This window comes from Neoarius graeffei, chromosome 17, assembly GCF_027579695.1.
Source record: "Neoarius graeffei isolate fNeoGra1 chromosome 17, fNeoGra1.pri, whole genome shotgun sequence".
NCBI lineage: Eukaryota > Metazoa > Chordata > Actinopteri > Siluriformes > Ariidae > Neoarius > Neoarius graeffei.
In genome coordinates, this window is record NC_083585.1 from 675,138 (window position 1) to 882,908 (window position 207,771).

At 45.5% G+C, this 207,771-nt stretch overlaps 224 non-coding genes and 455 pseudogenes across 224 annotated transcripts in view; all 679 read left to right on the forward strand.

Annotated features, from left to right (window-relative positions):
- Window positions 1-37,616: 37,616 nt before the first annotated feature.
- On the forward strand, window positions 37,617-37,735 carry LOC132865235 (5S ribosomal RNA). Its single transcript, XR_009650395.1, has one exon. It is a non-coding gene; the product is annotated as a 5S ribosomal RNA (ribosomal RNA).
- Window positions 37,736-37,871: 136 nt separating this feature from the next.
- On the forward strand, window positions 37,872-37,990 carry LOC132865292 (5S ribosomal RNA). Its single transcript, XR_009650447.1, has one exon. It is a non-coding gene; the product is annotated as a 5S ribosomal RNA (ribosomal RNA).
- Window positions 37,991-38,116: 126 nt separating this feature from the next.
- LOC132865468 (5S ribosomal RNA) lies at window positions 38,117-38,235 on the forward strand. The gene has a single exon (XR_009650502.1). It is a non-coding gene; the product is annotated as a 5S ribosomal RNA (ribosomal RNA).
- A 126-nt stretch (window positions 38,236-38,361) lies between these two features.
- On the forward strand, window positions 38,362-38,480 carry LOC132865591 (5S ribosomal RNA). The gene has a single exon (XR_009650513.1). It is a non-coding gene; the product is annotated as a 5S ribosomal RNA (ribosomal RNA).
- Window positions 38,481-38,611: 131 nt separating this feature from the next.
- On the forward strand, window positions 38,612-38,730 carry LOC132865214 (5S ribosomal RNA). Its single transcript, XR_009650376.1, has one exon. It is a non-coding gene; the product is annotated as a 5S ribosomal RNA (ribosomal RNA).
- A 131-nt stretch (window positions 38,731-38,861) lies between these two features.
- Window positions 38,862-38,980, forward strand: LOC132865236 (5S ribosomal RNA). The gene has a single exon (XR_009650396.1). It is a non-coding gene; the product is annotated as a 5S ribosomal RNA (ribosomal RNA).
- Window positions 38,981-39,106: 126 nt separating this feature from the next.
- LOC132864876 (5S ribosomal RNA) lies at window positions 39,107-39,225 on the forward strand. The gene has a single exon (XR_009650260.1). It is a non-coding gene; the product is annotated as a 5S ribosomal RNA (ribosomal RNA).
- A 131-nt stretch (window positions 39,226-39,356) lies between these two features.
- LOC132864968 (5S ribosomal RNA) lies at window positions 39,357-39,475 on the forward strand (annotated as a pseudogene).
- A 131-nt stretch (window positions 39,476-39,606) lies between these two features.
- On the forward strand, window positions 39,607-39,725 carry LOC132865341 (5S ribosomal RNA; annotated as a pseudogene).
- Window positions 39,726-39,851: 126 nt separating this feature from the next.
- Window positions 39,852-39,970, forward strand: LOC132865036 (5S ribosomal RNA; annotated as a pseudogene).
- A 131-nt stretch (window positions 39,971-40,101) lies between these two features.
- On the forward strand, window positions 40,102-40,220 carry LOC132865342 (5S ribosomal RNA; annotated as a pseudogene).
- A 121-nt stretch (window positions 40,221-40,341) lies between these two features.
- On the forward strand, window positions 40,342-40,460 carry LOC132865293 (5S ribosomal RNA). The gene has a single exon (XR_009650448.1). It is a non-coding gene; the product is annotated as a 5S ribosomal RNA (ribosomal RNA).
- Window positions 40,461-40,591: 131 nt separating this feature from the next.
- On the forward strand, window positions 40,592-40,710 carry LOC132865343 (5S ribosomal RNA; annotated as a pseudogene).
- A 121-nt stretch (window positions 40,711-40,831) lies between these two features.
- On the forward strand, window positions 40,832-40,950 carry LOC132865294 (5S ribosomal RNA). The gene has a single exon (XR_009650449.1). It is a non-coding gene; the product is annotated as a 5S ribosomal RNA (ribosomal RNA).
- Window positions 40,951-41,081: 131 nt separating this feature from the next.
- LOC132865031 (5S ribosomal RNA) lies at window positions 41,082-41,200 on the forward strand (annotated as a pseudogene).
- A 121-nt stretch (window positions 41,201-41,321) lies between these two features.
- On the forward strand, window positions 41,322-41,440 carry LOC132864998 (5S ribosomal RNA). Its single transcript, XR_009650271.1, has one exon. It is a non-coding gene; the product is annotated as a 5S ribosomal RNA (ribosomal RNA).
- Window positions 41,441-41,571: 131 nt separating this feature from the next.
- LOC132864921 (5S ribosomal RNA) lies at window positions 41,572-41,690 on the forward strand (annotated as a pseudogene).
- A 121-nt stretch (window positions 41,691-41,811) lies between these two features.
- Window positions 41,812-41,930, forward strand: LOC132865636 (5S ribosomal RNA; annotated as a pseudogene).
- A 131-nt stretch (window positions 41,931-42,061) lies between these two features.
- Window positions 42,062-42,180, forward strand: LOC132864965 (5S ribosomal RNA; annotated as a pseudogene).
- A 136-nt stretch (window positions 42,181-42,316) lies between these two features.
- Window positions 42,317-42,435, forward strand: LOC132865345 (5S ribosomal RNA; annotated as a pseudogene).
- A 141-nt stretch (window positions 42,436-42,576) lies between these two features.
- LOC132865215 (5S ribosomal RNA) lies at window positions 42,577-42,695 on the forward strand. Its single transcript, XR_009650377.1, has one exon. It is a non-coding gene; the product is annotated as a 5S ribosomal RNA (ribosomal RNA).
- Window positions 42,696-42,826: 131 nt separating this feature from the next.
- Window positions 42,827-42,945, forward strand: LOC132865347 (5S ribosomal RNA; annotated as a pseudogene).
- Window positions 42,946-43,076: 131 nt separating this feature from the next.
- On the forward strand, window positions 43,077-43,195 carry LOC132865295 (5S ribosomal RNA). The gene has a single exon (XR_009650450.1). It is a non-coding gene; the product is annotated as a 5S ribosomal RNA (ribosomal RNA).
- A 131-nt stretch (window positions 43,196-43,326) lies between these two features.
- LOC132865348 (5S ribosomal RNA) lies at window positions 43,327-43,445 on the forward strand (annotated as a pseudogene).
- A 131-nt stretch (window positions 43,446-43,576) lies between these two features.
- LOC132865037 (5S ribosomal RNA) lies at window positions 43,577-43,695 on the forward strand (annotated as a pseudogene).
- Window positions 43,696-43,826: 131 nt separating this feature from the next.
- Window positions 43,827-43,945, forward strand: LOC132865105 (5S ribosomal RNA). Its single transcript, XR_009650282.1, has one exon. It is a non-coding gene; the product is annotated as a 5S ribosomal RNA (ribosomal RNA).
- Window positions 43,946-44,076: 131 nt separating this feature from the next.
- Window positions 44,077-44,195, forward strand: LOC132864922 (5S ribosomal RNA; annotated as a pseudogene).
- Window positions 44,196-44,326: 131 nt separating this feature from the next.
- On the forward strand, window positions 44,327-44,445 carry LOC132865637 (5S ribosomal RNA; annotated as a pseudogene).
- Window positions 44,446-44,576: 131 nt separating this feature from the next.
- On the forward strand, window positions 44,577-44,695 carry LOC132865144 (5S ribosomal RNA). Its single transcript, XR_009650313.1, has one exon. It is a non-coding gene; the product is annotated as a 5S ribosomal RNA (ribosomal RNA).
- Window positions 44,696-44,811: 116 nt separating this feature from the next.
- Window positions 44,812-44,930, forward strand: LOC132865349 (5S ribosomal RNA; annotated as a pseudogene).
- A 136-nt stretch (window positions 44,931-45,066) lies between these two features.
- LOC132865350 (5S ribosomal RNA) lies at window positions 45,067-45,185 on the forward strand (annotated as a pseudogene).
- Window positions 45,186-45,316: 131 nt separating this feature from the next.
- Window positions 45,317-45,435, forward strand: LOC132865638 (5S ribosomal RNA; annotated as a pseudogene).
- A 131-nt stretch (window positions 45,436-45,566) lies between these two features.
- On the forward strand, window positions 45,567-45,685 carry LOC132865351 (5S ribosomal RNA; annotated as a pseudogene).
- Window positions 45,686-45,821: 136 nt separating this feature from the next.
- On the forward strand, window positions 45,822-45,940 carry LOC132865353 (5S ribosomal RNA; annotated as a pseudogene).
- A 146-nt stretch (window positions 45,941-46,086) lies between these two features.
- LOC132865216 (5S ribosomal RNA) lies at window positions 46,087-46,205 on the forward strand. The gene has a single exon (XR_009650378.1). It is a non-coding gene; the product is annotated as a 5S ribosomal RNA (ribosomal RNA).
- Window positions 46,206-46,336: 131 nt separating this feature from the next.
- Window positions 46,337-46,455, forward strand: LOC132865156 (5S ribosomal RNA). The gene has a single exon (XR_009650324.1). It is a non-coding gene; the product is annotated as a 5S ribosomal RNA (ribosomal RNA).
- A 131-nt stretch (window positions 46,456-46,586) lies between these two features.
- Window positions 46,587-46,705, forward strand: LOC132864923 (5S ribosomal RNA; annotated as a pseudogene).
- A 136-nt stretch (window positions 46,706-46,841) lies between these two features.
- On the forward strand, window positions 46,842-46,960 carry LOC132865639 (5S ribosomal RNA; annotated as a pseudogene).
- Window positions 46,961-47,091: 131 nt separating this feature from the next.
- LOC132865169 (5S ribosomal RNA) lies at window positions 47,092-47,210 on the forward strand. Its single transcript, XR_009650335.1, has one exon. It is a non-coding gene; the product is annotated as a 5S ribosomal RNA (ribosomal RNA).
- Window positions 47,211-47,341: 131 nt separating this feature from the next.
- Window positions 47,342-47,460, forward strand: LOC132865354 (5S ribosomal RNA; annotated as a pseudogene).
- Window positions 47,461-47,596: 136 nt separating this feature from the next.
- On the forward strand, window positions 47,597-47,715 carry LOC132865218 (5S ribosomal RNA). Its single transcript, XR_009650380.1, has one exon. It is a non-coding gene; the product is annotated as a 5S ribosomal RNA (ribosomal RNA).
- A 131-nt stretch (window positions 47,716-47,846) lies between these two features.
- LOC132865356 (5S ribosomal RNA) lies at window positions 47,847-47,965 on the forward strand (annotated as a pseudogene).
- Window positions 47,966-48,096: 131 nt separating this feature from the next.
- On the forward strand, window positions 48,097-48,215 carry LOC132865296 (5S ribosomal RNA). Its single transcript, XR_009650451.1, has one exon. It is a non-coding gene; the product is annotated as a 5S ribosomal RNA (ribosomal RNA).
- A 136-nt stretch (window positions 48,216-48,351) lies between these two features.
- On the forward strand, window positions 48,352-48,470 carry LOC132865357 (5S ribosomal RNA; annotated as a pseudogene).
- Window positions 48,471-48,601: 131 nt separating this feature from the next.
- LOC132864976 (5S ribosomal RNA) lies at window positions 48,602-48,720 on the forward strand (annotated as a pseudogene).
- A 131-nt stretch (window positions 48,721-48,851) lies between these two features.
- Window positions 48,852-48,970, forward strand: LOC132865358 (5S ribosomal RNA; annotated as a pseudogene).
- A 136-nt stretch (window positions 48,971-49,106) lies between these two features.
- Window positions 49,107-49,225, forward strand: LOC132865359 (5S ribosomal RNA; annotated as a pseudogene).
- A 131-nt stretch (window positions 49,226-49,356) lies between these two features.
- LOC132865360 (5S ribosomal RNA) lies at window positions 49,357-49,475 on the forward strand (annotated as a pseudogene).
- Window positions 49,476-49,611: 136 nt separating this feature from the next.
- LOC132865625 (5S ribosomal RNA) lies at window positions 49,612-49,730 on the forward strand (annotated as a pseudogene).
- Window positions 49,731-49,861: 131 nt separating this feature from the next.
- LOC132865181 (5S ribosomal RNA) lies at window positions 49,862-49,980 on the forward strand. Its single transcript, XR_009650346.1, has one exon. It is a non-coding gene; the product is annotated as a 5S ribosomal RNA (ribosomal RNA).
- A 131-nt stretch (window positions 49,981-50,111) lies between these two features.
- Window positions 50,112-50,230, forward strand: LOC132865361 (5S ribosomal RNA; annotated as a pseudogene).
- Window positions 50,231-50,361: 131 nt separating this feature from the next.
- On the forward strand, window positions 50,362-50,480 carry LOC132865612 (5S ribosomal RNA; annotated as a pseudogene).
- A 141-nt stretch (window positions 50,481-50,621) lies between these two features.
- LOC132865362 (5S ribosomal RNA) lies at window positions 50,622-50,740 on the forward strand (annotated as a pseudogene).
- Window positions 50,741-50,881: 141 nt separating this feature from the next.
- On the forward strand, window positions 50,882-51,000 carry LOC132865219 (5S ribosomal RNA). The gene has a single exon (XR_009650381.1). It is a non-coding gene; the product is annotated as a 5S ribosomal RNA (ribosomal RNA).
- A 131-nt stretch (window positions 51,001-51,131) lies between these two features.
- Window positions 51,132-51,250, forward strand: LOC132865363 (5S ribosomal RNA; annotated as a pseudogene).
- A 131-nt stretch (window positions 51,251-51,381) lies between these two features.
- On the forward strand, window positions 51,382-51,500 carry LOC132865297 (5S ribosomal RNA). Its single transcript, XR_009650452.1, has one exon. It is a non-coding gene; the product is annotated as a 5S ribosomal RNA (ribosomal RNA).
- Window positions 51,501-51,636: 136 nt separating this feature from the next.
- Window positions 51,637-51,755, forward strand: LOC132865365 (5S ribosomal RNA; annotated as a pseudogene).
- A 131-nt stretch (window positions 51,756-51,886) lies between these two features.
- On the forward strand, window positions 51,887-52,005 carry LOC132865338 (5S ribosomal RNA). Its single transcript, XR_009650489.1, has one exon. It is a non-coding gene; the product is annotated as a 5S ribosomal RNA (ribosomal RNA).
- A 131-nt stretch (window positions 52,006-52,136) lies between these two features.
- Window positions 52,137-52,255, forward strand: LOC132865367 (5S ribosomal RNA; annotated as a pseudogene).
- Window positions 52,256-52,391: 136 nt separating this feature from the next.
- LOC132865298 (5S ribosomal RNA) lies at window positions 52,392-52,510 on the forward strand. Its single transcript, XR_009650453.1, has one exon. It is a non-coding gene; the product is annotated as a 5S ribosomal RNA (ribosomal RNA).
- Window positions 52,511-52,641: 131 nt separating this feature from the next.
- On the forward strand, window positions 52,642-52,760 carry LOC132865038 (5S ribosomal RNA; annotated as a pseudogene).
- Window positions 52,761-52,891: 131 nt separating this feature from the next.
- On the forward strand, window positions 52,892-53,010 carry LOC132865368 (5S ribosomal RNA; annotated as a pseudogene).
- Window positions 53,011-53,141: 131 nt separating this feature from the next.
- On the forward strand, window positions 53,142-53,260 carry LOC132865640 (5S ribosomal RNA; annotated as a pseudogene).
- Window positions 53,261-53,391: 131 nt separating this feature from the next.
- On the forward strand, window positions 53,392-53,510 carry LOC132865193 (5S ribosomal RNA). Its single transcript, XR_009650357.1, has one exon. It is a non-coding gene; the product is annotated as a 5S ribosomal RNA (ribosomal RNA).
- A 136-nt stretch (window positions 53,511-53,646) lies between these two features.
- Window positions 53,647-53,765, forward strand: LOC132865369 (5S ribosomal RNA; annotated as a pseudogene).
- Window positions 53,766-53,901: 136 nt separating this feature from the next.
- LOC132865328 (5S ribosomal RNA) lies at window positions 53,902-54,020 on the forward strand. Its single transcript, XR_009650480.1, has one exon. It is a non-coding gene; the product is annotated as a 5S ribosomal RNA (ribosomal RNA).
- Window positions 54,021-54,151: 131 nt separating this feature from the next.
- On the forward strand, window positions 54,152-54,270 carry LOC132865370 (5S ribosomal RNA; annotated as a pseudogene).
- Window positions 54,271-54,401: 131 nt separating this feature from the next.
- Window positions 54,402-54,520, forward strand: LOC132865299 (5S ribosomal RNA). The gene has a single exon (XR_009650454.1). It is a non-coding gene; the product is annotated as a 5S ribosomal RNA (ribosomal RNA).
- Window positions 54,521-54,656: 136 nt separating this feature from the next.
- On the forward strand, window positions 54,657-54,775 carry LOC132865371 (5S ribosomal RNA; annotated as a pseudogene).
- Window positions 54,776-54,916: 141 nt separating this feature from the next.
- Window positions 54,917-55,035, forward strand: LOC132865057 (5S ribosomal RNA; annotated as a pseudogene).
- Window positions 55,036-55,166: 131 nt separating this feature from the next.
- LOC132865372 (5S ribosomal RNA) lies at window positions 55,167-55,285 on the forward strand (annotated as a pseudogene).
- A 131-nt stretch (window positions 55,286-55,416) lies between these two features.
- LOC132864924 (5S ribosomal RNA) lies at window positions 55,417-55,535 on the forward strand (annotated as a pseudogene).
- Window positions 55,536-55,666: 131 nt separating this feature from the next.
- LOC132865641 (5S ribosomal RNA) lies at window positions 55,667-55,785 on the forward strand (annotated as a pseudogene).
- Window positions 55,786-55,916: 131 nt separating this feature from the next.
- On the forward strand, window positions 55,917-56,035 carry LOC132865205 (5S ribosomal RNA). Its single transcript, XR_009650368.1, has one exon. It is a non-coding gene; the product is annotated as a 5S ribosomal RNA (ribosomal RNA).
- A 136-nt stretch (window positions 56,036-56,171) lies between these two features.
- LOC132865030 (5S ribosomal RNA) lies at window positions 56,172-56,290 on the forward strand (annotated as a pseudogene).
- Window positions 56,291-56,431: 141 nt separating this feature from the next.
- Window positions 56,432-56,550, forward strand: LOC132865220 (5S ribosomal RNA). The gene has a single exon (XR_009650382.1). It is a non-coding gene; the product is annotated as a 5S ribosomal RNA (ribosomal RNA).
- A 131-nt stretch (window positions 56,551-56,681) lies between these two features.
- LOC132865373 (5S ribosomal RNA) lies at window positions 56,682-56,800 on the forward strand (annotated as a pseudogene).
- Window positions 56,801-56,931: 131 nt separating this feature from the next.
- LOC132865301 (5S ribosomal RNA) lies at window positions 56,932-57,050 on the forward strand. The gene has a single exon (XR_009650455.1). It is a non-coding gene; the product is annotated as a 5S ribosomal RNA (ribosomal RNA).
- Window positions 57,051-57,186: 136 nt separating this feature from the next.
- LOC132865374 (5S ribosomal RNA) lies at window positions 57,187-57,305 on the forward strand (annotated as a pseudogene).
- A 131-nt stretch (window positions 57,306-57,436) lies between these two features.
- LOC132865375 (5S ribosomal RNA) lies at window positions 57,437-57,555 on the forward strand (annotated as a pseudogene).
- Window positions 57,556-57,691: 136 nt separating this feature from the next.
- Window positions 57,692-57,810, forward strand: LOC132865302 (5S ribosomal RNA). The gene has a single exon (XR_009650456.1). It is a non-coding gene; the product is annotated as a 5S ribosomal RNA (ribosomal RNA).
- Window positions 57,811-57,946: 136 nt separating this feature from the next.
- Window positions 57,947-58,065, forward strand: LOC132865378 (5S ribosomal RNA; annotated as a pseudogene).
- A 132-nt stretch (window positions 58,066-58,197) lies between these two features.
- Window positions 58,198-58,316, forward strand: LOC132865039 (5S ribosomal RNA; annotated as a pseudogene).
- A 131-nt stretch (window positions 58,317-58,447) lies between these two features.
- On the forward strand, window positions 58,448-58,566 carry LOC132865379 (5S ribosomal RNA; annotated as a pseudogene).
- Window positions 58,567-58,697: 131 nt separating this feature from the next.
- On the forward strand, window positions 58,698-58,816 carry LOC132865626 (5S ribosomal RNA; annotated as a pseudogene).
- A 131-nt stretch (window positions 58,817-58,947) lies between these two features.
- Window positions 58,948-59,066, forward strand: LOC132865217 (5S ribosomal RNA). The gene has a single exon (XR_009650379.1). It is a non-coding gene; the product is annotated as a 5S ribosomal RNA (ribosomal RNA).
- A 136-nt stretch (window positions 59,067-59,202) lies between these two features.
- Window positions 59,203-59,321, forward strand: LOC132865380 (5S ribosomal RNA; annotated as a pseudogene).
- Window positions 59,322-59,472: 151 nt separating this feature from the next.
- On the forward strand, window positions 59,473-59,591 carry LOC132865221 (5S ribosomal RNA). The gene has a single exon (XR_009650383.1). It is a non-coding gene; the product is annotated as a 5S ribosomal RNA (ribosomal RNA).
- Window positions 59,592-59,722: 131 nt separating this feature from the next.
- Window positions 59,723-59,841, forward strand: LOC132865381 (5S ribosomal RNA; annotated as a pseudogene).
- A 131-nt stretch (window positions 59,842-59,972) lies between these two features.
- On the forward strand, window positions 59,973-60,091 carry LOC132865304 (5S ribosomal RNA). The gene has a single exon (XR_009650458.1). It is a non-coding gene; the product is annotated as a 5S ribosomal RNA (ribosomal RNA).
- A 136-nt stretch (window positions 60,092-60,227) lies between these two features.
- On the forward strand, window positions 60,228-60,346 carry LOC132865382 (5S ribosomal RNA; annotated as a pseudogene).
- Window positions 60,347-60,482: 136 nt separating this feature from the next.
- Window positions 60,483-60,601, forward strand: LOC132865059 (5S ribosomal RNA; annotated as a pseudogene).
- A 131-nt stretch (window positions 60,602-60,732) lies between these two features.
- Window positions 60,733-60,851, forward strand: LOC132865383 (5S ribosomal RNA; annotated as a pseudogene).
- Window positions 60,852-60,982: 131 nt separating this feature from the next.
- LOC132864926 (5S ribosomal RNA) lies at window positions 60,983-61,101 on the forward strand (annotated as a pseudogene).
- Window positions 61,102-61,232: 131 nt separating this feature from the next.
- On the forward strand, window positions 61,233-61,351 carry LOC132865643 (5S ribosomal RNA; annotated as a pseudogene).
- Window positions 61,352-61,482: 131 nt separating this feature from the next.
- Window positions 61,483-61,601, forward strand: LOC132865230 (5S ribosomal RNA). The gene has a single exon (XR_009650391.1). It is a non-coding gene; the product is annotated as a 5S ribosomal RNA (ribosomal RNA).
- A 136-nt stretch (window positions 61,602-61,737) lies between these two features.
- On the forward strand, window positions 61,738-61,856 carry LOC132865384 (5S ribosomal RNA; annotated as a pseudogene).
- Window positions 61,857-61,997: 141 nt separating this feature from the next.
- On the forward strand, window positions 61,998-62,116 carry LOC132865242 (5S ribosomal RNA). The gene has a single exon (XR_009650402.1). It is a non-coding gene; the product is annotated as a 5S ribosomal RNA (ribosomal RNA).
- A 131-nt stretch (window positions 62,117-62,247) lies between these two features.
- LOC132865385 (5S ribosomal RNA) lies at window positions 62,248-62,366 on the forward strand (annotated as a pseudogene).
- Window positions 62,367-62,497: 131 nt separating this feature from the next.
- On the forward strand, window positions 62,498-62,616 carry LOC132865386 (5S ribosomal RNA; annotated as a pseudogene).
- A 136-nt stretch (window positions 62,617-62,752) lies between these two features.
- On the forward strand, window positions 62,753-62,871 carry LOC132865063 (5S ribosomal RNA; annotated as a pseudogene).
- A 131-nt stretch (window positions 62,872-63,002) lies between these two features.
- On the forward strand, window positions 63,003-63,121 carry LOC132865254 (5S ribosomal RNA). Its single transcript, XR_009650413.1, has one exon. It is a non-coding gene; the product is annotated as a 5S ribosomal RNA (ribosomal RNA).
- Window positions 63,122-63,257: 136 nt separating this feature from the next.
- LOC132865387 (5S ribosomal RNA) lies at window positions 63,258-63,376 on the forward strand (annotated as a pseudogene).
- Window positions 63,377-63,507: 131 nt separating this feature from the next.
- LOC132865390 (5S ribosomal RNA) lies at window positions 63,508-63,626 on the forward strand (annotated as a pseudogene).
- Window positions 63,627-63,757: 131 nt separating this feature from the next.
- On the forward strand, window positions 63,758-63,876 carry LOC132865644 (5S ribosomal RNA; annotated as a pseudogene).
- Window positions 63,877-64,007: 131 nt separating this feature from the next.
- LOC132865269 (5S ribosomal RNA) lies at window positions 64,008-64,126 on the forward strand. Its single transcript, XR_009650426.1, has one exon. It is a non-coding gene; the product is annotated as a 5S ribosomal RNA (ribosomal RNA).
- Window positions 64,127-64,262: 136 nt separating this feature from the next.
- LOC132865391 (5S ribosomal RNA) lies at window positions 64,263-64,381 on the forward strand (annotated as a pseudogene).
- A 126-nt stretch (window positions 64,382-64,507) lies between these two features.
- LOC132865645 (5S ribosomal RNA) lies at window positions 64,508-64,626 on the forward strand (annotated as a pseudogene).
- A 131-nt stretch (window positions 64,627-64,757) lies between these two features.
- On the forward strand, window positions 64,758-64,876 carry LOC132865266 (5S ribosomal RNA). Its single transcript, XR_009650424.1, has one exon. It is a non-coding gene; the product is annotated as a 5S ribosomal RNA (ribosomal RNA).
- Window positions 64,877-65,007: 131 nt separating this feature from the next.
- LOC132865392 (5S ribosomal RNA) lies at window positions 65,008-65,126 on the forward strand (annotated as a pseudogene).
- Window positions 65,127-65,262: 136 nt separating this feature from the next.
- On the forward strand, window positions 65,263-65,381 carry LOC132865393 (5S ribosomal RNA; annotated as a pseudogene).
- Window positions 65,382-65,522: 141 nt separating this feature from the next.
- Window positions 65,523-65,641, forward strand: LOC132865647 (5S ribosomal RNA; annotated as a pseudogene).
- A 131-nt stretch (window positions 65,642-65,772) lies between these two features.
- LOC132865279 (5S ribosomal RNA) lies at window positions 65,773-65,891 on the forward strand. Its single transcript, XR_009650435.1, has one exon. It is a non-coding gene; the product is annotated as a 5S ribosomal RNA (ribosomal RNA).
- A 126-nt stretch (window positions 65,892-66,017) lies between these two features.
- On the forward strand, window positions 66,018-66,136 carry LOC132864984 (5S ribosomal RNA; annotated as a pseudogene).
- A 131-nt stretch (window positions 66,137-66,267) lies between these two features.
- On the forward strand, window positions 66,268-66,386 carry LOC132864927 (5S ribosomal RNA; annotated as a pseudogene).
- A 131-nt stretch (window positions 66,387-66,517) lies between these two features.
- On the forward strand, window positions 66,518-66,636 carry LOC132865648 (5S ribosomal RNA; annotated as a pseudogene).
- A 131-nt stretch (window positions 66,637-66,767) lies between these two features.
- On the forward strand, window positions 66,768-66,886 carry LOC132865291 (5S ribosomal RNA). Its single transcript, XR_009650446.1, has one exon. It is a non-coding gene; the product is annotated as a 5S ribosomal RNA (ribosomal RNA).
- Window positions 66,887-67,022: 136 nt separating this feature from the next.
- LOC132865394 (5S ribosomal RNA) lies at window positions 67,023-67,141 on the forward strand (annotated as a pseudogene).
- A 121-nt stretch (window positions 67,142-67,262) lies between these two features.
- On the forward strand, window positions 67,263-67,381 carry LOC132865649 (5S ribosomal RNA; annotated as a pseudogene).
- Window positions 67,382-67,512: 131 nt separating this feature from the next.
- Window positions 67,513-67,631, forward strand: LOC132865318 (5S ribosomal RNA). The gene has a single exon (XR_009650471.1). It is a non-coding gene; the product is annotated as a 5S ribosomal RNA (ribosomal RNA).
- Window positions 67,632-67,767: 136 nt separating this feature from the next.
- Window positions 67,768-67,886, forward strand: LOC132865395 (5S ribosomal RNA; annotated as a pseudogene).
- Window positions 67,887-68,017: 131 nt separating this feature from the next.
- LOC132865650 (5S ribosomal RNA) lies at window positions 68,018-68,136 on the forward strand (annotated as a pseudogene).
- A 126-nt stretch (window positions 68,137-68,262) lies between these two features.
- Window positions 68,263-68,381, forward strand: LOC132865303 (5S ribosomal RNA). Its single transcript, XR_009650457.1, has one exon. It is a non-coding gene; the product is annotated as a 5S ribosomal RNA (ribosomal RNA).
- A 131-nt stretch (window positions 68,382-68,512) lies between these two features.
- On the forward strand, window positions 68,513-68,631 carry LOC132865315 (5S ribosomal RNA). The gene has a single exon (XR_009650468.1). It is a non-coding gene; the product is annotated as a 5S ribosomal RNA (ribosomal RNA).
- Window positions 68,632-68,762: 131 nt separating this feature from the next.
- On the forward strand, window positions 68,763-68,881 carry LOC132865237 (5S ribosomal RNA). Its single transcript, XR_009650397.1, has one exon. It is a non-coding gene; the product is annotated as a 5S ribosomal RNA (ribosomal RNA).
- A 131-nt stretch (window positions 68,882-69,012) lies between these two features.
- On the forward strand, window positions 69,013-69,131 carry LOC132865396 (5S ribosomal RNA; annotated as a pseudogene).
- A 126-nt stretch (window positions 69,132-69,257) lies between these two features.
- On the forward strand, window positions 69,258-69,376 carry LOC132865397 (5S ribosomal RNA; annotated as a pseudogene).
- Window positions 69,377-69,512: 136 nt separating this feature from the next.
- LOC132865398 (5S ribosomal RNA) lies at window positions 69,513-69,631 on the forward strand (annotated as a pseudogene).
- A 131-nt stretch (window positions 69,632-69,762) lies between these two features.
- LOC132865049 (5S ribosomal RNA) lies at window positions 69,763-69,881 on the forward strand (annotated as a pseudogene).
- A 126-nt stretch (window positions 69,882-70,007) lies between these two features.
- Window positions 70,008-70,126, forward strand: LOC132865273 (5S ribosomal RNA). Its single transcript, XR_009650430.1, has one exon. It is a non-coding gene; the product is annotated as a 5S ribosomal RNA (ribosomal RNA).
- A 126-nt stretch (window positions 70,127-70,252) lies between these two features.
- On the forward strand, window positions 70,253-70,371 carry LOC132864928 (5S ribosomal RNA; annotated as a pseudogene).
- Window positions 70,372-70,507: 136 nt separating this feature from the next.
- LOC132865651 (5S ribosomal RNA) lies at window positions 70,508-70,626 on the forward strand (annotated as a pseudogene).
- Window positions 70,627-70,757: 131 nt separating this feature from the next.
- On the forward strand, window positions 70,758-70,876 carry LOC132865334 (5S ribosomal RNA). The gene has a single exon (XR_009650485.1). It is a non-coding gene; the product is annotated as a 5S ribosomal RNA (ribosomal RNA).
- Window positions 70,877-71,012: 136 nt separating this feature from the next.
- On the forward strand, window positions 71,013-71,131 carry LOC132865050 (5S ribosomal RNA; annotated as a pseudogene).
- A 126-nt stretch (window positions 71,132-71,257) lies between these two features.
- LOC132865274 (5S ribosomal RNA) lies at window positions 71,258-71,376 on the forward strand. The gene has a single exon (XR_009650431.1). It is a non-coding gene; the product is annotated as a 5S ribosomal RNA (ribosomal RNA).
- A 131-nt stretch (window positions 71,377-71,507) lies between these two features.
- LOC132865400 (5S ribosomal RNA) lies at window positions 71,508-71,626 on the forward strand (annotated as a pseudogene).
- A 131-nt stretch (window positions 71,627-71,757) lies between these two features.
- Window positions 71,758-71,876, forward strand: LOC132865009 (5S ribosomal RNA; annotated as a pseudogene).
- Window positions 71,877-72,007: 131 nt separating this feature from the next.
- Window positions 72,008-72,126, forward strand: LOC132865402 (5S ribosomal RNA; annotated as a pseudogene).
- Window positions 72,127-72,262: 136 nt separating this feature from the next.
- LOC132865403 (5S ribosomal RNA) lies at window positions 72,263-72,381 on the forward strand (annotated as a pseudogene).
- A 131-nt stretch (window positions 72,382-72,512) lies between these two features.
- LOC132864816 (5S ribosomal RNA) lies at window positions 72,513-72,631 on the forward strand (annotated as a pseudogene).
- A 131-nt stretch (window positions 72,632-72,762) lies between these two features.
- On the forward strand, window positions 72,763-72,881 carry LOC132865068 (5S ribosomal RNA; annotated as a pseudogene).
- A 126-nt stretch (window positions 72,882-73,007) lies between these two features.
- Window positions 73,008-73,126, forward strand: LOC132865275 (5S ribosomal RNA). The gene has a single exon (XR_009650432.1). It is a non-coding gene; the product is annotated as a 5S ribosomal RNA (ribosomal RNA).
- Window positions 73,127-73,257: 131 nt separating this feature from the next.
- LOC132864929 (5S ribosomal RNA) lies at window positions 73,258-73,376 on the forward strand (annotated as a pseudogene).
- A 131-nt stretch (window positions 73,377-73,507) lies between these two features.
- Window positions 73,508-73,626, forward strand: LOC132865032 (5S ribosomal RNA; annotated as a pseudogene).
- Window positions 73,627-73,757: 131 nt separating this feature from the next.
- On the forward strand, window positions 73,758-73,876 carry LOC132865327 (5S ribosomal RNA). The gene has a single exon (XR_009650479.1). It is a non-coding gene; the product is annotated as a 5S ribosomal RNA (ribosomal RNA).
- Window positions 73,877-74,007: 131 nt separating this feature from the next.
- LOC132865339 (5S ribosomal RNA) lies at window positions 74,008-74,126 on the forward strand. The gene has a single exon (XR_009650490.1). It is a non-coding gene; the product is annotated as a 5S ribosomal RNA (ribosomal RNA).
- A 131-nt stretch (window positions 74,127-74,257) lies between these two features.
- Window positions 74,258-74,376, forward strand: LOC132865404 (5S ribosomal RNA; annotated as a pseudogene).
- Window positions 74,377-74,512: 136 nt separating this feature from the next.
- On the forward strand, window positions 74,513-74,631 carry LOC132865405 (5S ribosomal RNA; annotated as a pseudogene).
- Window positions 74,632-74,762: 131 nt separating this feature from the next.
- Window positions 74,763-74,881, forward strand: LOC132864817 (5S ribosomal RNA; annotated as a pseudogene).
- Window positions 74,882-75,012: 131 nt separating this feature from the next.
- Window positions 75,013-75,131, forward strand: LOC132865070 (5S ribosomal RNA; annotated as a pseudogene).
- A 126-nt stretch (window positions 75,132-75,257) lies between these two features.
- On the forward strand, window positions 75,258-75,376 carry LOC132865276 (5S ribosomal RNA). Its single transcript, XR_009650433.1, has one exon. It is a non-coding gene; the product is annotated as a 5S ribosomal RNA (ribosomal RNA).
- Window positions 75,377-75,507: 131 nt separating this feature from the next.
- On the forward strand, window positions 75,508-75,626 carry LOC132864930 (5S ribosomal RNA; annotated as a pseudogene).
- A 131-nt stretch (window positions 75,627-75,757) lies between these two features.
- On the forward strand, window positions 75,758-75,876 carry LOC132865022 (5S ribosomal RNA; annotated as a pseudogene).
- Window positions 75,877-76,007: 131 nt separating this feature from the next.
- LOC132865352 (5S ribosomal RNA) lies at window positions 76,008-76,126 on the forward strand. The gene has a single exon (XR_009650492.1). It is a non-coding gene; the product is annotated as a 5S ribosomal RNA (ribosomal RNA).
- A 126-nt stretch (window positions 76,127-76,252) lies between these two features.
- LOC132865364 (5S ribosomal RNA) lies at window positions 76,253-76,371 on the forward strand. Its single transcript, XR_009650493.1, has one exon. It is a non-coding gene; the product is annotated as a 5S ribosomal RNA (ribosomal RNA).
- A 131-nt stretch (window positions 76,372-76,502) lies between these two features.
- LOC132864974 (5S ribosomal RNA) lies at window positions 76,503-76,621 on the forward strand (annotated as a pseudogene).
- A 131-nt stretch (window positions 76,622-76,752) lies between these two features.
- On the forward strand, window positions 76,753-76,871 carry LOC132865270 (5S ribosomal RNA). Its single transcript, XR_009650427.1, has one exon. It is a non-coding gene; the product is annotated as a 5S ribosomal RNA (ribosomal RNA).
- A 131-nt stretch (window positions 76,872-77,002) lies between these two features.
- On the forward strand, window positions 77,003-77,121 carry LOC132865406 (5S ribosomal RNA; annotated as a pseudogene).
- A 136-nt stretch (window positions 77,122-77,257) lies between these two features.
- Window positions 77,258-77,376, forward strand: LOC132865407 (5S ribosomal RNA; annotated as a pseudogene).
- A 131-nt stretch (window positions 77,377-77,507) lies between these two features.
- LOC132864818 (5S ribosomal RNA) lies at window positions 77,508-77,626 on the forward strand (annotated as a pseudogene).
- A 131-nt stretch (window positions 77,627-77,757) lies between these two features.
- Window positions 77,758-77,876, forward strand: LOC132865071 (5S ribosomal RNA; annotated as a pseudogene).
- Window positions 77,877-78,002: 126 nt separating this feature from the next.
- LOC132864985 (5S ribosomal RNA) lies at window positions 78,003-78,121 on the forward strand (annotated as a pseudogene).
- Window positions 78,122-78,252: 131 nt separating this feature from the next.
- LOC132864990 (5S ribosomal RNA) lies at window positions 78,253-78,371 on the forward strand (annotated as a pseudogene).
- Window positions 78,372-78,502: 131 nt separating this feature from the next.
- On the forward strand, window positions 78,503-78,621 carry LOC132865376 (5S ribosomal RNA). The gene has a single exon (XR_009650494.1). It is a non-coding gene; the product is annotated as a 5S ribosomal RNA (ribosomal RNA).
- Window positions 78,622-78,757: 136 nt separating this feature from the next.
- Window positions 78,758-78,876, forward strand: LOC132865408 (5S ribosomal RNA; annotated as a pseudogene).
- Window positions 78,877-79,007: 131 nt separating this feature from the next.
- LOC132864819 (5S ribosomal RNA) lies at window positions 79,008-79,126 on the forward strand (annotated as a pseudogene).
- A 131-nt stretch (window positions 79,127-79,257) lies between these two features.
- LOC132865389 (5S ribosomal RNA) lies at window positions 79,258-79,376 on the forward strand. Its single transcript, XR_009650495.1, has one exon. It is a non-coding gene; the product is annotated as a 5S ribosomal RNA (ribosomal RNA).
- A 131-nt stretch (window positions 79,377-79,507) lies between these two features.
- On the forward strand, window positions 79,508-79,626 carry LOC132864917 (5S ribosomal RNA; annotated as a pseudogene).
- Window positions 79,627-79,757: 131 nt separating this feature from the next.
- LOC132865238 (5S ribosomal RNA) lies at window positions 79,758-79,876 on the forward strand. The gene has a single exon (XR_009650398.1). It is a non-coding gene; the product is annotated as a 5S ribosomal RNA (ribosomal RNA).
- Window positions 79,877-80,012: 136 nt separating this feature from the next.
- LOC132865000 (5S ribosomal RNA) lies at window positions 80,013-80,131 on the forward strand (annotated as a pseudogene).
- A 131-nt stretch (window positions 80,132-80,262) lies between these two features.
- LOC132865010 (5S ribosomal RNA) lies at window positions 80,263-80,381 on the forward strand (annotated as a pseudogene).
- A 136-nt stretch (window positions 80,382-80,517) lies between these two features.
- On the forward strand, window positions 80,518-80,636 carry LOC132865409 (5S ribosomal RNA; annotated as a pseudogene).
- A 131-nt stretch (window positions 80,637-80,767) lies between these two features.
- Window positions 80,768-80,886, forward strand: LOC132864820 (5S ribosomal RNA; annotated as a pseudogene).
- A 131-nt stretch (window positions 80,887-81,017) lies between these two features.
- Window positions 81,018-81,136, forward strand: LOC132865072 (5S ribosomal RNA; annotated as a pseudogene).
- Window positions 81,137-81,262: 126 nt separating this feature from the next.
- LOC132864970 (5S ribosomal RNA) lies at window positions 81,263-81,381 on the forward strand (annotated as a pseudogene).
- A 131-nt stretch (window positions 81,382-81,512) lies between these two features.
- On the forward strand, window positions 81,513-81,631 carry LOC132864932 (5S ribosomal RNA; annotated as a pseudogene).
- A 131-nt stretch (window positions 81,632-81,762) lies between these two features.
- Window positions 81,763-81,881, forward strand: LOC132865239 (5S ribosomal RNA). Its single transcript, XR_009650399.1, has one exon. It is a non-coding gene; the product is annotated as a 5S ribosomal RNA (ribosomal RNA).
- Window positions 81,882-82,012: 131 nt separating this feature from the next.
- LOC132865401 (5S ribosomal RNA) lies at window positions 82,013-82,131 on the forward strand. The gene has a single exon (XR_009650496.1). It is a non-coding gene; the product is annotated as a 5S ribosomal RNA (ribosomal RNA).
- Window positions 82,132-82,262: 131 nt separating this feature from the next.
- Window positions 82,263-82,381, forward strand: LOC132865411 (5S ribosomal RNA; annotated as a pseudogene).
- A 131-nt stretch (window positions 82,382-82,512) lies between these two features.
- On the forward strand, window positions 82,513-82,631 carry LOC132865023 (5S ribosomal RNA; annotated as a pseudogene).
- Window positions 82,632-82,762: 131 nt separating this feature from the next.
- On the forward strand, window positions 82,763-82,881 carry LOC132865073 (5S ribosomal RNA; annotated as a pseudogene).
- A 126-nt stretch (window positions 82,882-83,007) lies between these two features.
- LOC132865277 (5S ribosomal RNA) lies at window positions 83,008-83,126 on the forward strand. The gene has a single exon (XR_009650434.1). It is a non-coding gene; the product is annotated as a 5S ribosomal RNA (ribosomal RNA).
- Window positions 83,127-83,257: 131 nt separating this feature from the next.
- Window positions 83,258-83,376, forward strand: LOC132864933 (5S ribosomal RNA; annotated as a pseudogene).
- Window positions 83,377-83,507: 131 nt separating this feature from the next.
- On the forward strand, window positions 83,508-83,626 carry LOC132864822 (5S ribosomal RNA; annotated as a pseudogene).
- Window positions 83,627-83,762: 136 nt separating this feature from the next.
- LOC132865413 (5S ribosomal RNA) lies at window positions 83,763-83,881 on the forward strand. The gene has a single exon (XR_009650497.1). It is a non-coding gene; the product is annotated as a 5S ribosomal RNA (ribosomal RNA).
- A 136-nt stretch (window positions 83,882-84,017) lies between these two features.
- LOC132865412 (5S ribosomal RNA) lies at window positions 84,018-84,136 on the forward strand (annotated as a pseudogene).
- Window positions 84,137-84,267: 131 nt separating this feature from the next.
- LOC132864823 (5S ribosomal RNA) lies at window positions 84,268-84,386 on the forward strand (annotated as a pseudogene).
- Window positions 84,387-84,517: 131 nt separating this feature from the next.
- LOC132865425 (5S ribosomal RNA) lies at window positions 84,518-84,636 on the forward strand. The gene has a single exon (XR_009650498.1). It is a non-coding gene; the product is annotated as a 5S ribosomal RNA (ribosomal RNA).
- A 131-nt stretch (window positions 84,637-84,767) lies between these two features.
- LOC132865437 (5S ribosomal RNA) lies at window positions 84,768-84,886 on the forward strand. The gene has a single exon (XR_009650499.1). It is a non-coding gene; the product is annotated as a 5S ribosomal RNA (ribosomal RNA).
- A 131-nt stretch (window positions 84,887-85,017) lies between these two features.
- LOC132865240 (5S ribosomal RNA) lies at window positions 85,018-85,136 on the forward strand. Its single transcript, XR_009650400.1, has one exon. It is a non-coding gene; the product is annotated as a 5S ribosomal RNA (ribosomal RNA).
- Window positions 85,137-85,267: 131 nt separating this feature from the next.
- Window positions 85,268-85,386, forward strand: LOC132865449 (5S ribosomal RNA). The gene has a single exon (XR_009650500.1). It is a non-coding gene; the product is annotated as a 5S ribosomal RNA (ribosomal RNA).
- Window positions 85,387-85,517: 131 nt separating this feature from the next.
- Window positions 85,518-85,636, forward strand: LOC132865414 (5S ribosomal RNA; annotated as a pseudogene).
- Window positions 85,637-85,767: 131 nt separating this feature from the next.
- LOC132865415 (5S ribosomal RNA) lies at window positions 85,768-85,886 on the forward strand (annotated as a pseudogene).
- Window positions 85,887-86,017: 131 nt separating this feature from the next.
- On the forward strand, window positions 86,018-86,136 carry LOC132865627 (5S ribosomal RNA; annotated as a pseudogene).
- Window positions 86,137-86,267: 131 nt separating this feature from the next.
- Window positions 86,268-86,386, forward strand: LOC132865074 (5S ribosomal RNA; annotated as a pseudogene).
- Window positions 86,387-86,512: 126 nt separating this feature from the next.
- Window positions 86,513-86,631, forward strand: LOC132864971 (5S ribosomal RNA; annotated as a pseudogene).
- Window positions 86,632-86,762: 131 nt separating this feature from the next.
- LOC132864934 (5S ribosomal RNA) lies at window positions 86,763-86,881 on the forward strand (annotated as a pseudogene).
- A 141-nt stretch (window positions 86,882-87,022) lies between these two features.
- Window positions 87,023-87,141, forward strand: LOC132865241 (5S ribosomal RNA). Its single transcript, XR_009650401.1, has one exon. It is a non-coding gene; the product is annotated as a 5S ribosomal RNA (ribosomal RNA).
- Window positions 87,142-87,272: 131 nt separating this feature from the next.
- Window positions 87,273-87,391, forward strand: LOC132864916 (5S ribosomal RNA; annotated as a pseudogene).
- A 136-nt stretch (window positions 87,392-87,527) lies between these two features.
- Window positions 87,528-87,646, forward strand: LOC132865416 (5S ribosomal RNA; annotated as a pseudogene).
- Window positions 87,647-87,787: 141 nt separating this feature from the next.
- Window positions 87,788-87,906, forward strand: LOC132865628 (5S ribosomal RNA; annotated as a pseudogene).
- Window positions 87,907-88,037: 131 nt separating this feature from the next.
- LOC132865461 (5S ribosomal RNA) lies at window positions 88,038-88,156 on the forward strand. The gene has a single exon (XR_009650501.1). It is a non-coding gene; the product is annotated as a 5S ribosomal RNA (ribosomal RNA).
- Window positions 88,157-88,287: 131 nt separating this feature from the next.
- On the forward strand, window positions 88,288-88,406 carry LOC132865243 (5S ribosomal RNA). The gene has a single exon (XR_009650403.1). It is a non-coding gene; the product is annotated as a 5S ribosomal RNA (ribosomal RNA).
- Window positions 88,407-88,537: 131 nt separating this feature from the next.
- LOC132865474 (5S ribosomal RNA) lies at window positions 88,538-88,656 on the forward strand. Its single transcript, XR_009650503.1, has one exon. It is a non-coding gene; the product is annotated as a 5S ribosomal RNA (ribosomal RNA).
- A 131-nt stretch (window positions 88,657-88,787) lies between these two features.
- On the forward strand, window positions 88,788-88,906 carry LOC132865486 (5S ribosomal RNA). Its single transcript, XR_009650504.1, has one exon. It is a non-coding gene; the product is annotated as a 5S ribosomal RNA (ribosomal RNA).
- A 141-nt stretch (window positions 88,907-89,047) lies between these two features.
- On the forward strand, window positions 89,048-89,166 carry LOC132865417 (5S ribosomal RNA; annotated as a pseudogene).
- Window positions 89,167-89,297: 131 nt separating this feature from the next.
- On the forward strand, window positions 89,298-89,416 carry LOC132865629 (5S ribosomal RNA; annotated as a pseudogene).
- A 131-nt stretch (window positions 89,417-89,547) lies between these two features.
- Window positions 89,548-89,666, forward strand: LOC132865075 (5S ribosomal RNA; annotated as a pseudogene).
- A 126-nt stretch (window positions 89,667-89,792) lies between these two features.
- Window positions 89,793-89,911, forward strand: LOC132864972 (5S ribosomal RNA; annotated as a pseudogene).
- Window positions 89,912-90,042: 131 nt separating this feature from the next.
- LOC132865499 (5S ribosomal RNA) lies at window positions 90,043-90,161 on the forward strand. Its single transcript, XR_009650505.1, has one exon. It is a non-coding gene; the product is annotated as a 5S ribosomal RNA (ribosomal RNA).
- Window positions 90,162-90,292: 131 nt separating this feature from the next.
- LOC132865418 (5S ribosomal RNA) lies at window positions 90,293-90,411 on the forward strand (annotated as a pseudogene).
- A 131-nt stretch (window positions 90,412-90,542) lies between these two features.
- On the forward strand, window positions 90,543-90,661 carry LOC132864987 (5S ribosomal RNA; annotated as a pseudogene).
- Window positions 90,662-90,792: 131 nt separating this feature from the next.
- Window positions 90,793-90,911, forward strand: LOC132865511 (5S ribosomal RNA). Its single transcript, XR_009650506.1, has one exon. It is a non-coding gene; the product is annotated as a 5S ribosomal RNA (ribosomal RNA).
- Window positions 90,912-91,042: 131 nt separating this feature from the next.
- Window positions 91,043-91,161, forward strand: LOC132865419 (5S ribosomal RNA; annotated as a pseudogene).
- A 136-nt stretch (window positions 91,162-91,297) lies between these two features.
- On the forward strand, window positions 91,298-91,416 carry LOC132865331 (5S ribosomal RNA). Its single transcript, XR_009650483.1, has one exon. It is a non-coding gene; the product is annotated as a 5S ribosomal RNA (ribosomal RNA).
- A 126-nt stretch (window positions 91,417-91,542) lies between these two features.
- LOC132864824 (5S ribosomal RNA) lies at window positions 91,543-91,661 on the forward strand (annotated as a pseudogene).
- Window positions 91,662-91,792: 131 nt separating this feature from the next.
- Window positions 91,793-91,911, forward strand: LOC132865523 (5S ribosomal RNA). Its single transcript, XR_009650507.1, has one exon. It is a non-coding gene; the product is annotated as a 5S ribosomal RNA (ribosomal RNA).
- A 131-nt stretch (window positions 91,912-92,042) lies between these two features.
- Window positions 92,043-92,161, forward strand: LOC132865420 (5S ribosomal RNA; annotated as a pseudogene).
- Window positions 92,162-92,297: 136 nt separating this feature from the next.
- LOC132865422 (5S ribosomal RNA) lies at window positions 92,298-92,416 on the forward strand (annotated as a pseudogene).
- A 131-nt stretch (window positions 92,417-92,547) lies between these two features.
- LOC132865423 (5S ribosomal RNA) lies at window positions 92,548-92,666 on the forward strand (annotated as a pseudogene).
- A 131-nt stretch (window positions 92,667-92,797) lies between these two features.
- Window positions 92,798-92,916, forward strand: LOC132865535 (5S ribosomal RNA). Its single transcript, XR_009650508.1, has one exon. It is a non-coding gene; the product is annotated as a 5S ribosomal RNA (ribosomal RNA).
- Window positions 92,917-93,047: 131 nt separating this feature from the next.
- On the forward strand, window positions 93,048-93,166 carry LOC132865424 (5S ribosomal RNA; annotated as a pseudogene).
- Window positions 93,167-93,317: 151 nt separating this feature from the next.
- Window positions 93,318-93,436, forward strand: LOC132865426 (5S ribosomal RNA; annotated as a pseudogene).
- Window positions 93,437-93,567: 131 nt separating this feature from the next.
- LOC132865548 (5S ribosomal RNA) lies at window positions 93,568-93,686 on the forward strand. Its single transcript, XR_009650509.1, has one exon. It is a non-coding gene; the product is annotated as a 5S ribosomal RNA (ribosomal RNA).
- Window positions 93,687-93,812: 126 nt separating this feature from the next.
- On the forward strand, window positions 93,813-93,931 carry LOC132865427 (5S ribosomal RNA; annotated as a pseudogene).
- A 136-nt stretch (window positions 93,932-94,067) lies between these two features.
- LOC132864977 (5S ribosomal RNA) lies at window positions 94,068-94,186 on the forward strand (annotated as a pseudogene).
- A 136-nt stretch (window positions 94,187-94,322) lies between these two features.
- LOC132865428 (5S ribosomal RNA) lies at window positions 94,323-94,441 on the forward strand (annotated as a pseudogene).
- A 131-nt stretch (window positions 94,442-94,572) lies between these two features.
- LOC132864825 (5S ribosomal RNA) lies at window positions 94,573-94,691 on the forward strand (annotated as a pseudogene).
- Window positions 94,692-94,822: 131 nt separating this feature from the next.
- On the forward strand, window positions 94,823-94,941 carry LOC132865560 (5S ribosomal RNA). The gene has a single exon (XR_009650510.1). It is a non-coding gene; the product is annotated as a 5S ribosomal RNA (ribosomal RNA).
- Window positions 94,942-95,072: 131 nt separating this feature from the next.
- On the forward strand, window positions 95,073-95,191 carry LOC132865429 (5S ribosomal RNA; annotated as a pseudogene).
- Window positions 95,192-95,322: 131 nt separating this feature from the next.
- LOC132865618 (5S ribosomal RNA) lies at window positions 95,323-95,441 on the forward strand (annotated as a pseudogene).
- A 131-nt stretch (window positions 95,442-95,572) lies between these two features.
- LOC132865572 (5S ribosomal RNA) lies at window positions 95,573-95,691 on the forward strand. Its single transcript, XR_009650511.1, has one exon. It is a non-coding gene; the product is annotated as a 5S ribosomal RNA (ribosomal RNA).
- A 131-nt stretch (window positions 95,692-95,822) lies between these two features.
- LOC132864827 (5S ribosomal RNA) lies at window positions 95,823-95,941 on the forward strand (annotated as a pseudogene).
- Window positions 95,942-96,082: 141 nt separating this feature from the next.
- LOC132865346 (5S ribosomal RNA) lies at window positions 96,083-96,201 on the forward strand. Its single transcript, XR_009650491.1, has one exon. It is a non-coding gene; the product is annotated as a 5S ribosomal RNA (ribosomal RNA).
- A 136-nt stretch (window positions 96,202-96,337) lies between these two features.
- Window positions 96,338-96,456, forward strand: LOC132865011 (5S ribosomal RNA; annotated as a pseudogene).
- Window positions 96,457-96,592: 136 nt separating this feature from the next.
- LOC132865430 (5S ribosomal RNA) lies at window positions 96,593-96,711 on the forward strand (annotated as a pseudogene).
- A 131-nt stretch (window positions 96,712-96,842) lies between these two features.
- LOC132864828 (5S ribosomal RNA) lies at window positions 96,843-96,961 on the forward strand (annotated as a pseudogene).
- A 131-nt stretch (window positions 96,962-97,092) lies between these two features.
- LOC132865312 (5S ribosomal RNA) lies at window positions 97,093-97,211 on the forward strand. Its single transcript, XR_009650465.1, has one exon. It is a non-coding gene; the product is annotated as a 5S ribosomal RNA (ribosomal RNA).
- Window positions 97,212-97,342: 131 nt separating this feature from the next.
- Window positions 97,343-97,461, forward strand: LOC132865431 (5S ribosomal RNA; annotated as a pseudogene).
- Window positions 97,462-97,597: 136 nt separating this feature from the next.
- On the forward strand, window positions 97,598-97,716 carry LOC132865001 (5S ribosomal RNA; annotated as a pseudogene).
- A 131-nt stretch (window positions 97,717-97,847) lies between these two features.
- On the forward strand, window positions 97,848-97,966 carry LOC132865313 (5S ribosomal RNA). Its single transcript, XR_009650466.1, has one exon. It is a non-coding gene; the product is annotated as a 5S ribosomal RNA (ribosomal RNA).
- Window positions 97,967-98,097: 131 nt separating this feature from the next.
- LOC132865433 (5S ribosomal RNA) lies at window positions 98,098-98,216 on the forward strand (annotated as a pseudogene).
- Window positions 98,217-98,352: 136 nt separating this feature from the next.
- On the forward strand, window positions 98,353-98,471 carry LOC132864920 (5S ribosomal RNA; annotated as a pseudogene).
- A 136-nt stretch (window positions 98,472-98,607) lies between these two features.
- LOC132865434 (5S ribosomal RNA) lies at window positions 98,608-98,726 on the forward strand (annotated as a pseudogene).
- Window positions 98,727-98,857: 131 nt separating this feature from the next.
- LOC132865613 (5S ribosomal RNA) lies at window positions 98,858-98,976 on the forward strand (annotated as a pseudogene).
- Window positions 98,977-99,107: 131 nt separating this feature from the next.
- LOC132865584 (5S ribosomal RNA) lies at window positions 99,108-99,226 on the forward strand. The gene has a single exon (XR_009650512.1). It is a non-coding gene; the product is annotated as a 5S ribosomal RNA (ribosomal RNA).
- Window positions 99,227-99,362: 136 nt separating this feature from the next.
- On the forward strand, window positions 99,363-99,481 carry LOC132865435 (5S ribosomal RNA; annotated as a pseudogene).
- Window positions 99,482-99,612: 131 nt separating this feature from the next.
- On the forward strand, window positions 99,613-99,731 carry LOC132864829 (5S ribosomal RNA; annotated as a pseudogene).
- Window positions 99,732-99,862: 131 nt separating this feature from the next.
- LOC132865288 (5S ribosomal RNA) lies at window positions 99,863-99,981 on the forward strand. The gene has a single exon (XR_009650444.1). It is a non-coding gene; the product is annotated as a 5S ribosomal RNA (ribosomal RNA).
- A 131-nt stretch (window positions 99,982-100,112) lies between these two features.
- On the forward strand, window positions 100,113-100,231 carry LOC132865436 (5S ribosomal RNA; annotated as a pseudogene).
- Window positions 100,232-100,367: 136 nt separating this feature from the next.
- On the forward strand, window positions 100,368-100,486 carry LOC132865438 (5S ribosomal RNA; annotated as a pseudogene).
- A 141-nt stretch (window positions 100,487-100,627) lies between these two features.
- On the forward strand, window positions 100,628-100,746 carry LOC132864830 (5S ribosomal RNA; annotated as a pseudogene).
- A 131-nt stretch (window positions 100,747-100,877) lies between these two features.
- On the forward strand, window positions 100,878-100,996 carry LOC132865597 (5S ribosomal RNA). The gene has a single exon (XR_009650514.1). It is a non-coding gene; the product is annotated as a 5S ribosomal RNA (ribosomal RNA).
- Window positions 100,997-101,127: 131 nt separating this feature from the next.
- On the forward strand, window positions 101,128-101,246 carry LOC132865439 (5S ribosomal RNA; annotated as a pseudogene).
- Window positions 101,247-101,387: 141 nt separating this feature from the next.
- LOC132865610 (5S ribosomal RNA) lies at window positions 101,388-101,506 on the forward strand. Its single transcript, XR_009650515.1, has one exon. It is a non-coding gene; the product is annotated as a 5S ribosomal RNA (ribosomal RNA).
- Window positions 101,507-101,632: 126 nt separating this feature from the next.
- Window positions 101,633-101,751, forward strand: LOC132865244 (5S ribosomal RNA). The gene has a single exon (XR_009650404.1). It is a non-coding gene; the product is annotated as a 5S ribosomal RNA (ribosomal RNA).
- Window positions 101,752-101,882: 131 nt separating this feature from the next.
- Window positions 101,883-102,001, forward strand: LOC132865622 (5S ribosomal RNA). Its single transcript, XR_009650516.1, has one exon. It is a non-coding gene; the product is annotated as a 5S ribosomal RNA (ribosomal RNA).
- A 131-nt stretch (window positions 102,002-102,132) lies between these two features.
- On the forward strand, window positions 102,133-102,251 carry LOC132865440 (5S ribosomal RNA; annotated as a pseudogene).
- A 136-nt stretch (window positions 102,252-102,387) lies between these two features.
- Window positions 102,388-102,506, forward strand: LOC132865441 (5S ribosomal RNA; annotated as a pseudogene).
- Window positions 102,507-102,637: 131 nt separating this feature from the next.
- On the forward strand, window positions 102,638-102,756 carry LOC132864831 (5S ribosomal RNA; annotated as a pseudogene).
- Window positions 102,757-102,887: 131 nt separating this feature from the next.
- LOC132865076 (5S ribosomal RNA) lies at window positions 102,888-103,006 on the forward strand (annotated as a pseudogene).
- A 131-nt stretch (window positions 103,007-103,137) lies between these two features.
- On the forward strand, window positions 103,138-103,246 carry LOC132865098 (5S ribosomal RNA; annotated as a pseudogene).
- Window positions 103,247-103,382: 136 nt separating this feature from the next.
- LOC132865006 (5S ribosomal RNA) lies at window positions 103,383-103,501 on the forward strand (annotated as a pseudogene).
- Window positions 103,502-103,632: 131 nt separating this feature from the next.
- On the forward strand, window positions 103,633-103,751 carry LOC132865442 (5S ribosomal RNA; annotated as a pseudogene).
- A 141-nt stretch (window positions 103,752-103,892) lies between these two features.
- LOC132865634 (5S ribosomal RNA) lies at window positions 103,893-104,011 on the forward strand. The gene has a single exon (XR_009650517.1). It is a non-coding gene; the product is annotated as a 5S ribosomal RNA (ribosomal RNA).
- Window positions 104,012-104,137: 126 nt separating this feature from the next.
- On the forward strand, window positions 104,138-104,256 carry LOC132865246 (5S ribosomal RNA). Its single transcript, XR_009650405.1, has one exon. It is a non-coding gene; the product is annotated as a 5S ribosomal RNA (ribosomal RNA).
- A 131-nt stretch (window positions 104,257-104,387) lies between these two features.
- LOC132865646 (5S ribosomal RNA) lies at window positions 104,388-104,506 on the forward strand. Its single transcript, XR_009650518.1, has one exon. It is a non-coding gene; the product is annotated as a 5S ribosomal RNA (ribosomal RNA).
- Window positions 104,507-104,637: 131 nt separating this feature from the next.
- LOC132865444 (5S ribosomal RNA) lies at window positions 104,638-104,756 on the forward strand (annotated as a pseudogene).
- Window positions 104,757-104,892: 136 nt separating this feature from the next.
- On the forward strand, window positions 104,893-105,011 carry LOC132865445 (5S ribosomal RNA; annotated as a pseudogene).
- A 131-nt stretch (window positions 105,012-105,142) lies between these two features.
- Window positions 105,143-105,261, forward strand: LOC132864832 (5S ribosomal RNA; annotated as a pseudogene).
- Window positions 105,262-105,392: 131 nt separating this feature from the next.
- On the forward strand, window positions 105,393-105,511 carry LOC132865077 (5S ribosomal RNA; annotated as a pseudogene).
- Window positions 105,512-105,642: 131 nt separating this feature from the next.
- Window positions 105,643-105,761, forward strand: LOC132865614 (5S ribosomal RNA; annotated as a pseudogene).
- Window positions 105,762-105,897: 136 nt separating this feature from the next.
- On the forward strand, window positions 105,898-106,016 carry LOC132865061 (5S ribosomal RNA; annotated as a pseudogene).
- A 136-nt stretch (window positions 106,017-106,152) lies between these two features.
- Window positions 106,153-106,271, forward strand: LOC132865222 (5S ribosomal RNA). The gene has a single exon (XR_009650384.1). It is a non-coding gene; the product is annotated as a 5S ribosomal RNA (ribosomal RNA).
- A 131-nt stretch (window positions 106,272-106,402) lies between these two features.
- LOC132865008 (5S ribosomal RNA) lies at window positions 106,403-106,521 on the forward strand (annotated as a pseudogene).
- Window positions 106,522-106,657: 136 nt separating this feature from the next.
- LOC132864995 (5S ribosomal RNA) lies at window positions 106,658-106,776 on the forward strand (annotated as a pseudogene).
- A 136-nt stretch (window positions 106,777-106,912) lies between these two features.
- Window positions 106,913-107,031, forward strand: LOC132864834 (5S ribosomal RNA; annotated as a pseudogene).
- Window positions 107,032-107,162: 131 nt separating this feature from the next.
- On the forward strand, window positions 107,163-107,281 carry LOC132864821 (5S ribosomal RNA). The gene has a single exon (XR_009650255.1). It is a non-coding gene; the product is annotated as a 5S ribosomal RNA (ribosomal RNA).
- A 131-nt stretch (window positions 107,282-107,412) lies between these two features.
- Window positions 107,413-107,531, forward strand: LOC132865446 (5S ribosomal RNA; annotated as a pseudogene).
- A 131-nt stretch (window positions 107,532-107,662) lies between these two features.
- LOC132864833 (5S ribosomal RNA) lies at window positions 107,663-107,781 on the forward strand. Its single transcript, XR_009650256.1, has one exon. It is a non-coding gene; the product is annotated as a 5S ribosomal RNA (ribosomal RNA).
- Window positions 107,782-107,912: 131 nt separating this feature from the next.
- LOC132864845 (5S ribosomal RNA) lies at window positions 107,913-108,031 on the forward strand. The gene has a single exon (XR_009650257.1). It is a non-coding gene; the product is annotated as a 5S ribosomal RNA (ribosomal RNA).
- A 131-nt stretch (window positions 108,032-108,162) lies between these two features.
- On the forward strand, window positions 108,163-108,281 carry LOC132864857 (5S ribosomal RNA). Its single transcript, XR_009650258.1, has one exon. It is a non-coding gene; the product is annotated as a 5S ribosomal RNA (ribosomal RNA).
- A 131-nt stretch (window positions 108,282-108,412) lies between these two features.
- LOC132864869 (5S ribosomal RNA) lies at window positions 108,413-108,531 on the forward strand. The gene has a single exon (XR_009650259.1). It is a non-coding gene; the product is annotated as a 5S ribosomal RNA (ribosomal RNA).
- Window positions 108,532-108,672: 141 nt separating this feature from the next.
- Window positions 108,673-108,791, forward strand: LOC132865447 (5S ribosomal RNA; annotated as a pseudogene).
- A 131-nt stretch (window positions 108,792-108,922) lies between these two features.
- On the forward strand, window positions 108,923-109,041 carry LOC132864835 (5S ribosomal RNA; annotated as a pseudogene).
- Window positions 109,042-109,172: 131 nt separating this feature from the next.
- LOC132865079 (5S ribosomal RNA) lies at window positions 109,173-109,291 on the forward strand (annotated as a pseudogene).
- Window positions 109,292-109,417: 126 nt separating this feature from the next.
- LOC132865280 (5S ribosomal RNA) lies at window positions 109,418-109,536 on the forward strand. The gene has a single exon (XR_009650436.1). It is a non-coding gene; the product is annotated as a 5S ribosomal RNA (ribosomal RNA).
- A 126-nt stretch (window positions 109,537-109,662) lies between these two features.
- Window positions 109,663-109,781, forward strand: LOC132864935 (5S ribosomal RNA; annotated as a pseudogene).
- Window positions 109,782-109,912: 131 nt separating this feature from the next.
- On the forward strand, window positions 109,913-110,031 carry LOC132864836 (5S ribosomal RNA; annotated as a pseudogene).
- A 131-nt stretch (window positions 110,032-110,162) lies between these two features.
- Window positions 110,163-110,281, forward strand: LOC132864883 (5S ribosomal RNA). Its single transcript, XR_009650261.1, has one exon. It is a non-coding gene; the product is annotated as a 5S ribosomal RNA (ribosomal RNA).
- A 131-nt stretch (window positions 110,282-110,412) lies between these two features.
- On the forward strand, window positions 110,413-110,531 carry LOC132865448 (5S ribosomal RNA; annotated as a pseudogene).
- A 131-nt stretch (window positions 110,532-110,662) lies between these two features.
- Window positions 110,663-110,781, forward strand: LOC132864895 (5S ribosomal RNA). Its single transcript, XR_009650262.1, has one exon. It is a non-coding gene; the product is annotated as a 5S ribosomal RNA (ribosomal RNA).
- Window positions 110,782-110,912: 131 nt separating this feature from the next.
- LOC132865247 (5S ribosomal RNA) lies at window positions 110,913-111,031 on the forward strand. The gene has a single exon (XR_009650406.1). It is a non-coding gene; the product is annotated as a 5S ribosomal RNA (ribosomal RNA).
- Window positions 111,032-111,162: 131 nt separating this feature from the next.
- Window positions 111,163-111,281, forward strand: LOC132864907 (5S ribosomal RNA). The gene has a single exon (XR_009650263.1). It is a non-coding gene; the product is annotated as a 5S ribosomal RNA (ribosomal RNA).
- Window positions 111,282-111,412: 131 nt separating this feature from the next.
- On the forward strand, window positions 111,413-111,531 carry LOC132864919 (5S ribosomal RNA). The gene has a single exon (XR_009650264.1). It is a non-coding gene; the product is annotated as a 5S ribosomal RNA (ribosomal RNA).
- Window positions 111,532-111,677: 146 nt separating this feature from the next.
- On the forward strand, window positions 111,678-111,796 carry LOC132865450 (5S ribosomal RNA; annotated as a pseudogene).
- Window positions 111,797-111,927: 131 nt separating this feature from the next.
- Window positions 111,928-112,046, forward strand: LOC132864838 (5S ribosomal RNA; annotated as a pseudogene).
- Window positions 112,047-112,177: 131 nt separating this feature from the next.
- Window positions 112,178-112,296, forward strand: LOC132865081 (5S ribosomal RNA; annotated as a pseudogene).
- A 126-nt stretch (window positions 112,297-112,422) lies between these two features.
- LOC132865281 (5S ribosomal RNA) lies at window positions 112,423-112,541 on the forward strand. The gene has a single exon (XR_009650437.1). It is a non-coding gene; the product is annotated as a 5S ribosomal RNA (ribosomal RNA).
- A 126-nt stretch (window positions 112,542-112,667) lies between these two features.
- Window positions 112,668-112,786, forward strand: LOC132864937 (5S ribosomal RNA; annotated as a pseudogene).
- Window positions 112,787-112,917: 131 nt separating this feature from the next.
- Window positions 112,918-113,036, forward strand: LOC132864839 (5S ribosomal RNA; annotated as a pseudogene).
- Window positions 113,037-113,167: 131 nt separating this feature from the next.
- On the forward strand, window positions 113,168-113,286 carry LOC132864931 (5S ribosomal RNA). Its single transcript, XR_009650265.1, has one exon. It is a non-coding gene; the product is annotated as a 5S ribosomal RNA (ribosomal RNA).
- Window positions 113,287-113,417: 131 nt separating this feature from the next.
- On the forward strand, window positions 113,418-113,536 carry LOC132864997 (5S ribosomal RNA; annotated as a pseudogene).
- Window positions 113,537-113,667: 131 nt separating this feature from the next.
- LOC132864983 (5S ribosomal RNA) lies at window positions 113,668-113,786 on the forward strand (annotated as a pseudogene).
- A 131-nt stretch (window positions 113,787-113,917) lies between these two features.
- Window positions 113,918-114,036, forward strand: LOC132864943 (5S ribosomal RNA). The gene has a single exon (XR_009650266.1). It is a non-coding gene; the product is annotated as a 5S ribosomal RNA (ribosomal RNA).
- A 131-nt stretch (window positions 114,037-114,167) lies between these two features.
- On the forward strand, window positions 114,168-114,286 carry LOC132865451 (5S ribosomal RNA; annotated as a pseudogene).
- Window positions 114,287-114,422: 136 nt separating this feature from the next.
- On the forward strand, window positions 114,423-114,541 carry LOC132865332 (5S ribosomal RNA). The gene has a single exon (XR_009650484.1). It is a non-coding gene; the product is annotated as a 5S ribosomal RNA (ribosomal RNA).
- Window positions 114,542-114,672: 131 nt separating this feature from the next.
- Window positions 114,673-114,791, forward strand: LOC132864840 (5S ribosomal RNA; annotated as a pseudogene).
- Window positions 114,792-114,922: 131 nt separating this feature from the next.
- On the forward strand, window positions 114,923-115,041 carry LOC132864955 (5S ribosomal RNA). Its single transcript, XR_009650267.1, has one exon. It is a non-coding gene; the product is annotated as a 5S ribosomal RNA (ribosomal RNA).
- A 131-nt stretch (window positions 115,042-115,172) lies between these two features.
- On the forward strand, window positions 115,173-115,291 carry LOC132865452 (5S ribosomal RNA; annotated as a pseudogene).
- Window positions 115,292-115,427: 136 nt separating this feature from the next.
- Window positions 115,428-115,546, forward strand: LOC132865012 (5S ribosomal RNA; annotated as a pseudogene).
- Window positions 115,547-115,677: 131 nt separating this feature from the next.
- Window positions 115,678-115,796, forward strand: LOC132865453 (5S ribosomal RNA; annotated as a pseudogene).
- Window positions 115,797-115,932: 136 nt separating this feature from the next.
- Window positions 115,933-116,051, forward strand: LOC132864967 (5S ribosomal RNA). Its single transcript, XR_009650268.1, has one exon. It is a non-coding gene; the product is annotated as a 5S ribosomal RNA (ribosomal RNA).
- A 131-nt stretch (window positions 116,052-116,182) lies between these two features.
- On the forward strand, window positions 116,183-116,301 carry LOC132865455 (5S ribosomal RNA; annotated as a pseudogene).
- A 136-nt stretch (window positions 116,302-116,437) lies between these two features.
- Window positions 116,438-116,556, forward strand: LOC132865456 (5S ribosomal RNA; annotated as a pseudogene).
- Window positions 116,557-116,687: 131 nt separating this feature from the next.
- On the forward strand, window positions 116,688-116,806 carry LOC132864979 (5S ribosomal RNA). Its single transcript, XR_009650269.1, has one exon. It is a non-coding gene; the product is annotated as a 5S ribosomal RNA (ribosomal RNA).
- A 131-nt stretch (window positions 116,807-116,937) lies between these two features.
- LOC132865457 (5S ribosomal RNA) lies at window positions 116,938-117,056 on the forward strand (annotated as a pseudogene).
- Window positions 117,057-117,192: 136 nt separating this feature from the next.
- Window positions 117,193-117,311, forward strand: LOC132864978 (5S ribosomal RNA; annotated as a pseudogene).
- A 131-nt stretch (window positions 117,312-117,442) lies between these two features.
- LOC132865458 (5S ribosomal RNA) lies at window positions 117,443-117,561 on the forward strand (annotated as a pseudogene).
- A 131-nt stretch (window positions 117,562-117,692) lies between these two features.
- On the forward strand, window positions 117,693-117,811 carry LOC132864841 (5S ribosomal RNA; annotated as a pseudogene).
- Window positions 117,812-117,942: 131 nt separating this feature from the next.
- Window positions 117,943-118,061, forward strand: LOC132864992 (5S ribosomal RNA). The gene has a single exon (XR_009650270.1). It is a non-coding gene; the product is annotated as a 5S ribosomal RNA (ribosomal RNA).
- Window positions 118,062-118,197: 136 nt separating this feature from the next.
- LOC132865459 (5S ribosomal RNA) lies at window positions 118,198-118,316 on the forward strand (annotated as a pseudogene).
- Window positions 118,317-118,447: 131 nt separating this feature from the next.
- On the forward strand, window positions 118,448-118,566 carry LOC132865619 (5S ribosomal RNA; annotated as a pseudogene).
- Window positions 118,567-118,697: 131 nt separating this feature from the next.
- On the forward strand, window positions 118,698-118,816 carry LOC132865005 (5S ribosomal RNA). The gene has a single exon (XR_009650272.1). It is a non-coding gene; the product is annotated as a 5S ribosomal RNA (ribosomal RNA).
- Window positions 118,817-118,947: 131 nt separating this feature from the next.
- On the forward strand, window positions 118,948-119,066 carry LOC132864842 (5S ribosomal RNA; annotated as a pseudogene).
- A 136-nt stretch (window positions 119,067-119,202) lies between these two features.
- On the forward strand, window positions 119,203-119,321 carry LOC132865017 (5S ribosomal RNA). The gene has a single exon (XR_009650273.1). It is a non-coding gene; the product is annotated as a 5S ribosomal RNA (ribosomal RNA).
- Window positions 119,322-119,457: 136 nt separating this feature from the next.
- On the forward strand, window positions 119,458-119,576 carry LOC132865014 (5S ribosomal RNA; annotated as a pseudogene).
- Window positions 119,577-119,712: 136 nt separating this feature from the next.
- LOC132865460 (5S ribosomal RNA) lies at window positions 119,713-119,831 on the forward strand (annotated as a pseudogene).
- A 131-nt stretch (window positions 119,832-119,962) lies between these two features.
- Window positions 119,963-120,081, forward strand: LOC132864843 (5S ribosomal RNA; annotated as a pseudogene).
- A 131-nt stretch (window positions 120,082-120,212) lies between these two features.
- Window positions 120,213-120,331, forward strand: LOC132865314 (5S ribosomal RNA). Its single transcript, XR_009650467.1, has one exon. It is a non-coding gene; the product is annotated as a 5S ribosomal RNA (ribosomal RNA).
- A 131-nt stretch (window positions 120,332-120,462) lies between these two features.
- On the forward strand, window positions 120,463-120,581 carry LOC132865462 (5S ribosomal RNA; annotated as a pseudogene).
- Window positions 120,582-120,717: 136 nt separating this feature from the next.
- Window positions 120,718-120,836, forward strand: LOC132865463 (5S ribosomal RNA; annotated as a pseudogene).
- Window positions 120,837-120,962: 126 nt separating this feature from the next.
- Window positions 120,963-121,081, forward strand: LOC132864938 (5S ribosomal RNA; annotated as a pseudogene).
- A 121-nt stretch (window positions 121,082-121,202) lies between these two features.
- Window positions 121,203-121,321, forward strand: LOC132864844 (5S ribosomal RNA; annotated as a pseudogene).
- A 131-nt stretch (window positions 121,322-121,452) lies between these two features.
- LOC132865029 (5S ribosomal RNA) lies at window positions 121,453-121,571 on the forward strand. Its single transcript, XR_009650274.1, has one exon. It is a non-coding gene; the product is annotated as a 5S ribosomal RNA (ribosomal RNA).
- A 136-nt stretch (window positions 121,572-121,707) lies between these two features.
- LOC132865225 (5S ribosomal RNA) lies at window positions 121,708-121,826 on the forward strand. Its single transcript, XR_009650386.1, has one exon. It is a non-coding gene; the product is annotated as a 5S ribosomal RNA (ribosomal RNA).
- Window positions 121,827-121,957: 131 nt separating this feature from the next.
- On the forward strand, window positions 121,958-122,076 carry LOC132865004 (5S ribosomal RNA; annotated as a pseudogene).
- A 131-nt stretch (window positions 122,077-122,207) lies between these two features.
- LOC132865095 (5S ribosomal RNA) lies at window positions 122,208-122,326 on the forward strand (annotated as a pseudogene).
- Window positions 122,327-122,457: 131 nt separating this feature from the next.
- On the forward strand, window positions 122,458-122,576 carry LOC132865042 (5S ribosomal RNA). Its single transcript, XR_009650275.1, has one exon. It is a non-coding gene; the product is annotated as a 5S ribosomal RNA (ribosomal RNA).
- Window positions 122,577-122,707: 131 nt separating this feature from the next.
- LOC132864939 (5S ribosomal RNA) lies at window positions 122,708-122,826 on the forward strand (annotated as a pseudogene).
- Window positions 122,827-122,957: 131 nt separating this feature from the next.
- Window positions 122,958-123,076, forward strand: LOC132865027 (5S ribosomal RNA; annotated as a pseudogene).
- A 131-nt stretch (window positions 123,077-123,207) lies between these two features.
- Window positions 123,208-123,326, forward strand: LOC132865054 (5S ribosomal RNA). The gene has a single exon (XR_009650276.1). It is a non-coding gene; the product is annotated as a 5S ribosomal RNA (ribosomal RNA).
- A 131-nt stretch (window positions 123,327-123,457) lies between these two features.
- Window positions 123,458-123,576, forward strand: LOC132865464 (5S ribosomal RNA; annotated as a pseudogene).
- Window positions 123,577-123,717: 141 nt separating this feature from the next.
- Window positions 123,718-123,836, forward strand: LOC132865226 (5S ribosomal RNA). The gene has a single exon (XR_009650387.1). It is a non-coding gene; the product is annotated as a 5S ribosomal RNA (ribosomal RNA).
- Window positions 123,837-123,967: 131 nt separating this feature from the next.
- On the forward strand, window positions 123,968-124,086 carry LOC132865466 (5S ribosomal RNA; annotated as a pseudogene).
- Window positions 124,087-124,217: 131 nt separating this feature from the next.
- LOC132865305 (5S ribosomal RNA) lies at window positions 124,218-124,336 on the forward strand. The gene has a single exon (XR_009650459.1). It is a non-coding gene; the product is annotated as a 5S ribosomal RNA (ribosomal RNA).
- Window positions 124,337-124,467: 131 nt separating this feature from the next.
- Window positions 124,468-124,586, forward strand: LOC132865467 (5S ribosomal RNA; annotated as a pseudogene).
- A 126-nt stretch (window positions 124,587-124,712) lies between these two features.
- On the forward strand, window positions 124,713-124,831 carry LOC132865040 (5S ribosomal RNA; annotated as a pseudogene).
- Window positions 124,832-124,962: 131 nt separating this feature from the next.
- LOC132865066 (5S ribosomal RNA) lies at window positions 124,963-125,081 on the forward strand. Its single transcript, XR_009650277.1, has one exon. It is a non-coding gene; the product is annotated as a 5S ribosomal RNA (ribosomal RNA).
- A 131-nt stretch (window positions 125,082-125,212) lies between these two features.
- LOC132864940 (5S ribosomal RNA) lies at window positions 125,213-125,331 on the forward strand (annotated as a pseudogene).
- Window positions 125,332-125,462: 131 nt separating this feature from the next.
- LOC132864846 (5S ribosomal RNA) lies at window positions 125,463-125,581 on the forward strand (annotated as a pseudogene).
- A 131-nt stretch (window positions 125,582-125,712) lies between these two features.
- LOC132865078 (5S ribosomal RNA) lies at window positions 125,713-125,831 on the forward strand. The gene has a single exon (XR_009650278.1). It is a non-coding gene; the product is annotated as a 5S ribosomal RNA (ribosomal RNA).
- A 141-nt stretch (window positions 125,832-125,972) lies between these two features.
- LOC132865469 (5S ribosomal RNA) lies at window positions 125,973-126,091 on the forward strand (annotated as a pseudogene).
- Window positions 126,092-126,222: 131 nt separating this feature from the next.
- LOC132864847 (5S ribosomal RNA) lies at window positions 126,223-126,341 on the forward strand (annotated as a pseudogene).
- Window positions 126,342-126,472: 131 nt separating this feature from the next.
- Window positions 126,473-126,591, forward strand: LOC132865090 (5S ribosomal RNA). The gene has a single exon (XR_009650279.1). It is a non-coding gene; the product is annotated as a 5S ribosomal RNA (ribosomal RNA).
- Window positions 126,592-126,717: 126 nt separating this feature from the next.
- On the forward strand, window positions 126,718-126,836 carry LOC132865306 (5S ribosomal RNA). The gene has a single exon (XR_009650460.1). It is a non-coding gene; the product is annotated as a 5S ribosomal RNA (ribosomal RNA).
- A 141-nt stretch (window positions 126,837-126,977) lies between these two features.
- LOC132865015 (5S ribosomal RNA) lies at window positions 126,978-127,096 on the forward strand (annotated as a pseudogene).
- A 136-nt stretch (window positions 127,097-127,232) lies between these two features.
- LOC132865043 (5S ribosomal RNA) lies at window positions 127,233-127,351 on the forward strand (annotated as a pseudogene).
- A 136-nt stretch (window positions 127,352-127,487) lies between these two features.
- Window positions 127,488-127,606, forward strand: LOC132865470 (5S ribosomal RNA; annotated as a pseudogene).
- A 136-nt stretch (window positions 127,607-127,742) lies between these two features.
- On the forward strand, window positions 127,743-127,861 carry LOC132865044 (5S ribosomal RNA; annotated as a pseudogene).
- A 131-nt stretch (window positions 127,862-127,992) lies between these two features.
- LOC132864814 (5S ribosomal RNA) lies at window positions 127,993-128,111 on the forward strand. Its single transcript, XR_009650254.1, has one exon. It is a non-coding gene; the product is annotated as a 5S ribosomal RNA (ribosomal RNA).
- A 126-nt stretch (window positions 128,112-128,237) lies between these two features.
- On the forward strand, window positions 128,238-128,356 carry LOC132864941 (5S ribosomal RNA; annotated as a pseudogene).
- A 131-nt stretch (window positions 128,357-128,487) lies between these two features.
- Window positions 128,488-128,606, forward strand: LOC132864849 (5S ribosomal RNA; annotated as a pseudogene).
- Window positions 128,607-128,737: 131 nt separating this feature from the next.
- LOC132865103 (5S ribosomal RNA) lies at window positions 128,738-128,856 on the forward strand. The gene has a single exon (XR_009650280.1). It is a non-coding gene; the product is annotated as a 5S ribosomal RNA (ribosomal RNA).
- A 131-nt stretch (window positions 128,857-128,987) lies between these two features.
- Window positions 128,988-129,106, forward strand: LOC132865471 (5S ribosomal RNA; annotated as a pseudogene).
- Window positions 129,107-129,237: 131 nt separating this feature from the next.
- On the forward strand, window positions 129,238-129,356 carry LOC132864850 (5S ribosomal RNA; annotated as a pseudogene).
- A 116-nt stretch (window positions 129,357-129,472) lies between these two features.
- LOC132865104 (5S ribosomal RNA) lies at window positions 129,473-129,591 on the forward strand. Its single transcript, XR_009650281.1, has one exon. It is a non-coding gene; the product is annotated as a 5S ribosomal RNA (ribosomal RNA).
- A 136-nt stretch (window positions 129,592-129,727) lies between these two features.
- On the forward strand, window positions 129,728-129,846 carry LOC132865472 (5S ribosomal RNA; annotated as a pseudogene).
- Window positions 129,847-129,987: 141 nt separating this feature from the next.
- On the forward strand, window positions 129,988-130,106 carry LOC132864962 (5S ribosomal RNA; annotated as a pseudogene).
- A 131-nt stretch (window positions 130,107-130,237) lies between these two features.
- LOC132865473 (5S ribosomal RNA) lies at window positions 130,238-130,356 on the forward strand (annotated as a pseudogene).
- Window positions 130,357-130,487: 131 nt separating this feature from the next.
- Window positions 130,488-130,606, forward strand: LOC132865248 (5S ribosomal RNA). Its single transcript, XR_009650407.1, has one exon. It is a non-coding gene; the product is annotated as a 5S ribosomal RNA (ribosomal RNA).
- A 131-nt stretch (window positions 130,607-130,737) lies between these two features.
- Window positions 130,738-130,856, forward strand: LOC132865106 (5S ribosomal RNA). Its single transcript, XR_009650283.1, has one exon. It is a non-coding gene; the product is annotated as a 5S ribosomal RNA (ribosomal RNA).
- A 136-nt stretch (window positions 130,857-130,992) lies between these two features.
- On the forward strand, window positions 130,993-131,111 carry LOC132865475 (5S ribosomal RNA; annotated as a pseudogene).
- A 141-nt stretch (window positions 131,112-131,252) lies between these two features.
- LOC132865227 (5S ribosomal RNA) lies at window positions 131,253-131,371 on the forward strand. The gene has a single exon (XR_009650388.1). It is a non-coding gene; the product is annotated as a 5S ribosomal RNA (ribosomal RNA).
- A 131-nt stretch (window positions 131,372-131,502) lies between these two features.
- On the forward strand, window positions 131,503-131,621 carry LOC132865107 (5S ribosomal RNA). The gene has a single exon (XR_009650284.1). It is a non-coding gene; the product is annotated as a 5S ribosomal RNA (ribosomal RNA).
- A 131-nt stretch (window positions 131,622-131,752) lies between these two features.
- Window positions 131,753-131,871, forward strand: LOC132864942 (5S ribosomal RNA; annotated as a pseudogene).
- A 136-nt stretch (window positions 131,872-132,007) lies between these two features.
- LOC132865249 (5S ribosomal RNA) lies at window positions 132,008-132,126 on the forward strand. The gene has a single exon (XR_009650408.1). It is a non-coding gene; the product is annotated as a 5S ribosomal RNA (ribosomal RNA).
- A 131-nt stretch (window positions 132,127-132,257) lies between these two features.
- Window positions 132,258-132,376, forward strand: LOC132865108 (5S ribosomal RNA). The gene has a single exon (XR_009650285.1). It is a non-coding gene; the product is annotated as a 5S ribosomal RNA (ribosomal RNA).
- Window positions 132,377-132,507: 131 nt separating this feature from the next.
- LOC132865477 (5S ribosomal RNA) lies at window positions 132,508-132,626 on the forward strand (annotated as a pseudogene).
- A 141-nt stretch (window positions 132,627-132,767) lies between these two features.
- LOC132865228 (5S ribosomal RNA) lies at window positions 132,768-132,886 on the forward strand. The gene has a single exon (XR_009650389.1). It is a non-coding gene; the product is annotated as a 5S ribosomal RNA (ribosomal RNA).
- A 131-nt stretch (window positions 132,887-133,017) lies between these two features.
- On the forward strand, window positions 133,018-133,136 carry LOC132865478 (5S ribosomal RNA; annotated as a pseudogene).
- A 131-nt stretch (window positions 133,137-133,267) lies between these two features.
- Window positions 133,268-133,386, forward strand: LOC132865307 (5S ribosomal RNA). The gene has a single exon (XR_009650461.1). It is a non-coding gene; the product is annotated as a 5S ribosomal RNA (ribosomal RNA).
- A 136-nt stretch (window positions 133,387-133,522) lies between these two features.
- Window positions 133,523-133,641, forward strand: LOC132865479 (5S ribosomal RNA; annotated as a pseudogene).
- A 131-nt stretch (window positions 133,642-133,772) lies between these two features.
- Window positions 133,773-133,891, forward strand: LOC132865046 (5S ribosomal RNA; annotated as a pseudogene).
- Window positions 133,892-134,022: 131 nt separating this feature from the next.
- Window positions 134,023-134,141, forward strand: LOC132865120 (5S ribosomal RNA). The gene has a single exon (XR_009650293.1). It is a non-coding gene; the product is annotated as a 5S ribosomal RNA (ribosomal RNA).
- Window positions 134,142-134,272: 131 nt separating this feature from the next.
- LOC132864944 (5S ribosomal RNA) lies at window positions 134,273-134,391 on the forward strand (annotated as a pseudogene).
- Window positions 134,392-134,517: 126 nt separating this feature from the next.
- Window positions 134,518-134,636, forward strand: LOC132864851 (5S ribosomal RNA; annotated as a pseudogene).
- Window positions 134,637-134,767: 131 nt separating this feature from the next.
- Window positions 134,768-134,886, forward strand: LOC132865132 (5S ribosomal RNA). The gene has a single exon (XR_009650302.1). It is a non-coding gene; the product is annotated as a 5S ribosomal RNA (ribosomal RNA).
- A 116-nt stretch (window positions 134,887-135,002) lies between these two features.
- LOC132865480 (5S ribosomal RNA) lies at window positions 135,003-135,121 on the forward strand (annotated as a pseudogene).
- Window positions 135,122-135,257: 136 nt separating this feature from the next.
- Window positions 135,258-135,376, forward strand: LOC132865481 (5S ribosomal RNA; annotated as a pseudogene).
- A 131-nt stretch (window positions 135,377-135,507) lies between these two features.
- Window positions 135,508-135,626, forward strand: LOC132865482 (5S ribosomal RNA; annotated as a pseudogene).
- Window positions 135,627-135,757: 131 nt separating this feature from the next.
- LOC132865483 (5S ribosomal RNA) lies at window positions 135,758-135,876 on the forward strand (annotated as a pseudogene).
- A 136-nt stretch (window positions 135,877-136,012) lies between these two features.
- LOC132865308 (5S ribosomal RNA) lies at window positions 136,013-136,131 on the forward strand. The gene has a single exon (XR_009650462.1). It is a non-coding gene; the product is annotated as a 5S ribosomal RNA (ribosomal RNA).
- Window positions 136,132-136,267: 136 nt separating this feature from the next.
- On the forward strand, window positions 136,268-136,386 carry LOC132864981 (5S ribosomal RNA; annotated as a pseudogene).
- A 136-nt stretch (window positions 136,387-136,522) lies between these two features.
- On the forward strand, window positions 136,523-136,641 carry LOC132865484 (5S ribosomal RNA; annotated as a pseudogene).
- A 132-nt stretch (window positions 136,642-136,773) lies between these two features.
- Window positions 136,774-136,892, forward strand: LOC132865067 (5S ribosomal RNA; annotated as a pseudogene).
- Window positions 136,893-137,023: 131 nt separating this feature from the next.
- LOC132864994 (5S ribosomal RNA) lies at window positions 137,024-137,142 on the forward strand (annotated as a pseudogene).
- A 131-nt stretch (window positions 137,143-137,273) lies between these two features.
- LOC132864852 (5S ribosomal RNA) lies at window positions 137,274-137,392 on the forward strand (annotated as a pseudogene).
- A 131-nt stretch (window positions 137,393-137,523) lies between these two features.
- LOC132865139 (5S ribosomal RNA) lies at window positions 137,524-137,642 on the forward strand. The gene has a single exon (XR_009650308.1). It is a non-coding gene; the product is annotated as a 5S ribosomal RNA (ribosomal RNA).
- A 136-nt stretch (window positions 137,643-137,778) lies between these two features.
- On the forward strand, window positions 137,779-137,897 carry LOC132865485 (5S ribosomal RNA; annotated as a pseudogene).
- A 141-nt stretch (window positions 137,898-138,038) lies between these two features.
- Window positions 138,039-138,157, forward strand: LOC132865229 (5S ribosomal RNA). Its single transcript, XR_009650390.1, has one exon. It is a non-coding gene; the product is annotated as a 5S ribosomal RNA (ribosomal RNA).
- Window positions 138,158-138,288: 131 nt separating this feature from the next.
- Window positions 138,289-138,407, forward strand: LOC132865488 (5S ribosomal RNA; annotated as a pseudogene).
- Window positions 138,408-138,538: 131 nt separating this feature from the next.
- LOC132864966 (5S ribosomal RNA) lies at window positions 138,539-138,657 on the forward strand (annotated as a pseudogene).
- A 136-nt stretch (window positions 138,658-138,793) lies between these two features.
- Window positions 138,794-138,912, forward strand: LOC132865489 (5S ribosomal RNA; annotated as a pseudogene).
- Window positions 138,913-139,048: 136 nt separating this feature from the next.
- Window positions 139,049-139,167, forward strand: LOC132865060 (5S ribosomal RNA; annotated as a pseudogene).
- Window positions 139,168-139,298: 131 nt separating this feature from the next.
- LOC132865490 (5S ribosomal RNA) lies at window positions 139,299-139,417 on the forward strand (annotated as a pseudogene).
- A 131-nt stretch (window positions 139,418-139,548) lies between these two features.
- LOC132864945 (5S ribosomal RNA) lies at window positions 139,549-139,667 on the forward strand (annotated as a pseudogene).
- A 131-nt stretch (window positions 139,668-139,798) lies between these two features.
- On the forward strand, window positions 139,799-139,917 carry LOC132864853 (5S ribosomal RNA; annotated as a pseudogene).
- A 131-nt stretch (window positions 139,918-140,048) lies between these two features.
- LOC132865140 (5S ribosomal RNA) lies at window positions 140,049-140,167 on the forward strand. The gene has a single exon (XR_009650309.1). It is a non-coding gene; the product is annotated as a 5S ribosomal RNA (ribosomal RNA).
- A 136-nt stretch (window positions 140,168-140,303) lies between these two features.
- Window positions 140,304-140,422, forward strand: LOC132865491 (5S ribosomal RNA; annotated as a pseudogene).
- A 151-nt stretch (window positions 140,423-140,573) lies between these two features.
- On the forward strand, window positions 140,574-140,692 carry LOC132865231 (5S ribosomal RNA). Its single transcript, XR_009650392.1, has one exon. It is a non-coding gene; the product is annotated as a 5S ribosomal RNA (ribosomal RNA).
- A 131-nt stretch (window positions 140,693-140,823) lies between these two features.
- Window positions 140,824-140,942, forward strand: LOC132865492 (5S ribosomal RNA; annotated as a pseudogene).
- A 131-nt stretch (window positions 140,943-141,073) lies between these two features.
- Window positions 141,074-141,192, forward strand: LOC132865309 (5S ribosomal RNA). The gene has a single exon (XR_009650463.1). It is a non-coding gene; the product is annotated as a 5S ribosomal RNA (ribosomal RNA).
- A 136-nt stretch (window positions 141,193-141,328) lies between these two features.
- LOC132865493 (5S ribosomal RNA) lies at window positions 141,329-141,447 on the forward strand (annotated as a pseudogene).
- A 131-nt stretch (window positions 141,448-141,578) lies between these two features.
- On the forward strand, window positions 141,579-141,697 carry LOC132865494 (5S ribosomal RNA; annotated as a pseudogene).
- A 136-nt stretch (window positions 141,698-141,833) lies between these two features.
- Window positions 141,834-141,952, forward strand: LOC132865310 (5S ribosomal RNA). Its single transcript, XR_009650464.1, has one exon. It is a non-coding gene; the product is annotated as a 5S ribosomal RNA (ribosomal RNA).
- Window positions 141,953-142,083: 131 nt separating this feature from the next.
- Window positions 142,084-142,202, forward strand: LOC132865340 (5S ribosomal RNA; annotated as a pseudogene).
- A 131-nt stretch (window positions 142,203-142,333) lies between these two features.
- Window positions 142,334-142,452, forward strand: LOC132865141 (5S ribosomal RNA). Its single transcript, XR_009650310.1, has one exon. It is a non-coding gene; the product is annotated as a 5S ribosomal RNA (ribosomal RNA).
- Window positions 142,453-142,578: 126 nt separating this feature from the next.
- LOC132865250 (5S ribosomal RNA) lies at window positions 142,579-142,697 on the forward strand. The gene has a single exon (XR_009650409.1). It is a non-coding gene; the product is annotated as a 5S ribosomal RNA (ribosomal RNA).
- A 131-nt stretch (window positions 142,698-142,828) lies between these two features.
- LOC132865495 (5S ribosomal RNA) lies at window positions 142,829-142,947 on the forward strand (annotated as a pseudogene).
- A 131-nt stretch (window positions 142,948-143,078) lies between these two features.
- LOC132865496 (5S ribosomal RNA) lies at window positions 143,079-143,197 on the forward strand (annotated as a pseudogene).
- A 131-nt stretch (window positions 143,198-143,328) lies between these two features.
- Window positions 143,329-143,447, forward strand: LOC132865497 (5S ribosomal RNA; annotated as a pseudogene).
- A 131-nt stretch (window positions 143,448-143,578) lies between these two features.
- Window positions 143,579-143,697, forward strand: LOC132864854 (5S ribosomal RNA; annotated as a pseudogene).
- Window positions 143,698-143,828: 131 nt separating this feature from the next.
- Window positions 143,829-143,947, forward strand: LOC132865082 (5S ribosomal RNA; annotated as a pseudogene).
- Window positions 143,948-144,073: 126 nt separating this feature from the next.
- LOC132865500 (5S ribosomal RNA) lies at window positions 144,074-144,192 on the forward strand (annotated as a pseudogene).
- Window positions 144,193-144,323: 131 nt separating this feature from the next.
- On the forward strand, window positions 144,324-144,442 carry LOC132864946 (5S ribosomal RNA; annotated as a pseudogene).
- A 131-nt stretch (window positions 144,443-144,573) lies between these two features.
- LOC132864963 (5S ribosomal RNA) lies at window positions 144,574-144,692 on the forward strand (annotated as a pseudogene).
- A 126-nt stretch (window positions 144,693-144,818) lies between these two features.
- On the forward strand, window positions 144,819-144,937 carry LOC132865142 (5S ribosomal RNA). Its single transcript, XR_009650311.1, has one exon. It is a non-coding gene; the product is annotated as a 5S ribosomal RNA (ribosomal RNA).
- A 136-nt stretch (window positions 144,938-145,073) lies between these two features.
- On the forward strand, window positions 145,074-145,192 carry LOC132865501 (5S ribosomal RNA; annotated as a pseudogene).
- Window positions 145,193-145,323: 131 nt separating this feature from the next.
- LOC132864855 (5S ribosomal RNA) lies at window positions 145,324-145,442 on the forward strand (annotated as a pseudogene).
- Window positions 145,443-145,573: 131 nt separating this feature from the next.
- On the forward strand, window positions 145,574-145,692 carry LOC132865083 (5S ribosomal RNA; annotated as a pseudogene).
- Window positions 145,693-145,818: 126 nt separating this feature from the next.
- Window positions 145,819-145,937, forward strand: LOC132865282 (5S ribosomal RNA). Its single transcript, XR_009650438.1, has one exon. It is a non-coding gene; the product is annotated as a 5S ribosomal RNA (ribosomal RNA).
- Window positions 145,938-146,068: 131 nt separating this feature from the next.
- On the forward strand, window positions 146,069-146,187 carry LOC132864948 (5S ribosomal RNA; annotated as a pseudogene).
- A 131-nt stretch (window positions 146,188-146,318) lies between these two features.
- On the forward strand, window positions 146,319-146,437 carry LOC132864964 (5S ribosomal RNA; annotated as a pseudogene).
- A 131-nt stretch (window positions 146,438-146,568) lies between these two features.
- LOC132865251 (5S ribosomal RNA) lies at window positions 146,569-146,687 on the forward strand. The gene has a single exon (XR_009650410.1). It is a non-coding gene; the product is annotated as a 5S ribosomal RNA (ribosomal RNA).
- Window positions 146,688-146,818: 131 nt separating this feature from the next.
- On the forward strand, window positions 146,819-146,937 carry LOC132865143 (5S ribosomal RNA). Its single transcript, XR_009650312.1, has one exon. It is a non-coding gene; the product is annotated as a 5S ribosomal RNA (ribosomal RNA).
- A 131-nt stretch (window positions 146,938-147,068) lies between these two features.
- Window positions 147,069-147,187, forward strand: LOC132865145 (5S ribosomal RNA). The gene has a single exon (XR_009650314.1). It is a non-coding gene; the product is annotated as a 5S ribosomal RNA (ribosomal RNA).
- Window positions 147,188-147,318: 131 nt separating this feature from the next.
- On the forward strand, window positions 147,319-147,437 carry LOC132865502 (5S ribosomal RNA; annotated as a pseudogene).
- Window positions 147,438-147,568: 131 nt separating this feature from the next.
- LOC132865503 (5S ribosomal RNA) lies at window positions 147,569-147,687 on the forward strand (annotated as a pseudogene).
- A 136-nt stretch (window positions 147,688-147,823) lies between these two features.
- On the forward strand, window positions 147,824-147,942 carry LOC132865504 (5S ribosomal RNA; annotated as a pseudogene).
- Window positions 147,943-148,073: 131 nt separating this feature from the next.
- On the forward strand, window positions 148,074-148,192 carry LOC132864856 (5S ribosomal RNA; annotated as a pseudogene).
- A 131-nt stretch (window positions 148,193-148,323) lies between these two features.
- Window positions 148,324-148,442, forward strand: LOC132865505 (5S ribosomal RNA; annotated as a pseudogene).
- A 131-nt stretch (window positions 148,443-148,573) lies between these two features.
- LOC132865506 (5S ribosomal RNA) lies at window positions 148,574-148,692 on the forward strand (annotated as a pseudogene).
- Window positions 148,693-148,828: 136 nt separating this feature from the next.
- On the forward strand, window positions 148,829-148,947 carry LOC132865507 (5S ribosomal RNA; annotated as a pseudogene).
- Window positions 148,948-149,078: 131 nt separating this feature from the next.
- Window positions 149,079-149,197, forward strand: LOC132864858 (5S ribosomal RNA; annotated as a pseudogene).
- A 131-nt stretch (window positions 149,198-149,328) lies between these two features.
- Window positions 149,329-149,447, forward strand: LOC132865084 (5S ribosomal RNA; annotated as a pseudogene).
- A 126-nt stretch (window positions 149,448-149,573) lies between these two features.
- Window positions 149,574-149,692, forward strand: LOC132864989 (5S ribosomal RNA; annotated as a pseudogene).
- Window positions 149,693-149,823: 131 nt separating this feature from the next.
- On the forward strand, window positions 149,824-149,942 carry LOC132864949 (5S ribosomal RNA; annotated as a pseudogene).
- A 131-nt stretch (window positions 149,943-150,073) lies between these two features.
- On the forward strand, window positions 150,074-150,192 carry LOC132864860 (5S ribosomal RNA; annotated as a pseudogene).
- A 131-nt stretch (window positions 150,193-150,323) lies between these two features.
- On the forward strand, window positions 150,324-150,442 carry LOC132865147 (5S ribosomal RNA). The gene has a single exon (XR_009650315.1). It is a non-coding gene; the product is annotated as a 5S ribosomal RNA (ribosomal RNA).
- A 136-nt stretch (window positions 150,443-150,578) lies between these two features.
- On the forward strand, window positions 150,579-150,697 carry LOC132865508 (5S ribosomal RNA; annotated as a pseudogene).
- Window positions 150,698-150,838: 141 nt separating this feature from the next.
- LOC132864861 (5S ribosomal RNA) lies at window positions 150,839-150,957 on the forward strand (annotated as a pseudogene).
- Window positions 150,958-151,088: 131 nt separating this feature from the next.
- On the forward strand, window positions 151,089-151,207 carry LOC132865148 (5S ribosomal RNA). Its single transcript, XR_009650316.1, has one exon. It is a non-coding gene; the product is annotated as a 5S ribosomal RNA (ribosomal RNA).
- A 136-nt stretch (window positions 151,208-151,343) lies between these two features.
- LOC132865510 (5S ribosomal RNA) lies at window positions 151,344-151,462 on the forward strand (annotated as a pseudogene).
- A 136-nt stretch (window positions 151,463-151,598) lies between these two features.
- Window positions 151,599-151,717, forward strand: LOC132864862 (5S ribosomal RNA; annotated as a pseudogene).
- A 116-nt stretch (window positions 151,718-151,833) lies between these two features.
- On the forward strand, window positions 151,834-151,952 carry LOC132865149 (5S ribosomal RNA). Its single transcript, XR_009650317.1, has one exon. It is a non-coding gene; the product is annotated as a 5S ribosomal RNA (ribosomal RNA).
- Window positions 151,953-152,083: 131 nt separating this feature from the next.
- On the forward strand, window positions 152,084-152,202 carry LOC132865150 (5S ribosomal RNA). The gene has a single exon (XR_009650318.1). It is a non-coding gene; the product is annotated as a 5S ribosomal RNA (ribosomal RNA).
- Window positions 152,203-152,333: 131 nt separating this feature from the next.
- LOC132865252 (5S ribosomal RNA) lies at window positions 152,334-152,452 on the forward strand. The gene has a single exon (XR_009650411.1). It is a non-coding gene; the product is annotated as a 5S ribosomal RNA (ribosomal RNA).
- Window positions 152,453-152,583: 131 nt separating this feature from the next.
- LOC132864999 (5S ribosomal RNA) lies at window positions 152,584-152,702 on the forward strand (annotated as a pseudogene).
- A 131-nt stretch (window positions 152,703-152,833) lies between these two features.
- Window positions 152,834-152,952, forward strand: LOC132865512 (5S ribosomal RNA; annotated as a pseudogene).
- Window positions 152,953-153,088: 136 nt separating this feature from the next.
- Window positions 153,089-153,207, forward strand: LOC132865513 (5S ribosomal RNA; annotated as a pseudogene).
- Window positions 153,208-153,338: 131 nt separating this feature from the next.
- LOC132864863 (5S ribosomal RNA) lies at window positions 153,339-153,457 on the forward strand (annotated as a pseudogene).
- Window positions 153,458-153,588: 131 nt separating this feature from the next.
- LOC132865514 (5S ribosomal RNA) lies at window positions 153,589-153,707 on the forward strand (annotated as a pseudogene).
- Window positions 153,708-153,843: 136 nt separating this feature from the next.
- LOC132865515 (5S ribosomal RNA) lies at window positions 153,844-153,962 on the forward strand (annotated as a pseudogene).
- Window positions 153,963-154,098: 136 nt separating this feature from the next.
- On the forward strand, window positions 154,099-154,217 carry LOC132864864 (5S ribosomal RNA; annotated as a pseudogene).
- Window positions 154,218-154,348: 131 nt separating this feature from the next.
- On the forward strand, window positions 154,349-154,467 carry LOC132865051 (5S ribosomal RNA; annotated as a pseudogene).
- Window positions 154,468-154,593: 126 nt separating this feature from the next.
- On the forward strand, window positions 154,594-154,712 carry LOC132865283 (5S ribosomal RNA). The gene has a single exon (XR_009650439.1). It is a non-coding gene; the product is annotated as a 5S ribosomal RNA (ribosomal RNA).
- A 131-nt stretch (window positions 154,713-154,843) lies between these two features.
- Window positions 154,844-154,962, forward strand: LOC132864950 (5S ribosomal RNA; annotated as a pseudogene).
- Window positions 154,963-155,093: 131 nt separating this feature from the next.
- Window positions 155,094-155,212, forward strand: LOC132865253 (5S ribosomal RNA). The gene has a single exon (XR_009650412.1). It is a non-coding gene; the product is annotated as a 5S ribosomal RNA (ribosomal RNA).
- A 131-nt stretch (window positions 155,213-155,343) lies between these two features.
- Window positions 155,344-155,462, forward strand: LOC132865335 (5S ribosomal RNA). Its single transcript, XR_009650486.1, has one exon. It is a non-coding gene; the product is annotated as a 5S ribosomal RNA (ribosomal RNA).
- Window positions 155,463-155,598: 136 nt separating this feature from the next.
- On the forward strand, window positions 155,599-155,717 carry LOC132865516 (5S ribosomal RNA; annotated as a pseudogene).
- A 131-nt stretch (window positions 155,718-155,848) lies between these two features.
- On the forward strand, window positions 155,849-155,967 carry LOC132864865 (5S ribosomal RNA; annotated as a pseudogene).
- A 131-nt stretch (window positions 155,968-156,098) lies between these two features.
- LOC132865255 (5S ribosomal RNA) lies at window positions 156,099-156,217 on the forward strand. Its single transcript, XR_009650414.1, has one exon. It is a non-coding gene; the product is annotated as a 5S ribosomal RNA (ribosomal RNA).
- Window positions 156,218-156,348: 131 nt separating this feature from the next.
- LOC132865151 (5S ribosomal RNA) lies at window positions 156,349-156,467 on the forward strand. Its single transcript, XR_009650319.1, has one exon. It is a non-coding gene; the product is annotated as a 5S ribosomal RNA (ribosomal RNA).
- Window positions 156,468-156,598: 131 nt separating this feature from the next.
- Window positions 156,599-156,717, forward strand: LOC132865257 (5S ribosomal RNA). The gene has a single exon (XR_009650415.1). It is a non-coding gene; the product is annotated as a 5S ribosomal RNA (ribosomal RNA).
- Window positions 156,718-156,848: 131 nt separating this feature from the next.
- LOC132865517 (5S ribosomal RNA) lies at window positions 156,849-156,967 on the forward strand (annotated as a pseudogene).
- Window positions 156,968-157,093: 126 nt separating this feature from the next.
- On the forward strand, window positions 157,094-157,212 carry LOC132865518 (5S ribosomal RNA; annotated as a pseudogene).
- Window positions 157,213-157,348: 136 nt separating this feature from the next.
- On the forward strand, window positions 157,349-157,467 carry LOC132865519 (5S ribosomal RNA; annotated as a pseudogene).
- Window positions 157,468-157,593: 126 nt separating this feature from the next.
- LOC132864866 (5S ribosomal RNA) lies at window positions 157,594-157,712 on the forward strand (annotated as a pseudogene).
- Window positions 157,713-157,843: 131 nt separating this feature from the next.
- On the forward strand, window positions 157,844-157,962 carry LOC132865152 (5S ribosomal RNA). Its single transcript, XR_009650320.1, has one exon. It is a non-coding gene; the product is annotated as a 5S ribosomal RNA (ribosomal RNA).
- A 131-nt stretch (window positions 157,963-158,093) lies between these two features.
- On the forward strand, window positions 158,094-158,212 carry LOC132865521 (5S ribosomal RNA; annotated as a pseudogene).
- Window positions 158,213-158,348: 136 nt separating this feature from the next.
- Window positions 158,349-158,467, forward strand: LOC132865522 (5S ribosomal RNA; annotated as a pseudogene).
- A 136-nt stretch (window positions 158,468-158,603) lies between these two features.
- LOC132865524 (5S ribosomal RNA) lies at window positions 158,604-158,722 on the forward strand (annotated as a pseudogene).
- A 131-nt stretch (window positions 158,723-158,853) lies between these two features.
- LOC132864867 (5S ribosomal RNA) lies at window positions 158,854-158,972 on the forward strand (annotated as a pseudogene).
- A 131-nt stretch (window positions 158,973-159,103) lies between these two features.
- On the forward strand, window positions 159,104-159,222 carry LOC132865153 (5S ribosomal RNA). Its single transcript, XR_009650321.1, has one exon. It is a non-coding gene; the product is annotated as a 5S ribosomal RNA (ribosomal RNA).
- A 136-nt stretch (window positions 159,223-159,358) lies between these two features.
- LOC132865525 (5S ribosomal RNA) lies at window positions 159,359-159,477 on the forward strand (annotated as a pseudogene).
- Window positions 159,478-159,608: 131 nt separating this feature from the next.
- LOC132865064 (5S ribosomal RNA) lies at window positions 159,609-159,727 on the forward strand (annotated as a pseudogene).
- Window positions 159,728-159,858: 131 nt separating this feature from the next.
- LOC132865007 (5S ribosomal RNA) lies at window positions 159,859-159,977 on the forward strand (annotated as a pseudogene).
- Window positions 159,978-160,108: 131 nt separating this feature from the next.
- On the forward strand, window positions 160,109-160,227 carry LOC132865258 (5S ribosomal RNA). Its single transcript, XR_009650416.1, has one exon. It is a non-coding gene; the product is annotated as a 5S ribosomal RNA (ribosomal RNA).
- A 131-nt stretch (window positions 160,228-160,358) lies between these two features.
- On the forward strand, window positions 160,359-160,477 carry LOC132865154 (5S ribosomal RNA). The gene has a single exon (XR_009650322.1). It is a non-coding gene; the product is annotated as a 5S ribosomal RNA (ribosomal RNA).
- A 131-nt stretch (window positions 160,478-160,608) lies between these two features.
- On the forward strand, window positions 160,609-160,727 carry LOC132865259 (5S ribosomal RNA). The gene has a single exon (XR_009650417.1). It is a non-coding gene; the product is annotated as a 5S ribosomal RNA (ribosomal RNA).
- Window positions 160,728-160,858: 131 nt separating this feature from the next.
- On the forward strand, window positions 160,859-160,977 carry LOC132865526 (5S ribosomal RNA; annotated as a pseudogene).
- Window positions 160,978-161,103: 126 nt separating this feature from the next.
- On the forward strand, window positions 161,104-161,222 carry LOC132865527 (5S ribosomal RNA; annotated as a pseudogene).
- Window positions 161,223-161,358: 136 nt separating this feature from the next.
- On the forward strand, window positions 161,359-161,477 carry LOC132865528 (5S ribosomal RNA; annotated as a pseudogene).
- Window positions 161,478-161,603: 126 nt separating this feature from the next.
- LOC132864868 (5S ribosomal RNA) lies at window positions 161,604-161,722 on the forward strand (annotated as a pseudogene).
- Window positions 161,723-161,853: 131 nt separating this feature from the next.
- On the forward strand, window positions 161,854-161,972 carry LOC132865155 (5S ribosomal RNA). Its single transcript, XR_009650323.1, has one exon. It is a non-coding gene; the product is annotated as a 5S ribosomal RNA (ribosomal RNA).
- A 131-nt stretch (window positions 161,973-162,103) lies between these two features.
- LOC132865529 (5S ribosomal RNA) lies at window positions 162,104-162,222 on the forward strand (annotated as a pseudogene).
- A 136-nt stretch (window positions 162,223-162,358) lies between these two features.
- On the forward strand, window positions 162,359-162,477 carry LOC132865530 (5S ribosomal RNA; annotated as a pseudogene).
- Window positions 162,478-162,613: 136 nt separating this feature from the next.
- Window positions 162,614-162,732, forward strand: LOC132865532 (5S ribosomal RNA; annotated as a pseudogene).
- A 131-nt stretch (window positions 162,733-162,863) lies between these two features.
- On the forward strand, window positions 162,864-162,982 carry LOC132864871 (5S ribosomal RNA; annotated as a pseudogene).
- Window positions 162,983-163,113: 131 nt separating this feature from the next.
- On the forward strand, window positions 163,114-163,232 carry LOC132865158 (5S ribosomal RNA). Its single transcript, XR_009650325.1, has one exon. It is a non-coding gene; the product is annotated as a 5S ribosomal RNA (ribosomal RNA).
- Window positions 163,233-163,368: 136 nt separating this feature from the next.
- On the forward strand, window positions 163,369-163,487 carry LOC132865533 (5S ribosomal RNA; annotated as a pseudogene).
- A 131-nt stretch (window positions 163,488-163,618) lies between these two features.
- Window positions 163,619-163,737, forward strand: LOC132865065 (5S ribosomal RNA; annotated as a pseudogene).
- Window positions 163,738-163,868: 131 nt separating this feature from the next.
- On the forward strand, window positions 163,869-163,987 carry LOC132865085 (5S ribosomal RNA; annotated as a pseudogene).
- A 126-nt stretch (window positions 163,988-164,113) lies between these two features.
- Window positions 164,114-164,232, forward strand: LOC132865284 (5S ribosomal RNA). Its single transcript, XR_009650440.1, has one exon. It is a non-coding gene; the product is annotated as a 5S ribosomal RNA (ribosomal RNA).
- A 131-nt stretch (window positions 164,233-164,363) lies between these two features.
- On the forward strand, window positions 164,364-164,482 carry LOC132864951 (5S ribosomal RNA; annotated as a pseudogene).
- A 131-nt stretch (window positions 164,483-164,613) lies between these two features.
- On the forward strand, window positions 164,614-164,732 carry LOC132864872 (5S ribosomal RNA; annotated as a pseudogene).
- A 131-nt stretch (window positions 164,733-164,863) lies between these two features.
- LOC132865159 (5S ribosomal RNA) lies at window positions 164,864-164,982 on the forward strand. Its single transcript, XR_009650326.1, has one exon. It is a non-coding gene; the product is annotated as a 5S ribosomal RNA (ribosomal RNA).
- A 131-nt stretch (window positions 164,983-165,113) lies between these two features.
- On the forward strand, window positions 165,114-165,232 carry LOC132865534 (5S ribosomal RNA; annotated as a pseudogene).
- A 136-nt stretch (window positions 165,233-165,368) lies between these two features.
- Window positions 165,369-165,487, forward strand: LOC132864873 (5S ribosomal RNA; annotated as a pseudogene).
- Window positions 165,488-165,618: 131 nt separating this feature from the next.
- LOC132865160 (5S ribosomal RNA) lies at window positions 165,619-165,737 on the forward strand. The gene has a single exon (XR_009650327.1). It is a non-coding gene; the product is annotated as a 5S ribosomal RNA (ribosomal RNA).
- Window positions 165,738-165,868: 131 nt separating this feature from the next.
- On the forward strand, window positions 165,869-165,987 carry LOC132865033 (5S ribosomal RNA; annotated as a pseudogene).
- A 141-nt stretch (window positions 165,988-166,128) lies between these two features.
- On the forward strand, window positions 166,129-166,247 carry LOC132865536 (5S ribosomal RNA; annotated as a pseudogene).
- Window positions 166,248-166,378: 131 nt separating this feature from the next.
- Window positions 166,379-166,497, forward strand: LOC132864874 (5S ribosomal RNA; annotated as a pseudogene).
- Window positions 166,498-166,628: 131 nt separating this feature from the next.
- On the forward strand, window positions 166,629-166,747 carry LOC132865161 (5S ribosomal RNA). The gene has a single exon (XR_009650328.1). It is a non-coding gene; the product is annotated as a 5S ribosomal RNA (ribosomal RNA).
- A 131-nt stretch (window positions 166,748-166,878) lies between these two features.
- Window positions 166,879-166,997, forward strand: LOC132865538 (5S ribosomal RNA; annotated as a pseudogene).
- Window positions 166,998-167,123: 126 nt separating this feature from the next.
- Window positions 167,124-167,242, forward strand: LOC132865539 (5S ribosomal RNA; annotated as a pseudogene).
- Window positions 167,243-167,373: 131 nt separating this feature from the next.
- Window positions 167,374-167,492, forward strand: LOC132865020 (5S ribosomal RNA; annotated as a pseudogene).
- A 131-nt stretch (window positions 167,493-167,623) lies between these two features.
- On the forward strand, window positions 167,624-167,742 carry LOC132865635 (5S ribosomal RNA; annotated as a pseudogene).
- A 136-nt stretch (window positions 167,743-167,878) lies between these two features.
- LOC132865540 (5S ribosomal RNA) lies at window positions 167,879-167,997 on the forward strand (annotated as a pseudogene).
- Window positions 167,998-168,128: 131 nt separating this feature from the next.
- Window positions 168,129-168,247, forward strand: LOC132865621 (5S ribosomal RNA; annotated as a pseudogene).
- Window positions 168,248-168,378: 131 nt separating this feature from the next.
- On the forward strand, window positions 168,379-168,497 carry LOC132865624 (5S ribosomal RNA; annotated as a pseudogene).
- A 131-nt stretch (window positions 168,498-168,628) lies between these two features.
- Window positions 168,629-168,747, forward strand: LOC132864875 (5S ribosomal RNA; annotated as a pseudogene).
- Window positions 168,748-168,883: 136 nt separating this feature from the next.
- On the forward strand, window positions 168,884-169,002 carry LOC132865162 (5S ribosomal RNA). Its single transcript, XR_009650329.1, has one exon. It is a non-coding gene; the product is annotated as a 5S ribosomal RNA (ribosomal RNA).
- A 136-nt stretch (window positions 169,003-169,138) lies between these two features.
- LOC132865055 (5S ribosomal RNA) lies at window positions 169,139-169,257 on the forward strand (annotated as a pseudogene).
- Window positions 169,258-169,393: 136 nt separating this feature from the next.
- On the forward strand, window positions 169,394-169,512 carry LOC132865541 (5S ribosomal RNA; annotated as a pseudogene).
- Window positions 169,513-169,643: 131 nt separating this feature from the next.
- Window positions 169,644-169,762, forward strand: LOC132865630 (5S ribosomal RNA; annotated as a pseudogene).
- A 131-nt stretch (window positions 169,763-169,893) lies between these two features.
- On the forward strand, window positions 169,894-170,012 carry LOC132865224 (5S ribosomal RNA). The gene has a single exon (XR_009650385.1). It is a non-coding gene; the product is annotated as a 5S ribosomal RNA (ribosomal RNA).
- Window positions 170,013-170,143: 131 nt separating this feature from the next.
- Window positions 170,144-170,262, forward strand: LOC132865542 (5S ribosomal RNA; annotated as a pseudogene).
- Window positions 170,263-170,398: 136 nt separating this feature from the next.
- Window positions 170,399-170,517, forward strand: LOC132865544 (5S ribosomal RNA; annotated as a pseudogene).
- A 146-nt stretch (window positions 170,518-170,663) lies between these two features.
- LOC132864877 (5S ribosomal RNA) lies at window positions 170,664-170,782 on the forward strand (annotated as a pseudogene).
- Window positions 170,783-170,913: 131 nt separating this feature from the next.
- LOC132865163 (5S ribosomal RNA) lies at window positions 170,914-171,032 on the forward strand. Its single transcript, XR_009650330.1, has one exon. It is a non-coding gene; the product is annotated as a 5S ribosomal RNA (ribosomal RNA).
- A 131-nt stretch (window positions 171,033-171,163) lies between these two features.
- On the forward strand, window positions 171,164-171,282 carry LOC132865545 (5S ribosomal RNA; annotated as a pseudogene).
- Window positions 171,283-171,413: 131 nt separating this feature from the next.
- Window positions 171,414-171,532, forward strand: LOC132865164 (5S ribosomal RNA). The gene has a single exon (XR_009650331.1). It is a non-coding gene; the product is annotated as a 5S ribosomal RNA (ribosomal RNA).
- Window positions 171,533-171,663: 131 nt separating this feature from the next.
- On the forward strand, window positions 171,664-171,782 carry LOC132865260 (5S ribosomal RNA). Its single transcript, XR_009650418.1, has one exon. It is a non-coding gene; the product is annotated as a 5S ribosomal RNA (ribosomal RNA).
- A 131-nt stretch (window positions 171,783-171,913) lies between these two features.
- LOC132865324 (5S ribosomal RNA) lies at window positions 171,914-172,032 on the forward strand. Its single transcript, XR_009650476.1, has one exon. It is a non-coding gene; the product is annotated as a 5S ribosomal RNA (ribosomal RNA).
- A 126-nt stretch (window positions 172,033-172,158) lies between these two features.
- On the forward strand, window positions 172,159-172,277 carry LOC132865321 (5S ribosomal RNA). Its single transcript, XR_009650474.1, has one exon. It is a non-coding gene; the product is annotated as a 5S ribosomal RNA (ribosomal RNA).
- A 136-nt stretch (window positions 172,278-172,413) lies between these two features.
- Window positions 172,414-172,532, forward strand: LOC132864952 (5S ribosomal RNA; annotated as a pseudogene).
- Window positions 172,533-172,663: 131 nt separating this feature from the next.
- On the forward strand, window positions 172,664-172,782 carry LOC132864878 (5S ribosomal RNA; annotated as a pseudogene).
- A 131-nt stretch (window positions 172,783-172,913) lies between these two features.
- LOC132865165 (5S ribosomal RNA) lies at window positions 172,914-173,032 on the forward strand. Its single transcript, XR_009650332.1, has one exon. It is a non-coding gene; the product is annotated as a 5S ribosomal RNA (ribosomal RNA).
- A 136-nt stretch (window positions 173,033-173,168) lies between these two features.
- Window positions 173,169-173,287, forward strand: LOC132865546 (5S ribosomal RNA; annotated as a pseudogene).
- A 121-nt stretch (window positions 173,288-173,408) lies between these two features.
- LOC132864879 (5S ribosomal RNA) lies at window positions 173,409-173,527 on the forward strand (annotated as a pseudogene).
- Window positions 173,528-173,658: 131 nt separating this feature from the next.
- LOC132865166 (5S ribosomal RNA) lies at window positions 173,659-173,777 on the forward strand. Its single transcript, XR_009650333.1, has one exon. It is a non-coding gene; the product is annotated as a 5S ribosomal RNA (ribosomal RNA).
- Window positions 173,778-173,913: 136 nt separating this feature from the next.
- Window positions 173,914-174,032, forward strand: LOC132865547 (5S ribosomal RNA; annotated as a pseudogene).
- A 131-nt stretch (window positions 174,033-174,163) lies between these two features.
- On the forward strand, window positions 174,164-174,282 carry LOC132864880 (5S ribosomal RNA; annotated as a pseudogene).
- A 126-nt stretch (window positions 174,283-174,408) lies between these two features.
- LOC132865167 (5S ribosomal RNA) lies at window positions 174,409-174,527 on the forward strand. The gene has a single exon (XR_009650334.1). It is a non-coding gene; the product is annotated as a 5S ribosomal RNA (ribosomal RNA).
- A 131-nt stretch (window positions 174,528-174,658) lies between these two features.
- On the forward strand, window positions 174,659-174,777 carry LOC132865272 (5S ribosomal RNA). Its single transcript, XR_009650429.1, has one exon. It is a non-coding gene; the product is annotated as a 5S ribosomal RNA (ribosomal RNA).
- Window positions 174,778-174,908: 131 nt separating this feature from the next.
- On the forward strand, window positions 174,909-175,027 carry LOC132865261 (5S ribosomal RNA). The gene has a single exon (XR_009650419.1). It is a non-coding gene; the product is annotated as a 5S ribosomal RNA (ribosomal RNA).
- Window positions 175,028-175,158: 131 nt separating this feature from the next.
- Window positions 175,159-175,277, forward strand: LOC132865549 (5S ribosomal RNA; annotated as a pseudogene).
- A 131-nt stretch (window positions 175,278-175,408) lies between these two features.
- LOC132865550 (5S ribosomal RNA) lies at window positions 175,409-175,527 on the forward strand (annotated as a pseudogene).
- A 136-nt stretch (window positions 175,528-175,663) lies between these two features.
- LOC132865551 (5S ribosomal RNA) lies at window positions 175,664-175,782 on the forward strand (annotated as a pseudogene).
- A 131-nt stretch (window positions 175,783-175,913) lies between these two features.
- Window positions 175,914-176,032, forward strand: LOC132865021 (5S ribosomal RNA; annotated as a pseudogene).
- Window positions 176,033-176,163: 131 nt separating this feature from the next.
- Window positions 176,164-176,282, forward strand: LOC132864953 (5S ribosomal RNA; annotated as a pseudogene).
- A 131-nt stretch (window positions 176,283-176,413) lies between these two features.
- On the forward strand, window positions 176,414-176,532 carry LOC132865552 (5S ribosomal RNA; annotated as a pseudogene).
- Window positions 176,533-176,663: 131 nt separating this feature from the next.
- LOC132864882 (5S ribosomal RNA) lies at window positions 176,664-176,782 on the forward strand (annotated as a pseudogene).
- Window positions 176,783-176,913: 131 nt separating this feature from the next.
- On the forward strand, window positions 176,914-177,032 carry LOC132865016 (5S ribosomal RNA; annotated as a pseudogene).
- A 136-nt stretch (window positions 177,033-177,168) lies between these two features.
- LOC132865553 (5S ribosomal RNA) lies at window positions 177,169-177,287 on the forward strand (annotated as a pseudogene).
- Window positions 177,288-177,418: 131 nt separating this feature from the next.
- LOC132864884 (5S ribosomal RNA) lies at window positions 177,419-177,537 on the forward strand (annotated as a pseudogene).
- Window positions 177,538-177,668: 131 nt separating this feature from the next.
- On the forward strand, window positions 177,669-177,787 carry LOC132865170 (5S ribosomal RNA). The gene has a single exon (XR_009650336.1). It is a non-coding gene; the product is annotated as a 5S ribosomal RNA (ribosomal RNA).
- Window positions 177,788-177,918: 131 nt separating this feature from the next.
- LOC132865555 (5S ribosomal RNA) lies at window positions 177,919-178,037 on the forward strand (annotated as a pseudogene).
- Window positions 178,038-178,173: 136 nt separating this feature from the next.
- Window positions 178,174-178,292, forward strand: LOC132865556 (5S ribosomal RNA; annotated as a pseudogene).
- A 126-nt stretch (window positions 178,293-178,418) lies between these two features.
- On the forward strand, window positions 178,419-178,537 carry LOC132865557 (5S ribosomal RNA; annotated as a pseudogene).
- Window positions 178,538-178,668: 131 nt separating this feature from the next.
- Window positions 178,669-178,787, forward strand: LOC132864885 (5S ribosomal RNA; annotated as a pseudogene).
- Window positions 178,788-178,918: 131 nt separating this feature from the next.
- Window positions 178,919-179,037, forward strand: LOC132865171 (5S ribosomal RNA). Its single transcript, XR_009650337.1, has one exon. It is a non-coding gene; the product is annotated as a 5S ribosomal RNA (ribosomal RNA).
- Window positions 179,038-179,173: 136 nt separating this feature from the next.
- On the forward strand, window positions 179,174-179,292 carry LOC132865558 (5S ribosomal RNA; annotated as a pseudogene).
- A 131-nt stretch (window positions 179,293-179,423) lies between these two features.
- Window positions 179,424-179,542, forward strand: LOC132865623 (5S ribosomal RNA; annotated as a pseudogene).
- Window positions 179,543-179,678: 136 nt separating this feature from the next.
- LOC132865172 (5S ribosomal RNA) lies at window positions 179,679-179,797 on the forward strand. The gene has a single exon (XR_009650338.1). It is a non-coding gene; the product is annotated as a 5S ribosomal RNA (ribosomal RNA).
- A 131-nt stretch (window positions 179,798-179,928) lies between these two features.
- LOC132864886 (5S ribosomal RNA) lies at window positions 179,929-180,047 on the forward strand (annotated as a pseudogene).
- Window positions 180,048-180,183: 136 nt separating this feature from the next.
- On the forward strand, window positions 180,184-180,302 carry LOC132865173 (5S ribosomal RNA). Its single transcript, XR_009650339.1, has one exon. It is a non-coding gene; the product is annotated as a 5S ribosomal RNA (ribosomal RNA).
- Window positions 180,303-180,433: 131 nt separating this feature from the next.
- LOC132865056 (5S ribosomal RNA) lies at window positions 180,434-180,552 on the forward strand (annotated as a pseudogene).
- Window positions 180,553-180,688: 136 nt separating this feature from the next.
- On the forward strand, window positions 180,689-180,807 carry LOC132865559 (5S ribosomal RNA; annotated as a pseudogene).
- Window positions 180,808-180,938: 131 nt separating this feature from the next.
- Window positions 180,939-181,057, forward strand: LOC132864988 (5S ribosomal RNA; annotated as a pseudogene).
- Window positions 181,058-181,188: 131 nt separating this feature from the next.
- Window positions 181,189-181,307, forward strand: LOC132865316 (5S ribosomal RNA). The gene has a single exon (XR_009650469.1). It is a non-coding gene; the product is annotated as a 5S ribosomal RNA (ribosomal RNA).
- Window positions 181,308-181,438: 131 nt separating this feature from the next.
- LOC132865561 (5S ribosomal RNA) lies at window positions 181,439-181,557 on the forward strand (annotated as a pseudogene).
- A 136-nt stretch (window positions 181,558-181,693) lies between these two features.
- LOC132865562 (5S ribosomal RNA) lies at window positions 181,694-181,812 on the forward strand (annotated as a pseudogene).
- A 131-nt stretch (window positions 181,813-181,943) lies between these two features.
- Window positions 181,944-182,062, forward strand: LOC132865563 (5S ribosomal RNA; annotated as a pseudogene).
- A 141-nt stretch (window positions 182,063-182,203) lies between these two features.
- Window positions 182,204-182,322, forward strand: LOC132864887 (5S ribosomal RNA; annotated as a pseudogene).
- Window positions 182,323-182,453: 131 nt separating this feature from the next.
- On the forward strand, window positions 182,454-182,572 carry LOC132865174 (5S ribosomal RNA). The gene has a single exon (XR_009650340.1). It is a non-coding gene; the product is annotated as a 5S ribosomal RNA (ribosomal RNA).
- A 136-nt stretch (window positions 182,573-182,708) lies between these two features.
- Window positions 182,709-182,827, forward strand: LOC132865564 (5S ribosomal RNA; annotated as a pseudogene).
- A 126-nt stretch (window positions 182,828-182,953) lies between these two features.
- Window positions 182,954-183,072, forward strand: LOC132864888 (5S ribosomal RNA; annotated as a pseudogene).
- Window positions 183,073-183,203: 131 nt separating this feature from the next.
- On the forward strand, window positions 183,204-183,322 carry LOC132865175 (5S ribosomal RNA). The gene has a single exon (XR_009650341.1). It is a non-coding gene; the product is annotated as a 5S ribosomal RNA (ribosomal RNA).
- Window positions 183,323-183,453: 131 nt separating this feature from the next.
- On the forward strand, window positions 183,454-183,572 carry LOC132865566 (5S ribosomal RNA; annotated as a pseudogene).
- Window positions 183,573-183,708: 136 nt separating this feature from the next.
- LOC132865567 (5S ribosomal RNA) lies at window positions 183,709-183,827 on the forward strand (annotated as a pseudogene).
- A 136-nt stretch (window positions 183,828-183,963) lies between these two features.
- On the forward strand, window positions 183,964-184,082 carry LOC132864889 (5S ribosomal RNA; annotated as a pseudogene).
- Window positions 184,083-184,213: 131 nt separating this feature from the next.
- LOC132865176 (5S ribosomal RNA) lies at window positions 184,214-184,332 on the forward strand. Its single transcript, XR_009650342.1, has one exon. It is a non-coding gene; the product is annotated as a 5S ribosomal RNA (ribosomal RNA).
- A 131-nt stretch (window positions 184,333-184,463) lies between these two features.
- LOC132865568 (5S ribosomal RNA) lies at window positions 184,464-184,582 on the forward strand (annotated as a pseudogene).
- Window positions 184,583-184,713: 131 nt separating this feature from the next.
- LOC132865177 (5S ribosomal RNA) lies at window positions 184,714-184,832 on the forward strand. Its single transcript, XR_009650343.1, has one exon. It is a non-coding gene; the product is annotated as a 5S ribosomal RNA (ribosomal RNA).
- A 131-nt stretch (window positions 184,833-184,963) lies between these two features.
- LOC132865213 (5S ribosomal RNA) lies at window positions 184,964-185,082 on the forward strand. The gene has a single exon (XR_009650375.1). It is a non-coding gene; the product is annotated as a 5S ribosomal RNA (ribosomal RNA).
- Window positions 185,083-185,213: 131 nt separating this feature from the next.
- On the forward strand, window positions 185,214-185,332 carry LOC132865325 (5S ribosomal RNA). The gene has a single exon (XR_009650477.1). It is a non-coding gene; the product is annotated as a 5S ribosomal RNA (ribosomal RNA).
- Window positions 185,333-185,458: 126 nt separating this feature from the next.
- LOC132865323 (5S ribosomal RNA) lies at window positions 185,459-185,577 on the forward strand. Its single transcript, XR_009650475.1, has one exon. It is a non-coding gene; the product is annotated as a 5S ribosomal RNA (ribosomal RNA).
- A 131-nt stretch (window positions 185,578-185,708) lies between these two features.
- LOC132864954 (5S ribosomal RNA) lies at window positions 185,709-185,827 on the forward strand (annotated as a pseudogene).
- A 131-nt stretch (window positions 185,828-185,958) lies between these two features.
- Window positions 185,959-186,077, forward strand: LOC132864890 (5S ribosomal RNA; annotated as a pseudogene).
- Window positions 186,078-186,208: 131 nt separating this feature from the next.
- Window positions 186,209-186,327, forward strand: LOC132865178 (5S ribosomal RNA). Its single transcript, XR_009650344.1, has one exon. It is a non-coding gene; the product is annotated as a 5S ribosomal RNA (ribosomal RNA).
- A 141-nt stretch (window positions 186,328-186,468) lies between these two features.
- Window positions 186,469-186,587, forward strand: LOC132865569 (5S ribosomal RNA; annotated as a pseudogene).
- A 121-nt stretch (window positions 186,588-186,708) lies between these two features.
- On the forward strand, window positions 186,709-186,827 carry LOC132864891 (5S ribosomal RNA; annotated as a pseudogene).
- Window positions 186,828-186,958: 131 nt separating this feature from the next.
- Window positions 186,959-187,077, forward strand: LOC132865319 (5S ribosomal RNA). The gene has a single exon (XR_009650472.1). It is a non-coding gene; the product is annotated as a 5S ribosomal RNA (ribosomal RNA).
- A 136-nt stretch (window positions 187,078-187,213) lies between these two features.
- LOC132865570 (5S ribosomal RNA) lies at window positions 187,214-187,332 on the forward strand (annotated as a pseudogene).
- Window positions 187,333-187,463: 131 nt separating this feature from the next.
- On the forward strand, window positions 187,464-187,582 carry LOC132864893 (5S ribosomal RNA; annotated as a pseudogene).
- A 126-nt stretch (window positions 187,583-187,708) lies between these two features.
- Window positions 187,709-187,827, forward strand: LOC132865180 (5S ribosomal RNA). Its single transcript, XR_009650345.1, has one exon. It is a non-coding gene; the product is annotated as a 5S ribosomal RNA (ribosomal RNA).
- Window positions 187,828-187,958: 131 nt separating this feature from the next.
- Window positions 187,959-188,077, forward strand: LOC132865182 (5S ribosomal RNA). Its single transcript, XR_009650347.1, has one exon. It is a non-coding gene; the product is annotated as a 5S ribosomal RNA (ribosomal RNA).
- A 136-nt stretch (window positions 188,078-188,213) lies between these two features.
- On the forward strand, window positions 188,214-188,332 carry LOC132865571 (5S ribosomal RNA; annotated as a pseudogene).
- Window positions 188,333-188,463: 131 nt separating this feature from the next.
- Window positions 188,464-188,582, forward strand: LOC132865052 (5S ribosomal RNA; annotated as a pseudogene).
- A 126-nt stretch (window positions 188,583-188,708) lies between these two features.
- Window positions 188,709-188,827, forward strand: LOC132865285 (5S ribosomal RNA). The gene has a single exon (XR_009650441.1). It is a non-coding gene; the product is annotated as a 5S ribosomal RNA (ribosomal RNA).
- A 126-nt stretch (window positions 188,828-188,953) lies between these two features.
- LOC132864956 (5S ribosomal RNA) lies at window positions 188,954-189,072 on the forward strand (annotated as a pseudogene).
- A 136-nt stretch (window positions 189,073-189,208) lies between these two features.
- Window positions 189,209-189,327, forward strand: LOC132864894 (5S ribosomal RNA; annotated as a pseudogene).
- Window positions 189,328-189,458: 131 nt separating this feature from the next.
- LOC132865183 (5S ribosomal RNA) lies at window positions 189,459-189,577 on the forward strand. The gene has a single exon (XR_009650348.1). It is a non-coding gene; the product is annotated as a 5S ribosomal RNA (ribosomal RNA).
- Window positions 189,578-189,713: 136 nt separating this feature from the next.
- LOC132865053 (5S ribosomal RNA) lies at window positions 189,714-189,832 on the forward strand (annotated as a pseudogene).
- Window positions 189,833-189,958: 126 nt separating this feature from the next.
- On the forward strand, window positions 189,959-190,077 carry LOC132865633 (5S ribosomal RNA; annotated as a pseudogene).
- A 131-nt stretch (window positions 190,078-190,208) lies between these two features.
- Window positions 190,209-190,327, forward strand: LOC132865573 (5S ribosomal RNA; annotated as a pseudogene).
- Window positions 190,328-190,458: 131 nt separating this feature from the next.
- LOC132865018 (5S ribosomal RNA) lies at window positions 190,459-190,577 on the forward strand (annotated as a pseudogene).
- A 131-nt stretch (window positions 190,578-190,708) lies between these two features.
- On the forward strand, window positions 190,709-190,827 carry LOC132865574 (5S ribosomal RNA; annotated as a pseudogene).
- Window positions 190,828-190,963: 136 nt separating this feature from the next.
- LOC132865575 (5S ribosomal RNA) lies at window positions 190,964-191,082 on the forward strand (annotated as a pseudogene).
- A 131-nt stretch (window positions 191,083-191,213) lies between these two features.
- LOC132864896 (5S ribosomal RNA) lies at window positions 191,214-191,332 on the forward strand (annotated as a pseudogene).
- Window positions 191,333-191,463: 131 nt separating this feature from the next.
- On the forward strand, window positions 191,464-191,582 carry LOC132865086 (5S ribosomal RNA; annotated as a pseudogene).
- Window positions 191,583-191,708: 126 nt separating this feature from the next.
- Window positions 191,709-191,827, forward strand: LOC132864973 (5S ribosomal RNA; annotated as a pseudogene).
- Window positions 191,828-191,958: 131 nt separating this feature from the next.
- Window positions 191,959-192,077, forward strand: LOC132864957 (5S ribosomal RNA; annotated as a pseudogene).
- Window positions 192,078-192,208: 131 nt separating this feature from the next.
- Window positions 192,209-192,327, forward strand: LOC132865034 (5S ribosomal RNA; annotated as a pseudogene).
- A 131-nt stretch (window positions 192,328-192,458) lies between these two features.
- LOC132865184 (5S ribosomal RNA) lies at window positions 192,459-192,577 on the forward strand. The gene has a single exon (XR_009650349.1). It is a non-coding gene; the product is annotated as a 5S ribosomal RNA (ribosomal RNA).
- A 131-nt stretch (window positions 192,578-192,708) lies between these two features.
- LOC132865185 (5S ribosomal RNA) lies at window positions 192,709-192,827 on the forward strand. Its single transcript, XR_009650350.1, has one exon. It is a non-coding gene; the product is annotated as a 5S ribosomal RNA (ribosomal RNA).
- Window positions 192,828-192,958: 131 nt separating this feature from the next.
- Window positions 192,959-193,077, forward strand: LOC132865577 (5S ribosomal RNA; annotated as a pseudogene).
- Window positions 193,078-193,213: 136 nt separating this feature from the next.
- Window positions 193,214-193,332, forward strand: LOC132865578 (5S ribosomal RNA; annotated as a pseudogene).
- A 131-nt stretch (window positions 193,333-193,463) lies between these two features.
- On the forward strand, window positions 193,464-193,582 carry LOC132864897 (5S ribosomal RNA; annotated as a pseudogene).
- Window positions 193,583-193,713: 131 nt separating this feature from the next.
- On the forward strand, window positions 193,714-193,832 carry LOC132865087 (5S ribosomal RNA; annotated as a pseudogene).
- A 126-nt stretch (window positions 193,833-193,958) lies between these two features.
- On the forward strand, window positions 193,959-194,077 carry LOC132865286 (5S ribosomal RNA). The gene has a single exon (XR_009650442.1). It is a non-coding gene; the product is annotated as a 5S ribosomal RNA (ribosomal RNA).
- A 131-nt stretch (window positions 194,078-194,208) lies between these two features.
- LOC132864959 (5S ribosomal RNA) lies at window positions 194,209-194,327 on the forward strand (annotated as a pseudogene).
- A 131-nt stretch (window positions 194,328-194,458) lies between these two features.
- LOC132864898 (5S ribosomal RNA) lies at window positions 194,459-194,577 on the forward strand (annotated as a pseudogene).
- Window positions 194,578-194,708: 131 nt separating this feature from the next.
- On the forward strand, window positions 194,709-194,827 carry LOC132865186 (5S ribosomal RNA). Its single transcript, XR_009650351.1, has one exon. It is a non-coding gene; the product is annotated as a 5S ribosomal RNA (ribosomal RNA).
- A 146-nt stretch (window positions 194,828-194,973) lies between these two features.
- Window positions 194,974-195,092, forward strand: LOC132865579 (5S ribosomal RNA; annotated as a pseudogene).
- A 131-nt stretch (window positions 195,093-195,223) lies between these two features.
- LOC132864899 (5S ribosomal RNA) lies at window positions 195,224-195,342 on the forward strand (annotated as a pseudogene).
- Window positions 195,343-195,473: 131 nt separating this feature from the next.
- Window positions 195,474-195,592, forward strand: LOC132865187 (5S ribosomal RNA). Its single transcript, XR_009650352.1, has one exon. It is a non-coding gene; the product is annotated as a 5S ribosomal RNA (ribosomal RNA).
- A 126-nt stretch (window positions 195,593-195,718) lies between these two features.
- Window positions 195,719-195,837, forward strand: LOC132865188 (5S ribosomal RNA). The gene has a single exon (XR_009650353.1). It is a non-coding gene; the product is annotated as a 5S ribosomal RNA (ribosomal RNA).
- Window positions 195,838-195,968: 131 nt separating this feature from the next.
- Window positions 195,969-196,087, forward strand: LOC132864975 (5S ribosomal RNA; annotated as a pseudogene).
- Window positions 196,088-196,218: 131 nt separating this feature from the next.
- On the forward strand, window positions 196,219-196,337 carry LOC132865271 (5S ribosomal RNA). Its single transcript, XR_009650428.1, has one exon. It is a non-coding gene; the product is annotated as a 5S ribosomal RNA (ribosomal RNA).
- A 131-nt stretch (window positions 196,338-196,468) lies between these two features.
- Window positions 196,469-196,587, forward strand: LOC132865580 (5S ribosomal RNA; annotated as a pseudogene).
- Window positions 196,588-196,723: 136 nt separating this feature from the next.
- On the forward strand, window positions 196,724-196,842 carry LOC132865581 (5S ribosomal RNA; annotated as a pseudogene).
- Window positions 196,843-196,973: 131 nt separating this feature from the next.
- LOC132864900 (5S ribosomal RNA) lies at window positions 196,974-197,092 on the forward strand (annotated as a pseudogene).
- A 131-nt stretch (window positions 197,093-197,223) lies between these two features.
- On the forward strand, window positions 197,224-197,342 carry LOC132865088 (5S ribosomal RNA; annotated as a pseudogene).
- Window positions 197,343-197,468: 126 nt separating this feature from the next.
- On the forward strand, window positions 197,469-197,587 carry LOC132864986 (5S ribosomal RNA; annotated as a pseudogene).
- A 131-nt stretch (window positions 197,588-197,718) lies between these two features.
- Window positions 197,719-197,837, forward strand: LOC132864993 (5S ribosomal RNA; annotated as a pseudogene).
- A 131-nt stretch (window positions 197,838-197,968) lies between these two features.
- Window positions 197,969-198,087, forward strand: LOC132865189 (5S ribosomal RNA). Its single transcript, XR_009650354.1, has one exon. It is a non-coding gene; the product is annotated as a 5S ribosomal RNA (ribosomal RNA).
- A 136-nt stretch (window positions 198,088-198,223) lies between these two features.
- Window positions 198,224-198,342, forward strand: LOC132865582 (5S ribosomal RNA; annotated as a pseudogene).
- Window positions 198,343-198,473: 131 nt separating this feature from the next.
- LOC132864901 (5S ribosomal RNA) lies at window positions 198,474-198,592 on the forward strand (annotated as a pseudogene).
- Window positions 198,593-198,723: 131 nt separating this feature from the next.
- Window positions 198,724-198,842, forward strand: LOC132865191 (5S ribosomal RNA). Its single transcript, XR_009650355.1, has one exon. It is a non-coding gene; the product is annotated as a 5S ribosomal RNA (ribosomal RNA).
- Window positions 198,843-198,973: 131 nt separating this feature from the next.
- On the forward strand, window positions 198,974-199,092 carry LOC132864918 (5S ribosomal RNA; annotated as a pseudogene).
- A 131-nt stretch (window positions 199,093-199,223) lies between these two features.
- On the forward strand, window positions 199,224-199,342 carry LOC132865262 (5S ribosomal RNA). Its single transcript, XR_009650420.1, has one exon. It is a non-coding gene; the product is annotated as a 5S ribosomal RNA (ribosomal RNA).
- Window positions 199,343-199,478: 136 nt separating this feature from the next.
- LOC132865615 (5S ribosomal RNA) lies at window positions 199,479-199,597 on the forward strand (annotated as a pseudogene).
- A 131-nt stretch (window positions 199,598-199,728) lies between these two features.
- Window positions 199,729-199,847, forward strand: LOC132865583 (5S ribosomal RNA; annotated as a pseudogene).
- Window positions 199,848-199,983: 136 nt separating this feature from the next.
- Window positions 199,984-200,102, forward strand: LOC132865585 (5S ribosomal RNA; annotated as a pseudogene).
- Window positions 200,103-200,233: 131 nt separating this feature from the next.
- On the forward strand, window positions 200,234-200,352 carry LOC132864902 (5S ribosomal RNA; annotated as a pseudogene).
- Window positions 200,353-200,483: 131 nt separating this feature from the next.
- Window positions 200,484-200,602, forward strand: LOC132865097 (5S ribosomal RNA; annotated as a pseudogene).
- Window positions 200,603-200,728: 126 nt separating this feature from the next.
- Window positions 200,729-200,847, forward strand: LOC132865026 (5S ribosomal RNA; annotated as a pseudogene).
- Window positions 200,848-200,978: 131 nt separating this feature from the next.
- On the forward strand, window positions 200,979-201,097 carry LOC132864960 (5S ribosomal RNA; annotated as a pseudogene).
- Window positions 201,098-201,228: 131 nt separating this feature from the next.
- On the forward strand, window positions 201,229-201,347 carry LOC132865329 (5S ribosomal RNA). The gene has a single exon (XR_009650481.1). It is a non-coding gene; the product is annotated as a 5S ribosomal RNA (ribosomal RNA).
- Window positions 201,348-201,478: 131 nt separating this feature from the next.
- Window positions 201,479-201,597, forward strand: LOC132865192 (5S ribosomal RNA). The gene has a single exon (XR_009650356.1). It is a non-coding gene; the product is annotated as a 5S ribosomal RNA (ribosomal RNA).
- Window positions 201,598-201,728: 131 nt separating this feature from the next.
- LOC132865586 (5S ribosomal RNA) lies at window positions 201,729-201,847 on the forward strand (annotated as a pseudogene).
- A 131-nt stretch (window positions 201,848-201,978) lies between these two features.
- On the forward strand, window positions 201,979-202,097 carry LOC132865025 (5S ribosomal RNA; annotated as a pseudogene).
- Window positions 202,098-202,228: 131 nt separating this feature from the next.
- On the forward strand, window positions 202,229-202,347 carry LOC132865089 (5S ribosomal RNA; annotated as a pseudogene).
- A 126-nt stretch (window positions 202,348-202,473) lies between these two features.
- LOC132865287 (5S ribosomal RNA) lies at window positions 202,474-202,592 on the forward strand. Its single transcript, XR_009650443.1, has one exon. It is a non-coding gene; the product is annotated as a 5S ribosomal RNA (ribosomal RNA).
- Window positions 202,593-202,723: 131 nt separating this feature from the next.
- On the forward strand, window positions 202,724-202,842 carry LOC132864961 (5S ribosomal RNA; annotated as a pseudogene).
- Window positions 202,843-202,973: 131 nt separating this feature from the next.
- LOC132864904 (5S ribosomal RNA) lies at window positions 202,974-203,092 on the forward strand (annotated as a pseudogene).
- A 136-nt stretch (window positions 203,093-203,228) lies between these two features.
- On the forward strand, window positions 203,229-203,347 carry LOC132865194 (5S ribosomal RNA). Its single transcript, XR_009650358.1, has one exon. It is a non-coding gene; the product is annotated as a 5S ribosomal RNA (ribosomal RNA).
- Window positions 203,348-203,483: 136 nt separating this feature from the next.
- LOC132865588 (5S ribosomal RNA) lies at window positions 203,484-203,602 on the forward strand (annotated as a pseudogene).
- A 131-nt stretch (window positions 203,603-203,733) lies between these two features.
- Window positions 203,734-203,852, forward strand: LOC132864905 (5S ribosomal RNA; annotated as a pseudogene).
- Window positions 203,853-203,983: 131 nt separating this feature from the next.
- Window positions 203,984-204,102, forward strand: LOC132865195 (5S ribosomal RNA). The gene has a single exon (XR_009650359.1). It is a non-coding gene; the product is annotated as a 5S ribosomal RNA (ribosomal RNA).
- A 131-nt stretch (window positions 204,103-204,233) lies between these two features.
- Window positions 204,234-204,352, forward strand: LOC132865320 (5S ribosomal RNA). The gene has a single exon (XR_009650473.1). It is a non-coding gene; the product is annotated as a 5S ribosomal RNA (ribosomal RNA).
- Window positions 204,353-204,483: 131 nt separating this feature from the next.
- Window positions 204,484-204,602, forward strand: LOC132865263 (5S ribosomal RNA). Its single transcript, XR_009650421.1, has one exon. It is a non-coding gene; the product is annotated as a 5S ribosomal RNA (ribosomal RNA).
- Window positions 204,603-204,733: 131 nt separating this feature from the next.
- LOC132865196 (5S ribosomal RNA) lies at window positions 204,734-204,852 on the forward strand. The gene has a single exon (XR_009650360.1). It is a non-coding gene; the product is annotated as a 5S ribosomal RNA (ribosomal RNA).
- A 131-nt stretch (window positions 204,853-204,983) lies between these two features.
- Window positions 204,984-205,102, forward strand: LOC132865589 (5S ribosomal RNA; annotated as a pseudogene).
- A 136-nt stretch (window positions 205,103-205,238) lies between these two features.
- LOC132865590 (5S ribosomal RNA) lies at window positions 205,239-205,357 on the forward strand (annotated as a pseudogene).
- A 131-nt stretch (window positions 205,358-205,488) lies between these two features.
- Window positions 205,489-205,607, forward strand: LOC132865632 (5S ribosomal RNA; annotated as a pseudogene).
- A 131-nt stretch (window positions 205,608-205,738) lies between these two features.
- LOC132865092 (5S ribosomal RNA) lies at window positions 205,739-205,857 on the forward strand (annotated as a pseudogene).
- Window positions 205,858-205,983: 126 nt separating this feature from the next.
- LOC132865048 (5S ribosomal RNA) lies at window positions 205,984-206,102 on the forward strand (annotated as a pseudogene).
- Window positions 206,103-206,233: 131 nt separating this feature from the next.
- Window positions 206,234-206,352, forward strand: LOC132865003 (5S ribosomal RNA; annotated as a pseudogene).
- Window positions 206,353-206,488: 136 nt separating this feature from the next.
- On the forward strand, window positions 206,489-206,607 carry LOC132865592 (5S ribosomal RNA; annotated as a pseudogene).
- A 146-nt stretch (window positions 206,608-206,753) lies between these two features.
- On the forward strand, window positions 206,754-206,872 carry LOC132864906 (5S ribosomal RNA; annotated as a pseudogene).
- A 131-nt stretch (window positions 206,873-207,003) lies between these two features.
- On the forward strand, window positions 207,004-207,122 carry LOC132865197 (5S ribosomal RNA). Its single transcript, XR_009650361.1, has one exon. It is a non-coding gene; the product is annotated as a 5S ribosomal RNA (ribosomal RNA).
- A 136-nt stretch (window positions 207,123-207,258) lies between these two features.
- Window positions 207,259-207,377, forward strand: LOC132865593 (5S ribosomal RNA; annotated as a pseudogene).
- A 131-nt stretch (window positions 207,378-207,508) lies between these two features.
- Window positions 207,509-207,627, forward strand: LOC132865336 (5S ribosomal RNA). The gene has a single exon (XR_009650487.1). It is a non-coding gene; the product is annotated as a 5S ribosomal RNA (ribosomal RNA).
- Window positions 207,628-207,758: 131 nt separating this feature from the next.
- The window catches only part of LOC132865198 (5S ribosomal RNA), a 119-nt gene continuing 106 nt past the window's right edge, over window positions 207,759-207,771 (forward strand). Inside the window, exon 1 of the ribosomal RNA XR_009650362.1 lies at window positions 207,759-207,771. This exon is cut by the window's right edge and continues 106 nt beyond it. This is a non-coding gene — a ribosomal RNA (5S ribosomal RNA).

Below are 207,771 nucleotides of genomic sequence, written 5' to 3' on the forward strand. Positions count from 1 at the left end.
ATGTGGCAAGATATTAAAATCATAAGGCCATTTCAACCTATTACAAGATATCAAAAATCCCTTCGCAACTTAATATCAGTGACATCTTGGCAGCACGTATAACAAATTTCACATGAATTTCATGAACCGTCTAGGAGGAGCATGTTAAAATTCATCATGTGTCAAAACACACATATTCAAAACCCTATTCTTTCCTTGGCCAGTTGGTGGTGCTATACCAGACAGGCCCATAACGGCTAAAGAGTATCAGAATCATATTACAAGATATCAAGTTCAACATTCAGCAATATCTTGGCATATTATATGTTATAATATTTCAACATATTACAACATGAGGGCGGCACGGTGGTGTAGTGGTTAGCGCTGTCGCCTCACAGCAAGAAGGTCCTGGGTTCGAGCCCCGGGGCTGGCAAGGGCCTTTCTGTGCGGAGTTTGCATGTTCTCCCCGTGTCCGTGTGGGTTTCCTCCGGGTGTTCCGGTTTCCCCCACAGTCCAAAGACATGCAGGTTAGGTTAACTGGTGACTCTAAATTGACCGTAGGTGTGAATGGTTGTCTGTGTCTATGTGTCAGCCCTGTGATGACCTGGCGACTTGTCCAGGGTGTACCCCGCCTTTCGCCCGTAGTCAGCTGGGATAGGCTCCAGCTTGCCTGCGACCCTGTAGAAGGATAAAGCGGCTAGAGATAATGAGATGAAATGAGATATTACAACATATCAAAAATCCCTTAGCAATTCAACTTCAGCAATATCTTGGCATCATGTTTGCCAAGTTTGACATGAATTTGATGAACCGTCTAGGAGGAGTACATTAAAAATGACCACTGCAAATGGCCTTATGACATCATCATTCCAAAGTTCTACCCATTCATTTCAATGGGAAATGGAAAAAGGGGCGCTATGAAGTCCCTGGGCCATGCCCGGGGCCAAAAGTCTGTGGCTGAGTAGCAATGACAATGACTGATGTGTGTATCAAATTTCATGAGTTTTCATGCATGGGAAATGCCTCAATTAAGGCCAAATGCGGCAGAATAATAATAATAATAATCCTTCGGAAAACAATAGGGTCTTCGCACCAAACAGTGCTCGGGCCCTAATAAATCAAAATAAGAGCACATGCACACGTTCATTCATATGTACATACAGTATCAAACTAACTCAAGCAGCACACCCAATACCAGACAAACCATTTGATCATCTCCAAATGGACTTCAGGTGGCACGGTGGTGTAGTGGTTAGCGCTGTTGCCTCACAGCAAGAAGGTCCAGGTTCAAGCCCCGTGGCTGGCGAGGGCCTTCCTGTGAGGAGTTTGCATGTTCTCCCCGTGTCTGCGTGGGTTTCCTTTGGGTGCTCCGGTTTCCCCCACAGTCCAAAGACATGCAGGTTAGGTTAACTGGTGACTCTAAATTGACCATAGGTGTGAATGGTTGTCTGTGTCTATGTGTCAGCCCTGTGATGACCTGGCGACTTGTTCAGGGTATACCCTGCCTTTCGCCCCTAGTCAGCTGGGATAGGCTCCGGTAATATTTGACATGTTTTCAAAATGGGTTGAGGTATTCCCCACAGCTAAGCAATACTCAGAGGCAGTAGTCAAAGCACTCCTGAGAGATATAATTCCTAGGTGGGGTATACCTAGCAAAATCTCAAGTGACAATGGAACACCCTTTGTTAATGCAGCCCTCAAGAAAATAGGAGCATTCCTAGGGATAGACCTGAAGCAACATTGTGCCTACCATCCTGCCAGTGCGGGAGCAGTAGAGAGGGAAAATGGGTCCCTTAAAAATAAACTAAGCAAAGCTTGTGCAGAAACAGGGCTAGGATGGACAAAGGTCCTCCCTGTAGTACTCACACAAATGAGGATGCAAACTAGGCCTAAACATGGGTTAAGCCCATTTGAAATTCTGTTTGGACGAATACCCAACACGGGGATAGGGCCAGCGCAAGGAACACTGCCGAACACCAGACTGTGTGATGATGCAATGTTGAATTACTGTGCTGTCCTCTGCTTTGAAATCTATCCACAAACAGGTAAAAGAAGCACTTCCCAAGCCCGCTGAGGGACCTCTGCACAATCTTCAACCAGGGGATTGGATAGTAGTGAAGGACTTCCGACGAACCAAGTGGAACAAGCCACGGTGGAATAGCCCATTCCAGGTCCTGCTCATGACCCCAATGGCAGTGAAGGTCACAGGCAGAGTGACGTGGATCCACACTAGCCACTGCAGGAGGGTTCCTGAACCGGCTGAGCAGGAGGAAAAGGAAGGCCTAAGTGACCCGGACGCTGGTAAAGCTCGTGAGGAAGAAAGGCATTACTGGATGGAACAGTGCGAGTATCACATCAATCACGCACACACCCTCAATAGGGAAGAGTATTTCAGTGTCTAGCCGATAGATAAGTCTTAGGTTTTCAAGTTTCCTCCAAGTCCCGGTGAGGTGGGACGAGGGCTGATAGGGCGTGCCCGCCCTCTGAGCACCAATACATGTCAAGCAGGGCAAGGGTTAACTCAGAGACATAGTTAACATAAAATGAAGGGGGTAAATCATTATAAGCTAGGTCCAGTCGTGGGCTTGAGCATCCTGATCCTGCTGGGGCTCACAGGAGGATTCGTGTGGTGGTCGATACAGGGAACCCAGGCTGACACAGAGTTGAAGACAGTTGGTTTAGTGGATGGAAGACTCTGATTCTATCCACTATACCGGTCCTAAGTGTAGTGATTGTGATGCTATGTTTGCTCCCTGTTTTCTGTCAATGTTGTATGTCTGTGTTTCAGAGGCAGCTGACAAATATTGGTTACCAGATGGGAAAATAGACCCAGACGACTTACCTGACTGGCCTCCAAACCCACACGAAGACTACAACCCACTGTTTGACATCAGCACAGCTGATATGAAATTAGCCCTAACTTAAAACACTCTCATTTGTGGTTGCTTTTCTGTTCCATTGTTTCCTGATCTATGTATATAGCTTGCTAGCATTAACTTAAGACGTCTATGTCTCACAAAACAGCCTTAGCGTTATCCCTGTACACTCAATGACGTGTTAAGTCGAATCTCTCTGGGAACTCACCCCTGAAATTGTGTACATTTCTTTCTTTTAGCAATTATTATCCTGTAGGATAAAAAGGGGGGAAATGTGAGGGAAATTTAGTGGATGAACATTCCTATTCTCTGCGTTTGTGTGTTGAGCTCAAGTGGCCTAGTGTACTGAGAAAGATGTTTTTCCCATGTTGTAATCACCTTTCTGTGGCCTTGGTGGTGATAAGCAGGGTGCCTGAGTTCTCCCTAACTACGCATCCGCCTGCACATACCAGCATGCCAGGTGCACGCTTTAACAAAGTTTCATAGAAAATCTTGAGCCAATCATGTGAAGATGCGAGCAGTAAGCGAATGCCTTTAGAGTATAATAGATAACAGCCACTAAAACACAACTCAGAGTGCGCGTACTCTCGGCATCATCAGAAGTGGTGTCTTCTCTTCTTCTCGTCTTCCTCTTTCCTTTCCTATTTTATATATCTTTTATATGATCTACTGTAATAAATTACTGAAAAGAAAACTGCTAAGCATTCTGAAGTGTTTATTAGAAGTTTCCATTACATCTCTGTGTTGCTTTAAGGTGGCAGAGTAAAACATGTTCTCTTCTCCATTAAATTGATTCCTCTGAGCTCCTCCATGTTCTACCTGCAGCATGCTGCATCTCTGGCCAAGGCAAGTCTGACATGAGAAAGCCTTCAGGACCAAGAACTTTACATGTTTTTGATCTCTTGGTAACATAAAAAAGAGGCGAGTGAGGGAAAAAGTGTGTTCATATCTGCTTTGTAACGTAAATAACAGGAACTTGCTTGTTTCATGGATGTCCCAGACCATTAAATGTAGCTATAAATGGATAAAACTTGAGACATTTCAATTTTTAATAAATATAGCCTTTTCAAAATCTTTACTCAATTACATTTTTTAAGGTTGCCAAGACAAAATAACAACCATATCCCATTAGGGGGAAAATGTTTTCATCTAGCAACGTTAAGGGTTCTTTATTTTGTTCCTCTAAGGGGATGCCTAAATCAGAGATTTTCAGATGTGAGCTTTTGTTTAAAAAAAAATAAAATAAAATCTTGACTCACATTTAGAAATGTGATCATTCAGAGAACCTTGTTGAAGGATTGTTTGAATTTGATCTCTGTCTCTCTTAAATGCTTAGTGATTTTTAGGAGCCCAAAGACCAGGGGGCTCATTTATCAACCGTTCTTACGCATAGTTCTGTGCGTAAAAGGTTCGTACGAACATTTTTGCGCAAAGTGTGGAATTCATGAATGTGTACTTGAACGTAGAATTGTGCCTAAATATACGCATACCTCGGACCATGCTTACGTACAATACCTAGTGGTAGAATAACGAAACAACAAGTAGTGTTGATTCTAGAGTCGAACTGTGCCCGATGCGCAGGTACAACTATTTTTGTGTTTGAGTGTATTCGAGGTATTTTGGTTTCGAACGTGCTGAATCAAATTCAAACACACCAACAACGTGATCTTGTGGGCCGATTTCAGATTACTCACGGTGTAACTAATAATTGACTATTGACTAATTTACTCATGTGTAAATAATTATTTGAATTGTATAAAAAGCACACACATGCCTATCAGAACGCAACATGGCCCATCTTGCATTGCTAGAAGAGTTGGCAAACCGTGCGTTCCGCAGGGAGCACGTATTCAGAGAGAGAGCCGATTTATTTGCGGAAAGTTCAGAGTGGCTTTTGAGCAGGTATCGTTTTCCAAAGCATATATTACTTGATTTATGTCATGAATTGGGTCCTATGCTAGAGCGCGAAACAAAGCGCACGAAAGCCATACCTGTCCATATCCAAGTTCTGTCTACCCTAGGATTTTTGGCTACAGGCACGTTTCAACGTGAACTTGGGGATAGAGTGGGTATTTCTCAGCCGTCACTGAGCAGAATTTTGCCAACAGTTTTGGATGCAATAGTTTCTTTGGTGCCAAATTATATTCGGTTCCCTTATTTACTTCCGCATAAAGCTGAAGTTAAGCGAGGATTTCATGCAATCGCGGGGTTCCCCAATGTTATTGGGGCAATAGATTGCGCACACACACAGCGCTAAAAGCACCATCACAGCACGAATAAAATTTCATGAATAGGAAGGGGTTTTACTCCATCAATGTGCAGCTCATGTGTGATGCCGATTTGATGCTTTTAAACGTTGTTGCTCGATGGCCTGGGGGAACGCACGACTCGTTTATTGTGCAGAACAGCTCAGTGGGCATTCATTTACAAGAAAGAGCTGTTGAAGACGGATGGCTTATTGGTGAGTGTCGCGCAACTTGTCATAGTATAATACGGGTATGTCCATTGAGCAGTGTTCCGCAATGGTAAACCGCAATATGGCAATGTCATGTATGCAACTTGTTCGCGTAGGTGATCAAGGATATCCACTCAAACCATGGCTCATGACCCCACTAACCAACCCCCAGACACAGCAGGAACAAGCCTACAACCGGGCCCACGCACGCACCAGTTACAATAGAGCGCGCAATTGGTTTGCTGAAGGGCCGATGGCTGTGTTTGTCAAGGGCGGGGGGAACGCTGCAGTACCGACCTGAAAAGGTGTGCAGCTTGGTTATGGCTTGCTGTGTGCTCCACAATTTGGCCATCAGAAGAGGAGTCCCCCTGCAGGATCCCCCTAGACCTGATGACCCCATGCATGACGAAGAGCATTGCGAAGAGGGCCTTGCACCTGCTAATGCTTTTGAGATGCGGATCAGAGCGGGGATCATAGAGATTTTAGGCAAGTTTACCCATATTATTTACTCACTCTGTGTGTGTGTGTGTGTTGCATAATGACAGAACGCAGACTTTTCACGATTCAGTAGCTTTTATTTGCGATTTGAGTTGCACAAGCAGCAAGTGTTTTCAGTGACTCACTGATTTCAGTGAGCACATTAGTGAGGTTGCTTAGCTGCCCCTTGATGTCACTAACTGCCTGGGCAATGTGCTCTTGGTTCTGCAGGACCTCATCAGTTAATACCCTTGGTGCCCGAGCCTCACGCACAGAGGACGACCTTGCCTCCTCCTGCACCATCGCGGCAGGAGCGGACGTGTCTGTATAATTGAAAGAGCAGATGCATTAATAAGCTACTTCTGTTTAAACCAAAAATTTCTGTTTGAAACAGTTTTTTATCGATTCAGTAAAAAAATGTTTAGATTTAAATTCTGCATTAAATGTGTGACCACTTACCTTCATCTTGGACGTTTGGTTCTGTTTCTGGGGGTTCCACCACGAGGTCACTGTCAGTCACACCACTCCGGAACACGCAGCGTCCCCAATAATGCCAGCAACCCGTTCATCTAAGGCAGACAGTTTTTCAAGGTTTTGCCCTCCCCCTGTCACCATTGTAGCGCGCCTGAGAGCGGCCACGCGCTTTTTTGCATTTAATATCAAACCACTTTTTTTAATTTCTGCCACAGTCCGTGGCTCAGATCCGACGGCATTTACAGAGTGTGCCACCTTCTCCCACACAGTATTCTTTTTTAACTAGTAACGCCGGCTTCTAAACCACAAAACAATATCTTCTGATTGGCCTCAACCTCCGCGACTAAAACGTCGATCTCCGTCTCAGAGAAATTCCTCTTTTTTGCGCGCTTCTCCATTATTCCACCAAGGACTCACTGTAAAAAAAATATTTGCTCAGTTTACTTGAAAAAGCAAGGCAACCCATATCAAGGGTTTTTTGGAGTAAACTCAACTAAGAAATCAAGAAATGTATTTAAGGGTTTTTCCAAGTATGCCCAACAAGACGACAGAACTTGTTCAATCAATTAAATTAAAATATCTTTTTACTTGTTTTTCCAAGTATGCCCAACAAGAGGACAAAACTTGTTTAATCAATTAAATCAAATTATCTTCTTACTTGAAAAATCATTTTTACTAGCTATTTTTGTGACTTAAAAACTAAAGTTATGTTAAATGATTGTCACAACTTAGATTAAAAAGTAGGGGGAAAAAGTCAAATAGACAATTCATGTGCACAACCATTTCCTTTATTTTAAACACATACTAACAGTATGCAAAAAACATGCACTGGGGGTTTCAAACCAGGTAAAGTGGAAAGGCAACTGGGACATTCTTCCAAATTACTCTTCTTACTAAATTTGATCAAAACAGTTCCAACACATTTCACTGAATACGCTTTAAAAAATACGCTTAAAAACACCCATCACAGAGAGAGAGAGAGAGAGAGAGAGACTTTCTATAGAACCTCAGAAGTGTATCTCAGGTTTTTGATTTGATCAAAATAGTCTCAAAACACACATTTTAGCACATACAGGACTTGTAAACATAAGCAGTTACTGCATACACAGTGGTGTGACCTGCAGTATTTAGTAAATAAACCTTAAGCCCTTAAACAATTAACAAGTAAAAATCTGTGTAAAACAATCAATTAACTATTCAACAAACTTTTCCGCCTCTTGCCCTCACCTGACTTGCAGCTCCGAGAGAGAGAAATGGACTTGCCACATTAGCGCAGACATTTCTGCATTTTACCTCGGCGTGATTGAGCTCGTGCAGAGCAGCAGTGTGCTCCCATGTCAAAGAAAACTTTCTGTAAAACCTCAAAAGTGTATCTCAGGTTTTTGGGGTATTCCATGTTGATGCAATACAGCAGGCCAAACAAGTATGCGACTGCTGAAGGAAGGTCCTTTATGCCCTGAACGATGACACTCTCTTCCAAAATCATGCCAATGTTGATTACCGTAGGTAGGGAGGTAACGGATGCTACATCATCCTCGAAGACTGTCAGTATGGCAATTTACATAAATTTACATTTACCTTTGGTGTAATCCTCCTCTTCATCTGTGTCCTGAGAGTGTGCAAAGACAGAAGACATTACGAATGTGTGACTGAAATTCACTGCTCCAATAAATAAAGGGAACACCAAAACCATGCAATGCAACTCCAAGTCAATCATACTTCTGTGATACCAGCCAGTCCAGTTAGTAATGAAGCAACGCTCATTATGAATCCATTTTGTGCAAATTTAACAAGCAATGGGTAGAAAGTAGAGGTAATAACCAAAAAACACCCCACACAGACCATTTCTCTTTTTTCATCCTTTCTGGCTGATTTTTTTTGGTCACATGTGCATTTTGACAGTTTCACACCCTTGTAGGTACCACGTGACAATCTCCTTCACCCACTGAATTTGCTTAGGTAGTGCTCCTCATCCAAGATGACACAATGTGTGCTGTGGCAAGAAGGTTTGCTGTGTCCTCCAGCACAGTGTCCAGAGTGTGGAGGAGATGCCAGGAGACATGCCAGTACATCAGGGGACGTGGAGGAGGCCATAGGACGGTTTACAACCCAGCAGCGGAATTGCTTTCTCCTTCCTTGTACCAGGTGGCATGGAAAGAGCACTGCCAGAGCCCTGCAAAATGAGCTTTGCAGGCTACTAATGTGCATGTTGATGCTCAAACGGTCAGAACCAGACTTCATGAGGAGGGTATGAGGGCCTGGTATCTACACGTGAGGCCTATGCTCACAGAGCGGCACCGTATGGAGCGATTTGCATAAACGAGAGAACATCAAAATCTACATTGCATTGGCGCCCTGTGCTCGTCACAAATGATGTTGCAGGCAGCATACCATTCTCCATGGCATCTCCTGACATTGTCATGTCTGTCACATGTGTTCAGTGTGAACTGCTCTCATCTGTGAAGAGCACAGGGCACCAATGGTGAATGTGCCAATCTTGATGTTCTATGGTATACGCAAATCAATCCCTACGGTGCCACTCTGTAAGCATAGGAACCACGTGTGGACACCAGACCCTCAAACCCTCCTCATGAAGTCTGTTTCTGACCATTTGAGCATCAACATGCACATCAGTGGCCTGCAAAGCTCTTTTTTCAGGGCTCTGGCAGTGGTTTTTCTGTGCCACCTTGCACAAAGAAGGCGATAGCGATCCTGCTGCTGGGTTGTAAACCGTCCTATGGCCTCCTCCACGTCCCCTGATGCATGTCTCCTGGCATCTCCTCCAAGCTCTGGACACTGTGCTGGGGGACAAAGCAAACCTTCTTGCCACAGTGCACATTGCCCAACATTATCACATGTTGAGAGTATCAGAGAATAAATTGATTCTTACCAGACATGTCTTGAAAAGATTTGATGCATCCTCCTTGAGGTAAATGGGCAATCCTTCCAAGGCCACTCTCCTCCTATGTTCTGCTATCGCCGTCACCTGGGCACACAGAGATACAGAATTTATTTAGTGGCATGTCAGTGAATATTGTTATTCATTTAGGCCATGTCAGTAAACTGTGTTTAGTAGTAAGCAACTGGACTTCTGTTTGGAGCTTTAAAGTTGTTTCATTCATCCGAAAGGGTTCTTCAGTACTGGCTAGAAGTGAAGATACCATTCGGATGTGAAGTGAAGCATCTTCCAGACCCAAAATGAAGTCCAGTTGTTTACAACTATGCTCTTTTGAAAACTTAGTGACATTAGCTGGTACTCCCCACTGAAGACCACCTGGCAGGGTATTAAAGCCAACTACATGAAGTATCCACTATCAAATTGGATGTTTTAAGAAATCCAGCATCAAAATATGATGGCTGTATTGGGTGTGAGGCAGCAATTCTAATTCTGTACACAACATAAATCTGTGGAATGCATTTAGTCTTACATTCAAAGCTTCTATATGAAATTCCAGAAAATGTAACTGGATGAACGTTACAGCAAACAGTCAAAAGAGAGCCACTGTGATTGGTCCTCTCGACAACAACGAACTACTTCCTTGTTCTAAACCATCACCCCTCACATTTCTGCAGATTTGTAAAGTATATCTTTTCATGGGACAACATTAAAGAAATTTCACTTTGACACAATGAAAAGTAGTTACTGTACAGCTTATATTCCAATATATTCTTCACTCAAAATAATTAAAAATACAGCCATTAATGTCTCATCCTCTGGCAAAATCCTATGTAAAATGCATAGAGAGGGTCATGATCTGCTTCAGTAGTCACAATACATTTTGACATGCATGTTTCTTTTGGTGAACTTCAGCTTTCCAATGTTGACGGCTTTCATGCAGCCCCAAACCATGTCAGTTCCACTACCATGCGCGCGCGCCTGTAAAAAGCCCTAAAGAGTCGATGGCCGATATTCCCATCCACAACTCTTGGCTTTTGGAATAGCGTTTCTCTTCAGCCATTGACTCTTTAGGGCTTTTCACAGGCACGCGCATACCAACAAGAGGTAAGTGAAAGGCTGCATATTAAGTTGTTTTGTAACGTCCCCACACCAATAATGTATGAACCAGGCATATAGTTTTGATTGTAAGGCTCGTGGCTTTGTTGTCGGATGGTTTAGAAAGCGGTGTCACATTTCTGCAGTGTGCAAGTTGTTGTTTTACGTGGAGGTTTAAAATCTGCCCCCATCACCACGCTATTTGGCTAGCATGACAGGCAACGCAAACAGCGCAATCTTCGCACAGGGAGCGCCAATTTGCACCGTCCTTTGGCTACTGTCATTACTCGACCACCTCTAGCAATGGGATTTAGCTTCAAAATTGCCGGAGGTACCCTTTAAGTACACATATGAGACATCCCATGTGAAATCAGACACTTTGGGGACAGACCGGCACAGATTCTAATGAAACTTGGTATGTTTTTTTTTTTTTTAGTGACGAGATAGAACCACAGAACTGCATTTGCACAACTATTAAGGGAGAAACAGACTAAAAAGTCTGAATTAGGTGGGCAGTATACCATGAATTCAGTCTCAATTATCACAGTCAATGTAGGTGACATAGAAATGTTGTTTGAAAGCTGACTATAAAATACACATACAAAAAACATGAAAAATGTATCTTTGCTTCTTGGGTCACTGCAGATATAATGTGACTTACAAGGTGAAATGAGTTATAGTGAAGTAGTAATAGAGTAATGTTAGAGGAGAGTATTCCACTTGGCATGAGCACCCCACCTGACATTCTGAATGTCAGGTGGGGTGCTCATGTCAAGTGGAATACTCTCCTCTAACATTACTCTATTACTACTTCACTACAACTAATTTCACCCAATCAGTCACATTATCTCTGCAATGACCCAAGAACCAGAGGCCAAATTTTCTGGGGATGTTAATGATATAATAGACTGACTTTTTTAGAGAGAGGCTCATTTCAAAATATAGCTTTTTTCTGTTATTCATTTTTTTATATTTGAATATATCATAACTTGTACTGTTCTCCCTGCTGTGTGTAATTTGTGGAGTCAGAAATGATTGGCGCAAAAGCACTTTTGGTGCTTTACAGTCACTAAAAAGGCATACCAAGTTTGATTAAAATCTGTGACGGTCCGGCCCCAAAGTTTCTGATTTCACATGGAATGATCCATTTTGGACAAAGAAAACAGGTGGTTTGAGGGGGGAAGTGAAGGAAGAGGACAAATTAAAAATAATCACTGACATGAATTGATTTTCTTACCTGTTCATCCAGAGGCGCGAGGAGTGCTCTGAACTCTGACTCCTTCTTACTTCTGTAAAGCTTCAGCAATGCTGGGGCGAACTTCTCCAATGCTGACTGGAATGTGGCCATAAGATGAACTTTTGTAATGCGATGAAACTCCCTGCAGATCTGCACAAACAGGACAAACACTTTGATTAAAGATCTGAAATACACAGCCAGCACACTAGTATCCACATCTAACTCTAATATAGGTCATACAATACTCACCTCATCAGTCAGAAACATTGCTGGCCATCGTTCTTTAATTTCCTGGACAAGCGGCTGGACCTCAACTACTTCTCTACGGTGCAGAGAGAATGTAGAGTGCATTTTCTGCTGGATAAGAGAAGTGTCCATGTTTTTCTTCTTCATTTCCTCAATCATTTCCAACCTTTCTTCTTCCAGTGTTTCATTCGTTTGGCCCTCTGGATGGTCAGGGAGAAAGTTGATCTCTGCTCTTCTAGATTTCTTCAAGCTGAATTTTGCCACACCGTCTTCACCAGACCTTTTTCGATTGATAGCCACCTCAGACATCCCAGCTTGACGTAATTTGAAGCGGTAGTTGCCCACTTTAAACCAAAGACTTGTGAGCCAAGCATCCCAGCCTGAACTAGGTTGCTCTTCGGTGAGGCATGGGTGCTTCCGGACAAGGGCAATTACTACAGACTCGACCTCATTTCTTGTGGGATACGGCTTGACTTCAAATATCGCCTGCACAAGTTTGCTTAAGATTTCTGATTTCACATCTCTCGGCACATCCAGGGGGACTTTAGTTTGGTGGTAGCTGTCATTAGCTTTTTGAAGACGCAGTTCAACATCTATGGAGAACTTAGGCACTTCAAATGGAGAGGGCCAGTGGGTTGCATCTCTTAAATGCTTGCTGGTAGTCGGCGAGGTCATGGTGGAACTGGCAGCACTGCTATGACTTGCTGTGTCAAAAGATGACAGAGAGCCAGCATCAGAAGGATCAGTAGCAGTTATGATTTCCAAGGTGAACTCATCATCCCAAATTACTTTTAGCACTGCTTTTCCGTCTGGCAACTCGTTTATGTCATGCAAATTACAAAGTGCATTCCCAAAATCAGGATCTTCATATTGTATATCAAAACCATCTCTCAGTTCCAACTGGCTCTGGAGTATAGTCTTAAGATGGTCGACAGACTCAGGGAGACTGGGAAGGTTGATCCGCCTTGCCTTGTTGGGAGAGAGCAGCACACGCAACTGTATCATCTATGAGAAAGCAGAAAAAACAGAGGTATTAGTATCTCATCGTTTCATGTGTTATTGACTTACATCTTACAGACTTCTTAAGTGACATTGACATGTGTTTTTGTTAGTATCAGGGCATATTTAACTGCATAGTACTATGGACCAAAAATATATCTCCAGGTTTCAATTTCTGTAAGCAATATCAATGCTTGAACAATGAAACTAGAAAGTTCCTCCAAATAAAATGTGCACATTACATTACAATGTAGGACCCTTACACATTGAATAACAAAATCAAAACATCAACTATGTGCAGGCTTTCAATAGTTTAAAAAAAAAAACTGTTAAAACTATTAAAATCATGAAACTTAACTTCAGTAATCTGAAGTGAGTCAATTTTCTGACATTTCATTCTAATTACACAAATATAACACTGAGGAAAAGTGAAGGTGGTTTCATATAGCACATCTTTTCTGCCTGTGCTTACTGTAAAAAGACAAATGATTACATATAAAAATGTCTGTTCACACTGTGCACAACGCTCACTACTGTACAATATTAAATGCATCCTTACATGACTTCACAAAGAGTTAATTTACCAAAGGTGCTTAATGTAAAAGAAATACTTTTGGAGTAACAACAACACGACCCCCAACTTTGTAAGCAACCAATGGATGGAAATCATTCAACACCTCAAGGCCAATGACACAAACATCATCATAGTTGCTCTCTTCAATTATGTATGACCGCAAATGGTCTGTGTACCAGGATGTGACTTTCTTGCAAAAGTAAGAGACCTCTTTGTCAATTACAACACATTTCAAAATCTTGTAGAATTCAGGTAAGCCATCACAATGCCCTGCAGAAATAATCATACCTGATGAGTAGCGAATTCCATGCAGGCAAACATCATTACAGAGGGACACGGAATCTGTGTTTGTGTATTTTTGCTCAACTGCAGTCCTAAGGGATGCTTCCAAAGGACACGTTAAGAAAGGTTCAGCACTCTGTATGTACACAGACTGTTTAAAAAGTGCACCACAGTCAAGATAAAAAGCCATCATTTCCTGATGCTTCACTGCAAGCGTAAGAAGCACATTTTTGAAATTATGGGTGTCATGCACCACACTTTTGAAGTAACTGTGCTTCGCTTCAAAGCGCATTGTCCACAAAGACACCAGCGGCCCAAAGCAGCGAATCAAATGGGGATAATGATCCACAAAGTGATGCTTAGGTCGAAAGGAAAAGTCAGGGAATGTGCCTGCAAGCAACGTCTTGTGGTCATTAATCAGACTCTCCATGTAACACAACGTTTCCTCTGAAAACGAGGCACAGACAGCCAACTCAACAATGACCTTCAAATCCATAAGAATTTCCCAAGCAGGGTCATGTTCTGGAATTCTGTGGCCAATCATCAGTGGGAGCAAACGTAGCAGAGCCCAATTTTCATGGCCGTTCCCACCTGTTGAACCCTTCGCAAAGCATGACTTTGCTATGACCTTTGGTTTGTTACTTTTGTCAGAGTCTTTGTATGGAAAAGTCTTGATGTATCTGTTAAGCTCGTCATGTGAAAGAAAACCTTTGGCAATTAAAGACTGCAAACAAACAGCCAATTCTGCTGGTACGATCCCTTCGAAAAGGTCATGCAAGACATCGGGGGGAAATCCAGTGACTGGGTGAAAGTAGGACAACCGCTTGCTCAGAGGACATTCCATCTTCACACCCCAGACATTTTGCCTGCTACTACAACTCTGTAATTCCTTGACAAATGAGTTGTGTCCTTCAATTGTTCGTAACATGAAATCCCTGCTCTTTGTGTTCTTGATTTCAGTCTTGCTAATCAAACAGAATCTGCAAAATTTCTCTGCATTGAAACTTTCCTGAAATCCTGCCAGACTATTTGCACCTAGATTATCTGCGCAAACACAAAAAACTGTCCCTTTCAAGTACTGTGCAAGGGCAGGGACAAAAACCCCTGTCTGCTCCAAATTGTGTAAGTCCTTTGTTAAAGGACTGAGAAATTTGTCATAGCCAAATGTTGCTACATCAACACTTTTTCCCAGTGCAGCAAGCTGAATTGAATGAAGGTTCAACACCAACATGTCCAAAAAGTTAGCATTACTTAAAAGACCGGCAAGGGTATCCAACACAGACACATAAACGAAAGAATTGTTTTGTGTCCTGTCGTAAAGATACTCTGTTGGCATCAGAACTGAAAAGTGTTCTTTAAAGTACAAATTTCGCCTGTATGCTGTGGACAGACTACCTCGGTCTGATGTGGTGTAACTGAGAGGATTTGACTTGAATAGAACATCGGAAACTTCCTGTAGGATAGCTGCATCATTGTATATATTGTGCCTGATCAGTATTTCCTTAATTTCCTTCACACTATTGGCATTAGATAACTGCTGAATATCGCACAGCTCTTTTATGATGATCTGAGTGGCATCTTTGGAGACATGCAGAACTGTTTGCATCGACAGAAATAAAGCTGCCAGTTTGTGCTCAAGAGTGTCACTTTCAAAATTCTCAACCTCACAATTCGACACCTCTATCTCTGGATTGTGAACAACAAAAGAGGAGGGGCCTTCATCCCCACAGTCACTGTAACAACTGGATCCTAATTCTGTATCAACATCACCTGTTTTACCTATGGTAGAAACGGCTGACTTTAGGTCTCTGGCTGTATGATTTTTGTGCTTCCTGCTTTTGTGATTGGCAAAGTTGGTGAACTTATTTGTTTTATAGGCACAGCCAACAAATGGACATGTTACAAGTTCACCACTCTTCAAATGTCTTCCGAGATGGCTAAAAAATGCACTTAAACTGCAGACATCTTTGAAAGCACAATGCTCACAACTGAAATTTGATGTGGTGTGAATTGTATGGGTTTTTTTATGGTAGCGTGAAAGATGAGATTTTAGAGTACTTGATGAGCGGAAGGTGCATACACAGTCAGGATAGAGGCAAGGCCAATTCTTACCTTGATGACCCCCTCCGTGTCTCAGGCGATAATGTTTCAGCAGGGTCTGGACATCCGGGTGGATGAATTTACACTCTCTGCACTGCATCACGAAAAAACATGGGGAAACTAGTTAGTTTAATTAAGGCGGTTAAAACCCAACAATGAAGAATAAAAACAGATCTGACTATCAACAGAATCTGGAGCAAAACCATTCAAACAATTCAAATATAATACTTTTATAATTTACAGTACAGTTTTGGCGTTTTAAGTGTTTGGCGGTCGGAAAGCATTAGCAGGAAACACTGCCATCTTAAACATCACACATTGCACCTAGCCTCATTTCATGAATGTTAAAATAGCCTGCTGTTTGTTGATGAGGCTTATGTGAAGTAGGAAATGGATCGTAAGCTTGTTATACTTCTGTTATATTGGTGACCGAACCGAAATTGTTGTAATTATTATAATTAAAGTAACACTATTATTGTGCAAGCACACTCACTAAACTGCGAACCACGGGACGCACAAGCTTTCAATGGCACCACATTTGCCTAAAATGCCCAGACACTGAGGTCCTGACTAACGTCGGTGAAATAAACAAGTAGTCGGTCTCCATTGTGATAGTACAAGCATTTATGTGCCACCTTTTCCTGCTCTAACAGTAGAACCTAGACATAATACGAGTCCCGTTCGTTTATTCTTTTCTAATTTAGACTGAGGCCAACGTTAATCAAGCTAACGTCGAGGGAGGGGGAGGGGGGGGGAGACCTTCCACGCTAACGACAAGTGCAACCCACGTTTTCAATTAGCCACCTAGAGCCTTCAACAGACCCTTTTGCAGCAGGCAATATAACAGTTGTTTGAATCAACATGAATAAAGTGTAATTACAACTGAACATAGATGCCCTCCTACACATCAATAGTCAATATATCAATAAGCCTCATCAACAAAAAGTAGGCTTTTAACATTCATAAACTGAGGTAAAACTAGCCAGTCATTTCAAAACAGACTGTACAAGGATATAGGCTAGATAAGTTTTGTACTTCACATAAAACAGGTGCAATGTGCAATGTTGATTAGTTTATCGATTATTTTTGAGTGGTAAAAGATTAACCGTCGTTCCTGATGATGACGCGAGGGATGAGCTTCTGAATTTGATCCACTTCCAAAAGCGTGCGTGGAGTTGTGTGTCTAGTGCCCCTCGAGCCGCTTCGGACGTTATCAGCCCCTGTGGCTCGGGGAAACCCCGTTGCGTGCCCCGTTTTTTCCAGACAAGTTGAGCTCACTTAGTTATAGTCTCCAGATGAATACATTCAGAACTTGATATGACAACTTCTTATTGCGAGTTAATAGTGTTTTCTTGTCATCTTAGTTCTGTTTACTCATATCAACGTGTGGGCAGAAAAAAAATGAAGTTCTATTTTTTACAGTGCACTCATTTGCATGGCTTTTAAAGGGGATGTTAATGCCATATATGGTTAATTGGGGGCGTTTCACAATGCAAATTAGAGTCATCGTGCCCGCGCAAGGTGATTTGGCAGCAGGCGCGCAGATAGGATTTTTGAACTGGGGGGGACTGAGCTGTCAGCAAATGATTCCATTATATATATATATATATATATATATATATATATATATATATATATATATATATATATATATATATAAAATGTGTGTGTGTGTGTGTGTGTGTGTATATATATATATATATATATATATATATATATATATATATATATATATATATATACACACAAAACCGTTCAAAAGTTTGGGGTCACTTTGAAATGTCCTTATTTTTGAAAGAAAAGCACTATTCTTTTAAATGAAGATCACTTTAAACTAATCAGAAATCCACTCTATACATTGCTAATGTGCTAAATGACTATTCTAGCTGCAAATGTCTGGTTTTTGGTGCAATATCTCCATAGGTGTATAGAGGCCCATTTCCAGCAACTCTCACTCCAGTGTTCTAATGGTACAATGTGTTTGCTCATTGCCTCAGAAGGCTAATGGATGATTAGAAAACCCTTGTACAATCATGTTAGCACAGCTGAAAACAGTTGAGCTCTTTAGAGAAGCTATAAAACTGACCTTCCTTTGAGCGGATTGAGTTTCTGGAGCATCACATTTGTGGGGTCGATTAAATGCTCAAAATGGCCAGAAAAATGTCTTGACTATATTTTCTATTCATTTTTCAACTTATGGTGGTAAATAAAAGTTGTGTGTTTTCCATGAAAAGTCACATTGTCTGGGTGACCCCAAACTTTTGAAGGGTAGTGTGTATACATGTTATTTCACCTCCCTCACTGCCATCACCAGGAACTACCTGCAGGCCAGGACAATGATAACATTGTAGCAGATTTAATATGAGCTTTAAAATGCATGTTATCCCCTCGGGGACTTTCCATAGGACTGCCAATGTATTAATGCTCTCGCGAGATCTGTGTGTGTGAGTTGGAATGGTGGGAAAAGTGTTCTAATAAACGGATGTAGATCTGTGTCTCCCTCCGAACGTGTGTCTCCTCAGTTATTACAAAACTCTGTTTATAAGATAAGTACCAACGCTCGGTTACATTGGTGGCAGCGGTGTAGGTTGAATTTGTTTTACGAACGGTTATTTTGTAATAGTCGTTTCTTTTACCAGTTTTTGTATACCGCTGTTAACTATCCGTGCCTAGCTTTGCATGTACGGCTTCCTCTGCTAATTCAGACCTAAGCGTGGAGTAGTTAGTGGACAATTCGAAATGTATTTCAAAGAGGAAGAGAATTTGGATGCATTTCCCTTTCGTCAGGGGAAGGATTATCACGTTGCTCGAGTGAAGATTGACCTCCCGCCTCCGTTTTGTGGTGAAGACGACAAACAAAGTTTTCTCTGCTGGGCACGTCAATTTGAGGTAGCAGTGCGCGCTCTCACCGAGCGGGGCAATGAAAGAGACTATCAATACGAACTTGTAAGGATTCTGCCAACCCGTTTGAGCAAAGCTGCATTCCTGTTGTGGGATAATCTGCCCGCGACAGTGCAGAGCGATTACAGTGCAGTGAAAGAGAGACTCAAAGAAGCCTTTGGTCGTAAGCAGTTTTTGAACCGTTTCAGGACCGACCTGTCGGCTCGCCCACGCGCTCCTCACGAGAGCCTCGTTGTTTATGCTGCTGAGATCAGCCGTCTCGTTTCGGAGGCTTTCCCAGACTATGGCGAGAATGCGACTAGAGAGGAGAAATTCCGCCGTTTCCTTGGCGGTCTCGATTCTGAACTTAAACTCAAGTGTCATGAACAAGGTGCCACAGACATGGAGGAGGCGTTGGTGATTGCTGAGCGTTGTGAGAACGCCAGAGAGGCAGTCAAGCAAGACTTTGCCTCCAAAGTCGCAGCAGCTGGCAGCGCAGTAGGGCATATCGCCTCTGTTCATTCTGTGACTGATTATGGAGGGCTTCACAGGGCGGTACACAGCCTGACGGAGGAGCTTAGGGAGATGAGAGTCGACATGAAAAGGATGGCAGAGGAGAACCAACGGCTGCGGACGAGGACGAGTCCAGGGGGGTGGCGTGGCTCTTCTTCACCAGGGAGGATGTCATGCCGTTGCACCTGTGGAGGCTATGGATGCCAGTCGCAGGTGTCACATGAGCCTCAATATAGCCGTTCGCCTGACAGAAGATTCCCGTCACCTGGCAGAGACCGGGGCCAGTTCACACCATCCCGCAGTCGGAGCCCTGGTGCTACCTGGTCACCAAGAGGACGCAGCCCCAGCCCGGGTCGACGCATGCAATATGAGGACGACGCTCACAGGAGACGGGGTGTGCGCTTCATCTCCCCACACAGCGACCACCAGTCCAGCCATCAGGGAAACGGGGTGTAGCTGATGTTGCGGGCCGAACGCCAGCTGCCCTTTCCTTGGGCCCTTCAACCACTACCTGTGGCAGCACCCCTGTAATGTATGACTCTGTGAACAGCACTGAAGGTGAGATCCCTGTATCCTATGTTAATGGTGTGATTGAAGGCACAGTAGTCCCTGTGTTGTTAGACTCTGGGTCTAGTGTGTCTCTTATTAGTGCTGACTTCCGCACGTCTGTACCTGCACTTCGTAACCGTCCCCTGAAGAAAGACTATGTCAGTGCCCGTGCAGTGAATGGACAAATGTTGGACACTTTGGGTACTATATCTGTTGTTTTGTGGTTGGGGACAGCATCATGGCAGCACACTTTTCATGTAATTAGGGGAACTACACAAGCTGTGCTTTTAGGTTGGGATTTCATGCTGAAAACCAATGCTCTTTTGGACCTCCCGTACGGCAGGGTTCAACTGCAGGGCTCTACCATCCCCTTACTTACGAGAAACGACCTAACCCCTGTATGCTGTAATGTCACCATAGCCAACACTATGACTTTCCCCCCACTTAGTGAAATTATTGTGCCTGTTAATGTCCTTCCACCTACATCATCCGAGGCCTATTCGTGTAATTTTGTCGGCTATTTAGAGCCCAATATCCCTGATAGCTCTAGCCTAGTGGTAGCACACACAGTTACATCAGTGAAAAATGGGATGACTTGTGCTCGGGTCTTGAACCCCACTAAAGGTGATGTTGTTTTACAACAAGGCACTCATCTAGGGGAGATCTACTCTGTCGACGAGGCAGACATATATGCACTACCACACGTTGTGGCCACGGTGGCTGCTAATGACCCCTCTTTTTCTGATTTGACCCCCCCTGTGTCGCTAGCCGATTCGCCTGTCTCACCATCACAGAAAGCGGCTCTGTCTGCATTGCTCCTACGGTATAGGGATGTTTTTTCTTCCAATGATAGGAACGTCGGCAAGTGTACGCTTGTGCAACACCGTATCCATACAGGGAATCACCCACCAATTAAACAACGGGCCTACCGCACCACTCCTGAAAAAAGGGCCGAGATTGAGAAACAAGTGGCTGACCTGCTAGCTGATGGTGTAATTGAGGAGAGCTGCAGCCCCTGGGCCTCTCCGGTCGTTTTAGTCAAAAAGAAAAATGGTCAGTGGAGATTCTGTGTTGATTACAGGCGTCTTAACAGTGTGACTGTGAAAGATTGCCACCCTCTGCCGCGGGTGGACGACACACTGGATGCACTAGCTGGCGCCGTGTGGTTCAGCACGTTGGACTTTTCAAACGGGTTCTGGCAGGTCGAGGTCGCTGAGCAGGACCGTGAAAAAACGGCATTCACTACAGGTAGGGGTCTTTACCAATGGCGTTCTATGCCAATGGGTTTATCTAACTCACCTGCCACGTACCAAAGGATGATGGAGTTAGTTCTGAGGGGTTTGCCTTGGAATATTTGCATGGTTTACCTAGATGATGTCCTTCTGTATAGTAACACATTCGAACAGCACCTCTCCAGCTTAAGGGAAGTACTTGCTAGGATTGAGGCCGCTGGTCTTAAGTTAAATCCGTCCAAGTGTCACCTTGCCAGAAATCATGTAATTTTCCTAGGCCATGTAATTTCCCAGCAGGGTCTCCAGCCCGATCCAAAAAACACAGATAAGGTCAAGAATTGGCCTGCCCCTCAGTCCACGTCAGAAGTCCGGGCATTTGTGGGTTTATGCTCATACTATAGGCGCTTTGTACGCAATTTTGCCAAACACGCTGCTCCCCTGAATCACTTAATGGGTAAAAACGTGCCTTTTCAATGGACTGTGGACTGTGAAGCGTCGTTTCGTTACCTTAAAGACGTGCTATCCTCTGCTCCCATCGTGACCCTCCCAGACTTCAGTATGCCCTTCAGGGTGTTCACTGACGCCTCTAGGGAGGCTGTAGGTGCTGTTCTGGCTCAGATAAAGGAAGGGGTGGAGCATGTGGTGGCTTACGCCAGCCAGACTCTGAGCCAAACACAGCGGAGATGGTCAACATTTGACCGCGAGCTGTGGGCAGTTGTATGGGCTGTTCGCGAATTCCGGCATTACATTGGGCTTAGGCCTTTTACCATTGTCACTGACCATCGTCCTCTGTTGGGCCTGCGACGCATGGCGCTTGGTGATGACCCAACTGGCCGACGGGGTAGATGGATTTTGGAGCTAGACCCCCTTAACTGGGACATAGTGTATAAGGATGGTCAACGTCACATGAATGCTGACGCTCTCTCCCGACGCCCGGAGAGAGAAAGCCGAGCTGATTGTGAAATACACCCACCTGACACCACAGGAGGGGTTAATGCCGTTCACCAGCTAATAGACAGTACCACACCCTCCCCTGAGCAGCCTCAGACAGTAGCCTGCGGGTCATTAGGAGCATCTACTGGTGACCCAAGGCCTATTCAGCCACTGTTTTTCGCCTTGGACCATGACCTGGCGGATGTTAAAGCTCATCAGGAGGCAGATGCGGATATTCAGATTGTTTGCAGCTGGCTAAAATCATCACGAAAGCCATCTAGGGCGCAGTTGAGGGGGGCCTCTATTAATGTGAGGAAACTGTGGGCAGAGTTTGATCGCCTGCTCATGCGAGATGGACTGTTGTGTCGGTCTGTTGTCTCCCCCTGCAGTGGTGAGAGGCTCCATCAGATTGTGGTCCCCTCTTCACTGGTACCTGACCTCCTGAAGCAGCTGCATGGAAGCCCCGCGTCAGCCCACTTTGCGGTGGAGCGTGTGTGGGAACGAGCACGTCAGACTTGCTATTGGCCATCCATGTTCAGAGACATAAAGAAATGGTGTGAGCAGTGCAAGGCATGCCAGACGCGTCGGTCCCCAGTGCCATCTCATTGTGCTCCACTGGGAGGCTCTGGTGCGACTCGTCCTTTTGAGAGAGTGGCGGCCGACATTGTTGAGTTGCCAGTGACTAGCAGAGGAAATAGGTATGTACTGGTAGTCGAGGACTATTTTACGAAGTTTGTTAATCTCTATCCCCTACCTAATCAGACAGCACAAACAGTGGCACGGTGCCTCTTTGAAGATTATGTACTGGTACACGGTGTACCTGAGCGCTTGCACAGCGATCAGGGACGGCAGTTTGAGGCGGACGTTGTGCAGGGTCTTTGTCGTCTGTTAAAGATAACAAAAACGCGCACTACTCCCTACCATCCGCAATCGGATGGGATGGTTGAGCGCTTTAACAGAACTTTGATTGATCAACTGGCTAAAACATTACTGGACTGTGGGGGTGACTGGGACGATTATGTGAAACAGGTGGCCTTTGCGTACAATACCTCAGTTCATGCTAGTACACATTACACTCCTTACTTTCTTACCCATGGGCGCGAAGCCAGAGTCCCAGTAGACGTACTGATACCTACCCATGTTATTGAGTCGCAGAGTCCTGAGTCTCACACAGAGTTTGCCTCCTCTTTACAAACAAAACTGGACGTTGCTTTCAGTAGAGCCAGAATGCGTAGTGCTGAAGCTCATGAGCGCCAGAAGCTTTACCATGATGAGAGGGCAAGGCACAAACCCTATGGAGTAGGTGCTATGGTGTGGCTTGACAACCCGGTTGAAAGTCGCATGAAACTAGCCCCTCACTGGAAAGGGCCTTATCAGGTCTTGCAGGTGATGGACTCAGGTGAGGTTCCCGGCCTCACTTACCGCATCTCCAACCCCTTCAATAGTGATGAGCGGCAACAGGTCGTGCATTATAACAGACTGAGACCTTATACATTACCAGTTCAATTGCCCCCTCAGCCATTGACATTAGACTCTTCCTTGTCCCCCATCCCTGGTTCTCCTGTGTTACCAGATGCTGGCCTGGATGACCTGCCGACTTCTGCTGAGTTGCCTTGTTCTGCAGAGGCCACTGTGTCGCCTGGACCGGTCAGTAGCAGGGCAGGTAGGGTGCTTAGAGCGCCTGGTCATTTGAGTGATTTTGTTGTTTACTGATTGTGCATTTGTGACAAGTTGTTCCGTGATCTTGTCGGGAAAAAAAATGTTGACACAAAAACAAACAAAAAAAACAGGATGTGCAATGTTGCTATATTGTATTCCCTATGCAGTGGGTCTAGGCTGGTGTTTAGCCGGCATTGTCCCTGTTTAGTGTGGTTTTTTTTCATATCTCATGCTGTGTTTTTTTCATTTCATGCATTCCCTCCTTGTTTTGTGTCTTGTTTTGTTATAAACGGGACGTTTATTCTCGTTGGGGGGGACGTATGTAGCAGATTTAATATGAGCTTTAAAATGCATGTTATCCCCTCGGGGACTTTCCATAGGACTGCCAATGTATTAATGCTCTCGCGAGATCTGTGTGTGTGAGTTGGAATGGTGGGAAAAGTGTTCTAATAAACGGATGTAGATCTGTGTCTCCCTCCGAACGTGTGTCTCCTCAGTTATTACAAAACTCTGTTTATAAGATAAGTACCAACGCTCGGTTACAACATTTTAACATAGCCCATGGAAATCCAAAGTTTACACATTATCATCACGCACAGAAATTGCAAAACTAGTTTTAAAACCGCTAAGTTCCAACTGTTAAACATAGCGAGAGGCTGGGCTACGTGTGTGTGTGTGTAAAGTGTAAACCAGTGCATCCTGACTTTCTAACTATGCCTGTGTGTTGCGTGAGCGGCAGTCAGTCAACAACTCTTCGCAAAGTTTCCTTATGAAACAATATGCTCGCTGAAATTATGGCAGGGAACGCTAGATTAAACATTAAAACTGCCTTCTGAGCACTGTATCTACAGGCTGCCACCGAAAGGAGGCTACCAGAAAGGCATCACTCCGTAGGTACGATTTTACTTTCACTACGACATTACTTTGAACAGACTATCAAAAAATTGCAAGGTGATATGATAAAGTAAGGCACAGTTTACTTACAGTCGTTTTTTTTTTTTTAAAACGATGCAATCACTGCTGTGCACCTCAATAAACCGAATGGTAATTAGTCTTTTGATTTTTCCGTGAGGTTTGCCTTATGCAAAGAAAGACAGCATAGACGTTTTTTCCTCCCTATAAGTGGGGGGGACCGAATGAGGTGAATTTAAATCTGGGTGGGACGAATCCCCCCCGTCCCCCCCTCTATCTGCGCCCGTGTTTGGCAGGTGTGGGATTTATCATTGCAGATTACTTACAGGTGTGCGTAAAACCAGCCTAGGAACGTTTGATAAATGCCGATATTTTTGTACTTACGAACATTCTAAATTCCACTCGTACGACAGAATTTAGGATGTTTTCTACGCACTGTTGATAAATGAGCCCCCAGGTATCCAGTCTGGGTTCACAGACTCATGTGGAAGAGAAAATCACCTGGGAAGGAGGTGAGCACAGAGAACATGAAGTTCTGCAATGTTTCCATCAGAGTCTCAGACTAACCCCCATCCATCATCATTATTATGATGTAATTGTTCTGTATGCTAGGTTTGTATAATCTCTTTTCCTCTTTCTCTATCCAGAAATGAAGAGTCATAGGTCAAAGACAGGTGAAGGATTAAGAAAGGGAAAGTTCCTCTCCAGCTGAAAGAGACTTCACTCTGCTTAGCTCATTCCTATCAGTTTTATTCTGGTGTGTGGATCTGGAACAGTGCATATTTGATCTATGAATCAGTACAAAAGTTCTCTTCTCGTGTTTAAACACTACTATGGTCTGTCTGTATTATGCCTCAACATTAAATAATTATTTGTCTGATGTAGCGAAGCAGTTTAAGGACAGTTCCCCCATTTCCCCTTGATGAAGCAATCAGTACAGAATGTTTTTCTTTCTGACGCTGAAAGAAATTGATATGAATTAAAATGTCCAAAAGGGAATAAATCTTAATTAAGTACAGATCTTTGGACCGATAATGAGAAAATGTCTCATGAATTCAATTCCATTACAAGTGTTTACATTTTTGCTAAGCCTTTGTGTGTGAAAATTTAATTTTGTTTACACCATGTTTATATATGCATTTATTTATTTAGTATGATGCATTGATCTTTGGTGTGTTAGTAACTCTGTCAAAGTCAAAAATCAGACTCATTAAACATCTGTTTTAACAGTATATTTATGAAATATTATGAAAGTGTGAAAGGGACATATTAAAAAAAAAATCAGCATGAAGCCTGAGTGAAAATGAAATTATAAGCATTTGAAATAAAATTCTGTGCTCCTTTTCCTGATCATGGGATTGGATCAAAAACAGTAAATGAATTATTACCTCATGTTGCATTGTGCTATAAACCTGTGTTTTGTACATGTATTTTATTTTACTCCTTAAAAAAAAAAAGTCCACCTTTCACGGAGTCACGGATAATAATCTATGGATCACAATAAAATTCATTTGAAACCAATCACAGTAAATTCTGTGCTCCTTTTCCTGATCACTGGATAATGATAGAACTCGGACTGATGGAGTTGATGCCAAAAAAAAAAAATAATAATAATAATTATCTCTCGTGACGCAACGCGGTGAAACAAAGTGCCTTTACCAGCCAATCAGGTTCCACTTTCCTCTCATCCCTCATATAAATATTCATTACTTCCACGCCCACTCTCATGCCAAAAAAGGAAAGAGGCAGCCGCGCTTTGGGATGTTTGTGTTTGAATCTTTGGGATGTTTAATTATAAAACCGCTCATTTGTGAAACTGACAAGCTCCGGATCACACGTCAAACTTTTACTCCGCTATTATTTCTACAAAACCACTGGATACACCTCTGGATTTATTCTCTCACATTCTCTGGGTTGATTCCTGCGTTTTAACGGTGAGGTTGAGGAGAGAAGACCTGCTGAAGATCCAGGAGGAAGAGCCTCAGACCGGATGGAGCGGACTGACCGAGCCCCAGAAAGGTGACTTACTGAGTTTCCTCGTTTTAAACACCGCGTTATTGCAATAAATAAAAAGGTCCAAACAGGCGGAACGGCTGTGGGGAATATAGTGAACAGCGTTCAGGGGGTTTTGGCTAATCGGTTTACATCCACGATAATAATGAGCCTAAAGTTAGTCAGAAAAGTTGAATAAAGTTGCTAAGCTAACTAGCTGTTAGCACATTACTGTTTGAGTATTAATAACGGATACAAACACTGCAGATAATTTTATGATTGTTAAAAACAGACGCGCTGAAAAATGTCATTAAATGTGTTAAAGTACAAACAGGAAACGAACAGGAAAGAAAAACAGTTAATGTCTTCAGAAATGTTAATGTGGGCAGAAATGACCCATTCGGCTACAGGTTTAAGATGATGATGATGATGATGATGATTATGATTTCTCTAACCGAATGTTAGTTTGTGTTCTCTAGTTTATTATAAAAGTCCGATAGTTTACTTAAAGTTGGTTAAAAATTAATGGTTACTCTAAGAAGGAATTTTAGCGAAGCTAATATTAGCTAGCTGGCTAGTTAGCAGAGTTGATGTCAGTAAATTATTGCTTTTCCGGGTTTTATTTTATTTTTATTGAGCTGCAAAACGGTGAATAGACTCTCCGGAAAATAATAAGAGTTAAAACAGATAAAATGCTTTCAGTAAGACGAAATATGTCCGAGTGTATTATTGAGTTGTTGACTGGGGTGGTTCAGCAAACTGCTAATAGGAAAGAAAGCTGTGTGTCAGTGAGCAGAAATGAGATGGTAAACCGTGTTGGAGCAGGTGAAGGAGTTAAAACATTTAGTAAAGGCTCAATGCACACTAACTATCCCAGTGTTGTCACAGTCTGGCAAAAAATGAAAACCATTTTGCCTTTAGAGTTCCTTTTGTATTTTGTAGCTCTGGCATCAAAGGTTCTGGAGCGCATACTTTCAGAGCTTAGGACAGCCTGCGTTTTTGGTGGCATCCATATCCTTTTAGTCAGGCCCTGCCATGCTTAAAAAGCCACAAATTCAATTTCTGCTGCCCTCAGGCCAATAAAACAAACCATATTGTGCTCAAATGAATCAATCAGAGACATGTGAATTTGTAATCAGAGATTGGCAAAGAAGTGATTGATTTTCAAATTGCAAGATTAATAGTTGAGGAAATGTCAAAAGACAAAGAAAATCATCATATTTCTGGTATTTTTGAGTTTTTAGATCAGAAACATTGACAGTTCTGTATTGTTTGTATTAATCTAAGTACATTTAACACTTTTTGAGCCTGCAGAATGAGCTTAAACTTATTAAGAATACACAAACGTCATTTACAGCTACGGTAAAGTGATACCCTGCCTGTACGTAACGTTTCTTGAAATGAATTGAAATCAGGTTTCCTCTTCATATAAAACCCGAACGTGTACTAAGTCAGTCACACTGTATATATTAATAAATGCTGGGTTACAATAGATGCTTAGCTGGGGCTGAGAGCATAGCAGTCCATTATTTATACTGCACATCACAAAACTAATCCCCCAGATGGCATGCAAGTAAACTAGGTCCGTGTGTTTCCATCGAGATGCTTGTATGAAAACTGTGCCAATCCGACATAATAAATGTTGTAGCTTGAATGGTATGGCCATGAAATAAATGCCATTAAAAATATAAAAAGAATCAACCTTTATTTGTCACACAAATAAAGCACACTTTATTTGTGCACACTTGAGCACACTTCGTCCTCTGCATTTAACCCATCTGAATGCATGCACACATGAGCAATGAGCGCACACACGCGCACATACCCAGGGCAGTGGGCAGCTATGCTATAGCATCCAGGGAGCAATTGGAGGTGAGGTGCCTTGCTCAAGGCCACCCCATGTTAACCTAACTGCATGTCTTTGAACTGTGGGGGAAACCCATGCAGACACAGGGAGAACATGCAAACTTCACACAGAAAGGTCCCCATCAGCCACTGGGCTCAAACCCAGAACCTGTGTTGAGGTGAGAGTGCTAACCATTACACCACCATGCCACCCATTGAGATTCAATATAGCAGTCCTTAAAATGAGGAAATTCCCCAAAGATATGCCCATACAGTGTGGGAAATAAGGAATTTTAAACAGACTGTCACCAGACAGACAAATCTGAAATGTTGTCTGTTCAAGTTTCAGCCTGTCCAAATGATGGGCCAAAGGTCTGGAACAATGCGGCCCCTAAGATAGGCTTCGGAAGCTGAAGGACTTTAGGTGCCTGGAGATGGCTTCTCAGCTATTTCCAGGCACATTTTTGTGATCTTCAAAGGCCAAATTACACATTGTAATTACAATTAGTTGCTAATTACACTGCAAATTGAATATAGTTTACAAGAAAATGTCAGAAGATTAAAAAAAAACTTTTTAAAGTTCTACCCAAGAAAACAGTAGCACACGCCAGTCAGTTCCATGTCTAGAAAAAAGTATGGGGGGGCATGGATGTTCCAGTTCATTGCAACTTGCTGGTCCTCGTACATGGGTACTTTAACACTCATGAAACATTGTCAACAATGACAATTTCTATACTATGTTTATAATAAGTCCATAAGAAATTTAGTAATTAACAATACAACTTCTTTTGTCTGCTCCCAATTAGGGGTCGCCACAGCAGCTCTTTCATCTCCATCGCTCCCTGTCTTCCGCATCCTTCTCTACCACACCTGCCACTTACATGTCCTTTCTCACCACATCCATGTATCTCCTCTTTGGCCTTCCTCGTTTTTGTTTGCCTGGCAGCTCCATCTTCAACATTCTCCTTCCAACATGCTCCGCATCTCTTCTCAGGATGTGCCCATACCATCTCATTCTCATCTCTCTTAGCTTAATTCCCAAGCTCTCCACATGTGCTGTCCCTCTGATATGCTCATTCCTTATCCTGTCCAACCTTGTCACTCCCATCGCAAACCTTAACATACTCAACTCCACCACCTCCAACTTTGCCTCCTGCCTCTTCGTTAAGGGTACGGTCTCCAATCCATACATCACAGCTGGTCTCACGACTGTCTTATACATCTTACCTTTCACTTTTGCTGGGACTTTCCTATCACAAGTGACTCCCGAAATCCTTCTCCAACTGCTCCACCCTGCCTGCACTCTCTCTTTCTCGTCTCACGATCGCAGCCTCCATTTTCCTGCACAGCTGACCCCAAGTACTTGAATTCACCAACTTTCTTTACGTCTACTCCTTGCATCTTCACTACACTCTCATCCCCATTCTCATTGATGCACATATATTCTGTTTTGCTCCTCCTCACCTTCATTCCAATGCATACCTCCATCTTTCCAAACCCAACTCAACTTCCTTTCTACTTTCACCACATCACAATATCATCCGCAAACATCATGTTCCATGGTGACTCTTGCCTCTCTTCGTCAGTCAAGCTATCCATCACTATGGCAAACAAGAAAGGACTCAAAGCGGATCCTTGATGGAGTCCCACCTTCACCTTGAACCATTCAGTTGTTCCAACTGCACACCTCACTGCTGTTTCACTGTTCTCATACATGTTTCGCACGACTGTAATATACTTCTCATTCACTCCACTCTTTCTCATACAAGACCATAACTCATCTCTTGGCACTCTATCGTATGCCTTCTCCAGGTCTACAAACACACAATGTAGCTTTCTCTGGCCTTCTCTGTACTTCTCCATTAATATTCTTAAAGCAAAAATTACATTTGACGTGCTCTTCCTTGGCATAAACCCGTACTGCTGTTCACAGATTGCTACCTCTCTTCTCAATCTCTCCTCCAATACCCTTTCCCATAGCTTCATGGTGTGGCTCATCAATTTTATTCCTCTGTAATTACTGCAGCTCTGTACATCTCCCTTATTCTTGCATATTGAGACTAGCACACTCTCCATTCATTTGGCATTTCCTCATTCTCTAGGATCTTATTAAACAATCTCGTTAGAAACTCCACAGCCGTCTCACCCAAACATCTCCAAGCCTCAATTGGGATACCATCTGGTCCGACTGCTTTCCCAGTCTTCATTCTTTTCATGGCTGCCCTCGCCTCATGCTTACTAACCGACTCTGCTTCCTGATTTGCTGTCTCCAACGAATCTGACCTTTCCTCTCTTGGATTCTCCTCATTTAATAAATCCTCAAAGTACTCTTTCCACCTTCTTAATACACTCTCTTTGTTTGTCCTCACATTTCCATCTTTCTTCACTCTTACCTGCTGTACATCCCTCGCTTCCCTGTTTCTCTGCCTAGCTAGTCTGTACAGGTCTTTCTCTCCTTCTTTGGTCTCCAGTCTTTCGTACAACTCCTGGTATGCATCTGCTTTCACCTTTGCTACCGCTCCTTTTGCCTTCTGTCTCGTCTCTCTGTATAACCACCTGCTTTCCTCGTCTCTCTGATCACCCCAGTTCTTCTTTGCTAGCCTCTTCTCTTTTATAATTTCCTGCACTTCTTTGTTCCACCACATGTCTCCTTGTCTTCCTTCCCGATGACCACCCTAGCACCTTCCTTGCTGCCTCTCTTACTAGTACAGCAGCAGTATTCCAGTCTTCTGTCAGACTTCCATGACCACTCAATGCTCGTCTCATTTCTTTCCTAAATTCCTTCTGATGTTCAACCTCTTTTAGTTTCCACCACTTAATCTTCGGCTCCACTATTTCACGCTTCCTCTTTTTCACTTTCAAGCTCATCCTGCACACGACCACTTGATGTTGTCTAGCTGCACTCTCCCCTGCCATCACTTTACAGTCTCCAGTCTCCTTCAGGTTACCCCTTCTGCAGAGTATGTAGTCCACCTGTGTAGATCTTCCTCCGCTCTTAAACGTCACCCTGTGCTGCTCTTTCTTCTTGAAGTATGTATTGACTATTGCCAAATTCATCCTCTTTGAAAAGTCAACCACCATTTGCCCTTCCACATTTCTCTCTCTTACAGTACCTGCCCATCACGTCCTCATCTCCTCTGTTTCCCTCGCCAACATCTCATCTCATTATCTCTAGCCGCTTTATCCTGTTCTACAGGGTCGCAGGCAAGCTGGAGCCTATCCCAGCTGACTACGGGCGAAAGCTCGCCAACATGTCCGTTGAAATCTGATTCTATCAGTACACACTCCTCCCTCGGTATACTTTCTACCACTTCATCCATCTTTTCCCAGAAAGACTCTTTCTCTTCATTCTCACATCCAACCTGTGGGGCATACGCACACAACATTGATTACCACTCCTTGAATCTCCAACTTCATGCCTATCACTCTATTTGACACCCTCTTCACATCAATCATGCTGTTGACCAACTTTATCCTCAAAACAATACCAACACCATTTCTCTTTCCATTGACTGCATAATAAAACAACTTGCATCCACCTCCCATGTTCTTGGCCTTGCTTCCTTTCCACTTCATCTCCTGCACACACATGTCCAACTTCCTTCTTTCCATCATACCTGCTAACTCTCTCGCTCTGCCAGTCAGTGTTCCCACATTCAGTGTTCCTACCCTCAATTCTAAGCTCCTTCCCTTCCATCTTTCACACTCTCTCCTAACATGCCTGCCCCCCCCTTCTCCTTCTCGGTGCAGCAGTAGCACACTTTCCACCGGCACCCTGTTGACCAACAGTATCGGAGGCGATCGTTATTAACCCGGGCCCTAACCGATCCGGTATGGTATTTCTCTTTTCATTCCGCATGTTAGATTTGGCACAGTTTTACAGATGCCCTTCCTGACGCAACCCTCTCCAATTTATCCGGGCTTGGGACCGGCACCAAGAGTACACTTTTGCACCCCCAGTGGCTGGATTTAATTAACGATGCAACTATTCTTGTGTAACAGTTAAAATTTTGAGTATGAGATTTAAAGTAACCTTGTAACAAAATGACTTTTAAAATGACTTTAAACTAGACATAGTCTGCATTCAGGCTAAAATCTGCTGGACTAGAACTTAGAAAATAGAAGGAAATAAAAACTCTATTAAAATATAAATCTAAATCCATCAAAGCATAGGACTGTCATTCTTATTATGAATGAAAAAATGCATATAACCAGTGATTAGCAGTTTGGCACTTAATATTGGACTGCAGAGTTTCATGTAAACTGGACTCTTGAGCTGATTGGATCAGATACTGTCAACCCTAAAACACTAGTTCAACTGCATCATGCAGTAAAAACAGTGAGTACTGAGTGTATTATCATTGTCTTATTTAGTATGCCACTTGGAGAGGGAGGTGCCTGTACATTTTGGCAGGGCAAGGACTTTCAATGGCTGAATTATGAATTTTTAAAGGCTGACTTTTTTTTTTTAAATTAATTGATTAGCTTTTTGCCATAGCAAAATCTATATATGTACGTACATTATGGCTTGGAAACCATTACAGCTTGCACCAATTACAGTGGTCCCACTGTACAATCTGCATGTCTTTGAACTGTGGGGGAAACTGGAGTACCCGGAGGAAACCCACGCAGACACTGGGAGAACATGCAAACTCCACACAGAAAGGCCCCTGTCGGCCGTGGAGTTCGAACCTGGAACCTTCTTGCTGTGAGGCGACAGTGATGACCACTACACAACCATGCCGCCCATTACTCGATTCTGGGCTCATATTAAAAATTTCAGCGAGCAGCGCTCGTGCAGGGGTTTTTGGGGTGAATAACGGGCCGAGGCAGGGTTGTAGTGGGCCATGCCTGGGCTGGATCCAAAGGGCTCGGGGAGAGGGAGGTGCCTGTAAATTTTGACGGGATTAGGACCGTCGGTGGCTGACTTATGAATTTTTAAATCCCTGCGCATGCCCAAGAGTGGCTGGAGCCAGGGCTCATGCTACAGTGTTCTGCGAGCTGTGTTCGCTCCTGATGTCAGATCAGGCCGTGCGTGAGCTTCTTGGAAAGGTCTCGGGGAGAGGGATGTGCCTGTAAAGTTTGGCAGGGCTAGGACTTTGGGTGGCAGACTTATGAATTTTTAAAGACTTGCTCGAGTTAAAGTTTTTTGGGGCCTCCAGGGAGAAAAGCGGGCCGAGCCACAGTCCTAGAGGGCTGTGCCTTGGCTGGTTCGAAAGGGCTCAGGGAGAGAGATGTGCCTCTAACTTTTGGTGGGGCGAGAACAAATCGGTGGCAGAGTTATGAATTTTTAAAATCGGGTCCTTGGGTGCCCCGTGTCACAGGCTGTGTTACGACATAATGTATTCGCCCAGTGTAACATTCGGAAGAAAATTTAAAAGGAGATTAGACTCTCATCTCATTATCTCTAGCTGCTTTATCCTGTTCTACAGGGTCGCAGGCAAGCTGGAGCCTATCCCAGCTGACTACGGGCAAAAGGCAGGGTACACCCTGGACAAGTCGCCAGGTCATCACAAGGCTGACACATAGACAACCATTCATACCTACGGTCAATTTTTAGAGCCACCAGTTAATCTAACCTGCATGTCTTTGGACCGTGGGGGAAACCCACGTGGACAACATGCAAACTCCGCATAGAAAGGCCCTCGCCGGCCACGGGGCTCGAACCCAGACCTTCTTGCTGTAAGGCGACAGCGCTAACCACTACATCACCATGCCATCCTGGATTAGACTCTTTGCAATTTTTCATGGGCCATCTACTTTAATACTTTTGAAATGCAGACAGGCAAGTTTGAAAATTACCAATAAATGCCTGTTGGCCTGGCCTTATTTCCCACACATTTGGTTATGTGTCCCTGTCATTTCACTGTAGATTAATTATGGACTATAACTATAGTGTACGTTTTTACATCAGTTAGGTTGCTGATATTAGTAATTATGTTGTGTGCTTAACCCACGAGTGGCCACTGTCCAGAGTCACATAGAACTCATTCCAGAATAATATTTTGGCCCCAGGAGACACAACATCACCAAAATTACTCAGCCACGCAGGACAAGCTCGACTCAAAAAAAAAAAAAAATCACTGACTAGCCTCCACGGTCCCATCTAACATGGTGATAGTAACTTTCTTTTGCCATTGTTTCCTTGATCTGCATGACCCATCACTCAGAATTTAATCTTGACAGCATTAAGTTATTCTGTTATAGAAATAGGGCTTTCCTGAAAATCTAAGTAGAGCGTACGTTATGTTCACGTAACGGATGCTCTACTTATGAGCATGATTTACATGAGCATGATTAATATCTGTGTAAACTGTTGCGTCTCTGTACATTAGAGATGTTTGGCATAAAGTTAGTTATGAAAATACTATTTCTCTTAAATGTAAGTCTTCATCCAGATTCCCCTTTGCCTCCGCTTCTGCAAAGATTCATGAAAAATGGAAATAATTCTTAACTACAGTGCCAACTTTTTTTTTTTTTTTTAAACCATGCCGGCCTGGGACACATTTGCTTCTCTTAACTAAAATGCTGGTAAAATAATAAATTGCTGCAACAGAACTTGCTGTTTACACCATTATTTTAAGCATGTGTATGTAGTTTATGAAAAGCGTTTATCAAGTGAAATTTTGAAATGAAACTACAACATTAGCTCTTGACAAGATTCGCAGGCCTCCCGAGAAATAACCAATGGTAGTGGAGGCAAAGTGAAGGTGTCGTAAGCTCTGTCAAAGACTGTACCTAAAAAGTGTCTTGGATACGTTTTTTTTTTTTTTTGGAAGTTAGTGTTTTAAAGCAGATTGGTAAGTATTTGTGAGGACCGCGACTCCCTTATGGACCCCTTCCCCTTTGAGGACCCCGATGCACTTTAGTGAACCCATCCCCCTGAGGGACCCTGTCCCTTTTAGGGAACCTGTCCCCTCTGAGGATCCTGTCCCCCTCAGGGAGCTTGTCCCCTTTACAGAATCAATCCCCCTTTGGGAACCTGTCCCTTCTGAGACTCCCGTCCCCCTTAGAGACCCTGTCTCTTTCAGAAAATGTCCCCTTAGGGAACCCCTCCTCTCTGAGGACCCTGTCCACCTTGGGAAACTTGTCCCCTTTAAGAACCCCATTCCCCATATGTATCTCGTCCCCTTTAAGAACCCCATTCCCCATATGTATCTCACCCCCTTTAAGTGTCCCATTGCCTTCATTGGGCCTGTTCCCCTATCTGCTGGTTCCGATCGGCAGTATGATGAATCCTGTCCAATGCCACAGGATAAGGAGGAGGAGGGATGAAGACAATGATGATGAAGCCCCTCCTCGTAGAAGGCAGCACTTGACTCCTGATGAATAGCTTGAGGAGGTTTCATCAAGAGGCCCATCCCAATCGTAGACTCGAACTAGAATTATCTTACTATTTTTGAGGAAGCTATAACCCTCACACCTCACATTCATCACCACATATTCATCACATTTAAATGTGAAGTAAGTATCTGTGGTATTTTACCCTGAGAGTCATATGTAATCATTAATTTATTATGAGTAAGAATAATAATTATAATAATTTTAGAATAAAGCAGTTATAGCAGTGTTTTTTTTTTTTTTTTTAATCAGTGTTTATATGTCTGGTTTTTGGTAAAAGCATCAGTGTTTAACAGTAGGATGTGTATTTGTGACATGTTTTAGGATAATGAATATTGTAAATTAATAGGAATCAAACTGATACATGGTAATGGTAGCATATAATGTATTTATGTAAATGTGTATATATTACATTTTTTTAATATTAAGGTTAAGTAAGTTTTTTTAAAATATGCTTGATTAAGGAATAACACAAATTGCCTGTCTGTTTTCTTTAAAATTGGCACACGCCCCCACTGCCCTCCACGGTCTCGTGTGTGTGTGTGTGTTATTCCACTTGTACCAGAGTGATTTGCCAGCGGTAAGTTTTTAATTTACTCATGACACATAGTACGTTTTAGTGATTTATCATTGCATTTCTGACAGTGTAACAAATTGGGATTGTAACTGAAACTCCTTCCCAAAATGTTAAATTATTGTCTGCTAACAAAAAAACACCACATTAACAGTTATTAGAATTACTTGTTGAACAAACATCCGTTGATTATTTATCTCAGATTATATCCACTGTACAAGTTCCTGTGTATGACCTGATACTATAGAAACAATAACGATATCTTGGAGTGAGTGCGTTAATATTAACCATCGTTAGAGCCAGAACGACCCGTGCTGTGAGACTAAAATACTAAAAAAAATTATCAAATCAGATTCAAGCAGGGTGGCATGGTAGTGTAGTGGTTAGCGCTGTCGCCTCACAGCAAGAAGGTCCGGGTTCGAGCCCCATGGCCGACGAGGGCCTTTCTGTGCGGAGTTTGCATGTTCTCCCCGTGTCTGCGTGGGTTTCCTCTGGGTGCTGTGGTTTCCCCCACAGTCCAAAGACATGCAGGTTAGGTTAACTGGTGACTCTAAATTGAGTGTGAATGGTTGTCTGTGTCAGCCCTGTGATGACCTGGCGACTTGTCCAGGGTGTACCCCGCCTTTCGCCCGTAGTCAGCTGGGATAGGCTCCAGCTTGCTGGCAACCCTGTAGAAGGATAAAGTGGCAAGAGATAAGGAGATGAGATTCAAGCACTCACTGTAGTATAAAATGCATATTATCATAAATATGTAGGTTATGATTAGATTTTTTTTTTTTTGGCTTGTAAATGATAAAAATAGCTTTTTGTTCAACACTCAAGCATGTCAATTTGAAATTCCCTGAGCTCTTGAGTTCCAATTATTACAAATTTTGTCTTGCCATAATTCAGTTTCAAATGACAAAGTCCGACTGCTCTGGATTACCATGGGCATTAGGTGGAAAAATGACAGTCCCAACTTTTGGTTTTGCCAGGGGCCAGTGCAACTTGATAGAAGGTTTTAATCCGATCCTGGGTTGACTGGGCTTAAGAGTGAGTGCCCCCACCTGGCTGGTGAGCAAGGTTTCTTATTTAAAAGTCCGGTTGGAGGTGAGGAGCGGAGTTGACGGCGAATAACATCCTGAGGCACGGTCCAAGTGGGCCTTGGCCATGTTGGTTTATAGGGGTCGGTGTAGAGGGAGATGCAGGCGAACTTTGGCTTGGCTGGGATGTCCCTTGGGGGAGGTTTTTTTTTTTTTTAAATCCTCCCAGAGCCAAGGGTCTGATTAAAGTGCATGGTGAGGAGTACAGCTCGCTCTGGGGGCAAATAGCATCCCAAGGTGTGGTGATAGTGAAGTGGGAGACTGTCTAGGAATACCAAGTACTGTAAGCATTTTATTTTGTCTTCTTGCAGAAATGTGTTTGAATTTTCCTTCTGTGAATTTTCCTTCTGGTCGCAAGGCAAGGCAAACATTTCGCAAGGTAAGAAAACCGCACATTTCCAACTAACTGTCGCTTACGGCCAAACCACTCTGACAACGCCTGATCCCGTCTGATCTCAGAAGCTAAACAGGGTTGGGCCTGGTTAGTACTTGAGTGGGAGACTGCCTCGGAATACCAGGTACTGTAAGCATTCTATTTTGTCTTCTTGCAGAAATGCGTTTGAGTTTTCCTTCTGTGAATTTTCCTTCTGGTCGCAAGGCAAGGCAAGGCAAGGCAAGGTACACATTTCGCAAGGTAAGAAAACCGCACATTTCCAACTAACTGTCGCTTACGGCCAAACCACTCTGACAACGCCTGATCCCGTCTGATCTCAGAAGCTAAACAGGGTTGGGCCTGGTTAGTACTTGAGTGGGAGACTGCCTAGGAATACCAGGTACTGTAGGCATTTTATTTTGTCTTCTTGCAGAAATGTGTTTGAATTTTCCTTCTGTGAATTTTCCTTCTGGTCACAAGGCAAGGCAAGGCACACATTTCGCAAGGTAAGAAAACCGCACATTTCCAACTAACTGTCGCTTACGGCCAAACCACTCTGACAACGCCTGATCCCGTCTGATCTCAGAAGCTAAACAGGGTTGGGCCTGGTTAGTACTTGAGTGGGAGACTGCCTAGGAATACCAGGTACTGTAAGCATTTTATTTTGTCTTCTTGCAGAAATGTGTTTGAATTTTCCTTCTGTGAATTTTCCTTCTGGTCGCAAGGCAAGGCAAGGCACACATTTCGCAAGGTAAGAAAACCGCACATTTCCAACTAACTGTCGCTTACGGCCAAACCACTCTGACAACGCCTGATCCCGTCTGATCTCAGAAGCTAAACAGGGTTGGGCCTGGTTAGTACTTGAGTGGGAGACTGCCTAGGAATACCAGGTACTGTAAGCATTTTATTTTGTCTTCTTGCAGAAATGTGTTTGAATTTTCCTTCTGTGAATTTTCCTTCTGGTTGCAAGGCAAGGCAAGGCAAGGCGCACATTTCGCAAGGTAAGAAAACCGCACATTTCCAACTAACTGTCGCTTACAGCCAAACCACTCTGACAACGCCTGATCCCGTCTGATCTCAGAAGCTAAACAGGGTTGGGCCTGGTTAGTACTTGAGTGGGAGACTGCCTAGGAATACCAGGTACTGTAAGCATTTTATTTTGTCTTCTTGCAGAAATGTGTTTGAATTTTCCTTCTGTGAATTTTCCTTCTGGTCGCAAGGCAAGGCAAGGCAAGGCACACATTTCGCAAGGTAAGAAAACCGCACATTTCCAACTAACTGTCGCTTACGGCCAAACCACTCTGACAACGCCTGATCCCGTCTGATCTCAGAAGCTAAACAGGGTTGGGCCTGGTTAGTACTTGAGTGGGAGACTGCCTCGGAATACCAGGTACTGTAAGCATTTTATTTTGTCTTCTTGCAGAAATGTGTTTGAGTTTTCCTTCTGTGAATTTTCCTTCTGGTCGCAAGGCAAGGCAAGGCACACATTTCGCAAGGTAAGAAAACCGCACATTTCCAACTAACTGTCGCTTACGGCCAAACCACTCTGACAACGCCTGATCCCGTCTGATCTCAGAAGCTAAACAGGGTTGGGCCTGGTTAGTACTTGAGTGGGAGACTGCCTAGGAATACCAGGTACTGTAAGCATTTTATTTTGTCTTCTTGCAGAAATGTGTTTGAATTTTCCTTCTGTGAATTTTCCTTCTGGTCGCAAGGCAAGGCAAGGCAAGGCACACATTTCGCAAGGTAAGAAAACCGCACATTTCCAACTAACTGTCGCTTACGGCCAAACCACTCTGACAACGCCTGATCCCGTCTGATCTCAGAAGCTAAACCGGGTTGGGCCTGGTTAGTACTTGAGTGGGAGACTGCCTAGGAATACCAGGTACTGTAGGCATTTTATTTTGTCTTCTTGCAGAAATGTGTTTGAATTTTCCTTCTGTGAATTTTCCTTCTGGTCGCAAGGCAAGGCAAGGCAAGGCAAACATTTCGCAAGGTAAGAAAACCGCACATTTCCAGCTAACTGTCGCTTACGGCCAAACCACTCTGACAACGCCTGATCCCGTCTGATCTCAGAAGCTAAACCGGGTTGGGCCTGGTTAGTACTTGAGTGGGAGACTGCCTAGGAATACCAGGTACTGTAAGCATTTTATTTTGTCTTCTTGCAGAAATGTGTTTGAATTTTCCTTCTGTGAATTTTCCTTCTGGTCGCAAGGCAAGGCAAGGCAAACATTTCGCAAGGTAAGAAAACCGCACATTTCCAGCTAACTGTCGCTTACGGCCAAACCACTCTGACAACGCCTGATCCTGTCTGATCTCAGAAGCTAAACAGGGTTGTGCCTGGTTAGTACTTGAGTGGGAGACTGCCTTGGAATACCAGGTACTGTAAGCATTTTATTTTGTCTTCTTGCAGAAATGTGTTTGAGTTTTCCTTCTGTGAATTTTCCTTCTGGTCGCAAGGCAAGGCAAGGCAAGGCACACATTTCGCAAGGTAAGAAAACCGCACATTTCCAACTAACTGTCGCTTACGGCCAAACCACTCTGACAACGCCTGATCCCGTCTGATCTCAGAAGCTAAACCGGGTTGGGCCTGGTTAGTACTTGAGTGGGAGACTGCCTAGGAATACCAGGTACTGTAAGCATTTTATTTTGTCTTCTTGCAGAAATGTGTTTGAGTTTTCCTTCTGTGAATTTTCCTTCTGGTCGCAAGGCAAGGCACACATTTCGCAAGGTAAGAAAACCGCACATTTCCAACTAACTGTCGCTTACGGCCAAACCACTCTGACAACGCCTGATCCCGTCTGATCTCAGAAGCTAAACAGGGTTGGGCCTGGTTAGTACTTGAGTGGGAGACTGCCTAGGAATACCAGGTACTGTAGGCATTTTATTTTGTCTTCTTGCAGAAATGTGTTTGAATTTTCCTTCTGTGAATTTTCCTTCTGGTCGCAAGGCAAGGCAAGGCAAGGCACACATTTCGCAAGGTAAGAAAACCGCACATTTCCAACTAACTGTCGCTTACGGCCAAACCACTCTGACAACGCCTGATCCCGTCTGATCTCAGAAGCTAAACCGGGTTGGGCCTGGTTAGTACTTGAGTGGGAGACTGCCTAGGAATACCAGGTACTGTAAGCATTTTATTTTGTCTTCTTGCAGAAATGTGTTTGAGTTTTCCTTCTGTGAATTTTCCTTCTGGTCGCAAGGCAAGGCACACATTTCGCAAGGTAAGAAAACCGCACATTTCCAACTAACTGTCGCTTACGGCCAAACCACTCTGACAACGCCTGATCCCGTCTGATCTCAGAAGCTAAACAGGGTTGGGCCTGGTTAGTACTTGAGTGGGAGACTGCCTAGGAATACCAGGTACTGTAGGCATTTTATTTTGTCTTCTTGCAGAAATGTGTTTGAATTTTCCTTCTGTGAATTTTCCTTCTGGTCGCAAGGCAAGGCAAGGCAAGGCAAACATTTCGCAAGGTAAGAAAACCGCACATTTCCAGCTAACTGTTGCTTACGGCCAAACCACTCTGACAACGCCTGATCCTGTCTGATCTCAGAAGCTAAACAGGGTTGTGCCTGGTTAGTACTTGAGTGGGAGACTTCCTTGGAATACCAGGTACTGTAAGCATTTTATTTTGTCTTCTTGCAGAAATGTGTTTGAGTTTTCCTTCTGTGAATTTTCCTTCTGGTCGCAAGGCAAGGTACACATTTCGCAAGGTAAGAAAACCGCACATTTCCAACTAACTGTCGCTTACGGCCAAACCACTCTGACAACGCCTGATCCCGTCTGATCTCAGAAGCTAAACAGGGTTGGGCCTGGTTAGTACTTGAGTGGGAGACTGCCTAGGAATACCAGGTACTGTAAGCATTTTATTTTGTCTTCTTGCAGAAATGTGTTTGAATTTTCCTTCTGTGAATTTTCCTTCTGGTCGCAAGGCAAGGCAAGGCAAGGCACACATTTCGCAAGGTAAGAAAACCGCACATTTCCAACTAACTGTCGCTTACGGCCAAACCACTCTGACAACGCCTGATCCCGTCTGATCTCAGAAGCTAAACCGGGTTGGGCCTGGTTAGTACTTGATTGGGAGACTGCCTAGGAATACCAGGTACTGTAAGCATTTTATTTTGTCTTCTTGCAGAAATGTGTTTGAATTTTCCTTCTGTGAATTTTCCTTCTGGTCGCAAGGCAAGGCAAACATTTCGCAAGGTAAGAAAACCGCACATTTCCAACTAACTGTCGCTTACGGCCAAACCACTCTGACAACGCCTGATCCTGTCTGATCTCAGAAGCTAAACAGGGTTGGGCCTGGTTAGTACTTGAGTGGGAGACTGCCTCGGAATACCAGGTACTGTAAGCATTTTATTTTGTCTTCTTGCAGAAATGTGTTTGAGTTTTCCTTCTGTGAATTTTCCTTCTGGTCGCAAGGCAAGGCAAGGCAAGGTACACATTTCGCAAGGTAAGAAAACCGCACATTTCCAACTAACTGTCGCTTCCGGCCAAACCACTCTGACAACGCCTGATCCCGTCTGATCTCAGAAGCTAAACAGGGTTGGGCCTGGTTAGTACTTGAGTGGGAGACTGCCTAGGAATACCAGGTACTGTAAGCATTTTATTTTGTCTTCTTGCAGAAATGTGTTTGAATTTTCCTTCTGTGAATTTTCCTTCTGGTCGCAAGGCAAGGCAAGGCAAGGCAAGGCACACATTTCGCAAGGTAAGAAAACCGCACATTTCCAGCTAATTGTCGCTTACGGCCAAACCACTCTGACAACGCCTGATCCCGTCTGATCTCAGAAGCTAAACCGGGTTGGGCCTGGTTAGTACTTGAGTGGGAGACTGCCTAGGAATACCAGGTACTGTAAGCATTTTATTTTGTCTTCTTGCAGAAATGTGTTTGAATTTTCCTTCTGTGAATTTTCCTTCTGGTCGCAAGGCAAGGCAAGGCAAGGCAAGGCAAGGCGCACATTTCGCAAGGTAAGAAAACCGCACATTTCCAACTAACTGTCGCTTACAGCCAAACCACTCTGACAACGCCTGATCCCGTCTGATCTCAGAAGCTAAACAGGGTTGGGCCTGGTTAGTACTTGAGTGGGAGACTGCCTAGGAATACCAGGTACTGTAAGCATTTTATTTTGTCTTCTTGCAGAAATGTGTTTGAATTTTCCTTCTGTGAATTTTCCTTCTGGTCGCAAGGCAAGGCAAGGCAAGGCACACATTTCGCAAGGTAAGAAAACCGCACATTTCCAACTAACTGTCGCTTACGGCCAAACCACTCTGACAACGCCTGATCCCGTCTGATCTCAGAAGCTAAACCGGGTTGGGCCTGGTTAGTACTTGAGTGGGAGACTGCCTAGGAATACCAGGTACTGTAAGCATTTTATTTTGTCTTCTTGCAGAAATGTGTTTGAGTTTTCCTTCTGTGAATTTTCCTTCTGGTCGCAAGGCAAGGCAAGGCAAGGCACACATTTCGCAAGGTAAGAAAACCGCACATTTCCAACTAACTGTCGCTTACGGCCAAACCACTCTGACAACGCCTGATCCCGTCTGATCTCAGAAGCTAAACAGGGTTGGGCCTGGTTAGTACTTGAGTGGGAGACTGCCTAGGAATACCAGGTACTGTAGGCATTTTATTTTGTCTTCTTGCAGAAATGTGTTTGAATTTTCCTTCTGTGAATTTTCCTTCTGGTCGCAAGGCAAGGCAAGGCAAGGCAAACATTTCGCAAGGTAAGAAAACCGCACATTTCCAGCTAACTGTCGCTTACGGCCAAACCACTCTGACAACGCCTGATCCCGTCTGATCTCAGAAGCTAAACCGGGTTGGGCCTGGTTAGTACTTGAGTGGGAGACTGCCTAGGAATACCAGGTACTGTAAGCATTTTATTTTGTCTTCTTGCAGAAATGTGTTTGAATTTTCCTTCTGTGAATTTTCCTTCTGGTCGCAAGGCAAGGCAAGGCAAGGCAAACATTTCGCAAGGTAAGAAAACCGCACATTTCCAGCTAACTGTCGCTTACGGCCAAACCACTCTGACAACGCCTGATCCTGTCTGATCTCAGAAGCTAAACAGGGTTGTGCCTGGTTAGTACTTGAGTGGGAGACTGCCTTGGAATACCAGGTACTGTAAGCATTTTATTTTGTCTTCTTGCAGAAATGTGTTTGAGTTTTCCTTCTGTGAATTTTCCTTCTGGTCGCAAGGCAAGGCAAGGCAAGGTACACATTTCGCAAGGTAAGAAAACCGCACATTTCCAACTAACTGTCGCTTACGGCCAAACCACTCTGACAACGCCTGATCCCGTCTGATCTCAGAAGCTAAACAGGGTTGGGCCTGGTTAGTACTTGAGTGGGAGACTGCCTAGGAATACCAGGTACTGTAAGCATTTTATTTTGTCTTCTTGCAGAAATGTGTTTGAATTTTCCTTCTGTGAATTTTCCTTCTGGTCGCAAGGCAAGGCAAGGCAAGGCACACATTTCGCAAGGTAAGAAAACCGCACATTTCCAACTAACTGTCGCTTACGGCCAAACCACTCTGACAACGCCTGATCCCGTCTGATCTCAGAAGCTAAACCGGGTTGGGCCTGGTTAGTACTTGATTGGGAGACTGCCTAGGAATACCAGGTACTGTAAGCATTTTATTTTGTCTTCTTGCAGAAATGTGTTTGAATTTTCCTTCTGTGAATTTTCCTTCTGGTCGCAAGGCAAGGCAAGGCAAGGCAAACATTTCGCAAGGTAAGAAAACCGCACATTTCCAACTAACTGTCGCTTACGGCCAAACCACTCTGACAACGCCTGATCCTGTCTGATCTCAGAAGCTAAACAGGGTTGGGCCTGGTTAGTACTTGAGTGGGAGACTGCCTCGGAATACCAGGTACTGTAAGCATTTTATTTTGTCTTCTTGCAGAAATGTGTTTGAGTTTTCCTTCTGTGAATTTTCCTTCTGGTCGCAAGGCAAGGCAAGGCAAGGTACACATTTCGCAAGGTAAGAAAACCGCACATTTCCAACTAACTGTCGCTTACGGCCAAACCACTCTGACAACGCCTGATCCCGTCTGATCTCAGAAGCTAAACAGGGTTGGGCCTGGTTAGTACTTGAGTGGGAGACTGCCTAGGAATACCAGGTACTGTAAGCATTTTATTTTGTCTTCTTGCAGAAATGTGTTTGAATTTTCCTTCTGGTCGCAAGGCAAGGCAAGGCAAGGCACACATTTCGCAAGGTAAGAAAACCGCACATTTCCAGCTAATTGTCGCTTACGGCCAAACCACTCTGACAACGCCTGATCCCGTCTGATCTCAGAAGCTAAACCGGGTTGGGCCTGGTTAGTACTTGAGTGGGAGACTGCCTAGGAATACCAGGTACTGTAAGCATTTTATTTTGTCTTCTTGCAGAAATGTGTTTGAATTTTCCTTCTGTGAATTTTCCTTCTGGTCGCAAGGCAAGGCAAGGCAAGGCAAGGCACACATTTCGCAAGGTAAGAAAACCGCACATTTCCAGCTAATTGTCGCTTACGGCCAAACCACTCTGACAACGCCTGATCCCGTCTGATCTCAGAAGCTAAACCGGGTTGGGCCTGGTTAGTACTTGAGTGGGAGACTGCCTAGGAATACCAGGTACTGTAAGCATTTTATTTTGTATTCTTGCAGAAATGTGTTTGAATTTTCCTTCTGTGAATTTTCCTTCTGGTCGCAAGGCAAGGCAAGGCAAGGCAAACATTTCGCAAGGTAAGAAAACCGCACATTTCCAACTAACTGTCGCTTACGGCCAAACCACTCTGACAACGCCTGATCCTGTCTGATCTCAGAAGCTAAACAGGGTTGGGCCTGGTTAGTACTTGAGTGGGAGACTGCCTCGGAATACCAGGTACTGTAAGCATTTTATTTTGTCTTCTTGCAGAAATGTGTTTGAATTTTCCTTCTGTGAATTTTCCTTCTGGTCGCAAGGCAAGGCAAGGCAAGGCACACATTTCGCAAGGTAAGAAAACCGCACATTTCCAGCTAATTGTCGCTTACGGCCAAACCACTCTGACAACGCCTGATCCCGTCTGATCTCAGAAGCTAAACCGGGTTGGGCCTGGTTAGTACTTGAGTGGGAGACTGCCTAGGAATACCAGGTACTGTAAGCATTTTATTTTGTCTTCTTGCAGAAACGTGTTTGAATTTTCCTTCTGTGAATTTTCCTTCTGGTCGCAAGGCAAGGCAAGGCAAGGCAAGGCACACATTTCGCAAGGTAAGAAAACCGCACATTTCCAGCTAATTGTCGCTTACGGCCAAACCACTCTGACAACGCCTGATCCCGTCTGATCTCAGAAGCTAAACCGGGTTGGGCCTGGTTAGTACTTGAGTGGGAGACTGCCTAGGAATACCAGGTACTGTAAGCATTTTATTTTGTCTTCTTGCAGAAATGTGTTTGAATTTTCCTTCTGTGAATTTTCCTTCTGGTCGCAAGGCAAGGCAAGGCAAGGCAAGGCAAGGCAAGGCGCACATTTCGCAAGGTAAGAAAACCGCACATTTCCAACTAACTGTCGCTTACAGCCAAACCACTCTGACAACGCCTGATCCCGTCTGATCTCAGAAGCTAAACAGGGTTGGGCCTGGTTAGTACTTGAGTGGGAGACTGCCTAGGAATACCAGGTACTGTAAGCATTTTATTTTGTCTTCTTGCAGAAATGTGTTTGAATTTTCCTTCTGTGAATTTTCCTTCTGGTCGCAAGGCAAGGCAAGGCAAGGCACACATTTCGCAAGGTAAGAAAACCGCACATTTCCAACTAACTGTCGCTTACGGCCAAACCACTCTGACAACGCCTGATCCCGTCTGATCTCAGAAGCTAAACAGGGTTGGGCCTGGTTAGTACTTGAGTGGGAGACTGCCTAGGAATACCAGGTACTGTAAGCATTTTATTTTGTCTTCTTGCAGAAATGTGTTTGAATTTTCCTTCTGTGAATTTTCCTTCTGGTCGCAAGGCAAGGCAAGGCAAGGCACACATTTCGCAAGGTAAGAAAACCGCACATTTCCAACTAACTGTCGCTTACGGCCAAACCACTCTGACAACGCCTGATCCCGTCTGATCTCAGAAGCTAAACCGGGTTGGGCCTGGTTAGTACTTGATTGGGAGACTGCCTAGGAATACCAGGTACTGTAAGCATTTTATTTTGTCTTCTTGCAGAAATGTGTTTGAATTTTCCTTCTGTGAATTTTCCTTCTGGTCGCAAGGCAAGGCAAGGCAAGGCAAGGCAAACATTTCGCAAGGTAAGAAAACCGCACATTTCCAACTAACTGTCGCTTACGGCCAAACCACTCTGACAACGCCTGATCCTGTCTGATCTCAGAAGCTAAACAGGGTTGGGCCTGGTTAGTACTTGAGTGGGAGACTGCCTCGGAATACCAGGTACTGTAAGCATTTTATTTTGTCTTCTTGCAGAAATGTGTTTGAGTTTTCCTTCTGTGAATTTTCCTTCTGGTCGCAAGGCAAGGCAAGGCAAGGTACACATTTCGCAAGGTAAGAAAACCGCACATTTCCAACTAACTGTCGCTTACGGCCAAACCACTCTGACAACGCCTGATCCCGTCTGATCTCAGAAGCTAAACAGGGTTGGGCCTGGTTAGTACTTGAGTGGGAGACTGCCTAGGAATACCAGGTACTGTAAGCATTTTATTTTGTCTTCTTGCAGAAATGTGTTTGAATTTTCCTTCTGTGAATTTTCCTTCTGGTCGCAAGGCAAGGCAAGGCAAGGCACACATTTCGCAAGGTAAGAAAACCGCACATTTCCAGCTAATTGTCGCTTACGGCCAAACCACTCTGACAACGCCTGATCCCGTCTGATCTCAGAAGCTAAACCGGGTTGGGCCTGGTTAGTACTTGAGTGGGAGACTGCCTAGGAATACCAGGTACTGTAAGCATTTTATTTTGTCTTCTTGCAGAAATGTGTTTGAATTTTCCTTCTGTGAATTTTCCTTCTGGTCGCAAGGCAAGGCAAGGCAAGGCAAGGCGCACATTTCGCAAGGTAAGAAAACCGCACATTTCCAACTAACTGTCGCTTACAGCCAAACCACTCTGACAACGCCTGATCCCGTCTGATCTCAGAAGCTAAACAGGGTTGGGCCTGGTTAGTACTTGAGTGGGAGACTGCCTAGGAATACCAGGTACTGTAAGCATTTTATTTTGTCTTCTTGCAGAAATGTGTTTGAATTTTCCTTCTGTGAATTTTCCTTCTGGTCGCAAGGCAAGGCAAGGCAAGGCACACATTTCGCAAGGTAAGAAAACCGCACATTTCCAACTAACTGTCGCTTACGGCCAAACCACTCTGACAACGCCTGATCCCGTCTGATCTCAGAAGCTAAACCGGGTTGGGCCTGGTTAGTACTTGAGTGGGAGACTGCCTAGGAATACCAGGTACTGTAAGCATTTTATTTTGTCTTCTTGCAGAAATGTGTTTGAGTTTTCCTTCTGTGAATTTTCCTTCTGGTCGCAAGGCAAGGCAAGGCAAGGCACACATTTCGCAAGGTAAGAAAACCGCACATTTCCAACTAACTGTCGCTTACGGCCAAACCACTCTGACAACGCCTGATCCCGTCTGATCTCAGAAGCTAAACAGGGTTGGGCCTGGTTAGTACTTGAGTGGGAGACTGCCTAGGAATACCAGGTACTGTAGGCATTTTATTTTGTCTTCTTGCAGAAATGTGTTTGAATTTTCCTTCTGTGAATTTTCCTTCTGGTCGCAAGGCAAGGCAAGGCAAGGCAAGGCAAACATTTCGCAAGGTAAGAAAACCGCACATTTCCAGCTAACTGTCGCTTACGGCCAAACCACTCTGACAACGCCTGATCCCGTCTGATCTCAGAAGCTAAACCGGGTTGGGCCTGGTTAGTACTTGAGTGGGAGACTGCCTAGGAATACCAGGTACTGTAAGCATTTTATTTTGTCTTCTTGCAGAAATGTGTTTGAATTTTCCTTCTGTGAATTTTCCTTCTGGTCGCAAGGCAAGGCAAGGCAAGGCACACATTTCGCAAGGTAAGAAAACCGCACATTTCCAACTAACTGTCGCTTACGGCCAAACCACTCTGACAATGCCTGATCCCGTCTGATCTCAGAAGCTAAACCGGGTTGGGCCTGGTTAGTACTTGAGTGGGAGACTGCCTAGGAATACCAGGTACTGTAAGCATTTTATTTTGTATTCTTGCAGAAATGTGTTTGAATTTTCCTTCTGTGAATTTTCCTTCTGGTCGCAAGGCAAGGCAAGGCAAGGCAAACATTTCGCAAGGTAAGAAAACCGCACATTTCCAACTAACTGTCGCTTACGGCCAAACCACTCTGACAACGCCTGATCCCGTCTGATCTCAGAAGCTAAACCGGGTTGGGCCTGGTTAGTACTTGAGTGGGAGACTGCCTAGGAATACCAGGTACTGTAAGCATTTTATTTTGTCTTCTTGCAGAAATGTGTTTGAGTTTTCCTTCTGTGAATTTTCCTTCTGGTCGCAAGGCAAGGCAAGGCAAGGCAAGGCACACATTTCGCAAGGTAAGAAAACCGCACATTTCCAACTAACTGTCGCTTACGGCCAAACCACTCTGACAACGCCTGATCCCGTCTGATCTCAGAAGCTAAACCGGGTTGGGCCTGGTTAGTACTTGAGTGGGAGACTGCCTAGGAATACCAGGTACTGTAAGCATTTTATTTTGTATTCTTGCAGAAATGTGTTTGAATTTTCCTTCTGTGAATTTTCCTTCTGGTCGCAAGGCAAGGCAAGGCAAGGCAAACATTTCGCAAGGTAAGAAAACCGCACATTTCCAACTAACTGTCGCTTACGGCCAAACCACTCTGACAACGCCTGATCCCGTCTGATCTCAGAAGCTAAACCGGGTTGGGCCTGGTTAGTACTTGAGTGGGAGACTGCCTAGGAATACCAGGTACTGTAAGCATTTTATTTTGTCTTCTTGCAGAAATGTGTTTGAGTTTTCCTTCTGTGAATTTTCCTTCTGGTCGCAAGGCAAGGCAAGGCAAGGCAAGGCACACATTTCGCAAGGTAAGAAAACCGCACATTTCCAACTAACTGTCGCTTACGGCCAAACCACTCTGACAACGCCTGATCCTGTCTGATCTCAGAAGCTAAACAGGGTTGGGCCTGGTTAGTACTTGAGTGGGAGACTGCCTTGGAATACCAGGTACTGTAAGCATTTTATTTTGTCTTCTTGCAGAAATGTGTTTGAGTTTTCCTTCTGTGAATTTTCCTTCTGGTCGCAAGGCAAGGCAAGGCAAGGTACACATTTCGCAAGGTAAGAAAACCGCACATTTCCAACTAACTGTCGCTTACGGCCAAACCACTCTGACAACGCCTGATCCCGTCTGATCTCAGAAGCTAAACAGGGTTGGGCCTGGTTAGTACTTGAGTGGGAGACTGCCTAGGAATACCAGGTACTGTAAGCATTTTATTTTGTCTTCTTGCAGAAATGTGTTTGAATTTTCCTTCTGTGAATTTTCCTTCTGGTCGCAAGGCAAGGCAAGGCAAGGCACACATTTCGCAAGGTAAGAAAACCGCACATTTCCAGCTAATTGTCGCTTACGGCCAAACCACTCTGACAACGCCTGATCCCGTCTGATCTCAGAAGCTAAACCGGGTTGGGCCTGGTTAGTACTTGAGTGGGAGACTGCCTAGGAATACCAGGTACTGTAAGCATTTTATTTTGTATTCTTGCAGAAATGTGTTTGAATTTTCCTTCTGTGAATTTTCCTTCTGGTCGCAAGGCAAGGCAAGGCAAGGCAAACATTTCGCAAGGTAAGAAAACCGCACATTTCCAACTAACTGTCGCTTACGGCCAAACCACTCTGACAACGCCTGATCCTGTCTGATCTCAGAAGCTAAACAGGGTTGGGCCTGGTTAGTACTTGAGTGGGAGACTGCCTAGGAATACCAGGTACTGTAAGCATTTTATTTTGTCTTCTTGCAGAAATGTGTTTGAATTTTCCTTCTGTGAATTTTCCTTCTGGTCGCAAGGCAAGGCAAGGCAAGGCAAGGCAAGGCACACATTTCGCAAGGTAAGAAAACCGCACATTTCCAGCTAATTGTCGCTTACGGCCAAACCACTCTGACAACGCCTGATCCCGTCTGATCTCAGAAGCTAAACCGGGTTGGGCCTGGTTAGTACTTGAGTGGGAGACTGCCTAGGAATACCAGGTACTGTAAGCATTTTATTTTGTCTTCTTGCAGAAATGTGTTTGAATTTTCCTTCTGTGAATTTTCCTTCTGGTCGCAAGGCAAGGCAAGGCAAGGCAAGGCAAGGCGCACATTTCGCAAGGTAAGAAAACCGCACATTTCCAACTAACTGTCGCTTACAGCCAAACCACTCTGACAACGCCTGATCCCGTCTGATCTCAGAAGCTAAACAGGGTTGGGCCTGGTTAGTACTTGAGTGGGAGACTGCCTAGGAATACCAGGTACTGTAAGCATTTTATTTTGTCTTCTTGCAGAAATGTGTTTGAATTTTCCTTCTGTGAATTTTCCTTCTGGTCGCAAGGCAAGGCAAGGCAAGGCACACATTTCGCAAGGTAAGAAAACCGCACATTTCCAACTAACTGTCGCTTACGGCCAAACCACTCTGACAACGCCTGATCCCGTCTGATCTCAGAAGCTAAACCGGGTTGGGCCTGGTTAGTACTTGAGTGGGAGACTGCCTAGGAATACCAGGTACTGTAAGCATTTTATTTTGTCTTCTTGCAGAAATGTGTTTGAGTTTTCCTTCTGTGAATTTTCCTTCTGGTCGCAAGGCAAGGCAAGGCAAGGCACACATTTCGCAAGGTAAGAAAACCGCACATTTCCAACTAACTGTCGCTTACGGCCAAACCACTCTGACAACGCCTGATCCCGTCTGATCTCAGAAGCTAAACAGGGTTGGGCCTGGTTAGTACTTGAGTGGGAGACTGCCTAGGAATACCAGGTACTGTAGGCATTTTATTTTGTCTTCTTGCAGAAATGTGTTTGAATTTTCCTTCTGTGAATTTTCCTTCTGGTCGCAAGGCAAGGCAAGGCAAGGCAAGGCAAACATTTCGCAAGGTAAGAAAACCGCACATTTCCAGCTAACTGTCGCTTACGGCCAAACCACTCTGACAACGCCTGATCCCGTCTGATCTCAGAAGCTAAACCGGGTTGGGCCTGGTTAGTACTTGAGTGGGAGACTGCCTAGGAATACCAGGTACTGTAAGCATTTTATTTTGTCTTCTTGCAGAAATGTGTTTGAATTTTCCTTCTGTGAATTTTCCTTCTGGTCGCAAGGCAAGGCAAGGCAAGGCACACATTTCGCAAGGTAAGAAAACCGCACATTTCCAACTAACTGTCGCTTACGGCCAAACCACTCTGACAACGCCTGATCCCGTCTGATCTCAGAAGCTAAACCGGGTTGGGCCTGGTTAGTACTGGAGTGGGAGACTGCCTAGGAATACCAGGTACTGTAAGCATTTTATTTTGTATTCTTGCAGAAATGTGTTTGAATTTTCCTTCTGTGAATTTTCCTTCTGGTCGCAAGGCAAGGCAAGGCAAGGCAAACATTTCGCAAGGTAAGAAAACCGCACATTTCCAACTAACTGTCGCTTACGGCCAAACCACTCTGACAACGCCTGATCCCGTCTGATCTCAGAAGCTAAACCGGGTTGGGCCTGGTTAGTACTTGAGTGGGAGACTGCCTAGGAATACCAGGTACTGTAAGCATTTTATTTTGTCTTCTTGCAGAAATGTGTTTGAGTTTTCCTTCTGTGAATTTTCCTTCTGGTCGCAAGGCAAGGCAAGGCAAGGCAAGGCACACATTTCGCAAGGTAAGAAAACCGCACATTTCCAACTAACTGTCGCTTACGGCCAAACCACTCTGACAACGCCTGATCCCGTCTGATCTCAGAAGCTAAACAGGGTTGGGCCTGGTTAGTACTTGAGTGGGAGACTGCCTAGGAATACCAGGTACTGTAGGCATTTTATTTTGTCTTCTTGCAGAAATGTGTTTGAATTTTCCTTCTGTGAATTTTCCTTCTGGTCGCAAGGCAAGGCAAGGCAAGGCAAACATTTCGCAAGGTAAGAAAACCGCACATTTCCAGCTAACTGTCGCTTACGGCCAAACCACTCTGACAACGCCTGATCCTGTCTGATCTCAGAAGCTAAACAGGGTTGTGCCTGGTTAGTACTTGAGTGGGAGACTGCCTTGGAATACCAGGTACTGTAAGCATTTTATTTTGTCTTCTTGCAGAAATGTGTTTGAGTTTTCCTTCTGTGAATTTTCCTTCTGGTCGCAAGGCAAGGCAAGGCAAGGCACACATTTCGCAAGGTAAGAAAACCGCACATTTCCAGCTAATTGTCGCTTACGGCCAAACCACTCTGACAACGCCTGATCCCGTCTGATCTCAGAAGCTAAACCGGGTTGGGCCTGGTTAGTACTTGAGTGGGAGACTGCCTAGGAATACCAGGTACTGTAAGCATTTTATTTTGTATTCTTGCAGAAATGTGTTTGAATTTTCCTTCTGTGAATTTTCCTTCTGGTCGCAAGGCAAGGCAAGGCAAGGCACACATTTCGCAAGGTAAGAAAACCGCACATTTCCAACTAACTGTCGCTTACGGCCAAACCACTCTGACAACGCCTGATCCTGTCTGATCTCAGAAGCTAAACAGGGTTGGGCCTGGTTAGTACTTGAGTGGGAGACTGCCTCGGAATACCAGGTACTGTAAGCATTTTATTTTGTCTTCTTGCAGAAATGTGTTTGAGTTTTCCTTCTGTGAATTTTCCTTCTGGTCGCAAGGCAAGGCAAGGCAAGGTACACATTTCGCAAGGTAAGAAAACCGCACATTTCCAACTAACTGTCGCTTACGGCCAAACCACTCTGACAACGCCTGATCCCGTCTGATCTCAGAAGCTAAACAGGGTTGGGCCTGGTTAGTACTTGAGTGGGAGACTGCCTAGGAATACCAGGTACTGTAAGCATTTTATTTTGTCTTCTTGCAGAAATGTGTTTGAATTTTCCTTCTGTGAATTTTCCTTCTGGTCGCAAGGCAAGGCAAGGCAAGGCAAGGCACACATTTCGCAAGGTAAGAAAACCGCACATTTCCAGCTAATTGTCGCTTACGGCCAAACCACTCTGACAACGCCTGATCCCGTCTGATCTCAGAAGCTAAACCGGGTTGGGCCTGGTTAGTACTTGAGTGGGAGACTGCCTAGGAATACCAGGTACTGTAAGCATTTTATTTTGTCTTCTTGCAGAAATGTGTTTGAATTTTCCTTCTGTGAATTTTCCTTCTGGTCGCAAGGCAAGGCAAGGCAAGGCAAGGCGCACATTTCGCAAGGTAAGAAAACCGCACATTTCCAACTAACTGTCGCTTACAGCCAAGCCACTCTGACAACGCCTGATCCCGTCTGATCTCAGAAGCTAAACAGGGTTGGGCCTGGTTAGTACTTGAGTGGGAGACTGCCTAGGAATACCAGGTACTGTAAGCATTTTATTTTGTCTTCTTGCAGAAATGTGTTTGAATTTTCCTTCTGTGAATTTTCCTTCTGGTCGCAAGGCAAGGCAAGGCAAGGCACACATTTCGCAAGGTAAGAAAACCGCACATTTCCAACTAACTGTCGCTTACGGCCAAACCACTCTGACAACGCCTGATCCCGTCTGATCTCAGAAGCTAAACCGGGTTGGGCCTGGTTAGTACTTGAGTGGGAGACTGCCTAGGAATACCAGGTACTGTAAGCATTTTATTTTGTCTTCTTGCAGAAATGTGTTTGAGTTTTCCTTCTGTGAATTTTCCTTCTGGTCGCAAGGCAAGGCAAGGCAAGGCACACATTTCGCAAGGTAAGAAAACCGCACATTTCCAACTAACTGTCGCTTACGGCCAAACCACTCTGACAACGCCTGATCCCGTCTGATCTCAGAAGCTAAACAGGGTTGGGCCTGGTTAGTACTTGAGTGGGAGACTGCCTAGGAATACCAGGTACTGTAGGCATTTTATTTTGTCTTCTTGCAGAAATGTGTTTGAATTTTCCTTCTGTGAATTTTCCTTCTGGTCGCAAGGCAAGGCAAGGCAAGGCAAGGCAAACATTTCGCAAGGTAAGAAAACCGCACATTTCCAGCTAACTGTCGCTTACGGCCAAACCACTCTGACAACGCCTGATCCCGTCTGATCTCAGAAGCTAAACCGGGTTGGGCCTGGTTAGTACTTGAGTGGGAGACTGCCTAGGAATACCAGGTACTGTAAGCATTTTATTTTGTCTTCTTGCAGAAATGTGTTTGAATTTTCCTTCTGTGAATTTTCCTTCTGGTCGCAAGGCAAGGCAAGGCAAGGCAAGGCAAGGCAAACATTTCGCAAGGTAAGAAAACCGCACATTTCCAGCTAACTGTCGCTTATGGCCAAACCACTCTGACAACGCCTGATCCTGTCTGATCTCAGAAGCTAAACAGGGTTGTGCCTGGTTAGTACTTGAGTGGGAGACTGCCTTGGAATACCAGGTACTGTAAGCATTTTATTTTGTCTTCTTGCAGAAATGTGTTTGAGTTTTCCTTCTGTGAATTTTCCTTCTGGTCGCAAGGCAAGGCAAGGCAAGGTACACATTTCGCAAGGTAAGAAAACCGCACATTTCCAGCTAATTGTCGCTTACGGCCAAACCACTCTGACAACGCCTGATCCCGTCTGATCTCAGAAGCTAAACCGGGTTGGGCCTGGTTAGTACTTGAGTGGGAGACTGCCTAGGAATACCAGGTACTGTAAGCATTTTATTTTGTCTTCTTGCAGAAATGTGTTTGAATTTTCCTTCTGTGAATTTTCCTTCTGGTCGCAAGGCAAGGCAAGGCAAGGCACACATTTCGCAAGGTAAGAAAACCGCACATTTCCAACTAACTGTCGCTTACGGCCAAACCACTCTGACAACGCCTGATCCCGTCTGATCTCAGAAGCTAAACCGGGTTGGGCCTGGTTAGTACTTGATTGGGAGACTGCCTAGGAATACCAGGTACTGTAAGCATTTTATTTTGTCTTCTTGCAGAAATGTGTTTGAATTTTCCTTCTGTGAATTTTCCTTCTGGTCGCAAGGCAAGGCAAGGCAAGGCAAACATTTCGCAAGGTAAGAAAACCGCACATTTCCAACTAACTGTCGCTTACGGCCAAACCACTCTGACAACGCCTGATCCTGTCTGATCTCAGAAGCTAAACAGGGTTGGGCCTGGTTAGTACTTGAGTGGGAGACTGCCTCGGAATACCAGGTACTGTAAGCATTTTATTTTGTCTTCTTGCAGAAATGTGTTTGAGTTTTCCTTCTGTGAATTTTCCTTCTGGTCGCAAGGCAAGGCAAGGCAAGGTACACATTTCGCAAGGTAAGAAAACCGCACATTTCCAACTAACTGTCGCTTACGGCCAAACCACTCTGACAACGCCTGATCCCGTCTGATCTCAGAAGCTAAACAGGGTTGGGCCTGGTTAGTACTTGAGTGGGAGACTGCCTAGGAATACCAGGTACTGTAAGCATTTTATTTTGTCTTCTTGCAGAAATGTGTTTGAATTTTCCTTCTGTGAATTTTCCTTCTGGTCGCAAGGCAAGGCAAGGCAAGGCAAGGCACACATTTCGCAAGGTAAGAAAACCGCACATTTCCAGCTAATTGTCGCTTACGGCCAAACCACTCTGACAACGCCTGATCCCGTCTGATGTCAGAAGCTAAACCGGGTTGGGCCTGGTTAGTACTTGAGTGGGAGACTGCCTAGGAATACCAGGTACTGTAAGCATTTTATTTTGTCTTCTTGCAGAAATGTGTTTGAATTTTCCTTCTGTGAATTTTCCTTCTGGTCGCAAGGCAAGGCAAGGCAAGGCAAGGCAAGGCGCACATTTCGCAAGGTAAGAAAACCGCACATTTCCAACTAACTGTCGCTTACAGCCAAACCACTCTGACAACGCCTGATCCCGTCTGATCTCAGAAGCTAAACAGGGTTGGGCCTGGTTAGTACTTGAGTGGGAGACTGCCTAGGAATACCAGGTACTGTAAGCATTTTATTTTGTCTTCTTGCAGAAATGTGTTTGAATTTTCCTTCTGTGAATTTTCCTTCTGGTCGCAAGGCAAGGCAAGGCAAGGCACACATTTCGCAAGGTAAGAAAACCGCACATTTCCAACTAACTGTCGCTTACGGCCAAACCACTCTGACAACGCCTGATCCCGTCTGATCTCAGAAGCTAAACCGGGTTGGGCCTGGTTAGTACTTGAGTGGGAGACTGCCTAGGAATACCAGGTACTGTAAGCATTTTATTTTGTCTTCTTGCAGAAATGTGTTTGAGTTTTCCTTCTGTGAATTTTCCTTCTGGTCGCAAGGCAAGGCAAGGCAAGGCACACATTTCGCAAGGTAAGAAAACCGCACATTTCCAACTAACTGTCGCTTACGGCCAAACCACTCTGACAACGCCTGATCCCGTCTGATCTCAGAAGCTAAACAGGGTTGGGCCTGGTTAGTACTTGAGTGGGAGACTGCCTAGGAATACCAGGTACTGTAGGCATTTTATTTTGTCTTCTTGCAGAAATGTGTTTGAATTTTCCTTCTGTGAATTTTCCTTCTGGTCGCAAGGCAAGGCAAGGCAAGGCAAGGCAAACATTTCGCAAGGTAAGAAAACCGCACATTTCCAGCTAACTGTCGCTTACGGCCAAACCACTCTGACAACGCCTGATCCCGTCTGATCTCAGAAGCTAAACCGGGTTGGGCCTGGTTAGTACTTGAGTGGGAGACTGCCTAGGAATACCAGGTACTGTAAGCATTTTATTTTGTATTCTTGCAGAAATGTGTTTGAATTTTCCTTCTGTGAATTTTCCTTCTGGTCGCAAGGCAAGGCAAGGCAAGGCAAACATTTCGCAAGGTAAGAAAACCGCACATTTCCAACTAACTGTCGCTTACGGCCAAACCACTCTGACAACGCCTGATCCCGTCTGATCTCAGAAGCTAAACCGGGTTGGGCCTGGTTAGTACTTGAGTGGGAGACTGCCTAGGAATACCAGGTACTGTAAGCATTTTATTTTGTCTTCTTGCAGAAATGTGTTTGAGTTTTCCTTCTGTGAATTTTCCTTCTGGTCGCAAGGCAAGGCAAGGCAAGGCAAGGCACACATTTCGCAAGGTAAGAAAACCGCACATTTCCAACTAACTGTCGCTTACGGCCAAACCACTCTGACAACGCCTGATCCCGTCTGATCTCAGAAGCTAAACAGGGTTGGGCCTGGTTAGTACTTGAGTGGGAGACTGCCTAGGAATACCAGGTACTGTAGGCATTTTATTTTGCCTTCTTGCAGAAATGTGTTTGAATTTTCCTTCTGTGAATTTTCCTTCTGGTCGCAAGGCAAGGCAAGGCAAGGCAAGGCAAACATTTCGCAAGGTAAGAAAACCGCACATTTCCAGCTAACTGTCGCTTACGGCCAAACCACTCTGACAACGCCTGATCCCGTCTGATCTCAGAAGCTAAACCGGGTTGGGCCTGGTTAGTACTTGAGTGGGAGACTGCCTAGGAATACCAGGTACTGTAAGCATTTTATTTTGTCTTCTTGCAGAAATGTGTTTGAATTTTCCTTCTGTGAATTTTCCTTCTGGTCGCAAGGCAAGGCAAGGCAAGGCAAGGCAAACATTTCGCAAGGTAAGAAAACCGCACATTTCCAGCTGTCGCTTACGGCCAAACCACTCTGACAACGCCTGATCCTGTCTGATCTCAGAAGCTAAACAGGGTTGTGCCTGGTTAGTACTTGAGTGGGAGACTGCCTTGGAATACCAGGTACTGTAAGCATTTTATTTTGTCTTCTTGCAGAAATGTGTTTGAGTTTTCCTTCTGTGAATTTTCCTTCTGGTCGCAAGGCAAGGCAAGGCAAGGCACACATTTCGCAAGGTAAGAAAACCGCACATTTCCAGCTAATTGTCGCTTACGGCCAAACCACTCTGACAACGCCTGATCCCGTCTGATCTCAGAAGCTAAACCGGGTTGGGCCTGGTTAGTACTTGAGTGGGAGACTGCCTAGGAATACCAGGTACTGTAAGCATTTTATTTTGTATTCTTGCAGAAATGTGTTTGAATTTTCCTTCTGTGAATTTTCCTTCTGGTCGCAAGGCAAGGCAAGGCAAGGCACACATTTCGCAAGGTAAGAAAACCGCACATTTCCAACTAACTGTCGCTTACGGCCAAACCACTCTGACAACGCCTGATCCTGTCTGATCTCAGAAGCTAAACAGGGTTGGGCCTGGTTAGTACTTGAGTGGGAGACTGCCTTGGAATACCAGGTACTGTAAGCATTTTATTTTGTCTTCTTGCAGAAATGTGTTTGAGTTTTCCTTCTGTGAATTTTCCTTCTGGTCGCAAGGCAAGGCAAGGCAAGGTACACATTTCGCAAGGTAAGAAAACCGCACATTTCCAACTAACTGTCGCTTACGGCCAAACCACTCTGACAACGCCTGATCCCGTCTGATCTCAGAAGCTAAACAGGGTTGGGCCTGGTTAGTACTTGAGTGGGAGACTGCCTAGGAATACCAGGTACTGTAAGCATTTTATTTTGTCTTCTTGCAGAAATGTGTTTGAATTTTCCTTCTGTGAATTTTCCTTCTGGTCGCAAGGCAAGGCAAGGCAAGGCAAGGCACACATTTCGCAAGGTAAGAAAACCGCACATTTCCAGCTAATTGTCGCTTACGGCCAAACCACTCTGACAACGCCTGATCCCGTCTGATCTCAGAAGCTAAACCGGGTTGGGCCTGGTTAGTACTTGAGTGGGAGACTGCCTAGGAATACCAGGTACTGTAAGCATTTTATTTTGTCTTCTTGCAGAAATGTGTTTGAATTTTCCTTCTGTGAATTTTCCTTCTGGTCGCAAGGCAAGGCAAGGCAAGGCAAGGCAAGGCAAGGCAAGGCGCACATTTCGCAAGGTAAGAAAACCGCACATTTCCAACTAACTGTCGCTTACAGCCAAACCACTCTGACAACGCCTGATCCCGTCTGATCTCAGAAGCTAAACAGGGTTGGGCCTGGTTAGTACTTGAGTGGGAGACTGCCTAGGAATACCAGGTACTGTAAGCATTTTATTTTGTCTTCTTGCAGAAATGTGTTTGAATTTTCCTTCTGTGAATTTTCCTTCTGGTCGCAAGGCAAGGCAAGGCAAGGCACACATTTCGCAAGGTAAGAAAACCGCACATTTCCAACTAACTGTCGCTTACGGCCAAACCACTCTGACAACGCCTGATCCCGTCTGATCTCAGAAGCTAAACCGGGTTGGGCCTGGTTAGTACTTGAGTGGGAGACTGCCTAGGAATACCAGGTACTGTAAGCATTTTATTTTGTCTTCTTGCAGAAATGTGTTTGAGTTTTCCTTCTGTGAATTTTCCTTCTGGTCGCAAGGCAAGGCAAGGCAAGGCACACATTTCGCAAGGTAAGAAAACCGCACATTTCCAACTAACTGTCGCTTACGGCCAAACCACTCTGACAACGCCTGATCCCGTCTGATCTCAGAAGCTAAACAGGGTTGGGCCTGGTTAGTACTTGAGTGGGAGACTGCCTAGGAATACCAGGTACTGTAGGCATTTTATTTTGTCTTCTTGCAGAAATGTGTTTGAATTTTCCTTCTGTGAATTTTCCTTCTGGTCGCAAGGCAAGGCAAGGCAAGGCAAGGCAAACATTTCGCAAGGTAAGAAAACCGCACATTTCCAGCTAACTGTCGCTTACGGCCAAACCACTCTGACAACGCCTGATCCCGTCTGATCTCAGAAGCTAAACCGGGTTGGGCCTGGTTAGTACTTGAGTGGGAGACTGCCTAGGAATACCAGGTACTGTAAGCATTTTATTTTGTCTTCTTGCAGAAATGTGTTTGAATTTTCCTTCTGTGAATTTTCCTTCTGGTCGCAAGGCAAGGCAAGGCAAGGCAAGGCAAACATTTCGCAAGGTAAGAAAACCGCACATTTCCAGCTAACTGTCGCTTATGGCCAAACCACTCTGACAACGCCTGATCCTGTCTGATCTCAGAAGCTAAACAGGGTTGTGCCTGGTTAGTACTTGAGTGGGAGACTGCCTTGGAATACCAGGTACTGTAAGCATTTTATTTTGTCTTCTTGCAGAAATGTGTTTGAGTTTTCCTTCTGTGAATTTTCCTTCTGGTCGCAAGGCAAGGCAAGGCAAGGTACACATTTCGCAAGGTAAGAAAACCGCACATTTCCAGCTAATTGTCGCTTACGGCCAAACCACTCTGACAACGCCTGATCCCGTCTGATCTCAGAAGCTAAACCGGGTTGGGCCTGGTTAGTACTTGAGTGGGAGACTGCCTAGGAATACCAGGTACTGTAAGCATTTTATTTTGTCTTCTTGCAGAAATGTGTTTGAATTTTCCTTCTGTGAATTTTCCTTCTGGTCGCAAGGCAAGGCAAGGCAAGGCACACATTTCGCAAGGTAAGAAAACCGCACATTTCCAACTAACTGTCGCTTACGGCCAAACCACTCTGACAACGCCTGATCCCGTCTGATCTCAGAAGCTAAACCGGGTTGGGCCTGGTTAGTACTTGATTGGGAGACTGCCTAGGAATACCAGGTACTGTAAGCATTTTATTTTGTCTTCTTGCAGAAATGTGTTTGAATTTTCCTTCTGTGAATTTTCCTTCTGGTCGCAAGGCAAGGCAAGGCAAGGCAAACATTTCGCAAGGTAAGAAAACCGCACATTTCCAACTAACTGTCGCTTACGGCCAAACCACTCTGACAACGCCTGATCCTGTCTGATCTCAGAAGCTAAACAGGGTTGGGCCTGGTTAGTACTTGAGTGGGAGACTGCCTCGGAATACCAGGTACTGTAAGCATTTTATTTTGTCTTCTTGCAGAAATGTGTTTGAGTTTTCCTTCTGTGAATTTTCCTTCTGGTCGCAAGGCAAGGCAAGGCAAGGTACACATTTCGCAAGGTAAGAAAACCGCACATTTCCAACTAACTGTCGCTTACGGCCAAACCACTCTGACAACGCCTGATCCCGTCTGATCTCAGAAGCTAAACAGGGTTGGGCCTGGTTAGTACTTGAGTGGGAGACTGCCTAGGAATACCAGGTACTGTAAGCATTTTATTTTGTCTTCTTGCAGAAATGTGTTTGAATTTTCCTTCTGTGAATTTTCCTTCTGGTCGCAAGGCAAGGCAAGGCAAGGCAAGGCACACATTTCGCAAGGTAAGAAAACCACACATTTCCAGCTAATTGTCGCTTACGGCCAAACCACTCTGACAACGCCTGATCCCGTCTGATCTCAGAAGCTAAACCGGGTTGGGCCTGGTTAGTACTTGAGTGGGAGACTGCCTAGGAATACCAGGTACTGTAAGCATTTTATTTTGTCTTCTTGCAGAAATGTGTTTGAATTTTCCTTCTGTGAATTTTCCTTCTGGTCGCAAGGCAAGGCAAGGCAAGGCAAGGCAAGGCGCACATTTCGCAAGGTAAGAAAACCGCACATTTCCAACTAACTGTCGCTTACGGCCAAACCACTCTGACAACGCCTGATCCCGTCTGATCTCAGAAGCTAAACAGGGTTGGGCCTGGTTAGTACTTGAGTGGGAGACTGCCTAGGAATACCAGGTACTGTAAGCATTTTATTTTGTCTTCTTGCAGAAATGTGTTTGAATTTTCCTTCTGTGAATTTTCCTTCTGGTCGCAAGGCAAGGCAAGGCAAGGCACACATTTCGCAAGGTAAGAAAACCGCACATTTCCAACTAACTGTCGCTTACGGCCAAACCACTCTGACAACGCCTGATCCCGTCTGATCTCAGAAGCTAAACCGGGTTGGGCCTGGTTAGTACTTGAGTGGGAGACTGCCTAGGAATACCAGGTACTGTAAGCATTTTATTTTGTCTTCTTGCAGAAATGTGTTTGAGTTTTCCTTCTGTGAATTTTCCTTCTGGTCGCAAGGCAAGGCAAGGCAAGGCACACATTTCGCAAGGTAAGAAAACCGCACATTTCCAACTAACTGTCGCTTACGGCCAAACCACTCTGACAACGCCTGATCCCGTCTGATCTCAGAAGCTAAACCGGGTTGGGCCTGGTTAGTACTTGAGTGGGAGACTGCCTAGGAATACCAGGTACTGTAAGCATTTTATTTTGTCTTCTTGCAGAAATGTGTTTGAATTTTCCTTCTGTGAATTTTCCTTCTGGTCGCAAGGCAAGGCAAGGCAAGGCAAGGCAAACATTTCGCAAGGTAAGAAAACCGCACATTTCCAGCTAACTGTCGCTTACGGCCAAACCACTCTGACAACGCCTGATCCTGTCTGATCTCAGAAGCTAAACAGGGTTGTGCCTGGTTAGTACTTGAGTGGGAGACTGCCTTGGAATGCCAGGTACTGTAAGCATTTTATTTTGTCTTCTTGCAGAAATGTGTTTGAGTTTTCCTTCTGTGAATTTTCCTTCTGGTCGCAAGGCAAGGCAAGGCAAGGTACACATTTCGCAAGGTAAGAAAACCGCACATTTCCAGCTAACTGTCGCTTACGGCCAAACCACTCTGACAACGCCTGATCCCGTCTGATCTCAGAAGCTAAACAGGGTTGGGCCTGGTTAGTACTTGAGTGGGAGACTGCCTAGGAATACCAGGTACTGTAAGCATTTTATTTTGTCTTCTTGCAGAAATGTGTTTGAATTTTCCTTCTGTGAATTTTCCTTCTGGTCGCAAGGCAAGGCAAGGCAAGGCAAGGCACACATTTCGCAAGGTAAGAAAACCGCACATTTCCAGCTAATTGTCGCTTACGGCCAAACCACTCTGACAACGCCTGATCCCGTCTGATCTCAGAAGCTAAACCGGGTTGGGCCTGGTTAGTACTTGAGTGGGAGACTGCCTAGGAATACCAGGTACTGTAAGCATTTTATTTTGTCTTCTTGCAGAAATGTGTTTGAATTTTCCTTCTGTGAATTTTCCTTCTGGTCGCAAGGCAAGGCAAGGCAAGGCACACATTTCGCAAGGTAAGAAAACCGCACATTTCCAGCTAATTGTCGCTTACGGCCAAACCACTCTGACAACGCCTGATCCCGTCTGATCTCAGAAGCTAAACCGGGTTGGGCCTGGTTAGTACTTGAGTGGGAGACTGCCTAGGAATACCAGGTACTGTAAGCATTTTATTTTGTATTCTTGCAGAAATGTGTTTGAATTTTCCTTCTGTGAATTTTCCTTCTGGTCGCAAGGCAAGGCAAGGCAAGGCAAACATTTCGCAAGGTAAGAAAACCGCACATTTCCAACTAACTGTCGCTTACGGCCAAACCACTCTGACAACGCCTGATCCTGTCTGATCTCAGAAGCTAAACAGGGTTGGGCCTGGTTAGTACTTGAGTGGGAGACTGCCTCGGAATACCAGGTACTGTAAGCATTTTATTTTGTCTTCTTGCAGAAATGTGTTTGAGTTTTCCTTCTGTGAATTTTCCTTCTGGTCGCAAGGCAAGGCAAGGCAAGGTACACATTTCGCAAGGTAAGAAAACCGCACATTTCCAACTAACTGTCGCTTACGGCCAAACCACTCTGACAACGCCTGATCCCGTCTGATCTCAGAAGCTAAACAGGGTTGGGCCTGGTTAGTACTTGAGTGGGAGACTGCCTAAGAATACCAGGTACTGTAAGCATTTTATTTTGTCTTCTTGCAGAAATGTGTTTGAATTTTCCTTCTGTGAATTTTCCTTCTGGTCGCAAGGCAAGGCAAGGCAAGGCAAGGCACACATTTCGCAAGGTAAGAAAACCGCACATTTCCAGCTAATTGTCGCTTACGGCCAAACCACTCTGACAACGCCTGATCCCGTCTGATCTCAGAAGCTAAACCGGGTTGGGCCTGGTTAGTACTTGAGTGGGAGACTGCCTAGGAATACCAGGTACTGTAAGCATTTTATTTTGTCTTCTTGCAGAAATGTGTTTGAATTTTCCTTCTGTGAATTTTCCTTCTGGTCGCAAGGCAAGGCAAGGCAAACATTTCGCAAGGTAAGAAAACCGCACATTTCCAACTAACTGTCGCTTACGGCCAAACCACTCTGACAACGCCTGATCCTGTCTGATCTCAGAAGCTAAACAGGGTTGGGCCTGGTTAGTACTTGAGTGGGAGACTGCCTCGGAATACCAGGTACTGTAAGCATTTTATTTTGTCTTCTTGCAGAAATGTGTTTGAGTTTTCCTTCTGTGAATTTTCCTTCTGGTCGCAAGGCAAGGCAAGGCAAGGTACACATTTCGCAAGGTAAGAAAACCGCACATTTCCAACTAACTGTCGCTTACGGCCAAACCACTCTGACAACGCCTGATCCCGTCTGATCTCAGAAGCTAAACAGGGTTGGGCCTGGTTAGTACTTGAGTGGGAGACTGCCTAGGAATACCAGGTACTGTAAGCATTTTATTTTGTCTTCTTGCAGAAATGTGTTTGAATTTTCCTTCTGTGAATTTTCCTTCTGGTCGCAAGGCAAGGCAAGGCAAGGCACACATTTCGCAAGGTAAGAAAACCGCACATTTCCAGCTAATTGTCGCTTACGGCCAAACCACTCTGACAACGCCTGATCCCGTCTGATCTCAGAAGCTAAACCGGGTTGGGCCTGGTTAGTACTTGAGTGGGAGACTGCCTAGGAATACCAGGTACTGTAAGCATTTTATTTTGTCTTCTTGCAGAAATGTGTTTGAATTTTCCTTCTGTGAATTTTCCTTCTGGTCGCAAGGCAAGGCAAGGCAAGGCAAGGCACACATTTCGCAAGGTAAGAAAACCGCACATTTCCAGCTAATTGTCGCTTACGGCCAAACCACTCTGACAACGCCTGATCCCGTCTGATCTCAGAAGCTAAACCGGGTTGGGCCTGGTTAGTACTTGAGTGGGAGACTGCCTAGGAATACCAGGTACTGTAAGCATTTTATTTTGTATTCTTGCAGAAATGTGTTTGAATTTTCCTTCTGTGAATTTTCCTTCTGGTCGCAAGGCAAGGCAAGGCAAGGCAAGGCAAGGCAAACATTTCGCAAGGTAAGAAAACCGCACATTTCCAACTAACTGTCGCTTACGGCCAAACCACTCTGACAACGCCTGATCCTGTCTGATCTCAGAAGCTAAACAGGGTTGGGCCTGGTTAGTACTTGAGTGGGAGACTGCCTCGGAATACCAGGTACTGTAAGCATTTTATTTTGTCTTCTTGCAGAAATGTGTTTGAGTTTTCCTTCTGTGAATTTTCCTTCTGGTCGCAAGGCAAGGCAAGGCAAGGTACACATTTCGCAAGGTAAGAAAACCGCACATTTCCAACTAACTGTCGCTTACGGCCAAACCACTCTGACAACGCCTGATCCCGTCTGATCTCAGAAGCTAAACAGGGTTGGGCCTGGTTAGTACTTGAGTGGGAGACTGCCTAGGAATACCAGGTACTGTAAGCATTTTATTTTGTCTTCTTGCAGAAATGTGTTTGAATTTTCCTTCTGTGAATTTTCCTTCTGGTCGCAAGGCAAGGCAAGGCACACATTTCGCAAGGTAAGAAAACCGCACATTTCCTACTAACTGTTGCTTATGGCCAAACCACTCTGACAACGCCTGATCCTGTCTGATCTCAGAAGCTAAACAGGGTTGGGCCTGGTTAGTACTTGAGTGGGAGACTGCCTAGGAATACCAGGTACTGTAAGCGTTTTATTTTGTCTTCTTGCAGAAATGTGTTTGAATTTTCCTTCTGTGAATTTTCCTTCTGGTCGCAAGGCAAGGCAAGGCAAGGCACACATTTCGCAAGGTAAGAAAACCGCACATTTCCAACTAACTGTCGCTTACGGCCAAACCACTCTGACAACGCCTGATCCCGTCTGATCTCAGAAGCTAAACCGGGTTGGGCCTGGTTAGTACTTGATTGGGAGACTGCCTAGGAATACCAGGTACTGTAAGCATTTTATTTTGTCTTCTTGCAGAAATGTGTTTGAATTTTCCTTCTGTGAATTTTCCTTCTGGTCGCAAGGCAAGGCAAGGCAAGGCAAACATTTCGCAAGGTAAGAAAACCGCACATTTCCAACTAACTGTCGCTTACGGCCAAACCACTCTGACAACGCCTGATCCTGTCTGATCTCAGAAGCTAAACAGGGTTGGGCCTGGTTAGTACTTGAGTGGGAGACTGCCTCGGAATACCAGGTACTGTAAGCATTTTGTTTTGTCTTCTTGCAGAAATGTGTTTGAGTTTTCCTTCTGTGAATTTTCCTTCTGGTCGCAAGGCAAGGCAAGGCAAGGTACACATTTCGCAAGGTAAGAAAACCGCACATTTCCAACTAACTGTCGCTTACGGCCAAACCACTCTGACAACGCCTGATCCCGTCTGATCTCAGAAGCTAAACAGGGTTGGGCCTGGTTAGTACTTGAGTGGGAGACTGCCTAGGAATACCAGGTACTGTAAGCATTTTATTTTGTCTTCTTGCAGAAATGTGTTTGAATTTTCCTTCTGTGAATTTTCCTTCTGGTCGCAAGGCAAGGCAAGGCAAGGCAAGGCACACATTTCGCAAGGTAAGAAAACCGCACATTTCCAGCTAATTGTCGCTTACGGCCAAACCACTCTGACAACGCCTGATCCCGTCTGATCTCAGAAGCTAAACCGGGTTGGGCCTGGTTAGTACTTGAGTGGGAGACTGCCTAGGAATACCAGGTACTGTAAGCATTTTATTTTGTATTCTTGCAGAAATGTGTTTGAATTTTCCTTCTGTGAATTTTCCTTCTGGTCGCAAGGCAAGGCAAACATTTCGCAAGGTAAGAAAACCGCACATTTCCAACTAACTGTCGCTTACGGCCAAACCACTCTGACAACGCCTGATCCTGTCTGATCTCAGAAGCTAAACAGGGTTGGGCCTGGTTAGTACTTGAGTGGGAGACTGCCTCGGAATACCAGGTACTGTAAGCATTTTATTTTGTCTTCTTGCAGAAATGTGTTTGAGTTTTCCTTCTGTGAATTTTCCTTCTGGTCGCAAGGCAAGGCAAGGCAAGGTACACATTTCGCAAGGTAAGAAAACCGCACATTTCCAACTAACTGTCGCTTACGGCCAAACCACTCTGACAATGCCTGATCCCGTCTGATCTCAGAAGCTAAACAGGGTTGGGCCTGGTTAGTACTTGAGTGGGAGACTGCCTAGGAATACCAGGTACTGTAAGCATTTTATTTTGTCTTCTTGCAGAAATGTGTTTGAATTTTCCTTCTGTGAATTTTCCTTCTGGTCGCAAGGCAAGGCAAGGCAAGGCAAGGCACACATTTCGCAAGGTAAGAAAACCGCACATTTCCAGCTAATTGTCGCTTACGGCCAAACCACTCTGACAACGCCTGATCCCGTCTGATCTCAGAAGCTAAACCGGGTTGGGCCTGGTTAGTACTTGAGTGGGAGACTGCCTAGGAATACCAGGTACTGTAAGCATTTTATTTTGTATTCTTGCAGAAATGTGTTTGAATTTTCCTTCTGTGAATTTTCCTTCTGGTCGCAAGGCAAGGCAAGGCAAGGCAAACATTTCGCAAGGTAAGAAAACCGCACATTTCCAACTAACTGTCGCTTACGGCCAAACCACTCTGACAACGCCTGATCCTGTCTGATCTCAGAAGCTAAACAGGGTTGGGCCTGGTTAGTACTTGAGTGGGAGACTGCCTCGGAATACCAGGTACTGTAAGCATTTTATTTTGTCTTCTTGCAGAAATGTGTTTGAGTTTTCCTTCTGTGAATTTTCCTTCTGGTCGCAAGGCAAGGCAAGGTACACATTTCGCAAGGTAAGAAAACCGCACATTTCCAACTAACTGTCGCTTACGGCCAAACCACTCTGACAACGCCTGATCCCGTCTGATCTCAGAAGCTAAACAGGGTTGGGCCTGGTTAGTACTTGAGTGGGAGACTGCCTAGGAATACCAGGTACTGTAAGCATTTTATTTTGTCTTCTTGCAGAAATGTGTTTGAGTTTTCCTTCTGTGAATTTTCCTTCTGGTCGCAAGGCAAGGCAAGGCAAGGTACACATTTCGCAAGGTAAGAAAACCGCACATTTCCAACTAACTGTCGCTTACGGCCAAACCACTCTGACAACGCCTGATCCCGTCTGATCTCAGAAGCTAAACAGGGTTGGGCCTGGTTAGTACTTGAGTGGGAGACTGCCTAGGAATACCAGGTACTGTAAGCATTTTATTTTGTCTTCTTGCAGAAATGTGTTTGAATTTTCCTTCTGTGAATTTTCCTTCTGGTCGCAAGGCAAGGCAAGGCAAGGCAAACATTTCGCAAGGTAAGAAAACCGCACATTTCCAACTAACTGTCGCTTACGGCCAAACCACTCTGACAACGCCTGATCCCGTCTGATCTCAGAAGCTAAACAGGGTTGGGCCTGGTTAGTACTTGAGTGGGAGACTGCCTCGGAATACCAGGTACTGTAAGCATTTTATTTTGTCTTCTTGCAGAAATGTGTTTGAGTTTTCCTTCTGTGAATTTTCCTTCTGGTCGCAAGGCAAGGCAAGGCAAGGTACACATTTCGCAAGGTAAGAAAACCGCACATTTCCAACTAACTGTCGCTTACGGCCAAACCACTCTGACAACGCCTGATCCCGTCTGATCTCAGAAGCTAAACCGGGTTGGGCCTGGTTAGTACTTGAGTGGGAGACTGCCTAGGAATACCAGGTACTGTAAGCATTTTAATTTGTCTTCTTGCAGAAATGTGTTTGAATTTTCCTTCTGTGAATTTTCCTTCTGGTCGCAAGGCAAGGCAAGGCACACATTTCGCAAGGTAAGAAAACCGCACATTTCCAGCTAATTGTCGCTTACGGCCAAACCACTCTGACAACGCCTGATCCCGTCTGATCTCAGAAGCTAAACCGGGTTGGGCCTGGTTAGTACTTGAGTGGGAGACTGCCTAGGAATACCAGGTACTGTAAGCATTTTATTTTGTCTTCTTGCAGAAATGTGTTTGAATTTTCCTTCTGTGAATTTTCCTTCTGGTCGCAAGGCAAGGCAAGGCAAGGCAAGGCACACATTTCGCAAGGTAAGAAAACCGCACATTTCCAGCTAATTGTCGCTTACGGCCAAACCACTCTGACAACGCCTGATCCCGTCTGATCTCAGAAGCTAAACCGGGTTGGGCCTGGTTAGTACTTGAGTGGGAGACTGCCTAGGAATACCAGGTACTGTAAGCATTTTATTTTGTATTCTTGCAGAAATGTGTTTGAATTTTCCTTCTGTGAATTTTCCTTCTGGTCGCAAGGCAAGGCAAGGCAAGGCAAACATTTCGCAAGGTAAGAAAACCGCACATTTCCAACTAACTGTCGCTTACGGCCAAACCACTCTGACAACGCCTGATCCCGTCTGATCTCAGAAGCTAAACAGGGTTGTGCCTGGTTAGTACTTGAGTGGAAGACTGCCTCGGAATACCAGGTACTGTAGGCATTTTATTTTGTCTTCTTGCAGAAATGTGTTTGAGTTTTCCTTCTGTGAATTTTCCTTCTGGTCACAAGGCAAGGCAAGGCACACATTTCGCAAGGTAAGAAAACCGCACATTTCCTACTAACTGTTGCTTATGGCCAAACCACTCTGACAACGCCTGATCCCGTCTGATCTCAGAAGCTAAACAGGGTTGGGCCTGGTTAGTACTTGAGTGGGAGACTGCCTAGGAATACCAGGTACTGTAAGCATTTTATTTTGTCTTCTTGCAGAAATGTGTTTGAATTTTCCTTCTGTGAATTTTCCTTCTGGTCGCAAGGCAAGGCAAGGCACACATTTCGCAAGGTAAGAAAACCGCACATTTCCAACTAACTGTCGCTTACGGCCAAACCACTCTGACAACGCCTGATCCCGTCTGATCTCAGAAGCTAAACCGGGTTGGGCCTGGTTAGTACTTGATTGGGAGACTGCCTAGGAATACCAGGTACTGTAAGCATTTTATTTTGTCTTCTTGCAGAAATGTGTTTGAATTTTCCTTCTGTGAATTTTCCTTCTGGTCGCAAGGCAAGGCAAGGCAAGGCAAGGCAAACATTTCGCAAGGTAAGAAAACCGCACATTTCCAACTAACTGTCGCTTACGGCCAAACCACTCTGACAACGCCTGATCCTGTCTGATCTCAGAAGCTAAACAGGGTTGGGCCTGGTTAGTACTTGAGTGGGAGACTGCCTCGGAATACCAGGTACTGTAAGCATTTTATTTTGTCTTCTTGCAGAAATGTGTTTGAGTTTTCCTTCTGTGAATTTTCCTTCTGGTCGCAAGGCAAGGCAAGGCAAGGTACACATTTCGCAAGGTAAGAAAACCGCACATTTCCAACTAACTGTCGCTTTCGGCCAAACCACTCTGACAACGCCTGATCCCGTCTGATCTCAGAAGCTAAACAGGGTTGGGCCTGGTTAGTACTTGAGTGGGAGACTGCCTAGGAATACCAGGTACTGTAAGCATTTTATTTTGTCTTCTTGCAGAAATGTGTTTGAATTTTCCTTCTGTGAATTTTCCTTCTGGTCGCAAGGCAAGGCAAGGCAAGGCAAGGCACACATTTCGCAAGGTAAGAAAACCGCACATTTCCAGCTAATTGTCGCTTACGGCCAAACCACTCTGACAACGCCTGATCCCGTCTGATCTCAGAAGCTAAACAGGGTTGTGCCTGGTTAGTACTTGAGTGGAAGACTGCCTCGGAATACCAGGTACTGTAGGCATTTTATTTTGTCTTCTTGCAGAAATGTGTTTGAGTTTTCCTTCTGTGAATTTTCCTTCTGGTCACAAGGCAAGGCAAGGCACACATTTCGCAAGGTAAGAAAACCGCACATTTCCTACTAACTGTTGCTTATGGCCAAACCACTCTGACAACGCCTGATCCCGTCTGATCTCAGAAGCTAAACAGGGTTGGGCCTGGTTAGTACTTGAGTGGGAGACTGCCTAGGAATACCAGGTACTGTAAGCATTTTATTTTGTCTTCTTGCAGAAATGTGTTTGAATTTTCCTTCTGTGAATTTTCCTTCTGGTCGCAAGGCAAGGCAAGGCAAGGCACACATTTCGCAAGGTAAGAAAACCGCACATTTCCAGCTAATTGTCGCTTACGGCCAAACCACTCTGACAACGCCTGATCCCGTCTGATCTCAGAAGCTAAACCGGGTTGGGCCTGGTTAGTACTTGAGTGGGAGACTGCCTAGGAATACCAGGTACTGTAAGCATTTTATTTTGTATTCTTGCAGAAATGTGTTTGAATTTTCCTTCTGTGAATTTTCCTTCTGGTCGCAAGGCAAGGCAAGGCAAGGCAAACATTTCGCAAGGTAAGAAAACCGCACATTTCCAGCTAACTGTCGCTTACGGCCAAACCACTCTGACAACGCCTGATCCTGTCTGATCTCAGAAGCTAAACCGGGTTGGGCCTGGTTAGTACTTGAGTGGGAGACTGCCTAGGAATACCAGGTACTGTAAGCATTTTATTTTGTCTTCTTGCAGAAATGTGTTTGAATTTTCCTTCTGTGAATTTTCCTTCTGGTCGCAAGGCAAGGCAAGGCAAGGCACACATTTCGCAAGGTAAGAAAACCGCACATTTCCAGCTAATTGTCGCTTACGGCCAAACCACTCTGACAACGCCTGATCCCGTCTGATCTCAGAAGCTAAACCGGGTTGGGCCTGGTTAGTACTTGAGTGGGAGACTGCCTAGGAATACCAGGTACTGTAAGCATTTTATTTTGTCTTCTTGCAGAAATGTGTTTGAATTTTCCTTCTGTGAATTTTCCTTCTGGTCGCAAGGCAAGGCAAGGCAAGGCAAGGCACACATTTCGCAAGGTAAGAAAACCGCACATTTCCAGCTAATTGTTGCTTACGGCCAAACCACTCTGACAACGCCTGATCCCGTCTGATCTCAGAAGCTAAACCGGGTTGGGCCTGGTTAGTACTTGAGTGGGAGACTGCCTAGGAATACCAGGTACTGTAAGCATTTTATTTTGTATTCTTGCAGAAATGTGTTTGAATTTTCCTTCTGTGAATTTTCCTTCTGGTCGCAAGGCAAGGCAAGGCAAGGCAAACATTTCGCAAGGTAAGAAAACCGCACATTTCCAACTAACTGTCGCTTACGGCCAAACCACTCTGACAACGCCTGATCCTGTCTGATCTCAGAAGCTAAACAGGGTTGGGCCTGGTTAGTACTTGAGTGGGAGACTGCCTCGGAATACCAGGTACTGTAAGCATTTTATTTTGTCTTCTTGCAGAAATGTGTTTGAGTTTTCCTTCTGTGAATTTTCCTTCTGGTCGCAAGGCAAGGCAAGGCAAGGTACACATTTCGCAAGGTAAGAAAACCGCACATTTCCAACTAACTGTCACTTACGGCCAAACCACTCTGACAACGCCTGATCCCGTCTGATCTCAGAAGCTAAACAGGGTTGTGCCTGGTTAGTACTTGAGTGGAAGACTGCCTCGGAATACCAGGTACTGTAGGCATTTTATTTTGTCTTCTTGCAGAAATGTGTTTGAGTTTTCCTTCTGTGAATTTTCCTTCTGGTCACAAGGCAAGGCAAGGCACACATTTCGCAAGGTAAGAAAACCGCACATTTCCTACTAACTGTTGCTTATGGCCAAACCACTCTGACAACGCCTGATCCCGTCTGATCTCAGAAGCTAAACAGGGTTGGGCCTGGTTAGTACTTGAGTGGGAGACTGCCTAGGAATACCAGGTACTGTAAGCATTTTATTTTGTCTTCTTGCAGAAATGTGTTTGAATTTTCCTTCTGTGAATTTTCCTTCTGGTCGCAAGGCAAGGCAAGGCAAGGCACACATTTCGCAAGGTAAGAAAACCGCACATTTCCAACTAACTGTCGCTTACGGCCAAACCACTCTGACAACGCCTGATCCCGTCTGATCTCAGAAGCTAAACCGGGTTGGGCCTGGTTAGTACTTGATTGGGAGACTGCCTAGGAATACCAGGTACTGTAAGCATTTTATTTTGTCTTCTTGCAGAAATGTGTTTGAATTTTCCTTCTGTGAATTTTCCTTCTGGTCGCAAGGCAAGGCAAGGCAAGGCAAACATTTCGCAAGGTAAGAAAACCGCACATTTCCAACTAACTGTCGCTTACGGCCAAACCACTCTGACAACGCCTGATCCTGTCTGATCTCAGAAGCTGAACAGGGTTGGGCCTGGTTAGTACTTGAGTGGGAGACTGCCTTGGAATACCAGGTACTGTAAGCATTTTATTTTGTCTTCTTGCAGAAATGTGTTTGAGTTTTCCTTCTGTGAATTTTCCTTCTGGTCGCAAGGCAAGGCAAGGCAAGGTACACATTTCGCAAGGTAAGAAAACCGCACATTTCCAACTAACTGTCGCTTACGGCCAAACCACTCTGACAACGCCTGATCCCGTCTGATCTCAGAAGCTAAACAGGGTTGGGCCTGGTTAGTACTTGAGTGGGAGACTGCCTAGGAATACCAGGTACTGTAAGCATTTTATTTTGTCTTCTTGCAGAAATGTGTTTGAATTTTCCTTCTGTGAATTTTCCTTCTGGTCGCAAGGCAAGGCAAGGCAAGGCAAACATTTCGCAAGGTAAGAAAACCGCACATTTCCAACTAACTGTCGCTTACGGCCAAACCACTCTGACAACGCCTGATCCCGTCTGATCTCAGAAGCTAAACAGGGTTGGGCCTGGTTAGTACTTGAGTGGGAGACTGCCTAGGAATACCAGGTACTGTAAGCATTTTATTTTGTCTTCTTGCAGAAATGTGTTTGAATTTTCCTTCTGTGAATTTTCCTTCTGGTCGCAAGGCAAGGCAAGGCAAGGCACACATTTCGCAAGGTAAGAAAACCGCACATTTCCAGCTAATTGTCGCTTACGGCCAAACCACTCTGACAACGCCTGATCCCGTCTGATCTCAGAAGCTAAACCGGGTTGGGCCTGGTTAGTACTTGAGTGGGAGACTGCCTAGGAATACCAGGTACTGTAAGCATTTTATTTTGTCTTCTTGCAGAAATGTGTTTGAATTTTCCTTCTGTGAATTTTCCTTCTGGTCGCAAGGCAAGGCAAGGCAAGGCAAGGCACACATTTCGCAAGGTAAGAAAACCGCACATTTCCAGCTAATTGTCGCTTACGGCCAAACCACTCTGACAACGCCTGATCCCGTCTGATCTCAGAAGCTAAACCGGGTTGGGCCTGGTTAGTACTTGAGTGGGAGACTGCCTAGGAATACCAGGTACTGTAAGCATTTTATTTTGTATTCTTGCAGAAATGTGTTTGAATTTTCCTTCTGTGAATTTTCCTTCTGGTCGCAAGGCAAGGCAAGGCAAGGCAAACATTTCGCAAGGTAAGAAAACCGCACATTTCCAACTAACTGTCGCTTACGGCCAAACCACTCTGACAACGCCTGATCCTGTCTGATCTCAGAAGCTAAACAGGGTTGGGCCTGGTTAGTACTTGAGTGGGAGACTGCCTCGGAATACCAGGTACTGTAAGCATTTTATTTTGTCTTCTTGCAGAAATGTGTTTGAGTTTTCCTTCTGTGAATTTTCCTTCTGGTCGCAAGGCAAGGCAAGGCAAGGTACACATTTCGCAAGGTAAGAAAACCGCACATTTCCAACTAACTGTCACTTACGGCCAAACCACTCTGACAACGCCTGATCCCGTCTGATCTCAGAAGCTAAACAGGGTTGTGCCTGGTTAGTACTTGAGTGGAAGACTGCCTCGGAATACCAGGTACTGTAGGCATTTTATTTTGTCTTCTTGCAGAAATGTGTTTGAGTTTTCCTTCTGTGAATTTTCCTTCTGGTCACAAGGCAAGGCAAGGCACACATTTCGCAAGGTAAGAAAACCGCACATTTCCTACTGACTGTTGCTTATGGCCAAACCACTCTGACAACGCCTGATCCCGTCTGATCTCAGAAGCTAAACAGGGTTGGGCCTGGTTAGTACTTGAGTGGGAGACTGCCTAGGAATACCAGGTACTGTAAGCATTTTATTTTGTCTTCTTGCAGAAATGTGTTTGAATTTTCCTTCTGTGAATTTTCCTTCTGGTCGCAAGGCAAGGCAAGGCAAGGCACACATTTCGCAAGGTAAGAAAACCGCACATTTCCAACTAACTGTCGCTTACGGCCAAACCACTCTGACAACGCCTGATCCCGTCTGATCTCAGAAGCTAAACCGGGTTGGGCCTGGTTAGTACTTGATTGGGAGACTGCCTAGGAATACCAGGTACTGTAAGCATTTTATTTTGTCTTCTTGCAGAAATGTGTTTGAATTTTCCTTCTGTGAATTTTCCTTCTGGTCGCAAGGCAAGGCAAGGCAAGGCAAACATTTCGCAAGGTAAGAAAACCGCACATTTCCAACTAACTGTCGCTTACGGCCAAACCACTCTGACAACGCCTGATCCTGTCTGATCTCAGAAGCTAAACCGGGTTGGGCCTGGTTAGTACTTGAGTGGGAGACTGCCTCGGAATACCAGGTACTGTAAGCATTTTATTTTGTCTTCTTGCAGAAATGTGTTTGAGTTTTCCTTCTGTGAATTTTCCTTCTGGTCGCAAGGCAAGGCAAGGCAAGGTACACATTTCGCAAGGTAAGAAAACCGCACATTTCCAACTAACTGTCGCTTACGGCCAAACCACTCTGACAACGCCTGATCCCGTCTGATCTCAGAAGCTAAACAGGGTTGGGCCTGGTTAGTACTTGAGTGGGAGACTGCCTAGGAATACCAGGTACTGTAAGCATTTTATTTTGTGTTCTTGCAGAAATGTGTTTGAGTTTTCCTTCTGTGAATTTTCCTTCTGGTCGCAAGGCAAGGCAAGGTACACATTTCGCAAGGTAAGAAAACCGCACATTTCCAACTAACTGTCGCTTACGGCCAAACCACTCTGACAACGCCTGATCCCGTCTGATCTCAGAAGCTAAACAGGGTTGGGCCTGGTTAGTACTTGAGTGGGAGACTGCCTAGGAATACCAGGTACTGTAAGCATTTTATTTTGTCTTCTTGCAGAAATGTGTTTGAATTTTCCTTCTGTGAATTTTCCTTCTGGTCGCAAGGCAAGGCAAGGCAAGGCAAACATTTCGCAAGGTAAGAAAACCGCACATTTCCAACTAACTGTCGCTTACGGCCAAACCACTCTGACAACGCCTGATCCCGTCTGATCTCAGAAGCTCAACAGGGTTGGGCCTGGTTAGTACTTGAGTGGGAGACTGCCTCGGAATACCAGGTACTGTAAGCATTTTATTTTGTCTTCTTGCAGAAATGTGTTTGAGTTTTCCTTCTGTGAATTTTCCTTCTGGTCGCAAGGCAAGGCAAGGCAAGGTACACATTTCGCAAGGTAAGAAAACCGCACATTTCCAACTAACTGTCGCTTACGGCCAAACCACTCTGACAACGCCTGATCCCGTCTGATCTCAGAAGCTAAACAGGGTCGGGCCTGGTTAGTACTTGAGTGGGAGACTGCCTAGGAATACCAGGTACTGTAAGCATTTTATTTTGTCTTCTTGCAGAAATGTGTTTGAATTTTCCTTCTGTGAATTTTCCTTCTGGTCGCAAGGCAAGGCAAGGCAAGGCACACATTTCGCAAGGTAAGAAAACCGCACATTTCCAGCTAATTGTCGCTTACGGCCAAACCACTCTGACAACGCCTGATCCCGTCTGATCTCAGAAGCTAAACCGGGTTGGGCCTGGTTAGTACTTGAGTGGGAGACTGCCTAGGAATACCAGGTACTGTAAGCATTTTATTTTGTCTTCTTGCAGAAATGTGTTTGAATTTTCCTTCTGTGAATTTTCCTTCTGGTCGCAAGGCAAGGCAAGGCAAGGCAAGGCACACATTTCGCAAGGTAAGAAAACCGCACATTTCCAGCTAATTGTCGCTTACGGCCAAACCACTCTGACAACGCCTGATCCCGTCTGATCTCAGAAGCTAAACCGGGTTGGGCCTGGTTAGTACTTGAGTGGGAGACTGCCTAGGAATACCAGGTACTGTAAGCATTTTATTTTGTATTCTTGCAGAAATGTGTTTGAATTTTCCTTCTGTGAATTTTCCTTCTGGTCGCAAGGCAAGGCAAGGCAAGGCAAACATTTCGCAAGGTAAGAAAACCGCACATTTCCAACTAACTGTCGCTTACGGCCAAACCACTCTGACAACGCCTGATCCTGTCTGATCTCAGAAGCTAAACAGGGTTGGGCCTGGTTAGTACTTGAGTGGGAGACTGCCTCGGAATACCAGGTACTGTAAGCATTTTATTTTGTCTTCTTGCAGAAATGTGTTTGAGTTTTCCTTCTGTGAATTTTCCTTCTGGTCGCAAGGCAAGGCAAGGCAAGGTACACATTTCGCAAGGTAAGAAAACCGCACATTTCCAACTAACTGTCACTTACGGCCAAACCACTCTGACAACGCCTGATCCCGTCTGATCTCAGAAGCTAAACAGGGTTGTGCCTGGTTAGTACTTGAGTGGAAGACTGCCTCGGAATACCAGGTACTGTAGGCATTTTATTTTGTCTTCTTGCAGAAATGTGTTTGAGTTTTCCTTCTGTGAATTTTCCTTCTGGTCACAAGGCAAGGCAAGGCACACATTTCGCAAGGTAAGAAAACCGCACATTTCCTACTAACTGTTGCTTATGGCCAAACCACTCTGACAACGCCTGATCCCGTCTGATCTCAGAAGCTAAACCGGGTTGGGCCTGGTTAGTACTTGATTGGGAGACTGCCTAGGAATACCAGGTACTGTAAGCATTTTATTTTGTCTTCTTGCAGAAATGTGTTTGAATTTTCCTTCTGTGAATTTTCCTTCTGGTCGCAAGGCAAGGCAAGGCAAGGCAAACATTTCGCAAGGTAAGAAAACCGCACATTTCCAACTAACTGTCGCTTACGGCCAAACCACTCTGACAACGCCTGATCCTGTCTGATCTCAGAAGCTAAACAGGGTTGGGCCTGGTTAGTACTTGAGTGGGAAACTGCCTCGGAATACCAGGTACTGTAAGCATTTTATTTTGTCTTCTTGCAGAAATGTGTTTGAGTTTTCCTTCTGTGAATTTTCCTTCTGGTCGCAAGGCAAGGCAAGGCAAGGTACACATTTCGCAAGGTAAGAAAACCGCACATTTCCAACTAACTGTCGCTTACGGCCAAACCACTCTGACAACGCCTGATCCCGTCTGATCTCAGAAGCTAAACAGGGTTGGGCCTGGTTAGTACTTGAGTGGGAGACTGCCTAGGAATACCAGGTACTGTAAGCATTTTATTTTGTCTTCTTGCAGAAATGTGTTTGAATTTTCCTTCTGTGAATTTTCCTTCTGGTCGCAAGGCAAGGCAAGGCAAGGCAAGGCACACATTTCGCAAGGTAAGAAAACCGCACATTTCCAGCTAATTGTCGCTTACGGCCAAACCACTCTGACAACGCCTGATCCCGTCTGATCTCAGAAGCTAAACCGGGTTGGGCCTGGTTAGTACTTGAGTGGGAGACTGCCTAGGAATACCAGGTACTGTAAGCATTTTATTTTGTATTCTTGCAGAAATGTGTTTGAATTTTCCTTCTGTGAATTTTCCTTCTGGTCGCAAGGCAAGGCAAGGCAAGGCAAACATTTCGCAAGGTAAGAAAACCGCACATTTCCAACTAACTGTCGCTTACGGCCAAACCACTCTGACAACGCCTGATCCTGTCTGATCTCAGAAGCTAAACAGGGTTGGGCCTGGTTAGTACTTGAGTGGGAGACTGCCTCGGAATACCAGGTACTGTAAGCATTTTATTTTGTCTTCTTGCAGAAATGTGTTTGAGTTTTCCTTCTGTGAATTTTCCTTCTGGTCGCAAGGCAAGGCAAGGCAAGGTACACATTTCGCAAGGTAAGAAAACCGCACATTTCCAACTAACTGTCGCTTACGGCCAAACCACTCTGACAACGCCTGATCCCGTCTGATCTCAGAAGCTAAACAGGGTTGGGCCTGGTTAGTACTTGAGTGGGAGACTGCCTAGGAATACCAGGTACTGTAAGCATTTTATTTTGTCTTCTTGCAGAAATGTGTTTGAGTTTTCCTTCTGTGAATTTTCCTTCTGGTCGCAAGGCAAGGCAAGGCAAGGTACACATTTCGCAAGGTAAGAAAACCGCACATTTCCAACTAACTGTCGCTTACGGCCAAACCACTCTGACAACGCCTGATCCCGTCTGATCTCATAAGCTAAACAGGGTTGGGCCTGGTTAGTACTTGAGTGGGAGACTGCCTAGGAATACCAGGTACTGTAAGCATTTTATTTTGTCTTCTTGCAGAAATGTGTTTGAATTTTCCTTCTGTGAATTTTCCTTCTGGTCGCAAGGCAAGGCAAGGCAAGGCAAACATTTCGCAAGGTAAGAAAACCGCACATTTCCAACTAACTGTCGCTTACGGCCAAACCACTCTGACAACGCCTGATCCCGTCTGATCTCAGAAGCTAAACAGGGTTGGGCCTGGTTAGTACTTGAGTGGGAGACTGCCTCGGAATACCAGGTACTGTAAGCATTTTATTTTGTCTTCTTGCAGAAATGTGTTTGAGTTTTCCTTCTGTGAATTTTCCTTCTGGTCGCAAGGCAAGGCAAGGCAAGGCAAGGTACACATTTCGCAAGGTAAGAAAACCGCACATTTCCAACTAACTGTCGCTTTCGGCCAAACCACTCTGACAACGCCTGATCCTGTCTGATCTCAGAAGCTAAACAGGGTTGGGCCTGGTTAGTACTTGAGTGGGAGACTGCCTAGGAATACCAGGTACTGTAAGCATTTTATTTTGTCTTCTTGCAGAAATGTGTTTGAATTTTCCTTCTGTGAATTTTCCTTCTGGTCGCAAGGCAAGGCAAGGCAAGGCACACATTTCGCAAGGTAAGAAAACCGCACATTTCCAGCTAATTGTCGCTTACGGCCAAACCACTCTGACAACGCCTGATCCTGTCTGATCTCAGAAGCTAAACCGGGTTGGGCCTGGTTAGTACTTGAGTGGGAGACTGCCTAGGAATACCAGGTACTGTAAGCATTTTATTTTGTCTTCTTGCAGAAATCTGTTTGAATTTTCCTTCTGTGAATTTTCCTTCTGGTCGCAAGGCAAGGCAAGGCAAGGCAAGGCACACATTTCGCAAGGTAAGAAAACCGCACATTTCCAGCTAATTGTCGCTTACGGCCAAACCACTCTGACAACGCCTGATCCCGTCTGATCTCAGAAGCTAAACCGGGTTGGGCCTGGTTAGTACTTGAGTGGGAGACTGCCTAGGAATACCAGGTACTGTAAGCATTTTATTTTGTATTCTTGCAGAAATGTGTTTGAATTTTCCTTCTGTGAATTTTCCTTCTGGTCGCAAGGCAAGGCAAGGCAAGGCAAACATTTCGCAAGGTAAGAAAACCGCACATTTCCAACTAACTGTCGCTTACGGCCAAACCACTCTGACAACGCCTGATCCTGTCTGATCTCAGAAGCTAAACAGGGTTGGGCCTGGTTAGTACTTGAGTGGGAGACTGCCTCGGAATACCAGGTACTGTAAGCATTTTATTTTGTCTTCTTGCAGAAATGTGTTTGAGTTTTCCTTCTGTGAATTTTCCTTCTGGTCGCAAGGCAAGGCAAGGCAAGGTACACATTTCGCAAGGTAAGAAAACCGCACATTTCCAACTAACTGTCACTTACGGCCAAACCACTCTGACAACGCCTGATCCCGTCTGATCTCAGAAGCTAAACAGGGTTGTGCCTGGTTAGTACTTGAGTGGAAGACTGCCTCGGAATACCAGGTACTGTAGGCATTTTATTTTGTCTTCTTGCAGAAATGTGTTTGAGTTTTCCTTCTGTGAATTTTCCTTCTGGTCACAAGGCAAGGCAAGGCACACATTTCGCAAGGTAAGAAAACCGCACATTTCCTACTAACTGTTGCTTATGGCCAAACCACTCTGACAACGCCTGATCCTGTCTGATCTCAGAAGCTAAACAGGGTTGGGCCTGGTTAGTACTTGAGTGGGAGACTGCCTAGGAATACCAGGTACTGTAAGCATTTTATTTTGTCTTCTTGCAGAAATGTGTTTGAATTTTCCTTCTGTGAATTTTCCTTCTGGTCGCAAGGCAAGGCAAGGCAAGGCACACATTTCGCAAGGTAAGAAAACCGCACATTTCCAACTAACTGTCGCTTACGGCCAAACCACTCTGACAACGCCTGATCCCGTCTGATCTCAGAAGCTAAACCGGGTTGGGCCTGGTTAGTACTTGATTGGGAGACTGCCTAGGAATACCAGGTACTGTAAGCATTTTATTTTGTCTTCTTGCAGAAATGTGTTTGAATTTTCCTTCTGTGAATTTTCCTTCTGGTCGCAAGGCAAGGCAAGGCAAGGCAAACATTTCGCAAGGTAAGAAAACCGCACATTTCCAACTAACTGTCGCTTACGGCCAAACCACTCTGACAACGCCTGATCCCGTCTGATCTCAGAAGCTAAACAGGGTTGGGCCTGGTTAGTACTTGAGTGGGAGACTGCCTCGGAATACCAGGTACTGTAAGCATTTTATTTTGTCTTCTTGCAGAAATGTGTTTGAGTTTTCCTTCTGTGAATTTTCCTTCTGGTCGCAAGGCAAGGCAAGGCAAGGTACACATTTCGCAAGGTAAGAAAACCGCACATTTCCAACTAACTGTCGCTTACGGCCAAACCACTCTGACAACGCCTGATCCCGTCTGATCTCAGAAGCTAAACAGGGTTGGGCCTGGTTAGTACTTGAGTGGGAGACTGCCTAGGAATACCAGGTACTGTAAGCATTTTATTTTGTCTTCTTGCAGAAATGTGTTTGAATTTTCCTTCTGTGAATTTTCCTTCTGGTCGCAAGGCAAGGCAAGGCAAGGCACACATTTCGCAAGGTAAGAAAACCGCACATTTCCAGCTAATTGTCGCTTACGGCCAAACCACTCTGACAACGCCTGATCCCGTCTGATCTCAGAAGCTAAACCGGGTTGGGCCTGGTTAGTACTTGAGTGGGAGACTGCCTAGGAATACCAGGTACTGTAAGCATTTTATTTTGTATTCTTGCAGAAATGTGTTTGAATTTTCCTTCTGTGAATTTTCCTTCTGGTCGCAAGGCAAGGCAAGGCAAGGCAAACATTTCGCAAGGTAAGAAAACCGCACATTTCCAACTAACTGTCGCTTACGGCCAAACCACTCTGACAACGCCTGATCCTGTCTGATCTCAGAAGCTAAACCGGGTTGGGCCTGGTTAGTACTTGAGTGGGAGACTGCCTCGGAATACCAGGTACTGTAAGCATTTTATTTTGTCTTCTTGCAGAAATGTGTTTGAGTTTTCCTTCTGTGAATTTTCCTTCTGGTCGCAAGGCAAGGCAAGGCAAGGTACACATTTCGCAAGGTAAGAAAACCGCACATTTCCAACTCACTGTCACTTACGGCCAAACCACTCTGACAACGCCTGATCCCGTCTGATCTCAGAAGCTAAACAGGGTTGTGCCTGGTTAGTACTTGAGTGGAAGACTGCCTCGGAATACCAGGTACTGTAGGCATTTTATTTTGTCTTCTTGCAGAAACGTGTTTGAGTTTTCCTTCTGTGAATTTTCCTTCTGGTCACAAGGCAAGGCAAGGCACACATTTCGCAAGGTAAGAAAACCGCACATTTCCTACTAACTGTTGCTTATGGCCAAACCACTCTGACAACGCCTGATCCCGTCTGATCTCAGAAGCTAAACAGGGTTGGGCCTGGTTAGTACTTGAGTGGGAGACTGCCTAGGAATACCAGGTACTGTAAGCATTTTATTTTGTCTTCTTGCAGAAATGTGTTTGAATTTTCCTTCTGTGAATTTTCCTTCTGGTCGCAAGGCAAGGCAAGGCAAGGCACACATTTCGCAAGGTAAGAAAACCGCACATTTCCAACTAACTGTCGCTTACGGCCAAACCACTCTGACAACGCCTGATCCCGTCTGATCTCAGAAGCTAAACCGGGTTGGGCCTGGTTAGTACTTGATTGGGAGACTGCCTAGGAATACCAGGTACTGTAAGCATTTTATTTTGTCTTCTTGCAGAAATGTGTTTGAATTTTCCTTCTGTGAATTTTCCTTCTGGTCGCAAGGCAAGGCAAGGCAAGGCAAACATTTCGCAAGGTAAGAAAACCGCACATTTCCAACTAACTGTCGCTTACGGCCAAACCACTCTGACAACGCCTGATCCTGTCTGATCTCAGAAGCTAAACAGGGTTGGGCCTGGTTAGTACTTGAGTGGGAGACTGCCTCGGAATACCAGGTACTGTAAGCATTTTATTTTGTCTTCTTGCAGAAATGTGTTTGAGTTTTCCTTCTGTGAATTTTCCTTCTGGTCGCAAGGCAAGGCAAGGCAAGGCAAGGTACACATTTCGCAAGGTAAGAAAACCGCACATTTCCAACTAACTGTCGCTTACGGCCAAACCACTCTGACAACGCCTGATCCCGTCTGATCTCAGAAGCTAAACAGGGTTGGGCCTGGTTAGTACTTGAGTGGGAGACTGCCTAGGAATACCAGGTACTGTAAGCATTTTATTTTGTCTTCTTGCAGAAATGTGTTTGAATTTTCCTTCTGTGAATTTTCCTTCTGGTCGCAAGGCAAGGCAAGGCAAGGCAAGGCACACATTTCGCAAGGTAAGAAAACCGCACATTTCCAGCTAATTGTCGCTTACGGCCAAACCACTCTGACAACGCCTGATCCCGTCTGATCTCAGAAGCTAAACCGGGTTGGGCCTGGTTAGTACTTGAGTGGGAGACTGCCTAGGAATACCAGGTACTGTAAGCATTTTATTTTGTATTCTTGCAGAAATGTGTTTGAATTTTCCTTCTGTGAATTTTCCTTCTGGTCGCAAGGCAAGGCAAGGCAAGGCAAACATTTCGCAAGGTAAGAAAACCGCACATTTCCAACTAACTGTCGCTTACGGCCAAACCACTCTGACAACGCCTGATCCTGTCTGATCTCAGAAGCTAAACAGGGTTGGGCCTGGTTAGTACTTGAGTGGGAGACTGCCTCGGAATACCAGGTACTGTAAGCATTTTATTTTGTCTTCTTGCAGAAATGTGTTTGAGTTTTCCTTCTGTGAATTTTCCTTCTGGTCGCAAGGCAAGGCAAGGCAAGGTACACATTTCGCAAGGTAAGAAAACCGCACATTTCCAACTAACTGTCGCTTACGGCCAAACCACTCTGACAACGCCTGATCCCGTCTGATCTCAGAAGCTAAACAGGGTTGGGCCTGGTTAGTACTTGAGTGGGAGACTGCCTAGGAATACCAGGTACTGTAAGCATTTTATTTTGTCTTCTTGCAGAAATGTGTTTGAGTTTTCCTTCTGTGAATTTTCCTTCTGGTCGCAAGGCAAGGCAAGGCAAGGTACACATTTCGCAAGGTAAGAAAACCGCACATTTCCAACTAACTGTCGCTTACGGCCAAACCACTCTGACAACGCCTGATCCCGTCTGATCTCAGAAGCTAAACAGGGTTGGGCCTGGTTAGTACTTGAGTGGGAGACTGCCTAGGAATACCAGGTACTGTAAGCATTTTATTTTGTCTTCTTGCAGAAATGTGTTTGAATTTTCCTTCTGTGAATTTTCCTTCTGGTCGCAAGGCAAGGCAAGGCAAGGCAAACATTTCGCAAGGTAAGAAAACCGCACATTTCCAACTAACTGTCGCTTACGGCCAAACCACTCTGACAACGCCTGATCCCGTCTGATCTCAGAAGCTAAACAGGGTTGGGCCTGGTTAGTACTTGAGTGGGAGACTGCCTCGGAATACCAGGTACTGTAAGCATTTTATTTTGTCTTCTTGCAGAAATGTGTTTGAGTTTTCCTTCTGTGAATTTTCCTTCTGGTCGCAAGGCAAGGCAAGGCAAGGTACACATTTCGCAAGGTAAGAAAACCGCACATTTCCAACTAACTGTCGCTTACGGCCAAACCACTCTGACAACGCCTGATCCCGTCTGATCTCAGAAGCTAAACAGGGTTGGGCCTGGTTAGTACTTGAGTGGGAGACTGCCTAGGAATACCAGGTACTGTAAGCATTTTATTTTGTCTTCTTGCAGAAATGTGTTTGAATTTTCCTTCTGTGAATTTTCCTTCTGGTCGCAAGGCAAGGCAAGGCAAGGCACACATTTCGCAAGGTAAGAAAACCGCACATTTCCAGCTAATTGTCGCTTACGGCCAAACCACTCTGACAACGCCTGATCCCGTCTGATCTCAGAAGCTAAACCGGGTTGGGCCTGGTTAGTACTTGAGTGGGAGACTGCCTAGGAATACCAGGTACTGTAAGCATTTTATTTTGTCTTCTTGCAGAAACGTGTTTGAATTTTCCTTCTGTGAATTTTCCTTCTGGTCGCAAGGCAAGGCAAGGCAAGGCACACATTTCGCAAGGTAAGAAAACCGCACATTTCCAGCTAATTGTCGCTTACGGCCAAACCACTCTGACAACGCCTGATCCCGTCTGATCTCAGAAGCTAAACCGGGTTGGGCCTGGTTAGTACTTGAGTGGGAGACTGCCTAGGAATACCAGGTACTGTAAGCATTTTATTTTGTATTCTTGCAGAAATGTGTTTGAATTTTCCTTCTGTGAATTTTCCTTCTGGTCGCAAGGCAAGGCAAGGCAAGGCAAACATTTCGCAAGGTAAGAAAACCGCACATTTCCAACTAACTGTCGCTTACGGCCAAACCACTCTGACAACGCCTGATCCTGTCTGATCTCAGAAGCTAAACAGGGTTGGGCCTGGTTAGTACTTGAGTGGGAGACTGCCTTGGAATACCAGGTACTGTAAGCATTTTATTTTGTCTTCTTGCAGAAATGTGTTTGAGTTTTCCTTCTGTGAATTTTCCTTCTGGTCGCAAGGCAAGGCAAGGCAAGGTACACATTTCGCAAGGTAAGAAAACCGCACATTTCCAACTAACTGTCACTTACGGCCAAACCACTCTGACAACGCCTGATCCCGTCTGATCTCAGAAGCTAAACAGGGTTGTGCCTGGTTAGTACTTGAGTGGAAGACTGCCTCGGAATACCAGGTACTGTAGGCATTTTATTTTGTCTTCTTGCAGAAATGTGTTTGAGTTTTCCTTCTGTGAATTTTCCTTCTGGTCACAAGGCAAGGCAAGGCACACATTTCGCAAGGTAAGAAAACCGCACATTTCCTACTAACTGTTGCTTATGGCCAAACCACTCTGACAACGCCTGATCCTGTCTGATCTCAGAAGCTAAACAGGGTTGGGCCTGGTTAGTACTTGAGTGGGAGACTGCCTAGGAATACCAGGTACTGTAAGCATTTTATTTTGTCTTCTTGCAGAAATGTGTTTGAATTTTCCTTCTGTGAATTTTCCTTCTGGTCGCAAGGCAAGGCAAGGCAAGGCACACATTTCGCAAGGTAAGAAAACCGCACATTTCCAACTAACTGTCGCTTACGGCCAAACCACTCTGACAACGCCTGATCCCGTCTGATCTCAGAAGCTAAACCGGGTTGGGCCTGGTTAGTACTTGATTGGGAGACTGCCTAGGAATACCAGGTACTGTAAGCATTTTATTTTGTCTTCTTGCAGAAATGTGTTTGAATTTTCCTTCTGTGAATTTTCCTTCTGGTCGCAAGGCAAGGCAAGGCAAGGCAAGGCAAGGCAAACATTTCGCAAGGTAAGAAAACCGCACATTTCCAACTAACTGTCGCTTACGGCCAAACCACTCTGACAACGCCTGATCCCGTCTGATCTCAGAAGCTAAACAGGGTTGGGCCTGGTTAGTACTTGAGTGGGAGACTGCCTCGGAATACCAGGTACTGTAAGCATTTTATTTTGTCTTCTTGCAGAAATGTGTTTGAGTTTTCCTTCTGTGAATTTTCCTTCTGGTCGCAAGGCAAGGCAAGGCAAGGTACACATTTCGCAAGGTAAGAAAACCGCACATTTCCAACTAACTGTCGCTTACGGCCAAACCACTCTGACAACGCCTGATCCCGTCTGATCTCAGAAGCTAAACAGGGTTGGGCCTGGTTAGTACTTGAGCGGGAGACTGCCTAGGAATGCCAGGTACTGTAAGCATTTTATTTTGTCTTCTTGCAGAAATGTGTTTGAATTTTCCTTCTGTGAATTTTCCTTCTGGTCGCAAGGCAAGGCAAGGCAAGGCAAGGCACACATTTCGCAAGGTAAGAAAACCGCACATTTCCAGCTAATTGTCGCTTACGGCCAAACCACTCTGACAACGCCTGATCCCGTCTGATCTCAGAAGCTAAACCGGGTTGGGCCTGGTTAGTACTTGAGTGGGAGACTGCCTAGGAATACCAGGTACTGTAAGCATTTTATTTTGTATTCTTGCAGAAATGTGTTTGAATTTTCCTTCTGTGAATTTTCCTTCTGGTCGCAAGGCAAGGCAAGGCAAGGCAAGGCAAGGCAAACATTTCGCAAGGTAAGAAAACCGCACATTTCCAACTAACTGTCGCTTACGGCCAAACCACTCTGACAACGCCTGATCCTGTCTGATCTCAGAAGCTAAACAGGGTTGGGCCTGGTTAGTACTTGAGTGGGAGACTGCCTTGGAATACCAGGTACTGTAAGCATTTTATTTTGTCTTCTTGCAGAAATGTGTTTGAGTTTTCCTTCTGTGAATTTTCCTTCTGGTCGCAAGGCAAGGCAAGGCAAGGTACACATTTCGCAAGGTAAGAAAACCGCACATTTCCAACTAACTGTCGCTTACGGCCAAACCACTCTGACAACGCCTGATCCCGTCTGATCTCAGAAGCTAAACAGGGTTGGGCCTGGTTAGTACTTGAGTGGGAGACTGCCTAGGAATACCAGGTACTGTAAGCATTTTATTTTGTCTTCTTGCAGAAATGTGTTTGAATTTTCCTTCTGTGAATTTTCCTTCTGGTCGCAAGGCAAGGCAAGGCAAGGCAAACATTTCGCAAGGTAAGAAAACCGCACATTTCCAACTAACTGTCGCTTACGGCCAAACCACTCTGACAACGCCTGATCCCGTCTGATCTCAGAAGCTAAACAGGGTTGGGCCTGGTTAGTACTTGAGTGGGAGACTGCCTCGGAATACCAGGTACTGTAAGCATTTTATTTTGTCTTCTTGCAGAAATGTGTTTGAGTTTTCCTTCTGTGAATTTTCCTTCTGGTCGCAAGGCAAGGCAAGGCAAGGTACACATTTCGCAAGGTAAGAAAACCGCACATTTCCAACTAACTGTCGCTTACGGCCAAACCACTCTGACAACGCCTGATCCCGTCTGATCTCAGAAGCTAAACAGGGTTGGGCCTGGTTAGTACTTGAGTGGGAGACTGCCTAGGAATACCAGGTACTGTAAGCATTTTATTTTGTCTTCTTGCAGAAATGTGTTTGAATTTTCCTTCTGTGAATTTTCCTTCTGGTCGCAAGGCAAGGCAAGGCAAGGCACACATTTCGCAAGGTAAGAAAACCGCACATTTCCAGCTAATTGTCGCTTACGGCCAAACCACTCTGACAACGCCTGATCCCGTCTGATCTCAGAAGCTAAACAGGGTTGGGCCTGGTTAGTACTTGAGTGGGAGACTGCCTAGGAATACCAGGTACTGTAAGCATTTTATTTTTTCTTCTTGCAGAAATGTGTTTGAATTTTCCTTCTGTGAATTTTCCTTCTGGTCGCAAGGCAAGGCAAGGCAAGGCAAGGCAAGGCACACATTTCGCAAGGTAAGAAAACCGCACATTTCCAGCTAATTGTCGCTTACGGCCAAACCACTCTGACAACGCCTGATCCCGTCTGATCTCAGAAGCTAAACCGGGTTGGGCCTGGTTAGTACTTGAGTGGGAGACTGCCTAGGAATACCAGGTACTGTAAGCATTTTATTTTGTATTCTTGCAGAAATGTGTTTGAATTTTCCTTCTGTGAATTTTCCTTCTGGTCGCAAGGCAAGGCAAGGCAAGGCAAACATTTCGCAAGGTAAGAAAACCGCACATTTCCAACTAACTGTCGCTTACGGCCAAACCACTCTGACAACGCCTGATCCTGTCTGATCTCAGAAGCTAAACAGGGTTGGGCCTGGTTAGTACTTGAGTGGGAGACTGCCTTGGAATACCAGGTACTGTAAGCATTTTATTTTGTCTTCTTGCAGAAATGTGTTTGAGTTTTCCTTCTGTGAATTTTCCTTCTGGTCGCAAGGCAAGGCAAGGCAAGGTACACATTTCGCAAGGTAAGAAAACCGCACATTTCCAACTAACTGTCACTTACGGCCAAACCACTCTGACAACGCCTGATCCCGTCTGATCTCAGAAGCTAAACAGGGTTGTGCCTGGTTAGTACTTGAGTGGAAGACTGCCTCGGAATACCAGGTACTGTAGGCATTTTATTTTGTCTTCTTGCAGAAATGTGTTTGAGTTTTCCTTCTGTGAATTTTCCTTCTGGTCACAAGGCAAGGCAAGGCACACATTTCGCAAGGTAAGAAAACCGCACATTTCCTACTAACTGTTGCTTATGGCCAAACCACTCTGACAACGCCTGATCCTGTCTGATCTCAGAAGCTAAACAGGGTTGGGCCTGGTTAGTACTTGAGTGGGAGACTGCCTAGGAATACCAGGTACTGTAAGCATTTTATTTTGTCTTCTTGCAGAAATGTGTTTGAGTTTTCCTTCTGTGAATTTTCCTTCTGGTCGCAAGGCAAGGCAAGGCAAGGTACACATTTCGCAAGGTAAGAAAACCGCACATTTCCAACTAACTGTCGCTTACGGCCAAACCACTCTGACAACGCCTGATCCCGTCTGATCTCAGAAGCTAAACAGGGTTGGGCCTGGTTAGTACTTGAGTGGGAGACTGCCTAGGAATACCAGGTACTGTAAGCATTTTATTTTGTCTTCTTGCAGAAATGTGTTTGAATTTTCCTTCTGTGAATTTTCCTTCTGGTCGCAAGGCAAGGCAAGGCAAGGCACACATTTCGCAAGGTAAGAAAACCGCACATTTCCAGCTAATTGTCGCTTACGGCCAAACCACTCTGACAACGCCTGATCCCGTCTGATCTCAGAAGCTAAACCGGGTTGGGCCTGGTTAGTACTTGAGTGGGAGACTGCCTAGGAATACCAGGTACTGTAAGCATTTTATTTTGTATTCTTGCAGAAATGTGTTTGAATTTTCCTTCTGTGAATTTTCCTTCTGGTCGCAAGGCAAGGCAAGGCAAGGCAAACATTTCGCAAGGTAAGAAAACCGCACATTTCCAACTAACTGTCGCTTACGGCCAAACCACTCTGACAACGCCTGATCCTGTCTGATCTCAGAAGCTAAACAGGGTTGGGCCTGGTTAGTACTTGAGTGGGAGACTGCCTCGGAATGCCAGGTACTGTAAGCATTTTATTTTGTCTTCTTGCAGAAATGTGTTTGAGTTTTCCTTCTGTGAATTTTCCTTCTGGTCGCAAGGCAAGGCAAGGCAAGGTACACATTTCGCAAGGTAAGAAAACCGCACATTTCCAACTAACTGTCGCTTACGGCCAAACCACTCTGACAACGCCTGATCCCGTCTGATCTCAGAAGCTAAACAGGGTTGGGCCTGGTTAGTACTTGAGTGGGAGACTGCCTAGGAATACCAGGTACTGTAAGCATTTTATTTTGTCTTCTTGCAGAAATGTGTTTGAATTTTCCTTCTGTGAATTTTCCTTCTGGTCGCAAGGCAAGGCAAGGCAAGGCACACATTTCGCAAGGTAAGAAAACCGCACATTTCCAGCTAATTGTCGCTTACGGCCAAACCACTCTGACAACGCCTGATCCCGTCTGATCTCAGAAGCTAAACCGGGTTGGGCCTGGTTAGTACTTGAGTGGGAGACTGCCTAGGAATACCAGGTACTGTAAGCATTTTATTTTGTCTTCTTGCAGAAATGTGTTTGAATTTTCCTTCTGTGAATTTTCCTTCTGGTCGCAAGGCAAGGCAAGGCAAGGCAAGGCACACATTTCGCAAGGTAAGAAAACCGCACATTTCCAGCTAATTGTCGCTTACGGCCAAACCACTCTGACAACGCCTGATCCCGTCTGATCTCAGAAGCTAAACTGGGTTGGGCCTGGTTAGTACTTGAGTGGGAGACTGCCTAGGAATACCAGGTACTGTAAGCATTTTATTTTGTATTCTTGCAGAAATGTGTTTGAATTTTCCTTCTGTGAATTTTCCTTCTGGTCGCAAGGCAAGGCAAGGCAAACATTTCGCAAGGTAAGAAAACCGCACATTTCCAACTAACTGTCGCTTACGGCCAAACCACTCTGACAACGCCTGATCCTGTCTGATCTCAGAAGCTAAACAGGGTTGGGCCTGGTTAGTACTTGAGTGGGAGACTGCCTCGGAATACCAGGTACTGTAAGCATTTTATTTTGTCTTCTTGCAGAAATGTGTTTGAGTTTTCCTTCTGTGAATTTTCCTTCTGGTCGCAAGGCAAGGCAAGGCAAGGTACACATTTCGCAAGGTAAGAAAACCGCACATTTCCAACTAACTGTCGCTTACGGCCAAACCACTCTGACAACGCCTGATCCCGTCTGATCTCAGAAGCTAAACAGGGTTGGGCCTGGTTAGTACTTGAGTGGGAGACTGCCTAGGAATACCAGGTACTGTAAGCATTTTATTTTGTCTTCTTGCAGAAATGTGTTTGAATTTTCCTTCTGTGAATTTTCCTTCTGGTCGCAAGGCAAGGCAAGGCAAGGCACACATTTCGCAAGGTAAGAAAACCGCACATTTCCAGCTAATTGTCGCTTACGGCCAAACCACTCTGACAACGCCTGATCCCGTCTGATCTCAGAAGCTAAACCGGGTTGGGCCTGGTTAGTACTTGAGTGGGAGACTGCCTAGGAATACCAGGTACTGTAAGCATTTTATTTTGTCTTCTTGCAGAAATGTGTTTGAATTTTCCTTCTGTGAATTTTCCTTCTGGTCGCAAGGCAAGGCAAGGCAAGGCAAGGCACACATTTCGCAAGGTAAGAAAACCGCACATTTCCAGCTAATTGTCGCTTACGGCCAAACCACTCTGACAACGCCTGATCCCGTCTGATCTCAGAAGCTAAACCGGGTTGGGCCTGGTTAGTACTTGAGTGGGAGACTGCCTAGGAATACCAGGTACTGTAAGCATTTTATTTTGTCTTCTTGCAGAAATGTGTTTGAATTTTCCTTCTGTGAATTTTCCTTCTGGTCGCAAGGCAAGGCAAGGCAAGGCACACATTTCGCAAGGTAAGAAAACCGCACATTTCCAGCTAATTGTCGCTTACGGCCAAACCACTCTGACAACGCCTGATCCCGTCTGATCTCAGAAGCTAAACCGGGTTGGGCCTGGTTAGTACTTGAGTGGGAGACTGCCTAGGAATACCAGGTACTGTAAGCATTTTATTTTGTATTCTTGCAGAAATGTGTTTGAATTTTCCTTCTGTGAATTTTCCTTCTGGTCGCAAGGCAAGGCAAGGCAAGGCAAACATTTCGCAAGGTAAGAAAACCGCACATTTCCAACTAACTGTCGCTTACGGCCAAACCACTCTGACAACGCCTGATCCCGTCTGATCTCAGAAGCTAAACAGGGTTGGGCCTGGTTAGTACTTGAGTGGGAGACTGCCTAGGAATACCAGGTACTGTAAGCATTTTATTTTGTCTTCTTGCAGAAATGTGTTTGAATTTTCCTTCTGTGAATTTTCCTTCTGGTCGCAAGGCAAGGCAAGGCAAGGCACACATTTCGCAAGGTAAGAAAACCGCACATTTCCAGCTAATTGTCGCTTACGGCCAAACCACTCTGACAACGCCTGATCCCGTCTGATCTCAGAAGCTAAACCGGGTTGGGCCTGGTTAGTACTTGAGTGGGAGACTGCCTAGGAATACCAGGTACTGTAAGCATTTTATTTTGTCTTCTTGCAGAAATGTGTTTGAATTTTCCTTCTGTGAATTTTCCTTCTGGTCGCAAGGCAAGGCAAGGCAAGGCAAGGCAAGGCAAGGCAAGGCACACATTTCGCAAGGTAAGAAAACCGCACATTTCCAGCTAATTGTCGCTTACGGCCAAACCACTCTGACAACGCCTGATCCCGTCTGATCTCAGAAGCTAAACCGGGTTGGGCCTGGTTAGTACTTGAGTGGGAGACTGCCTAGGAATACCAGGTACTGTAAGCATTTTATTTTGTCTTCTTGCAGAAATGTGTTTGAGTTTTCCTTCTGTGAATTTTCCTTCTGGTCGCAAGGCAAGGCAAGGCAAGGTACACATTTCGCAAGGTAAGAAAACCGCACATTTCCAACTAACTGTCGCTTACGGCCAAACCACTCTGACAACGCCTGATCCCGTCTGATCTCAGAAGCTAAACAGGGTTGGGCCTGGTTAGTACTTGAGTGGGAGACTGCCTAGGAATACCAGGTACTGTAAGCATTTTATTTTGTCTTCTTGCAGAAATGTGTTTGAATTTTCCTTCTGTGAATTTTCCTTCTGGTCGCAAGGCAAGGCAAGGCACACATTTCGCAAGGTAAGAAAACCGCACATTTCCAGCTAATTGTCGCTTACGGCCAAACCACTCTGACAACGCCTGATCCCGTCTGATCTCAGAAGCTAAACCGGGTTGGGCCTGGTTAGTACTTGAGTGGGAGACTGCCTAGGAATACCAGGTACTGTAAGCATTTTATTTTGTCTTCTTGCAGAAATGTGTTTGAATTTTCCTTCTGTGAATTTTCCTTCTGGTCGCAAGGCAAGGCAAGGCAAGGCAAGGCACACATTTCGCAAGGTAATAAAACCGCACATTTCCAGCTAATTGTCGCTTACGGCCAAACCACTCTGACAACGCCTGATCCCGTCTGATCTCAGAAGCTAAACCGGGTTGGGCCTGGTTAGTACTTGAGTGGGAGACTGCCTAGGAATACCAGGTATTGTAAGCATTTTATTTTGTCTTCTTGCAGAAATGTGTTTGAATTTTCCTTCTGTGAATTTTCCTTCTGGTCGCAAGGCAAGGCAAGGCAAGGCAAGGCACACATTTCGCAAGGTAAGAAAACCGCACATTTCCAGCTAATTGTCGCTTACGGCCAAACCACTCTGACAACGCCTGATCCCGTCTGATCTCAGAAGCTAAACCGGGTTGGGCCTGGTTAGTACTTGAGTGGGAGACTGCCTAGGAATACCAGGTACTGTAAGCATTTTATTTTGTATTCTTGCAGAAATGTGTTTGAATTTTCCTTCTGTGAATTTTCCTTCTGGTCGCAAGGCAAGGCAAGGCAAGGCAAACATTTCGCAAGGTAAGAAAACCGCACATTTCCAACTAACTGTCGCTTACGGCCAAACCACTCTGACAACGCCTGATCCTGTCTGATCTCAGAAGCTAAACAGGGTTGGGCCTGGTTAGTACTTGAGTGGGAGACTGCCTCGGAATACCAGGTACTGTAAGCATTTTATTTTGTCTTCTTGCAGAAATGTGTTTGAGTTTTCCTTCTGTGAATTTTCCTTCTGGTCGCAAGGCAAGGCAAGGCAAGGTACACATTTCGCAAGGTAAGAAAACCGCACATTTCCAACTAACTGTCGCTTACGGCCAAACCACTCTGACAACGCCTGATCCCGTCTGATCTCAGAAGCTAAACAGGGTTGGGCCTGGTTAGTACTTGAGTGGGAGACTGCCTAGGAATACCAGGTACTGTAAGCATTTTATTTTGTCTTCTTGCAGAAATGTGTTTGAATTTTCCTTCTGTGAATTTTCCTTCTGGTCGCAAGGCAAGGCAAGGCAAGGCACACATTTCGCAAGGTAAGAAAACCGCACATTTCCAGCTAATTGTCGCTTACGGCCAAACCACTCTGACAACGCCTGATCCCGTCTGATCTCAGAAGCTAAACCGGGTTGGGCCTGGTTAGTACTTGAGTGGGAGACTGCCTAGGAATACCAGGTACTGTAAGCATTTTATTTTGTATTCTTGCAGAAATGTGTTTGAATTTTCCTTCTGTGAATTTTCCTTCTGGTCGCAAGGCAAGGCAAGGCAAGGCAAACATTTCGCAAGGTAAGAAAACCGCACATTTCCAACTAACTGTTGCTTACGGCCAAACCACTCTGACAACGCCTGATCCTGTCTGATCTCAGAAGCTAAACAGGGTTGGGCCTGGTTAGTACTTGAGTGGGAGACTGCCTCGGAATACCAGGTACTGTAAGCTTTTTATTTTGTCTTCTTGCAGAAATGTGTTTGAGTTTTCCTTCTGTGAATTTTCCTTCTGGTCGCAAGGCAAGGCAAGGCAAGGTACACATTTCGCAAGGTAAGAAAACCGCACATTTCCAACTAACTGTCGCTTACGGCCAAACCACTCTGACAACGCCTGATCCCGTCTGATCTCAGAAGCTAAACAGGGTTGGGCCTGGTTAGTACTTGAGTGGGAGACTGCCTAGGAATACCAGGTACTGTAAGCATTTTATTTTGTCTTCTTGCAGAAATGTGTTTGAATTTTCCTTCTGTGAATTTTCCTTCTGGTCGCAAGGCAAGGCAAGGCAAGGCAAACATTTCGCAAGGTAAGAAAACCGCACATTTCCAACTAACTGTCGCTTACGGCCAAACCACTCTGACAACGCCTGATCCTGTCTGATCTCAGAAGCTAAACAGGGTTGGGCCTGGTTAGTACTTGAGTGGGAGACTGCCTCGGAATACCAGGTACTGTAAGCATTTTATTTTGTCTTCTTGCAGAAATGTGTTTGAGTTTTCCTTCTGTGAATTTTCCTTCTGGTCGCAAGGCAAGGCAAGGCAAGGCAAGGCAAGGTACACATTTCGCAAGGTAAGAAAACCGCACATTTCCAACTAACTGTCGCTTACGGCCAAACCACTCTGACAACGCCTGATCCCGTCTGATCTCAGAAGCTAAACAGGGTTGGGCCTGGTTAGTACTTGAGTGGGTGACTGCCTAGGAATACCAGGTACTGTAAGCATTTTATTTTGTCTTCTTGCAGAAATGTGTTTGAATTTTCCTTCTGTGAATTTTCCTTCTGGTCGCAAGGCAAGGCAAGGCAAGGCAAGGCACACATTTCGCAAGGTAAGAAAACCGCACATTTCCAGCTAATTGTCGCTTACGGCCAAACCACTCTGACAACGCCTGATCCTGTCTGATCTCAGAAGCTAAACCGGGTTGGGCCTGGTTAGTACTTGAGTGGGAGACTGCCTAGGAATACCAGGTACTGTAAGCATTTTATTTTGTCTTCTTGCAGAAATGTGTTTGAATTTTCCTTCTGTGAATTTTCCTTCTGGTCGCAAGGCAAGGCAAGGCAAGGCAAGGCACACATTTCGCAAGGTAAGAAAACCGCACATTTCCAGCTAATTGTCGCTTACGGCCAAACCACTCTGACAACGCCTGATCCCGTCTGATCTCAGAAGCTAAACCGGGTTGGGCCTGGTTAGTACTTGAGTGGGAGACTGCCTAGGAATACCAGGTACTGTAAGCATTTTATTTTGTATTCTTGCAGAAATGTGTTTGAATTTTCCTTCTGTGAATTTTCCTTCTGGTCGCAAGGCAAGGCAAGGCAAGGCAAACATTTCGCAAGGTAAGAAAACCGCACATTTCCAACTAACTGTCGCTTACGGCCAAACCACTCTGACAACGCCTGATCCTGTCTGATCTCAGAAGCTAAACAGGGTTGGGCCTGGTTAGTACTTGAGTGGGAGACTGCCTCGGAATACCAGGTACTGTAAGCATTTTATTTTGTCTTCTTGCAGAAATGTGTTTGAGTTTTCCTTCTGTGAATTTTCCTTCTGGTTGCAAGGCAAGGCAAGGCAAGGTACACATTTCGCAAGGTAAGAAAACCGCACATTTCCAACTAACTGTCGCTTACGGCCAAACCACTCTGACAACGCCTGATCCCGTCTGATCTCAGAAGCTAAACAGGGTGGGGCCTGGTTAGTACTTGAGTGGGAGACTGCCTAGGAATACCAGGTACTGTAAGCATTTTATTTTGTCTTCTTGCAGAAATGTGTTTGAATTTTCCTTCTGTGAATTTTCCTTCTGGTCGCAAGGCAAGGCAAGGCAAGGCACACATTTCGCAAGGTAAGAAAACCGCACATTTCCAGCTAATTGTCGCTTACGGCCAAACCACTCTGACAACGCCTGATCCCGTCTGATCTCAGAAGCTAAACCGGGTTGGGCCTGGTTAGTACTTGAGTGGGAGACTGCCTAGGAATACCAGGTACTGTAAGCATTTTATTTTGTCTTCTTGCAGAAATGTGTTTGAATTTTCCTTCTGTGAATTTTCCTTCTGGTCGCAAGGCAAGGCAAGGCAAGGCAAGGCACACATTTCGCAAGGTAAGAAAACCGCACATTTCCAGCTAATTGTCGCTTACGGCCAAACCACTCTGACAACGCCTGATCCTGTCTGATCTCAGAAGCTAAACAGGGGTGGGCCTGGTTAGTACTTGAGTGGGAGACTGCCTCGGAATACCAGGTACTGTAAGCATTTTATTTTGTCTTCTTGCAGAAATGTGTTTGAGTTTTCCTTCTGTGAATTTTCCTTCTGGTCGCAAGGCAAGGCAAGGCAAGGTACACATTTCGCAAGGTAAGAAAACCGCACATTTCCAACTAACTGTCGCTTACGGCCAAACCACTCTGACAACGCCTGATCCCGTCTGATCTCAGAAGCTAAACAGGGTGGGGCCTGGTTAGTACTTGAGTGGGAGACTGCCTAGGAATACCAGGTACTGTAAGCATTTTATTTTGTCTTCTTGCAGAAATGTGTTTGAATTTTCCTTCTGTGAATTTTCCTTCTGGTCGCAAGGCAAGGCAAGGCAAGGCACACATTTCGCAAGGTAAGAAAACCGCACATTTCCAGCTAATTGTCGCTTACGGCCAAACCACTCTGACAACGCCTGATCCCGTCTGATCTCAGAAGCTAAACCGGGTTGGGCCTGGTTAGTACTTGAGTGGGAGACTGCCTAGGAATACCAGGTACTGTAAGCATTTTATTTTGTCTTCTTGCAGAAATGTGTTTGAATTTTCCTTCTGTGAATTTTCCTTCTGGTCGCAAGGCAAGGCAAGGCAAGGCAAGGCACACATTTCGCAAGGTAAGAAAACCGCACATTTCCAGCTAATTGTCGCTTACGGCCAAACCACTCTGACAACGCCTGATCCCGTCTGATCTCAGAAGCTAAACCGTGTTGGGCCTGGTTAGTACTTGAGTGGGAGACTGCCTAGGAATACCAGGTACTGTAAGCATTTTATTTTGTCTTCTTGCAGAAATGTGTTTGAATTTTCCTTCTGTGAATTTTCCTTCTGGTCGCAAGGCAAGGCAAGGCAAGGCAAGGCACACATTTCGCAAGGTAAGAAAACCGCACATTTCCAGCTAATTGTCGCTTACGGCCAAACCACTCTGACAACGCCTGATCCCGTCTGATCTCAGAAGCTAAACCGGGTTGGGCCTGGTTAGTACTTGAGTGGGAGACTGCCTAGGAATACCAGGTACTGTAAGCATTTTATTTTGTATTCTTGCAGAAATGTGTTTGAATTTTCCTTCTGTGAATTTTCCTTCTGGTCGCAAGGCAAGGCAAGGCAAGGCAAACATTTCGCAAGGTAAGAAAACCGCACATTTCCAACTAACTGTCGCTTACGGCCAAACCACTCTGACAACGCCTGATCCTGTCTGATCTCAGAAGCTAAACAGGGTTGGGCCTGGTTAGTACTTGAGTGGGAGACTGCCTAGGAATACCAGGTACTGTAAGCATTTTATTTTGTCTTCTTGCAGAAATGTGTTTGAGTTTTCCTTCTGTGAATTTTCCTTCTGGTCGCAAGGCAAGGCAAGGCAAGGTACACATTTCGCAAGGTAAGAAAACCGCACATTTCCAACTAACTGTCGCTTACGGCCAAACCACTCTGACAACGCCTGATCCCGTCTGATCTCAGAAGCTAAACAGGGTTGGGCCTGGTTAGTACTTGAGTGGGAGACTGCCTAGGAATACCAGGTACTGTAAGCATTTTATTTTGTCTTCTTGCAGAAATGTGTTTGAATTTTCCTTCTGTGAATTTTCCTTCTGGTCGCAAGGCAAGGCAAGGCAAGGCAAGGCACACATTTCGCAAGGTAAGAAAACCGCACATTTCCAGCTAATTGTCGCTTACGGCCAAACCACTCTGACAACGCCTGATCCCGTCTGATCTCAGAAGCTAAACCGGGTTGGGCCTGGTTAGTACTTGAGTGGGAGACTGCCTAGGAATACCAGGTACTGTAAGCATTTTATTTTGTATTCTTGCAGAAATGTGTTTGAATTTTCCTTCTGTGAATTTTCCTTCTGGTCGCAAGGCAAGGCAAGGCAAGGCAAACATTTCGCAAGGTAAGAAAACCGCACATTTCCAACTAACTGTCGCTTACGGCCAAACCACTCTGACAACGCCTGATCCTGTCTGATCTCAGAAGCTAAACAGGGTTGGGCCTGGTTAGTACTTGAGTGGGAGACTGCCTCGGAATACCAGGTACTGTAAGCATTTTATTTTGTCTTCTTGCAGAAATGTGTTTGAGTTTTCCTTCTGTGAATTTTCCTTCTGGTCGCAAGGCAAGGCAAGGCAAGGTACACATTTCGCAAGGTAAGAAAACCGCACATTTCCAACTAACTGTCGCTTACGGCCAAACCACTCTGACAACGCCTGATCCCGTCTGATCTCAGAAGCTAAACAGGGTTGGGCCTGGTTAGTACTTGAGTGGGAGACTGCCTAGGAATGCCAGGTACTGTAAGCATTTTATTTTGTCTTCTTGCAGAAATGTGTTTGAATTTTCCTTCTGTGAATTTTCCTTCTGGTCGCAAGGCAAGGCAAGGCAAGGCACACATTTCGCAAGGTAAGAAAACCGCACATTTCCAGCTAATTGTCGCTTACGGCCAAACCACTCTGACAACGCCTGATCCCGTCTGATCTCAGAAGCTAAACCGGGTTGGGCCTGGTTAGTACTTGAGTGGGAGACTGCCTAGGAATACCAGGTACTGTAAGCATTTTATTTTGTCTTCTTGCAGAAATGTGTTTGAATTTTCCTTCTGTGAATTTTCCTTCTGGTCGCAAGGCAAGGCAAGGCAAGGCAAGGCACACATTTCGCAAGGTAAGAAAACCGCACATTTCCAGCTAATTGTCGCTTACGGCCAAACCACTCTGACAACGCCTGATCCCGTCTGATCTCAGAAGCTAAACCGGGTTGGGCCTGGTTAGTACTTGAGTGGGAGACTGCCTAGGAATACCAGGTACTGTAAGCATTTTATTTTGTATTCTTGCAGAAATGTGTTTGAATTTTCCTTCTGTGAATTTTCCTTCTGGTCGCAAGGCAAGGCAAGGCAAGGCAAGGCAAGGCAAACATTTCGCAAGGTAAGAAAACCGCACATTTCCAACTAACTGTCGCTTACGGCCAAACCACTCTGACAACGCCTGATCCTGTCTGATCTCAGAAGCTAAACAGGGTTGGGCCTGGTTAGTACTTGAGTGGGAGACTGCCTCGGAATACCAGGTACTGTAAGCATTTTATTTTGTCTTCTTGCAGAAATGTGTTTGAGTTTTCCTTCTGTGAATTTTCCTTCTGGTCGCAAGGCAAGGCAAGGCAAGGTACACATTTCGCAAGGTAAGAAAACCGCACATTTCCAACTAACTGTCGCTTACGGCCAAACCACTCTGACAACGCCTGATCCCGTCTGATCTCAGAAGCTAAACAGGGTTGGGCCTGGTTAGTACTTGAGTGGGAGACTGCCTAGGAATACCAGGTACTGTAAGCATTTTATTTTGTCTTCTTGCAGAAATGTGTTTGAATTTTCCTTCTGTGAATTTTCCTTCTGGTCGCAAGGCAAGGCAAGGCAAGGCACACATTTCGCAAGGTAAGAAAACCGCACATTTCCAGCTAATTGTCGCTTACGGCCAAACCACTCTGACAACGCCTGATCCCGTCTGATCTCAGAAGCTAAACCGGGTTGGGCCTGGTTAGTACTTGAGTGGGAGACTGCCTAGGAATACCAGGTACTGTAAGCATTTTATTTTGTCTTCTTGCAGAAATGTGTTTGAATTTTCCTTCTGTGAATTTTCCTTCTGGTCGCAAGGCAAGGCAAGGCAAGGCAAGGCAAGGTACACATTTCGCAAGGTAAGAAAACCGCACATTTCCAACTAACTGTCGCTTACGGCCAAACCACTCTGACAACGCCTGATCCCGTCTGATCTCAGAAGCTAAACAGGGTTGGGCCTGGTTAGTACTTGAGTGGGAGACTGCCTAGGAATACCAGGTACTGTAAGCATTTTATTTTGTCTTCTTGCAGAAATGTGTTTGAATTTTCCTTCTGTGAATTTTCCTTCTGGTCGCAAGGCAAGGCAAGGCAAACATTTCGCAAGGTAAGAAAACCGCACATTTCCAACTAACTGTCGCTTACGGCCAAACCACTCTGACAACGCCTGATCCCGTCTGATCTCAGAAGCTAAACAGGGTTGGGCCTGGTTAGTACTTGAGTGGGAGACTGCCTCGGAATACCAGGTACTGTAAGCATTTTATTTTGTCTTCTTGCAGAAATGTGTTTGAGTTTTCCTTCTGTGAATTTTCCTTCTGGTCGCAAGGCAAGGCAAGGCAAGGTACACATTTCGCAAGGTAAGAAAACCGCACATTTCCAACTAACTGTCGCTTACGGCCAAACCACTCTGACAACGCCTGATCCCGTCTGATCTCAGAAGCTAAACAGGGTTGGGCCTGGTTAGTACTTGAGTGGGAGACTGCCTAGGAATACCAGGTACTGTAAGCATTTTATTTTGTCTTCTTGCAGAAATGTGTTTGAATTTTCCTTCTGTGAATTTTCCTTCTGGTCGCAAGGCAAGGCAAGGCAAGGCACACATTTCGCAAGGTAAGAAAACCGCACATTTCCAGCTAATTGTCGCTTACGGCCAAACCACTCTGACAACGCCTGATCCCGTCTGATCTCAGAAGCTAAACCGGGTTGGGCCTGGTTAGTACTTGAGTGGGAGACTGCCTAGGAATACCAGGTACTGTAAGCATTTTATTTTGTCTTCTTGCAGAAATGTGTTTGAATTTTCCTTCTGTGAATTTTCCTTCTGGTCGCAAGGCAAGGCAAGGCAAGGCAAGGCACACATTTCGCAAGGTAAGAAAACCGCACATTTCCAGCTAATTGTCGCTTACGGCCAAACCACTCTGACAACGCCTGATCCCGTCTGATCTCAGAAGCTAAACCGGGTTGGGCCTGGTTAGTACTTGAGTGGGAGACTGCCTAGGAATACCAGGTACTGTAAGCATTTTATTTTGTATTCTTGCAGAAATGTGTTTGAATTTTCCTTCTGTGAATTTTCCTTCTGGTCGCAAGGCAAGGCAAGGCAAGGCAAACATTTCGCAAGGTAAGAAAACCGCACATTTCCAACTAACTGTCGCTTACGGCCAAACCACTCTGACAACGCCTGATCCTGTCTGATCTCAGAAGCTAAACAGGGTTGGGCCTGGTTAGTACTTGAGTGGGAGACTGCCTCGGAATACCAGGTACTGTAAGCATTTTATTTTGTCTTCTTGCAGAAATGTGTTTGAGTTTTCCTTCTGTGAATTTTCCTTCTGGTCGCAAGGCAAGGCAAGGCAAGGTACACATTTCGCAAGGTAAGAAAACCGCACATTTCCAACTAACTGTCACTTACGGCCAAACCACTCTGACAACGCCTGATCCCGTCTGATCTCAGAAGCTAAACAGGGTTGTGCCTGGTTAGTACTTGAGTGGAAGACTGCCTCGGAATACCAGGTACTGTAGGCATTTTATTTTGTCTTCTTGCAGAAATGTGTTTGAATTTTCTTTCTGTGAATTTTCCTTCTGGTCGCAAGGCAAGGCAAGGCAAGGCACACATTTCGCAAGGTAAGAAAACCGCACATTTCCAACTAACTGTCGCTTACGGCCAAACCACTCTGACAACGTCTGATCTCAGAAGCTAAACAGGGTTGGGCCTGGTTAGTACTTGAGTGGGAGACTGCCTAGGAATACCAGGTACTGTAAGCATTTTATTTTGTCTTCTTGCAGAAATGTGTTTGAATTTTCCTTCTGTGAATTTTCCTTCTGGTCGCAAGGCAAGGCAAGGCAAGGCAAGGCACACATTTCGCAAGGTAAGAAAACCGCACATTTCCAACTAACTGTCGCGTACGGCCAAACCACTCTGACAACGCCTGATCCTGTCTGATCTCAGAAGCTAAACAGGGTTGGGCCTGGTTAGTACTTGAGTGGGAGACTGCCTAGGAATACCAGGTACTGTAAGCATTTTATTTTGTCTTCTTGCAGAAATGTGTTTGAATTTTCCTTCTGTGAATTTTCCTTCTGGTCGCAAGGCAAGGCAAGGCAAGGCACACATTTCGCAAGGTAAGAAAACCGCACATTTCCAGCTAATTGTCGCTTACGGCCAAACCACTCTGACAACGCCTGATCCCGTCTGATCTCAGAAGCTAAACCGGGTTGGGCCTGGTTAGTACTTGAGTGGGAGACTGCCTAGGAATACCAGGTACTGTAAGCATTTTATTTTGTCTTCTTGCAGAAATGTGTTTGAATTTTCCTTCTGTGAATTTTCCTTCTGGTCGCAAGGCAAGGCAAGGCAAGGCAAGGCAAGGTACACATTTCGCAAGGTAAGAAAACCGCACATTTCCAACTAACTGTCGCTTACGGCCAAACCACTCTGACAACGCCTGATCCCGTCTGATCTCAGAAGCTAAACAGGGTTGGGCCTGGTTAGTACTTGAGTGGGAGACTGCCTAGGAATACCAGGTACTGTAAGCATTTTATTTTGTCTTCTTGCAGAAATGTGTTTGAATTTTCCTTCTGTGAATTTTCCTTCTGGTCGCAAGGCAAGGCAAGGCAAACATTTCGCAAGGTAAGAAAACCGCACATTTCCAACTAACTGTCGCTTACGGCCAAACCACTCTGACAACGCCTGATCCCGTCTGATCTCAGAAGCTAAACAGGGTTGGGCCTGGTTAGTACTTGAGTGGGAGACTGCCTCGGAATACCAGGTACTGTAAGCATTTTATTTTGTCTTCTTGCAGAAATGTGTTTGAGTTTTCCTTCTGTGAATTTTCCTTCTGGTCGCAAGGCAAGGCAAGGCAAGGTACACATTTCGCAAGGTAAGAAAACCGCACATTTCCAACTAACTGTCGCTTACGGCCAAACCACTCTGACAACGCCTGATCCCGTCTGATCTCAGAAGCTAAACAGGGTTGGGCCTGGTTAGTACTTGAGTGGGAGACTGCCTAGGAATACCAGGTACTGTAAGCATTTTATTTTGTCTTCTTGCAGAAATGTGTTTGAATTTTCCTTCTGTGAATTTTCCTTCTGGTCGCAAGGCAAGGCAAGGCAAGGCACACATTTCGCAAGGTAAGAAAACCGCACATTTCCAGCTAATTGTCGCTTACGGCCAAACCACTCTGACAACGCCTGATCCCGTCTGATCTCAGAAGCTAAACCGGGTTGGGCCTGGTTAGTACTTGAGTGGGAGACTGCCTAGGAATACCAGGTACTGTAAGCATTTTATTTTGTCTTCTTGCAGAAATGTGTTTGAATTTTCCTTCTGTGAATTTTCCTTCTGGTCGCAAGGCAAGGCAAGGCAAGGCAAGGCACACATTTCGCAAGGTAAGAAAACCGCACATTTCCAGCTAATTGTCGCTTACGGCCAAACCACTCTGACAACGCCTGATCCCGTCTGATCTCAGAAGCTAAACCGGGTTGGGCCTGGTTAGTACTTGAGTGGGAGACTGCCTAGGAATACCAGGTACTGTAAGCATTTTATTTTGTATTCTTGCAGAAATGTGTTTGAATTTTCCTTCTGTGAATTTTCCTTCTGGTCGCAAGGCAAGGCAAGGCAAGGCAAACATTTCGCAAGGTAAGAAAACCGCACATTTCCAACTAACTGTCGCTTACGGCCAAACCACTCTGACAACGCCTGATCCTGTCTGATCTCAGAAGCTAAACAGGGTTGGGCCTGGTTAGTACTTGAGTGGGAGACTGCCTCGGAATACCAGGTACTGTAAGCATTTTATTTTGTCTTCTTGCAGAAATGTGTTTGAGTTTTCCTTCTGTGAATTTTCCTTCTGGTCGCAAGGCAAGGCAAGGCAAGGTACACATTTCGCAAGGTAAGAAAACCGCACATTTCCAACTAACTGTCACTTACGGCCAAACCACTCTGACAACGCCTGATCCCGTCTGATCTCAGAAGCTAAACAGGGTTGTGCCTGGTTAGTACTTGAGTGGAAGACTGCCTCGGAATACCAGGTACTGTAGGCATTTTATTTTGTCTTCTTGCAGAAATGTGTTTGAATTTTCTTTCTGTGAATTTTCCTTCTGGTCGCAAGGCAAGGCAAGGCAAGGCACACATTTCGCAAGGTAAGAAAACCGCACATTTCCAACTAACTGTCGCTTACGGCCAAACCACTCTGACAACGCCTGATCCTGTCTGATCTCAGAAGCTAAACAGGGTTGGGCCTGGTTAGTACTTGAGTGGGAGACTGCCTAGGAATACCAGGTACTGTAAGCATTTTATTTTGTCTTCTTGCAGAAATGTGTTTGAATTTTCCTTCTGTGAATTTTCCTTCTGGTCGCAAGGCAAGGCAAGGCAAGGCAAGGCACACATTTCGCAAGGTAAGAAAACCGCACATTTCCAACTAACTGTCGCGTACGGCCAAACCACTCTGACAACGCCTGATCCTGTCTGATCTCCGAAGCTAAACAGGGTTGGGCCTGGTTAGTACTTGAGTGGGAGACTGCCTAGGAATACCAGGTACTGTAAGCATTTTATTTTGTCTTCTTGCAGAAATGTGTTTGAATTTTCTTTCTGTGAATTTTCCTTCTGGTCGCAAGGCAAGGCAAGGCAAGGCAAGGCACACATTTCGCAAGGTAAGAAAACCGCACATTTCCAACTAACTGTCGCTTACAGCCAAACCACTCTGACAACGCCTGATCCCGTCTGATCTCAGAAGCTAAACAGGGTTGGGCCTGGTTAGTACTTGAGTGGGAGACTGCCTAGGAATACCAGGTACTGTAAGCATTTTATTTTGTCTTCTTGCAGAAATGTGTTTGAATTTTCCTTCTGTGAATTTTCCTTCTGGTCGCAAGGCAAGGCAAGGCAAGGCACACATTTCGCAAGGTAAGAAAACCGCACATTTCCAGCTAATTGTCGCTTACGGACAAACCACTCTGACAACGCCTGATCCCGTCTGATCTCAGAAGCTAAACCGGGTTGGGCTTGGTTAGTACTTGAGTGGGAGACTGCCTAGGAATACCAGGTACTGTAAGCATTTTATTTTGTCTTCTTGCAGAAATGTGTTTGAATTTTCCTTCTGTGAATTTTCCTTCTGGTCGCAAGGCAAGGCAAGGCAAGGCAAGGCACACATTTCGCAAGGTAAGAAAACCGCACATTTCCAGCTTATTGTCGCTTACGGCCAAACCACTCTGACAACGCCTGATCCCGTCTGATCTCAGAAGCTAAACCGGGTTGGGCCTGGTTAGTACTTGAGTGGGAGACTGCCTAGGAATACCAGGTACTGTTAGCATTTTATTTTGTCTTCTTGCAGAAATGTGTTTGAATTTTCCTTCTGTGAATTTTCCTTCTGGTCGCAAGGCAAGGCAAGGCAAGGCAAGGCAAACATTTCGCAAGGTAAGAAAACCGCACATTTCCAACTAACTGTCGCTTACGGCCAAACCACTCTGACAACGCCTGATCCTGTCTGATCTCAGAAGCTAAACAGGGTTGGGCCTGGTTAGTACTTGAGTGGGAGACTGCCTCGGAATACCAGGTACTGTAAGCATTTTATTTTGTCTTCTTGCAGAAATGTGTTTGAGTTTTCCTTCTGTGAATTTTCCTTCTGGTCGCAAGGCAAGGCAAGGCAAGGTACACATTTCGCAAGGTAAGAAAACCGCACATTTCCAACTAACTGTCGCTTACGGCCAAACCACTCTGACAACGCCTGATCCCGTCTGATCTCAGAAGCTAAACAGGGTTGGGCCTGGTTAGTACTTGAGTGGGAGACTGCCTAGGAATACCAGGTACTGTAAGCATTTTATTTTGTCTTCTTGCAGAAATGTGTTTGAATTTTCCTTCTGTGAATTTTCCTTCTGGTCGCAAGGCAAGGCAAGGCAAGGCACACATTTCGCAAGGTAAGAAAACCGCACATTTCCAGCTAATTGTCGCTTACGGCCAAACCACTCTGACAACGCCTGATCCCGTCTGATCTCAGAAGCTAAACCGGGTTGGGCCTGGTTAGTACTTGAGTGGGAGACTGCCTAGGAATACCAGGTACTGTAAGCATTTTATTTTGTCTTCTTGCAGAAATGTGTTTGAATTTTCCTTCTGTGAATTTTCCTTCTGGTCGCAAGGCAAGGCAAGGCAAGGTACACATTTCGCAAGGTAAGAAAACCGCACATTTCCAACTAACTGTCGCTTACGGCCAAACCACTCTGACAACGCCTGATCCCGTCTGATCTCAGAAGCTAAACAGGGTTGGGCCTGGTTAGTACTTGAGTGGGAGACTGCCTAGGAATACCAGGTACTGTAAGCATTTTATTTTGTCTTCTTGCAGAAATGTGTTTGAATTTTCCTTCTGTGAATTTTCCTTCTGGTCGCAAGGCAAGGCAAGGCAAGGCAAACATTTCGCAAGGTAAGAAAACCGCACATTTCCAACTAACTGTCGCTTACGGCCAAACCACTCTGACAACGCCTGATCCCGTCTGATCTCAGAAGCTAAACAGGGTTGGGCCTGGTTAGTACTTGAGTGGGAGACTGCCTAGGAATACCAGGTACTGTAAGCATTTTATTTTGTCTTCTTGCAGAAATGTGTTTGAGTTTTCCTTCTGTGAATTTTCCTTCTGGTCGCAAGGCAAGGCAAGGCAAGGTACACATTTCGCAAGGTAAGAAAACCGCACATTTCCAACTAACTGTCGCTTACGGCCAAACCACTCTGACAACGCCTGATCCCGTCTGATCTCAGAAGCTAAACAGGGTTGGGCCTGGTTAGTACTTGAGTGGGAGACTGCCTAGGAATACCAGGTACTGTAAGCATTTTATTTTGTCTTCTTGCAGAAATGTGTTTGAATTTTCCTTCTGTGAATTTTCCTTCTGGTCGCAAGGCAAGGCAAGGCAAGGCACACATTTCGCAAGGTAAGAAAACCGCACATTTCCAGCTAATTGTCGCTTACGGCCAAACCACTCTGACAACGCCTGATCCCGTCTGATCTCAGAAGCTAAACAGGGTTGGGCCTGGTTAGTACTTGAGTGGGAGACTGCCTAGGAATACCAGGTACTGTAAGCATTTTATTTTGTATTCTTGCAGAAATGTGTTTGAATTTTCCTTCTGTGAATTTTCCTTCTGGTCGCAAGGCAAGGCAAGGCAAGGCAAGGCAAGGCACACATTTCGCAAGGTAAGAAAACCGCACATTTCCAGCTAATTGTCGCTTACGGCCAAACCACTCTGACAACGCCTGATCCCGTCTGATCTCAGAAGCTAAACCGGGTTGGGCCTGGTTAGTACTTGAGTGGGAGACTGCCTAGGAATACCAGGTACTGTAAGCATTTTATTTTGTATTCTTGCAGAAATGTGTTTGAATTTTCCTTCTGTGAATTTTCCTTCTGGTCGCAAGGCAAGGCAAGGCAAGGCAAACATTTCGCAAGGTAAGAAAACCGCACATTTCCAACTAACTGTCGCTTACGGCCAAACCACTCTGACAACGCCTGATCCTGTCTGATCTCAGAAGCTAAACAGGGTTGGGCCTGGTTAGTACTTGAGTGGGAGACTGCCTCGGAATACCAGGTACTGTAAGCATTTTATTTTGTCTTCTTGCAGAAATGTGTTTGAGTTTTCCTTCTGTGAATTTTCCTTCTGGTCGCAAGGCAAGGCAAGGCAAGGTACACATTTCGCAAGGTAAGAAAACCGCACATTTCCAACTAACTGTCACTTACGGCCAAACCACTCTGACAACGCCTGATCCCGTCTGATCTCAGAAGCTAAACAGGGTTGTGCCTGGTTAGTACTTGAGTGGAAGACTGCCTCGGAATACCAGGTACTGTAGGCATTTTATTTTGTCTTCTTGCAGAAATGTGTTTGAGTTTTCCTTCTGTGAATTTTCCTTCTGGTCACAAGGCAAGGCAAGGCACACATTTCGCAAGGTAAGAAAACCGCACATTTCCTACTAACTGTTGCTTATGGCCAAACCACTCTGACAACGCCTGATCCCGTCTGATCTCAGAAGCTAAACAGGGTTGGGCCTGGTTAGTACTTGAGTGGGAGACTGCCTAGGAATACCAGGTACTGTAAGCATTTTATTTTGTCTTCTTGCAGAAATGTGTTTGAATTTTCCTTCTGTGAATTTTCCTTCTGGTCGCAAGGCAAGGCAAGGCACACATTTCGCAAGGTAAGAAAACCGCACATTTCCAACTAACTGTCGCTTACGGCCAAACCACTCTGACAACGCCTGATCCCGTCTGATCTCAGAAGCTAAACCGGGTTGGGCCTGGTTAGTACTTGATTGGGAGACTGCCTAGGAATACCAGGTACTGTAAGCATTTTATTTTGTCTTCTTGCAGAAATGTGTTTGAATTTTCCTTCTGTGAATTTTCCTTCTGGTCGCAAGGCAAGGCAAGGCAAGGCAAACATTTCGCAAGGTAAGAAAACCGCACATTTCCAACTAACTGTCGCTTACGGCCAAACCACTCTGACAACGCCTGATCCTGTCTGATCTCAGAAGCTAAACAGGGTTGGGCCTGGTTAGTACTTGAGTGGGAGACTGCCTCGGAATACCAGGTACTGTAAGCATTTTATTTTGTCTTCTTGCAGAAATGTGTTTGAGTTTTCCTTCTGTGAATTTTCCTTCTGGTCGCAAGGCAAGGCAAGGCAAGGTACACATTTCGCAAGGTAAGAAAACCGCACATTTCCAACTAACTGTCGCTTACGGCCAAACCACTCTGACAACGCCTGATCCCGTCTGATCTCAGAAGCTAAACAGGGTTGGGCCTGGTTAGTACTTGAGTGGGAGACTGCCTAGGAATACCAGGTACTGTAAGCATTTTATTTTGTCTTCTTGCAGAAATGTGTTTGAATTTTCCTTCTGTGAATTTTCCTTCTGGTCGCAAGGCAAGGCAAGGCAAGGCACACATTTCGCAAGGTAAGAAAACCGCACATTTCCAGCTAATTGTCGCTTACGGCCAAACCACTCTGACAACGCCTGATCCCGTCTGATCTCAGAAGCTAAACCGGGTTGGGCCTGGTTAGTACTTGAGTGGGAGACTGCCTAGGAATACCAGGTACTGTAAGCATTTTATTTTGTCTTCTTGCAGAAATGTGTTTGAATTTTCCTTCTGTGAATTTTCCTTCTGGTCGCAAGGCAAGGCAAGGCAAGGTACACATTTCGCAAGGTAAGAAAACCGCACATTTCCAACTAACTGTCGCTTACGGCCAAACCACTCTGACAACGCCTGATCCCGTCTGATCTCAGAAGCTAAACAGGGTTGGGCCTGGTTAGTACTTGAGTGGGAGACTGCCTAGGAATACCAGGTACTGTAAGCATTTTATTTTGTCTTCTTGCAGAAATGTGTTTGAATTTTCCTTCTGTGAATTTTCCTTCTGGTCGCAAGGCAAGGCAAGGCAAGGCAAACATTTCGCAAGGTAAGAAAACCGCACATTTCCAACTAACTGTCGCTTACGGCCAAACCACTCTGACAACGCCTGATCCCGTCTGATCTCAGAAGCTAAACAGGGTTGGGCCTGGTTAGTACTTGAGTGGGAGACTGCCTCGGAATACCAGGTACTGTAAGCATTTTATTTTGTCTTCTTGCAGAAATGTGTTTGAGTTTTCCTTCTGTGAATTTTCCTTCTGGTCGCAAGGCAAGGCAAGGCAAGGTACACATTTCGCAAGGTAAGAAAACCGCACATTTCCAACTAACTGTCGCTTACGGCCAAACCACTCTGACAACGCCTGATCCCGTCTGATCTCAGAAGCTAAACAGGGTTGGGCCTGGTTAGTACTTGAGTGGGAGACTGCCTAGGAATACCAGGTACTGTAAGCATTTTATTTTGTCTTCTTGCAGAAATGTGTTTGAATTTTCCTTCTGTGAATTTTCCTTCTGGTCGCAAGGCAAGGCAAGGCAAGGCACACATTTCGCAAGGTAAGAAAACCGCACATTTCCAGCTAATTGTCGCTTACGGCCAAACCACTCTGACAACGCCTGATCCCGTCTGATCTCAGAAGCTAAACAGGGTTGGGCCTGGTTAGTACTTGAGTGGGAGACTGCCTAGGAATACCAGGTACTGTAAGCATTTTATTTTGTATTCTTGCAGAAATGTGTTTGAATTTTCCTTCTGTGAATTTTCCTTCTGGTCGCAAGGCAAGGCAAGGCAAGGCAAGGCAAGGCAAGGCACACATTTCGCAAGGTAAGAAAACCGCACATTTCCAGCTAATTGTCGCTTACGGCCAAACCACTCTGACAACGCCTGATCCCGTCTGATCTCAGAAGCTAAACCGGGTTGGGCCTGGTTAGTACTTGAGTGGGAGACTGCCTAGGAATACCAGGTACTGTAAGCATTTTATTTTGTATTCTTGCAGAAATGTGTTTGAATTTTCCTTCTGTGAATTTTCCTTCTGGTCGCAAGGCAAGGCAAGGCAAGGCAAACATTTCGCAAGGTAAGAAAACCGCACATTTCCAACTAACTGTCGCTTACGGCCAAACCACTCTGACAACGCCTGATCCTGTCTGATCTCAGAAGCTAAACAGGGTTGGGCCTGGTTAGTACTTGAGTGGGAGACTGCCTCGGAATACCAGGTACTGTAAGCATTTTATTTTGTCTTCTTGCAGAAATGTGTTTGAGTTTTCCTTCTGTGAATTTTCCTTCTGGTCGCAAGGCAAGGCAAGGCAAGGTACACATTTCGCAAGGTAAGAAAACCGCACATTTCCAACTAACTGTCACTTACGGCCAAACCACTCTGACAACGCCTGATCCCGTCTGATCTCAGAAGCTAAACAGGGTTGTGCCTGGTTAGTACTTGAGTGGAAGACTGCCTCGGAATACCAGGTACTGTAGGCATTTTATTTTGTCTTCTTGCAGAAATGTGTTTGAGTTTTCCTTCTGTGAATTTTCCTTCTGGTCACAAGGCAAGGCAAGGCACACATTTCGCAAGGTAAGAAAACCGCACATTTCCTACTAACTGTTGCTTATGGCCAAACCACTCTGACAACGCCTGATCCCGTCTGATCTCAGAAGCTAAACAGGGTTGGGCCTGGTTAGTACTTGAGTGGGAGACTGCCTAGGAATACCAGGTACTGTAAGCATTTTATTTTGTCTTCTTGCAGAAATGTGTTTGAATTTTCCTTCTGTGAATTTTCCTTCTGGTCGCAAGGCAAGGCAAGGCACACATTTCGCAAGGTAAGAAAACCGCACATTTCCAACTAACTGTCGCTTACGGCCAAACCACTCTGACAACGCCTGATCCCGTCTGATCTCAGAAGCTAAACCGGGTTGGGCCTGGTTAGTACTTGATTGGGAGACTGCCTAGGAATACCAGGTACTGTAAGCATTTTATTTTGTCTTCTTGCAGAAATGTGTTTGAATTTTCCTTCTGTGAATTTTCCTTCTGGTCGCAAGGCAAGGCAAGGCAAGGCAAACATTTCGCAAGGTAAGAAAACCGCACATTTCCAACTAACTGTCGCTTACGGCCAAACCACTCTGACAACGCCTGATCCTGTCTGATCTCAGAAGCTAAACAGGGTTGGGCCTGGTTAGTACTTGAGTGGGAGACTGCCTCGGAATACCAGGTACTGTAAGCATTTTATTTTGTCTTCTTGCAGAAATGTGTTTGAGTTTTCCTTCTGTGAATTTTCCTTCTGGTCGCAAGGCAAGGCAAGGCAAGGTACACATTTCGCAAGGTAAGAAAACCGCACATTTCCAACTAACTGTCGCTTACGGCCAAACCACTCTGACAACGCCTGATCCCGTCTGATCTCAGAAGCTAAACAGGGTTGGGCCTGGTTAGTACTTGAGTGGGAGACTGCCTAGGAATACCAGGTACTGTAAGCATTTTATTTTGTCTTCTTGCAGAAATGTGTTTGAATTTTCCTTCTGTGAATTTTCCTTCTGGTCGCAAGGCAAGGCAAGGCAAGGCACACATTTCGCAAGGTAAGAAAACCGCACATTTCCAGCTAATTGTCGCTTACGGCCAAACCACTCTGACAACGCCTGATCCCGTCTGATCTCAGAAGCTAAACCGGGTTGGGCCTGGTTAGTACTTGAGTGGGAGACTGCCTAGGAATACCAGGAACTGTAAGCATTTTATTTTGTATTCTTGCAGAAATGTGTTTGAATTTTCCTTCTGTGAATTTTCCTTCTGGTCGCAAGGCAAGGCAAGGCAAGGCAAACATTTCGCAAGGTAAGAAAACCGCACATTTCCAACTAACTGTCGCTTACGGCCAAACCACTCTGACAACGCCTGATCCTGTCTGATCTCAGAAGCTAAACAGGGTTGGGCCTGGTTAGTACTTGAGTGGGAGACTGCCTTGGAATGCCAGGTACTGTAAGCATTTTATTTTGTCTTCTTGCAGAAATGTGTTTGAGTTTTCCTTCTGTGAATTTTCCTTCTGGTCGCAAGGCAAGGCAAGGCAAGGTACACATTTCGCAAGGTAAGAAAACCGCACATTTCCAACTAACTGTCGCTTACGGCCAAACCACTCTGACAACGCCTGATCCCGTCTGATCTCAGAAGCTAAACAGGGTTGGGCCTGGTTAGTACTTGAGTGGGAGACTGCCTAGGAATACCAGGTACTGTAAGCATTTTATTTTGTCTTCTTGCAGAAATGTGTTTGAATTTTCCTTCTGTGAATTTTCCTTCTGGTCGCAAGGCAAGGCAAGGCAAGGCACACATTTCGCAAGGTAAGAAAACCGCACATTTCCAGCTAATTGTCGCTTACGGCCAAACCACTCTGACAACGCCTGATCCCGTCTGATCTCAGAAGCTAAACCGGGTTGGGCCTGGTTAGTACTTGAGTGGGAGACTGCCTAGGAATACCAGGTACTGTAAGCATTTTATTTTGTCTTCTTGCAGAAATGTGTTTGAATTTTCCTTCTGTGAATTTTCCTTCTGGTCGCAAGGCAAGGCAAGGCAAGGCAAGGCACACATTTCGCAAGGTAAGAAAACCGCACATTTCCAGCTAATTGTCGCTTACGGCCAAACCACTCTGACAACGCCTGATCCCGTCTGATCTCAGAAGCTAAACTGGGTTGGGCCTGGTTAGTACTTGAGTGGGAGACTGCCTAGGAATACCAGGTACTGTAAGCATTTTATTTTGTATTCTTGCAGAAATGTGTTTGAATTTTCCTTCTGTGAATTTTCCTTCTGGTCGCAAGGCAAGGCAAGGCAAGGCAAACATTTCGCAAGGTAAGAAAACCGCACATTTCCAACTAACTGTCGCTTACGGCCAAACCACTCTGACAACGCCTGATCCTGTCTGATCTCAGAAGCTAAACAGGGTTGGGCCTGGTTAGTACTTGAGTGGGAGACTGCCTCGGAATACCAGGTACTGTAAGCATTTTATTTTGTCTTCTTGCAGAAATGTGTTTGAGTTTTCCTTCTGTGAATTTTCCTTCTGGTCGCAAGGCAAGGCAAGGCAAGGTACACATTTCGCAAGGTAAGAAAACCGCACATTTCCAACTAACTGTCGCTTACGGCCAAACCACTCTGACAACGCCTGATCCCGTCTGATCTCAGAAGCTAAACAGGGTTGGGCCTGGTTAGTACTTGAGTGGGAGACTGCCTAGGAATACCAGGTACTGTAAGCATTTTATTTTGTCTTCTTGCAGAAATGTGTTTGAATTTTCCTTCTGTGAATTTTCCTTCTGGTCGCAAGGCAAGGCAAGGCAAGGCACACATTTCGCAAGGTAAGAAAACCGCACATTTCCAGCTAATTGTCGCTTACGGCCAAACCACTCTGACAACGCCTGATCCCGTCTGATCTCAGAAGCTAAACCGGGTTGGGCCTGGTTAGTACTTGAGTGGGAGACTGCCTAGGAATACCAGGTACTGTAAGCATTTTATTTTGTCTTCTTGCAGAAATGTGTTTGAATTTTCCTTCTGTGAATTTTCCTTCTGGTCGCAAGGCAAGGCAAGGCAAGGCAAGGCACACATTTCGCAAGGTAAGAAAACCGCACATTTCCAGCTAATTGTCGCTTACGGCCAAACCACTCTGACAACGCCTGATCCTGTCTGATCTCAGAAGCTAAACCGGGTTGGGCCTGGTTAGTACTTGAGTGGGAGACTGCCTAGGAATACCAGGTACTGTAAGCATTTTATTTTGTCTTCTTGCAGAAATGTGTTTGAATTTTCCTTCTGTGAATTTTCCTTCTGGTCGCAAGGCAAGGCAAGGCAAGGCACACATTTCGCAAGGTAAGAAAACCGCACATTTCCAGCTAATTGTCGCTTACGGCCAAACCACTCTGACAACGCCTGATCCCGTCTGATCTCAGAAGCTAAACCGGGTTGGGCCTGGTTAGTACTTGAGTGGGAGACTGCCTAGGAATACCAGGTACTGTAAGCATTTTATTTTGTATTCTTGCAGAAATGTGTTTGAATTTTCCTTCTGTGAATTTTCCTTCTGGTCGCAAGGCAAGGCAAGGCAAGGCAAGGCAAACATTTCGCAAGGTAAGAAAACCGCACATTTCCAACTAACTGTCGCTTACGGCCAAACCACTCTGACAACGCCTGATCCCGTCTGATCTCAGAAGCTAAACAGGGTTGGGCCTGGTTAGTACTTGAGTGGGAGACTGCCTAGGAATACCAGGTACTGTAAGCATTTTATTTTGTCTTCTTGCAGAAATGTGTTTGAATTTTCCTTCTGTGAATTTTCCTTCTGGTCGCAAGGCAAGGCAAGGCAAGGCACACATTTCGCAAGGTAAGAAAACCGCACATTTCCAGCTAATTGTCGCTTACGGCCAAACCACTCTGACAACGCCTGATCCCGTCTGATCTCAGAAGCTAAACCGGGTTGGGCCTGGTTAGTACTTGAGTGGGAGACTGCCTAGGAATACCAGGTACTGTAAGCATTTTATTTTGTCTTCTTGCAGAAATGTGTTTGAATTTTCCTTCTGTGAATTTTCCTTCTGGTCGCAAGGCAAGGCAAGGCAAGGCAAGGCACACATTTCGCAAGGTAAGAAAACCGCACATTTCCAGCTAATTGTCGCTTACGGCCAAACCACTCTGACAACGCCTGATCCCGTCTGATCTCAGAAGCTAAACCGGGTTGGGCCTGGTTAGTACTTGAGTGGGAGACTGCCTAGGAATACCAGGTACTGTAAGCATTTTATTTTGTCTTCTTGCAGAAATGTGTTTGAGTTTTCCTTCTGTGAATTTTCCTTCTGGTCGCAAGGCAAGGCAAGGCAAGGTACACATTTCGCAAGGTAAGAAAACCGCACATTTCCAACTAACTGTCGCTTACGGCCAAACCACTCTGACAACGCCTGATCCCGTCTGATCTCAGAAGCTAAACAGGGTTGGGCCTGGTTAGTACTTGAGTGGGAGACTGCCTAGGAATACCAGGTACTGTAAGCATTTTATTTTGTCTTCTTGCAGAAATGTGTTTGAATTTTCCTTCTGTGAATTTTCCTTCTGGTCGCAAGGCAAGGCAAGGCAAGGCACACATTTCGCAAGGTAAGAAAACCGCACATTTCCAGCTAATTGTCGCTTACGGCCAAACCACTCTGACAACGCCTGATCCCGTCTGATCTCAGAAGCTAAACCGGGTTGGGCCTGGTTAGTACTTGAGTGGGAGACTGCCTAGGAATACCAGGTACTGTAAGCATTTTATTTTGTCTTCTTGCAGAAATGTGTTTGAATTTTCCTTCTGTGAATTTTCCTTCTGGTCGCAAGGCAAGGCAAGGCAAGGCAAGGCACACATTTCGCAAGGTAAGAAAACCGCACATTTCCAGCTAATTGTCGCTTACGGCCAAACCACTCTGACAACGCCTGATCCCGTCTGATCTCAGAAGCTAAACCGGGTTGGGCCTGGTTAGTACTTGAGTGGGAGACTGCCTAGGAATACCAGGTATTGTAAGCATTTTATTTTGTCTTCTTGCAGAAATGTGTTTGAATTTTCCTTCTGTGAATTTTCCTTCTGGTCGCAAGGCAAGGCAAGGCAAGGCACACATTTCGCAAGGTAAGAAAACCGCACATTTCCAGCTAATTGTCGCTTACGGCCAAACCACTCTGACAACGCCTGATCCCGTCTGATCTCAGAAGCTAAACCGGGTTGGGCCTGGTTAGTACTTGAGTGGGAGACTGCCTAGGAATACCAGGTACTGTAAGCATTTTATTTTGTATTCTTGCAGAAATGTGTTTGAATTTTCCTTCTGTGAATTTTCCTTCTGGTCGCAAGGCAAGGCAAGGCAAGGCAAACATTTCGCAAGGTAAGAAAACCGCACATTTCCAACTAACTGTCGCTTACGGCCAAACCACTCTGACAACGCCTGATCCTGTCTGATCTCAGAAGCTAAACAGGGTTGGGCCTGGTTAGTACTTGAGTGGGAGACTGCCTCGGAATACCAGGTACTGTAAGCATTTTATTTTGTCTTCTTGCAGAAATGTGTTTGAGTTTTCCTTCTGTGAATTTTCCTTCTGGTCGCAAGGCAAGGCAAGGCAAGGTACACATTTCGCAAGGTAAGAAAACCGCACATTTCCAACTAACTGTCGCTTACGGCCAAACCACTCTGACAACGCCTGATCCCGTCTGATCTCAGAAGCTAAACAGGGTTGGGCCTGGTTAGTACTTGAGTGGGAGACTGCCTAGGAATACCAGGTACTGTAAGCATTTTATTTTGTCTTCTTGCAGAAATGTGTTTGAATTTTCCTTCTGTGAATTTTCCTTCTGGTCGCAAGGCAAGGCAAGGCAAGGCAAGGCACACATTTCGCAAGGTAAGAAAACCGCACATTTCCAGCTAATTGTCGCTTACGGCCAAACCACTCTGACAACGCCTGATCCCGTCTGATCTCAGAAGCTAAACCGGGTTGGGCCTGGTTAGTACTTGAGTGGGAGACTGCCTAGGAATACCAGGTACTGTAAGCATTTTATTTTGTATTCTTGCAGAAATGTGTTTGAATTTTCCTTCTGTGAATTTTCCTTCTGGTCGCAAGGCAAGGCAAGGCAAGGCAAACATTTCGCAAGGTAAGAAAACCGCACATTTCCAACTAACTGTTGCTTACGGCCAAACCACTCTGACAACGCCTGATCCTGTCTGATCTCAGAAGCTAAACAGGGTTGGGCCTGGTTAGTACTTGAGTGGGAGACTGCCTCGGAATACCAGGTACTGTAAGCTTTTTATTTTGTCTTCTTGCAGAAATGTGTTTGAGTTTTCCTTCTGTGAATTTTCCTTCTGGTCGCAAGGCAAGGCAAGGCAAGGTACACATTTCGCAAGGTAAGAAAACCGCACATTTCCAACTAACTGTCGCTTACGGCCAAACCACTCTGACAACGCCTGATCCCGTCTGATCTCAGAAGCTAAACAGGGTTGGGCCTGGTTAGTACTTGAGTGGGAGACTGCCTAGGAATACCAGGTACTGTAAGCATTTTATTTTGTCTTCTTGCAGAAATGTGTTTGAATTTTCCTTCTGTGAATTTTCCTTCTGGTCGCAAGGCAAGGCAAGGCAAGGCAAACATTTCGCAAGGTAAGAAAACCGCACATTTCCAACTAACTGTCGCTTACGGCCAAACCACTCTGACAACGCCTGATCCTGTCTGATCTCAGAAGCTAAACAGGGTTGGGCCTGGTTAGTACTTGAGTGGGAGACTGCCTCGGAATACCAGGTACTGTAAGCATTTTATTTTGTCTTCTTGCAGAAATGTGTTTGAGTTTTCCTTCTGTGAATTTTCCTTCTGGTCGCAAGGCAAGGCAAGGCAAGGCAAGGTACACATTTCGCAAGGTAAGAAAACCGCACATTTCCAACTAACTGTCGCTTACGGCCAAACCACTCTGACAACGCCTGATCCCGTCTGATCTCAGAAGCTAAACAGGGTTGGGCCTGGTTAGTACTTGAGTGGGAGACTGCCTAGGAATACCAGGTACTGTAAGCATTTTATTTTGTCTTCTTGCAGAAATGTGTTTGAATTTTCCTTCTGTGAATTTTCCTTCTGGTCGCAAGGCAAGGCAAGGCAAGGCAAGGCACACATTTCGCAAGGTAAGAAAACCGCACATTTCCAGCTAATTGTCGCTTACGGCCAAACCACTCTGACAACGCCTGATCCTGTCTGATCTCAGAAGCTAAACCGGGTTGGGCCTGGTTAGTACTTGAGTGGGAGACTGCCTAGGAATACCAGGTACTGTAAGCATTTTATTTTGTCTTCTTGCAGAAATGTGTTTGAATTTTCCTTCTGTGAATTTTCCTTCTGGTCGCAAGGCAAGGCAAGGCAAGGCAAGGCACACATTTCGCAAGGTAAGAAAACCGCACATTTCCAGCTAATTGTCGCTTACGGCCAAACCACTCTGACAACGCCTGATCCCGTCTGATCTCAGAAGCTAAACCGGGTTGGGCCTGGTTAGTACTTGAGTGGGAGACTGCCTAGGAATACCAGGTACTGTAAGCATTTTATTTTGTATTCTTGCAGAAATGTGTTTGAATTTTCCTTCTGTGAATTTTCCTTCTGGTCGCAAGGCAAGGCAAGGCAAGGCAAACATTTCGCAAGGTAAGAAAACCGCACATTTCCAACTAACTGTCGCTTACGGCCAAACCACTCTGACAACGCCTGATCCTGTCTGATCTCAGAAGCTAAACAGGGTTGGGCCTGGTTAGTACTTGAGTGGGAGACTGCCTCGGAATACCAGGTACTGTAAGCATTTTATTTTGTCTTCTTGCAGAAATGTGTTTGAGTTTTCCTTCTGTGAATTTTCCTTCTGGTCGCAAGGCAAGGCAAGGCAAGGTACACATTTCGCAAGGTAAGAAAACCGCACATTTCCAACTAACTGTCGCTTACGGCCAAACCACTCTGACAACGCCTGATCCCGTCTGATCTCAGAAGCTAAACAGGGTGGGGCCTGGTTAGTACTTGAGTGGGAGACTGCCTAGGAATACCAGGTACTGTAAGCATTTTATTTTGTCTTCTTGCAGAAATGTGTTTGAATTTTCCTTCTGTGAATTTTCCTTCTGGTCGCAAGGCAAGGCAAGGCAAGGCACACATTTCGCAAGGTAAGAAAACCGCACATTTCCAGCTAATTGTCGCTTACGGCCAAACCACTCTGACAACGCCTGATCCCGTCTGATCTCAGAAGCTAAACCGGGTTGGGCCTGGTTAGTACTTGAGTGGGAGACTGCCTAGGAATACCAGGTACTGTAAGCATTTTATTTTGTCTTCTTGCAGAAATGTGTTTGAATTTTCCTTCTGTGAATTTTCCTTCTGGTCGCAAGGCAAGGCAAGGCAAGGCAAGGCACACATTTCGCAAGGTAAGAAAACCGCACATTTCCAGCTAATTGTCGCTTACGGCCAAACCACTCTGACAACGCCTGATCCCGTCTGATCTCAGAAGCTAAACCGGGTTGGGCCTGGTTAGTACTTGAGTGGGAGACTGCCTAGGAATACCAGGTACTGTAAGCATTTTATTTTGTCTTCTTGCAGAAATGTGTTTGAATTTTCCTTCTGTGAATTTTCCTTCTGGTCGCAAGGCAAGGCAAGGCACACATTTCGCAAGGTAAGAAAACCGCACATTTCCAACTAACTGTCGCTTACGGCCAAACCACTCTGACAACGCCTGATCCCGTCTGATCTCAGAAGCTAAACCGGGTTGGGCCTGGTTAGTACTTGATTGGGAGACTGCCTAGGAATACCAGGTACTGTAAGCATTTTATTTTGTCTTCTTGCAGAAATGTGTTTGAATTTTCCTTCTGTGAATTTTCCTTCTGGTCGCAAGGCAAGGCAAACATTTCGCAAGGTAAGAAAACCGCACATTTCCAACTAACTGTCGCTTACGGCCAAACCACTCTGACAACGCCTGATCCTGTCTGATCTCAGAAGCTAAACAGGGTTGGGCCTGGTTAGTACTTGAGTGGGAGACTGCCTCGGAATACCAGGTACTGTAAGCATTTTATTTTGTCTTCTTGCAGAAATGTGTTTGAGTTTTCCTTCTGTGAATTTTCCTTCTGGTCGCAAGGCAAGGCAAGGCAAGGTACACATTTCGCAAGGTAAGAAAACCGCACATTTCCAACTAACTGTCGCTTACGGCCAAACCACTCTGACAACGCCTGATCCCGTCTGATCTCAGAAGCTAAACAGGGTTGGGCCTGGTTAGTACTTGAGTGGGAGACTGCCTAGGAATACCAGGTACTGTAAGCATTTTATTTTGTCTTCTTGCAGAAATGTGTTTGAATTTTCCTTCTGTGAATTTTCCTTCTGGTCGCAAGGCAAGGCAAGGCAAGGCAAGGCACACATTTCGCAAGGTAAGAAAACCGCACATTTCCAACTAACTGTCGCTTACAGCCAAACCACTCTGACAACGCCTGATCCCGTCTGATCTCAGAAGCTAAACAGGGTTGGGCCTGGTTAGTACTTGAGTGGGAGACTGCCTAGGAATACCAGGTACTGTAAGCATTTTATTTTGTCTTCTTGCAGAAATGTGTTTGAATTTTCCTTCTGTGAATTTTCCTTCTGGTCGCAAGGCAAGGCAAGGCAAGGCACACATTTCGCAAGGTAAGAAAACCGCACATTTCCAACTAACTGTCGCTTACGGCCAAACCACTCTGACAACGCCTGATCCCGTCTGATCTCAGAAGCTAAACCGGGTTGGGCCTGGTTAGTACTTGAGTCGGAGACTGCCTAGGAATACCAGGTACTGTAAGCATTTTATTTTGTCTTCTTGCAGAAATGTGTTTGAGTTTTCCTTCTGTGAATTTTCCTTCTGGTCGCAAGGCAAGGCAAGGCAAGGCACACATTTCGCAAGGTAAGAAAACCGCACATTTCCAGCTAACTGTCGCTTACGGCCAAACCACTCTGACAACGCCTGATCCTGTCTGATCTCAGAAACTAAACAGGGTTGTGCCTGGTTAGTACTTGAGTGGGAGACTGCCTTGGAATACCAGGTACTGTAAGCATTTTATTTTGTCTTCTTGCAGAAATGTGTTTGAGTTTTCCTTCTGTGAATTTTCCTTCTGGTCGCAAGGCAAGGCAAGGCAAGGTACACATTTCGCAAGGTAAGAAAACCGCACATTTCCAACTAACTGTCGCTTACGGCCAAACCACTCTGACAACGCCTGATCCCGTCTGATCTCAGAAGCTAAACAGGGTTGGGCCTGGTTAGTACTTGAGTGGGAGACTGCCTAGGAATACCAGGTACTGTAAGCATTTTATTTTGTCTTCTTGCAGAAATGTGTTTGAATTTTCCTTCTGTGAATTTTCCTTCTGGTCGCAAGGCAAGGCAAGGCAAGGCACACATTTCGCAAGGTAAGAAAACCGCACATTTCCAACTAACTGTCGCTTACGGCCAAACCACTCTGACAACGCCTGATCCCGTCTGATCTCAGAAGCTAAACCGGGTTGGGCCTGGTTAGTACTTGATTGGGAGACTGCCTAGGAATACCAGGTACTGTAAGCATTTTATTTTGTCTTCTTGCAGAAATGTGTTTGAATTTTCCTTCTGTGAATTTTCCTTCTGGTCGCAAGGCAAGGCAAGGCAAGGCAAACATTTCGCAAGGTAAGAAAACCGCACATTTCCAACTAACTGTTGCTTACGGCCAAACCACTCTGACAACGCCTGATCCTGTCTGATCTCAGAAGCTAAACAGGGTTAGGCCTGGTTAGTACTTGAGTGGGAGACTGCCTCGGAATACCAGGTACTGTAAGCATTTTATTTTGTCTTCTTGCAGAAATGTGTTTGAGTTTTCCTTCTGTGAATTTTCCTTCTGGTCGCAAGGCAAGGCAAGGCAAGGTACACATTTCGCAAGGTAAGAAAACCGCACATTTCCAACTAACTGTCGCTTACGGCCAAACCACTCTGACAACGCCTGATCCCGTCTGATCTCAGAAGCTAAACAGGGTTGGGCCTGGTTAGTACTTGAGTGGGAGACTGCCTAGGAATACCAGGTACTGTAAGCATTTTATTTTGTCTTCTTGCAGAAATGTGTTTGAATTTTCCTTCTGTGAATTTTCCTTCTGGTCGCAAGGCAAGGCAAGGCAAGGCACACATTTCGCAAGGTAAGAAAACCGCACATTTCCAGCTAATTGTCGCTTACGGCCAAACCACTCTGACAACGCCTGATCCCGTCTGATCTCAGAAGCTAAACCGGGTTGGGCCTGGTTAGTACTTGAGTGGGAGACTGCCTAGGAATACCAGGTACTGTAAGCATTTTATTTTGTCTTCTTGCAGAAATGTGTTTGAATTTTCCTTCTGTGAATTTTCCTTCTGGTCGCAAGGCAAGGCAAGGCAAGGCAAGGCAAGGCGCACATTTCGCAAGGTAAGAAAACCGCACATTTCCAACTAACTGTCGCTTACAGCCAAACCACTCTGACAACGCCTGATCCCGTCTGATCTCAGAAGCTAAACAGGGTTGGGCCTGGTTAGTACTTGAGTGGGAGACTGCCTAGGAATACCAGGTACTGTAAGCATTTTATTTTGTCTTCTTGCAGAAATGTGTTTGAATTTTCCTTCTGTGAATTTTCCTTCTGGTCGCAAGGCAAGGCAAGGCAAGGCACACATTTCGCAAGGTAAGAAAACCGCACATTTCCAACTAACTGTCGCTTACGGCCAAACCACTCTGACAACGCCTGATCCCGTCTGATCTCAGAAGCTAAACCGGGTTGGGCCTGGTTAGTACTTGAGTGGGAGACTGCCTAGGAATACCAGGTACTGTAAGCATTTTATTTTGTCTTCTTGCAGAAATGTGTTTGAGTTTTCCTTCTGTGAATTTTCCTTCTGGTCGCAAGGCAAGGCAAGGCAAGGCACACATTTCGCAAGGTAAGAAAACCGCACATTTCCAACTAACTGTCGCTTACGGCCAAACCACTCTGACAACGCCTGATCCCGTCTGATCTCAGAAGCTAAACAGGGTTGGGCCTGGTTAGTACTTGAGTGGGAGACTGCCTAGGAATACCAGGTACTGTAGGCATTTTATTTTGTCTTCTTGCAGAAATGTGTTTGAATTTTCCTTCTGTGAATTTTCTTTCTGGTCGCAAGGCAAGGCAAGGCAAGGCAAACATTTCGCAAGGTAAGAAAACCGCACATTTCCAGCTAACTGTCGCTTACGGCCAAACCACTCTGACAACGCCTGATCCCGTCTGATCTCAGAAGCTAAACCGGGTTGGGCCTGGTTAGTACTTGAGTGGGAGACTGCCTAGGAATACCAGGTACTGTAAGCATTTTATTTTGTCTTCTTGCAGAAATGTGTTTGAATTTTCCTTCTGTGAATTTTCCTTCTGGTCGCAAGGCAAGGCAAGGCAAACATTTCGCAAGGTAAGAAAACCGCACATTTCCAGCTAACTGTCGCTTACGGCCAAACCACTCTGACAACGCCTGATCCTGTCTGATCTCAGAAGCTAAACAGGGTTGTGCCTGGTTAGTACTTGAGTGGGAGACTGCCTTGGAATACCAGGTACTGTAAGCATTTTATTTTGTCTTCTTGCAGAAATGTGTTTGAGTTTTCCTTCTGTGAATTTTCCTTCTGGTCGCAAGGCAAGGCAAGGCAAGGTACACATTTCGCAAGGTAAGAAAACCGCACATTTCCAACTCACTGTCGCTTACGGCCAAACCACTCTGACAACGCCTGATCCCGTCTGATCTCAGAAGCTAAACAGGGTTGGGCCTGGTTAGTACTTGAGTGGGAGACTGCCTAGGAATACCAGGTACTGTAAGCATTTTATTTTGTCTTCTTGCAGAAATGTGTTTGAATTTTCCTTCTGTGAATTTTCCTTCTGGTCGCAAGGCAAGGCAAGGCAAGGCACACATTTCGCAAGGTAAGAAAACCGCACATTTCCAACTAACTGTCGCTTACGGCCAAACCACTCTGACAACGCCTGATCCCGTCTGATCTCAGAAGCTAAACCGGGTTGGGCCTGGTTAGTACTTGATTGGGAGACTGCCTAGGAATACCAGGTACTGTAAGCATTTTATTTTGTCTTCTTGCAGAAATGTGTTTGAATTTTCCTTCTGTGAATTTTCCTTCTGGTCGCAAGGCAAGGCAAGGCAAGGCAAACATTTCGCAAGGTAAGAAAACCGCACATTTCCAACTAACTGTCGCTTACGGCCAAACCACTCTGACAACGCCTGATCCTGTCTGATCTCAGAAGCTAAACAGGGTTGGGCCTGGTTAGTACTTGAGTGGGAGACTGCCTCGGAATACCAGGTACTGTAAGCATTTTATTTTGTCTTCTTGCAGAAATGTGTTTGAGTTTTCCTTCTGTGAATTTTCCTTCTGGTCGCAAGGCAAGGCAAGGCAAGGTACACATTTCGCAAGGTAAGAAAACCGCACATTTCCAACTAACTGTCGCTTACGGCCAAACCACTCTGACAACGCCTGATCCCGTCTGATCTCAGAAGCTAAACAGGGTTGGGCCTGGTTAGTACTTGAGTGGGAGACTGCCTAGGAATACCAGGTACTGTAAGCATTTTATTTTGTCTTCTTGCAGAAATGTGTTTGAATTTTCCTTCTGTGAATTTTCCTTCTGGTCGCAAGGCAAGGCAAGGCAAGGCAAGGCAAGGCACACATTTCGCAAGGTAAGAAAACCGCACATTTCCAGCTAATTGTCGCTTACGGCCAAACCACTCTGACAACGCCTGATCCCGTCTGATCTCAGAAGCTAAACCGGGTTGGGCCTGGTTAGTACTTGAGTGGGAGACTGCCTAGGAATACCAGGTACTGTAAGCATTTTATTTTGTATTCTTGCAGAAATGTGTTTGAATTTTCCTTCTGTGAATTTTCCTTCTGGTCGCAAGGCAAGGCAAGGCAAGGCAAACATTTCGCAAGGTAAGAAAACCGCACATTTCCAACTAACTGTCGCTTACGGCCAAACCACTCTGACAACGCCTGATCCTGTCTGATCTCAGAAGCTAAACAGGGTTGGGCCTGGTTAGTACTTGAGTGGGAGACTGCCTCGGAATACCAGGTACTGTAAGCATTTTATTTTGTCTTCTTGCAGAAATGTGTTTGAGTTTTCCTTCTGTGAATTTTCCTTCTGGTCGCAAGGCAAGGCAAGGCAAGGTACACATTTCGCAAGGTAAGAAAACCGCACATTTCCAACTAACTGTCGCTTACGGCCAAACCACTCTGACAACGCCTGATCCCGTCTGATCTCAGAAGCTAAACAGGGTTGGGCCTGGTTAGTACTTGAGTGGGAGACTGCCTAGGAATACCAGGTACTGTAAGCATTTTATTTTGTCTTCTTGCAGAAATGTGTTTGAATTTTCCTTCTGTGAATTTTCCTTCTGGTCGCAAGGCAAGGCAAGGCACACATTTCGCAAGGTAAGAAAACCGCACATTTCCAACTAACTGTCGCTTACGGCCAAACCACTCTGACAACGCCTGATCCCGTCTGATCTCAGAAGCTAAACAGGGTTGGGCCTGGTTAGTACTTGAGTGGGAGACTGCCTAGGAATACCAGGTACTGTAGGCATTTTATTTTGTCTTCTTGCAGAAATGTGTTTGAATTTTCCTTCTGTGAATTTTCCTTCTGGTCGCAAGGCAAGGCAAGGCAAGGCAAGGCAAGGCAAACATTTCGCAAGGTAAGAAAACCGCACATTTCCAGCTAACTGTCGCTTACGGCCAAACCACTCTGACAACGCCTGATCCTGTCTGATCTCAGAAGCTAAACCGGGTTGGGCCTGGTTAGTACTTGAGTGGGAGACTGCCTAGGAATACCAGGTACTGTAAGCATTTTATTTTGTCTTCTTGCAGAAATGTGTTTGAATTTTCCTTCTGTGAATTTTCCTTCTGGTCGCAAGGCAAGGCAAGGCAAGGCAAGGCAAACATTTCGCAAGGTAAGAAAACCGCACATTTCCAGCTAACTGTCGCTTACGGCCAAACCACTCTGACAACGCCTGATCCTGTCTGATCTCAGAAGCTAAACAGGGTTGTGCCTGGTTAGTACTTGAGTGGGAGACTGCCTTGGAATACCAGGTACTGTAAGCATTTTATTTTGTCTTCTTGCAGAAATGTGTTTGAATTTTCCTTCTGTGAATTTTCCTTCTGGTCGCAAGGCAAGGCAAGGCAAGGCAAGGCAAACATTTCGCAAGGTAAGAAAACCGCACATTTCCAGCTAACTGTCGCTTACGGCCAAACCACTCTGACAACGCCTGATCCCGTCTGATCTCAGAAGCTAAACCGGGTTGGGCCTGGTTAGTACTTGAGTGGGAGACTGCCTAGGAATACCAGGTACTGTAAGCATTTTATTTTGTCTTCTTGCAGAAATGTGTTTGAATTTTCCTTCTGTGAATTTTCCTTCTGGTCGCAAGGCAAGGCAAGGCAAGGCAAGGCAAACATTTCGCAAGGTAAGAAAACCGCACATTTCCAGCTAACTGTCGCTTACGGCCAAACCACTCTGACAACGCCTGATCCTGTCTGATCTCAGAAGCTAAACAGGGTTGTGCCTGGTTAGTACTTGAGTGGGAGACTGCCTTGGAATACCAGGTACTGTAAGCATTTTATTTTGTCTTCTTGCAGAAATGTGTTTGAGTTTTCCTTCTGTGAATTTTCCTTCTGGTCGCAAGGCAAGGCAAGGCAAGGTACACATTTCGCAAGGTAAGAAAACCGCACATTTCCAACTAACTGTCGCTTACGGCCAAACCACTCTGACAACACCTGATCCCGTCTGATCTCAGAAGCTAAACAGGGTTGGGCCTGGTTAGTACTTGAGTGGGAGACTGCCTAGGAATACCAGGTACTGTAAGCATTTTATTTTGTCTTCTTGCAGAAATGTGTTTGAATTTTCCTTCTGTGAATTTTCCTTCTGGTCGCAAGGCAAGGCAAGGCACACATTTCGCAAGGTAAGAAAACCGCACATTTACAACTAACTGTCGCTTACGGCCAAACCACTCTGACAACGCCTGATCCCGTCTGATCTCAGAAGCTAAACCGGGTTGGGCCTGGTTAGTACTTGATTGGGAGACTGCCTAGGAATACCAGGTACTGTAAGCATTTTATTTTGTCTTCTTGCAGAAATGTGTTTGAATTTTCCTTCTGTGAATTTTCCTTCTGGTCGCAAGGCAAGGCAAGGCAAGGCAAACATTTCGCAAGGTAAGAAAACCGCACATTTCCAACTAACTGTCGCTTACGGCCAAACCACTCTGACAACGCCTGATCCTGTCTGATCTCAGAAGCTAAACAGGGTTGGGCCTGGTTAGTACTTGAGTGGGAGACTGCCTCGGAATACCAGGTACTGTAAGCATTTTATTTTGTCTTCTTGCAGAAATGTGTTTGAGTTTTCCTTCTGTGAATTTTCCTTCTGGTCGCAAGGCAAGGCAAGGCAAGGTACACATTTCGCAAGGTAAGAAAACCGCACATTTCCAACTAACTGTCGCTTACGGCCAAACCACTCTGACAACGCCTGATCCCGTCTGATCTCAGAAGCTAAACAGGGTTGGGCCTGGTTAGTACTTGAGTGGGAGACTGCCTAGGAATACCAGGTACTGTAAGCATTTTATTTTGTCTTCTTGCAGAAATGTGTTTGAATTTTCCTTCTGTGAATTTTCCTTCTGGTCGCAAGGCAAGGCAAGGCAAGGCACACATTTCGCAAGGTAAGAAAACCGCACATTTCCAGCTAATTGTCGCTTACGGCCAAACCACTCTGACAACGCCTGATCCCGTCTGATCTCAGAAGCTAAACCGGGTTGGGCCTGGTTAGTACTTGAGTGGGAGACTGCCTAGGAATACCAGGTACTGTAAGCATTTTATTTTGTATTCTTGCAGAAATGTGTTTGAATTTTCCTTCTGTGAATTTTCCTTCTGGTCGCAAGGCAAGGCAAGGCAAGGCAAACATTTCGCAAGGTAAGAAAACGGCACATTTCCAACTAACTGTCGCTTACGGCCAAACCACTCTGACAACGCCTGATCCTGTCTGATCTCAGAAGCTAAACAGGGTTGGGCCTGGTTAGTACTTGAGTGGGAGACTGCCTCGGAATACCAGGTACTGTAAGCATTTTATTTTGTCTTCTTGCAGAAATGTGTTTGAGTTTTCCTTCTGGTCGCAAGGCAAGGCAAGGCAAGGTACACATTTCGCAAGGTAAGAAAACCGCACATTTCCAACTAACTGTCGCTTACGGCCAAACCACTCTGACAACGCCTGATCCCGTCTGATCTCAGAAGCTAAACAGGGTTGGGCCTGGTTAGTACTTGAGTGGGAGACTGCCTAGGAATACCAGGTACTGTAAGCATTTTATTTTGTCTTCTTGCAGAAATGTGTTTGAATTTTCCTTCTGTGAATTTTCCTTCTGGTCGCAAGGCAAGGCAAGGCAAGGCAAGGCACACATTTCGCAAGGTAAGAAAACCGCACATTTCCAGCTAATTGTCGCTTACGGCCAAACCACTCTGACAACGCCTGATCCCGTCTGATCTCAGAAGCTAAACCGGGTTGGGCCTGGTTAGTACTTGAGTGGGAGACTGCCTAGGAATACCAGGTACTGTAAGCATTTTATTTTGTCTTCTTGCAGAAATGTGTTTGAATTTTCCTTCTGTGAATTTTCCTTCTGGTCGCAAGGCAAGGCAAGGCAAGGCAAGGCAAGGCGCACATTTCGCAAGGTAAGAAAACCGCACATTTCCAACTAACTGTCGCTTACAGCCAAACCACTCTGACAACGCCTGATCCCGTCTGATCTCAGAAGCTAAACAGGGTTGGGCCTGGTTAGTACTTGAGTGGGAGACTGCCTAGGGATACCAGGTACTGTAAGCATTTTATTTTGTCTTCTTGCAGAAATGTGTTTGAATTTTCCTTCTGTGAATTTTCCTTCTGGTCGCAAGGCAAGGCAAGGCAAGGCACACATTTCGCAAGGTAAGAAAACCGCACATTTCCAACTAACTGTCGCTTACGGCCAAACCACTCTGACAACGCCTGATCCCGTCTGATCTCAGAAGCTAAACCGGGTTGGGCCTGGTTAGTACTTGAGTGGGAGACTGCCTAGGAATACCAGGTACTGTAAGCATTTTATTTTGTCTTCTTGCAGAAATGTGTTTGAGTTTTCCTTCTGTGAATTTTCCTTCTGGTCGCAAGGCAAGGCAAGGCAAGGCACACATTTCGCAAGGTAAGAAAACCGCACATTTCCAACTAACTGTCGCTTACGGCCAAACCACTCTGACAACGCCTGATCCCGTCTGATCTCAGAAGCTAAACAGGGTTGGGCCTGGTTAGTACTTGAGTGGGAGACTGCCTCGGAATACCAGGTACTGTAAGCATTTTATTTTGTCTTCTTGCAGAAATGTGTTTGAGTTTTCCTTCTGTGAATTTTCCTTCTGGTCGCAAGGCAAGGCAAGGCAAGGTACACATTTCGCAAGGTAAGAAAACCGCACATTTCCAACTAACTGTCGCTTACGGCCAAACCACTCTGACAACGCCTGATCCCGTCTGATCTCAGAAGCTAAACAGGGTTGGGCCTGGTTAGTACTTGAGTGGGAGACTGCCTAGGAATACCAGGTACTGTAAGCATTTTATTTTGTCTTCTTGCAGAAATGTGTTTGAATTTTCCTTCTGTGAATTTTCCTTCTGGTTGCAAGGCAAGGCAAGGCAAGGCAAGGCACACATTTCGCAAGGTAAGAAAACCGCACATTTCCAGCTAATTGTCGCTTACGGCCAAACCACTCTGACAACGCCTGATCCCGTCTGATCTCAGAAGCTAAACCGGGTTGGGCCTGGTTAGTACTTGAGTGGGAGACTGCCTAGGAATACCAGGTACTGTAAGCATTTTATTTTGTCTTCTTGCAGAAATGTGTTTGAATTTTCCTTCTGTGAATTTTCCTTCTGGTCGCAAGGCAAGGCAAGGCAAGGCAAGGCAAGGCGCACATTTCGCAAGGTAAGAAAACCGCACATTTCCAACTAACTGTCGCTTACAGCCAAACCACTCTGACAACGCCTGATCCCGTCTGATCTCAGAAGCTAAACAGGGTTGGGCCTGGTTAGTACTTGAGTGGGAGACTGCCTAGGAATACCAGGTACTGTAAGCATTTTATTTTGTCTTCTTGCAGAAATGTGTTTGAATTTTCCTTCTGTGAATTTTCCTTCTGGTCGCAAGGCAAGGCAAGGCAAGGCACACATTTCGCAAGGTAAGAAAACCGCACATTTCCAACTAACTGTCGCTTACGGCCAAACCACTCTGACAACGCCTGATCCCGTCTGATCTCAGAAGCTAAACAGGGTTGGGCCTGGTTAGTACTTGAGTGGGAGACTGCCTAGGAATACCAGGTACTGTAAGCATTTTATTTTGTCTTCTTGCAGAAATGTGTTTGAATTTTCCTTCTGTGAATTTTCCTTCTGGTCGCAAGGCAAGGCAAGGCAAGGCACACATTTCGCAAGGTAAGAAAACCGCACATTTCCAACTAACTGTCGCTTACGGCCAAACCACTCTGACAACGCCTGATCCCGTCTGATCTCAGAAGCTAAACCGGGTTGGGCCTGGTTAGTACTTGATTGGGAGACTGCCTAGGAATACCAGGTACTGTAAGCATTTTATTTTGTCTTCTTGCAGAAATGTGTTTGAATTTTCCTTCTGTGAATTTTCCTTCTGGTCGCAAGGCAAGGCAAGGCAAGGCAAGGCAAACATTTCGCAAGGTAAGAAAACCGCACATTTCCAACTAACTGTCGCTTACGGCCAAACCACTCTGACAACGCCTGATCCCGTCTGATCTCAGAAGCTAAACAGGGTTGGGCCTGGTTAGTACTTGAGTGGGAGACTGCCTCGGAATACCAGGTACTGTAAGCATTTTATTTTGTCTTCTTGCAGAAATGTGTTTGAGTTTTCCTTCTGTGAATTTTCCTTCTGGTCGCAAGGCAAGGCAAGGCAAGGTACACATTTCGCAAGGTAAGAAAACCGCACATTTCCAACTAACTGTCGCTTACGGCCAAACCACTCTGACAACGCCTGATCCCGTCTGATCTCAGAAGCTAAACAGGGTTGGGCCTGGTTAGTACTTGAGTGGGAGACTGCCTAGGAATACCAGGTACTGTAAGCATTTTATTTTGTCTTCTTGCAGAAATGTGTTTGAATTTTCCTTCTGTGAATTTTCCTTCTGGTCGCAAGGCAAGGCAAGGCAAGGCACACATTTCGCAAGGTAAGAAAACCGCACATTTCCAGCTAATTGTCGCTTACGGCCAAACCACTCTGACAACGCCTGATCCCGTCTGATCTCAGAAGCTAAACCGGGTTGGGCCTGGTTAGTACTTGAGTGGGAGACTGCCTAGGAATACCAGGTACTGTAAGCATTTTATTTTGTCTTCTTGCAGAAATGTGTTTGAATTTTCCTTCTGTGAATTTTCCTTCTGGTCGCAAGGCAAGGCAAGGCAAGGCAAGGCAAGGCGCACATTTCGCAAGGTAAGAAAACCGCACATTTCCAACTAACTGTCGCTTACAGCCAAACCACTCTGACAACGCCTGATCCCGTCTGATCTCAGAAGCTAAACAGGGTTGGGCCTGGTTAGTACTTGAGTGGGAGACTGCCTAGGAATACCAGGTACTGTAAGCATTTTATTTTGTCTTCTTGCAGAAATGTGTTTGAATTTTCCTTCTGTGAATTTTCCTTCTGGTCGCAAGGCAAGGCAAGGCAAGGCACACATTTCGCAAGGTAAGAAAACCGCACATTTCCAACTAACTGTCGCTTACGGCCAAACCACTCTGACAACGCCTGATCCCGTCTGATCTCAGAAGCTAAACCGGGTTGGGCCTGGTTAGTACTTGAGTGGGAGACTGCCTAGGAATACCAGGTACTGTAAGCATTTTATTTTGTCTTCTTGCAGAAATGTGTTTGAGTTTTCCTTCTGTGAATTTTCCTTCTGGTCGCAAGGCAAGGCAAGGCAAGGCACACATTTCGCAAGGTAAGAAAACCGCACATTTCCAACTAACTGTCGCTTACGGCCAAACCACTCTGACAACGCCTGATCCCGTCTGATCTCAGAAGCTAAACAGGGTTGGGCCTGGTTAGTACTTGAGTGGGAGACTGCCTAGGAATACCAGGTACTGTAGGCATTTTATTTTGTCTTCTTGCAGAAATGTATTTGAATTTTCCTTCTGTGAATTTTCCTTCTGGTCGCAAGGCAAGGCAAGGCAAGGCAAGGCAAACATTTCGCAAGGTAAGAAAACCGCACATTTCCAGCTAACTGTCGCTTACGGCCAAACCACTCTGACAACGCCTGATCCCGTCTGATCTCAGAAGCTAAACCGGGTTGGGCCTGGTTAGTACTTGAGTGGGAGACTGCCTAGGAATACCAGGTACTGTAAGCATTTTATTTTGTCTTCTTGCAGAAATGTGTTTGAATTTTCCTTCTGTGAATTTTCCTTCTGGTCGCAAGGCAAGGCAAGGCAAGGCAAACATTTCGCAAGGTAAGAAAACCGCACATTTCCAGCTAACTGTCGCTTACGGCCAAACCACTCTGACAACGCCTGATCCTGTCTGATCTCAGAAGCTAAACAGGGTTGTGCCTGGTTAGTACTTGAGTGGGAGACTGCCTCGGAATACCAGGTACTGTAAGCATTTTATTTTGTCTTCTTGCAGAAATGTGTTTGAGTTTTCCTTCTGTGAATTTTCCTTCTGGTCGCAAGGCAAGGCAAGGCAAGGTACACATTTCGCAAGGTAAGAAAACCGCACATTTCCAACTAACTGTCGCTTACGGCCAAACCACTCTGACAACGCCTGATCCCGTCTGATCTCAGAAGCTAAACAGGGTTGGGCCTGGTTAGTACTTGAGTGGGAGACTGCCTAGGAATACCAGGTACTGTAAGCATTTTATTTTGTCTTCTTGCAGAAATGTGTTTGAATTTTCCTTCTGTGAATTTTCCTTCTGGTCGCAAGGCAAGGCAAGGCAAGGCACACATTTCGCAAGGTAAGAAAACCGCACATTTCCAACTAACTGTCGCTTACGGCCAAACCACTCTGACAACGCCTGATCCCGTCTGATCTCAGAAGCTAAACCGGGTTGGGCCTGGTTAGTACTTGATTGGGAGACTGCCTAGGAATACCAGGTACTGTAAGCATTTTATTTTGTCTTCTTGCAGAAATGTGTTTGAATTTTCCTTCTGTGAATTTTCCTTCTGGTCGCAAGGCAAGGCAAGGCAAACATTTCGCAAGGTAAGAAAACCGCACATTTCCAACTAACTGTCGCTTACGGCCAAACCACTCTGACAACGCCTGATCCTGTCTGATCTCAGAAGCTAAACAGGGTTGGGCCTGGTTAGTACTTGAGTGGGAGACTGCCTCGGAATACCAGGTACTGTAAGCATTTTATTTTGTCTTCTTGCAGAAATGTGTTTGAGTTTTCCTTCTGTGAATTTTCCTTCTGGTCGCAAGGCAAGGCAAGGCAAGGTACACATTTCGCAAGGTAAGAAAACCGCACATTTCCAACTAACTGTCGCTTACGGCCAAACCACTCTGACAACGCCTGATCCCGTCTGATCTCAGAAGCTAAACAGGGTTGGGCCTGGTTAGTACTTGAGTGGGAGACTGCCTAGGAATACCAGGTACTGTAAGCATTTTATTTTGTCTTCTTGCAGAAATGTGTTTGAATTTTCCTTCTGGTCGCAAGGCAAGGCAAGGCAAGGCACACATTTCGCAAGGTAAGAAAACCGCACATTTCCAGCTAATTGTCGCTTACGGCCAAACCACTCTGACAACGCCTGATCCCGTCTGATCTCAGAAGCTAAACCGGGTTGGGCCTGGTTAGTACTTGAGTGGGAGACTGCCTAGGAATACCAGGTACTGTAAGCATTTTATTTTGTCTTCTTGCAGAAATGTGTTTGAATTTTCCTTCTGTGAATTTTCCTTCTGGTCGCAAGGCAAGGCAAGGCAAGGCAAGGCACACATTTCGCAAGGTAAGAAAACCGCACATTTCCAGCTAATTGTCGCTTACGGCCAAACCACTCTGACAACGCCTGATCCCGTCTGATCTCAGAAGCTAAACCGGGTTGGGCCTGGTTAGTACTTGAGTGGGAGACTGCCTAGGAATACCAGGTACTGTAAGCATTTTATTTTGTCTTCTTGCAGAAATGTGTTTGAATTTTCCTTCTGTGAATTTTCCTTCTGGTCGCAAGGCAAGGCAAGGCAAGGCACACATTTCGCAAGGTAAGAAAACCGCACATTTCCAACTAACTGTCGCTTACGGCCAAACCACTCTGACAACGCCTGATCCCGTCTGATCTCAGAAGCTAAACCGGGTTGGGCCTGGTTAGTACTTGAGTGGGAGACTGCCTAGGAATACCAGGTACTGTAAGCATTTTATTTTGTATTCTTGCAGAAATGTGTTTGAATTTTCCTTCTGTGAATTTTCCTTCTGGTCGCAAGGCAAGGCAAGGCAAGGCAAACATTTCGCAAGGTAAGAAAACCGCACATTTCCAACTAACTGTCGCTTACGGCCAAACCACTCTGACAACGCCTGATCCCGTCTGATCTCAGAAGCTAAACCGGGTTGGGCCTGGTTAGTACTTGAGTGGGAGACTGCCTAGGAATACCAGGTACTGTAAGCATTTTATTTTGTCTTCTTGCAGAAATGTGTTTGAGTTTTCCTTCTGTGAATTTTCCTTCTGGTCGCAAGGCAAGGCAAGGCAAGGCAAGGCACACATTTCGCAAGGTAAGAAAACCGCACATTTCCAACTAACTGTCGCTTACGGCCAAACCACTCTGACAACGCCTGATCCCGTCTGATCTCAGAAGCTAAACAGGGTTGGGCCTGGTTAGTACTTGAGTGGGAGACTGCCTAGGAATACCAGGTACTGTAGGCATTTTATTTTGTCTTCTTGCAGAAATGTGTTTGAATTTTCCTTCTGTGAATTTTCCTTCTGGTCGCAAGGCAAGGCAAGGCAAGGCAAGGCAAACATTTCGCAAGGTAAGAAAACCGCACATTTCCAGCTAACTGTCGCTTACGGCCAAACCACTCTGACAACGCCTGATCCCGTCTGATCTCAGAAGCTAAACCGGGTTGGGCCTGGTTAGTACTTGAGTGGGAGACTGCCTTGGAATACCAGGTACTGTAGGCATTTTATTTTGTCTTCTTGCAGAAATGTGTTTGAATTTTCCTTCTGTGAATTTTCCTTCTGGTCGCAAGGCAAGGCAAGGCAAGGCAAGGCAAACATTTCGCAAGGTAAGAAAACCGCACATTTCCAGCTAACTGTCGCTTACGGCCAAACCACTCTGACAACGCCTGATCCCGTCTGATCTCAGAAGCTAAACCGGGTTGGGCCTGGTTAGTACTTGAGTGGGAGACTGCCTAGGAATACCAGGTACTGTAAGCATTTTATTTTGTCTTCTTGCAGAAATGTGTTTGAATTTTCCTTCTGTGAATTTTCCTTCTGGTCGCAAGGCAAGGCAAGGCAAGGCAAGGCAAACATTTCGCAAGGTAAGAAAACCGCACATTTCCAGCTGTCGGTTACGGCCAAACCACTCTGACAACGCCTGATCCTGTCTGATCTCAGAAGCTAAACAGGGTTGTGCCTGGTTAGTACTTGAGTGGGAGACTGCCTTGGAATACCAGGTACTGTAAGCATTTTATTTTGTCTTCTTGCAGAAATGTGTTTGAGTTTTCCTTCTGTGAATTTTCCTTCTGGTCGCAAGGCAAGGCAAGGCAAGGCACACATTTCGCAAGGTAAGAAAACCGCACATTTCCAGCTAATTGTCGCTTACGGCCAAACCACTCTGACAACGCCTGATCCCGTCTGATCTCAGAAGCTAAACCGGGTTGGGCCTGGTTAGTACTTGAGTGGGAGACTGCCGAGGAATACCAGGTACTGTAAGCATTTTATTTTGTATTCTTGCAGAAATGTGTTTGAATTTTCCTTCTGTGAATTTTCCTTCTGGTCGCAAGGCAAGGCAAGGCAAGGCACACATTTCGCAAGGTAAGAAAACCGCACATTTCCAACTAACTGTCGCTTACGGCCAAACCACTCTGACAACGCCTGATCCTGTCTGATCTCAGAAGCTAAACAGGGTTGGGCCTGGTTAGTACTTGAGTGGGAGACTGCCTCGGAATACCAGGTACTGTAAGCATTTTATTTTGTCTTCTTGCAGAAATGTGTTTGAGTTTTCCTTCTGTGAATTTTCCTTCTGGTCGCAAGGCAAGGCAAGGCAAGGTACACATTTCGCAAGGTAAGAAAACCGCACATTTCCAACTAACTGTCGCTTACGGCCAAACCACTCTGACAACGCCTGATCCCGTCTGATCTCAGAAGCTAAACAGGGTTGGGCCTGGTTAGTACTTGAGTGGGAGACTGCCTAGGAATACCAGGTACTGTAAGCATTTTATTTTGTCTTCTTGCAGAAATGTGTTTGAATTTTCCTTCTGTGAATTTTCCTTCTGGTCGCAAGGCAAGGCAAGGCAAGGCAAGGCACACATTTCGCAAGGTAAGAAAACCGCACATTTCCAGCTAATTGTCGCTTACGGCCAAACCACTCTGACAACGCCTGATCCCGTCTGATCTCAGAAGCTAAACCGGGTTGGGCCTGGTTAGTACTTGAGTGGGAGACTGCCTAGGAATACCAGGTACTGTAAGCATTTTATTTTGTCTTCTTGCAGAAATGTGTTTGAATTTTCCTTCTGTGAATTTTCCTTCTGGTCGCAAGGCAAGGCAAGGCAAGTCAAGGCAAGGCGCACATTTCGCAAGGTAAGAAAACCGCACATTTCCAACTAACTGTCGCTTACAGCCAAACCACTCTGACAACGCCTGATCCCGTCTGATCTCAGAAGCTAAACAGGGTTGGGCCTGGTTAGTACTTGAGTGGGAGACTGCCTAGGAATACCAGGTACTGTAAGCATTTTATTTTGTCTTCTTGCAGAAATGTGTTTGAATTTTCCTTCTGTGAATTTTCCTTCTGGTCGCAAGGCAAGGCAAGGCAAGGCACACATTTCGCAAGGTAAGAAAACCGCACATTTCCAACTAACTGTCGCTTACGGCCAAACCACTCTGACAACGCCTGATCCCGTCTGATCTCAGAAGCTAAACCGGGTTGGGCCTGGTTAGTACTTGAGTGGGAGACTGCCTAGGAATACCAGGTACTGTAAGCATTTTATTTTGTCTTCTTGCAGAAATGTGTTTGAGTTTTCCTTCTGTGAATTTTCCTTCTGGTCGCAAGGCAAGGCAAGGCAAGGCACACATTTCGCAAGGTAAGAAAACCGCACATTTCCAACTAACTGTCGCTTACGGCCAAACCACTCTAACAACGCCTGATCCCGTCTGATCTCAGAAGCTAAACAGGGTTGGGCCTGGTTAGTACTTGAGTGGGAGACTGCCTAGGAATACCAGGTACTGTAGGCATTTTATTTTGTCTTCTTGCAGAAATGTGTTTGAATTTTCCTTCTGTGAATTTTCCTTCTGGTCGCAAGGCAAGGCAAGGCAAGGCAAGGCAAACATTTCGCAAGGTAAGAAAACCGCACATTTCCAGCTAACTGTCGCTTACGGCCAAACCACTCTGACAACGCCTGATCCCGTCTGATCTCAGAAGCTAAACCGGGTTGGGCCTGGTTAGTACTTGAGTGGGAGACTGCCTAGGAATACCAGGTACTGTAAGCATTTTATTTTGTCTTCTTGCAGAAATGTGTTTGAATTTTCCTTCTGTGAATTTTCCTTCTGGTCGCAAGGCAAGGCAAGGCAAGGCAAGGCAAACATTTCGCAAGGTAAGAAAACCGCACATTTCCAGCTAACTGTCGCTTATGGCCAAACCACTCTGACAACGCCTGATCCTGTCTGATCTCAGAAGCTAAACAGGGTTGTGCCTGGTTAGTACTTGAGTGGGAGACTGCCTTGGAATACCAGGTACTGTAAGCATTTTATTTTGTCTTCTTGCAGAAATGTGTTTGAGTTTTCCTTCTGTGAATTTTCCTTCTGGTCGCAAGGCAAGGCAAGGCAAGGTACACATTTCGCAAGGTAAGAAAACCGCACATTTCCAGCTAATTGTCGCTTACGGCCAAACCACTCTGACAACGCCTGATCCCGTCTGATCTCAGAAGCTAAACCGGGTTGGGCCTGGTTAGTACTTGAGTGGGAGACTGCCTAGGAATACCAGGTACTGTAAGCATTTTATTTTGTCTTCTTGCAGAAATGTGTTTGAATTTTCCTTCTGTGAATTTTCCTTCTGGTCGCAAGGCAAGGCAAGGCAAGGCACACATTTCGCAAGGTAAGAAAACCGCACATTTCCAACTAACTGTCGCTTACGGCCAAACCACTCTGACAACGCCTGATCCCGTCTGATCTCAGAAGCTAAACCGGGTTGGGCCTGGTTAGTACTTGATTGGGAGACTGCCTAGGAATACCAGGTACTGTAAGCATTTTATTTTGTCTTCTTGCAGAAATGTGTTTGAATTTTCCTTCTGTGAATTTTCCTTCTGGTCGCAAGGCAAGGCAAGGCAAGGCAAACATTTCGCAAGGTAAGAAAACCGCACATTTCCAACTAACTGTCGCTTACGGCCAAACCACTCTGACAACGCCTGATCCTGTCTGATCTCAGAAGCTAAACAGGGTTGGGCCTGGTTAGTACTTGAGTGGGAGACTGCCTCGGAATACCAGGTACTGTAAGCATTTTATTTTGTCTTCTTGCAGAAATGTGTTTGAGTTTTCCTTCTGTGAATTTTCCTTCTGGTCGCAAGGCAAGGCAAGGCAAGGTACACATTTCGCAAGGTAAGAAAACCGCACATTTCCAACTAACTGTCGCTTACGGCCAAACCACTCTGACAACGCCTGATCCCGTCTGATCTCAGAAGCTAAACAGGGTTGGGCCTGGTTAGTACTTGAGTGGGAGACTGCCTAGGAATACCAGGTACTGTAAGCATTTTATTTTGTCTTCTTGCAGAAATGTGTTTGAATTTTCCTTCTGTGAATTTTCCTTCTGGTCGCAAGGCAAGGCAAGGCAAGGCAAGGCACACATTTCGCAAGGTAAGAAAACCGCACATTTCCAGCTAATTGTCGCTTACGGCCAAACCACTCTGACAACGCCTGATCCCGTCTGATCTCAGAAGCTAAACCGGGTTGGGCCTGGTTAGTACTTGAGTGGGAGACTGCCTAGGAATACCAGGTACTGTAAGCATTTTATTTTGTCTTCTTGCAGAAATGTGTTTGAATTTTCCTTCTGTGAATTTTCCTTCTGGTCGCAAGGCAAGGCAAGGCAAGGCAAGGCAAGGCAAGGCAAGGCGCACATTTCGCAAGGTAAGAAAACCGCACATTTCCAACTAACTGTCGCTTACAGCCAAACCACTCTGACAACGCCTGATCCCGTCTGATCTCAGAAGCTAAACAGGGTTGGGCCTGGTTAGTACTTGAGTGGGAGACTGCCTAGGAATACCAGGTACTGTAAGCATTTTATTTTGTCTTCTTGCAGAAATGTGTTTGAATTTTCCTTCTGTGAATTTTCCTTCTGGTCGCAAGGCAAGGCAAGGCAAGGCACACATTTCGCAAGGTAAGAAAACCGCACATTTCCAACTAACTGTCGCTTACGGCCAAACCACTCTGACAACGCCTGATCCCGTCTGATCTCAGAAGCTAAACCGGGTTGGGCCTGGTTAGTACTTGAGTGGGAGACTGCCTAGGAATACCAGGTACTGTAAGCATTTTATTTTGTCTTCTTCCAGAAATGTGTTTGAGTTTTCCTTCTGTGAATTTTCCTTCTGGTCGCAAGGCAAGGCAAGGCAAGGCACACATTTCGCAAGGTAAGAAAACCGCACATTTCCAACTAACTGTCGCTTACGGCCAAACCACTCTGACAACGCCTGATCCCGTCTGATCTCAGAAGCTAAACAGGGTTGGGCCTGGTTAGTACTTGAGTGGGAGACTGCCTAGGAATACCAGGTACTGTAGGCATTTTATTTTGTCTTCTTGCAGAAATGTGTTTGAATTTTCCTTCTGTGAATTTTCCTTCTGGTCGCAAGGCAAGGCAAGGCAAGGCAAGGCAAACATTTCGCAAGGTAAGAAAACCGCACATTTCCAGCTAACTGTCGCTTACGGCCAAACCACTCTGACAACGCCTGATCCCGTCTGATCTCAGAAGCTAAACCGGGTTGGGCCTGGTTAGTACTTGAGTGGGAGACTGCCTAGGAATACCAGGTACTGTAAGCATTTTATTTTGTCTTCTTGCAGAAATGTGTTTGAATTTTCCTTCTGTGAATTTTCCTTCTGGTCGCAAGGCAAGGCAAGGCAAGGCAAACATTTCGCAAGGTAAGAAAACCGCACATTTCCAACTAACTGTCGCTTACGGCCAAACCACTCTGACAACGCCTGATCCCGTCTGATCTCAGAAGCTAAACCGGGTTGGGCCTGGTTAGTACTTGAGTGGGAGACTGCCTAGGAATACCAGGTACTGTAAGCATTTTATTTTGTCTTCTTGCAGAAATGTGTTTGAGTTTTCCTTCTGTGAATTTTCCTTCTGGTCGCAAGGCAAGGCAAGGCAAGGCAAGGCACACATTTCGCAAGGTAAGAAAACCGCACATTTCCAACTAACTGTCGCTTACGGCCAAACCACTCTGACAACGCCTGATCCCGTCTGATCTCAGAAGCTAAACAGGGTTGGGCCTGGTTAGTACTTGAGTGGGAGACTGCCTAGGAATACCAGGTACTGTAGGCATTTTATTTTGTCTTCTTGCAGAAATGTGTTTGAATTTTCCTTCTGTGAATTTTCCTTCTGGTCGCAAGGCAAGGCAAGGCAAGGTACACATTTCGCAAGGTAAGAAAACCGCACATTTCCAACTAACTGTCGCTTACGGCCAAACCACTCTGACAACGCCTGGTCCCGTCTGATCTCAGAAGCTAAACAGGGTTGGGCCTGGTTAGTACTTGAGTGGGAGACTGCCTCGGAATACCAGGTACTGTAAGCATTTTATTTTGTCTTCTTGCAGAAATGTGTTTGAGTTTTCCTTCTGTGAATTTTCCTTCTGGTCGCAAGGCAAGGCAAGGCAAGGTACACATTTCGCAAGGTAAGAAAACCGCACATTTCCAGCTAACTGTCGCTTACGGCCAAACCACTCTGACAACGCCTGATCCCGTCTGATCTCAGAAGCTAAACAGGGTTGGGCCTGGTTAGTACTTGAGTGGGAGACTGCCTAGGAATACCAGGTACTGTAAGCATTTTATTTTGTCTTCTTGCAGAAATGTGTTTGAATTTTCCTTCTGTGAATTTTCCTTCTGGTCGCAAGGCAAGGCAAGGCAAACATTTCGCAAGGTAAGAAAACCGCACATTTCCAACTAACTGTCGCTTACGGCCAAACCACTCTGACAACGCCTGATCCCGTCTGATCTCAGAAGCTAAACAGGGTTGGGCCTGGTTAGTACTTGAGTGGGAGACTGCCTCGGAATACCAGGTACTGTAAGCATTTTATTTTGTCTTCTTGCAGAAATGTGTTTGAGTTTTCCTTCTGTGAATTTTCCTTCTGGTCGCAAGGCAAGGCAAGGCAAGGTACACATTTCGCAAGGTAAGAAAACCGCACATTTCCAACTAACTGTCGCTTACGGCCAAACCACTCTGACAACGCCTGATCCCGTCTGATCTCAGAAGCTAAACCGGGTTGGGCCTGGTTAGTACTTGAGTGGGAGACTGCCTAGGAATACCAGGTACTGTAAGCATTTTATTTTGTCTTCTTGCAGAAATGTGTTTGAATTTTCCTTCTGTGAATTTTCCTTCTGGTCGCAAGGCAAGGCAAGGCAAGGCACACATTTCGCAAGGTAAGAAAACCGCACATTTCCAGCTAATTGTCGCTTACGGCCAAACCACTCTGACAACGCCTGATCCCGTCTGATCTCAGAAGCTAAACCGGGTTGGGCCTGGTTAGTACTTGAGTGGGAGACTGCCTAGGAATACCAGGTACTGTAAGCATTTTATTTTGTCTTCTTGCAGAAATGTGTTTGAATTTTCCTTCTGTGAATTTTCCTTCTGGTCGCAAGGCAAGGCAAGGCAAGGCACACATTTCGCAAGGTAAGAAAACCGCACATTTCCAGCTAATTGTCGCTTACGGCCAAACCACTCTGACAACGCCTGATCCCGTCTGATCTCAGAAGCTAAACCGGGTTGGGCCTGGTTAGTACTTGAGTGGGAGACTGCCTAGGAATACCAGGTACTGTAAGCATTTTATTTTGTATTCTTGCAGAAATGTGTTTGAATTTTCCTTCTGTGAATTTTCCTTCTGGTCGCAAGGCAAGGCAAGGCAAGGCAAACATTTCGCAAGGTAAGAAAACCGCACATTTCCAACTAACTGTCGCTTACGGCCAAACCACTCTGACAACGCCTGATCCTGTCTGATCTCAGAAGCTAAACAGGGTTGGGCCTGGTTAGTACTTGAGTGGGAGACTGCCTCGGAATACCAGGTACTGTAAGCATTTTATTTTGTCTTCTTGCAGAAATGTGTTTGAGTTTTCCTTCTGTGAATTTTCCTTCTGGTCGCAAGGCAAGGCAAGGCAAGGTACACATTTCGCAAGGTAAGAAAACCGCACATTTCCAACTAACTGTCACTTACGGCCAAACCACTCTGACAACGCCTGATCCCGTCTGATCTCAGAAGCTAAACAGGGTTGTGCCTGGTTAGTACTTGAGTGGAAGACTGCCTCGGAATACCAGGTACTGTAGGCATTTTATTTTGTCTTCTTGCAGAAATGTGTTTGAGTTTTCCTTCTGTGAATTTTCCTTCTGGTCACAAGGCAAGGCAAGGCACACATTTCGCAAGGTAAGAAAACCGCACATTTCCAGCTAATTGTCGCTTACGGCCAAACCACTCTGACAACGCCTGATCCCGTCTGATCTCAGAAGCTAAACCGGGTTGGGCCTGGTTAGTACTTGAGTGGGAGACTGCCTAGGAATACCAGGTACTGTAAGCATTTTATTTTGTCTTCTTGCAGAAATGTGTTTGAATTTTCCTTCTGTGAATTTTCCTTCTGGTCGCAAGGCAAGGCAAGGCAAGGCACACATTTCGCAAGGTAAGAAAACCGCACATTTCCAACTAACTGTCGCTTACGGCCAAACCACTCTGACAACGCCTGATCCCGTCTGATCTCAGAAGCTAAACCGGGTTGGGCCTGGTTAGTACTTGATTGGGAGACTGCCTAGGAATACCAGGTACTGTAAGCATTTTATTTTGTCTTCTTGCAGAAATGTGTTTGAATTTTCCTTCTGTGAATTTTCCTTCTGGTCGCAAGGCAAGGCAAGGCAAGGCAAACATTTCGCAAGGTAAGAAAACCGCACATTTCCAACTAACTGTCGCTTACGGCCAAACCGCTCTGACAACGCCTGATCCTGTCTGATCTCAGAAGCTAAACAGGGTTGGGCCTGGTTAGTACTTGAGTGGGAGACTGCCTCGGAATACCAGGTACTGTAAGCATTTTATTTTGTCTTCTTGCAGAAATGTGTTTGAGTTTTCCTTCTGTGAATTTTCCTTCTGGTCGCAAGGCAAGGCAAGGTACACATTTCGCAAGGTAAGAAAACCGCACATTTCCATCTAACTGTCGCTTACGGCCAAACCACTCTGACAACGCCTGATCCCGTCTGATCTCAGAAGCTAAACAGGGTTGGGCCTGGTTAGTACTTGAGTGGGAGACTGCCTAGGAATACCAGGTACTGTAAGCATTTTATTTTGTCTTCTTGCAGAAATGTGTTTGAATTTTCCTTCTGTGAATTTTCCTTCTGGTCGCAAGGCAAGGCAAGGCAAGGCAAGGCACACATTTCGCAAGGTAAGAAAACCGCACATTTCCAGCTAATTGTCGCTTACGGCCAAACCACTCTGACAACGCCTGATCCCGTCTGATCTCAGAAGCTAAACCGGGTTGGGCCTGGTTAGTACTTGAGTGGGAGACTGCCTAGGAATACCAGGTACTGTAAGCATTTTATTTTGTATTCTTGCAGAAATGTGTTTGAATTTTCCTTCTGTGAATTTTCCTTCTGGTCGCAAGGCAAGGCAAGGCAAGGCAAACATTTCGCAAGGTAAGAAAACCGCACATTTCCAACTAACTGTCGCTTACGGCCAAACCACTCTGACAACGCCTGATCCTGTCTGATCTCAGAAGCTAAACAGGGTTGGGCCTGGTTAGTACTTGAGTGGGAGACTGCCTCGGAATACCAGGTACTGTAAGCATTTTATTTTGTCTTCTTGCAGAAATGTGTTTGAGTTTTCCTTCTGTGAATTTTCCTTCTGGTCGCAAGGCAAGGCAAGGCAAGGTACACATTTCGCAAGGTAAGAAAACCGCACATTTCCAACTAACTGTCACTTACGGCCAAACCACTCTGACAACGCCTGATCCCGTCTGATCTCAGAAGCTAAACAGGGTTGTGCCTGGTTAGTACTTGAGTGGAAGACTGCCTCGGAATACCAGGTACTGTAGGCATTTTATTTTGTCTTCTTGCAGAAATGTGTTTGAGTTTTCCTTCTGTGAATTTTCCTTCTGGTCACAAGGCAAGGCAAGGCACACATTTCGCAAGGTAAGAAAACCGCACATTTCCTACTAACTGTTGCTTATGGCCAAACCACTCTGACAACGCCTGATCCCGTCTGATCTCAGAAGCTAAACAGGGTTGGGCCTGGTTAGTACTTGAGTGGGAGACTGCCTAGGAATACCAGGTACTGTAAGCATTTTATTTTGTCTTCTTGCAGAAATGTGTTTGAATTTTCCTTCTGTGAATTTTCCTTCTGGTCGCAAGGCAAGGCAAGGCAAGGCACACATTTCGCAAGGTAAGAAAACCGCACATTTCCAACTAACTGTCGCTTACGGCCAAACCACTCTGACAACGCCTGATCCCGTCTGATCTCAGAAGCTAAACCGGGTTGGGCCTGGTTAGTACTTGATTGGGAGACTGCCTAGGAATACCAGGTACTGTAAGCATTTTATTTTGTCTTCTTGCAGAAATGTGTTTGAATTTTCCTTCTGTGAATTTTCCTTCTGGTCGCAAGGCAAGGCAAGGCAAGGCAAACATTTCGCAAGGTAAGAAAACCGCACATTTCCAACTAACTGTCGCTTACGGCCAAACCGCTCTGACAACGCCTGATCCTGTCTGATCTCAGAAGCTAAACAGGGTTGGGCCTGGTTAGTACTTGAGTGGGAGACTGCCTCGGAATACCAGGTACTGTAAGCATTTTATTTTGTCTTCTTGCAGAAATGTGTTTGAGTTTTCCTTCTGTGAATTTTCCTTCTGGTCGCAAGGCAAGGCAAGGCAAGGTACACATTTCGCAAGGTAAGAAAACTGCACATTTCCAACTAACTGTCGCTTACGGCCAAACCACTCTGACAACGCCTGATCCCGTCTGATCTCAGAAGCTAAACAGGGTTGGGCCTGGTTAGTACTTGAGTGGGAGACTGCCTCGGAATACCAGGTACTGTAAGCATTTTATTTTGTCTTCTTGCAGAAATGTGTTTGAGTTTTCCTTCTGTGAATTTTCCTTCTGGTCGCAAGGCAAGGCAAGGCAAGGTACACATTTCGCAAGGTAAGAAAACCGCACATTTCCAACTAACTGTCGCTTACGGCCAAACCACTCTGACAACGCCTGATCCCGTCTGATCTCAGAAGCTAAACAGGGTTGGGCCTGGTTAGTACTTGAGTGGGAGACTGCCTAGGAATACCAGGTACTGTAAGCATTTTATTTTGTCTTCTTGCAGAAATGTGTTTGAGTTTTCCTTCTGTGAATTTTCCTTCTGGTCGCAAGGCAAGGCAAGGCAAGGTACACATTTCGCAAGGTAAGAAAACCGCACATTTCCAACTAACTGTCGCTTACGGCCAAACCACTCTGACAACGCCTGATCCCGTCTGATCTCAGAAGCTAAACAGGGTTGGGCCTGGTTAGTACTTGAGTGGGAGACTGCCTAGGAATACCAGGTACTGTAAGCATTTTATTTTGTCTTCTTGCAGAAATGTGTTTGAGTTTTCCTTCTGTGAATTTTCCTTCTGGTCGCAAGGCAAGGCAAGGCAAGGTACACATTTCGCAAGGTAAGAAAACCGCACATTTCCAACTAACTGTCGCTTACGGCCAAACCACTCTGACAACGCCTGATCCCGTCTGATCTCAGAAGCTAAACCGGGTTGGGCCTGGTTAGTACTTGAGTGGGAGACTGCCTAGGAATACCAGGTACTGTAAGCATTTTATTTTGTCTTCTTGCAGAAATGTGTTTGAATTTTCCTTCTGTGAATTTTCCTTCTGGTCGCAAGGCAAGGCAAGGCAAGGCACACATTTCGCAAGGTAAGAAAACCGCACATTTCCAGCTAATTGTCGCTTACGGCCAAACCACTCTGACAACGCCTGATCCCGTCTGATCTCAGAAGCTAAACCGGGTTGGGCCTGGTTAGTACTTGAGTGGGAGACTGCCTAGGAATACCAGGTACTGTAAGCATTTTATTTTGTCTTCTTGCAGAAATGTGTTTGAATTTTCCTTCTGTGAATTTTCCTTCTGGTCGCAAGGCAAGGCAAGGCAAGGCAAGGCACACATTTCGCAAGGTAAGAAAACCGCACATTTCCAGCTAATTGTCGCTTACGGCCAAACCACTCTGACAACGCCTGATCCCGTCTGATCTCAGAAGCTAAACCGGGTTGGGCCTGGTTAGTACTTGAGTGGGAGACTGCCTAGGAATACCAGGTACTGTAAGCATTTTATTTTGTATTCTTGCAGAAATGTGTTTGAATTTTCCTTCTGTGAATTTTCCTTCTGGTCGCAAGGCAAGGCAAGGCAAGGCAAACATTTCGCAAGGTAAGAAAACCGCACATTTCCAACTAACTGTCGCTTACGGCCAAACCACTCTGACAACGCCTGATCCTGTCTGATCTCAGAAGCTAAACAGGGTTGGGCCTGGTTAGTACTTGAGTGGGAGACTGCCTCGGAATACCAGGTACTGTAAGCATTTTATTTTGTCTTCTTGCAGAAATGTGTTTGAGTTTTCCTTCTGTGAATTTTCCTTCTGGTCGCAAGGCAAGGCAAGGCAAGGTACACATTTCGCAAGGTAAGAAAACCGCACATTTCCAACTAACTGTCGCTTACGGCCAAACCACTCTGACAACGCCTGATCCCGTCTGATCTCAGAAGCTAAACCGGGTTGGGCCTGGTTAGTACTTGAGTGGGAGACTGCCTAGGAATACCAGGTACTGTAAGCATTTTATTTTGTCTTCTTGCAGAAATGTGTTTGAATTTTCCTTCTGTGAATTTTCCTTCTGGTCGCAAGGCAAGGCAAGGCAAGGCACACATTTCGCAAGGTAAGAAAACCGCACATTTCCAGCTAATTGTCGCTTACGGCCAAACCACTCTGACAACGCCTGATCCCGTCTGATCTCAGAAGCTAAACCGGGTTGGGCCTGGTTAGTACTTGAGTGGGAGACTGCCTAGGAATACCAGGTACTGTAAGCATTTTATTTTGTCTTCTTGCAGAAATGTGTTTGAATTTTCCTTCTGTGAATTTTCCTTCTGGTCGCAAGGCAAGGCAAGGCAAGGCAAGGCACACATTTCGCAAGGTAAGAAAACCGCACATTTCCAGCTAATTGTCGCTTACGGCCAAACCACTCTGACAACGCCTGATCCCGTCTGATCTCAGAAGCTAAACCGGGTTGGGCCTGGTTAGTACTTGAGTGGGAGACTGCCTAGGAATACCAGGTACTGTAAGCATTTTATTTTGTATTCTTGCAGAAATGTGTTTGAATTTTCCTTCTGTGAATTTTCCTTCTGGTCGCAAGGCAAGGCAAGGCAAGGCAAACATTTCGCAAGGTAAGAAAACCGCACATTTCCAACTAACTGTCGCTTACGGCCAAACCACTCTGACAACGCCTGATCCTGTCTGATCTCAGAAGCTAAACAGGGTTGGGCCTGGTTAGTACTTGAGTGGGAGACTGCCTCGGAATACCAGGTACTGTAAGCATTTTATTTTGTCTTCTTGCAGAAATGTGTTTGAGTTTTCCTTCTGTGAATTTTCCTTCTGGTCGCAAGGCAAGGCAAGGCAAGGTACACATTTCGCAAGGTAAGAAAACCGCACATTTCCAACTAACTGTCACTTACGGCCAAACCACTCTGACAACGCCTGATCCCGTCTGATCTCAGAAGCTAAACAGGGTTGTGCCTGGTTAGTACTTGAGTGGAAGACTGCCTCGGAATACCAGGTACTGTAGGCATTTTATTTTGTCTTCTTGCAGAAATGTGTTTGAGTTTTCCTTCTGTGAATTTTCCTTCTGGTCACAAGGCAAGGCAAGGCACACATTTCGCAAGGTAAGAAAACCGCACATTTCCTACTAACTGTTGCTTATGGCCAAACCACTCTGACAACGCCTGATCCCGTCTGATCTCAGAAGCTACACAGGGTTGGGCCTGGTTAGTACTTGAGTGGGAGACTGCCTAGGAATACCAGGTACTGTAAGCATTTTATTTTGTCTTCTTGCAGAAATGTGTTTGAATTTTCCTTCTGTGAATTTTCCTTCTGGTCGCAAGGCAAGGCAAGGCAAGGCACACATTTCGCAAGGTAAGAAAACCGCACATTTCCAACTAACTGTCGCTTACGGCCAAACCACTCTGACAACGCCTGATCCCGTCTGATCTCAGAAGCTAAACCGGGTTGGGCCTGGTTAGTACTTGATTGGGAGACTGCCTAGGAATACCAGGTACTGTAAGCATTTTATTTTGTCTTCTTGCAGAAATGTGTTTGAATTTTCCTTCTGTGAATTTTCCTTCTGGTCGCAAGGCAAGGCAAGGCAAGGCAAACATTTCGCAAGGTAAGAAAACCGCACATTTCCAACTAACTGTCGCTTACGGCCAAACCACTCTGACAACGCCTGATCCTGTCTGATCTCAGAAGCTAAACAGGGTTGGGCCTGGTTAGTACTTGAGTGGGAGACTGCCTCGGAATACCAGGTACTGTAAGCATTTTATTTTGTCTTCTTGCAGAAATGTGTTTGAGTTTTCCTTCTGTGAATTTTCCTTCTGGTCGCAAGGCAAGGCAAGGCAAGGTACACATTTCGCAAGGTAAGAAAACCGCACATTTCCAACTAACTGTCGCTTACGGCCAAACCACTCTGACAACGCCTGATCCCGTCTGATCTCAGAAGCTAAACAGGGTTGGGCCTGGTTAGTACTTGAGTGGGAGACTGCCTAGGAATACCAGGTACTGTAAGCATTTTATTTTGTCTTCTTGCAGAAATGTGTTTGAATTTTCCTTCTGTGAATTTTCCTTCTGGTCGCAAGGCAAGGCAAGGCAAGGCAAGGCACACATTTCGCAAGGTAAGAAAACCGCACATTTCCAGCTAATTGTCGCTTACGGCCAAACCACTCTGACAACGCCTGATCCCGTCTGATCTCAGAAGCTAAACCGGGTTGGGCCTGGTTAGTACTTGAGTGGGAGACTGCCTAGGAATACCAGGTACTGTAAGCATTTTATTTTGTATTCTTGCAGAAATGTGTTTGAATTTTCCTTCTGTGAATTTTCCTTCTGGTCGCAAGGCAAGGCAAGGCAAGGCAAGGCAAGGCAAACATTTCGCAAGGTAAGAAAACCGCACATTTCCAGCTAACTGTCGCTTACGGCCAAACCACTCTGACAACGCCTGATCCTGTCTGATCTCAGAAGCTAAACAGGGTTGGGCCTGGTTAGTACTTGAGTGGGAGACTGCCTCGGAATACCAGGTACTGTAAGCATTTTATTTTGTCTTCTTGCAGAAATGTGTTTGAGTTTTCCTTCTGTGAATTTTCCTTCTGGTCGCAAGGCAAGGCAAGGCAAGGTACACATTTCGCAAGGTAAGAAAACCGCACATTTCCAACTAACTGTCGCTTACGGCCAAACCACTCTGACAACGCCTGATCCCGTCTGATCTCAGAAGCTAAACAGGGTTGGGCCTGGTTAGTACTTGAGTGGGAGACTGCCTAGGAATACCAGGTACTGTAAGCATTTTATTTTGTCTTCTTGCAGAAATGTGTTTGAATTTTCCTTCTATGAATTTTCCTTCTGGTCGCAAGGCAAGGCAAGGCAAGGCAAGGCACACATTTCGCAAGGTAAGAAAACCGCACATTTCCAGCTAATTGTCGCTTACGGCCAAACCACTCTGACAACGCCTGATCCCGTCTGATCTCAGAAGCTAAACCGGGTTGGGCCTGGTTAGTACTTGAGTGGGAGACTGCCTAGGAATACCAGGTACTGTAAGCATTTTATTTTGTATTCTTGCAGAAATGTGTTTGAATTTTCCTTCTGTGAATTTTCCTTCTGGTCGCAAGGCAAGGCAAGGCAAGGCAAGGCAAACATTTCGCAAGGTAAGAAAACCGCACATTTCCAACTAACTGTCGCTTACGGCCAAACCACTCTGACAACGCCTGATCCTGTCTGATCTCAGAAGCTAAACAGGGTTGGGCCTGGTTAGTACTTGAGTGGGAGACTGCCTCGGAATACCAGGTACTGTAAGCATTTTATTTTGTCTTCTTGCAGAAATGTGTTTGAGTTTTCCTTCTGGTCGCAAGGCAAGGCAAGGCAAGGTACACATTTCGCAAGGTAAGAAAACCGCACATTTCCAACTAACTGTCGCTTACGGCCAAACCACTCTGACAACGCCTGATCCCGTCTGATCTCAGAAGCTAAACAGGGTTGGGCCTGGTTAGTACTTGAGTGGGAGACTGCCTAGGAATACCAGGTACTGTAAGCATTTTATTTTGTCTTCTTGCAGAAATGTGTTTGAGTTTTCCTTCTGTGAATTTTCCTTCTGGTCGCAAGGCAAGGCAAGGCAAGGTACACATTTCGCAAGGTAAGAAAACCGCACATTTCCAACTAACTGTCGCTTACGGCCAAACCACTCTGACAACGCCTGATCCCGTCTGATCTCAGAAGCTAAACAGGGTTGGGCCTGGTTAGTACTTGAGTGGGAGACTGCCTAGGAATACCAGGTACTGTAAGCATTTTATTTTGTCTTCTTGCAGAAATGTGTTTGAATTTTCCTTCTGTGAATTTTCCTTCTGGTCGCAAGGCAAGGCAAGGCAAGGCAAACATTTCGCAAGGTAAGAAAACCGCACATTTCCAACTAACTGTCGCTTACGGCCAAACCACTCTGACAACGCCTGATCCCGTCTGATCTCAGAAGCTAAACAGGGTTGGGCCTGGTTAGTACTTGAGTGGGAGACTGCCTCGGAATACCAGGTACTGTAAGCATTTTATTTTGTCTTCTTGCAGAAATGTGTTTGAGTTTTCCTTCTGTGAATTTTCCTTCTGGTCGCAAGGCAAGGCAAGGCAAGGTACACATTTCGCAAGGTAAGAAAACCGCACATTTCCAACTAACTGTCGCATACGGCCAAACCACTCTGACAACGCCTGATCCCGTCTGATCTCAGAAGCTAAACCGGGTTGGGCCTGGTTAGTACTTGAGTGGGAGACTGCCTAGGAATACCAGGTACTGTAAGCATTTTATTTTGTCTTCTTGCAGAAATGTGTTTGAATTTTCCTTCTGTGAATTTTCCTTCTGGTCGCAAGGCAAGGCAAGGCAAGGCACACATTTCGCAAGGTAAGAAAACCGCACATTTCCAGCTAATTGTCGCTTACGGCCAAACCACTCTGACAACGCCTGATCCCGTCTGATCTCAGAAGCTAAACCGGGTTGGGCCTGGTTAGTACTTGAGTGGGAGACTGCCTAGGAATACCAGGTACTGTAAGCATTTTATTTTGTCTTCTTGCAGAAATGTGTTTGAATTTTCCTTCTGTGAATTTTCCTTCTGGTCGCAAGGCAAGGCAAGGCAAGGCAAGGCACACATTTCGCAAGGTAAGAAAACCGCACATTTCCAGCTAATTGTCGCTTACGGCCAAACCACTCTGACAACGCCTGATCCCGTCTGATCTCAGAAGCTAAACCGGGTTGGGCCTGGTTAGTACTTGAGTGGGAGACTGCCTAGGAATACCAGGTACTGTAAGCATTTTATTTTGTATTCTTGCAGAAATGTGTTTGAATTTTCCTTCTGTGAATTTTCCTTCTGGTCGCAAGGCAAGGCAAGGCAAGGCAAACATTTCGCAAGGTAAGAAAACCGCACATTTCCAACTAACTGTCGCTTACGGCCAAACCACTCTGACAACGCCTGATCCTGTCTGATCTCAGAAGCTAAACAGGGTTGGGCCTGGTTAGTACTTGAGTGGGAGACTGCCTCGGAATACCAGGTACTGTAAGCATTTTATTTTGTCTTCTTGCAGAAATGTGTTTGAGTTTTCCTTCTGTGAATTTTCCTTCTGGTCGCAAGGCAAGGCAAGGCAAGGTACACATTTCGCAAGGTAAGAAAACCGCACATTTCCAACTAACTGTCGCTTACGGCCAAACCACTCTGACAACGCCTGATCCCGTCTGATCTCAGAAGCTAAACCGGGTTGGGCCTGGTTAGTACTTGAGTGGGAGACTGCCTAGGAATACCAGGTACTGTAAGCATTTTATTTTGTCTTCTTGCAGAAATGTGTTTGAATTTTCCTTCTATGAATTTTCCTTCTGGTCGCAAGGCAAGGCAAGGCAAGGCAAGGCACACATTTCGCAAGGTAAGAAAACCGCACATTTCCAGCTAATTGTCGCTTACGGCCAAACCACTCTGACAACGCCTGATCCCGTCTGATCTCAGAAGCTAAACCGGGTTGGGCCTGGTTAGTACTTGAGTGGGAGACTGCCTAGGAATACCAGGTACTGTAAGCATTTTATTTTGTATTCTTGCAGAAATGTGTTTGAATTTTCCTTCTGTGAATTTTCCTTCTGGTCGCAAGGCAAGGCAAGGCAAGGCAAGGCAAACATTTCGCAAGGTAAGAAAACCGCACATTTCCAACTAACTGTCGCTTACGGCCAAACCACTCTGACAACGCCTGATCCTGTCTGATCTCAGAAGCTAAACAGGGTTGGGCCTGGTTAGTACTTGAGTGGGAGACTGCCTCGGAATACCAGGTACTGTAAGCATTTTATTTTGTCTTCTTGCAGAAATGTGTTTGAGTTTTCCTTCTGTGAATTTTCCTTCTGGTCGCAAGGCAAGGCAAGGCAAGGTACACATTTCGCAAGGTAAGAAAACCGCACATTTCCAACTAACTGTCGCTTACGGCCAAACCACTCTGACAACGCCTGATCCCGTCTGATCTCAGAAGCTAAACAGGGTTGTGCCTGGTTAGTACTTGAGTGGAAGACTGCCTCGGAATACCAGGTACTGTAGGCATTTTATTTTGTCTTCTTGCAGAAATGTGTTTGAGTTTTCCTTCTGTGAATTTTCCTTCTGGTCACAAGGCAAGGCAAGGCACACATTTCGCAAGGTAAGAAAACCGCACATTTCCTACTAACTGTTGCTTATGGCCAAACCACTCTGACAACGCCTGATCCCGTCTGATCTCAGAAGCTAAACAGGGTTGGGCCTGGTTAGTACTTGAGTGGGAGACTGCCTAGGAATACCAGGTACTGTAAGCATTTTATTTTGTCTTCTTGCAGAAATGTGTTTGAATTTTCCTTCTGTGAATTTTCCTTCTGGTCGCAAGGCAAGGCAAGGCAAGGCACACATTTCGCAAGGTAAGAAAACCGCACATTTCCAACTAACTGTCGCTTACGGCCAAACCACTCTGACAACGCCTGATCCCGTCTGATCTCAGAAGCTAAACCGGGTTGGGCCTGGTTAGTACTTGATTGGGAGACTGCCTAGGAATACCAGGTACTGTAAGCATTTTATTTTGTCTTCTTGCAGAAATGTGTTTGAATTTTCCTTCTGTGAATTTTCCTTCTGGTCGCAAGGCAAGGCAAGGCAAGGCAAACATTTCGCAAGGTAAGAAAACCGCACATTTCCAACTAACTGTCGCTTACGGCCAAACCACTCTGACAACGCCTGATCCCGTCTGATCTCAGAAGCTAAACAGGGTTGGGCCTGGTTAGTACTTGAGTGGGAGACTGCCTCGGAATACCAGGTACTGTAAGCATTTTATTTTGTCTTCTTGCAGAAATGTGTTTGAGTTTTCCTTCTGTGAATTTTCCTTCTGGTCGCAAGGCAAGGCAAGGCAAGGTACACATTTCGCAAGGTAAGAAAACCGCACATTTCCAACTAACTGTCGCTTACGGCCAAACCACTCTGACAACGCCTGATCCCGTCTGATCTCAGAAGCTAAACAGGGTTGGGCCTGGTTAGTACTTGAGCGGGAGACTGCCTAGGAATACCAGGTACTGTAAGCATTTTATTTTGTCTTCTTGCAGAAATGTGTTTGAATTTTCCTTCTGTGAATTTTCCTTCTGGTCGCAAGGCAAGGCAAGGCAAGGCAAGGCACACATTTCGCAAGGTAAGAAAACCGCACATTTCCAGCTAATTGTCGCTTACGGCCAAACCACTCTGACAACGCCTGATCCCGTCTGATCTCAGAAGCTAAACCGGGTTGGGCCTGGTTAGTACTTGAGTGGGAGACTGCCTAGGAATACCAGGTACTGTAAGCATTTTATTTTGTATTCTTGCAGAAATGTGTTTGAATTTTCCTTCTGTGAATTTTCCTTCTGGTCGCAAGGCAAGGCAAGGCAAGGCAAACATTTCGCAAGGTAAGAAAACCGCACATTTCCAACTAACTGTCGCTTACGGCCAAACCACTCTGACAACGCCTGATCCTGTCTGATCTCAGAAGCTAAACAGGGTTGGGCCTGGTTAGTACTTGAGTGGGAGACTGCCTCGGAATACCAGGTACTGTAAGCATTTTATTTTGTCTTCTTGCAGAAATGTGTTTGAGTTTTCCTTCTGTGAATTTTCCTTCTGGTCGCAAGGCAAGGCAAGGCAAGGTACACATTTCGCAAGGTAAGAAAACCGCACATTTCCAACTAACTGTCGCTTACGGCCAAACCACTCTGACAACGCCTGATCCCGTCTGATCTCAGAAGCTAAACAGGGTTGGGCCTGGTTAGTACTTGAGTGGGAGACTGCCTCGGAATACCAGGTACTGTAAGCATTTTATTTTGTCTTCTTGCAGAAATGTGTTTGAGTTTTCCTTCTGTGAATTTTCCTTCTGGTCGCAAGGCAAGGCAAGGCAAGGTACACATTTCGCAAGGTAAGAAAACCGCACATTTCCAACTAACTGTCGCTTACGGCCAAACCACTCTGACAACGCCTGATCCCGTCTGATCTCAGAAGCTAAACAGGGTTGGGCCTGGTTAGTACTTGAGTGGGAGACTGCCTAGGAATACCAGGTACTGTAAGCATTTTATTTTGTCTTCTTGCAGAAATGTGTTTGAATTTTCCTTCTGTGAATTTTCCTTCTGGTCGCAAGGCAAGGCAAGGCAAGGCAAACATTTCGCAAGGTAAGAAAACCGCACATTTCCAACTAACTGTCGCTTACGGCCAAACCACTCTGACAACGCCTGATCCCGTCTGATCTCAGAAGCTAAACAGGGTTGGGCCTGGTTAGTACTTGAGTGGGAGACTGCCTCGGAATACCAGGTACTGTAAGCATTTTATTTTGTCTTCTTGCAGAAATGTGTTTGAGTTTTCCTTCTGTGAATTTTCCTTCTGGTCGCAAGGCAAGGCAAGGCAAGGTACACATTTCGCAAGGTAAGAAAACCGCACATTTCCAACTAACTGTCGCTTACGGCCAAACCACTCTGACAACGCCTGATCCCGTCTGATCTCAGAAGCTAAACCGGGTTGGGCCTGGTTAGTACTTGAGTGGGAGACTGCCTAGGAATACCAGGTACTGTAAGCATTTTATTTTGTCTTCTTGCAGAAATGTGTTTGAATTTTCCTTCTGTGAATTTTCCTTCTGGTCGCAAGGCAAGGCAAGGCACACATTTCGCAAGGTAAGAAAACCGCACATTTCCAGCTAATTGTCGCTTACGGCCAAACCACTCTGACAACGCCTGATCCCGTCTGATCTCAGAAGCTAAACCGGGTTGGGCCTGGTTAGTACTTGAGTGGGAGACTGCCTAGGAATACCAGGTACTGTAAGCATTTTATTTTGTCTTCTTGCAGAAATGTGTTTGAATTTTCCTTCTGTGAATTTTCCTTCTGGTCGCAAGGCAAGGCAAGGCAAGGCAAGGCACACATTTCGCAAGGTAAGAAAACCGCACATTTCCAGCTAATTGTCGCTTACGGCCAAACCACTCTGACAACGCCTGATCCCGTCTGATCTCAGAAGCTAAACCGGGTTGGGCCTGGTTAGTACTTGAGTGGGAGACTGCCTAGGAATACCAGGTACTGTAAGCATTTTATTTTGTATTCTTGCAGAAATGTGTTTGAATTTTCCTTCTGTGAATTTTCCTTCTGGTCGCAAGGCAAGGCAAGGCAAACATTTCGCAAGGTAAGAAAACCGCACATTTCCAACTAACTGTCGCTTACGGCCAAACCACTCTGACAACGCCTGATCCTGTCTGATCTCAGAAGCTAAACAGGGTTGGGCCTGGTTAGTACTTGAGTGGGAGACTGCCTCGGAATACCAGGTACTGTAAGCATTTTATTTTGTCTTCTTGCAGAAATGTGTTTGAGTTTTCCTTCTGTGAATTTTCCTTCTGGTCGCAAGGCAAGGCAAGGCAAGGTACACATTTCGCAAGGTAAGAAAACCGCACATTTCCAACTAACTGTCGCTTACGGCCAAACCACTCTGACAACGCCTGATCCCGTCTGATCTCAGAAGCTAAACAGGGTTGGGCCTGGTTAGTACTTGAGTGGGAGACTGCCTAGGAATACCAGGTACTGTAAGCATTTTATTTTGTCTTCTTGCAGAAATGTGTTTGAATTTTCCTTCTGTGAATTTTCCTTCTGGTCGCAAGGCAAGGCAAGGCAAGGCACACATTTCGCAAGGTAAGAAAACCGCACATTTCCAGCTAATTGTCGCTTACGGCCAAACCACTCTGACAACGCCTGATCCCGTCTGATCTCAGAAGCTAAACCGGGTTGGGCCTGGTTAGTACTTGAGTGGGAGACTGCCTAGGAATACCAGGTACTGTAAGCATTTTATTTTGTCTTCTTGCAGAAATGTGTTTGAATTTTCCTTCTGTGAATTTTCCTTCTGGTCGCAAGGCAAGGCAAGGCAAGGCAAGGCACACATTTCGCAAGGTAAGAAAACCGCACATTTCCAGCTAATTGTCGCTTACGGCCAAACCACTCTGACAACGCCTGATCCCGTCTGATCTCAGAAGCTAAACCGGGTTGGGCCTGGTTAGTACTTGAGTGGGAGACTGCCTAGGAATACCAGGTACTGTAAGCATTTTATTTTGTCTTCTTGCAGAAATGTGTTTGAATTTTCCTTCTGTGAATTTTCCTTCTGGTCGCAAGGCAAGGCAAGGCAAGGCAAGGCACACATTTCGCAAGGTAAGAAAACCGCACATTTCCAGCTAATTGTCGCTTACGGCCAAACCACTCTGACAACGCCTGATCCCGTCTGATCTCAGAAGCTAAACCGGGTTGGGCCTGGTTAGTACTTGAGTGGGAGACTGCCTAGGAATACCAGGTACTGTAAGCATTTTATTTTGTATTCTTGCAGAAATGTGTTTGAATTTTCCTTCTGTGAATTTTCCTTCTGGTCGCAAGGCAAGGCAAGGCAAGGCAAACATTTCGCAAGGTAAGAAAACCGCACATTTCCAACTAACTGTCGCTTACGGCCAAACCACTCTGACAACGCCTGATCCTGTCTGATCTCAGAAGCTAAACAGGGTTGGGCCTGGTTAGTACTTGAGTGGGAGACTGCCTCGGAATACCAGGTACTGTAAGCATTTTATTTTGTCTTCTTGCAGAAATGTGTTTGAGTTTTCCTTCTGTGAATTTTCCTTCTGGTCGCAAGGCAAGGCAAGGCAAGGTACACATTTCGCAAGGTAAGAAAACCGCACATTTCCAACTAACTGTCGCTTACGGCCAAACCACTCTGACAACGCCTGATCCCGTCTGATCTCAGAAGCTAAACAGGGTTGGGCCTGGTTAGTACTTGAGTGGGAGACTGCCTAGGAATACCAGGTACTGTAAGCATTTTATTTTGTCTTCTTGCAGAAATGTGTTTGAATTTTCCTTCTGTGAATTTTCCTTCTGGTCGCAAGGCAAGGCAAGGCAAGGCAAGGCACACATTTCGCAAGGTAAGAAAACCGCACATTTCCAGCTAATTGTCGCTTACGGCCAAACCACTCTGACAACGCCTGATCCCGTCTGATCTCAGAAGCTAAACCGGGTTGGGCCTGGTTAGTACTTGAGTGGGAGACTGCCTAGGAATACCAGGTACTGTAAGCATTTTATTTTGTATTCTTGCAGAAATGTGTTTGAATTTTCCTTCTGTGAATTTTCCTTCTGGTCGCAAGGCAAGGCAAGGCAAGGCAAACATTTCGCAAGGTAAGAAAACCGCACATTTCCAACTAACTGTCGCTTACGGCCAAACCACTCTGACAACGCCTGATCCTGTCTGATCTCAGAAGCTAAACAGGGTTGGTCCTGGTTATTACTTGAGTGGGAGACTGCCTCGGAATACCAGGTACTGTAAGCATTTTATTTTGTCTTCTTGCAGAAATGTGTTTGAGTTTTCCTTCTGTGAATTTTCCTTCTGGTCGCAAGGCAAGGCAAGGCAAGGCAAACATTTCGCAAGGTAAGAAAACCGCACATTTCCAACTAACTGTCGCTTACGGCCAAACCACTCTGACAACGCCTGATCCTGTCTGATCTCAAAAGCTAAACAGGGTTGGGCCTGGTTAGTACTTGAGTGGGAGACTGCCTCGGAATACCAGGTACTGTAAGCATTTTATTTTGTCTTCTTGCAGAAATGTGTTTGAGTTTTCCTTCTGTGAATTTTCCTTCTGGTCGCAAGGCAAGGCAAGGCAAGGTACACATTTCGCAAGGTAAGAAAACCGCACATTTCCAACTAACTGTCGCTTACGGCCAAACCACTCTGACAACGCCTGATCCCGTCTGATCTCAGAAGCTAAACAGGGTTGGGCCTGGTTAGTACTTGAGTGGGAGACTGCCTCGGAATACCAGGTACTGTAAGCATTTTATTTTGTCTTCTTGCAGAAATGTGTTTGAGTTTTCCTTCTGTGAATTTTCCTTCTGGTCGCAAGGCAAGGCAAGGCAAGGTACACATTTCGCAAGGTAAGAAAACCGCACATTTCCAACTAACTGTCGCTTACGGCCAAACCACTCTGACAACGCCTGATCCCGTCTGATCTCAGAAGCTAAACAGGGTTGGGCCTGGTTAGTACTTGAGTGGGAGACTGCCTAGGAATACCAGGTACTGTAAGCATTTTATTTTGTCTTCTTGCAGAAATGTGTTTGAATTTTCCTTCTGTGAATTTTCCTTCTGGTCGCAAGGCAAGGCAAGGCAAGGCAAACATTTCGCAAGGTAAGAAAACCGCACATTTCCAACTAACTGTCGCTTACGGCCAAACCACTCTGACAACGCCTGATCCCGTCTGATCTCAGAAGCTAAACAGGGTTGGGCCTGGTTAGTACTTGAGTGGGAGACTGCCTCGGAATACCAGGTACTGTAAGCATTTTATTTTGTCTTCTTGCAGAAATGTGTTTGAGTTTTCCTTCTGTGAATTTTCCTTCTGGTCGCAAGGCAAGGCAAGGCAAGGTACACATTTCGCAAGGTAAGAAAACCGCACATTTCCAACTAACTGTCGCTTACGGCCAAACCACTCTGACAACGCCTGATCCCGTCTGATCTCAGAAGCTAAACCGGGTTGGGCCTGGTTAGTACTTGAGTGGGAGACTGCCTAGGAATACCAGGTACTGTAAGCATTTTATTTTGTCTTCTTGCAGAAATGTGTTTGAATTTTCCTTCTGTGAATTTTCCTTCTGGTCGCAAGGCAAGGCAAGGCACACATTTCGCAAGGTAAGAAAACCGCACATTTCCAGCTAATTGTCGCTTACGGCCAAACCACTCTGACAACGCCTGATCCCGTCTGATCTCAGAAGCTAAACCGGGTTGGGCCTGGTTAGTACTTGAGTGGGAGACTGCCTAGGAATACCAGGTACTGTAAGCATTTTATTTTGTCTTCTTGCAGAAATGTGTTTGAATTTTCCTTCTGTGAATTTTCCTTCTGGTCGCAAGGCAAGGCAAGGCAAGGCAAGGCACACATTTCGCAAGGTAAGAAAACCGCACATTTCCAGCTAATTGTCGCTTACGGCCAAACCACTCTGACAACGCCTGATCCCGTCTGATCTCAGAAGCTAAACCGGGTTGGGCCTGGTTAGTACTTGAGTGGGAGACTGCCTAGGAATACCAGGTACTGTAAGCATTTTATTTTGTATTCTTGCAGAAATGTGTTTGAATTTTCCTTCTGTGAATTTTCCTTCTGGTCGCAAGGCAAGGCAAGGCAAACATTTCGCAAGGTAAGAAAACCGCACATTTCCAACTAACTGTCGCTTACGGCCAAACCACTCTGACAACGCCTGATCCTGTCTGATCTCAGAAGCTAAACAGGGTTGGGCCTGGTTAGTACTTGAGTGGGAGACTGCCTCGGAATACCAGGTACTGTAAGCATTTTATTTTGTCTTCTTGCAGAAATGTGTTTGAGTTTTCCTTCTGTGAATTTTCCTTCTGGTCGCAAGGCAAGGCAAGGCAAGGTACACATTTCGCAAGGTAAGAAAACCGCACATTTCCAACTAACTGTCGCTTACGGCCAAACCACTCTGACAACGCCTGATCCCGTCTGATCTCAGAAGCTAAACAGGGTTGGGCCTGGTTAGTACTTGAGTGGGAGACTGCCTAGGAATACCAGGTACTGTAAGCATTTTATTTTGTCTTCTTGCAGAAATGTGTTTGAATTTTCCTTCTGTGAATTTTCCTTCTGGTCGCAAGGCAAGGCAAGGCAAGGCACACATTTCGCAAGGTAAGAAAACCGCACATTTCCAGCTAATTGTCGCTTACGGCCAAACCACTCTGACAACGCCTGATCCCGTCTGATCTCAGAAGCTAAACCGGGTTGGGCCTGGTTAGTACTTGAGTGGGAGACTGCCTAGGAATACCAGGTACTGTAAGCATTTTATTTTGTCTTCTTGCAGAAATGTGTTTGAATTTTCCTTCTGTGAATTTTCCTTCTGGTCGCAAGGCAAGGCAAGGCAAGGCAAGGCACACATTTCGCAAGGTAAGAAAACCGCACATTTCCAGCTAATTGTCGCTTACGGCCAAACCACTCTGACAACGCCTGATCCCGTCTGATCTCAGAAGCTAAACCGGGTTGGGCCTGGTTAGTACTTGAGTGGGAGACTGCCTAGGAATACCAGGTACTGTAAGCATTTTATTTTGTCTTCTTGCAGAAATGTGTTTGAATTTTCCTTCTGTGAATTTTCCTTCTGGTCGCAAGGCAAGGCAAGGCAAGGCAAGGCACACATTTCGCAAGGTAAGAAAACCGCACATTTCCAGCTAATTGTCGCTTACGGCCAAACCACTCTGACAACGCCTGATCCCGTCTGATCTCAGAAGCTAAACCGGGTTGGGCCTGGTTAGTACTTGAGTGGGAGACTGCCTAGGAATACCAGGTACTGTAAGCATTTTATTTTGTATTCTTGCAGAAATGTGTTTGAATTTTCCTTCTGTGAATTTTCCTTCTGGTCGCAAGGCAAGGCAAGGCAAGGCAAACATTTCGCAAGGTAAGAAAACCGCACATTTCCAACTAACTGTCGCTTACGGCCAAACCACTCTGACAACGCCTGATCCTGTCTGATCTCAGAAGCTAAACAGGGTTGGGCCTGGTTAGTACTTGAGTGGGAGACTGCCTCGGAATACCAGGTACTGTAAGCATTTTATTTTGTCTTCTTGCAGAAATGTGTTTGAGTTTTCCTTCTGTGAATTTTCCTTCTGGTCGCAAGGCAAGGCAAGGCAAGGTACACATTTCGCAAGGTAAGAAAACCGCACATTTCCAACTAACTGTCGCTTACGGCCAAACCACTCTGACAACGCCTGATCCCGTCTGATCTCAGAAGCTAAACAGGGTTGGGCCTGGTTAGTACTTGAGTGGGAGACTGCCTAGGAATACCAGGTACTGTAAGCATTTTATTTTGTCTTCTTGCAGAAATGTGTTTGAATTTTCCTTCTGTGAATTTTCCTTCTGGTCGCAAGGCAAGGCAAGGCAAGGCAAGGCACACATTTCGCAAGGTAAGAAAACCGCACATTTCCAGCTAATTGTCGCTTACGGCCAAACCACTCTGACAACGCCTGATCCCGTCTGATCTCAGAAGCTAAACCGGGTTGGGCCTGGTTAGTACTTGAGTGGGAGACTGCCTAGGAATACCAGGTACTGTAAGCATTTTATTTTGTATTCTTGCAGAAATGTGTTTGAATTTTCCTTCTGTGAATTTTCCTTCTGGTCGCAAGGCAAGGCAAGGCAAGGCAAACATTTCGCAAGGTAAGAAAACCGCACATTTCCAACTAACTGTCGCTTACGGCCAAACCACTCTGACAACGCCTGATCCTGTCTGATCTCAGAAGCTAAACAGGGTTGGTCCTGGTTATTACTTGAGTGGGAGACTGCCTCGGAATACCAGGTACTGTAAGCATTTTATTTTGTCTTCTTGCAGAAATGTGTTTGAGTTTTCCTTCTGTGAATTTTCCTTCTGGTCGCAAGGCAAGGCAAGGCAAGGTACACATTTCGCAAGGTAAGAAAACCGCACATTTCCAACTAACTGTCACTTACGGCCAAACCACTCTGACAACGCCTGATCCCGTCTGATCTCAGAAGCTAAACAGGGTTGTGCCTGGTTAGTACTTGAGTGGAAGACTGCCTCGGAATACCAGGTACTGTAGGCATTTTATTTTGTCTTCTTGCAGAAATGTGTTTGAGTTTTCCTTCTGTGAATTTTCCTTCTGGTCACAAGGCAAGGCAAGGCACACATTTCGCAAGGTAAGAAAACCGCACATTTCCTACTAACTGTTGCTTATGGCCAAACCACTCTGACAACGCCTGATCCCGTCTGATCTCAGAAGCTAAACAGGGTTGGGCCTGGTTAGTACTTGAGTGGGAGACTGCCTAGGAATACCAGGTACTGTAAGCATTTTATTTTGTCTTCTTGCAGAAATGTGTTTGAATTTTCCTTCTGTGAATTTTCCTTCTGGTCGCAAGGCAAGGCAAGGCAAGGCACACATTTCGCAAGGTAAGAAAACCGCACATTTCCAACTAACTGTCGCTTACGGCCAAACCACTCTGACAACGCCTGATCCCGTCTGATCTCAGAAGCTAAACCGGGTTGGGCCTGGTTAGTACTTGATTGGGAGACTGCCTAGGAATACCAGGTACTGTAAGCATTTTATTTTGTCTTCTTGCAGAAATGTGTTTGAATTTTCCTTCTGTGAATTTTCCTTCTGGTCGCAAGGCAAGGCAAGGCAAGGCAAACATTTCGCAAGGTAAGAAAACCGCACATTTCCAACTAACTGTCGCTTACGGCCAAACCACTCTGACAACGCCTGATCCTGTCTGATCTCAGAAGCTAAACAGGGTTGGGCCTGGTTAGTACTTGAGTGGGAGACTGCCTCGGAATACCAGGTACTGTAAGCATTTTATTTTGTCTTCTTGCAGAAATGTGTTTGAGTTTTCCTTCTGTGAATTTTCCTTCTGGTCGCAAGGCAAGGCAAGGCAAGGTACACATTTCGCAAGGTAAGAAAACCGCACATTTCCAACTAACTGTCGCTTACGGCCAAACCACTCTGACAACGCCTGATCCCGTCTGATCTCAGAAGCTAAACAGGGTTGGGCCTGGTTAGTACTTGAGTGGGAGACTGCCTAGGAATACCAGGTACTGTAAGCATTTTATTTTGTCTTCTTGCAGAAATGTGTTTGAATTTTCCTTCTGTGAATTTTCCTTCTGGTCGCAAGGCAAGGCAAGGCAAGGCACACATTTCGCAAGGTAAGAAAACCGCACATTTCCAGCTAATTGTCGCTTACGGCCAAACCACTCTGACAACGCCTGATCCCGTCTGATCTCAGAAGCTAAACCGGGTTGGGCCTGGTTAGTACTTGAGTGGGAGACTGCCTAGGAATACCAGGTACTGTAAGCATTTTATTTTGTATTCTTGCAGAAATGTGTTTGAATTTTCCTTCTGTGAATTTTCCTTCTGGTCGCAAGGCAAGGCAAGGCAAGGCAAGGCAAACATTTCGCAAGGTAAGAAAACCGCACATTTCCAACTAACTGTCGCTTACGGCCAAACCACTCTGACAACGCCTGATCCTGTCTGATCTCAGAAGCTAAACAGGGTTGGGCCTGGTTAGTACTTGAGTGGGAGACTGCCTCGGAATACCAGGTACTGTAAGCATTTTATTTTGTCTTCTTGCAGAAATGTGTTTGAGTTTTCCTTCTGTGAATTTTCCTTCTGGTCGCAAGGCAAGGCAAGGCAAGGTACACATTTCGCAAGGTAAGAAAACCGCACATTTCCAACTAACTGTCGCTTACGGCCAAACCACTCTGACAACGCCTGATCCCGTCTGATCTCAGAAGCTAAACAGGGTTGGGCCTGGTTAGTACTTGAGTGGGAGACTGCCTAGGAATACCAGGTACTGTAAGCATTTTATTTTGTCTTCTTGCAGAAATGTGTTTGAATTTTCCTTCTGTGAATTTTCCTTCTGGTCGCAAGGCAAGGCAAGGCAAGGCACACATTTCGCAAGGTAAGAAAACCGCACATTTCCAGCTAATTGTCGCTTACGGCCAAACCACGCTGACAACGCCTGATCCTGTCTGATCTCAGAAGCTAAACCGGGTTGGGCCTGGTTAGTACTTGAGTGGGAGACTGCCTAGGAATACCAGGTACTGTAAGCATTTTATTTTGTCTTCTTGCAGAAATGTGTTTGAATTTTCCTTCTGTGAATTTTCCTTCTGGTCGCAAGGCAAGGCAAGGCAAGGCAAGGCAAGGCACACATTTCGCAAGGTAAGAAAACCGCACATTTCCAGCTAATTGTCGCTTACGGCCAAACCACTCTGACAACGCCTGATCCCGTCTGATCTCAGAAGCTAAACCGGGTTGGGCCTGGTTAGTACTTGAGTGGGAGACTGCCTAGGAATACCAGGTACTGTAAGCATTTTATTTTGTCTTCTTGCAGAAATGTGTTTGAATTTTCCTTCTGTGAATTTTCCTTCTGGTCGCAAGGCAAGGCAAGGCAAGGCAAACATTTCGCAAGGTAAGAAAACCGCACATTTCCAACTAACTGTCGCTTACGGCCAAACCACTCTGACAACGCCTGATCCTGTCTGATCTCAGAAGCTAAACAGGGTTGGGCCTGGTTAGTACTTGAGTGGGAGACTGCCTCGGAATACCAGGTACTGTAAGCATTTTATTTTGTCTTCTTGCAGAAATGTGTTTGAGTTTTCCTTCTGTGAATTTTCCTTCTGGTCGCAAGGCAAGGCAAGGCAAGGTACACATTTCGCAAGGTAAGAAAACCGCACATTTCCAACTAACTGTCGCTTACGGCCAAACCACTCTGACAACGCCTGATCCCGTCTGATCTCAGAAGCTAAACAGGGTTGGGCCTGGTTAGTACTTGAGTGGGAGACTGCCTAGGAATACCAGGTACTGTAAGCATTTTATTTTGTCTTCTTGCAGAAATGTGTTTGAATTTTCCTTCTGTGAATTTTCCTTCTGGTCGCAAGGCAAGGCAAGGCAAGGCACACATTTCGCAAGGTAAGAAAACCGCACATTTCCAGCTAATTGTCGCTTACGGCCAAACCACTCTGACAACGCCTGATCCCGTCTGATCTCAGAAGCTAAACCGGGTTGGGCCTGGTTAGTACTTGAGTGGGAGACTGCCTAGGAATACCAGGTACTGTAAGCATTTTATTTTGTCTTCTTGCAGAAATGTGTTTGAATTTTCCTTCTGTGAATTTTCCTTCTGGTCGCAAGGCAAGGCAAGGCACACATTTCGCAAGGTAAGAAAACCGCACATTTCCAGCTAATTGTCGCTTACGGCCAAACCACTCTGACAACGCCTGATCCCGTCTGATCTCAGAAGCTAAACCGGGTTGGGCCTGGTTAGTACTTGAGTGGGAGACTGCCTAGGAATACCAGGTACTGTAAGCATTTTATTTTGTATTCTTGCAGAAATGTGTTTGAATTTTCCTTCTGTGAATTTTCCTTCTGGTCGCAAGGCAAGGCAAGGCAAGGCAAACATTTCGCAAGGTAAGAAAACCGCACATTTCCAACTAACTGTCGCTTACGGCCAAACCACTCTGACAACGCCTGATCCTGTCTGATCTCAGAAGCTAAACAGGGTTGGGTCTGGTTAGTACTTGAGTGGGAGACTGCCTCGGAATACCAGGTACTGTAAGCATTTTATTTTGTCTTCTTGCAGAAATGTGTTTGAGTTTTCCTTCTGTGAATTTTCCTTCTGGTCGCAAGGCAAGGCAAGGCAAGGTACACATTTCGCAAGGTAAGAAAACCGCACATTTCCAACTAACTGTCGCTTACGGCCAAACCACTCTGACAACGCCTGATCCCGTCTGATCTCAGAAGCTAAACAGGTTTGGGCCTGGTTAGTACTTGAGTGGGAGACTGCCTAGGAATACCAGGTACTGTAAGCATTTTATTTTGTCTTCTTGCAGAAATGTGTTTGAATTTTCCTTCTGTGAATTTTCCTTCTGGTCGCAAGGCAAGGCAAGGCAAGGCAAGGCACACATTTCGCAAGGTAAGAAAACCGCACATTTCCAGCTAATTGTCGCTTACGGCCAAACCACTCTGACAACGCCTGATCCCGTCTGATCTCAGAAGCTAAACCGGGTTGGGCCTGGTTAGTACTTGAGTGGGAGACTGCCTAGGAATACCAGGTACTGTAAGCATTTTATTTTGTATTCTTGCAGAAATGTGTTTGAATTTTCCTTCTGTGAATTTTCCTTCTGGTCGCAAGGCAAGGCAAGGCAAGGCAAACATTTCGCAAGGTAAGAAAACCGCACATTTCCAACTAACTGTCGCTTACGGCCAAACCACTCTGACAACGCCTGATCCTGTCTGATCTCAGAAGCTAAACAGGGTTGGGCCTGGTTAGTACTTGAGTGGGAGACTGCCTCGGAATACCAGGTACTGTAAGCTTTTTATTTTGTCTTCTTGCAGAAATGTGTTTGAGTTTTCCTTCTGTGAATTTTCCTTCTGGTCGCAAGGCAAGGCAAGGCAAGGTACACATTTCGCAAGGTAAGAAAACCGCACATTTCCAACTAACTGTCGCTTACGGCCAAACCACTCTGACAACGCCTGATCCCGTCTGATCTCAGAAACTAAACAGGGTTGGGCCTGGTTAGTACTTGAGTGGGAGACTGCCTAGGAATACCAGGTACTGTAAGCATTTTATTTTGTCTTCTTGCAGAAATGTGTTTGAATTTTCCTTCTGTGAATTTTCCTTCTGGTCGCAAGGCAAGGCAAGGCAAGGCAAACATTTCGCAAGGTAAGAAAACCGCACATTTCCAACTAACTGTCGCTTACGGCCAAACCACTCTGACAACGCCTGATCCTGTCTGATCTCAGAAGCTAAACAGGGTTGGGCCTGGTTAGTACTTGAGTGGGAGACTGCCTCGGAATACCAGGTACTGTAAGCATTTTATTTTGTCTTCTTGCAGAAATGTGTTTGAGTTTTCCTTCTGTGAATTTTCCTTCTGGTCGCAAGGCAAGGCAAGGCAAGGCAAGGTACACATTTCGCAAGGTAAGAAAACCGCACATTTCCAACTAACTGTCGCTTACGGCCAAACCACTCTGACAACGCCTGATCCCGTCTGATCTCAGAAGCTAAACAGGGTTGGGCCTGGTTAGTACTTGAGTGGGAGACTGCCTAGGAATACCAGGTACTGTAAGCATTTTATTTTGTCTTCTTGCAGAAATGTGTTTGAATTTTCCTTCTGTGAATTTTCCTTCTGGTCGCAAGGCAAGGCAAGGCAAGGCAAGGCACACATTTCGCAAGGTAAGAAAACCGCACATTTCCAGCTAATTGTCGCTTACGGCCAAACCACTCTGACAACGCCTGATCCTGTCTGATCTCAGAAGCTAAACCCGGTTGGGCCTGGTTAGTACTTGAGTGGGAGACTGCCTAGGAATACCAGGTACTGTAAGCATTTTATTTTGTCTTCTTGCAGAAATGTGTTTGAATTTTCCTTCTGTGAATTTTCCTTCTGGTCGCAAGGCAAGGCAAGGCAAGGCAAGGCACACATTTCGCAAGGTAAGAAAACCGCACATTTCCAGCTAATTGTCGCTTACGGCCAAACCACTCTGACAACGCCTGATCCCGTCTGATCTCAGAAGCTAAACCGGGTTGGGCCTGGTTAGTACTTGAGTGGGAGACTGCCTAGGAATACCAGGTACTGTAAGCATTTTATTTTGTATTCTTGCAGAAATGTGTTTGAATTTTCCTTCTGTGAATTTTCCTTCTGGTCGCAAGGCAAGGCAAGGCAAGGCAAACATTTCGCAAGGTAAGAAAACCGCACATTTCCAACTAACTGTCGCTTACGGCCAAACCACTCTGACAACGCCTGATCCTGTCTGATCTCAGAAGCTAAACAGGGTTGGGCCTGGTTAGTACTTGAGTGGGAGACTGCCTTGGAATACCAGGTACTGTAAGCATTTTATTTTGTCTTCTTGCAGAAATGTGTTTGAGTTTTCCTTCTGTGAATTTTCCTTCTGGTCGCAAGGCAAGGCAAGGCAAGGTACACATTTCGCAAGGTAAGAAAACCGCACATTTCCAACTAACTGTCGCTTACGGCCAAACCACTCTGACAACGCCTGATCCCATCTGATCTCAGAAGCTAAACAGGGTTGGGCCTGGTTAGTACTTGAGTGGGAGACTGCCTAGGAATACCAGGTACTGTAAGCATTTTATTTTGTCTTCTTGCAGAAATGTGTTTGAATTTTCCTTCTGTGAATTTTCCTTCTGGTCGCAAGGCAAGGCAAGGCAAGGCACACATTTCGCAAGGTAAGAAAACCGCACATTTCCAGCTAATTGTCGCTTACGGCCAAACCACTCTGACAACGCCTGATCCCGTCTGATCTCAGAAGCTAAACCGGGTTGGGCCTGGTTAGTACTTGAGTGGGAGACTGCCTAGGAATACCAGGTACTGTAAGCATTTTATTTTGTCTTCTTGCAGAAATGTGTTTGAATTTTCCTTCTGTGAATTTTCCTTCTGGTCGCAAGGCAAGGCAAGGCAAGGCAAGGCACACATTTCGCAAGGTAAGAAAACCGCACATTTCCAGCTAATTGTCGCTTACGGCCAAACCACTCTGACAACGCCTGATCCCGTCTGATCTCAGAAGCTAAACCGGGTTGGGCCTGGTTAGTACTTGAGTGGGAGACTGCCTAGGAATACCAGGTACTGTAAGCATTTTATTTTGTATTCTTGCAGAAATGTGTTTGAATTTTCCTTCTGTGAATTTTCCTTCTGGTCGCAAGGCAAGGCAAGGCAAGGCAAGGCAAGGCAAGGCAAACATTTCGCAAGGTAAGAAAACCGCACATTTCCAACTAACTGTCGCTTACGGCCAAACCACTCTGACAACGCCTGATCCTGTCTGATCTCAGAAGCTAAACAGGGTTGGGCCTGGTTAGTACTTGAGTGGGAGACTGCCTCGGAATACCAGGTACTGTAAGCATTTTATTTTGTCTTCTTGCAGAAATGTGTTTGAGTTTTCCTTCTGTGAATTTTCCTTCTGGTCGCAAGGCAAGGCAAGGCAAGGTACACATTTCGCAAGGTAAGAAAACCGCACATTTCCAACTAACTGTCGCTTACGGCCAAACCACTCTGACAACGCCTGATCCCGTCTGATCTCAGAAGCTAAACAGGGTTGGGCCTGGTTAGTACTTGAGTGGGAGACTGCCTAGGAATACCAGGTACTGTAAGCATTTTATTTTGTCTTCTTGCAGAAATGTGTTTGAATTTTCCTTCTGTGAATTTTCCTTCTGGTCGCAAGGCAAGGCAAGGCAAGGCACACATTTCGCAAGGTAAGAAAACCGCACATTTCCAGCTAATTGTCGCTTACGGCCAAACCACTCTGACAACGCCTGATCCCGTCTGATCTCAGAAGCTAAACCGGGTTGGGCCTGGTTAGTACTTGAGTGGGAGACTGCCTAGGAATACCAGGTACTGTAAGCATTTTATTTTGTCTTCTTGCAGAAATGTGTTTGAATTTTCCTTCTGTGAATTTTCCTTCTGGTCGCAAGGCAAGGCAAGGCAAGGCAAACATTTCGCAAGGTAAGAAAACCGCACATTTCCAACTAACTGTCGCTTACGGCCAAACCACTCTGACAACGCCTGATCCCGTCTGATCTCAGAAGCTAAACAGGGTTGGGCCTGGTTAGTACTTGAGTGGGAGACTGCCTAGGAATACCAGGTACTGTAAGCATTTTATTTTGTCTTCTTGCAGAAATGTGTTTGAATTTTCCTTCTGTGAATTTTCCTTCTGGTCGCAAGGCAAGGCAAGGCAAGGCAAACATTTCGCAAGGTAAGAAAACCGCACATTTCCAACTAACTGTCGCTTACGGCCAAACCACTCTGACAACGCCTGATCCCGTCTGATCTCAGAAGCTAAACAGGGTTGGGCCTGGTTAGTACTTGAGTGGGAGACTGCCTCGGAATACCAGGTACTGTAAGCATTTTATTTTGTCTTCTTGCAGAAATGTGTTTGAGTTTTCCTTCTGTGAATTTTCCTTCTGGTCGCAAGGCAAGGCAAGGCAAGGTACACATTTCGCAAGGTAAGAAAACCGCACATTTCCAACTAACTGTCGCTTACGGCCAAACCACTCTGACAACGCCTGATCCCGTCTGATCTCAGAAGCTAAACAGGGTTGGGCCTGGTTAGTACTTGAGTGGGAGACTGCCTCGGAATACCAGGTACTGTAGGCATTTTATTTTGTCTTCTTGCAGAAATGTGTTTGAGTTTTCCTTCTGTGAATTTTCCTTCTGGTCACAAGGCAAGGCAAGGCACACATTTCGCAAGGTAAGAAAACCGCACATTTCCTACTAACTGTTGCTTATGGCCAAACCACTCTGACAACGCCTGATCCCGTCTGATCTCAGAAGCTAAACAGGGTTGGGCCTGGTTAGTACTTGAGTGGGAGACTGCCTAGGAATACCAGGTACTGTAAGCGTTTTATTTTGTCTTCTTGCAGAAATGTGTTTGAATTTTCCTTCTGTGAATTTTCCTTCTGGTCGCAAGGCAAGGCAAGGCAAGGCAAGGCACACATTTCGCAAGGTAAGAAAACCGCACATTTCCAACTAACTGTCGCTTACGGCCAAACCACTCTGACAACGCCTGATCCCGTCTGATCTCAGAAGCTAAACCGGGTTGGGCCTGGTTAGTACTTGATTGGGAGACTGCCTAGGAATACCAGGTACTGTAAGCATTTTATTTTGTCTTCTTGCAGAAATGTGTTTGAATTTTCCTTCTGTGAATTTTCCTTCTGGTCGCAAGGCAAGGCAAGGCAAGGCAAACATTTCGCAAGGTAAGAAAACCGCACATTTCCAACTAACTGTCGCTTACGGCCAAACCACTCTGACAACGCCTGATCCTGTCTGATCTCAGAAGCTAAACAGGGTTGGGCCTGGTTAGTACTTGAGTGGGAGACTGCCTCGGAATACCAGGTACTGTAAGCATTTTATTTTGTCTTCTTGCAGAAATGTGTTTGAGTTTTCCTTCTGTGAATTTTCCTTCTGGTCGCAAGGCAAGGCAAGGCAAGGTACACATTTCGCAAGGTAAGAAAACCGCACATTTCCAACTAACTGTCGCTTACGGCCAAACCACTCTGACAACGCCTGATCCCGTCTGATCTCAGAAGCTAAACAGGGTTGGGCCTGGTTAGTACTTGAGTGGGAGACTGCCTAGGAATACCAGGTACTGTAAGCATTTTATTTTGTCTTCTTGCAGAAATGTGTTTGAATTTTCCTTCTGTGAATTTTCCTTCTGGTCGCAAGGCAAGGCAAGGCAAGGCAAGGCACACATTTCGCAAGGTAAGAAAACCGCACATTTCCAGCTAATTGTCGCTTACGGCCAAACCACTCTGACAACGCCTGATCCCGTCTGATCTCAGAAGCTAAACCGGGTTGGGCCTGGTTAGTACTTGAGTGGGAGACTGCCTAGGAATACCAGGTACTGTAAGCATTTTATTTTGTATTCTTGCAGAAATGTGTTTGAATTTTCCTTCTGTGAATTTTCCTTCTGGTCGCAAGGCAAGGCAAACATTTCGCAAGGTAAGAAAACCGCACATTTCCAACTAACTGTCGCTTACGGCCAAACCACTCTGACAACGCCTGATCCTGTCTGATCTCAGAAGCTAAACAGGGTTGGGCCTGGTTAGTACTTGAGTGGGAGACTGCCTCGGAATACCAGGTACTGTAAGCATTTTATTTTGTCTTCTTGCAGAAATGTGTTTGAGTTTTCCTTCTGTGAATTTTCCTTCTGGTCGCAAGGCAAGGCAAGGCAAGGTACACATTTCGCAAGGTAAGAAAACCGCACATTTCCAACTAACTGTCGCTTACGGCCAAACCACTCTGACAACGCCTGATCCCGTCTGATCTCAGAAGCTAAACAGGGTTGGGCCTGGTTAGTACTTGAGTGGGAGACTGCCTAGGAATACCAGGTACTGTAAGCATTTTATTTTGTCTTCTTGCAGAAATGTGTTTGAATTTTCCTTCTGTGAATTTTCCTTCTGGTCGCAAGGCAAGGCAAGGCAAGGCAAGGCACACATTTCGCAAGGTAAGAAAACCGCACATTTCCAGCTAATTGTCGCTTACGGCCAAACCACTCTGACAACGCCTGATCCCGTCTGATCTCAGAAGCTAAACCGGGTTGGGCCTGGTTAGTACTTGAGTGGGAGACTGCCTAGGAATACCAGGTACTGTAAGCATTTTATTTTGTATTCTTGCAGAAATGTGTTTGAATTTTCCTTCTGTGAATTTTCCTTCTGGTCGCAAGGCAAGGCAAGGCAAGGCAAACATTTCGCAAGGTAAGAAAACCGCACATTTCCAACTAACTGTCGCTTACGGCCAAACCACTCTGACAACGCCTGATCCTGTCTGATCTCAGAAGCTAAACAGGGTTGGGCCTGGTTAGTACTTGAGTGGGAGACTGCCTCGGAATACCAGGTACTGTAAGCATTTTATTTTGTCTTCTTGCAGAAATGTGTTTGAGTTTTCCTTCTGTGAATTTTCCTTCTGGTCGCAAGGCAAGGCAAGGTACACATTTCGCAAGGTAAGAAAACCGCACATTTCCAACTAACTGTCGCTTACGGCCAAACCACTCTGACAACGCCTGATCCCGTCTGATCTCAGAAGCTAAACAGGGTTGGGCCTGGTTAGTACTTGAGTGGGAGACTGCCTAGGAATACCAGGTACTGTAAGCATTTTATTTTGTCTTCTTGCAGAAATGTGTTTGAGTTTTCCTTCTGTGAATTTTCCTTCTGGTCGCAAGGCAAGGCAAGGCAAGGTACACATTTCGCAAGGTAAGAAAACCGCACATTTCCAACTAACTGTCGCTTACGGCCAAACCACTCTGACCACGCCTGATCCCGTCTGATCTCAGAAGCTAAACAGGGTTGGGCCTGGTTAGTACTTGAGTGGGAGACTGCCTAGGAATACCAGGTACTGTAAGCATTTTATTTTGTCTTCTTGCAGAAATGTGTTTGAATTTTCCTTCTGTGAATTTTCCTTCTGGTCGCAAGGCAAGGCAAGGCAAGGCAAACATTTCGCAAGGTAAGAAAACCGCACATTTCCAACTAACTGTCGCTTACGGCCAAACCACTCTGACAACGCCTGATCCCGTCTGATCTCAGAAGCTAAACAGGGTTGGGCCTGGTTAGTACTTGAGTGGGAGACTGCCTCGGAATACCAGGTACTGTAAGCATTTTATTTTGTCTTCTTGCAGAAATGTGTTTGAGTTTTCCTTCTGTGAATTTTCCTTCTGGTCGCAAGGCAAGGCAAGGCAAGGTACACATTTCGCAAGGTAAGAAAACCGCACATTTCCAACTAACTGTCGCTTACGGCCAAACCACTCTGACAACGCCTGATCCCGTCTGATCTCAGAAGCTAAACCGGGTTGGGCCTGGTTAGTACTTGAGTGGGAGACTGCCTAGGAATACCAGGTACTGTAAGCATTTTAATTTGTCTTCTTGCAGAAATGTGTTTGAATTTTCCTTCTGTGAATTTTCCTTCTGGTCGCAAGGCAAGGCAAGGCAAGGCACACATTTCGCAAGGTAAGAAAACCGCACATTTCCAGCTAATTGTCGCTTACGGCCAAACCACTCTGACAACGCCTGATCCCGTCTGATCTCAGAAGCTAAACCGGGTTGGGCCTGGTTAGTACTTGAGTGGGAGACTGCCTAGGAATACCAGGTACTGTAAGCATTTTATTTTGTCTTCTTGCAGAAATGTGTTTGAATTTTCCTTCTGTGAATTTTCCTTCTGGTCGCAAGGCAAGGCAAGGCAAGGCAAGGCACACATTTCGCAAGGTAAGAAAACCGCACATTTCCAGCTAATTGTCGCTTACGGCCAAACCACTCTGACAACGCCTGATCCCGTCTGATCTCAGAAGCTAAACCGGGTTGGGCCTGGTTAGTACTTGAGTGGGAGACTGCCTAGGAATACCAGGTACTGTAAGCATTTTATTTTGTATTCTTGCAGAAATGTGTTTGAATTTTCCTTCTGTGAATTTTCCTTCTGGTCGCAAGGCAAGGCAAGGCAAGGCAAACATTTCGCAAGGTAAGAAAACCGCACATTTCCAACTAACTGTCGCTTACGGCCAAACCACTCTGACAACGCCTGATCCTGTCTGATCTCAGAAGCTAAACAGGGTTGGGCCTGGTTAGTACTTGAGTGGGAGACTGCCTCGGAATACCAGGTACTATAAGCATTTTATTTTGTCTTCTTGCAGAAATGTGTTTGAGTTTTCCTTCTGTGAATTTTCCTTCTGGTCGCAAGGCAAGGCAAGGCAAGGTACACATTTCGCAAGGTAAGAAAACCGCACATTTCCAACTAACTGTCGCTTACGGCCAAACCACTCTGACAACGCCTGATCCCGTCTGATCTCAGAAGCTAAACCGGGTTGGGCCTGGTTAGTACTTGATTGGGAGACTGCCTAGGAATACCAGGTACTGTAAGCATTTTATTTTGTCTTCTTGCAGAAATGTGTTTGAATTTTCCTTCTGTGAATTTTCCTTCTGGTCGCAAGGCAAGGCAAGGCAAGGCAAACATTTCGCAAGGTAAGAAAACCGCACATTTCCAACTAACTGTCGCTTACGGCCAAACCACTCTGACAACGCCTGATCCCGTCTGATCTCAGAAGCTAAACCGGGTTGGGCCTGGTTAGTACTTGAGTGGGAGACTGCCTAGGAATACCAGGTACTGTAAGCATTTTATTTTGTATTCTTGCAGAAATGTGTTTGAATTTTCCTTCTGTGAATTTTCCTTCTGGTCGCAAGGCAAGGCAAGGCAAGGCAAACATTTCGCAAGGTAAGAAAACCGCACATTTCCAACTAACTGTCGCTTACGGCCAAACCACTCTGACAACGCCTGATCCTGTCTGATCTCAGAAGCTAAACAGGGTTGGGCCTGGTTAGTACTTGAGTGGGAGACTGCCTCGGAATACCAGGTACTGTAAGCATTTTATTTTGTCTTCTTGCAGAAATGTGTTTGAATTTTCCTTCTGTGAATTTTCCTTCTGGTCGCAAGGCAAGGCAAGGCAAGGCACACATTTCGCAAGGTAAGAAAACCGCACATTTCCAGCTAATTGTCGCTTACGGCCAAACCACTCTGACAACGCCTGATCCTGTCTGATCTCAGAAGCTAAACCGGGTTGGGCCTGGTTAGTACTTGAGTGGGAGACTGCCTAGGAATACCAGGTACTGTAAGCATTTTATTTTGTCTTCTTGCAGAAATGTGTTTGAATTTTCCTTCTGTGAATTTTCCTTCTGGTCGCAAGGCAAGGCAAGGCAAGGCAAGGCACACATTTCGCAAGGTAAGAAAACCGCACATTTCCAGCTAATTGTCGCTTACGGCCAAACCACTCTGACAACGCCTGATCCCGTCTGATCTCAGAAGCTAAACCGGGTTGGGCCTGGTTAGTACTTGAGTGGGAGACTGCCTAGGAATACCAGGTACTGTAAGCATTTTATTTTGTCTTCTTGCAGAAATGTGTTTGAATTTTCCTTCTGTGAATTTTCCTTCTGGTCGCAAGGCAAGGCAAGGCAAGGCAAACATTTCGCAAGGTAAGAAAACCGCACATTTCCAACTAACTGTCGCTTACGGCCAAACCACTCTGACAACGCCTGATCCTGTCTGATCTCAGAAGCTAAACAGGGTTGGGCCTGGTTAGTACTTGAGTGGGAGACTGCCTCGGAATACCAGGTACTGTAAGCATTTTATTTTGTCTTCTTGCAGAAATGTGTTTGAGTTTTCCTTCTGTGAATTTTCCTTCTGGTCGCAAGGCAAGGCAAGGCAAGGTACACATTTCGCAAGGTAAGAAAACCGCACATTTCCAACTAACTGTCGCTTACGGCCAAACCACTCTGACAACGCCTGATCCCGTCTGATCTCAGAAGCTAAACAGGGTTGGGCCTGGTTAGTACTTGAGTGGGAGACTGCCTAGGAATACCAGGTACTGTAAGCATTTTATTTTGTCTTCTTGCAGAAATGTGTTTGAATTTTCCTTCTGTGAATTTTCCTTCTGGTCGCAAGGCAAGGCAAGGCAAGGCACACATTTCGCAAGGTAAGAAAACCGCACATTTCCAGCTAATTGTCGCTTACGGCCAAACCACTCTGACAACGCCTGATCCCGTCTGATCTCAGAAGCTAAACCGGGTTGGGCCTGGTTAGTACTTGAGTGGGAGACTGCCTAGGAATACCAGGTACTGTAAGCATTTTATTTTGTCTTCTTGCAGAAATGTGTTTGAATTTTCCTTCTGTGAATTTTCCTTCTGGTCGCAAGGCAAGGCAAGGCAAGGCAAGGCACACATTTCGCAAGGTAAGAAAACCGCACATTTCCAGCTAATTGTCGCTTACGGCCAAACCACTCTGACAACGCCTGATCCCGTCTGATCTCAGAAGCTAAACCGGGTTGGGCCTGGTTAGTACTTGAGTGGGAGACTGCCTAGGAATACCAGGTACTGTAAGCATTTTATTTTGTCTTCTTGCAGAAATGTGTTTGAATTTTCCTTCTGTGAATTTTCCTTCTGGTCGCAAGGCAAGGCAAGGCACACATTTCGCAAGGTAAGAAAACCGCACATTTCCAGCTAATTGTTGCTTACGGCCAAACCACTCTGACAACGCCTGATCCCGTCTGATCTCAGAAGCTAAACCGGGTTGGGCCTGGTTAGTACTTGAGTGGGAGACTGCCTAGGAATACCAGGTACTGTAAGCATTTTATTTTGTATTCTTGCAGAAATGTGTTTGAATTTTCCTTCTGTGAATTTTCCTTCTGGTCGCAAGGCAAGGCAAGGCAAGGCAAACATTTCGCAAGGTAAGAAAACCGCACATTTCCAACTAACTGTCGCTTACGGCCAAACCACTCTGACAACGCCTGATCCTGTCTGATCTCAGAAGCTAAACAGGGTTGGGCCTGGTTAGTACTTGAGTGGGAGACTGCCTCGGAATACCAGGTACTGTAAGCATTTTATTTTGTCTTCTTGCAGAAATGTGTTTGAGTTTTCCTTCTGTGAATTTTCCTTCTGGTCGCAAGGCAAGGCAAGGCAAGGTACACATTTCGCAAGGTAAGAAAACCGCACATTTCCAACTAACTGTCGCTTACGGCCAAACCACTCTGACAACGCCTGATCCCGTCTGATCTCAGAAGCTAAACAGGGTTGGGCCTGGTTAGTACTTGAGTGGGAGACTGCCTAGGAATACCAGGTACTGTAAGCATTTTATTTTGTCTTCTTGCAGAAATGTGTTTGAATTTTCCTTCTGTGAATTTTCCTTCTGGTCGCAAGGCAAGGCAAGGCAAGGCAAGGCACACATTTCGCAAGGTAAGAAAACCGCACATTTCCAGCTAATTGTCGCTTACGGCCAAACCACTCTGACAACGCCTGATCCCGTCTGATCTCAGAAGCTAAACCGGGTTGGGCCTGGTTAGTACTTGAGTGGGAGACTGCCTAGGAATACCAGGTACTGTAAGCATTTTATTTTGTATTCTTGCAGAAATGTGTTTGAATTTTCCTTCTGTGAATTTTCCTTCTGGTCGCAAGGCAAGGCAAGGCAAGGCAAACATTTCGCAAGGTAAGAAAACCGCACATTTCCAACTAACTGTCGCTTACGGCCAAACCACTCTGACAACGCCTGATCCTGTCTGATCTCAGAAGCTAAACAGGGTTGGGCCTGGTTAGTACTTGAGTGGGAGACTGCCTCGGAATACCAGGTACTGTAAGCTTTTTATTTTGTCTTCTTGCAGAAATGTGTTTGAGTTTTCCTTCTGTGAATTTTCCTTCTGGTCGCAAGGCAAGGCAAGGCAAGGCAAGGTACACATTTCGCAAGGTAAGAAAACCGCACATTTCCAACTAACTGTCGCTTACGGCCAAACCACTCTGACAACGCCTGATCCCGTCTGATCTCAGAAGCTAAACAGGGTTGGGCCTGGTTAGTACTTGAGTGGGAGACTGCCTAGGAATACCAGGTACTGTAAGCATTTTATTTTGTCTTCTTGCAGAAATGTGTTTGAATTTTCCTTCTGTGAATTTTCCTTCTGGTCGCAAGGCAAGGCAAGGCAAGGCAAACATTTCGCAAGGTAAGAAAACCGCACATTTCCAACTAACTGTCGCTTACGGCCAAACCACTCTGACAACGCCTGATCCTGTCTGATCTCAGAAGCTAAACAGGGTTGGGCCTGGTTAGTACTTGAGTGGGAGACTGCCTCGGAATACCAGGTACTGTAAGCATTTTATTTTGTCTTCTTGCAGAAATGTGTTTGAGTTTTCCTTCTGTGAATTTTCCTTCTGGTCGCAAGGCAAGGCAAGGCAAGGCAAGGTACACATTTCGCAAGGTAAGAAAACCGCACATTTCCAACTAACTGTCGCTTACGGCCAAACCACTCTGACAACGCCTGATCCCGTCTGATCTCAGAAGCTAAACAGGGTTGGGCCTGGTTAGTACTTGAGTGGGAGACTGCCTAGGAATACCAGGTACTGTAAGCATTTTATTTTGTCTTCTTGCAGAAATGTGTTTGAATTTTCCTTCTGTGAATTTTCCTTCTGGTCGCAAGGCAAGGCAAGGCAAGGCACACATTTCGCAAGGTAAGAAAACCGCACATTTCCAGCTAATTGTCGCTTACGGCCAAACCACTCTGACAACGCCTGATCCTGTCTGATCTCAGAAGCTAAACCCGGTTGGGCCTGGTTAGTACTTGAGTGGGAGACTGCCTAGGAATACCAGGTACTGTAAGCATTTTATTTTGTCTTCTTGCAGAAATGTGTTTGAATTTTCCTTCTGTGAATTTTCCTTCTGGTCGCAAGGCAAGGCAAGGCAAGGCAAGGCACACATTTCGCAAGGTAAGAAAACCGCACATTTCCAGCTAATTGTCGCTTACGGCCAAACCACTCTGACAACGCCTGATCCCGTCTGATCTCAGAAGCTAAACCGGGTTGGGCCTGGTTAGTACTTGAGTGGGAGACTGCCTAGGAATACCAGGTACTGTAAGCATTTTATTTTGTATTCTTGCAGAAATGTGTTTGAATTTTCCTTCTGTGAATTTTCCTTCTGGTCGCAAGGCAAGGCAAGGCAAGGCAAACATTTCGCAAGGTAAGAAAACCGCACATTTCCAACTAACTGTCGCTTACGGCCAAACCACTCTGACAACGCCTGATCCTGTCTGATCTCAGAAGCTAAACAGGGTTGGGCCTGGTTAGTACTTGAGTGGGAGACTGCCTCGGAATGCCAGGTACTGTAAGCATTTTATTTTGTATTCTTGCAGAAATGTGTTTGAGTTTTCCTTCTGTGAATTTTCCTTCTGGTCGCAAGGCAAGGCAAGGCAAGGTACACATTTCGCAAGGTAAGAAAACCGCACATTTCCAACTAACTGTCGCTTACGGCCAAACCACTCTGACAACGCCTGATCCCGTCTGATCTCAGAAGCTAAACAGGGTGGGGCCTGGTTAGTACTTGAGTGGGAGACTGCCTAGGAATACCAGGTACTGTAAGCATTTTATTTTGTCTTCTTGCAGAAATGTGTTTGAATTTTCCTTCTGTGAATTTTCCTTCTGGTCGCAAGGCAAGGCAAGGCAAGGCACACATTTCGCAAGGTAAGAAAACCGCACATTTCCAGCTAATTGTCGCTTACGGCCAAACCACTCTGACAACGCCTGATCCCGTCTGATCTCAGAAGCTAAACCGGGTTGGGCCTGGTTAGTACTTGAGTGGGAGACTGCCTAGGAATACCAGGTACTGTAAGCATTTTATTTTGTCTTCTTGCAGAAATGTGTTTGAATTTTCCTTCTGTGAATTTTCCTTCTGGTCGCAAGGCAAGGCAAGGCAAGGCAAGGCACACATTTCGCAAGGTAAGAAAACCGCACATTTCCAGCTAATTGTCGCTTACGGCCAAACCACTCTGACAACGCCTGATCCCGTCTGATCTCAGAAGCTAAACCGGGTTGGGCCTGGTTAGTACTTGAGTGGGAGACTGCCTAGGAATACCAGGTACTGTAAGCATTTTATTTTGTCTTCTTGCAGAAATGTGTTTGAATTTTCCTTCTGTGAATTTTCCTTCTGGTCGCAAGGCAAGGCAAGGCAAGGCACACATTTCGCAAGGTAAGAAAACCGCACATTTCCAGCTAATTGTCGCTTACGGCCAAACCACTCTGACAACGCCTGATCCCGTCTGATCTCAGAAGCTAAACCGGGTTGGGCCTGGTTAGTACTTGAGTGGGAGACTGCCTAGGAATACCAGGTACTGTAAGCATTTTATTTTGTATTCTTGCAGAAATGTGTTTGAATTTTCCTTCTGTGAATTTTCCTTCTGGTCGCAAGGCAAGGCAAGGCAAGGCAAGGCAAGGCAAACATTTCGCAAGGTAAGAAAACCGCACATTTCCAACTAACTGTCGCTTACGGCCAAACCACTCTGACAACGCCTGATCCTGTCTGATCTCAGAAGCTAAACAGGGTTGGGCCTGGTTAGTACTTGAGTGGGAGACTGCCTCGGAATACCAGGTACTGTAAGCATTTTATTTTGTCTTCTTGCAGAAATGTGTTTGAGTTTTCCTTCTGTGAATTTTCCTTCTGGTCGCAAGGCAAGGCAAGGCAAGGTACACATTTCGCAAGGTAAGAAAACCGCACATTTCCAACTAACTGTCGCTTACGGCCAAACCACTCTGACAACGCCTGATCCCGTCTGATCTCAGAAGCTAAACAGGGTTGGGCCTGGTTAGTACTTGAGTGGGAGACTGCCTAGGAATACCAGGTACTGTAAGCATTTTATTTTGTCTTCTTGCAGAAATGTGTTTGAATTTTCCTTCTGTGAATTTTCCTTCTGGTCGCAAGGCAAGGCAAGGCGAGGCAAGGCACACATTTCGCAAGGTAAGAAAACCGCACATTTCCAGCTAATTGTCGCTTACGGCCAAACCACTCTGACAACGCCTGATCCCGTCTGATCTCAGAAGCTAAACCGGGTTGGGCCTGGTTAGTACTTGAGTGGGAGACTGCCTAGGAATACCAGGTACTGTAAGCATTTTATTTTGTCTTCTTGCAGAAATGTGTTTGAATTTTCCTTCTGTGAATTTTCCTTCTGGTCGCAAGGCAAGGCAAGGCAAACATTTCGCAAGGTAAGAAAACCGCACATTTCCAACTAACTGTCGCTTACGGCCAAACCACTCTGACAACGCCTGATCCTGTCTGATCTCAGAAGCTAAACAGGGTTGGGCCTGGTTAGTACTTGAGTGGGAGACTGCCTCGGAATACCAGGTACTGTAAGCATTTTATTTTGTCTTCTTGCAGAAATGTGTTTGAGTTTTCCTTCTGTGAATTTTCCTTCTGGTCGCAAGGCAAGGCAAGGCAAGGTACACATTTCGCAAGGTAAGAAAACCGCACATTTCCAACTAACTGTCGCTTACGGCCAAACCACTCTGACAACGCCTGATCCCGTCTGATCTCAGAAGCTAAACAGGGTTGGGCCTGGTTAGTACTTGAGTGGGAGACTGCCTAGGAATACCAGGTACTGTAAGCATTTTATTTTGTCTTCTTGCAGAAATGTGTTTGAATTTTCCTTCTGTGAATTTTCCTTCTGGTCGCAAGGCAAGGCAAGGCAAGGCACACATTTCGCAAGGTAAGAAAACCGCACATTTCCAGCTAATTGTCGCTTACGGCCAAACCACTCTGACAACGCCTGATCCCGTCTGATCTCAGAAGCTAAACCGGGTTGGGCCTGGTTAGTACTTGAGTGGGAGACTGCCTAGGAATACCAGGTACTGTAAGCATTTTATTTTGTCTTCTTGCAGAAATGTGTTTGAATTTTCCTTCTGTGAATTTTCCTTCTGGTCGCAAGGCAAGGCAAGGCAAGGCAAGGCACACATTTCGCAAGGTAAGAAAACCGCACATTTCCAGCTAATTGTCGCTTACGGCCAAACCACTCTGACAACGCCTGATCCCGTCTGATCTCAGAAGCTAAACCGGGTTGGGCCTGGTTAGTACTTGAGTGGGAGACTGCCTAGGAATACCAGGTACTGTAAGCATTTTATTTTGTATTCTTGCAGAAATGTGTTTGAATTTTCCTTCTGTGAATTTTCCTTCTGGTCGCAAGGCAAGGCAAGGCAAGGCAAGGCAAACATTTCGCAAGGTAAGAAAACCGCACATTTCCAACTAACTGTCGCTTACGGCCAAACCACTCTGACAACGCCTGATCCTGTCTGATCTCAGAAGCTAAACAGGGTTGGGCCTGGTTAGTACTTGAGTGGGAGACTGCCTCGGAATACCAGGTACTGTAAGCATTTTATTTTGTCTTCTTGCAGAAATGTGTTTGAGTTTTCCTTCTGTGAATTTTCCTTCTGGTCGCAAGGCAAGGCAAGGCAAGGTACACATTTCGCAAGGTAAGAAAACCGCACATTTCCAACTAACTGTCGCTTACGGCCAAACCACTCTGACAACGCCTGATCCCGTCTGATCTCAGAAGCTAAACAGGGTTGGGCCTGGTTAGTACTTGAGTGGGAGACTGCCTAGGAATACCAGGTACTGTAAGCATTTTATTTTGTCTTCTTGCAGAAATGTGTTTGAATTTTCCTTCTGTGAATTTTCCTTCTGGTCGCAAGGCAAGGCAAGGCAAGGCACACATTTCGCAAGGTAAGAAAACCGCACATTTCCAGCTAATTGTCGCTTACGGCCAAACCACTCTGACAACGCCTGATCCCGTCTGATCTCAGAAGCTAAACCGGGTTGGGCCTGGTTAGTACTTGAGTGGGAGACTGCCTAGGAATACCAGGTACTGTAAGCATTTTATTTTGTCTTCTTGCAGAAATGTGTTTGAATTTTCCTTCTGTGAATTTTCCTTCTGGTCGCAAGGCAAGGCAAGGCAAGGTACACATTTCGCAAGGTAAGAAAACCGCACATTTCCAACTAACTGTCGCTTACGGCCAAACCACTCTGACAACGCCTGATCCCGTCTGATCTCAGAAGCTAAACAGGGTTGGGCCTGGTTAGTACTTGAGTGGGAGACTGCCTAGGAATACCAGGTACTGTAAGCATTTTATTTTGTCTTCTTGCAGAAATGTGTTTGAATTTTCCTTCTGTGAATTTTCCTTCTGGTCGCAAGGCAAGGCAAGGCAAGGCAAACATTTCGCAAGGTAAGAAAACCGCACATTTCCAACTAACTGTCGCTTACGGCCAAACCACTCTGACAACGCCTGATCCCGTCTGATCTCAGAAGCTAAACAGGGTTGGGCCTGGTTAGTACTTGAATGGGAGACTGCCTCGGAATACCAGGTACTGTAAGCATTTTATTTTGTCTTCTTGCAGAAATGTGTTTGAGTTTTCCTTCTGTGAATTTTCCTTCTGGTCGCAAGGCAAGGCAAGGCAAGGTACACATTTCGCAAGGTAAGAAAACCGCACATTTCCAACTAACTGTCGCTTACGGCCAAACCACTCTGACAACGCCTGATCCCGTCTGATCTCAGAAGCTAAACAGGGTTGGGCCTGGTTAGTACTTGAGTGGGAGACTGCCTCGGAATACCAGGTACTGTAGGCATTTTATTTTGTCTTCTTGCAGAAATGTGTTTGAGTTTTCCTTCTGTGAATTTTCCTTCTGGTCACAAGGCAAGGCAAGGCACACATTTCGCAAGGTAAGAAAACCGCACATTTCCTACTAACTGTTGCTTATGGCCAAACCACTCTGACAACGCCTGATCCCGTCTGATCTCAGAAGCTAAACAGGGTTGGGCCTGGTTAGTACTTGAGTGGGAGACTGCCTAGGAATACCAGGTACTGTAAGCGTTTTATTTTGTCTTCTTGCAGAAATGTGTTTGAATTTTCCTTCTGTGAATTTTCCTTCTGGTCGCAAGGCAAGGCAAGGCAAGGCACACATTTCGCAAGGTAAGAAAACCGCACATTTCCAACTAACTGTCGCTTACGGCCAAACCACTCTGACAACGCCTGATCCCGTCTGATCTCAGAAGCTAAACCGGGTTGGGCCTGGTTAGTACTTGATTGGGAGACTGCCTAGGAATACCAGGTACTGTAAGCATTTTATTTTGTCTTCTTGCAGAAATGTGTTTGAATTTTCCTTCTGTGAATTTTCCTTCTGGTCGCAAGGCAAGGCAAGGCAAGGCAAACATTTCGCAAGGTAAGAAAACCGCACATTTCCAACTAACTGTCGCTTACGGCCAAACCACTCTGACAACGCCTGATCCTGTCTGATCTCAGAAGCTAAACAGGGTTGGGCCTGGTTAGTACTTGAGTGGGAGACTGCCTCGGAATACCAGGTACTGTAAGCATTTTGTTTTGTCTTCTTGCAGAAATGTGTTTGAGTTTTCCTTCTGTGAATTTTCCTTCTGGTCGCAAGGCAAGGCAAGGCAAGGTACACATTTCGCAAGGTAAGAAAACCGCACATTTCCAACTAACTGTCGCTTACGGCCAAACCACTCTGACAACGCCTGATCCCGTCTGATCTCAGAAGCTAAACAGGGTTGGGCCTGGTTAGTACTTGAGTGGGAGACTGCCTAGGAATACCAGGTACTGTAAGCATTTTATTTTGTCTTCTTGCAGAAATGTGTTTGAATTTTCCTTCTGTGAATTTTCCTTCTGGTCGCAAGGCAAGGCAAGGCAAGGCAAGGCACGGCACACATTTCGCAAGGTAAGAAAACCGCACATTTCCAGCTAATTGTCGCTTACGGCCAAACCACTCTGACAACGCCTGATCCCGTCTGATCTCAGAAGCTAAACCGGGTTGGGCCTGGTTAGTACTTGAGTGGGAGACTGCCTAGGAATACCAGGTACTGTAAGCATTTTATTTTGTATTCTTGCAGAAATGTGTTTGAATTTTCCTTCTGTGAATTTTCCTTCTGGTCGCAAGGCAAGGCAAACATTTCGCAAGGTAAGAAAACCGCACATTTCCAACTAACTGTCGCTTACGGCCAAACCACTCTGACAACGCCTGATCCTGTCTGATCTCAGAAGCTAAACAGGGTTGGGCCTGGTTAGTACTTGAGTGGGAGACTGCCTCGGAATACCAGGTACTGTAAGCATTTTATTTTGTCTTCTTGCAGAAATGTGTTTGAGTTTTCCTTCTGTGAATTTTCCTTCTGGTCGCAAGGCAAGGCAAGGCAAGGTACACATTTCGCAAGGTAAGAAAACCGCACATTTCCAACTAACTGTCGCTTACGGCCAAACCACTCTGACAATGCCTGATCCCGTCTGATCTCAGAAGCTAAACAGGGTTGGGCCTGGTTAGTACTTGAGTGGGAGACTGCCTAGGAATACCAGGTACTGTAAGCATTTTATTTTGTCTTCTTGCAGAAATGTGTTTGAATTTTCCTTCTGTGAATTTTCCTTCTGGTCGCAAGGCAAGGCAAGGCAAGGCAAGGCACACATTTCGCAAGGTAAGAAAACCGCACATTTCCAGCTAATTGTCGCTTACGGCCAAACCACTCTGACAACGCCTGATCCCGTCTGATCTCAGAAGCTAAACCGGGTTGGGCCTGGTTAGTACTTGAGTGGGAGACTGCCTAGGAATACCAGGTACTGTAAGCATTTTATTTTGTATTCTTGCAGAAATGTGTTTGAATTTTCCTTCTGTGAATTTTCCTTCTGGTCGCAAGGCAAGGCAAGGCAAGGCAAACATTTCGCAAGGTAAGAAAACCACACATTTCCAACTAACTGTCGCTTACGGCCAAACCACTCTGACAACGCCTGATCCTGTCTGATCTCAGAAGCTAAACAGGGTTGGGCCTGGTTAGTACTTGAGTGGGAGACTGCCTCGGAATACCAGGTACTGTAAGCATTTTATTTTGTCTTCTTGCAGAAATGTGTTTGAGTTTTCCTTCTGTGAATTTTCCTTCTGGTCGCAAGGCAAGGCAAGGTACACATTTCGCAAGGTAAGAAAACCGCACATTTCCAACTAACTGTCGCTTACGGCCAAACCACTCTGACAACGCCTGATCCCGTCTGATCTCAGAAGCTAAACAGGGTTGGGCCTGGTTAGTACTTGAGTGGGAGACTGCCTAGGAATACCAGGTACTGTAAGCATTTTATTTTGTCTTCTTGCAGAAATGTGTTTGAGTTTTCCTTCTGTGAATTTTCCTTCTGGTCGCAAGGCAAGGCAAGGCAAGGTACACATTTCGCAAGGTAAGAAAACCGCACATTTCCAACTAACTGTCGCTTACGGCCAAACCACTCTGACAACGCCTGATCCCGTCTGATCTCAGAAGCTAAACAGGGTTGGGCCTGGTTAGTACTTGAGTGGGAGACTGCCTAGGAATACCAGGTACTGTAAGCATTTTATTTTGTCTTCTTGCAGAAATGTGTTTGAATTTTCCTTCTGTGAATTTTCCTTCTGGTCGCAAGGCAAGGCAAGGCAAGGCAAGGCACACATTTCGCAAGGTAAGAAAACCGCACATTTCCAGCTAATTGTCGCTTACGGCCAAACCACTCTGACAACGCCTGATCCCGTCTGATCTCAGAAGCTAAACCGGGTTGGGCCTGGTTAGTACTTGAGTGGGAGACTGCCTAGGAATACCAGGTACTGTAAGCATTTTATTTTGTATTCTTGCAGAAATGTGTTTGAATTTTCCTTCTGTGAATTTTCCTTCTGGTCGCAAGGCAAGGCAAGGCAAGGCAAACATTTCGCAAGGTAAGAAAACCGCACATTTCCAACTAACTGTCGCTTACGGCCAAACCACTCTGACAACGCCTGATCCCGTCTGATCTCAGAAGCTAAACAGGGTTGTGCCTGGTTAGTACTTGAGTGGAAGACTGCCTCGGAATACCAGGTACTGTAGGCATTTTATTTTGTCTTCTTGCAGAAATGTGTTTGAGTTTTCCTTCTGTGAATTTTCCTTCTGGTCACAAGGCAAGGCAAGGCACACATTTCGCAAGGTAAGAAAACCGCACATTTCCTACTAACTGTTGCTTATGGCCAAACCACTCTGACAACGCCTGATCCCGTCTGATCTCAGAAGCTAAACAGGGTTGGGCCTGGTTAGTACTTGAGTGGGAGACTGCCTAGGAATACCAGGTACTGTAAGCATTTTATTTTGTCTTCTTGCAGAAATGTGTTTGAATTTTCCTTCTGTGAATTTTCCTTCTGGTCGCAAGGCAAGGCAAGGCACACATTTCGCAAGGTAAGAAAACCGCACATTTCCAACTAACTGTCGCTTACGGCCAAACCACTCTGACAACGCCTGATCCCGTCTGATCTCAGAAGCTAAACCGGGTTGGGCCTGGTTAGTACTTGATTGGGAGACTGCCTAGGAATACCAGGTACTGTAAGCATTTTATTTTGTCTTCTTGCAGAAATGTGTTTGAATTTTCCTTCTGTGAATTTTCCTTCTGGTCGCAAGGCAAGGCAAGGCAAGGCAAGGCAAACATTTCGCAAGGTAAGAAAACCGCACATTTCCAACTAACTGTCGCTTACGGCCAAACCACTCTGACAACGCCTGATCCTGTCTGATCTCAGAAGCTAAACAGGGTTGGGCCTGGTTAGTACTTGAGTGGGAGACTGCCTCGGAATACCAGGTACTGTAAGCATTTTATTTTGTCTTCTTGCAGAAATGTGTTTGAGTTTTCCTTCTGTGAATTTTCCTTCTGGTCGCAAGGCAAGGCAAGGCAAGGTACACATTTCGCAAGGTAAGAAAACCGCACATTTCCAACTAACTGTCGCTTACGGCCAAACCACTCTGACAACGCCTGATCCCGTCTGATCTCAGAAGCTAAACAGGGTTGGGCCTGGTTAGTACTTGAGTGGGAGACTGCCTAGGAATACCAGGTACTGTAAGCATTTTATTTTGTCTTCTTGCAGAAATGTGTTTGAATTTTCCTTCTGTGAATTTTCCTTCTGGTCGCAAGGCAAGGCAAGGCAAGGCAAGGCACACATTTCGCAAGGTAAGAAAACCGCACATTTCCAGCTAATTGTCGCTTACGGCCAAACCACTCTGACAACGCCTGATCCCGTCTGATCTCAGAAGCTAAACAGGGTTGTGCCTGGTTAGTACTTGAGTGGAAGACTGCCTCGGAATACCAGGTACTGTAGGCATTTTATTTTGTCTTCTTGCAGAAATGTGTTTGAGTTTTCCTTCTGTGAATTTTCCTTCTGGTCACAAGGCAAGGCAAGGCACACATTTCGCAAGGTAAGAAAACCGCACATTTCCTACTAACTGTTGCTTATGGCCAAACCACTCTGACAACGCCTGATCCCGTCTGATCTCAAAAGCTAAACAGGGTTGGGCCTGGTTAGTACTTGAGTGGGAGACTGCCTAGGAATACCAGGTACTGTAAGCATTTTATTTTGTCTTCTTGCAGAAATGTGTTTGAATTTTCCTTCTGTGAATTTTCCTTCTGGTCGCAAGGCAAGGCAAGGCAAGGCACACATTTCGCAAGGTAAGAAAACCGCACATTTCCAGCTAATTGTCGCTTACGGCCAAACCACTCTGACAACGCCTGATCCCGTCTGATCTCAGAAGCTAAACCGGGTTGGGCCTGGTTAGTACTTGAGTGGGAGACTGCCTAGGAATACCAGGTACTGTAAGCATTTTATTTTGTATTCTTGCAGAAATGTGTTTGAATTTTCCTTCTGTGAATTTTCCTTCTGGTCGCAAGGCAAGGCAAGGCAAGGCAAACATTTCGCAAGGTAAGAAAACCGCACATTTCCAGCTAACTGTCGCTTACGGCCAAACCACTCTGACAACGCCTGATCCTGTCTGATCTCAGAAGCTAAACCGGGTTGGGCCTGGTTAGTACTTGAGTGGGAGACTGCCTAGGAATACCAGGTACTGTAAGCATTTTATTTTGTCTTCTTGCAGAAATGTGTTTGAATTTTCCTTCTGTGAATTTTCCTTCTGGTCGCAAGGCAAGGCAAGGCAAGGCACACATTTCGCAAGGTAAGAAAACCGCACATTTCCAGCTAATTGTCGCTTACGGCCAAACCACTCTGACAACGCCTGATCCCGTCTGATCTCAGAAGCTAAACCGGGTTGGGCCTGGTTAGTACTTGAGTGGGAGACTGCCTAGGAATACCAGGTACTGTAAGCATTTTATTTTGTCTTCTTGCAGAAATGTGTTTGAATTTTCCTTCTGTGAATTTTCCTTCTGGTCGCAAGGCAAGGCAAGGCAAGGCAAGGCACACATTTCGCAAGGTAAGAAAACCGCACATTTCCAGCTAATTGTCGCTTACGGCCAAACCACTCTGACAACGCCTGATCCCGTCTGATCTCAGAAGCTAAACCGGGTTGGGCCTGGTTAGTACTTGAGTGGGAGACTGCCTAGGAATACCAGGTACTGTAAGCATTTTATTTTGTATTCTTGCAGAAATGTGTTTGAATTTTCCTTCTGTGAATTTTCCTTCTGGTCGCAAGGCAAGGCAAGGCAAGGCAAACATTTCGCAAGGTAAGAAAACCGCACATTTCCAACTAACTGTCGCTTACGGCCAAACCACTCTGACAACGCCTGATCCTGTCTGATCTCAGAAGCTAAACAGGGTTGGGCCTGGTTAGTACTTGAGTGGGAGACTGCCTCGGAATACCAGGTACTGTAAGCATTTTATTTTGTCTTCTTGCAGAAATGTGTTTGAGTTTTCCTTCTGTGAATTTTCCTTCTGGTCGCAAGGCAAGGCAAGGCAAGGTACACATTTCGCAAGGTAAGAAAACCGCACATTTCCAACTAACTGTCACTTACGGCCAAACCACTCTGACAACGCCTGATCCCGTCTGATCTCAGAAGCTAAACAGGGTTGTGCCTGGTTAGTACTTGAGTGGAAGACTGCCTCGGAATACCAGGTACTGTAGGCATTTTATTTTGTCTTCTTGCAGAAATGTGTTTGAGTTTTCCTTCTGTGAATTTTCCTTCTGGTCACAAGGCAAGGCAAGGCACACATTTCGCAAGGTAAGAAAACCGCACATTTCCTACTAACTGTTGCTTATGGCCAAACCACTCTGACAACGCCTGATCCTGTCTGATCTCAGAAGCTAAACAGGGTTGGGCCTGGTTAGTACTTGAGTGGGAGACTGCCTAGGAATACCAGGTACTGTAAGCATTTTATTTTGTCTTCTTGCAGAAATGTGTTTGAATTTTCCTTCTGTGAATTTTCCTTCTGGTCGCAAGGCAAGGCAAGGCAAGGCACACATTTCGCAAGGTAAGAAAACCGCACATTTCCAACTAACTGTCGCTTACGGCCAAACCACTCTGACAACGCCTGATCCCGTCTGATCTCAGAAGCTAAACCGGGTTGGGCCTGGTTAGTACTTGATTGGGAGACTGCCTAGGAATACCAGGTACTGTAAGCATTTTATTTTGTCTTCTTGCAGAAATGTGTTTGAATTTTCCTTCTGTGAATTTTCCTTCTGGTCGCAAGGCAAGGCAAGGCAAGGCAAACATTTCGCAAGGTAAGAAAACCGCACATTTCCAACTAACTGTCGCTTACGGCCAAACCACTCTGACAACGCCTGATCCTGTCTGATCTCAGAAGCTGAACAGGGTTGGGCCTGGTTAGTACTTGAGTGGGAGACTGCCTCGGAATACCAGGTACTGTAAGCATTTTATTTTGTCTTCTTGCAGAAATGTGTTTGAGTTTTCCTTCTGTGAATTTTCCTTCTGGTCGCAAGGCAAGGCAAGGCAAGGTACACATTTCGCAAGGTAAGAAAACCGCACATTTCCAACTAACTGTCGCTTACGGCCAAACCACTCTGACAACGCCTGATCCCGTCTGATCTCAGAAGCTAAACAGGGTTGGGCCTGGTTAGTACTTGAGTGGGAGACTGCCTAGGAATACCAGGTACTGTAAGCATTTTATTTTGTCTTCTTGCAGAAATGTGTTTGAATTTTCCTTCTGTGAATTTTCCTTCTGGTCGCAAGGCAAGGCAAGGCAAGGCAAACATTTCGCAAGGTAAGAAAACCGCACATTTCCAACTAACTGTCGCTTACGGCCAAACCACTCTGACAACGCCTGATCCCGTCTGATCTCAGAAGCTAAACAGGGTTGGGCCTGGTTAGTACTTGAGTGGGAGACTGCCTAGGAATACCAGGTACTGTAAGCATTTTATTTTGTCTTCTTGCAGAAATGTGTTTGAATTTTCCTTCTGTGAATTTTCCTTCTGGTCGCAAGGCAAGGCAAGGCAAGGCACACATTTCGCAAGGTAAGAAAACCGCACATTTCCAGCTAATTGTCGCTTACGGCCAAACCACTCTGACAACGCCTGATCCCGTCTGATCTCAGAAGCTAAACCGGGTTGGGCCTGGTTAGTACTTGAGTGGGAGACTGCCTAGGAATACCAGGTACTGTAAGCATTTTATTTTGTCTTCTTGCAGAAATGTGTTTGAATTTTCCTTCTGTGAATTTTCCTTCTGGTCGCAAGGCAAGGCAAGGCAAGGCAAGGCACACATTTCGCAAGGTAAGAAAACCGCACATTTCCAGCTAATTGTCGCTTACGGCCAAACCACTCTGACAACGCCTGATCCCGTCTGATCTCAGAAGCTAAACCGGGTTGGGCCTGGTTAGTACTTGAGTGGGAGACTGCCTAGGAATACCAGGTACTGTAAGCATTTTATTTTGTATTCTTGCAGAAATGTGTTTGAATTTTCCTTCTGTGAATTTTCCTTCTGGTCGCAAGGCAAGGCAAGGCAAGGCAAACATTTCGCAAGGTAAGAAAACCGCACATTTCCAACTAACTGTCGCTTACGGCCAAACCACTCTGACAACGCCTGATCCTGTCTGATCTCAGAAGCTAAACAGGGTTGGGCCTGGTTAGTACTTGAGTGGGAGACTGCCTCGGAATACCAGGTACTGTAAGCATTTTATTTTGTCTTCTTGCAGAAATGTGTTTGAGTTTTCCTTCTGTGAATTTTCCTTCTGGTCGCAAGGCAAGGCAAGGCAAGGTACACATTTCGCAAGGTAAGAAAACCGCACATTTCCAACTAACTGTCACTTACGGCCAAACCACTCTGACAACGCCTGATCCCGTCTGATCTCAGAAGCTAAACAGGGTTGTGCCTGGTTAGTACTTGAGTGGAAGACTGCCTCGGAATACCAGGTACTGTAGGCATTTTATTTTGTCTTCTTGCAGAAATGTGTTTGAGTTTTCCTTCTGTGAATTTTCCTTCTGGTCACAAGGCAAGGCAAGGCACACATTTCGCAAGGTAATAAAACCGCACATTTCCTACTGACTGTTGCTTATGGCCAAACCACTCTGACAACGCCTGATCCCGTCTGATCTCAGAAGCTAAACAGGGTTGGGCCTGGTTAGTACTTGAGTGGGAGACTGCCTAGGAATACCAGGTACTGTAAGCATTTTATTTTGTCTTCTTGCAGAAATGTGTTTGAATTTTCCTTCTGTGAATTTTCCTTCTGGTCGCAAGGCAAGGCAAGGCAAGGCACACATTTCGCAAGGTAAGAAAACCGCACATTTCCAACTAACTGTCGCTTACGGCCAAACCACTCTGACAACGCCTGATCCCGTCTGATCTCAGAAGCTAAACCGGGTTGGGCCTGGTTAGTACTTGATTGGGAGACTGCCTAGGAATACCAGGTACTGTAAGCATTTTATTTTGTCTTCTTGCAGAAATGTGTTTGAATTTTCCTTCTGTGAATTTTCCTTCTGGTCGCAAGGCAAGGCAAGGCAAGGCAAACATTTCGCAAGGTAAGAAAACCGCACATTTCCAACTAACTGTCGCTTACGGCCAAACCACTCTGACAACGCCTGATCCTGTCTGATCTCAGAAGCTAAACAGGGTTGGGCCTGGTTAGTACTTGAGTGGGAGACTGCCTCGGAATACCAGGTACTGTAAGCATTTTATTTTGTCTTCTTGCAGAAATGTGTTTGAGTTTTCCTTCTGTGAATTTTCCTTCTGGTCGCAAGGCAAGGCAAGGCAAGGTACACATTTCGCAAGGTAAGAAAACCGCACATTTCCAACTAACTGTCGCTTACGGCCAAACCACTCTGACAACGCCTGATCCCGTCTGATCTCAGAAGCTAAACAGGGTTGGGCCTGGTTAGTACTTGAGTGGGAGACTGCCTAGGAATACCAGGTACTGTAAGCATTTTATTTTGTCTTCTTGCAGAAATGTGTTTGAATTTTCCTTCTGTGAATTTTCCTTCTGGTCGCAAGGCAAGGCAAGGCAAGGCAAGGCAAGGCAAGGCACACATTTCGCAAGGTAAGAAAACCGCACATTTCCAGCTAATTGTCGCTTACGGCCAAACCACTCTGACAACGCCTGATCCCGTCTGATCTCAGAAGCTAAACCGGGTTGGGCCTGGTTAGTACTTGAGTGGGAGACTGCCTAGGAATACCAGGTACTGTAAGCATTTTATTTTGTATTCTTGCAGAAATGTGTTTGAATTTTCCTTCTGTGAATTTTCCTTCTGGTCGCAAGGCAAGGCAAGGCAAGGCAAACATTTCGCAAGGTAAGAAAACCGCACATTTCCATCTAGCTGTCGCTTACGGCCAAACCACTCTGACAACGCCTGATCCTGTCTGATCTCAGAAGCTAAACAGGGTTGGGCCTGGTTAGTACTTGAGTGGGAGACTGCCTCGGAATACCAGGTACTGTAAGCATTTTATTTTGTCTTCTTGCAGAAATGTGTTTGAGTTTTCCTTCTGTGAATTTTCCTTCTGGTCGCAAGGCAAGGCAAGGCAAGGTACACATTTCGCAAGGTAAGAAAACCGCACATTTCCAACTAACTGTCGCTTACGGCCAAACCACTCTGACAACGCCTGATCCCGTCTGATCTCAGAAGCTAAACAGGGTTGGGCCTGGTTAGTACTTGAGTGGGAGACTGCCTAGGAATACCAGGTACTGTAAGCATTTTATTTTGTGTTCTTGCAGAAATGTGTTTGAGTTTTCCTTCTGTGAATTTTCCTTCTGGTCGCAAGGCAAGGCAAGGTACACATTTCGCAAGGTAAGAAAACCGCACATTTCCAACTAACTGTCGCTTACGGCCAAACCACTCTGACAACGCCTGATCCCGTCTGATCTCAGAAGCTAAACAGGGTTGGGCCTGGTTAGTACTTGAGTGGGAGACTGCCTAGGAATACCAGGTACTGTAAGCATTTTATTTTGTCTTCTTGCAGAAATGTGTTTGAATTTTCCTTCTGTGAATTTTCCTTCTGGTCGCAAGGCAAGGCAAGGCAAGGCAAACATTTCGCAAGGTAAGAAAACCGCACATTTCCAACTAACTGTCGCTTACGGCCAAACCACTCTGACAACGCCTGATCCCGTCTGATCTCAGAAGCTCAACAGGGTTGGGCCTGGTTAGTACTTGAGTGGGAGACTGCCTCGGAATACCAGGTACTGTAAGCATTTTATTTTGTCTTCTTGCAGAAATGTGTTTGAGTTTTCCTTCTGTGAATTTTCCTTCTGGTCGCAAGGCAAGGCAAGGCAAGGTACACATTTCGCAAGGTAAGAAAACCGCACATTTCCAACTAACTGTCGCTTACGGCCAAACCACTCTGACAACGCCTGATCCCGTCTGATCTCAGAAGCTAAACAGGGTCGGGCCTGGTTAGTACTTGAGTGGGAGACTGCCTAGGAATACCAGGTACTGTAAGCATTTTATTTTGTCTTCTTGCAGAAATGTGTTTGAATTTTCCTTCTGTGAATTTTCCTTCTGGTCGCAAGGCAAGGCAAGGCAAGGCACACATTTCGCAAGGTAAGAAAACCGCACATTTCCAGCTAATTGTCGCTTACGGCCAAACCACTCTGACAACGCCTGATCCCGTCTGATCTCAGAAGCTAAACCGGGTTGGGCCTGGTTAGTACTTGAGTGGGAGACTGCCTAGGAATACCAGGTACTGTAAGCATTTTATTTTGTCTTCTTGCAGAAATGTGTTTGAATTTTCCTTCTGTGAATTTTCCTTCTGGTCGCAAGGCAAGGCAAGGCAAGGCAAGGCACACATTTCGCAAGGTAAGAAAACCGCACATTTCCAGCTAATTGTCGCTTACGGCCAAACCACTCTGACAACGCCTGATCCCGTCTGATCTCAGAAGCTAAACCGGGTTGGGCCTGGTTAGTACTTGAGTGGGAGACTGCCTAGGAATACCAGGTACTGTAAGCATTTTATTTTGTATTCTTGCAGAAATGTGTTTGAATTTTCCTTCTGTGAATTTTCCTTCTGGTCGCAAGGCAAGGCAAGGCAAGGCAAACATTTCGCAAGGTAAGAAAACCGCACATTTCCAACTAACTGTCGCTTACGGCCAAACCACTCTGACAACGCCTGATCCTGTCTGATCTCAGAAGCTAAACAGGGTTGGGCCTGGTTAGTACTTGAGTGGGAGACTGCCTCGGAATACCAGGTACTGTAAGCATTTTATTTTGTCTTCTTGCAGAAATGTGTTTGAGTTTTCCTTCTGTGAATTTTCCTTCTGGTCGCAAGGCAAGGCAAGGCAAGGTACACATTTCGCAAGGTAAGAAAACCGCACATTTCCAACTAACTGTCACTTACGGCCAAACCACTCTGACAACGCCTGATCCCGTCTGATCTCAGAAGCTAAACAGGGTTGTGCCTGGTTAGTACTTGAGTGGAAGACTGCCTCGGAATACCAGGTACTGTAGGCATTTTATTTTGTCTTCTTGCAGAAATGTGTTTGAGTTTTCCTTCTGTGAATTTTCCTTCTGGTCACAAGGCAAGGCAAGGCACACATTTCGCAAGGTAAGAAAACCGCACATTTCCTACTAACTGTTGCTTATGGCCAAACCACTCTGACAACGCCTGATCCCGTCTGATCTCAGAAGCTAAACCGGGTTGGGCCTGGTTAGTACTTGATTGGGAGACTGCCTAGGAATACCAGGTACTGTAAGCATTTTATTTTGTCTTCTTGCAGAAATGTGTTTGAATTTTCCTTCTGTGAATTTTCCTTCTGGTCGCAAGGCAAGGCAAGGCAAGGCAAACATTTCGCAAGGTAAGAAAACCGCACATTTCCAACTAACTGTCGCTTACGGCCAAACCACTCTGACAACGCCTGATCCTGTCTGATCTCAGAAGCTAAACAGGGTTGGGCCTGGTTAGTACTTGAGTGGGAAACTGCCTCGGAATACCAGGTACTGTAAGCATTTTATTTTGTCTTCTTGCAGAAATGTGTTTGAGTTTTCCTTCTGTGAATTTTCCTTCTGGTCGCAAGGCAAGGCAAGGCAAGGTACACATTTCGCAAGGTAAGAAAACCGCACATTTCCAACTAACTGTCGCTTACGGCCAAACCACTCTGACAACGCCTGATCCCGTCTGATCTCAGAAGCTAAACAGGGTTGGGCCTGGTTAGTACTTGAGTGGGAGACTGCCTAGGAATACCAGGTACTGTAAGCATTTTATTTTGTCTTCTTGCAGAAATGTGTTTGAATTTTCCTTCTGTGAATTTTCCTTCTGGTCGCAAGGCAAGGCAAGGCAAGGCAAGGCACACATTTCGCAAGGTAAGAAAACCGCACATTTCCAGCTAATTGTCGCTTACGGCCAAACCACTCTGACAACGCCTGATCCCGTCTGATCTCAGAAGCTAAACCGGGTTGGGCCTGGTTAGTACTTGAGTGGGAGACTGCCTAGGAATACCAGGTACTGTAAGCATTTTATTTTGTATTCTTGCAGAAATGTGTTTGAATTTTCCTTCTGTGAATTTTCCTTCTGGTCGCAAGGCAAGGCAAGGCAAGGCAAACATTTCGCAAGGTAAGAAAACCGCACATTTCCAACTAACTGTCGCTTACGGCCAAACCACTCTGACAACGCCTGATCCTGTCTGATCTCAGAAGCTAAACAGGGTTGGGCCTGGTTAGTACTTGAGTGGGAGACTGCCTCGGAATACCAGGTACTGTAAGCATTTTATTTTGTCTTCTTGCAGAAATGTGTTTGAGTTTTCCTTCTGTGAATTTTCCTTCTGGTCGCAAGGCAAGGCAAGGCAAGGTACACATTTCGCAAGGTAAGAAAACCGCACATTTCCAACTAACTGTCGCTTACGGCCAAACCACTCTGACAACGCCTGATCCCGTCTGATCTCAGAAGCTAAACAGGGTTGGGCCTGGTTAGTACTTGAGTGGGAGACTGCCTAGGAATACCAGGTACTGTAAGCATTTTATTTTGTCTTCTTGCAGAAATGTGTTTGAGTTTTCCTTCTGTGAATTTTCCTTCTGGTCGCAAGGCAAGGCAAGGCAAGGTACACATTTCGCAAGGTAAGAAAACCGCACATTTCCAACTAACTGTCGCTTACGGCCAAACCACTCTGACAACGCCTGATCCCGTCTGATCTCATAAGCTAAACAGGGTTGGGCCTGGTTAGTACTTGAGTGGGAGACTGCCTAGGAATACCAGGTACTGTAAGCATTTTATTTTGTCTTCTTGCAGAAATGTGTTTGAATTTTCCTTCTGTGAATTTTCCTTCTGGTCGCAAGGCAAGGCAAGGCAAGGCAAACATTTCGCAAGGTAAGAAAACCGCACATTTCCAACTAACTGTCGCTTACGGCCAAACCACTCTGACAACGCCTGATCCCGTCTGATCTCAGAAGCTAAACAGGGTTGGGCCTGGTTAGTACTTGAGTGGGAGACTGCCTCGGAATACCAGGTACTGTAAGCATTTTATTTTGTCTTCTTGCAGAAATGTGTTTGAGTTTTCCTTCTGTGAATTTTCCTTCTGGTCGCAAGGCAAGGCAAGGCAAGGCAAGGTACACATTTCGCAAGGTAAGAAAACCGCACATTTCCAACTAACTGTCGCTTACGGCCAAACCACTCTGACAACGCCTGATCCTGTCTGATCTCAGAAGCTAAACAGGGTTGGGCCTGGTTAGTACTTGAGTGGGAGACTGCCTAGGAATACCAGGTACTGTAAGCATTTTATTTTGTCTTCTTGCAGAAATGTGTTTGAATTTTCCTTCTGTGAATTTTCCTTCTGGTCGCAAGGCAAGGCAAGGCAAGGCACACATTTCGCAAGGTAAGAAAACCGCACATTTCCAGCTAATTGTCGCTTACGGCCAAACCACTCTGACAACGCCTGATCCCGTCTGATCTCAGAAGCTAAACCGGGTTGGGCCTGGTTAGTACTTGAGTGGGAGACTGCCTAGGAATACCAGGTACTGTAAGCATTTTATTTTGTCTTCTTGCAGAAATCTGTTTGAATTTTCCTTCTGTGAATTTTCCTTCTGGTCGCAAGGCAAGGCAAGGCAAGGCAAGGCACACATTTCGCAAGGTAAGAAAACCGCACATTTCCAGCTAATTGTCGCTTACGGCCAAACCACTCTGACAACGCCTGATCCCGTCTGATCTCAGAAGCTAAACCGGGTTGGGCCTGGTTAGTACTTGAGTGGGAGACTGCCTAGGAATACCAGGTACTGTAAGCATTTTATTTTGTATTCTTGCAGAAATGTGTTTGAATTTTCCTTCTGTGAATTTTCCTTCTGGTCGCAAGGCAAGGCAAGGCAAGGCAAACATTTCGCAAGGTAAGAAAACCGCACATTTCCAACTAGCTGTCGCTTACGGCCAAACCACTCTGACAACGCCTGATCCTGTCTGATCTCAGAAGCTAAACAGGGTTGGGCCTGGTTAGTACTTGAGTGGGAGACTGCCTCGGAATACCAGGTACTGTAAGCATTTTATTTTGTCTTCTTGCAGAAATGTGTTTGAGTTTTCCTTCTGTGAATTTTCCTTCTGGTCGCAAGGCAAGGCAAGGCAAGGTACACATTTCGCAAGGTAAGAAAACCGCACATTTCCAACTAACTGGCACTTACGGCCAAACCACTCTGACAACGCCTGATCCCGTCTGGTCTCAGAAGCTAAACAGGGTTGTGCCTGGTTAGTACTTGAGTGGAAGACTGCCTCGGAATACCAGGTACTGTAGGCATTTTATTTTGTCTTCTTGCAGAAATGTGTTTGAGTTTTCCTTCTGTGAATTTTCCTTCTGGTCACAAGGCAAGGCAAGGCACACATTTCGCAAGGTAAGAAAACCGCACATTTCCTACTAACTGTTGCTTATGGCCAAACCACTCTGACAACGCCTGATCCTGTCTGATCTCAGAAGCTAAACAGGGTTGGGTCTGGTTAGTACTTGAGTGGGAGACTGCCTAGGAATACCAGGTACTGTAAGCATTTTATTTTGTCTTCTTGCAGAAATGTGTTTGAATTTTCCTTCTGTGAATTTTCCTTCTGGTCGCAAGGCAAGGCAAGGCAAGGCACACATTTCGCAAGGTAAGAAAACCGCACATTTCCAACTAACTGTCGCTTACGGCCAAACCACTCTGACAACGCCTGATCCCGTCTGATCTCAGAAGCTAAACCGGGTTGGGCCTGGTTAGTACTTGATTGGGAGACTGCCTAGGAATACCAGGTACTGTAAGCATTTTATTTTGTCTTCTTGCAGAAATGTGTTTGAATTTTCCTTCTGTGAATTTTCCTTCTGGTCGCAAGGCAAGGCAAGGCAAGGCAAACATTTCGCAAGGTAAGAAAACCGCACATTTCCAACTAACTGTCGCTTACGGCCAAACCACTCTGACAATGCCTGATCCCGTCTGATCTCAGAAGCTAAACAGGGTTGGGCCTGGTTAGTACTTGAGTGGGAGACTGCCTCGGAATACCAGGTACTGTAAGCATTTTATTTTGTCTTCTTGCAGAAATGTGTTTGAGTTTTCCTTCTGTGAATTTTCCTTCTGGTCGCAAGGCAAGGCAAGGCAAGGTACACATTTCGCAAGGTAAGAAAACCGCACATTTCCAACTAACTGTCGCTTACGGCCAAACCACTCTGACAACGCCTGATCCCGTCTGATCTCAGAAGCTAAACAGGGTTGGGCCTGGTTAGTACTTGAGTGGGAGACTGCCTAGGAATACCAGGTACTGTAAGCATTTTATTTTGTCTTCTTGCAGAAATGTGTTTGAATTTTCCTTCTGTGAATTTTCCTTCTGGTCGCAAGGCAAGGCAAGGCAAGGCACACATTTCGCAAGGTAAGAAAACCGCACATTTCCAGCTAATTGTCGCTTACGGCCAAACCACTCTGACAACGCCTGATCCCGTCTGATCTCAGAAGCTAAACCGGGTTGGGCCTGGTTAGTACTTGAGTGGGAGACTGCCTAGGAATACCAGGTACTGTAAGCATTTTATTTTGTATTCTTGCAGAAATGTGTTTGAATTTTCCTTCTGTGAATTTTCCTTCTGGTCGCAAGGCAAGGCAAGGCAAGGCAAACATTTCGCAAGGTAAGAAAACCGCACATTTCCAACTAACTGTCGCTTACGGCCAAACCACTCTGACAACGCCTGATCCTGTCTGATCTCAGAAGCTAAACCGGGTTGGGCCTGGTTAGTACTTGAGTGGGAGACTGCCTCGGAATACCAGGTACTGTAAGCATTTTATTTTGTCTTCTTGCAGAAATGTGTTTGAGTTTTCCTTCTGTGAATTTTCCTTCTGGTCGCAAGGCAAGGCAAGGCAAGGTACACATTTCGCAAGGTAAGAAAACCGCACATTTCCAACTCACTGTCACTTACGGCCAAACCACTCTGACAACGCCTGATCCCGTCTGATCTCAGAAGCTAAACAGGGTTGTGCCTGGTTAGTACTTGAGTGGAAGACTGCCTCGGAATACCAGGTACTGTAGGCATTTTATTTTGTCTTCTTGCAGAAACGTGTTTGAGTTTTCCTTCTGTGAATTTTCCTTCTGGTCACAAGGCAAGGCAAGGCACACATTTCGCAAGGTAAGAAAACCGCACATTTCCTACTAACTGTTGCTTATGGCCAAACCACTCTGACAACGCCTGATCCCGTCTGATCTCAGAAGCTAAACAGGGTTGGGCCTGGTTAGTACTTGAGTGGGAGACTGCCTAGGAATACCAGGTACTGTAAGCATTTTATTTTGTCTTCTTGCAGAAATGTGTTTGAATTTTCCTTCTGTGAATTTTCCTTCTGGTCGCAAGGCAAGGCAAGGCAAGGCACACATTTCGCAAGGTAAGAAAACCGCACATTTCCAACTAACTGTCGCTTACGGCCAAACCACTCTGACAACGCCTGATCCCGTCTGATCTCAGAAGCTAAACCGGGTTGGGCCTGGTTAGTACTTGATTGGGAGACTGCCTAGGAATACCAGGTACTGTAAGCATTTTATTTTGTCTTCTTGCAGAAATGTGTTTGAATTTTCCTTCTGTGAATTTTCCTTCTGGTCGCAAGGCAAGGCAAGGCAAGGCAAACATTTCGCAAGGTAAGAAAACCGCACATTTCCAACTAACTGTCGCTTACGGCCAAACCACTCTGACAACGCCTGATCCTGTCTGATCTCAGAAGCTAAACAGGGTTGGGCCTGGTTAGTACTTGAGTGGGAGACTGCCTCGGAATACCAGGTACTGTAAGCATTTTATTTTGTCTTCTTGCAGAAATGTGTTTGAGTTTTCCTTCTGTGAATTTTCCTTCTGGTCGCAAGGCAAGGCAAGGCAAGGCAAGGTACACATTTCGCAAGGTAAGAAAACCGCACATTTCCAACTAACTGTCGCTTACGGCCAAACCACTCTGACAACGCCTGATCCCGTCTGATCTCAGAAGCTAAACAGGGTTGGGCCTGGTTAGTACTTGAGTGGGAGACTGCCTAGGAATACCAGGTACTGTAAGCATTTTATTTTGTCTTCTTGCAGAAATGTGTTTGAATTTTCCTTCTGTGAATTTTCCTTCTGGTCGCAAGGCAAGGCAAGGCAAGGCAAGGCACACATTTCGCAAGGTAAGAAAACCGCACATTTCCAGCTAATTGTCGCTTACGGCCAAACCACTCTGACAACGCCTGATCCCGTCTGATCTCAGAAGCTAAACCGGGTTGGGCCTGGTTAGTACTTGAGTGGGAGACTGCCTAGGAATACCAGGTACTGTAAGCATTTTATTTTGTATTCTTGCAGAAATGTGTTTGAATTTTCCTTCTGTGAATTTTCCTTCTGGTCGCAAGGCAAGGCAAGGCAAGGCAAACATTTCGCAAGGTAAGAAAACCGCACATTTCCAACTAACTGTCGCTTACGGCCAAACCACTCTGACAACGCCTGATCCTGTCTGATCTCAGAAGCTAAACAGGGTTGGGCCTGGTTAGTACTTGAGTGGGAGACTGCCTCGGAATACCAGGTACTGTAAGCATTTTATTTTGTCTTCTTGCAGAAATGTGTTTGAGTTTTCCTTCTGTGAATTTTCCTTCTGGTCGCAAGGCAAGGCAAGGCAAGGTACACATTTCGCAAGGTAAGAAAACCGCACATTTCCAACTAACTGTCGCTTACGGCCAAACCACTCTGACAACGCCTGATCCCGTCTGATCTCAGAAGCTAAACAGGGTTGGGCCTGGTTAGTACTTGAGTGGGAGACTGCCTAGGAATACCAGGTACTGTAAGCATTTTATTTTGTCTTCTTGCAGAAATGTGTTTGAGTTTTCCTTCTGTGAATTTTCCTTCTGGTCGCAAGGCAAGGCAAGGCAAGGTACACATTTCGCAAGGTAAGAAAACCGCACATTTCCAACTAACTGTCGCTTACGGCCAAACCACTCTGACAATGCCTGATCCCGTCTGATCTCAGAAGCTAAACAGGGTTGGGCCTGGTTAGTACTTGAGTGGGAGACTGCCTAGGAATACCAGGTACTGTAAGCATTTTATTTTGTCTTCTTGCAGAAATGTGTTTGAATTTTCCTTCTGTGAATTTTCCTTCTGGTCGCAAGGCAAGGCAAGGCAAGGCAAACATTTCGCAAGGTAAGAAAACCGCACATTTCCAACTAACTGTCGCTTACGGCCAAACCACTCTGACAACGCCTGATCCCGTCTGATCTCAGAAGCTAAACAGGGTTGGGCCTGGTTAGTACTTGAGTGGGAGACTGCCTCGGAATACCAGGTACTGTAAGCATTTTATTTTGTCTTCTTGCAGAAATGTGTTTGAGTTTTCCTTCTGTGAATTTTCCTTCTGGTCGCAAGGCAAGGCAAGGCAAGGTACACATTTCGCAAGGTAAGAAAACCGCACATTTCCAACTAACTGTCGCTTACGGCCAAACCACTCTGACAACGCCTGATCCCGTCTGATCTCAGAAGCTAAACAGGGTTGGGCCTGGTTAGTACTTGAGTGGGAGACTGCCTAGGAATACCAGGTACTGTAAGCATTTTATTTTGTCTTCTTGCAGAAATGTGTTTGAATTTTCCTTCTGTGAATTTTCCTTCTGGTCGCAAGGCAAGGCAAGGCAAGGCACACATTTCGCAAGGTAAGAAAACCGCACATTTCCAGCTAATTGTCGCTTACGGCCAAACCACTCTGACAACGCCTGATCCCGTCTGATCTCAGAAGCTAAACCGGGTTGGGCCTGGTTAGTACTTGAGTGGGAGACTGCCTAGGAATACCAGGTACTGTAAGCATTTTATTTTGTCTTCTTGCAGAAACGTGTTTGAATTTTCCTTCTGTGAATTTTCCTTCTGGTCGCAAGGCAAGGCAAGGCAAGGCAAGGCACACATTTCGCAAGGTAAGAAAACCGCACATTTCCAGCTAATTGTCGCTTACGGCCAAACCACTCTGACAACGCCTGATCCCGTCTGATCTCAGAAGCTAAACCGGGTTGGGCCTGGTTAGTACTTGAGTGGGAGACTGCCTAGGAATACCAGGTACTGTAAGCATTTTATTTTGTATTCTTGCAGAAATGTGTTTGAATTTTCCTTCTGTGAATTTTCCTTCTGGTCGCAAGGCAAGGCAAGGCAAGGCAAACATTTCGCAAGGTAAGAAAACCGCACATTTCCAACTAACTGTCGCTTACGGCCAAACCACTCTGACAACGCCTGATCCTGTCTGATCTCAGAAGCTAAACAGGGTTGGGCCTGGTTAGTACTTGAGTGGGAGACTGCCTTGGAATACCAGGTACTGTAAGCATTTTATTTTGTCTTCTTGCAGAAATGTGTTTGAGTTTTCCTTCTGTGAATTTTCCTTCTGGTCGCAAGGCAAGGCAAGGCAAGGTACACATTTCGCAAGGTAAGAAAACCGCACATTTCCAACTAAGTGTCACTTACGGCCAAACCACTCTGACAACGCCTGATCCCGTCTGATCTCAGAAGCTAAACAGGGTTGTGCCTGGTTAGTACTTGAGTGGAAGACTGCCTCGGAATACCAGGTACTGTAGGCATTTTATTTTGTCTTCTTGCAGAAATGTGTTTGAGTTTTCCTTCTGTGAATTTTCCTTCTGGTCACAAGGCAAGGCAAGGCACACATTTCGCAAGGTAAGAAAACCGCACATTTCCTACTAACTGTTGCTTATGGCCAAACCACTCTGACAACGCCTGATCCTGTCTGATCTCAGAAGCTAAACCGGGTTGGGCCTGGTTAGTACTTGATTGGGAGACTGCCTAGGAATACCAGGTACTGTAAGCATTTTATTTTGTCTTCTTGCAGAAATGTGTTTGAGTTTTCCTTCTGTGAATTTTCCTTCTGGTCGCAAGGCAAGGCAAGGCAAGGTACACATTTCGCAAGGTAAGAAAACCGCACATTTCCAACTAACTGTCACTTACGGCCAAACCACTCTGACAACGCCTGATCCCGTCTGATCTCAGAAGCTAAACAGGGTTGGGCCTGGTTAGTACTTGAGCGGGAGACTGCCTAGGAATGCCAGGTACTGTAAGCATTTTATTTTGTCTTCTTGCAGAAATGTGTTTGAATTTTCCTTCTGTGAATTTTCCTTCTGGTCGCAAGGCAAGGCAAGGCAAGGCAAGGCACACATTTCGCAAGGTAAGAAAACCGCACATTTCCAGCTAATTGTCGCTTACGGCCAAACCACTCTGACAACGCCTGATCCCGTCTGATCTCAGAAGCTAAACCGGGTTGGGCCTGGTTAGTACTTGAGTGGGAGACTGCCTAGGAATACCAGGTACTGTAAGCATTTTATTTTGTATTCTTGCAGAAATGTGTTTGAATTTTCCTTCTGTGAATTTTCCTTCTGGTCGCAAGGCAAGGCAAGGCAAGGCAAGGCAAGGCAAGGCAAACATTTCGCAAGGTAAGAAAACCGCACATTTCCAACTAACTGTCGCTTACGGCCAAACCACTCTGACAACGCCTGATCCTGTCTGATCTCAGAAGCTAAACAGGGTTGGGCCTGGTTAGTACTTGAGTGGGAGACTGCCTCGGAATACCAGGTACTGTAAGCATTTTATTTTGTCTTCTTGCAGAAATGTGTTTGAGTTTTCCTTCTGTGAATTTTCCTTCTGGTCGCAAGGCAAGGCAAGGCAAGGTACACATTTCGCAAGGTAAGAAAACCGCACATTTCCAACTAACTGTCGCTTACGGCCAAACCACTCTGACAACGCCTGATCCCGTCTGATCTCAGAAGCTAAACAGGGTTGGGCCTGGTTAGTACTTGAGTGGGAGACTGCCTAGGAATACCAGGTACTGTAAGCATTTTATTTTGTCTTCTTGCAGAAATGTGTTTGAATTTTCCTTCTGTGAATTTTCCTTCTGGTCGCAAGGCAAGGCAAGGCAAGGCAAGGCACACATTTCGCAAGGTAAGAAAACCGCACATTTCCAGCTAATTGTCGCTTACGGCCAAACCACTCTGACAACGCCTGATCCCGTCTGATCTCAGAAGCTAAACCGGGTTGGGCCTGGTTAGTACTTGAGTGGGAGACTGCCTAGGAATACCAGGTACTGTAAGCATTTTATTTTGTATTCTTGCAGAAATGTGTTTGAATTTTCCTTCTGTGAATTTTCCTTCTGGTCGCAAGGCAAGGCAAGGCAAGGCAAACATTTCGCAAGGTAAGAAAACCGCACATTTCCAACTAACTGTTGCTTACGGCCAAACCACTCTGACAGCGCCTGATCCTGTCTGATCTCAGAAGCTAAACAGGGTTGGGCCTGGTTAGTACTTGAGTGGGAGACTGCCTCGGAATACCAGGTACTGTAAGCTTTTTATTTTGTCTTCTTGCAGAAATGTGTTTGAGTTTTCCTTCTGTGAATTTTCCTTCTGGTCGCAAGGCAAGGCAAGGCAAGGTACACATTTCGCAAGGTAAGAAAACCGCACATTTCCAACTAACTGTCGCTTACGGCCAAA